We start from the raw sequence: 228,901 nt of genomic DNA, 5'->3' as shown, positions 1-228,901 counted from the left end.
TTTGTAGCAGAAGCTTTCAAGAACCACAGCTCTCTGCGTCAGATGCATGGATGAAGAGAGCATCTAATGAGAGCTGTGATTCTTGAAAGTTTATGCTGCAATAAAGTTGGTTAGTCTTAAAGGTGCTATTGGACTCTTTACTGTTTTGTTAGTTTCAGGTGTTTGGTCTGCAGTAGAACAGCAGCATTTGAGTCCAGTGGCACCAGCAAGATTTCCAGGGTTTAAGCTTTGGAGAATCTAAGTTCGCTGACACTTCATTTGCTATACTCCTCCTACCCTCTGCTTGGATAATAAAGACTCCTACTTTTTTCCACTCCCTGTATCTGACAAAGAGAGCTTTGACATTCAAAGCTCACACCTTGGAAATCTAGTTGGTCTCTAAGGTGCTACAAGATCCGAATCTTGCTCCTAATACAGACCAACACAGCTACCCACCTAAAACTAAGCTCCCTTCTAATAACATCAATAATATCAACATTCAATTTATATACCGCTCTTCATGGCAATTTAACACCCACTAAGAGCGGTTTACAAAGTGTGTTATTATTATTCTCATGACAATCACCCTGGGAAGTTGGTTGGGCTGAGAGAGCTCTGACTGACCCAAGGTCACCCAGCTGGCTTTAAGCAGAGAAGTGAGGAAGCAAACCCAGTTCTCCAGATTAGAGTCCTGTTGTTCTTAACCACTACACCAAACTGGCTCTCTGAAATTTTTGGTAGTCTCTCAGGCTGCCACCTTTGGGTTAAAATTAGGTCCTGGGTCTCGAAAGGTTGAAGACTTGCAGGCCAAATTATACAAGTATTTATTTATTTACTTCATTTATACCCTGCTTTTCTCCACAACGGGGACCAAAAGTAGTTTACATCATTCCTCCTCCATTTACCTCACAACAACCCTGCGAGGTAAGTTGGGCTGAGTGTGACTAGCTTAAAGTCACCCAGCAAACTTCCACTGCAGAGTGGGGATTTGAACCTGGGTCTCTCAGATCCTGCTCTGACATTCTAATCACTACACTGGTTCTCTGTGTCTGTGGCTTACAGGAAATGAGAGGTACGCTCTGTATGACCCATCTTCCAACACCTTTGAGCTCCACCATCACCCTTGAGTTCCAACCTCAGCCAACTTCACATTCGAAGAAATGTTGGCTGACAAGAATTTCCTGAGCAAATGGTTGAAGGGATTGACAATAATAATAATAATAATAATAATAATAATAATAATAGGTTTATATTTTAGGATGACTTAACACCCACTCAGAGTGGATTACAAAGTATGCTATTATTATCCCCACAACAACAACACCCTGTGAGGTGGGTGGGGCTGAGAGAGCTCTGAGAACAGAACCACAAGTGACAAAAGGCACAGGTTGGACATTTGTCAGCTTCCCTCAAGTTTTGATAGGAAATGTAGGCAGCTTGGCGGAATGTTGGACAAGTGACCGTTGAAAAGTCCGTTGGACAGCAGTTGGAGAGCCAAGCTGCAAGACCAGGATGCCTACATTTCCCATCAAAACTTGAGGGAAGCTTAGTCCAACCTGTGCCTTTTGTGTCCAACCTGTGCCTCTGAGAGAGCAGTAACTGATCCAAGGTCACCCAACTGGCTTCAAGTGGAGGAGTGGGGAATCAAACCCGGCTCTCCAGAGTCCCACATTCTTAACCACTACACCAAGCTGGCTCTGCTGATGGTAGATGTGAACCCATGTCATTAAGAAATGAAATCCGGTGCCCTTGTGAAGCCACTGTTCATCTTAATATGCAAATAAGCCCCTATTTCCCACCAAAGAATATGCTTAAATGCCTGACTGGAGAAAAAAAATGTGATTCTGAATCAGGCAGATAGTAATATCACACACACACACTTTTTATCATATACACAACCAATACTGTCAACCTTTTCATTAACATTTCTGTCCATTACGCTAAAACGTCATCGCTCTGGTACAGCTGTTTTTTTGAGACACCGTATCGCAATTCTGCTGAGAACCTGGTTTGCATATGCTGCGCTGTGATTATGAATATTTAAATACTTCCATCTTGTTGAATTTCAGGCCCATTTACATACATTGGCATACTATTAATATAATACATACAGGAAAAGGGAGCAAATTAATTTTTTAACACATCCCAGAGATCAGTAGATTTCTTTGTAAAACACTGTTAGATTTTCCTCCTTAGAAAATAGCTTGGAGTAAGAAGGGTGGCGGAGAAGAATTATACACAAATTAATTGCTGGAAGAAATAACGCATTCTCTTTTTGCTTACTCTCAAATACTTTCGGTACACATCCTCATTATTCCTTTGTGGATAAATTAGTAAGTTAGCTTTTCATTTTTCCTCTGTTTTTTCTTTTTCGTAGATGAAATTATTTCACGTTTTCTGAGTCCACTACCTTTGTATACTGTAATTTTCTCCATATATTAATGATAATGAATTCCAGTACATGACACACACAATTTTAAATACCCTCTTGCAATTAGTAACTGCAGACATGGATAGGTACAGTGCAAACTAGCCCCCATGATCACAACCAGGGCTTTTTTTCAGCGGGAACACAGTGGAACGGAGTTCTGGAACCTCTTGAAAATGGTCACATGGCCGGTGGCCCCGCCCTCTGATCTCCAGACAGAGGGGAGTTGAGATTGCCCTTCGCACCGCTCGGCGGCGCGGAGGGCAATCTCAACTCCCCTCTGTCTGGAGATCAGGGGGCGGGGCCACCGGCCATGTGACCATTTTCTCTGAGGGCAACCCACCGAGTTCCACCACCTCTTTTCCCAGAAAAAAAGCCCTGATCACAACTCATGTAGTTTTCCTCCCTCTCAGCCACATTCCTTATGGGCACCTCCCACTACCTCTGCTGGCACTGCAGGCAGGCCCATCATATACGTAGCATCACCCTCCTTTCTTCTTGATGTTTAAACTCCCAATAGTCACAAGCATGCAATCTCTGTGTCCTTTGTGGTGTATCACAAATGTCCCGTAGTGTGTGCACAGGAGCCAGCCCCTAACTTTTGTGAGGGCCAGGTAGCTGGAAGACATCATGAGTAGTTACTAAGCAATGTTTCCTGAGTTCCTATGGCAGACCCAATTGACACTGTTGATTTGGCATGTCACAAATGCAGCTTATGAGGATGGATCTGGAGTAAATATGGCAACCTAGTTATGAGATGTTTTTATTGTATTTTTAAACGTTTTTACCCCACTTTTCTTCCACAAGTAGGACCCAAGGCAGTTTACCAAAGAAGTCACTCTAAGCAGATATTGCAGTACAAATCTCATTTGACATAAATCAAGCAGATCACAGTATGTCCCCAAAGTTCTTTCATTGGCTCGAGCACAGAGGGGGGTAGATTGTACAACTGGTCTCTCTCAGCCCCCCTGCTGCACATAATTCACACGAACCCAGGAATAAAACTTTCCCAGGGTTAGATGGGAAGGTTGTTGTAGGAAGCTGAATTCAGGAAAGGCCCACACCTTCCACTGGATCCAACCCAAATGTACAGAAAACTTCCCACCACAATAAAAATTTTATCTACATTGATACGACACCCAGACCTTTGGACTCTTAAAGGTTAAAAAAAAATCTGCTTGTTGTCTCTCTGAGTTCATGTGTGGCGGTTGTGATACTTAGAGCTGAACCACAAGTGACAAAAGGCACAGATTGGACACTCGTCAGCTTCCCTCAAGTTTTGATGGGAAATGTTGGCAGCTTGGCGGAATGTTGGACAAGTGACAGTTGAAAAGTCCGTTGGACAGCCGTCGGAGAGCCAAGCTGCAGGGCCAGGATGCCTACATTTCCCATCAAAACTTGAGGGAAGCTGACAAGTGTCCAATCTGTGCCTTTTGTCACTTGTGGTTCTGCTCTTAGTACACTTACAGCGCAATCCTAAGCAGAGTCACTACAGTCTAAGCCCATTGAAATCAATGGGCATGAACTGGAGTAACTCTACTTAGGATTGCACTGTTCGCCACTGACCCTGAGTAAACGGAGTACAGGCCCTACAAGATCCTCAAAAATCCTCAGCAGACAAGTTGGTATGGAAAAGGTACCCTGACAGTAAAAAGTTTGAAAACCACGGTTTTCACTATGGAAAGACAGGTATCTTTCTCCCAGAACAAACTTGCAAAAAGTAAGCTGTGTGGTGAGAACAAGCAAGGATTAGCATGACTTAACAAACCCTGCACATCTGGATTGTAGAGACTGGGAACTTGGACAGAACATTTATCCCAAGCGGTTAAAAAAGAATGCATATTTCAGTTTTCTGGAACCCCTATGTAGCGATGAAGCATTTGGTCCATCTAGTTTGACTGGGCACAGAAAGGTCTTCTCATCAGCACTTGAGAGTGAACTTTGGACCTTCTGCCTGCAAAGCGTTTGCTTCACCACTATCTGAACTATGGTACCTCTGCACCATAAAATTCTGCATCTGTCTTCCTGCCCAATTTCATCATTTCCAATTCCTGAAATGAGAAACGGATTTCTAAATGCAGGTTTTTGCTTGTGCCAGCTGAATTTCAGCATCAGAAATCATAGAAACTCAGTACGGCCATCTTCTGGATAACGGAGGCATAATATAACTATTATCAACAGGACTTTGGAAATATTTTCATGTTACAAGACATGTATGCGTGGGAAATCTCTCGCCCCGATTCAACATTTGATCCAGATTTCTGGAACATTGATGGATTGCAGAAGCATTCAAAAATAACATCTTGCAAGTCAGGGAACCACTATAACAGAAGGGTTTTTTTTTTTAGTGAAGCAGGTTGTACAAAGAAAAATAAAGCTGCCTGGAGCACAGAACATCAGCTTCCTTTCTGCTATGATAACATCCAAGAGGAGAGACTTTAAAATAACTAACATAACCTAAAGCTTATGCCGAAATAACTAACAAAGCACTCATTCGATGCTAACGAGCAGAGCTCCCTAATACAATTTTAACAGCCTTAAGGCTTAATTAAACTTAAAAAAATTGCAGCATATCTATTACTTCTATTGATCTCTTATGCATGAATGTGAAGTCCAGTTCTTTTCCTAAGTGCAGTTCCTTAGAAGAAGAAACATAATTAAAGAGGGTTTCCTATCTCCGTTTTAAGGCCTGGGAAAAAAAATGTGTTCATCTCGATGGATCTAGAAATGAAATACATTTTGGATAAAGATCTCCATACTGTAAGACTGACAAAAACTGTTACTTCGCTATAGTAAAGAGTCCAGTAGCACCTTTAAGATTAACCAACTTTATTGTAGCATAAGCTTTTGAGAATCACAGCTCTCTTCATCAGATGCATGGAGGGTATGAAGAAACGGGCCAGAGATATATAGGTGGTGAGGGGAGGGGGGGAAAGGGTGCAGGAAGTGAGGGCCATGTAAATGCAAAGTCAGGTGGAGTGCGCAGTCCAGGCTGGGTGTGACCCCTTCCCTCCATTGGTGAATCTGAATGGAATGCCTAAAAGGCAGTTCTGGTAACTTACTTCTCATTACCAGAAGTAACTGCCTTTCAGGCATTCAGTTCAGATTCAGCAATGGAGGGAAGGGGCCACACCCAGCCTGGATGGCGCATTCTACCTCTTTCATGACTTTTGCAACTGATTAGCATTTATTGAAATGCAAAAATCAGTATTTTGAATTCAAACCCTTAGTCCTAGAATTGATTCAGCAATTCTTCAACTCTGTATTGGATCCTTGCTAATGCCATGTCTTTGTAAACTTATACTTATTTACCCTATGGCATTGTTTATGGAAATGTCTTTGATACTGTATGGAAATGCACTTGATGCTGATTGTATTGAGCTCATACTGTGTAATCTGCCTTGAGTCTCAGTGAGAAAGGGAGACCATAAATTACACAAGTAAAATAAGGTAAATAAAATAAATTAGTTAAAAGCCTTGGTAAAAGAAACAAATAAGAAAAGACATAAGGGTTCTGTAGCTATTACAAGTCAAAGAAAAAGCAGGGTACAGCTCGCCGTTTCTTCCAAAGAGTACTCATACATATATACATATGTACACACACACACACACACAAATAAATAAAACTAGTCTAAACTTTGTTCCAGTAAGAGGAAATGCCGTTATCCTGAAACTAAACCTGTTTCTTTACCCTATAGCATTGTTTATGGAAATGTCTTTGAAACTGACTGTACTAATTTCACTCTGTGTAATTCGCCTCGAGTCTCAGTGAGAAAGGCGGACTATAAATGACATATAAAAATAAGAAAAGACATAAGGGTTCTGTAGACATTTTAGATGATGATTATAATGGACAAGCTAAGGTTTGTGTGTGAAGTTCCAGATTAAAACTGCCTTTTTAGTTTGCCCTGAAAGAAGTATTTGTGTAAGATAAGGTCTAAACTTACCTAACAGTGCAATCCTATGTATAGGTGCCCTATAAAGCTATTGAAATTCAGTAACTTAAACTAGAGTACCTTTGCACAGTAGTGCATTGTAATGGCATGTACTAAATGTTGGTGCTTAAACAAGAAAAGACGTAAGGGTTCCGTAGCTATGAAACGCCCAAGAAAAACCAGGGCACAGCCCGCCCGGTTCCTTCCAAAGAGTCCTCTGAGGTACACTGCCTCTGGATAGGGAGGTTCTCTCCGGCCATCAGGGGCTAACGCCCGTTGGCAGCCGTCATGCAAAAGAAGAACGAGTCGGAGGAAGAGGCGGCGCCGTGATCCTGAAACCGACCCTCCGCGCGCGCCAACCGCCACCAGCCGCCCTGAGGGCGCCGGAGGCCACGCCCCCGGCGACCCTGGCCACGCCCCCTGACACGGCCGGCCGTTCCCTGCCCGGCCTCGCGGCGACGCGCTGCGGCATGACGTCACGCGGTCCGACGTAACCCCTCTCTTCAGGGCTGCGGCGACAACAACAAGGAAGTGATTGAGCGAGGAGAGTCGCCTGGGCCGCCGCCGCCGCTCCCGCCACCCGTCGCCGGAACCCTTTCTGTAGGCGGCCGAACCCTCTTTCCCCCTCCGCTGCGCTCCCGGCGCCGCCATCATGAACGGCAAAGGCAAGAGGCCGCTTCCCCTTCCCGCCCCCGCCCTCCCTCACCCCACCCAGTCGCTTCACCCCCCCCTTTTTCCCCTACAGGGGCGCTGGCCCTTTAAGGCAAGAGCCGCAGTCCCGTTACCTGCGGGCCCAGCCCGTGACTGGCGGGAGCCGCGACCAATGGGAGGCCTGGAAAAGTCGGGGTGAAGGGGGTGGGGGAAGGGCGGGTGTTAGGTTGCTATGACGCAACCCTCCCGGCCAGGCGGTTAACCCCTTGGCCGCCACGGGGGTGGGGGCTCGTGGGCTTCAAAGGAGAGAATCAGAGAGTTGGAACAGTCGGGTTGCCAGCCTCCAGGTGATGGCTGGAGATCTCCCGGAATGATAGCTGATCTTCAGGTGGCAGAGATCACTTCCCTTGGAGAAAATGGCTGCTTTGGAGGGTGGGCTCTATGGTATTATACCATTCTGAGGCCTGCCCCTTCCCCAAAACTTGCCCTCTCCAGGCTTCACCCCCAAAGTCTCCAGGAATTTCCCACCTGGACCTGGCAACCCTAGTTGGAAGGGACCTCTAGGATCATCTGGTCAAACCCCCTGCAGAATGCAGGAAATTCACAACTGCCTCAGTCCCAAACACACCCAATGACCCCTGCTCCATGCCCAGAAGATGGCAAAATACCATCAGGATCCCTAGCCAAATTGGCCCAGGGAAAATTGCTGCCTGAGAGAGAACGTTCTTGCATCTCAATGCAGCACCAGGAAGTGTCAGTAGGCTTATGGGATGCTTTGAATAGAATTAATAATAATAAAGATAACAATAATAATAATTGATCCAGAGGAGTTAACCATGTTAGACTGTAGTTGCAAAATAATAAAAGAGTCCAGTAGCACCTTTAAGACTAACCAGCTTTATTGTAGCTTAAGCTTTCAAGAACCACAGCTCTCTTGCATCTGACGAAGAGAGCTGTGGTTCTCGAAAGCTTATGCTACAATAAAGTTGGTTAGTCTTAAAGGTGCTACTGGACTCTTTACTAGTTCATGATGATGATAATAACTGTGCTCATATACCACAGGTTTAGACAGATTAGTGCCCCACCCCAAGTGGTGGGCAAGTTAATGTTACTATACCCACAATGCATCTGGGAAGCTGGGGCTGATAGGAGTGGCTTAGCCAAGGCCACCTACTGAGCTCATGGCAGTCGTGGGATCTGAACCAGTAAAGTGCCGATTTGCAGCTGAACCACTTAACCACTGTGCTATAGCAGCACAGCATGGCACAAAGTTCCTCAGGCCATGGGCCGCCTCAGAATCCTCTAGAATTGTATTGTATTGTAGGGAGGGGTCTCAGATGGTCCGCCAATGAGTTAGGGACTGTAGACTTCACCACTCTGTTGCTTTACATATGTGCTCCTATGTCAGCCCTAGCATTGCTCATTCTCTGTTTCAGCATTTCTCCACCTCTGTATTGCTAGAATTGCTTATGTTCTGTTTCAGCATTTTCTTCAGCTCTGTATTGGATTCTTGATAATGTTATGTTTTGTAAACTTGCATTTATTTACCCCATGGCATCATTTATGAAATTGTCCTTGATACTGACTGTACTACTCTCACGCTGTGTAATCTGCCTTGAGATTTGGGTCCAGTAGCACCTTAAAGACCACCTAGATTTCCAGGATAAGAGCTTTCTAAAGTCAAATGGACCACACCCTGGGGCCTAACAGGGACATTAGCTTTTTCTCTCTCTACAGATGCTGAGTTTCTGTTTTTCACACCCCAGTTCTATCAAGCTGATTATAGTATTAGTGTATCTCACACCTTTAGTTTAAAAACTCCTCCCACCTTCTGGCTGGATAGAACCTCACATACTTCCACTTCTGAATGTGTCTGAAGAAGGGAACGTCGACTCCCGAAAGCTCATACCCTGGAAATTTAGTTGGTCTTTAAGGTGCCACTGGATCTGAATCGTGCCCTCCCTTTTTTTTAGAATATGGATGAGATCCATACTCAAGGGAAAGGCTGAGGGGCTGTTTTACTGACCCTTCCAAGTCCTTAAAATGTACATGCCAGGACCCAAATGTCAGATCACTCCCTGTTGTTCTAGAATTAAAAGCCTTCAGTACCTGCCACCCTCTTCTAGTTCTGTATATTCACATTCATTAACGTTGCTTGGAATTGTCTCCATGCAAAAATGTGCATTGAGAATGTGGGAGAACTCACACTTTGTTCATCTCGTTTGCCTGGCATGGTGTACACACGCAGCAGAATGAAGTAGAAATGAGACGGCAGAGGGCTAAGGTGGTGGAATGGTTTGCGCCACTTCAGACAGCAGCTGAGGGATTATTTTTTTTTAAGTTTCCCTTATATTAATTCCCTCTAAGTTTAAAACTGGCACACCGCATGAGCTGTTCTGTCATAGCCCATTTACCTGATGAACTTTTTCTTTGCAGGGAGTTTTGACATGGGAGGGGGAATGTGCCCTCCCCATATGGTGCCTGAAATGGTACAACCTGTTCTACCTCCTCAGAATTTTACCACTTCATTCTGCGTCATGTACGGTATAAGTCAGGCCTTATTTTCCACTGTCCTTCCGCCCTCCAAGTGTGGTTTTGGGTCTGAGAGGACCCCCAGCAACTGAACGGACAACCGGAAATGTTCCATCTGTTGTCTTTAAGTAACAGAGTCACAAGATCAATACAGTAGTGGATTGGGGAGGCCAGAAAAGTAACTGGAAAAAATGGCACCTGTTATTTTTTTAAGGAAGGAAAGGAGAACACGAGCAGAGTGGACTATACATTGTGTACTCCTATTTCAATGGGTTAAGAAAAAATGGTAGCCATGAGGAATGCCAAGGCAAAACCACAAGATCTAGGTATCTCCTGAGTATGTTGGCACTTGTTTTGTTGGCAGGTATTGCCCTGAACTCGCCCTTGCTATACAGTATCTCTGTGAGGGATATCTTGCCAACAACATCATGTGACGGGGAGCCCAGTACCTGCATACAAAGGAAGTGAAAGCAGTAGCTTCAGAAGCTGTTTCTTGAATCGTAACCAGGAGGAGTCAGGGAATGGAGCAGTAGTATACAGACAGCCTAATCCTGGGTGAAATCTAGTGGGAGTTACTCCCAAATGAATATTTATAGGATTGCAATTTACGTCACAGATGCAAAGGACTGGAATGGCTTCTGTGGGTCATGTGATCTATCCTGCTCTAAGATGGGATATCATGTACATAAACTTTCCCCTTGCAAACATATTTGTCCAATCATTTGGTTGGAAAATACCCAAGAAGGAGATTCCAGAATTGCCCCAGGCAGCTGAACGAATTTCTAGGCTGAATGGCTCTTGTATAGCTAGGGAGCTTTTTTTCATGCTTAACTTAGATCTGGGCTCGTACAGTTGAAAGTCTGCATATGCTCCGCTCACCCAGGTGGTATCTGTAGCAGATTGAACTGTCTGTTTTGGCAGAGGTGCTTGAGCAGTCAGATAGTTTTGAAGGTGCAAACAGATGGGCAGCCCTGCTGGAAAAAAAGAGATATTAGTTGGCCGAAGGCACTGTATGGGCAAGGAACCAGGAAAAGGAGCAAAGAAACTGTGCTAAGGAAGAAGTTGGGATAGCTTAGCAATCATAGATTCCGAAATATTTTGTTAAAACAGGAGGCTCATAAGTAGATGAAACCATGTTTGGTATCTAGCCCTGGACATAAATGATCAAGCAAGCCGTCTCACTATAGCCACCTTCTTTAAGGTATTGATGGTTCCCATGAGAGGGCAGGAAAAATGGGCATTTAAAACCCTTTTAAAAATAGGACATAATAATGGACTACCTTCGTTCTTAAGTCTGGGAGTAGCAGGTTTGAATGACACCTGCTGGGCCTCTTTTGCTCATTCCTCTGTGGCAATAGTATCCTGAAGAAGCAGAACAACCAATGTCATATTGTTTAATGAAATGTTTTAAATGTTTTAATGTTGTTATCGGCCCTGAGCCTGCTTGCGGGGAGGGCGGAATATAAATACGATAAAATAAAATACATAAATAAAATCTTCTATTAAATGCAGTCTTTGGGCTCGCTACATTTAGTTACGCAAGCAGAGCTCTGTTTTCTTATCATTCTTTTATATTTGAGGGAGGTGTTCCTGATCTCATGCACTTGCTGTTATTTTGCAATAAGGAATGTTGTGCTAACACTGATTAACTTTTCCTCCTAGGTCAATATCCTACACAGCCTTCTTATCCAGTCCAGCCTCCTGGTAATCCTTCTGTATTCCCACAGACTATACCACTTCCCCAGGCTCCGCCTTACACCGAGGCTCCTCCTGCGTACTCAGAAGTATGTGCTCTGCTCTCTCTCTCTTCTCTTCTTCCCGCTAAGATAATGCTTCTGATAAAATCGTGGCATATGGGTTCCAGTGTAATATTACTGTTTCTTTAACCTGGCCTCCCATGTCATTTTCGAGTCTGATCTGTAAGGTGGTCTTATTACTACATTTGAGTTGTGATTTCCGCTGCATGCCAAATGTTTGTGCACTCGCATGCCTCATGGTGGCATCTTTCAGGTCCTGCTAGGGCAATGACTCTGCAGCGAATGAATACCAGATGCTAAGGACGAGCAGCCAAAGAAGACCATCAACTTAATGCCTTGGAAATGGACTTTTCAGAGGCATCCCACCAGCTGCTGGTGGAAGCAGCGTGCTGAGCTAGGTGGACTTAGATCTGTTCTAAAAGGCAGTTCACAGATGCTTACAAGTACAAAATACATTTCAGGGACATTAGCTATCAGCTGTTCCTAAAAGGAGTTGCATCATTCACTGAAGGCTATCAATTGAGAGATGACATGCCTCTGAATATATGCCTCTGACATAAAGACGTTTCTCCCCTGTGCTCTCTCTCTCTCTCCCATCCCCAGCTCTACCGCCCAAGCTTTGTGCATCCTGGAGCCGCCACCGTACCAACCATGTCTGCTGCATATCCTGGTGCTTCGCTGTACCTGCCTATGGCTCAGTCTGTTGCTATGGGTCCCATGGGCTCTTCAGTTCCAGTGGCTTTTTACCCTGTGGGTCCCGTCTACCCTCCTGGATCCGCTGTTCTGGTCGAGGGGGGCTTTGATGCTGGGGCAAGGTTTGCAACAGGTGCCCCTGCTAATATTCCTGTAAGTTAGCATGAAAGGTAGCTTCTACCTTTTTTCTTTCTTTCATTGTCGTAGCCTGGGGAAAAAGATAGTAGAGTATACTCTTCCACCTTAAAAAAAGGGGGGAGGGGATGAAAGGTGAATTTATTGTTAAAGGTCTGTTAGTGTATGTGAAGGTGCGGCGAATCTCTTTGCTTGCAGTGCTGACACATTCGGGAGCTCAGTAGTTTCTCTCTATGGAGAAGTTACCAAGGTGGACAGCTGCAGACTTTCGTTGTGAATGTAAATGGCTGCTGTTGTAGAGAAACCATGACATTAACCAGGGAGAACATCCATTCTGCTTGATTCCCCTGAGCCTTTCTCTGAATGCTGAAGCTGTCAAAAATGTGTTTTTCCTTGAGCTCAGGTGAAGTGGTTTTCCTTGACAGATAATTTGATTTACAGGCTACCATCTTCAATATGCAATTGCTTGTGTCTTCAATGGGGAGGTTCCCCTCCCTTTTTTGAAAATCCGTCTCATGCAAAGTGTTACAGAATAATCCAGGAGGCAGTCAGGTGAAAACTGCAGGGTAGATCCATCAGAGATGTGGGGGGGCGGGGGGAGTGTTTTCTTCAGGGAGACCCTGGCTGTAGATTTCTACCATGCCTTTCAGCTGCAACCCTCTTGAGTTGCATTCAGAGGAATTGATACTGTTCTGCTCATTCATGCCAAGTCACTGTTTCTTCCCAATCGACTGTCATTGGACATGTGGAGGGTGAGCAAGTACACTTCCCCACCATTTATACTGTTGTAAAGCTCAGCAGTTGTAGTTCATAGCTGTTAACTTGAATGCAGTTGATGCCAGTCTCTGGCATTTCCAGTTAAAAAAATAAATAAATGGCACGTGGGTAGCAGGGCGGGGGAGGGGAATCTCTGCCCCAGGCTACTTCCCAATAAGATGAACAAGAAGATCCAAGTCCGGCGGATCCAACAAGATTTTCAGGATATAAGCTATCAAGAGTCAAAGCTCCCTTCCTCAGATACCTTATGAAGGGAGCTTTGACTCTCAAAAGCTTATCCTCTGGAAATCTTATTGGACTTGGACGTTGCTGCTGGGCTCAGATCCTGTCATTCTACTGCAGACCAACGTGGGATGAAGTGTAAGATGGCTTCCTTTAGTGTAGAATGTGTTTTACTGTACTTCAGAATTCCCAGCTATCCAAAACAGATGGCCCAGTAGTTATATCTTGTGGCCCTCCAAATGCTTGTTGCAGCCTCTCCCGGCAGCGTGTGTACAGTCTCGGGGAGGGAGGGGGACACCGCACCCATTCTCAGGCCGCCTTACAAGGCATGCCATTCATTGTTCATCTAACAGGTTCTTCTCACTGTCTTCCAGCCCCCTCCTCCTGGCTGTCCTCCCAACGCGGCCCAGTTGGCTGTCATGCAGGGTGCCAACGTGTTAGTGACGCAACGGAAGGGGAACTTCTTCATGGGGGGCTCTGACGGCGGCTACACCATCTGGTGAAGGAAGAGGGGGGGGCGCTACATTGGTGTAAAGGAACGACATCACATACTGTCAGCACTTCTCACAATGTAACCGCTTTAGTCGTATTAACCTGGAGTTGCCGTTTAGACACATGATGATGGGGGGTGTCTTCCTCGTGCCCTGACCCTTCAGGCACTTTTTTTTTTCTTTAAAAAATGTGTACAAAAAATTAAATACAAAACCATGCAATGGTAGGAGTGCCTCTCTTAAAAACTTAGGGGTTAAAATTGTGGAACGAATGCAAGCGATGAAGCCCCAGAATTCCCTTGGGTTCTACTGGAGAGTTCTCGTGCTGCAGCACTGTCTCTTTCTTTGGCTTTTATTAATCAACTATATATAAAACCAGATTTGGGTTGGGGGAGGGAGGAAAGGGTCAGGGATGGGGAGGCAAAGTGGAAGTTTGGAAGAGAGCCTGGTTTCCAATTATCAAAAATAATAAAGCTTGCAGATGTATCTGTTGCCAATGAATAGGACTGAGAAAAAACCCCTCCTTTCCTTTTCCATAGAATCAGTGGTGCTGGAGAGAAGCTAGTCTATTTCCTTTTGGGGAGGGGGGACATACATGGTAGATGCCTGTTAAAGGAACGGGGGTGGGCGGGCGGGCTCAGCTTTTGATTTTGGATGCTCTCTGCCAGTTCCTTCTGCTCACCTTTGCTCTCTGTTCCCATGCAAGGAAGGTGTGCAGCTAGAGCGTTGGCCCGGGGATGTTCTTTTTATACACTCTTAAAGTGATCTTGGACTCCTTTGCACATTATGAATCTAACTGAAGCCATGTTTCGGTGCCAGAAACACAACATTTCATTAAATGCTTCCTGTACTTTTCAAAAATAAGAGCTTAAAAAGACCATTTTGTAAAGGGAATTTAAAAAAAAAAAAGCAACCCAGTGTCTTGATAACAGAACTCTGTGTGGAATGTTATTCAGGCTAGAGAGACAAGATCGTCTGGTGGACGTCAATCAATGTGCAAGTTAGCTGGATTTGATGAGTGGTTCTTTTTTTTTCAGATGCAAAACTTTTTAAAAAGTGACTTGGGTACAATGAAGTCTTATTAGAGTTAAGAAGAATATTTCAGGGATCCTCAATCTTTTTTTGTTGTTGTTGTTGCTTTTGTTTTTATGAATTAAAAAGTTATCAGATTTGGTGAATATATTTTATCTTAATTTTCTGTGTGTCGTATGTGTCATGGTTAACCATACAGCTGACTGTTAATGAAAGGTTGGGATTCTAGGTCTCTCTGTAAACACTGTGGTGCACTTAACTTGTGGACTTTTTATACTAAAAACAAGTAGAATAAAGGCTATTTTGAAAAATTTGAATAAAGTGACAGAGTTGAATGTGACCTCTTAAATTCCTGTCCATTGTCACCTGGTAATTTTTTTTTTTTTACATTTTTGCCCTTCTAGCTGCTTTGTTTTGTTGTTCCTGAACAGTGTGAAATATTTCAAGTTATTCTGTAGGCTTTAGCAAATGAATATGGAAATAAGTACCATTGATTGCATTGGAACTTATCCAGGCATAAACACATTCAGATGTGACAAACAACTGAGGTGGGGTGAGCACAGACACAGTTTGTTTGCTGTGCCCCCCCCCCCCTCTTGTGCAAGGAGCTTGACTGAAAACTTGAAAGTTAGATCAAACTCCAGTGTGCCCTGATGTCTGAATTCAGGCACCCTAAGCAAACTACAGTTATTTCCCCACAAACTTCAGCTTTATTATAGTTCAGAAGCCCCACCCATAAGGAGTAAAAGTGTAACACTCCTGTATGTTCAGACCACTTGCATTTGAACATCATTGCTGATTGGACTGGCAACCTCTGAGTCCATTGCAGTTTGTTAAGATGTCTGAATACAGCCTGTGTCTGGTATCACAGTTTCTGCTCTGCTACCATCCCAGGGCTGACAGAGTAGATGTTGTGTAGGACATGGAGCTGCATTTCAAAATGGTATCCTCCTATCAAATTCCCCTTCACTGTTTCCAAACATGGACCAGCACGTACTCCGGTGAGTGATGCTGTGTTTATTTTACTTTATTTATCAGATGTTTCTGCATAAAAAGTGAACAAGATAACTTGATAAAACTCAGTAAAACAACTAAAATCAATGCAAGTGGCAAACCACAACAATTCTAAATTCTGTGGCGCTGGAAGCAACAAGCCAATTCACTGCGCATCTCCCTGCCAGTGGCAACCAATGATACGGAGCAAGGAATCATGCAACGTGATGACACCAGGACCCGAAAGTTAACCATGTGTTGCACATGGAAGGGGAAGAACACAATGCAGCCACTGTTTTGAACATTTCAACACTGCAGGATGGCCGTTTCCTTAAGATGATGTCTGATAGTTTTTTTTTTTAAATCCATTCACAGATTGTAGGAATGTGTGTGTGTGTGTGTGTTGCAAAATGGGGTCCCTGCCAGAGGAAGAACTGGAACCAAAGAGCCTACAAAGGCAAGATTTGATTTAGTTGTTTCTCTTCACCCCTCTTCAGATATTGCAGTTCTTAGATCTACACCTAAAACTATAAAGAGTGGGTGAGCTGAACAAGTGTTTGAAACCACCTGTATTATACAGGTATGCGCCCCAAAAGCCTCGATTGGCTGCAGCGGTAAATCTGAATTTGCTGTTTCAGCTGTGAAGCAGCCATTCATGAAAAAAAAGGGTGGAAACTACTGTAGAAGGATATAGGCTAAAACAGAGGCAACTGTTTGTCCTGGACCATTGGACATGTTTGGAAATCGGAGATGGCTGTAGGGAAGCCAACAGTCTTGAACCGTAGGATAGTTTCACACATGACATGTAAAGCATTCCAAGCCTCACGTGTGTTTATTTGGCAGCACATGTGTGACTGTTGCTATTACTGCAAGATTAAAAGATCCCAAGAGCAGTTTTTAATCTTGAAAACATTTTGACCAATGTAGCTTTTGCATGTGGATTAAAGGTTGAGGAATGCAAAAATGGCAGGGTGGTACTTAAATTCAGCTCCTCGTCTTATTTTGCTGCCATTATGTATACTGCAGATACTCTAAGGCAAGGTCCATCTGTTTGTGGGCTTAATTCCTACAAAAACAGAACGTAGGAAAGTGAAGTCAATACTCCAGTGAGTATTCTCCTACCTCCACCTCTGTAATAAATAAAAATTGGGAGGTGGGGCTTAACCGCTGTCATCTGCATCTCAACCCAACGTTCAAGCGTTTTCAAAATGCAGGAAAGGGCTACCCCTCTAGCATCAATTTAACCCTGAGCTCGGTGGGGTAGAGGGCTAATACAAAAACGTAATAAATAATACAACTTCAATTCCTTGCTAAAAAGAAACAAACCAATTAAGCTGTTTTCCTATAGAGCTCAGCGTCCAAAACGTGGCAGCAACCTGGTGTCATGTTCTCTAGATGAAGTACTCTTCTTTTTCGCCCTTTTGGGGGAGATCTTCCATTTGGACTGACCCCTCTGGATCTGTTTCTTGCTGTTCGTAGGTACGGTAGGTGCCTTTGTTCTTGTACATGTAAACGATAATCAGCACAGCAACCGAAAGGAGGGTGGCTAAAACCACTGCAATAACAGCTATTTATTAAAAAGAAAAAGAAAAGAACAACCTGGTTTGAAGTGGCTTTGCTAACCAGATTAACGTTACTCGTGTTTTACACAGTGCAGAGGACATAATGCCGTTACGATTAATATTGACACGGTCCGTGTATACAAGAGGAGAAGTGTGTTCCGAACGCTTAACAAATATTGACACGGAAGAAGGGTGCATGTGGACACAGCCTCCTACCTTGTCTTTCACGAGCTTTTCAGACATTCCAAGGGCCAAACTAGACACGGCAATTGTCATGGGTTGTGGTGGGGTGTGTTTCCCTGACCCCACTTTCAGGCATGGATGAAGGAGGAGCAACTGGCCCAAAAATGGACCCGGAGGGGTGGTATTGGCCCGGGGTGGGGGGGCCTGCAATAAACCTCACAGAGCAGTTGTGAGGATAAACTTGAGTTATCCTAAACCTGAGCACTTTAGGATTATAAATGTAGAAGTGGGGGGGGGCTTAAGTGTGCAAAACAAACTCTGCACATTACTTGAACGTGCAGAATTGTATATGAGTTGCAAAAGCCAGATTTATTAGCACAGATTTCATTTACCTCTGTGAGTTTTTTTTTAAAAAAATAGTGCAGAATCTATCCAGGCCTTATCTGGGAGTATACTCAGGTGTCAGTCTTTACTGTTCCTATTTTTGGATAGGGGAGAGGCAATTGTCTAGGCGCACAATGGGTTTGGCAGCCATACCTCCGATGACGGCTACATTGACATCCTGTTCCGGAACTGGTGTATTCATCTTCTTCATAAAGGTGCTTGTCAGTAGGTCTTCTGTACGGATGACAGAAAGAGAGAGGCACATCTGAACATCTGCAAAACTTTTGCAGAAAATGGCATTTGTTCTTCACACCATGTGCTGTTCTGGCAACCTTTGAACATACGAAGCTGCCTCGTACAAAGTCAGCCCATTGATCCGGCCAGATCATTACATCCTACTATGGCATTTTCTACACGGGACAGGCTGGTGTAGTTTCCCTATAGACAGTGTGGCTTCCAATACTGTGTAGCAGCAACAGGGCTTCCACATGGCAGGCTTTTCCATATTTCCTCTGCCCCAGTTCCCCAGTAGTGGCCATTCCCACCTCTCCCAAGCCTAGAGAGGCTTTTTCAATTTTTTTTTAATTGATAGTTGAATACCATTATAGTAACATACAACAATGTGTATAAAGAGGTTCTCTGAATTCCCAGCTTTCATTTTTTTTTAAAAAAAGTCATTCCTTCTGTTGCAAAGATATGCCTTTCCCCTTATATCTCCACAATGGAAGCGGTGAAGACTTAATTTTTTTTAAAATGAAAGTTGGGAATTCAAAGAACCTGTTTACTTATTTGCTAATTTAAAACAAAAACCAAAAAGGCCGTGCAGAGGTGGGGAATTGCTGCTGCAGGGAAAAACCCAGTTCCGTACAGCCTCTGATAATGCCTGGCAGATACTCTGAGATTCTTTAAATGAAGACACGGGGAATTGGATCTTTTGGCGTGCTGAACATGGGCTCATTGTTGAACGCAAGCTTCCCCCCCTTTGAAGAACTGCATGCCACACCTTTATAAGTAGGTGAGCCACACCAAGTGAAGCTGTGGAGACTTTTAATTAGCTCAGTAGGTCTGTAGCAATAACTCTGCCGCCCACACGAAGCAAAATGCCCAGCTCTGGATAGTCAGCCGCCGTCATTAAAATAATTCTGGCAAGAGATCTTGATGAAACAACCAGCACTTGAGGCCATAACACCAATGGGGGCAAAAGTGCCACTGAAGACAAGAAAAGACTTGCTCCATTTAAGCCTTTGACGTTTGGCTCAGACTTTAAAGGGCCAACCAAGTTGAACACGGTGCTGTTTCCTAGGAATTTCAAGGCTTAAATAATCAAGATCTCTCGGTTTCTCTCTTGCCAGCAGGGACAAATGTTCTGCCAACAACGCATTTCTAAAGAGTTCCCAAACTCAGACAATATCTTTTGAGATTCCAAACACTTCACGAGAACGTATGACATCAAGGAAATAATCTGAATGACCCTTCCCACTTCCTGGCACCATCTCCCCCCCTCACCCCAAACTGACAAACAAGGCCTAGCGAAGGTTAAACAGACTACCCCCAGCTGCCAAACTTGGGCTCGTAGGAGAAAGTGGAACTGTGTCGGCAGTTATGCCAGTTTATTGATGGGAAGCGACCAGGTGAGAGAACGTCCCCAGGATCTTCTTACCTCCTCTACCTCTTCCCTTCAGCAGCAAGGTGAGGCAGCCCCCCTTGGTCAACAAAGCGAAGGAGGGGAAGAAAGGGAACGGGGTACAGAAAAACTGCATTGTGAACATTTTCACTCATGTCCTATCATGGACAGAAATTGCCTCCTCAGGGTCTTTCTGTCCACAATGCCTCCCTCCTCTGAGTTGCTTTAGTAATAATAAATAATAATAACATTCGATTTATATACCGCCCTTCAGGACAACTTAATGCCCACTCAGAGCGGTTTACAAAGTGTTATCATTACCCCACAACAATCACCCTGTGAGGTGGGTGGGGCTGAGAGAGCTCCAGAGAACTGTGATTCGCCCAAGGTCACCCAGCTGGCTTCGTGGAGGAGTGGGGAATCAAACCCGGCTCTCCAGGTTAGAGTCCTGTGCTCTTAACCACTACACCAAACTGGCTCCTGGTGGAAAGTGGTGGAAAGAAGCAACCCTCACTGGGAGGACAGGGCAAGAGTGCTCTAAAAAGGCATGCCCCGTAGCGCATTTTTTTCCTGAATTCTCTCCAGCTATCCAGGGCCGTATTATTCATAAGGCTGACTAGGCCAAAGCCTAGGTCAGGGCTGTATTATTCATAAGGCTGACTAGGCCAAAGCCTAGAGACCCCGCAGGGACTAGGGGCCCGTCAATTTTTTTTGCTGAGGCACCCCCACACATAAATTACAATTAATTGATTCTCTTATATAACCTCTATTGATAAGATAATTAACTGCTGCCTTATTGAAGTGAAACAAATGGCCTCTTATATTAAAACAATTCTCCATATATTATATATTTTTATTATAAAAATTTATCACTTCAAAATATGACAGTATTGAATAATTATACCCACAAAATATGCTTTCCTGAAGAGTTCTAGGTAAAGGTAAAGGTGCAAGCACTGAGTCATTACTGACCCATGGGGGGACGTTGCATCCCGACGTTTTCTTGGCAGACTTTTTACGGGGGCGGGGGGTTGCCATTGCCTTCCCCAGTCATCCACACTTTACCCACAAGAAACTGGGTACTCATTTACTGACCTCGGAAGGGTGGAAGGCTGAGTCAACCTTGAGCCGGCTACCTGAACCCGGCTTCCGCCAGGCTCAAACTCAGGTCGTGAGCAGAGCTTGGGCTGCAGCACTGCAGCTTAAAAATTTTATCACTTCAAAACATTACAGTAGATAGATAGTTAGAAGGTTTATTGTATACAGCCATAGGCCATTACAAGTCACAAACAACAAACAGAACAGAAACACAAGTTTGAATAAAATTGATGGAAACATTACAGTATAGAACAATTATACCCACAAAATGTGCTTTTCTAATCACACAATAAAAATATTTTTTAAAAATGTGGATCGAATTCTTCAGGAGACCCTCAAAATGGATGTAGGGCTATGTACTGCAGTCTACTACCTACCATACCAGGCTCAGGCTGTCAGCTGTAGTGGGGTGAAAGACTGAAATGCCGGAGGGGGCCCAAAATACCTGAAAGCCTAGGGGGCCTGGCCATGGGTTAATATGGCCCTACAGCCATCACGAGGAATGGAGCCTAAGGTGGGGGATTAGGTGCAGAGGAAACTTTCTCTAAACCCAGCCCCTTACCCCAGCCAATGATCAATTTGCTGTGGGTTCCAGCTTCCCAGCCATCCCGAAACTCACCCCAATCACTCTGAGCGCACTTACCTGAGTGTGGAGGAGGGGTCGGGACAGCCTCCATGACATCACCTTTTCCCTTGGGCTGTCAGTTTTTTACTTTGAAAACTTCAAAAGATTTCAACGCTGGAGGGGGAGAAAATAACAGACATTTCCTTTTACAGCCATTAAAAGTAGTCAGTCACCTCTCAGTGCTGATCTGTGCTCATGTGTGAAACCACAAATTGCTTTTTTGTACCTTAACTGTCAAAAATGAAAGTAAAATCTCAAATGGGAGGCTGTAGTCATATACACTGTCAATATGATCCTGCTGATACGAGGGTTCAAATTACTCAGATATGAGGGCTGTGCTGTAGTGGTCTCAAAGAGATCCATCAATACATGGGCAGAAAGGGACTATAGATTTTACTACTATGTACTGTCTGTTGTTGTAAGTGTGATCCTACTGGACAGTTTATATGCTTTATATGTCACTCATAGAATTGCTTATGCAATTGCTTTTAGCATTTCTTCAGCTGTGCATTAGTTTCTTGCTAGTTTAAAGCTTTACATTGCTTATCGAAATCTTTGAAATGGACTGTACTGACTCACACTGTGTAATCTGCCTTGAGTCTCAGAGCTAAGCTACAAGAGACGAATTACACGAGGAGGAGCACGTGAAGGGAGTCCCAATGTTAGCCAGGAAGCTGAGTTTTAAAAGAGATCGGCTTTGTCAATTTCCCCTCTCTACAGATCTCTGCTCAGAAGGTTTGTTTATTTCCTCTTGTCCTCTTAGAAGGGGAGGTGAAACTGAGGGCCAAGCTACAAGTGACGAATGACACTTGAACAGCAAGTGGATTGAGTGGAGGGCAAGTGAACAGGGAGAAATACACTTGCTGTTCAAGTGTCATTCGTCTCTTGTAGCTTGGCCCTGAGAGAGCCTTCTGGAGGCAAAGAGGAAATTAACAAATTCTCTGAGCAGCCATCTCCCAGGCTCTGGAGGGGAAATTAACAAAGCCTTCCGATCTCTTTAAAAACTCAGCTTTCTGGCTAACATTGCGACTCCCTTCACGTGAGCCTCCTCATGTAATCCATCTCTTGTAGCTTGGCTCTCAGTGAGAAAGGCAGACTACAAACAAACAAACAACAGATGACTAAGCAAGGCTCTGAGGCAGAGCAGGAGGGGTTTCGAGAAGCCCAGGAGGCCTCATCGTTGCAGCTGCTGCCATCAAAGGAAGGCCCTTGGCTTGAAAGCTCCTAGCATTTTGTGATCCATCTTGCCCCAGGGCAGCCATTTTGTGGTAGCACCCATTACCCTTTATCCAAATTCCAAAAGTGGCTACAGGCTCAAGAAGGTCGCCCATATTGCAAACAGCAAAGAGACCCAAAGAGGTATAGAGGGCCAGAGCGGGACAAACAGATGGCAGCAACTGGTAGGATAGGCTTTGGCGAGGAACAGGCCAGTGTTGGTGGTGCAGCGTTCCAGGAGAGCTGAATGATAAAAGCCACAGGCTCTAAGGGAGAAGAAAAGACTTTTTTTCTGGGCCAAACGACACATGGAGATAAACAGGCCAACAGCCCTTTTTTTAAACTGCAAGAGCTGCTTGGTTGGGGAGAGAAGAGGGGAAATGGAGATTGGAAACAGCAAACCCACTCCTTCCTCCCAGGTAGATTTGCTCTCTGCAGTAGGCTTGCCAACCTCCAAGTGGTGGCTGGAGATCTCCTGGAATTACAGCTGCTCTCCAGGCAACCGAGACTAGCTCCCCTGGAGAAAATGGCTGCTTTGGAGATGATTATTATTATTTATTAAATTTATCATCCGCCCTCCCTGCGAACGGGCTCAGGGCGAATTACAGCATACAAATAAATACAAATACATTACAATAAAAGCAATAAAATCACAGATTCATACTCAGATTCAGCGGCATAAAACAGAGAATAGATTCTATGGCATTATACCCCCCTGACGTCTCCAAACCCTCTCTTCTCTCCCCACCCCCTCCAAAAAAATCTCCAGGAATTTCCCAACCTGGAGCTGGCAACCTTACCCAGCAGGGTTCCAAAAAACAGATTTCTAGTTTAGCAGGGCCAGTTGCAGCAAGGGCAAGAGCGAAATGGAATTATGCTTTCTAGGGAATGCGAGTGGCAGAAACGGAGAGGCAGCAAAAGACGCAGGCAGGGAATTAAGAGTGGCCAAGGGTGGGTGGCTAACCACAAGCTCTAGCAGGCTAGAAGTAAGGGTGTGAAGAAAGCAAGTCTCAGAGAGTAGATTGCACACAGCCAGAACAGGAAAGACTAGGCCAGGGACACACCAAGGGCCTCCTATTTCAGAAAGTAGGCCTCTGCAGCGGCTGCTTACTGGCTCAGGGTGAGGGAGAGAAGAAAGTATTGGGGAAGCACCTGGTCGCTTCTTCTCACTGCCTTTTTTCCACCTTCCCTCTCTCTCGAGCAGAAACCAGGCACCACCCGAGGCTGGCTGCTGTCCTAGCTGGCAATGTGCTTCTGGGGTGCCTCTGCCTGCCTGGCTGGGAGACACACCCCTAAGGGGGGGCCTAAGAGGGAGATGGGAAGAGGGCCTGGAGCTCCCAGGTTTGGGTATTTCACCCTCCAAAGCAGTTATTTCTTCTAAAAGAACTAATCTCAGTCAGCTGGAGATCAGGTGTGATTCCAGAACCCCCCTGGAGGTTTGCAACCCTAATTGAGTAGAAAAGTGGGGTGTAAATGAATCAAATAAATAAATAAATAAATACTCTAACAGAATTCTCAGCATTGTTGCCAAACTACAATTCCCAGGATTCTTTGGGAGCAGCCATGCCAGTAAAACCAACTTAGGTGTGTAGCGTAGATAGGCCCATGTATGAGCTTTCTCATACATGACGCTTAAAACTGCCTTTGAGCCTTTCTTACACTCCATGATCCTTCTGTAAGAGAAAGCGTATATAATGAGGCCAAGAATTATGAGCAACATAAGGTTTATATTTACATTCACACTACAAACAGCTTGAATCAAGAACCACTGTTAAGGGCTCGTGTGCAAAAATACCCTGAGGACATTTTCACACATTCCTTCAGTTCAGTTGTCAAATGCAGCTTTTATATTTCTTTAATTCACAAGGGAAGATTTGCTCTGTGGACTGTGAAAGAGAACGCTTCTTTGCTTGCTAGTCCTGAAATTATACAGTGTTGGATGGAACACCAATAGTGTGTTTCCCATCTGTTCATGGGTGATATCAGAAGAGCAGGTATACTGAAATGCAAGTATAAATTCTGTACAGCCCGCCCCCCATCAAATTGGATTCCTCTATATTCAAAACTGCAAATTAATCTGTGAGAGGCTCAAAGGGGTGTTTCATTGAACATGCAAAAATGCATTTTAAGGCATTTTTGCACGTTAACAGGGGAGGGTGTTTTCACCTGTGCGTTTTAAATGACTTACTGCCATTGAACCAAGGACCTAAAAACCTACATTAGCTATATTACGAAATTTTTGCCACCTGGGTTAACACACGTCCTTACCCTCACACAAATTCGCGCAAAGCTTACAGAATGACAGTGTCTTCGTGGCACAATTTCTGATGTCATCATGCCACGAAACAGAATCTTAATGAGGTGACATCAGATATTGCGCCGTTCTGTGAGTTTTGCACCATTTTGCGCGAGGGTAAGGATGTGTGTAAACGACCCTGGTTGTTTTATTATTGATTGTATTCTTGTGGGCCCCCCTTGGGATGATATATTTTTAGTTTTAATGTATAATATTGATTGTGTTTTAAAGTTGTAAACTGCTTCAGGACTCGTTCCAAAGGAGACGCTGTCTAAAAATAAATAAATAAACTTTCAGATTATCTTGGACATTCTATCATATATAAAGAACATTCAAACGGGAGCAGGAATGTGGGTCAAAGGTGTAAAAAAACTCCCTAATCGTTTCAACACAGAGGAGCTAATTCTTTATCTACAAAAGGTAAAAATGAGCACTTGCTTTAATGTGGTGTCCCAATATTTTTTTTTTCTTCCAGCACAAGAAGCTACCAAGAGATTTTTAGTCTTTGGAGGCCACATGAGAGTTTTGCACTCTCCGTTCTAGAACTGATGTTACCATCTCACCATGGGAAATCAGCTACCTCTGGGACCTTAGCTACCACTTACCATTTCTGGGACTAAACGGCGCATTATGCTTATTTAACCTCCATGGCTTTCTCATCCTTTATCTGAAGCCATAGCGATGCCAGCTTTTAGTGTGGGGTACGCTAATTTTGACCTATTTATAATCTACCGGCTCCTCTTGCAAGTACCCAGCATCTAGTTTAGGCCTCTTATTTACCAGCCAAGGCAGAGATGTATTCGCTCCTCAACCCCAATTTTCCACCCCCAAGAAATTGAAGAGTTGGAGGAAAAATGGCCTCTATACAGTGACACTCTAGGAATTCCCTTAGAAGGCCATAATAACTAGGGAAGGCAGCCTACAGCATTACCTGGAAGTGATATCACACCATCCCCAAATTCTGCCTTCCCCAATCTCCAGAAATCTCCCTGCATTTATTGTGTTAGTGTTTGCAACCCTAATCTAGTTAGCAGGAATCAATCAGAGAGTCAGCCGCCGTGCATGCTGTTATCATTTGTCCCCTGTTCCATCAGGTACAAATTGCCTCTCACTCATTCCCCCAGCCCCATGTTTGGCTAATTTATTGTCCAGCTTTCCTCTTCAAAGCACATACAATCACAGTTTCTTAAAAATCTGGACCGTCATGCCAATGGACGCTAGAACCATTAAAAGTTATGATTAGTTAAACAAAACAAAGACCCAAGTAACTTGTATTTAGTGCTGAACTAAAAGTCTTTCGGGGAAGGGTCAGTGCGCACACACACACAAATCAATGAGTAACTCAGTATCTAATTATAGTTCACAGTTTTTAAATAAAAATGTCTGAAAGTCTTTGATCCTAAAATCAAATATTACTGATTTTAATGAATTCATTCAGGTCAGTTTCAAATGATTAAAATATGCTCCATGCATTTTGATAGAAATAACCTGACTAATAAATGGTTCAGTGTACCCACATTTCAAAGAAGAGTATAAATTCTCTGGCCTCATTACACAACTCTCCACAGACAACCAATTTGTACGTCGCATTTGCTCATCGGAATAAAATTTGGAATAGCTCTGTGTTTGGGAATGCTTACACAATCAAAACTCTCTCCAAATGCTCCAATGTAACTATTGTTTGCATTGTACTCTTAGGTTGCAATTAGACAACTAGCTGACATTTGGATATGAGGCTGAAACCAGAAACTAAGGACAGTTTCACCTACCAGGAACAAAGAAAGATGAAAGATTTCTGCGATCTAAAGGGGTGGGGGTGAGGGGCAGAATATATTGCTTGACCCCAAGAACGACAGTGTGAAATTAGCTTCTGGCATGCTGACCCATTGGTGTTCAGCTAAGAGATAAAAAACTCCCAACTGAACCTAGAGAGGTAAGTTTTGGTGGTGCTTTCCATCTGCCTTCTAAACATAACAGTCAGCTAGAAGAACTGTGCACACCTCAAAGTGAAACTACCGGTTACAGTCAAAGAGCTAGCACTGTGTTGTTGTTTTTCTTTTCTTGAAAAGCTGCTTCCGGAGGGGACAGGCATAGCTTGGTTTTTTCATGGACCAAGATATTTCCTAGTGGGATGGTATTCAGGAGGGACATCAGGCCCCTTCTTGCAAAAAAAAAGACCACTTCCTAGGGTTGCCAACCGTGGGTTGAGATTGAGAAATTCCTGGAGATTTGGATGGTGGAGCCAGAGGAGAGGAGGGTTTAGGGAGGGAAGGTTAAAATGCCATAAAGTCCACCCTCCAAACAGATTGAGCCAGTTTGGTGTAGTGGTTAAGAGCACGGGACTCTAATCTGGAGAGCCGGGTTTGATTCCCCACTCCTCCACAAAGCCAGCTGGGTGACCTTGGGCGAGTCACAGTTCTCTTGAGCTCTCTTAGCCCCACCCACCTCACAGGGTGATTGTTGTGGGGTAATAATAACACTTTGTAAACCGCTCTGAGTGGGCATTAAGTTGTCCTGAAGGGCGGTATATAAATCGAATGTTATTATTATTATTGTTTTCTCCAGGGGGACTGATACTCCGGAGAGCAGTTGAAATGCCAGGAGAGCTCCAGGGCACACCTGGAGATTAGCAACCCTACCACCACCTCTTTTTCCTAACCAGTCCACACAAAGGCTGCAGCTGCCAGCATTTTTAGGAGGAGAAGGTAGGAGCCCCCATCTCTTCTTTCTTACGAGGAGGGAAGGCCATGCCTAGGTGCAGCTCTCACCAGGCTAACGTGGGTTGCATCTTCTTGAAAAACAAAACTTACTTCACTGATTAGAGAAGGGACATAATCAGCATTTTGGGTCAAACAGAAACTGTTTATAAACTTTTTACATGGAACAGATAACACAGATTTGATGATTTCTGGATTAAGTATCATGAACAACAGAAAAAAAGAGGGCTCTTATTTTTAACATAGAATAAGTGAGATTTAGAAAACTGTATATTTGTCGTGGAGAAAATCAGAACCCAACTTGTAGTTTAGGGGGTTTTCTCCCTATCTTTTTTTTTGGTATCATCTTATTAGTTGCTTTCCCTGTTTGTTTTTTCATGTTAATATGTACTGTTAGTTTGGTTTTTAGATTGTTCTGTCTTTTCTTATCATTTATGTTTACTATTTAAATAAATTAATTTATATATATATTAAAAAAGAAAGAGAGGCCACGAGGACACGGCCCCACCTAGGGTTGCCAACCAGCTTGGGAAATTCCTGGAGATTTGGAGATGGCGCCTACAGAGGGCAGAGTTTGGGAAGAGGAAGGAGGTTAGCGGGAATCTTATTCCAGAGCCTACCCTGCAAAGCAGCCATTTTCTCCATGGTAACTGATCCTCGCAGTCTCTGGAATTAATTTATAATTCTAGGAGAATTCTAGGCCCCACCTAGAGAATGAATACTGAAACCCAGGTGGAAATCCACAGCCAAGGGTCTAGAAGCAGTCTATCCATAGAATGTTGATACTAATTTGATATAAATATATAATTTTTGTAATATTATAAATAATATAGTGAAAAGTGACTGAGCGCTAATATACAATTTAACTACAACCTTACATGAACCAATAGATTCTATCAAAACATCTTATAAAGTATCCGCAATCCACAATAAATAGCTTACACAAAAAATGGAAAGTCGGCCAGAATAGTTCATTCAAAGTAGCGCAATAGATATAAATCCAACCGGACAGCTGATAATCATCTTTCTTTTTCTCTTTGTAGGTGTGTGGAGGAAAAGTGTTCCTGGAGGAGACACTGAAGCCAACAGGTAAGTATATCAAATTAGTATCAACGTTCTGTTGACAGACTGCGTCTAGTCCCTTGGCTGTGGATTTCCACCTTGGTTTCAGTATCTGTTCCAGAGGAGCTTCTTTGGTTTGTGTCCCACCTAGAGGATGGCTAGGTTTGCACCATCGCCATCTCCTCGCTTCAACAGCGGCCACCTCAACACTGCCACAATCCGCTTGGAAGGATAACAAAAACTGGGCTGGAAACAATGCCAGCCTTTTTCCAGTTTTCCAGTTTGCCCTTGGGAGAGAGTGATTTTGAAAGACCTGGATAGCCCAGACAAGCCTGATCTCATCAGAGCTCAGAAGCTAGGCAAGGTCAGCTTAGGTGAGTAACTGGATGGGAGCCCTCCAAAGAAGACCAGGGCTGCAGAGGCAGGTAATGGCAAACCGCCTCTGTTAGTCTGAAAACCCACAGAGGGGTCACCATAACTCAGCTATGACTTGCTGTTACTTTCCACCACCATCAGGATAGAAATAACCCTTTTCCATCTGGTTTTTCTTTGTCCCCAGTCACCTGCATACAAATTATTTGGGAGGCAGAGAGGGAGTCTATGGAGCTACCAATACATACAATTGCATGTACCATACAGTTCGGCTGCCGTTTAAAGAAAGCTTCATTGGGGAGCAAAGTTTTATTTGCAGAAGGTTTTCCTAGAAACCCAAACCAAAATATAAACATGCGTCCTGCACTCCTTTGCAGATATCAGATGCTTGTGTTCATGTAACCTGAACTCCTGTAGACTTCAAAGCGAGATGGAGAAAACTGTTAGCAGTAATTAATGGAAAAATAATAATCTGTTAATAGGAAGAGTTTCTCCCCTCCAAGTTTAGTATCTCTAACGAAATGGATCTTGCAGGACACGGCCATTAAACTCCTATTTCAATTTTCCCGAGGCTTTTTGTATTTTATGTATGTGATGCTTTTTTCCCCATTCTTGGATTATTTATTGAGGACTTTTTGCTTGCATTTTTAACCTTTGTGTGGAGGGGAGGGAGGGAAGATGGCAAAAGGCCGCACCTGCACAACATTGTAGAACTTACTTTATGACAGAAATGCCATTGCAAGACGACAACATAAATCTTGCATTCCCCTTTTTACATCTTTCCACTTTTAAAAATCCCTTCCCATGGTGGATTTGAAGTCCTGATGAACCTTTGAGAAACGTCTTTTCAGTTGTGTTTTGTCCATCCAAACCTTCCTCCAAGGCACTTGGAAGAAACATGTGCTCTTTGCTTATTTATCCTCAGAACAATTCTCGGTGAAGTAGCTTAGGCAGATAAGAGAGTGACTAGCCAAAGATCCTACAGGGAACTTCGTGGCAGAGGCCAGGTCTCTCAGATTTAGGGCAACTCTCTAGCCCCTATATTACAGTGAAATCAAAAAGAGTCCAGTAGCACCTTTAAGACTAACCAATTTTATTGTAGCATAAGCTTTCGAGAATCAAGTTCTCTTCGTCAGATGCCTGATACATCTGACGAAGAGAACTTGATTCTCGAAAGCTTATGCTACAATAAAATTGGTTAGTCTTAAAGGTGCTACTGGACTCTTTTTGATTTTGCTACTACAGACTAACACGGCTAACTCCTCTGCATATATTACAGTGGTTCACAGTATATATTTGTTAAGGAATAGAGCATTGCGGGGGGGTGGGGGTGCGAGAATTGGTTGGGCATTAGAGCATGGCTGATTTGCATGTATGAAGACATGCCCAGAGACGGTATGTGGCTTGCACTAGCCCCATGTACGTCAAAGCAGACCAGAGCTCTAGTCAGTTACACACAGCATGAATTGCCCCCTCCCTTCGATCTCAAATTAGACCCCCCTGCTTACCTGATAAGATGACATTGGAGCAAAAATCTATATGTATTCCACGTGTTGCTCTCTGAGCTCGTGCTCTGGGTATCTCTCCCAGCTCCAGTTTCTTTCTGTAGCTGCCTAGCTTTCTGGTGACTAGGCGTTCCCCTTCTCGCCTCACATTTCCAGTTTCACTACATTGATAATAAACGGCACAGTCATCAGACTGCCCTTGTTAACTCTTTGTGAAATACAGAGAGAGAGAGAGAGAGAGAGAGAGAGAGAGAGAGAGAGAGAAACGCAGTGCCCATGTAGTATTTCCTTTGTGTCCATACTGGATCAGAGGGCTTACGGGTTCATCAGAAATCCCTTTATTACAACCAACTGGTCATGTTAACCAACTGAGCCGCTGGAGAAATACAACAGCCTTTCTCATTGTATAGGAAAATAGCTTTAACAGCCGGACCGAAACTACCTTGACTCTTCTAAAAACCAAGAAGGTGCTTGTTGGTGCACAGTGCAGACAGAAATGTATTGGAGTAATTAGTGTCAAGCCAGATATTTCATAGAATATAAAGCATAGGAACTGAAGTCCCGAATAGGTAATCAGGTGAGAGATAAATGAAGGCATTTTCTGTGATGTGTAGAACGCTGTTGTCCTTTATGCTTTTTTCCTATTTGAAATGAATCCCATGTTGGTCGTTTTATATAAAATGTATGGAGTTAAATGTTTTATATATGAAATACAAAAATAAAAAAGACTAAAAAAATCACTTTATTAGAAGGCCTTGCTTTTTCAACAAAACTAGAACAACCAAGGACTCAAGCACCAATCAAGCAAGGAAGCTTGCAAGCAAGCAAAATGTACGTGATCCCTGAACTCTCATCTCCCTGGGAGTGTCTAGTCTGTAAGTCCCTCACTACAGCCTTTTAGTAAGGTGCTAAAACAAGCTTTAACACAACCCACTTATCCTGCTTCATGTACAACAAAACCCCTACTTTTGTGGAGGCATTCACAGGCAACCTGCCTGTGTGACCATGGCATACACATTAATTTGGTATAGAGACGTGAGGATTAGCTACATTGGGAAATGGTGGCTAATTGTAGCCTTCCAGCATGTGTACGCACCCACACACACCCACACTTGCAGTGCAAAAGAAATACACAGGTTGCATATTAATTCTTACATAGAGATGTGTTCTCGGTGTATGGATTTTTTAATGTGAGACGAAGCTGTTAAATAAAGGAGGGCGAGAAGCTTTTTTTCACAGAGCAGAGATCTCTTGTGTGGTCTCTGAATTTTCATCATTAAATTATTTTGTATCTGCTTATTTAAATGTTGCGCCTGCAATATCCCAAACATTCAAATCAGGTCACAAGAAGGGCTTGTTTGAACAGCTCCTGTTCGGGTTATTCTTTCCTGGTGTTACTCTGCAGTGGTCTCTGCAAAGTTGTCGTGGCAGGCTGTGTACATGTTGCTAGATGTGTACATTTCTTCACCCAGAGCGTTTTTCTCAGCTTGTGCTATACACTGAAGCACACTCACTCTTTCTTTTTAATGACACGTTCATACAGAGGTTTGAGACATAAAAAACCACCCCTTTGAAAAATTCTTGTCCAACACGTTGCTTTATGAGAACAGGGTTTACACAGTGTTTAGCTAATAGAAAAGATACTTGTGAACATATCTATATTACAAATATAAATACACTCTATACTAACGCAACCACCATGACTTGCTCTGAAAGGACCTGAGAACTGTAGATTGGTAAATGTCCTGGGGGAATTTCCTGCCCGAGATACTTCCTGTACTCTTGGTGCCTGGGGGTCAATCCTCACTCCCGACATTTTAGAAAGTAAAAAAACAAAAAATGGTATATTCACAATTCATAAAAAGAATTTTAAAAAGTTGGTCAATAGACTTCCTGTTGGTAATCCGTACAAAAGGTATATAGTTACCTTGAAAGATTACAAGTAAGAAGATGTCTGGCTGATCCAGGATGAGAAAAATTCACCGATAGAGGACCTTATGGTGGCAAAATGGAACCTTCAAGTACAGAGGCAGTGTATTGTCTGTGGATAAATGCACTCTTACTATGGGCTGCGTCACACTATTGAGAGTCCTGGACCTATAACCACCTCCCACAAACACATTCTTTCCGAGGAGTTTCTCTCAAGCACAAGAAACAAAAGAGCAGTTAATGGCTCTCAAGTCCCTGATCCCATTGATAGCTCTTACAAGCTATCACACAAGGCTTGGTTATGCAAATGTTTCTAGCTAGCAGAGAACAATCAAAGGGCCATCTCACTCCCTTGCAGGAATATGACATCTAGGAGGTGATATGGACTTGGGGATGCCAAATGGTAGATGGTATCTTTTCCTGGGAAGGACAAGAAGAAGGTTAACCTGCAGGGGTGAGTGGGTGAGCGAACGGAGTAGTTAAATTTTCTGGACATGTGAGGGACAGGGGTCCACTTGGGCTGATTTCACCTAGAGGAAGGAACTTGTACACATAGATTGCATCTTGATGACGGTCATTACCATGTGGCACTAACTAAGGACAAGCAGCCCGGACAAAGACTCAAGGTAGCGGATGATAGAAAGCTGGAACTTTACTCTTAAAGAGCCTACCCTAAAATAGCAAGAGCCAGGGTATCTTAGAGAAGGAACGGAGGGATGTGTGTATGCACATTTACTTTGTAACCTTGCTCAGTCCACTGCTGTGTGCAGTGTATATGTGTGGATATTTTATTTTTAATAAACTTCTTTCGAATGCTGGAAGTTCGTTCTCTGTACCCCCAAAAGGCCTCACTGTGCTAATGTGGTTAAGCCGACCCTGCGGAGACTAGTTGGAGTGGAAGCAGCAGACCTGGGCTGTAGGGGGAGCCTGTAAATGGGGATATGGACAGAGAACTTGGAGTGCTGACCCTCTTAGAGCCAAGCTACAAGTGACGGCTGACACAGGTTGGACACTTGCCAGCTTCCCTCAAGTTTTGATGGGAAATGTAGGCAGCTTGGCGGAATGTTGGAGAAGTGACAGTTGAAAAGTCCGTTGGACAGCAGTCGGAGAGCCAAGCTGCAAGACCAGGACGCCTACATTTCCCATCAAAACTTGAGGTAAGCTGTGTCCAACCTGTGTCAGGCATCACTTGTAGCTTGGCTCTTAGAGAATAAGAGTCTACTTGACCACTTGGTGGTAGTGGAAATACCAAACAGAAGTGAGAAACCCCTCAGGGAGATGAGGGGGGGCTCCAAACAATGACATGCCATTGGGCAGAGACCCCGAACAGCCACCGAGCGTCCCAATCGCTCAGCGAGGCCAAAGTGGAGTGGCGCCTGTGGGTCAGTGAGGTGTTCTATGATACCATGCAATACCAGATGCTGGAGAACAACAAGAAAGGAAGACTTTCACATTTATGCCCTCCTTGTGAGCGCTGAAATGCATGTCGGGCCATCGGTGGAAAGAGAATGCTGAACTGACAGATATCGTATCTAAACCAGCAAAGATCGAAACCTGCAAGACTCATTAACAAAAACAAAACAAAAACAAAAAACTCCACCCTTGGTATAATATGCTTAAACAAATATAATACAAAATTAAAAGTCAGATATGTAAGCGACGCTATACAGGAAAGGCACAGAAAAATTAAAAGAAATCAAGTCTGGATGGCACAGTGGTGGTTAGAAATTTGCTGTGCTGTGGACATCCTGATACATTACCCCCCATATATTACTTCATTCAAACCAAGCAGTCCCTTGCGGAACTTTTATAATAATTTCTGGAATTGGATTTCAATGGCAAAGCATCCTGTGGCTACAGTTATTATTAATGTTCTCGAAGCTATCTATAACACATCCTCATTTAGCTGATTGGTACGGAGCCATGGCTTGCAACCAGTCTTGCCAGAGGGCCACTTTGACAGCATGCTAAGGGGTGGCTCAAGGCCCAACCAAAAGCTTCCACGGCCAAGTAGCCTACGGACAATTCCTGTAATCAAAGAATGCAAAGGTAGGGCTATGGCTCAGTGGCAGAGCTTCTGCTTGGCATACATCTCCACTTCAAAGGATCAGGAAATAAGCAATGAGGATACCCTCTATTGTAGAGGTGTGGCTCAGTGGTAGATCATCTGCCTTGGATGCACAAAGTCCCTAGTTCGATCCCCAGCAGCTAATGCCTAAGAAACCGGAAAATAGTAAAGAGTCCAGTATCACCTTTAAGACTAACTCACTTCATTGTAGCATAAGCTTTCGAGAACCACAGCTCTCTTCGTCAGATGCATGGCTGATGAAGAGAGCTGTGGTTCTCGGAAGCTTATGCTACAATAAAGTTGGATATTTTTAAAGGTGCTACTGAACTCTTTACTATTTTGCAACTACAGAATAACACGGCTAACTCCTCTGGTTCTAAGACCCTGGAGAGACACTGCCAGTCTTGAGTAGCACTGCCAGCGACTGTCCTTCATGGACTAACGGTCTGATGCAATGTTAGGCAGCTTCATATCCCTGTTCAAGGCCACATTTCCTTCCATATCGTTCTTCTTCCTCTGAAAGGTAACCGAAAGGCCAAGCAGTATCTCTCAGAAGACTAGATCTGGCGAATAGACTAATTTCTAGTAGACAGCATCCAGACTATTCAGAAGTTCATATACAAGGAATGCAATTTACATTGATATGAGGCTCTAGGAGAGAAGGGAAAGGGAAAACAGGACTTAAGGGCAGGGGCGGATTGGCTGTTTAACTTACAGGGAAATTTCCTGGGACCCACTGCTCCTGGTGGGTCACTGGTGGGCTGCTAGTGGTCCGGAGAAAGCAGAGCCATGGCCCCAACAGTTCTACAAGTGCCTCAAATACTTCCATGGAAAACCTCCTAGGAACCAAACCAATCACTATCAACACATATTTCTCAATTCATCCATATAAATTGCACGTTTTACACTTAAAGCATATTGAATGCTTACTTACCTACAGTCTCTGGACTCTATATTTATTGAGGTTCCAAGCAGTAGTTTAATTATCATATTGCTTCATACTTACCAGTTGATCTGGAAGATTTCTGTATTGTATCTTGATGGAGAAATATTGTATTCCTTCTTGCTGCATGTATCCAGGGGTCATTTCATAGAAAAAGAGCTGGAGGAACTCATTAGCATAGCTCATTAGCATATGCCACACCCCTTGCCATCACCGGAAGTGTGTCATTAGCATAACTGAGGGTGAAGCTACAAGTGACGAATGACACTTGAACGGCAAGTGTATTTCTCCCTGTTCACTTGCGCTCCACTCAATCCACTTGCTGTTCAAGTGTCATTCGTCACTTGTAGCTTGGCCCTGATTTGCGTATGCCACACCCCCTGACATCACCTATCCTGGTTGTTTTGGACCCAATTCTGGACATTCAGGGCTGAAATTGGGCCCAAAATGGAAAAAAAGGGGCTGAAAATGGCCGAAAAGGGGCCCAAAATGGTCAGGATCGGGCTGCTGCTGAGTGGGAGAATGATCCACTACACGTCAGAGGCCTGATCCAGTCCATTTCAGCCCCAATCCAGGCCAAAACGGGCCCAAAATGGCTGAGAGTCAGGTGGGCGGGGCCACCTGTCATGTGACCTCTTTGGGGAACTGCCGGAACTGCGTTCCTGCGTGTTCCCCCTCGAAATGAGCCCTGCAAGTATCTATATTGTTGCATTATTTATTGACATATTTACTGACGTATTTATGATATTTATAGATTGTATGTATGATATTTGTGCCGTTCCCACCATTGTTCTCTTGGAGCACTTTAGCACTTTAATTATATGGATGAATTGAGACATGGAGAGTGATCGGTTTGGTTCCTGGGAGGTTTTCCTGTTCCTTGTAGCTTCTGTGTCCTGGGCAAGCCCCTCCTTCGTACGTCAAATCCTTCAATGGCAAGGGAGATCAGTGTCCGCTCGCCAATTCCCTCCTCCCACACTGCTGCCAATTTGCAGGAGGAGGTAATCGCGGTGTCAGCATCCATAGCTGGTGCTGCTGCTAGAGTCTTAGCTCTATGGTGGTCTGACTTGTAGGAACTACTCAGCTTGGCTTGCTCTTGCGCCATTTCCCCTTTCCATTCTACCCTTGGTTAATACAACAATAAACAGCTTTGGGTAAATTCGGTCAACAGCAGGGCTTCTCCTTTACAAAGTTCTCAATTCATCCCAGTTCTGCCCAAGCTTCAGAGCTTATTCCACGGAGATGGATGTGATAAGGTCCGGAGGAAAAATGCCCTTCTGCGATACGTTCTGGTTTTCCTTCCAATCATTCTCTTTTACACCCATCAGGAATCCTTTTTCCTAGAAACAAAAGGAACTTTTAGTCTGGTCTTTCCCAAACCTGCATCCAGGAAGGCCATCTCAGCATATTCAGTTGAAAGAAAGAAAAGAGAAACACCACATTAAAATAAAAATCCTGAGGATCTCCAACATCGACAAATTGCATTCGCATTTTATTTTTATTTTATTTTATTGGACTTTTAGTCTGCTCTCCCTGCAGAGCAGGCTCAGAGCAGAGTACAATATGATAATGTAAAGAAAGATAAAAACAATGGTAGCAATTAAATTGTGTTAAAACATCATCATAATGCAGCGCACACTAGGGGTGTGCATTTGGGGTTTCCGATTCCAGTTAAGATCTGTTTGCAAACAGCAAGAGAAGTGATGCTTTGAGCTTCCTGATGCCTTTTTTTACCCAATGGGAGGAGGGAGGTTGTAGCAAGACCCCTCCTTCCCCTCCCATTGGGTAAAAAAGGTGTGAAGCTTGAAAGCAGCACTTTTCTTGCTATTTACAAACAGCAAGAAAATAAGAATAACATTCAATTTATATACCACCCTTCAGGATGACTTAACACCCACTCAGAGTGGTTTACAAAGTATCTTATTATTATCCCCACAACAAAACACCCTGTGAGGTGGGTGGGGCTGAGAGAGCTCCAGAGAGCCGTGATTAGCCCAAGGTCACCCAGCTGGCTTCAAGTAGAAGAGTGTTACGGCTGCGGCTGCTCTACCGAAAGCGGCTTAAATACCCGAATCTTCGGTAAACCCAAAGCAGGAAAACCAAATCTTTTGGGGGTGAACGCCCCTAGTGCACACAGTGCATCCCCATTCTCCAAATATCAGGACCTGTGGGAAAGGGTGGCTATCCACCTGTTGGCAACCTAGAACGGGAGGGCACAGCAGGGGGAAATGGTTAGAGTGTCAGATGAGGATCTGACTGGAAGAATCAGGTTCAAATCTCCACTCTACCACAGAGCTTGCTGGATATAGAGTTGCCAGTGACTGAGCAGGGCTGTTGGTGTGGAGAAGAAGGCATGAAGGAGAAAGTTAATGATTGACAGAAGGCTGTGAGCATATTTTAAAATGAATAAAGAAACCGAAGGGTTTGTGGTGGCAGCTCTGACTATGGTTCCTGTTCCTTCCTGAGAGTAGAGAGCTCGACAAGGTCAGGTCAGGCTTTCTGTGAAACAACAGGGCTATGTTGTTTACACAAGAAATTCCAAAATATACTCCATCCATTGTGGACTTGACACAGGCAGATGAGTGTATGCACAGTATTTTTTTTTTTAAAGCCAGCATTTCTGCATCCTTTAGTGCCAAGAAAATTGGATTTTGAGGCCTGTCGCCTCATAGCTATATAAACCGTGCAAATTAAATACGTTTTCTGGTTCTCACGTATAGGAAAATTACAGTGCTATAAAAACGGAATTACCACAAAATTGGTTTTTTTTTCATAAAGTGAGCAAAGTGCACGCATAACCAAATGCCCACCTCCCAATTTCTCAATGAGCCTCTCCTTTCAACCATTCTCTGCTTTCCTTTCTTGTCTATTTTTTTTACTTTTCAAGTGTGGCTCATTATCTCTGAAGGTGATCTATATTCATGAATGCAATGGCTTGGTGCCTACTTTTTTCCTGGATCACCTCCCTCTCTTGCATTCAAGCTTGTGACTTGAGTTGCTTCCAAAAGGAGGTTGCTGTATTTAAAAAAAAAACAACCTCTCTGCGATGAACAGGGTAGAGACTTTTTTAAAAAGTTAAAGCAAGGAATGTGGAAGAACTAGGAGACTGTGGTCACCAATTGTCATAATATTATTGTGCTTGAGTGATCTAGCAGTTACGATTTTTTTTTAAAAGCCTTCCAGTAGCAGAGGGGGAATGGTAGCCATGGGAGGGGGTGGGCTGAGGCAAGGAAAGCCTGGGGAAACCACTGTGTGGCTGCCGCAAATGCAGAGGCAATTTGAGAGCTACATTGGGCCAAGCTAGAAGCGACGAATTACACTCGAATGGCAAGTGAACAGACTCACATGTATTCCTCCCTGTTCACTTGCGCTCCACTTGTGCTCCACTCGTTCGATCACTTCTAGCTTGGCCCTCAGAGCCAAGCTACAAGTGACGCCTGACACAGGTTGGATACTTGTCAGCTTCCCTCAAGTTTTGATGGGAAATGTAGGCATCCTGGTCTTGCAGCTGTAATGGAGAGCCAAGCTGTAAAACCAGGATACCTACGTTTCCCATCAAAACTTGAGGTAAGCTGACAAGTGTCCAACCTGTGTAAGGCGTCATTTGTAGCTTGGCTCTCAGAGAATTGGTGCAATGTGGACGCAACCTTGGAGAGGGAAGGGGAGAAGGACTGGAAAGAGCTTTTGCCTGTGTCTGAACTAAGCTTCCACTAGCCAAAAGAAAGTTGTATCTTTCTCTTGGAAAGCTTTCAGCAATTAGTTTTCAGATCTGCCAAACAGCTAAGTTCTTTGAACCACCTGTTTATCAGTACATTTATTTTATATAGAGTTTGATATTGCTTTGCAGCTCCTTATCAAACACACAGACACCTGTCTAGAGTTTATTTCACTTTATTGAAAATACACCCTAGTTTTTTAATGAAGCAAGTAATTAAAATATAAATGGTTATTAATATAAATCCTATAAAAACAGAACACAGAAAGGCAATGAGAAATAAGTTTGCTAACATTTCCTAATTAATTCTAAGTTTAAGATAATCAAAGTTTCTATGAAATGCATAGGTAAAGATAAAATCTCACCTATTCTCTACCTTGAGCTATTGTTCTTACACATTACCTGTAAACAGAGTTGCCAATCTTTCCATTTCAAAAGTACTCACCCCCTTTTGAGATCCAAGGAGACCAAGGGACTGGCCTTTTGCCCATTAAAGTTTTTGTGTGTATGTGTGCTCACGTGTGCACACACAAAGTGCTGCTAGGTCACAGCCAATCTATGGCGATGCCATAGGATTTTCAAGGCAGGAGACAAAGAGAGGTGGTTTGCCATTGCCTGTGTCAGTGTAATAAGCAACAACCACACAGCGCCGTGACCAACTAAGAAAAAAATCTTTATGCACAATAAAGTATACTGAAAACTGTTGTATTTGGTGATACTTTCATTAACAGTCATTATAGAGTCACAGATTTTAAAGACGCAGAGTATGCCAATATTGGCACTTTCCTGTCTTTGAGGCAATCAAAATACAATCAATCAATAAAGAGCAGCAACTGAAAGTACAAACTATAAAACATACTCAAAATAGGTCGCAAATAAACAGGCACTGGGCACTTTTACTGTTTTCAAAATGTTCAATGTGAAAATGATTTTAAAATTTTCCATGAGCGCATAGCACTTTATTCGAAAAGAGTCCAGTAGCACCTTGAAGACTAACCAACTTTACTGTAGCATAAGCTTTCGAGAATCACAGTTCTCTTCGTCAGATGCAAAGAGAACTGTGATTCCCGAAAGCTTATGCTATGATAGAGTGGGTTAATCTTAAAGGTGCTACTGGACTCTTTTTGATTTTGCTACTACAGACTAACACGGCTAACCCCTCTGGATCTGGCACTTTATTGTATTTGGAGGACTACTTCGAGTATGTTATATAGTTTCTGACTATAGGACGGGATATTCTCATCATTTCCAACAACAGTGCCAACCCAGCGCCCCAACATTACCTGCACCTGTGTATCCAACAGCACCAGGATGATTTCCCCTTTTCCAAACTGAAGGTGATTCTCATCATCGGACGCATGAGGTTGGATGGCTTGAGCCTGGGATACGAGAACCATAATACCATTGATTTTCTACAACCACCAGCTGGGCTGGTTTTATAACTGAAGAGATCCCATATGAACCACAAAGACCAACATTTGCAACATACCATTAAAGACAAAATGGAAACATCTGTTTTGAACGCTCTCTCCCAATAGTTCACGAGCCTAAATATCTACGACTTGGGAATTATGCTGCCCGCCTCCCTTAATCCATGCAAAGGTCTTACGAATTTATTTTCAGAGCAGCCAAAACTATAAGGTTTGTATAAACATTTGCTTCTCACCTTGAACAGGAAGTCCAGGGGCATTTTGCTATCGTTCTGTTTCTCATCTTCTGAGAAGAAAGTCGAGACTATCTACAATAAAAAAGCCCCTGTATGAATTCAGTTTTCCCATAGAAAAGAATCATCTACAACCAGGCCTGAAGTTTTTTGCTGTAAATTTCTATACATCTGAACAAAAGCATGATAAACACTCATCAAAAATCAAGTCCAGAAACCTTTCTGGAGAGCGAACATTGGCTTTTCTGTGCCAGGGATAGTGTGAAATGGTTTAATCACTGTACCTGGGGTTTTATGATTAATACATTGTCATTTGGTGACAATGGCACCTGACAGAGCATTCAGGGCGGTGAAGAGGAAACGAACAAACCCTCCTAGGAGCGATCTTTGCCGGCTCTGTAGAGAGGTGAAATTGACACAGCCTTTGGCTCTGTCTTTTTAAACTACTCTTCCCAGCTAACATGGTATATCTCTACACTTGAGCGTTCTTGTATAAGAGGTCTCATGCAGAGAGACTCTCAGATCCAAGCTACAAGTGATGAATTACACTTGCCTGGCAAGTGAACAGACTCACGTGTATTCCTCCCTGTTCACTTGCCATTCGCGCTCCACTTGATCAAGTGGAGTGCAAGCGGAGCGCAAGTAAACAGGAAGGAATACACGTGAGTCTGTTCACTTGCCAGGCAAGGGTAATTCATCACTTGTAGCTTGGCTCTCACTCTCAGTTCTTGAGAAGGAGTGATAGAGAAATACACAGAAGACACAGAGCTCAGTAGAGCATACCAAACATGTCTAGAAAATAGAGGAGAACATGATATCAATGCTTAATTTCTTTTAAGCAGTGCTGGAAGGCATGCTTTCTGAGTTGCAAGTCTTTCTCAATAATCCCATGGACAAGACCTCTGGGAAAGACACTCTGCTCAGAGGAGCTTTCCCATTTTCTTTAGAGCACCTTTTTCTGTCTTTTAAGTAACTTAGCATAAGAAAACATAACAAATAAACTATCCAGTTAGTCCTCAAAATGTGGCTTTTGGCAGAGAAATGTGGCAGAGAAAAAACAGGAAGTGCAGTGGCCAAGCTATCGTTTGATATACAGTTATGTAAATAAAAGTATCATCAGAGGAAGGGTGATATGAAGATGTGATAAGCTATGACAGACAATATCCATTTGATTTTCTTGAGACATAAGTGTTCATATGACTATATAGCATGGTACACATCCACTGTTTGTTGCCCCTGGTAGTAAATAAGGGCCAAGCTACAAGTGACAAATGACACTTGAACGGCAAGTGGATCGAGTGGAGAGCAAGTGGAGGGCAAGTGAACAGGGAGGAATACATTTGCTGTTCAAGTGTCATTTGTCACTTGTAGTTTGGTCCTCAGTTCTTATATGGAAAGGGACGTCAACAGTCCAATCCAAAGCAAGTTACACCCTTCTAAGTCCATTGAAGCCAGTGAGCTTAGAAGAGTGTAACTCAGTTTAGGAGTGAACTACACATTTTCCATTAATTGGCAGGCAGACAAGATGGAAAGACTGTTGGCTTGGGGGTAAGATCCAACTGGGAGTAAAGCTACAGCATGTCCTGGATGGGTTACTAATCCTCTTGAAGAAGCAGCTTGTTGATTACATTCAATGGAGAATTCACAGCATCCCAACTGGAAATCTATATCCTATGCAATAGGTGATATGTTATCCTCACTGTTGTTAGATGCCAATGACAATCTGCATGTCACAGACAATGTATATTTTGACATAAGGTATCACAAATTGATCCTAACTACTGTCTAAATACATTCATTTATGGTCATGCTTTTACGGGTCAATTCGACATCAGGGAGTACTCTGTGTGTGTTTTACTATATGGTTGAGAAGCAGGCATGTGTGTTGCCCCGGAAGATAAATTAAGTTTAGAAAAGGAGTCCCGTATTCAAAAAGTTAGAGGAACAACAATGCATTGGATAAGGCACATGAACCAGAAGTCTCCAGTTCAAATCTCACTTGTGCCCAAGGCTTTTTTTCCTGGGAAAAGAGGTGGTGGAACTCAGGACCGCACAATGACATCACTTTGGGTCAGCTGGAACAAGGGGGGAGTTTTTTAAAGTTTAAATCGCCCTTGGCGAGAATGGTCACATGGCCAGTGGCCCTGCTCCCTGATCTCCAGACAGAGGGGAGTTTAGATTGCCCTCTGCGCTGCTCCAGCAGCACAGAGGGCAATCTAAATTCCCCTCTGTCTGGAGATCAGGGGGCGGGGCCACCGGCCATGTGACCATTTTCAAGAGGTGCCAGAACTCCGTTCCACCACGTTCCTACTGAAAAAAAGCCCTGCCTGCGCCATTAACTCCTTATGCGGCCTTAAGGAAGCCACTATGGAACCAGCTGCAATATGGTGGTGAGGGGAGGAGGGGAGTACCAACCTACTCTATAGGACTGTTAGAAGGCTACTAAGATAATATACATAAAGCTCTTTGAACACTCAAAATGCACCAAATGATGCTGCTATTGTTTTTCTGCTGCTTTATCAGGGGCTAAATAACTCGCAAATATGCTTTCAGTCAGCAACACCTTGGAAAATTTCACACAAAGGCCTCTATTTCCAGCAGTGATTTAACAACCCCAATATTGTGCACTTTTTTTTAAAGAAAAAAAAAGGGATCCATGCTGTTTTTTCCTGTCAAACAGGGTTGCTTTGCCTCTTCACGTCTGGCATGTTTGATGCAACCCAGCTTCCCAAGCGGGAGCTCTGCTTTGGGGAAATTGACTGAGCACATTTTGCTCCTGCGATAAGTCACTTTGCAAAGCAGCCATGACCTTGACGTGGTAACCACTGAGCCTTGCCTTCAAGAAGTGTTACAGAATAATCACATCCAAAGGTCTGACTGGCCACTGCTGGCTAGATGGACCTTTGGTCTGCCCTAGCAGAAATATTCTGCTATTGTTATTGTTATTATTATATAGGCATGGCCAGGGGTCATTTCGTAGAAAAAGAGCTGGAGGAACTCATTAGCGTAACTCATTAGCATAACTCATTAGCATATGCCACGCCTCTTGCCATCATTGGAAGTGTGTCATTAGTATAACTGATTTGCATAGGCCATACCCCCTAACATCAACTATTCTGGCTGTTTTGGACCCAATCCTGGTCATTCAGGGCCAAAATTGGGTCCAAAATGGCAAAAAGGGGCTGAAAATGGCTGAAAAAGTGCCCCAAATGGTCAGGATCAGGCCGCTGATGAGCAGGAGAGTGACGCACCACCCGTCAAAGGCCCGATCCAGGCCATTTCGGCCCCAATCCAATCCGAAATGGGCCCAAAATGGCTGAGAATCAGGTAGGCAGGGCAGAAACCATCAGGGCCTGGAGAAAATACGTGTCAGTAGGTGAAAGAAGAGCAGGTTTAGTTTCTGGGATGGACAGCTGTGGATGGAAATTAGCTGAAGCACCTGGTGGGTGCAGGATCTCTCTCCTTTTTTGGGATCTGAAGGAATGTCTTTTTGCCTCCATCTGTGGTATACCTTTATATTTCAAAAAGTAAATTTTACAAAAACACCGTTAAGTCTCCATTACTCCGTCCACTAAAGAGGACAAACCCAGGTAAACACTGCCCCTGGAACTCCACACGGCTCAGGGAAGTGGAGAGCATGTCATATTTTACCTCAGTTTTGATTACTTTTGGCGAAACTTCGATTTCTTCAATGCTTCCGTCACTGCTGACATCATCTTCGGTATTCCCGCCCTGTTGACAGCTTCCTTCCCCAGTCTCTGTTGGACGAGGTGGCATCTCATGGACCGCCCCTGTTTCTGGTTCACTGGGGGTGAGCCCACCATTGGAGCTACTGCGTATGTCTTCCTGGGCGGCTTCAGCTTGGGTGGCAGATGCAGAATCTGGAAGATTTTTTTCAGGATTCTCTGAAATGTCGCTAGGTGGTAACTCGCTCTCCCGATGACTTGATTCCTCAATCTGAGCATTATTCTGAGAGTCTTCCGAGCGTTTTGCTTCCTGTTTTGGTAGAACTGGAATATCACTCCTTGGGCAGGGGAGAGAACTTCCTTCTTTCTCACAAATGTCTCTTGTTTGGGATTTATCGACTGAAAGGAGCTGCGTCCTGTCTTCCGAGTCCTTGTGAACTATTCGGCCTTTGCCATCCGCCTCGAGCAGCGCCTCTGATAAAATCTCTGCTGCTATATTCTTGGCAAACGCCTCAACTTTCTGGTGGCTGTCTTCGGGAATGCTTACGGGCTTCTCCAGTATTGCAGCTTGGTTGCTGTCTTTCGGAGCATCTGGCTCAGTTGTATCTGGTGCCTCATTCGGCGATGCTGTGGCCGAAGACACAGAGGCCTCTTCCTCTGTTTCGCTGGCCCCACTGGATATAGATGCGGAAAGAGATTCTCTCGCATGTATTGAGGAATCCGCAGGAGGAGATGTCGGAGCCTCGCTTATGCTACTCCCCGGAGGCAGGAATGAGGGGCTGGTTGGACTTACTGGAGAGGAGATCACCAGCGAGCTTCTGTTACTGCGTTAGGAGAAACGTAAGGATCCAAAGAACATTTGAATATGCCACTTCTCATGAACTTATATCTATTTAGCCATAGTAGTGAAATGGAACCTCCACATTCAGAGGCTGTATATCCCTGAGAACCAAAGATCTGGAGTGAACACATTGGGGCTGTTGCCCTCATGGCCCTTGGTGGCCTTTATGAGGACAGAATAGTAAAGAGTCCAGTAGCACCTTTAAGACTAACCCACTTTATTGCAGCATAAGCTTTCGAGAGCCACAGGTCTCTTTGTCAGATGCATCGAGCTGTGGTTCTCAAAAGATAATATGTGATCTTTATCTATTATTTATCGTGTTTAACAACAAAAACAACAACAACACTTATATACCCCTCTTTTAGACAGATTAGTGCCCCACCCAGGCGGTGAACAAGTGAGTGTTATTATTATACCTGCAATCAGCTGGGGAGCTGGGGCTGAGAGGAGTGGCTGACCCAAGGCTACCTCCTGAGCTCATGGCAGTTGTGGGATTTGAACCAGCAGAGTGCTAATTTGCAGTCCAACCACTTAACTACTGTGCTAAAGCAGCATAATTGTTGTTCTCAACTATACAGACAGATGAAAGGAAAGGAAAACTTTTCTTGCCTCATCCTCCAACCCCGCCATGGCTGCAATTCTTTCCCCTGCAACATCAGTGCAAAGCTTTGGGGGTGGGTGGGTGGGCGGGAAACAGAAATTGAGGTATTGCTTAAGCCTCTTGCTGCCTCTGTATTTGAGAGCTACACAGACAGTTTTTGCAGTGTGGAAGCAGCCTATGATAAACTCACAACATTCATGGTTATGAACCATAGTCAAAATGGGAAGTGAATTCCCAGTGGAGTCCTAAGACCAATTTCCTGGGAATAAACCCTGAGTAGAATAGGCCTCATGAAGATACCTCTTGCAGTCTTCTAACTGGCCCCCAAAGCAGTTTGAGCTCTACTGGGAAGAGATTTTAAAGCATGTATTGCCCATGGTAGCTTTTTCAGATTTCATCATGCCCACAGGAAAGAGGAAATCATTTATGGTTGTTGTGGGTTTTCCGGGCTGTATTGCCGTGGTCTTGGCATTGTGGTTCCTGACGTTTCGCCAGCAGCTGTGGCTGGCATCTTCAGAGGTGTAGCACCAAACCTCTGAAGATGCCAGCCACAGCTGCTGGCGAAACGTCAGGAACCACAATGCCAAGACCACGGCAATACAGCCTGGAAAACCCACAACAACCATCGTTCTCCGGCCGTGAAAGCCTTCGACAATACAGGAAATCATTTACCTCGATACTCCTTTAATTATGAAGACTTTATTGGAGTGTTGTTTTTCCAGTTTACTCATCACGTCATACAGGTCGTGGTTCAGCTGGAAGCAGAAGCAACAGGAAAAGCAGCCGTCAGACCCAGTGACCAAAGGGATTTTTCAAAGTATTTATTTCATACAAATAATTTAAACATCAGGTTTTTTGTTAGCTGCTTTATATCCCCTTATTTTTGAGATTTTCCTCCACTCCCATTTTCATTTATCTTTCTTCCTCAGAAATAATGGGACATAGTATTTGTTAACTGTTTATTTGCATTTATTTGCATTTATTTGCATTTGCATTTATTTGCACTTATTTTGGGGAAGAGAAAAAAAGAGAGCGAGAGAGCACGTCAGCATAAATAGTACCACTCTTACTATAAGTCAACCACCTCAAAATCTCTGGTCATAAAGCAGTCCAAAAACATCCTAAACACACAAACAAAACAAAACAAAACAAAACAATAGTTTATGAATATAAACTGAATATAAATATATATTATAAGGAATAATACTTAAAAAAACAAAACAAAATAATAGTTTATGAATATAAGGAATAATACTTTAAAAACATATATGAAGCAATAATAATTATAATAGTTAACTACTAATAGTAGCAACAGAGTTGCTGATGAACTGATGGTTACAAAGATATACATGCAAATATTTTGGTTTACAGTAGGGATAAATTTGGCCTGCAGCCCCTTACTTCAAACTAATTACTTTCATTTTGTGTTCTAACTTCTCTATGTATGAGTGTCTCTGTGTGACAGAGTGTGCATGTACAAGCACGTGTATACTGATGTTATCAAATGAACAGATCCCAGCAGAAATTCTAACAAAGAGGAAGTATGGGGGGGGGAGTTCAGAAATCTCCTTCTGTAGACCATTTAGATGCAGCCTGCAACAATTTGCTTACTTACCTTACTCATTTCTTTGTAGAAGATATCTCGTAAATTGGAAATATTCTGGAATATGGTCACATAGCATGCAATTCGACTGGAGGGGGAAAAGAACATGGAACACAATGAAACATACCAATTCCAAATGTGGAATGTAATAAAGAAGAACATAAATATATAAAAGATCCAAGAAAGACTGGTGAGACTGTATAAGAGTTGATCTACATACGTAGCAGACCATAACATACTGCTATTCTTGGAAAAGACTAGCCTAGAACTTTTTGCCTTGACATGCTAGCTTTCTAGGTGAAGGGAACTTTCCCCCGCACAGGAGAGTGTTTAAATATGTGGCCCTGTACCTGATGTGATACAGTCCAAGAAGAGATGCATCTTATGGTTCTTCTTTGAGAGCTGACACAGCTGCAGATAGATTTCATGGTAATATATGTAAATTTCTGGCGCTGTACCGGGCTGCAAGTGGGGGATGTTGGGAGGTGCCCCCTCCCCAATTTCCCTACCCATGGTAAAGCAAGATGCCAAAAAGAGATAAAACGTTGTCTAAGTTTTTCCTTATTTGCTAGAAGAAGTTATTTTTCTTGCATAGGGGAGCATTCAAACACTTTTGTATTTATATTGCCAAGTTTTTATATAATTATTTTTACAAAGTGGTGTACTTTGTGTATGATATTCAGTTATGTTTTTACAAGTCTGTATTGGTTATTAACTGTAAATAAACTATCTAACATCAAACATTCATCTTGTCCCCCTCTGCCCCTCGCATCTGGAAATAATACAGTTCAAGGAATAGGCCAAGACTGATGTTGTACCCTCTCGTCTGCCTTCTTTGGGCTGGTACAATTGCTTTCTTTTATCATACGGTGATGCCTGGGGAACTCTCCATCTTCTTAAAGGGCTCTCATTTTAGACCATTTCCCTTTCCTCTGCTCTAAAACCCAAAGGGCCATTCAAGTAATTTCAAGGACACCCTCTTATTAAACTTAAGCATCCCCTTTGCATCATTCAAATAATGTTAGTGTTACATGAGCAACACTGGAGTACACTGAAGAGCACCCATCCAGGCATTTCTGAAGGAAGGCAGAGTTCTGTTCAGCTTAATTGCAAAGAATCTGCCCGTTTAACAGTGGGAAGAAAGGCACGACCAACTTTGACTCTTCTGCTCTATAGATGCTGTGTCTGGAAATGCCATATCTGGAAGAATATGCAGTGCAGACAAACCTCCCCCTTCAATCTTGCATGGAGTGGGTGTGGGTGAAACTACAACATCACAACCATGCATCCAGTACACCTAACTTAATTCTTAGCAGCAGCTGGAATCCTGGTTGTTTTATGCTCTCCTAGACTGATCAATTTATAATTGGGATCATACACCCCTTCTTTTGCTTCTTCCAGCAAACCACATGTCAGGGCAGTTTCATTGCACGAATCCAGCATTTATTAACTACTTGAAATATCCATGCATGTAATTCTAGGAAGAGAAACTGAACGGAAATGTGTGAAAATTACTCCCAAGATATGAAGGGTAAGAGATGCCAGATGAAACACAACCAGAAAATTGGCAAGGACACAAACAACAAACTTGGGTTTGCTGCTGAAAGACTTTGCACAACCTGGTTCCCCTTTCTGCCTCTGTAGGGCTGAGTTCCTAAAGGGCATGATGAGATCCTGAACTTCCCTGCTCCTCTAGCTCACAGCTGCTGGGAGAAGTGGGAAGGTGGGCATCACAGGGCAGGACTTAAAACGCACAATGCACCCATGTCCTCTTTTTCAGAAACTTAATGTAATGGAGAAGAAGAGGAAGAACTGGATACAAAGTTCCTATGCTGGATATCAAACACACTTTCGATGTCACTTTTAGTTTCATTACTCAATTATGGCAGCCAGAACCAGAGGACACAGTTTCATTCTCTGGAGTTTGCTGCCACCTCGTGGACACCAGACATCAGTTTCCATCTATCTGCTTGCAGAGGTTCCTTGCCTTGGTTTTGAATGGATTTAAAACTGCATTTGAGCTCTTCATGTTATACCACAATTATATCGTGGGGCCGACGTTCATAGTTCTCAGGCTGGGCCTGCTTGTTAGCTAGAGTACCTGTTGTAAAGAACAGGCAAGTCTTCTCTTAGTTCTTTGTTGAGTTCCTCAAATACAGCTTGGGCTTTGTAGAACTCTTCTTCAGCCTGCAGGACCCCAAGAGAAATTAAGCAAGAGTTAACAATGCAGCTGAGCTAAAAGATTCCAAGTGCAGGTCTTGGTTAAATGCAACACACACCACAGACATATGTAAGTTGAGAGTTCTATAGGCTTTTTTGGACCCAAATAGAAGACGCTGTTGGAGGTGTTCCTCTGTGCGTTGCTTCTCTGAAAGCTTTCATCAGACAGCCCCCATAACGTTACATGAACAGAGATGTGTGTGTATGACCCGTCATCTTTGTGCAGAAGTACCTGTGTGAATCCTTAACATCTCTGTTGACATCATCTGGTGACTGTACAAAGGCTGTGGACCTAACTAGACATTACAATCTACGTGTGTTCACCATGAGGACTCGCAGCTGTACTGTAGTTGCCAGTTCCTGCTGGCAACATGTAATTAAATTTGCAGCACGGCATGATTCAAATGGGAACTGCAGTGAAGGAAAAGGAGAAATTCCTGCTGTCTTCCCTGTGCTATTCTTGGTGGCTGAAATAGACTGGGGTCTGTGCAGGGGGAGGGGACATTATCTACCCCATGAGCTGGCTCCCAACAGAGAATGTAAGGCTTCCATCTGCAGCCCCTTGGGCTGTTTCAGCCACCGCACAGGGGAGAAGGCAGGAATTCCTCCTCCCATGCAGGAATCTCAATCTAATCAGACCCTGCTACACCTTTACACATGAGTTGTCACTGGGAACTAGCAGCTATAGTACAGCTGCCACCTCCCGTGCAGAAGTTATGCAGTTTTCCAGTGCCTAGTTAGGCTGGGGCGGGCTGCTGTACTATCTCTGCCTCCCTCGACTCCATTATGTCCTGTTCATTGTCTGAGCAGGGCTTATGCTTATCTCCTCTCTCCTCTAGGGGCTAGTTGGCCTTGTGTCTTCCCTTCCCAACGAGGGGGACAAATTAGCCCAAGGAGCAATAGAAGAAGCAGAAGCAATGGAGGGAGGGAGGGAGGGAGGGAGGGAGCCGGAAATCTCTAACTTCCTCAGTGTGTGTGTGTGGCTACTTTTCCTAAGTTACCCCCAGTAGCCAGAGAAGCAGGAACCACCAGTCCGTTCCTCAAAACAGCTGCTTGTTCCCTTCTCAGTTCTGAAGGCCAGAAATAAAAGAAGAAGAAGGGGAAAGGAGGCCTGCAGAACCTGAACCCCTGGTGTGTTAGCTTATAATGCCCTCCAGCCCCCCTCAGTTTGTCTTTTGCCTGACTTACAGGGGTGCCTTCATTGGATAGGACTAATACAATCAGGCTCCAAGCTACCCCTATACATCAGTTCTGAAAAACAACCACAACCCTGCTTTCAAACCACTTACCGGGTTTTAGGATCAAAATGAATAATCTAGAAATCAGACCCTGGAAAAGTCACCATTTTAAATATTTTGAAAACTCCAAGAATTTGACAGACGCTACTGGATATTGATCCAGAGGAGTTAGCTGTGTTAGTCTGTAGTAGCAAAACCAAAAAGAGTCCAGTAGCACCTTTAAGACTAACCAACTTTATGTTACAATAAAGTTGGTTAGTCTTAAAGGTGCTACTGGACTCTTTTTGATTTTACTGGATATTCATATCACAGTCCCTATTCTGTGCTCTGTGGCACTTTGGCTGCTGTATGCATATTTGTTGATCAATTGACTGTAGTGAAAGGTGACGTAGCAGCAGCTAGAATCCAAGAACGATCAGACGTGATGGAAAGGAAATGCCTGCTTGTAAGAAAACTGCTCCGTGGTCTTTATACCTTTGCAATCTTAGCTTCATCTTTCTTTTTAGCATTCTGCAGGGCTTCCAAGTGATGTCTGCAGCTATCATAATCCACCAGTTTCCGTCCTCTCTTAGCAATTCGCTCCTGCACAAAAAGAGAAATTACAGAAGGAGTGGTAGTTTAACCCTGCCCCTCTCCAAGCAGCTGGAGGGAAACTGTCAGCGAAGTGGATTTTCTTGCGAAGAACAGCTGCTCGACTGGAGAGATTCTCTCTTTCAAAAATCCAATCTGATTTATGCCTGGCCTTGTCTTCTCTTTTCTTGCTAATTTGTCCCAGTACCTTTGGAGCAATTTGAAATCTGTTTGATAGGCAGAGAGTGTCTAATCTTATGTTTCGACACCTTTTGCACTCAGGGCTTTTCTATCATATCTTGAAACAGGCCTTAATATGTGAGGGAAAGGCAGTTGAAGCATTTCAATAGTGAGAAGCTAAATTCCAGCACTCTGGTAATCGCTGCAGATCAAATGGATATTAAAGGGATCTCTAGAGGAACCCATTTAACAGTTGGCAATGCTACGCATGTGGATTTTCGTTTGTGTACAGACCCTAGAATATAATAATAAATTATACTGATGAGGGCTAGAGAGTTAGAAATGATCTAGGGATGCCTCAATTAAAACCTTCACTCAACAAAGAAGCTCAATGGGTGGCTCTGAGCAAGTCACTCTACCTCTGACTAACCTACATTTCAGGGCTGTTGTGAGGATAAAATGAGATAAACCCCATTCATGTCTCCCTGAGCTGCTTTTAAGCATGAGATGCAGAGTAACTAATGGTAGCAAGAATTATTGTTTGCCTCAGCTCACTATTATTACATTTTACTATATTAAACTTACTTTTTAATTAATTAATTTATTTGCTGGCAGTGGTTGGTTAGAAACTGACGCTGGGATGTGAGTGTCTATACAGGAGTTTGGGGGCTGATTTATATTTTGATATGACTTTGCAAGTTGCTTTGATTATCTGGTCTAGAAAAGCAGTATGTAAATTTATTTACTTATCTTCCCCATTGTATCATACTTATGCCCAGGGCTTTTTTTCTAGGAAAAGAGGTGGTAGAACTCAGGACTGCACAATGACGTCACTTTGGGTCAGCTGGAACAAGGGGGAGTTTTTTAAAGTTTAAACCACCCTCGGCGAAAACGGTCCCATGGCCGGTGGCCCCGCCCCCTGATCGCCAGACAGAGGGGAGTTTAGATTGACCTCTGCGCTGCTGTGTGGAGGGCAATTGAAATTCCCCTCTGTCTGGAGATCAGGGGGCGGGGCCACTGGTCATGTGACCATTTTCAAACGGTGCTGGAACTCCTTTCCACTGCGTTCCAGCTGAAAAAAAGCCCTGCTTATGCCTCCTCTCTCTCTCTCTCTCTCTCTCTCTCTCTGTGTGTGTGTGCATGCGCCATCAAGTTGTAATCGACTCATGGCGATCCCAGCAAGTGGCTTTTAAGGTAAGTGAGAAGCAGAGGTGGTTTGCCAGCGCCTTCCTCTGCAGAGTTTTCCTTCCTGTAGTGACCAAGTAGTGACCCTGTTTAGCTTCCGAGACGTGACAAGATCGGGCTATACCATGCTGACTTCCTTCCCCTTATGCCTCCTAACAAATGATATTGACTCCAATATCCTGACTAGATTGAAAAGGAAAGTGAGAGAGCACATACATGCATGGACCACATAAAGCAGAAAGGCAAGGATAAAAAGAAGAGTTTGTAAGTGACCTTGAAAAGAAATTGTATTAAAAATCAGAAGGAAGAGGATTCCAAGCATAAAATGGTTCATTCCCTCCACCCCCCGTCCCTCCAAAACCATGAGTGCTAGAAACATTTTTTTAAAATAGCAAGCTAAATTTCTTAGGGTGCTGTTTCTGTGCTAGACACTGGATTCTCCAAAACTGAACACAAAATAGATACCTTTATTTCATTAAACTGAGTCAAGTAGATCTCCATGGTTCTGACCGCTTGATCTGTCAGTTTCTCCTCATAATCTTCCCACAGAAGGTCATTGCTCTACAGGTAGAAATACACAGAGACATTTTTAGGATGTTAAATATATGCTCCAGCTTCCAAACTTAGTAAGTAACCCGCACTTTTGCCCCAATCTTCCAGCCATGAGAAATGGAGGAGTGGGAGAAAAAAATGACCAGAAAATGGTCTCCGTTGTGATGCTTTAGGAAGTTTCCCATCTCTCTGTGGTCTTTACCATAGAGAGTAGGGAAAATTTCTAGACCACCACCTGGAAGTGACGTCTCATCTTCCCCAAACTCTACCATCTCCAGGCCACCATGCTCAAAATCTCCTGGCATTTGGTGAGACAGTGCTGTCAACCCTAAGCTATAGTGAAGTGACAAATTGTATGAGCTCTTGGGTTCAAACTTCATGATCTTACTGTTTGGCTTTATAGAAGTGTCACTCCCAGTCTCACTTAGGGGGCAGTAATGATCCTTACAGGACTGTTCTAAGGATTACTGATAAATATAACTGTACAACTGATACACCCGAGAATCCTGTTGGATAAACTGGTGGCAGTCATTGTCAGGGGTACCTTTCACCAGCTTCAACTGGTGTGCCTGGGCAGGAAGGATCTTGCCACTATAGTACATGCCCTGGTAACATTTAAATTAGACTACTGCAATGCACTCTATGTGGGGCTGCCCTTGAAGCCCATCCTGAAGCTTCAAATAGTACAGAATGCTGCAGCCAGAATGTTGACTGGGGTGGGTCATAGGGACCACATCACTTCAGTCTTGTTCCATCTGCCCTGGTTCCCAATTTACTTATGGGCCCAATTCAAGGTGCTGATATTGACATTTAATGCCATATATGGCTTGGGACCAGCATATCTTAAGGACCGCCTTTAACCATATGAACCTACCCATTTGTTCTGGTCATCTTTGGAAGTGCTGCTCTGGGTGCCTCCGCCACATGAAGCTAGGTGACTGGCAACATGAGAAAGGGCCCTCTCGGTTGCACTCTGCCTGAAGATGTGTCTGTCCCTCTCTATTGCTGCCTTCTGCCTGCAGGTTAAGCCTTTTGTGTTTTCTGGTATACTAACCAATAAGTTATTGGCCCTCTTCCGTGTTCTTTAGGTCATGTAGGTGTGTGTGTCTACTGAACTGTTTTTAAATACTATTTTATGTGTTGTTTTAAATTTATATTGTTTGAAAATGTTGTTAGCATCTTGGGGAATAATAATTGTTATTAGAGAACAATTAGGTTAACCGGAGATAACAGAAATGTGCAATGCTCACCTGTGCTATGGATTTCAAGTCTGTGAACCCATCCCACTCCACGTTGTAAAGTTCTTGCAAGGTCTCAGCCACTTTCTTGGAACTTTCATGCATCACTGGGAGGAAAGCCAGCACAGCAAAACTGATACCACCTTTCAGACATCAGTCCTGAGTAAGACAACCCTCCCGCTGAGTTAATAACTGGTAAAAAGGTAAAAGTAGTCCCCTGTGCAAGAAGTGAGTCATTACTGACCCATGGGGGGAATGTCGCATCATGACATTTTCTTGGCAGCCTTTTGTTATGGGGTGGTTTGCCATTGCCTTTCCCAGTCATCTACACTTTACCCCCAGCAAACTGGGGACTCATTTTACTGACTTCGGAAGGATGGAAGGCTGAGAGGCAAACTACACGATATGAATGGCACGTGACCAAGCGAGTGTCAAGAATCCCACCTTCGCGTGTCTGTCAGTCCTGGAATGCACACGAGTCCCAGACTGGGCACGCGTCTACAGTTCCCCAGTTTCCTATGTAGCTGCAGCGGCAAGTGCGCAGCCCAGAATCAACAAGTTGGCATTATAGAGAGGCCTTTATCTGTTGGTTTCCTTTTTCAGCTTCTCGTTCTCCAGCTGGAGTAATCAAGTGTGGTAGCTAGAGGGTGGTAATGCATGATGGGATACCACTCGTGACTCTTGGCATGGTGAGGAGGAAACCCGTGCCCGCGCGGACACGGGATGAGGCACAGTCTGGCAGCGCAGGCAAGTGTGCAACACAAAACACGTGGTGACACATGTAAGTCCATTCACGTGCCGTTCACATGCCATTCATATCGTGTAGTTTGCCTCTGAGTCAACCTTGAGCTGGCTACCTGAACCCGGCTTCTGCCAGGATCGAACTCAGGTCATGAGCAGAGCTTGGGCTGCAATACTGCAGAGCTACCCAAAATTTTCAGCCTCTGACAATACAATCTTAGGCATTCTCATTGATCAAGAAAAAAGCAGCATATAAATATTTTAAATAAACAAATAAAACAAGCAAACTTATTCCAGTCTGAGGGCCAAGCTACAAGTGACGAATGACTCTTGAACGGCAAGGGGATTGAGTGGAGAGCAAGTGGAGGGCAAGTGAACAGGGAGGAATACACTTGCCCTTCAAGTGTCATTTGTCACTTGTAGCTTGGCCCTCAGTCCATTGAAATCAATGGGCTTACGATTAGAGGCAGGAACAATTGTCCTCATGCTAAAAAAAAAATGGAAAGAGTTCTATTTATCTTAGTTCTCTGTACCTTTCACAGCACTGAGGAAAACCTTGAGGTCTTTGTAGAGTTTCTGGCCTTCTGCCTGGAAAAACAGGAGGAAGAAAGACAGAAAATAGTTGTATGAGATGTTGTTAGCCTAACATATTGCACATGCTAAACAAGCAGGGGGAGAGAAACTGCAAAAAACAGGGTCTGGCCCTTGGGTTGTCCACACACAGCACCTACAGTGGCAGGCCTCATTGTACCCTCAGGACTCCTTTCAACATCTTCATGAACTTTTGGAAACCCTCCAAAGCCTGAGTAATTTCCCCCTCCCTCTCCAGAAATCAGTACCTCATATAATCTCAGGAGGCCTTCCTTTTCCACCTCTCCCCCCATATATTTCAAGAAACCCATATTAAATCTATGCCTCCCATCCCAACATTTCCAAGCTGCTGAGATTCTCTCGCTCTTCTGTTACACACAACCTGTTGCTGTTGGAAATTGTATGCGCTTTGCTCGAACTGTTCATCTTTCGTTTCAACGGTTTTTCCTAGCTTCTGCAAAACCTGGACAGAACGCAAAAGAAAGAAGGTAATATCACATTAAAATTGATCTTTTCCTTTAAGCACACAGTGAATAAAATATATCCTTAGTCCCAAACCAAGACTGTAAGAGGTTAGCAGAGCAAGGCTGAAATGAAACTAATGGCTCATCTAGACAAGTATTCTGTTTTCAGCAGTGGAATCTGGTACGCTGCTGAAAATAGAATATTGGTCTATATAAGCTACTTTTTGCAGGCTTGAATATGATGGTGAAATATCTTTGTAGTATTTCAGTTTATTTTGAAGTTACTGTAATAAAGAAGGAACTTGCCCTTTTTATTCAGGGCACTTCAGGAACAACCCTTTTGTGGTTTCCTACCCCTCACTACCCCATTTGGTATTCTCAACAGTCACACAGAAACAAAACAAAAACCCATGTTCATAAAGCAAAACAGATTTGCTTCAGTTATTTTAAGGACCAAGAAAATTGGTTTGGGAGTGGTTAAAGGAAACCTTAGCGTTAGTTCCTCAGATCCATTCTATCTTTGCTGAAACAAAGGACTGGCAACATATGAACTGCGCTGCAGTATGAGCCCAAGGTGTCATAAATGTTTCCAGCAGTGGCCACTGACGTCTTTCTGTGTGCTCTCCCATATCTGGTATTTAGAAATATAGTGACCTGAGCATGGAACATTTTGCTAACATAGCCAATAGAGCAACAAGAGGTAGAGGGTTAGGGCAGAGATAAAAAAAGTTTACTAAGCATGTTCCTTATGTTGGGGGACATAATAAAGTTCATACGTTATGTACTGAAAATTTATGTTGGTGCTATGAGCATTTTTTATCACGGGTTTACGAATAAAAGGTAAAGCACCCTGTACAAGCACCGAGTCATTACTGACCCATGGGGGGACATTGCATCACAACGTTTTCTTGGCAGACTTTTTATGGGGGGGGGTTGCCATTGCCTTCCCCAGTCATCCACACTACCTTCAAGAAACTGGGTACTCATTTACTGACCTTGGAAGGACGGAAGGCTGAGGGCCAAGCTACACATGACGAATGACACTTGAACAGCAAGTGTATTGCTCCCTGTTCACTTGCCCTCCACTCAATCCACTTGCTGTTCAAGTGTCATTCGTCAAGTGTAGCTTGGCCCTCAGTCAACCTTGAGCCAGCTACCTGAACCCAGCTTCCACCAGGCTCGAACTCAGGTTGTGAGCAGAGCTTGGGCTGCAGCACTGCAGCTTACCACTCCGCGCCACAAATATTGTACATTAAAAAATTCAGACAGATGGCTTAACACTTGTTTACTTGAAAGGTAGATGATAAATCTCAGGGCTTCATATTGATAAATTTCAATGCTTCACATTCATTAATACAAAGGTATACTGTGGAAAAGGGAAGATATATATAATTCTAACTTGTTTTTTAAAAGCATGCTCATATGGTTGTTAAAACATGTTTTTCTTTCCCTTACTAGCAAAAGGTGTACTGTTTCTGGCATTGTGGAAAAAATATGTTAGGATGGAGTATCAGTTCCGAGCACCCTTTGTCTACCTATAATTCTGAGGATTTTTAGCAGAGGACAGGACAGTCTCTCAAGTGGATATAGGTTTGTAGTGTAGTAATTTTCTTAAGACACAGCAGTCTATCTCATCCTCTGTTCTTCTGCTATAAAATGGCTTATTGTGATGGAATCTGTGTCATCATGGCCCAGTCAAGATACATACTAGAAGGACCAGTCAGCAAGAAGCATGCTTAGAAAATGATTGGCACCTGCCTTATACTTTTGAGATCCCTGGTCCTAGAGGCTCAGAATTCTTCAGTATCATTATTTAAGCAGCCTTGCGAGGTCTAGAATTTGACGGTATCGATGATGAATTACTCTGACAGCTTCACTTAATCTGTTTGGTCCCATGTTCTTGTCTGCATTACAAGCTAGCAAATCGAATCCACAACTATAGAAGCAAACCCTGCTTTTTTTAACACTGTAAAAGAAATGTCACTTGTTTTTGTGGTTGTGAATACAGCAAGTGGGTTTTTTTTTTTTGCAGCTTTCCCACATCCTAACTCTGTAGGTGTAGAACAATGCGAGATGCACATGGGCTGGAAAAAAACACACACAGCACAAGACACTAGCAGCAAATAGGAACAGTTGACAAAAGGTCTCTAAATTTAACTCGTCTTGTAAAATCACAGTCTTACAACTTCAGCCATTGTTCAGATCAGCAAACTTTGTTGCGCTAATTATTAGGGCAAATCCACACTACCACACTGTATTGGTCATACAGCAATTTGTCATGGCTTTTTGAGCAGAAATTTTATTGGATTTCTATTCCACCCTCCCTGCAAGAAATGCCATGATTATAGTTTGGTGTGGAATATAGTATTTTTATTAGAGGCTCCTAGTTCCCCTGTCAGAACTACATTTCCCAGGGCCCTCTGGAGATAAGAAAAAGCCCCACCTAGCTCCACCCACTTTCTAAAACCACTTGGCAGACACCAGGAAAGATGTCACTGGGTGCAAGGGTTGCCAGGTCCCATATCTGGCACTTACTACGTGCTGAAGGTGTGGTCTCTGTTCACACACATGCTCCAGTGCCTGTGTGATGACATCACTCCCAGAAATGATGTTGCCACGCCAGCCATGGCAGCGCTCCCACATTGTGCAGGGCCAATTTGGTCCATTTGGGCCCAAAATTGGCCCCAAACAAAGCGCAGGAGTGCTCCCGTGGCCAGGTGATGATGTCACTTCCTGGAGTGGCGTTGTCATGCTCCTTGGGAGTGCACACATTGTGCGTGTTCCTAGGGTGCCTGCCGGTGGTAGGCAACCTCTGGGGGCTTGCTACCTCCAGCTGATCTCTGGTGGATCGGTGGGCAAGGGGGCAAAACTTGGGAGTTTGCCGGCCACTGGCAGGCACCTGGGAACCCTAAATGATGCCCATCATGAGTACCACATTGGAGACACCTGCTCTATGGTATGGCATTCCCGTGGAGCTCTTTCATTTCCCAAGCTCCACCTTCCCCAGACTCCACCCTCAAATCTCCAGGAATTTCCCAAGTTGGATTTGGCAACCCTAGGGCATCTCTCTAATTTTAATTGCAATACTCAGATGAGCTAGGCTCAACGTTTGTAGCTTGAGAATTCATTGTGATCTGTTTTTATATGGCAGCAGTTCAGTGCAAGGCCATTTTACTTAGGTGGATTTTGACAGTCACATTTGCAATATGGTTTAAAGACATTTCATTTCCGTGTGTTACTCTAAAGCCTTTGGGATAAAGCAGCCCAGGCATTTGAGTCGAGTTCACAGAAAGACCAGCTCACTCAATTGCTGTCCACTAGACCGGACACAAGCCAGAGACAGATAAGAAGATCTGTGTGAGGAAACAGACCAAAGTAGGAACTGCATTCCTCTGTAACAACTGGGGCGCAAGATATCGAATAGGCTGCGCTCTGCTGTACAGCTCTGCCCTTTTAAGGATCCTTAAAGGAGAAAATGAAAGAGCCCCATTTCCTGAGCTATCTACCGTCTCTTCTTCCTAGTCAAGTTCATGCTGAGTTCATTCAATCAAGTTCATTTGAGCTTGACTGAATTTACTCCCCTCCCTCGCTGTTTAACTCTAATATCTGAGGCCTAGAGTATGCAGGAGGTAGAATCATTCATGAGTCCCAGTTCTAATGCTCCCCACCCCCCATGTAAAAACCGAGCGCATTAAAAAAATTCAGTCCTTCAGCTGAAGTGGTATAGTCCTTTCCACCACCTCAGCCCTCTGCCCCTTCATTATCAACTCAGAGCGGAACTACAAGTGACAAAAGGCACAGATTGGACACTTGCCAGCTTCCCTCAAGTTTTGATGGGAAATGTAGGCGTCCTGCTCTTGCAGCTTGGCTCTCCGACGGCTGTCTAACGGACTTTTCAACTGTCACTTGTCCAACATTCCGCCAAGCTGCCTACATTTCCCATCAAAACTTGAGGGAAGCTGACAAGTGTCCAACCTGTGCCTTTTGTCACTTGTGGTTCCGCTCTTATTCTGTGGCATGTGTAGGCCAGGCCTTTGGAATGCTACTAATCGCTTTCATACGGACCAACAACATATAGTTAGACTTGGGTAGTGCTTCCAAGTTCCAGCCTCAATGGGAGGCAGCAGTTCACAAAGCTTTATCTGTTTACTAAAACTAATCAAATAAACACTGTTGCTCACTTGGCTATGAAAGAACATTCTATTCCTACATGGATCACCTGGATTTCACTGAAAGACCTTTAGAAGTAACATAGTGATTGGCTCACTGTTAGGAAGGCACAAGGAAGCCTCTCCCAAAAGCCTCTGTCAGTTTCACCTCTCTACATTAGGATAGTTTTAAAAGACAGAGCCAGAGGAGATCGCTCCTCAGAGGGTTTGTTAATTTCATCTTTGCTTCCCTGAAGGTGCTGTCAATTTCCCAAGATGAAATTAACAAACCTTTTGAGGAGCGATCTCCGGCTCTGTCTTTTAAAACTATGCTTCCCGACTAACATTGCGTTTCCCTACACTTGAGCGTCCTCATGTAAGATGTCTCCTATAGAGAGACTCAGGACCAAACTACAAATGATGAATGACACAGGCTGGACATTTGTCAGCTTCCCTCAAGTTTTGATGGGAATGTAGGCAGCTTGGCGGATTGTTGGACAAGTGACAGTTGAAAAGTCCGTTGGGCAGCCGTCGGAGAGCCAAGCTGCAAGACCAGGACGCCTCCATTTCCCATCAAAACTTGAGGGAAGCTGACAAGTGTCCAACCTGTGTCAAGTGTCACTTGTAGCTTGGCCCTCAGTGTCATGGGAATATTCAACATGCCAAGACTTTCAGAGAACAAGTTATTGACACAAAACTGAGAGGAGGCATCTCCTAAATTCCACTCCTATCATCTGTATACATTTATTCCCCACTGCTGACCCGGTCTTTAGTCATTAAAGGCATATAGTCCAAAAAAAAAGGCATATAGTCAACAGCTAAAATGAGGAGGGAGAAATTGTATGTGTGAAGAACCCATTGTAGACTAAACTTTATTATTTATTTATTTAGATGTTTGTGTCGCTTACCACGTTGTTCTCTTCTCCTCCATTTTATCCTCACATCAACCACCACCATAACTCCATGAGCTAGGTTAGGTTGAGAGACAGATCAAGATGGGTAGCTGTGTTAGTCTGCTTTTAACAGTGGAAAAGAACAAGAGTCCAGTAGCTCCTATAAGACTAACAAAATTTGTGGTAGCGTATGAGCTTCCGTGAGTCACAGCTCACTTCTTCAGATACCTGATACCTGATCTGAAGAAGTGACCTGTGACTCATGCAAGCTTACACCCTACCACAAATTTTGTTAGAGGTGCTACTGGGCTCTTGTTCTTTCCTAGGTTGAGAGAGAGAGTGATTTGCCCAAGGTCACCTGATGAGTTTCCGTGGCACAGTGGGACTCTAGTTTAATACTATGCTGTACAGGTGGTCTTATATATCACCTCAATGTACCTCAAACACTTTTCAACAGTTTGTATGTTCTGCTGTTAGATCATCAAGTAAACTTGATGAGAAATCGAGCAATGTGTGAATCAGCTTTTTAGATAAGCCAGAGATGTCAAATTCTGTATTCTTCGGCTCCCTGCTGTTCTCCAAACTTATAGACCAGGGGCCAGAAGTGTATTTTGCAACACAAATTGAACCTCCCCTGCAAATATGTACACACATGTGTGATCAAGCTCCCTAAAAAAATGGGTACCATCTTCCTCTGGAGTTACGGGATGAATAGGACAATAAGGCAGATGGCACATATCTATAAGTACTTGTATATATTTTGCAGTGTTTCCAGATCCAGAGAGGTAACAGTGTTAGTTTGTTATACCATGATTAAGTAGGAGTTCAGTGGTCCCTTATAGATAAACAGAAATTTATTCCAGCATGAACAAAGCGTAGAGACAATCTATGCTGCTTATTAAAAAGCTGTTTTGGGTGGACACTGTGCATACGAAAAACTGAGCTCTAGGTCACAAAATGTTATTCACGAATAAATTTTGTTCATCTTTAAAGTACTACTGGACTCCTGTTTAGTTTCGATACAAAATCCAGAAAGGCAATATAAATGCTGACGTGGAGAGTATCTCTGTTTCTTACCACATCATTTCTCCCTCTTCCTTACAAGCAAAACCATGGTCAAATGAACTAGATTATTTAGCTGAACTACCCCACCCCTGAAAATATATTCCCAATCACCAGCATAGATTAGGCTCAGCATTCTACATATATGCAAAAGCTGAATGAATGACGCTGTGGGTGCAGAGACCTCCACCTTTTAACCCAATATTTTGATCATTTAGACTGAAAGAACAAAAGGCATTAATCTGAATTCTGTGATGAACATGGCCTGTAACTAGAACACATCAGCTAATTCGGGGCACCTACCACCTTATTTGCAACCAAGGCCAATATGTTCGCCTTCCTTCTTTTCTGTGTTTCAGCTCTCTCATTTCCTCAAGACATTTTTGAGGAGAGGATAGGCTGTTTGGATGTCCTTTCCAGGCCATAACACATCAGATAAATGTAAAGAAGCATCTTAGCACCAGTACCTTCTCTTGGGCTCGGCTGAATTGCTTCTGGACCCGTTTAGCAAACAGCCCGGCGCTACCAGTCTTTCCTTCTGCCATAGCTGTGTCTTGTTGTGCAATTTCTGTTCTCAGTATCAAGTTGTGGTTTAATTTTTTTTTTCACTTCTGTGGCAGGAAGTTGAAGAAAGAAGTGTCATTTGTCACCAGGCTTGGTTTTGGGTGTGTTTGCCTCTCAGCTGAATGCTGGGTAAGCCAAGCTTTCTTTACCCAAAATGTAAGAACTGACCGGCTGGATCATACCAAGATCTAGCTAGTCTCATGTTTTGGAGAAGGTTCTGTACCTAAAAACGCCAGTTAGTGCTATCTATTTGTGGTACACCCGGGGCAGATTTGTCATTATATTATGTATGCTATTGAATAAGATTTAGGTGATCTTCCTTCGGCTAATTAATAGATTTATTTGTTGAATTCCCACTAAAACAGATTTCAGAGAGATTTAAAAAAGAAGAATGCATTAAAATGAGTTGACATTACTACACAGCCTCAGGTAAAATGGCCACCTTTCTGGCTTCTCTGAAAGGCGATAGAATTATTTTCAGCCACGTTTGGTGGGATAGCCGTCTATGAAAATAGCATGTAGCCACACTTTCCCTTGATCTTATGGTCCCAATTCTCTTCCTGTCCAAGTTGGTAGTGCAGCATCGAACATGGGGTTAGTAAAATAAATGCTTATTAAGACTTGGGTTGCGTATCAAAACTGATGACGTGAAAAGTCCAGATAAAGGAATGAATATAGCAGCAATTGGAAGGGGGGGAAGTCCGAAAGAAGATCAAGAGAAAGTGTATGGAGTATGAGTTGTAAATCTGCACTGGTGACATGGTATGGAAATTAACAGTGCAATCCTAAACAGAGTTACTCCAGCCTAAGCCCATTGGATTCCAATGAGCTTAGACTAGAGCAACTCTGTTTAGGATTGCACTGTAAGGGCGCCACTAACTTACAATGTTTTTTGAAATATGAGTGCATTTGTAAGTGCCTTAACCTGAAGATTTTTTTTAATTTTAGAATTTATCTCAGTAATCCAAGATGGTATGATTATCCCCTTAAATTGGAGATGGAGAGTTCAGGAAGAGAAATGGAACTTTGCTGAAGGACGGTAGCTGTGCTCAACTTCACACTAGAGGTGAGATTTGAATTAGGAACTCCCTTGTTCACAGCTCAGCATCCTAACGTGTGTACTAGTACTTGACTGTAGCTTTATTTCTCTCATGCGTAGCAAACACATAATTTTATTCCTTTACTGTGGTCGTTTTGCATGTTACAGGTTGCAACAACATCCTGTCAGTTAGTTGCAGAATTTGGTAGGTGAGCGGATTGAGGTGTGGCAAGGTCATCTCACAAAGGAAGGCTAAAGGAGGAGGTTGAAGCAGCAAGTATGCAAAAAATGGTTCAAAATGTTAACTACAACTCGGGGAGAAAATGGAGCCACACGGAACTGAATGGTTGATACCATGGGGAAAAAATCACCACAAAGCAAACAAAATTATTCTGAAACCAAAGCTTGTAAGGGAATTACTATTTGAGCAATTCATGTATGAACCCTAAACAGCCTGAGATTCCATGGCTATCACCAAGTGCCATATAGTCTCAAAACATAAAGACAGAGAACAAATAAGTCTCTAAATATGTATATATCGTTTTATTTTTGCAAAGTATCGCAGGCATTTCTATGTTCCTCTGATGGAATGTTTTGACTTAGGATGATATAACGGCTGTATTCTAGCTTGTTCAGTTTGAAGAAATTACCTGAAAGAAGAAAAACAAAGCTATTAAGCCAAGCATTCTCTGTTTTCTTTAAGGGTATGCTAAATAATAGATGAATCCCGTGACAACGAAATGTTCTAGCAGAGAAAGCTCCAGTTGAAGAAGCTTAATATTATTTGGGGTGTTCATGTATGCATGCGCATGCACACACACAAACACAGAAACCGAATTCCCATCTCTCTGGCACCCTTAACACAACCATCACAGAAGGCCCAAAGTGTCATTTGTCACCAGAGAAAGGGAACAGGTTTAGCCTCCACAACATACAACTGTTTTTTTAAAAAATTGCCTTCCTTCCTTATCCCAACTACTGCTATCTATTGTCCCCTCTACAAGAGAGCTATATCTTCTGGTTCAGTAGACCTTGGGGAGTACAGCATGGGGGTGATGTGGGGGTCTGTAGTGGAAGGGAGGAAAAGGTAAAAATAGCAACAAACATCTTTTTCCACTGGCGTCTTCCACCAGTAGAAAACATGGCTAGGACGTACCCCTCAGTATGATATGCGCTTCTGATATCCTCTCTAATTTCTTCCCAATAGGTGTGGATTGAAATAAACTTACATTGTTGATCCAGGAAATGTAGGCAGAGACACGGGTAAATACAGTGGGTTTCCGGTAGACATTGCATCCGGAACTGGAAACAAAGCTAGTGACTCCGTGGACATAGTATCTGCCATTCACCAGGCAATTCAAAGGTCCTCCAGAATCCCCCTGGAGAAGAGGGCAGAGAGGGAAGGCATGAGTCACCATCATTTCTGATGCATTCCTTTCTCTTTTGACTTTTATATCAGGAGGGAAAATTCTGTCCAGTGAAACAACCTGAGCAAGCTTTGCAGCTGTCTCAAGACAGACTGGCTTTGTTGAAAATCTCAGGCAATGCACTGCACCCCTTGTGAAATGAACTCAATCAGCCAAAAAATGAGAAGTTGACCAGCAAGGGAAAGAGTTTACTGCACTTCGAGTGGATGATTTCCCAGAACAACGTGAACAGACTTTTAAAAATGGATTTGCATGGATGCAAATTCACCCCAGTTTAACGAGCCACTGAATACTTGCCTCTATATACATATGATCTCTGAGGGCCAAGCTACACATGATGAATGACACTTGAACAGCAAGTGTATTTCTCCCTGTTCACTTGCCCTCCACTCAATCCACTTGCCGTTCAAGTGTCATTCGTCATGTGTAGCTTGGCCCTGAGATCTTAGCTGAAGTTTAGTCACCACCACACTAAAATAATCTCTGACCCTGTCTCTCATATAAGCCAATGGCTGCAATTCACTCTTGGTTGGTCCTGTAGTGCTGATATCTTAGATCAAGGAGAATGTCCTCTTAACAGGATTATTCTTTTACCAGCTTCAAACAGCAAGGGGAAGCAGAGAGGTGCATTTGGGGGTGACTAAGAGCCAAGCTACAAGTGACGCCTGACACAGGTTGGACACTTGTCAGCTTCCCTCAAGTTTTGATGGGAAATGTAGGCGTCCTGGTCTTACAGGCTCTCCATTTAATTGAAGTTTACAGAAACCTCCCCCCCCACACACATCCAGGGGAGGGGAAGGGGGGCACCCAGTGAGAACCCAACGCCTGCACTCCCCTCCCAACCGCAAGTTCTCCCTCGCATAGACTGCCGCTCTGTAAACTTCAATGAAATGGAGAGCCAAGCTGCAAGACCAGGACGCCTACATTTCCCATCAAAACTTGAGGGAAGCTGACAAGTGTCCAACCTGTGTCAGGCGTCACTTGTAGCTTGGCCCATACAGCTTCTCAGAGTAACTAACCAATTATGTATTGCTTATAGCAGAAACATAAGAAATCACTGCTTGTATTAGGTCTATCAGCATTTAATTAATTGTTAATTATTATAGCTGCGCTTGGCTGTGATATCACTTACACCTCAGCACTCTGTGACACCTACAGGAAAATGAGAACCTTTAGTCCTTATCAGGCCATTTGAGGAGATTATCAAATAAAAAGTTTTCTTTTTAACTTTGAATGGGTTGGATCCACGGGAACATTTCCGTGGATGGATTTCTGTCGGCGAAGCATGACTTTCTCAGTTTCCTACTACTGCATCACCTGAAATACTGCTTCTGGCCATTTTGGGGTGTGTGTGTACATTTGGGACTGTAGCAGCAGGAGGAGGGGGGAGGAGAGAAGGTTGAGCTCTGTCGACAGAAATCCTTGCATCTACGGACCTTTTCTGGAGGACTCAACCCAATATATATTTCTGCCAACCTCTAAATATGCAGAAACCTTGCACTTCCCTGAGGGTGACATTTGCTCCCCAACACCACTTGGTCATCAAATTTACTGTCTGAGAAGAGATATCCTTTCTGTGATTCGTTGGTAGAGAAGTTTGACATTTGGATTTCAAACTTGCTCCTGTTTTTTTTGTTCTGAAACCCTCAAGTGATTATCAAAATGCAAATGCCAACATAGAAATGATCATGAAAAGTTAAAATCAGTTCTAAATGTTTACTCTGAAGTTAAATGTAAATATTCATTATTAATTTCAGATTTTTACATTTTTAGATTTTGAGGAATAAGTAGGAGTACGCATTTGCCATGTTGAAAAAATTAGCACACCCAGGCAATCAAAAATCGGCATGAAAGCAAAGAGGGTAACTTATATGGATTATGCCGATATTGCTCATCTTTCAAGCATATGCTCATAACTATAGGGGCTAGAAATTTGCTTTTAGAAAAGAGGTAACTTATTCTTAGGAAGTTGAATTCTGCACTTTTTCTGGAATTGCAGCATACACATTGCGCTGGGTTATAATGGGAGAGCCTTTTTGAGAACGTTCACTTACACATTTGCAGAGGTTTCTCTCTTCCTGTATTTAGCTTCCACTTTAAGGGGCTAACTAGATGTTACATTTTTAATTAGCTGGGTTGAGGTTCCCCTGCCCCAGCTCTCATTTTCTTTAATTGCAGCAACTTGGAAATAATTTCCCAAGACCTTCAGGTGCACGATCTATATTAGGATTATCCCCCTTATGAACTCAGAAAATGCCCTTGTGGCCTGGGTGTCATTGAATCTGTTTCCCATGTTCTATTATACTGTTTATTTTATTCTAAGATCCCAGACAAATTTTTGAATTCCCTTCTTTATTCATGGTGTGGCCTTTCTGATAATGTCAAGGTCCAGCGATTACTATCCGGTCACACAACTTTTCTATAACCTCTAACGTGGCTAGTTTTCTTCAATCTGCAATCTGTATCAGGGAAGCTATCAACTAATTTTAATGTACCTTTTTCGCTCTGACATGCCAATAAAGGTTGTGTGTGAATATTAGGATTATGGTGTAGTGTTGGAAAGGGCTTCAGCTTCCCCACAGGATGTTTTTCCCTACCTGAAACAGCCCCATGGGGCCACTCTTTGTTGGAGAGCGACACATGCACCCAGCTTGTTAAAAATGGAACATATAGTTTGGCCCTTAAATACGCATGTGATTTTGTTTCCCAGCATCCAGTTACCTGGCATCCAGAACGTGTTCCGTCCCCTCCGGCGCATACCATGGTATCCTTGACCGTCGAGCCCCAATAGGACGAAGTGGAGCAGACTGAGTAGCTTACCACGGGGAGAGAGGCTTCTTGCAAGACTGAAGCCAGCTGTCCATTAGCTGTACAAAACCACAGGGTAGACTAGGATTAAGGTTGCCCAAGAAGATAATCTATTTCTTTATCACCTTCGTTCCCCTCCTTGTGAAGTGAGTGGAGAGAACTCCCAGTGGTGCAGTTCATGATGATGGGTTTTTTTTAAGGAAAACTTGGAACTAATCTGAAGTTTGTGATTGCCACTTGGGCACATAGTACAGGCTGCTACAACATACTTTCCATTTCCTTATGGGTGCATCACTGCTTATCCAAGACTGGACCCTCATCCAGACTTACGTGGGCTGCAGCAGGTGGCCACGATGACCCCAGTCCCAACATTCTGGCTGCCAACGGCTCCAACAGCTGCCCTGAAGGCAAGAGAACCAGCGTTGCCTGGCCCAGCAATGCATTGTTCCTATACAGTACTGAGCAGCAGCAGCTGGACCATACCGGTCAGGCTATAGAGCAAACATGGAACAAGTGCCAGTTGAAAGCCAGTCTGGTGTAGTTGTTAAGAGTGATGGGACTCTAATCTGGAGAGCCGGGTTTGATTCCCCACTCCTCCACTTGAAGCCAGCGGGTGACCTTGAGTCACTCACAGCTTCTAGGAGCTCTCTCAGCCACACCCACCTCACAGGGTGATTGCTGTTGTGGGGATAATAATAACATACTTTGAACTGTTTATACTCAAATTACCCTTGTTACCTTTATATTTGTGTACTGTATTGATAACCTGAGATATGCTAATAAAGGCTTTGTTGTTGTTGTTGTTGTAATATACTTTGAAAACTGCTCTGAGTTGGGGTTAAGTTGTCCTGAAAGGTGGTATATAAACTGGGTGTTGTTGTTGTTGTTATAGGTGGGGAAGGGCAGGAAAAGCTGTTGGGCATGCATGCAATAAGTCTGGCCTGTATAAGTGCCAAACAGCAGGCAAGGGGGAAGGCTCTAGTTTTTTTCCAGGCTTCGGGAAAGAGTCTTGGGAAGAGAGGGAGTTTGCCATGTCCTTATCTATCACACACAGTCACCAGATCGGATGCAGCAAGGTTTGAACTGGGAGATTAAAAGCTTGAGCATTTACATCTTGAATGGGTTACCAGGTCTGGGTTGGGAAATTCCTGGAAGTTTGGGGGTGGAGCCTAGGGAGGACAGGGTTTGGAGAGGGACCTCAGCTGGGTATAATGCCAGAGAGTCCACCCTCCAAGCAGCCGTTTTCTCCAAGCTGTAATTCCTAGAGATGTCCAGGTGGCTGGAGAAGAGCCTGCTGCACATTCCCTGTGAACATGGGCTCTCTAAGGGGGCCACTCTGGCGCCGACGAACACCGAACATGTTCGGTAACAGGACATGTTCGGGTCCAGTCGGCTGTTCGTGTTTGTTGTCGTGAACGAACACCGAACAGCCAGCACGGGTTTTATTTTTCCATTCGTGCCCATGTCTAGTCCAGGCTCCCTCTGGAGGTTAAACAATCCTAAGCATGAGCAAATTGGAACACAGAGAAGATTTTGGTGCCCCCCCCTGGTGCCTTATGGGAGTTACCATAACACTCACTTTTGGTCATGCCCCAGCCAGTGATGTAACAGGGATTGTTGTTGGGCAAGATCTCACCAGCCCTGGGCAAAGAACCAAGCTGCACGTAGCTGTTCAAAACTGCACTTTGGGAGAGACGAAGCAGTGCAATGTCATAGCTGTGGAGAAATAGAGGAGACAATGGACAGTGGGTTGAAAGGGGACTAAATAAAGAGCTGGCCGTTTTTTAAATATTTCAGAAACCAGAATGGTTGTCTTCTTTATATACTGTATCTTGTCTTTCTGTAGATGGAACTGACAGTGCCATTCAGTGCAGAGTTAGCTCCTTCTAATCCCACTGAATTCAATGTTGGACAACTAACAAGAATTCAAAATATGATAAAATTCTCCATCTGAGTAATCAATAGCTAATATTTCCAATATTTCCAAAAAAACCTATTTAGTACTACAGCAGCCAACAGATCACATCCGACCTTTTGCTAAACACACAAACATTTCTAAAAGTCTGAATGGACACATTTTGCCAAGCTATTAGGGAAGGAGTTCTTTGGAATGAAAGACAGTAAAAAAATCAAAGGAGCATTTATTTGCTTTGTTTTTTTAAAATCCTGCTATTCTGCCTCGTGGTGCAGAGTGGTAAGCGACAGTACTGCAGCCCAAGCTCTGCTCACGAGTCACGACCTGAGTTCAATCCTGGAGGATGCTGGGTTCAGGTAACTGGCTCAGGGTTGACTCAGCCTTCCATCCTTCCGAGGTTGGTAAAATGAGTACCCAGTTTTCTAGGGGTAAAGTGTAGATGACTGGGGAAGGCAATGGCAAACCACCCCGTAACAGAAGTCTTCCAAGGAAATGTCAGGATGCAACGTCCCCCCAGGGGTCATTAATGACTTGGTACTTGCACAGGGGACTACCTTTTCCTTTTACCTATTCTTCCAAGAAACTCTGGATGGCATAAATGACCCTTTTCTTTCCCCATTTTATCATCACAACAACTCTGTAAGGAAGGCTAGGCTAAAAGATGTCGAGCGCTTTCAGATATCACAATAAACTGTAGGTTGTATAAACCACAGTTGGTTGCACAAGCCCTGGTTACTTTACCAGAAGTGTAAAACAGACCATAATAGTTTAGGAAATCCCATTTTCTCTGCTGCTTGCCTCTTTCCCCGCTTGCTTCCTGGGTGCTGTCCAAAGCTCCTTTGCATTTCCAGGTTACTGGCAAAGCGGCCTCATTACATACACTGCCTGCTTGCTATTGGTTGGCAGCAATAAATGGGAGGGGATCAGGAAAAGAAGAAGCTTTTTATAGATCTCCAGGTTATTCTCCAAACTAACATGATTACCAAACCCTGCCTCATTTGTTGCTTCACTGAATTTTGGGTATGCCTGGAACACTTTTGTGTCTAAAATAGCTGTTTTGATCCCAGGAACTACATGATATGATACATAATCCAGCCAGTTTATTTGTCTGGGAAATATTTCCAGGTCAACACTTACCCTGCAGCAACATTGTTGCTGTTCCAATATGGATGCACAAAGATACGCCCCACACTTAAATATTGCTCTGTGCCTTCATTTTGATAAATGTTGTGGTCACCAACAACCACACGAAAATTCATGTTCCTGAAGATAAGAGGACATAAAAATGGAACAATTATATTGCCAGTCTGGAATCTCCCCACAAGCCCGTAACAGCTTCTTCTATATCATCCCTTCTGGTGAACTGAACTGAATAACAGGCTTGGCACATGGCAGGCAGAAAGACATATCCCATTTGCATTGGGTCTGGTATGCAAAGAGTGTGGTCCTTCCCTAGGGTTTCCAACCTCCAGCTGGGCCTGGAGTAGACATGGGCACGAACAGAAAAAAAATGAACATGGTGTTCGTTGCCATCCACGAACAACATGAACATTGACGAACATGACCTGTTCATGAACATGTTTGTTGTTCATGGGGGCCAGCAGGCTCTCCTCCAGCCATCAAGATTCCTACCACACCACTCCCAGAAACCCTACCTGAGCAGGCAGCAGAAAATGTACCAATAATAAATAACAGCTTAGCCCCAGGGCCTGGCAGCAGCCCTGGAACCTGAAGGGGTAGATCCCTACTGCTCCACACACAAAGAAAATTCAAGCTCCAATGCACTCTCCCTGTCTCTCTCTCAAAATGCCAATGCTTTATATATTTACATGCCCTAACCTGGGTAGCCTAGGTGAGCCTGATCTCATCAGATCTCAGAAGCTAAGCAGAGTCAGCTTTGGTTAGTCATTGGATGGGAGACCTCCAACGAAGACCAGGGTTGCAGAAGTAGGCAATGGTAAACCCCCTCTGCTAGTCTCTTGCCACGAAAACCCCACCACCACCATATTTTCACGTAGATACAGGTGCAGACAAACAGATGCAGTGTTATCTGTCCCTGCCCCCAGGCTCACTCAATGACATTCCAATTAATGCGTCTTTGCTTTCTCAGTTAGGCAATGAAAACATTCTCACCTGTCCACACAATGAGCCGCTGTCATCACCCAGTTTTGCTTCACCAGTGTCCCACCACATGTATGATACCAGCCTCCGCCTGAGTAGTACTGGAGGGAAATCTAGATAGGAGGAGAGTTGGGCGAATGCTTGATTATTATTGTTGTTGTTGTTGTTTTGCCCACCTAAAGGAGCACAACATGAATCTGTAGTCAGATTAGTGATACAGTTGGAACAAATGATCTGTTGAGGGGACGCTCATTTGCAGACCATTTATTAAAAGCATTAATGGCTGGACATTGGCCGTTTCCACACACGTTGAATAATCCACTTTCAATATACTTTAGTGAATATTTGTAACTGATTTTCCATGTGTGGAACAAAAAATCCACTTTTAAAGGATAACTAAAGTGCATTGAAAGTGCATTATTCAACATGTGTGGAAATGGCCATAATGGCGTGTACCCTACCACTACTACCTATTACAAGTGACCAGCAAATCTAGCTGCATGTGAGTGGGAGTATGAGAGAATGGGTGTACCTCTGGCATGCTTGCACAGGAGAGATTTCCAGAAGTGTCTTGCTTCTTGCAAGACCACGAGGAGAGAGAAGGGAGAAAAAGGACACAGAAAAAGAGAAGGAGGAGTTGGAGAGAAGCTGCTAGATCAAAGACACAGTCTGGTTCTGGTGCCAAGGAAAAAATACTGCTCCCCAGACTCCAGGCATGCTGACTTGCCTCTATTCCAACATGCTGAGTCGAGTTGTAAGATACAGGTCCAACTGAAATCTAAAAGTTCATCTGCAAAAAATATGGTACATTTACCTGTGATGGCCATGAATTCCTCTTTGCATCGTAGCCCCCAACAACACGTCCATGGTCCTCAAGCGACTCCTCTGAACAACGTCCTTCAGAAATAAAGGATCAAAAGCATGATTTCACTTGATCACAGCTATTGGAGACCTGAGAAACACCCAATAGTGGCTCCCAGGAGAACCCAATGAGGTGATCATATCAGGTAACTTGCTCTTGTCATGATCTAGGACACTGACGACTCCTCCACAGGTGAAGAAAGTGAACACTCAGAGCCAAACTAAAAGTGACGTCTTACACAGGTTGGACACTAGTCGGCTTCCCTCAAGTTTTGATGGGAAATGTAGGCATCCTGGTCTTGCAGCTGTAATGGAGAGCCAAGCTGTAAAACCAGGGCGCCTACATTTCCCATCAAAACTTGAGGGAAGCCGACTAGTGTCCAACCTGTGTAAGACGTCACTTGTAGTTTGGCTCTCATACCGTCCTCTACTAGAGTCAGGCACAGTTTCTTATTTACTGGCAGATACTATTCCGGAAATAACAGTCTCAGTGGCGAAATTTCTGGCAATAACAATTTCACCGAAATGCAAAATCAGTTTCAAATAAGTTTTAGGGGAGACTCTCTACTGTCACCTGCATTTAGGTATAGTAGTCATGTTTTATCTTTCTTATATTTAAATGCTGGATTTTAATTCTCTCGTCTATTTTATAAAAAATCCTATTTATCATATTTTTTATCTTCGAGATCCTGTACTTTTAAGCTATCGTTATTTAGTAATTGTGCTTGATTTTAACTGTATTAAATTAAACTTAAAATCGATGGCCATATAAGAATAAATGATGATTTGTGAAGACTCATACTGGCTGATTTAATTGAAATCGATGTATTGTCGAAGGCTTTCACGGCCGGAGAACGATGGTTGTTGGGGGTTTTCCGGGCTGTCTTGCCGTGGTCTTGGCATTGTAGTTCCTGACGTTTCGCCAGCAGCTGTGGCTGGCATCTTCAGAGGTGTAGCACCAAAAGACAGAGATCTCTCAGTGTCACAGTGTGGAAAAGATGTAGGTCATTTGTATCTACCCCACCCCTCCTGAGTAGATACAAATGACCTACATCTTTTCCACACTGTGACACTGAGAGATCTCTGTCTTTTGGTGCTACACCTCTGAAGATGCCAGCCACAGCTGCTGGCGAAACGTCAGGAACTACAATGCCAAGACCACGGCAAGACAGCCCGGAAAACCCCCAACAACCATTAATTGAAATCGGTTAAATGCACACAGTATAAAATATCCTATTTATCATATATTTTTTATCCCTGTACTTTTAAGCTATTGTTATTTAGTAATTGTACTTGATTTTAACTGTATTAAATAATGCTTAAAGGCTATGGCCATATAAACAAAATAAATGATGATTTGTGAAGGCTCATACTGGCTGATTTAATTGAAAGCGGTTAAATGCACAATTAAAAGTTCTCAAAAAAAGCCAAGACCTTCTGCATCGAGTGTCAACCAGGAAATCATAATGTAACATCTGGAATGTCCTGCAGTTAAGTTGTCATTCATTTAAGTGGCTTCATGTCAATCTCTACTCCCTGCATCAAAATTCTTTTTAGGAAGCCGGGCAAACACAAAATAGTTGCGATATCTTAGGCTCAGAATTATGGGCTTGATTCTGTTTTAAATTAATTCCCACCAAGGCAAATGTAGTACGCCAACTGAGACCGCTCACAAAGTTCAACTAAACCTAGGAAAATTAGATTATAATAAATTCATCTACTCCTAAGGGGAAGTCAAGTTCTTAACAGAGGAAAGACAGAAGCAGTTAATTTTTTTTAAAAAAAAGGAGTTGAAAACTTCAATTTTGTTTGCAAAGGAAAAAAGTGTTTTCAGTCCTAACAAAGTATTCCAATCAGAAGTACTTACCACAGAGGACAACAGCAGCCAAAATGAGAAGCCTCAGCATGGTGAATGAGTGCTAGACATCGCCTTAGTTGTCACTTCTTTTATACTTTAGGAATTTTACATCACCAAGATAGCAGAGATAAAGACAGCCCTTCTTGGAGGGGGTGTGATGGGAAGATGTACAGGTGACTCAGAAACACAAACGCAAGTGGCCTTGCTCCTTTGCTATTTTTAAAATTTTGTTTAAGGACAAAGCTAAACTGTCAATGGAATTAAATTAAATTGTACATATTCGTAGAGTAAAGAGAACTTTGCAACTTTTAACCCCTCTCCCCCAAGTTTTTTCGGGGAAAATTAAAGCAAGTTCTTCTGATCTGAACTGGCCTGTAAACATTTACATTTGAATCCTTATTTGACTTGGTTTGTAACTTTTCATAGCTGCAAATGAAGTTAGGCTCAGGAAAAAAATAAAAAAGAAGCACCAGTGAGTAAAAGTAGGGAATCTGATACAAACCTTACAATGATCAACATCGTTAAAAAAAATCCTTGAAAGATGAATTTCAAAAGCAAAATCTTTCAAAATACAAAAATGCAGAAATTGTGCAGAATGCTATATTTATGCGGAATTTTGCTTCAACTCTTTTTGAACAGGGTCACTCAATCCACTTTTAACAATACTAGATGCTTAGATAGCACCAGTAATGCGGCAGAACTATACAGAAGCAATATATGCCTAGAGGATCTTCAGCCCTCTAAAAAAATGCATGCAAACACATTAAGAGGTTGGGAGAACATGAGGTTCTAAGGGCCAAGCTACACATGACGAATGACACTTGAATGGCAAGTGTATTTCTCCCTGTTCACTTGCCCTCCACTCAATCCACTTGCCGTTCAAGTGTCATTCGTCATGTGTAGCTTGGCCCTGAGAGGAAGTAGAGGATAAAAAGCATCTTTTGCAGGATTAGGTATGAACTGGGAGTTTGCATCTAAATATGAATACCCGTCACAGTATGTTCAACTAAATGCATATTAGTGATTCCTGATTAGTGAGCTAGAGATAAGGCAAATAGATCTTATCTATTTATTCAATCAACCTTTATGACAAAGAAATTTCTGGTGCTAGTTTTTTTAATAAAAGGATTCCCTTATTTGTCTGTACCCACTATCCCTACGTTTGATGACTCTGGGCCAAGCTACACATGACGAATGACACTTGAACGGCAAGTGGATTGAGTGGAGGGCAAGTGAACAGGGAGAAATACACTTGCTGTTCAAGTGTCATTCGTCATGTGTAGCTTGGCCCTCAGACATTATAAATTACCATAATAATGGCTTCTCTTGCATAAGCCAAAAATAATGATAACTGGTTGAAAAACCATAGGTTGTTTCCAGCTGTCTTTCTCATTCAATCCTGCCCAATTCCCCTCCTTATTACACTCCCATCCCACACAAGTTTCATCCATGCAGGTCCCTTGATCCCATGTGTAACATTTTTGGGGGGTGGCCAAAGGGAATCCTTCCTTCCTTTTTCATCAGCTGAAAAGTTCTCTGGATCAACCCTATAGCTGTTGGCCAGAGCCTTGATCCAGATTTCCAGGGCAACTTCCTACCTTTACAGTGAAATCCTAAGCAGAGTTACTCCTGTCTAAACCCAATAAAACCAGTGGTCTTACACTGGAGTAGCTCTGCTTAGGATTTCACAGTCAGTGTGCCTTCTGGCAAAAACTGAAGTTAGCGGATATACCACTTTGCCCTTTTAGGCAGTCTGGTGATGATATCCCTGATGGAAAATTAATTACCATTTATCATTTTCTTCCTGACCATTGGAATGTATCATCATCATCTTCATAATCATCATCATTTTCTTTTTCTTCATGTGCTGTGTTTGTTTTATGTTATGGCCAGGGCTTATTTTGAGGGGGAACGTGCAGGAACGCAGTTCTGGCAGTTCCCCAAAGAGGTCACATGTCAGGTAGCCCTACCCACCTGACTCTCAACCATTTTGGGCCTGTTTCAGTCTGGACTGGGGCTGAAATGGCCCGGATTAGGCCTCTGACGGGTGGTAGATTACTCTCCCACTCAGCAGCAGCCCAATCCTGACCATTTTGAGCCACTTTTTGGCCATTTTCAGCCCCCTTTTGCCATTTTGGGCCCAATTTCAGCCCTGAATGGCCAGGATTGGGTCCAAAACAGCCAGGATAGGTGATGTCAGGGGGTGTGGCATATGCAAATCAGTTATGCTAATGACACACTTCCAGTGATGGCAAGGGGCGTGGCATATGCTAATGAGTTATGCTAATGAGCTCCTCCAGCTCTTTTTCTACGAAATGACCCCTGGTTATGGCTTTTGGTCAATTCATTAGCTAAAAACACTATATAGCAGGATGGGATAGGGACCAGAGAAAAGCGTGGGGCTATGGAAGTATTAGGTGAAAAGGTGATCAGAAGAACAGGTACAAGTGGAGCTGAAGAACATCCAAGAAGAAGGATGTAGCTTCATGAATAACCAAGGAGAAAAGTAAGCGGCAGGAAAAACTGTGCATTGGTCTTGTGATAGAACAAAGTGGGATAAAATCACACTGCAGACTAAATGGGAACCCCTCTTCCAAACTGCTACCCTTATATCTCTGGTCCTGGCTCCCCATGCACTTATAATTGGTTGCCCTGCTGCTACATACTAAATATCACATTGGAGGCTCTTTTATATGTGACTTTGGATATGTTCCTCTTTCATCTTTTCTGCAGGAATGCCAAATATTCCAGTCCTTTTCCGATGTCACAGTCACACATAATGGGGGCCTGCTAACCACACGTAACAGGAGTGTGTGCTACCTATGATTATCCTGATACAGCCTCAGTACATGCGTGTCATCTGAAAGTTGTATTCTTCCTAGCATCTACTGAAACATTACAAGGGATTCTGTTTCATGGATGCATCTCTGAGATTGCACACTGCTTCACCGGTTGCCTTTATATTTGGAACTGTTCTTGTTTATGTACAATATTCTCTTTTTAAAAATTTAAAGTACTGCTAAAAAGGTTAGGTTCAAAAAGAAGATAGTATTTATTAAACCATAAAGTGCGCCCAGAATCAACCTTCCCCATTTATTGCAAAGATAGCTACTTCCTTATAACTAGAGAGGAATACAAGGGAAGTAGCTACTATAATACTATATCACAAACAATGTATTTTAATGATAAAGCAAAACTTCTCTGGGATACACCTGAAAAAAAAATTAACATAGTTATGTGTGTTCTCTAGAGAAGGGTGCAAAAATACGATAAAGCTAAGCTTCTCTGGGATGCAAAGGGGACAAATCAATTAATTTTATTTGTTCCGTGTGCACCCCAGAGAAGTGTGCAAATAATTTGATAAAACTGGAGTGCACATAGATCAAATCAATCCAGTTGATTTGACACGTGTGCACCCCAGAGAAGGGTGCAAATAATATGATAAAGTTAAGCGCCTCTGGGGTGCACACAGGACAAATCAATTAAGTTGTATCAATTAAGTTGTAACAAGTTGGTAAGTTGATCTGTGTGCATCCTAGAGAATGTTGATTTGAAATGCTCGTTTGCACACAATCCCAGTGTTTTGTTTCTTGGACTTTTGCACCTGTTGAATTTCTCCTTTTATCTTCCAGATAATCTCTCTCCTCGGAGCATTTTTTTCTCCCTCAGAATAAACAGCAGTTAGGACCTGTTTTTTTTTTTTTTTGCACTAAAACCAACATTGTGCCATCTGGTAGTATTCCTTCCAGCACAAAATACATATTTCCTTTTAGTTAAGAAATTGCACCTCCTTTCAAGGTATACAGTGTATTGCAGAATGCTGCATTTTTTAGAACTCTAAAAAGATTTGTTTGTTTATTTAGACATTTATTTGCCACCTTTCTACCTTGCAGGAGCTCAAGGTAGCTTGCAATATAAATAAAATAATCATAAAATGAATTAAAACAAAGTCTAAAAGCACAGTTTAAGACTGCGGGTAAACATACAAAGTTAATTGAAAACAGTCCTAAATATTTTTGTTGCGTTGAGCTCGCTTCAGTAGAGCCGTCGCTGCTGGTGCTAAGTCCACCACCATTTTTACTATTATTATTGCTTTTATTTTTTATTCCCCTACACCTTGCTGGACAAATTCTTGCTATGGCCAACCCCGTTGTGTTCTTCGACATGGCCATGGACGGCAAGCCTCTAGGTTGCATCACTTTTATGCTATTTGCAGACAAAGATCCAAAGACAGTAGTGCCTCGAGCACTGAACAGAGTGTTCTGTAGCTGAATTTTTGTTGCAGAAAAGAAAACTCTGCCTTAATATAAACGCAACTTTCTTCTGGTATCAACTTACTGGCTCCAATTCAGAGAGAGTCAGTCATGCTTAAATCTAATTGAACTCAATTAGATAATTTAAGTCCCGTTAATTCCAATGGCTCCAATCCAAAGATACTAAATATTGACTTAAATGGTTTTTCAGTGAATTATGGGCATTCCCTGCTTTGATTCCAAGTTTTTATTTAGCTGAATATCACTGGAGCATACCATATATTCCTCTCACAATAAGTTTGTGAGGAAGATTAGGCTGAGAGACGGGGCCAAACTACGCACGGTTGTGGGGAATGGCATTATAGAAGTCTGCAGGGGCCTGATTTGGCCGAGCAATGCAGTGTAGAGGAAGTAGGGGCTCCAAAATAACCCCTGGGGAGCTAATTGCCCCATTTTGAAGCTGCACCTGCTCCATGGACTCAACTAGTTTGAAAACATAACCTAGAGGCTAGCTGTCAGTGACTGGTCTGGTAAGTTTCATAGTGGAATGTGGCCTTAAAAAGAACTCTTACTAGTTTCACACGAAGCTACCTTGTATAGAGTTAATAGCTATCCACAGTCAAAGGCAGAGGGCCTTCACTTCGTCAACTATGGCCGTTTTTACAAGCGCCCCAGGAGATCATGCAAACTCACGGCATGAAGCGTCTTCCTAGCACGATCTCCCGACATGATCCCCTTTAATGACCCAATGTCAGAAAAAGCGTCATTAAATGAGATTGTACTGGGAAATCACACTGGGAAGATGCTTTTATGCTGTGAGTTTCGCACGATCTTCTGGGCGCATGGCTGTGTGAAAATGGTTGATCTCTCTTCTTGGTTTTACGCTTGCTTAAAATTTCTCTGCTACCATCCCCTATCATATCTGCTTCCCTGAATATCCTGATTATTGTTCATCATCACACTTTCCTCATTGAATGTCCTAGCTGTTAATTATATTGTATTTTCATATGCACGGTTGTAATCCCCCCCTTGGATCTCAGTGAGAAAGGCAGTCAAACAAACAAACAAACAAACAAACAAACAAACAAACAAACAAACAAACAAACAAACAAACAAACAAACAAACAAACAAACAAACAAACAAACAAACAAACAAACAAACAAACAAACAAACAAACCCCAAGACAGCATGCAAAGCAGATGCTCTACCACTGAGCTGTGACGCCACCTTACATCCAACACTCTAATGGCTGCACTGCTTTGACTCTTATGATACCGAGGCAGATTGGGCCTTCTACATTTCTGGCCAACCACTAGTTTCCATGGTGGGCCCAATTTGAGTGGGGGACTGGATGTGTGAATCTTGCTGTTTGTTGACAAATTGCATACATGAGATGAAAGGGAATGGGAAGAGTTCCAGGGAAGGAGAGGGGAGGAAAGGAAAAGGCATATTTGTCCCAGGAAATGCTGGTTCCTAATTCCCATTTATTTATTCACTAGCAACAATGTCCGTTGTGTGAAAAAATACAACAGGCTCTAGAAAACTGATTTGATGGGCCCCCTCCCGGTGGCAAGCGGGCGCTTTTCAGCGGCCTCAAGGCCAGAGTCGTCAGTAATGTGCCTGCACAAGGATAAAAAGGGAGTCGTTGCCAATACGGCTTGCCTTTTATATAGTAGGATTTCTGCCCTACAGAGAAGGGAAGGGCTTTGTGGGGAGGGCAGAATAAAACTCTAAAGTAAATAAATAAATGGATTACATCATTCTCCTTCATTTTATCCTTACAATAACCCCATGAGGTAGGGTAGGCTGAGAGTATGTGACTGGGCCAAGGTAATCCAGTGAGCTTCTTCTTCCCCCACCATGTTACACACTTATTATGAATCTTTCACTAGTCAGGCACAACACACAGTGTAGCCTATATCTGATGCCTGCCCAGCAGGCCCATTTAAGTAATGATTTATTGGGAGCAAAATGATGCATATAAGCCTTAGGGAGCTGCCCAATGATTTCACAAGCAAGCCTGCCCAATGTCTCCCACAGCCCTTGGACCTTTTTGTCGCCTGAAAGTTTGGAGGCTAGAAAGGTTGCAAGAGATGCAACTTTTTTAGCACTGCCCAGTGTTTCCCAGGCCTTGGACCTGTTTGTTGCCTGAAAGACAGAAGGCTAAAGAGGTTGCAAGAGATGAAGCACACACAGTAACTTTTGACAGAGGTGGTAAGAACGGTCGGGCAAAGAGACAGCAAGGAAATACAGACTGCGCTGGCATTATTATAAAGCCTTATAAATGGTGGGGGCAAGCAGACAGGAGTTCTCCTCACTCCTCTTGGGATAAAGGGATTGCTTCTAGGTAGGAATAAAGGAGATCGAGCTGTTTAAAGAGGAAAAAGGTAGTCATGGGTATGGGGAACTGAACTTGCAAAAGGGAGGAAGTGTTAACAAGAGATTGTTGGAAGGAGAGGGGAGTGCATTTGTGCCAGAGAACTTTGAACTGTAGATAAGAGGCTAATAGCAAGCATTTTAGTACAGCGGATCACTTCAGTTGGTTCTGCTTTCAGAAAGACGTGCTGAAGAGATACTAAGTTTGACAAATTGAGAGCCAGTTTGGTGTAGTGGTTAAGAGTGCAGGACTCTAACCCGGAGAGCCGGGTTTGATTCTCCACTTGAAGCCAACTGGGTGACCTTGGGTCAATCACAGCTCTCAGCCCCACCCACCTCACAGGGTGTTTTGTTGTGAGGATAATAATGGCATACTTTGTAAACCACTCTGAGTGGGCGTTAAGTTGTCCTGAAGGGTGGTAAATAAATTGAATATTATTATTATTATTAAGTTACACCAATACTCTTAGCAAGGCAAGAAATAACTAGAATGTGCAGCTCTCCACTACCAATCCTCTCCAGATAAAGGCGTGCAGTGGATATAGAAGTAGGAGAGAGGTGACCCGTTTTGTTCCAAAAGACTTGCACTGAAGCAGGAGGTAGTTCCACACTCAAGTATCTCTGCTCTGCCAGAATCACTACAAAGCACCAATTCGCTTTAATCTTGGAACAAGTTCTCCACTGTCATTTAGAGCGTTCAGGTTGTCATAACCACTGATACAAGTTTCTCCAATAAAAAGATTGGGGACTGATCTGGACCCGGTAGTGCACTCCATGTAGTTCTGAATATTGGACATATCCATGCGGGTTGGGAGGTCAACGTATTCCAAGTTCTCAACACTGAGTACCTCCAGAAGCTCCACTGCTATGTGACAATAAAGACGAGAAGACTTCCCAAACGCAGTCACTTTATTGCGCTGGATTTTGCCACTCACAAATTGCTCAGGCATTCTTGAGATCTTCTTCCCCCTTCAAACGGCACGCACATTTTTAAAGGCTTTCCAGCAGAAGCGACCCAGTGGCAGAACGGGGACTCAAACCTGGTTCTCTCAGATCCTACTCTGTTAATCTAACCACTACACCATACTAGCTCCTTTTTCTATTTTGCATAGTTTGATAGGCATACCATAAAACTGAATATTGGGCCTGTGCTGAGATGGCAGTAGAGGTGGAAAACTGTATGAAACATTACCCTCTTATTTATTTAAAAAAAAACGGCTGTAGAGGTATTTATAAGGAACCAGAGATAGACAAGCTTCTCTTGTAAAATAAAATTTAAGTTTTATTGTTTTTTTTAAAAAATCAGGGTTGCCAGGACATGTCATACAGTTAACACAGAAGCCTTTTGGGAAATGGGACAATCACCGTTTGATGCTACCGCCAGCTTTGTTACTGAAAAACCGAGGAAGAGTCTACACACTGTCAGTCTTTCATCCATGTGTTTTTGCTTCAAAGATGCTAAAAATGGCATTGAAATTGGTAGCATACTTTATGAAGGGGAAGTGGAAAGAATTCCCTATAGGAAGGCAATTTTGACCCCAACACAATCCATTTTTAAACTGCACTCCCCAAACAAACAAGTTTCTCAGAAGAACAGAACGTATCCCCTTTCAGATTCAACTCAAGATTCTGCATTATACTGTCAGGGTGATTGCTAATCAGCCATACGGTAAACAAGAGGCACTAGGGGCACTTGTCGGTCGGGTGGCAGCTACCGCTTAGTAGATGAATAGCATCTCAATCATGTAGTAGAATGCTACCCACGAAATCCAAGGACAAAAAAAGATCTAAACACAGTGGACAAGACAAGACACGGAGAGAATGATTTGCTCCAGCAGGCAATGATAACTAGCAATATCCAGTATAATTTTATTCCAGACCCCACCCCCAATAAGCATGAAAAAACACATACAACCCCCCCCCCTTCACTCATTCTGACTCACACAAACACATTCCCTTTTTCTCTCACTGTTTGGTTTTGCATCATAACTCTCATCCGCCAAGGGTCCACACAGCACCCATTTCCCCAAGCGATTTGGTTCCTCCAGCTAGTCTCAAAAAGGCACATTAGCAGCTTTTCATACTCCTTGCAATACAGTGCACAAACCAAGGCCATGGAAGGAAAGGCAGGGACCTTCCTCGGTCCAGGAAAATCCGGCTGTGCAAACTATATAAACCCTGCTGTGCGCTGGCCCATATTTGAGTTGCATGGAACCAGCGGGGAACCAGGTCAGGTTGAAGCACTCCTGGGAAAACGGGATTGCATGTATCCAAAGAGCTGGGAAAAACAGCCCAGTTGGCCTCTGAAAATTGGAGCCATCAGGAGGTGCCCAGCAACTGAACACCCCACACCATTCCTTTGTGTGATGCCAGGAAACCTGCCTTCCTGTTTAATTCCACTTTTCTTTGGTAGAGGGATTAGCTGCCTAGGAAGCAGGGGTTTTTTTTTTTTTTAAAAAAAATCCCAATGCAATTAGCAGTTTATTCACAGTGTGCTGGAGAGAATCCCCAAAGCCGGAGGTAACGCATTGGAAACAGGCTGAGCAAAAGGCCGAGGATTTCAGCTGTGCAACACTGCACTCCAGTGTTTACTATGCCAAATGCAAGTTAACTCTACTGATCCTTCAAAGAGCAAGAGTTGCCCATGACCCACCAGCATCTTTGTGCATAGCCCCTAGTAATTTCTCCTTATGGACCCCAGAAGTATCTATCAGAAAACACATTTCCTATGTAACAGAGACAAAAAGTCCTTATCTTTGGCATCGAGTTCCCCACTCCCATCATCTTGCAGATAAATTTATTCTCCGGTTGCCAAGATGCTACTTTCTACATTGCTCCCAGTATGCAAATTAAGAAATGTTTCTTTCTCATCTCAAAGGGCTTTCAATAAATCTAGCTTAAGTTAATTCACTGATGTTGTCTTTCTCACAATACGGAGCCTCCGTTAATGACACTTAACGATACTCTAAAGAGCAAATATACACACACACCTGCTTGCAACTTCAACTAAAGAAAACATTAAGTCCAACCGAGGCTTGTTGTGTTTCTCAGACAATTGCTTTCGAAAAGGCACAAGAGTGTTTTATAGGCATGGGATTATGCAGCATATTTCAAATGGATCCCTTTTTTCTCTTCTCTTGGAATTTAACTCCCGTTTTCTTGAGAGCTCGAGAGGAAGGAAATAGGAGCCTCCTGGTAAGTTTGCTGGCCTTGGCTCAGGCTGCGTGGGTCTTCCTTGGACTACTTAGCTGAAGTACCAAAGTTGATAGGAATCTGCAGGGTTGCAGGCAGCCATGGAAGGATGCTCGCCTCTTCCAGACAGACACTTATTAGACGCCAGATTTTTAATCAGATGGTCCTTGAAAAGGAAAAAAAAATCATCCCGTTTAGCATTCTATCTTCAACAGCTGTCAGAAGCCCCGTCCCTGAGCACTCACAAGTAGACATGGGCACGAACAGCATTACGAACAGAAAAAACCCACAAACAGCCCAATCTGCTGTTCTTGAACAAGCTGTTCGTGAGGCCCCATCCTAAATGAACAGGTGGTCGTTGCAGGCCTCGTTCGTTGCCTTCGGCGGCCATTAGTCAAGCCAGACAGTCTGGCACCTGCTGCAATCAATCCCCTTGGCAACCGGAGGCAGGGAGGGACTGAACTCTGTCTGAACTCCTTCTGCCTTTCCTTCTGGCTTTAACCCTTCAAAGTACTTCCAGTCGAGAGTCCTGTTTTTGCCACTGTGGAGAGAAAATGACAGCCAACGGGGAGACCCGTGGATCATGCCTTTCCCAGGGTGCAATCTCTCTGAAACTGGGGGGGGGGTGGTCTTCAAAGGACAGTGAGAACTATGTCCCCTGCAAATTTGGTGGGTATTGGACATTGGGAAGGTCAGTTTGTGGGGTGTTTAAAGGGCCCTGCCCCTTGTATGTGGCAGGAAAAGGCCCTTTAAACTATCAGCTGGCAGGCAGCAGGGGGGAAATGCCCGCCTGCCGCCTGCCCGTTGATAGTTTAAAGGGATCTTTAAAGGGCCAGGTAAGTGGGTTTGAGGGGAGGGGGGCTAAGGGGGGGGGTTCTGGCCCCCATGAACAACGAACAATGAACATGTCCGGGAACAGTTCATGTTCGTCCATGTTCATTGTTTGTTGTTCGTGGATTGCACCGAACGACGAACAGGGTGTTTGGGTTTTTTTTTCCTGTTCGTGCCCATGTCTACTCACAAACAGGACTTGACAGTATGGTACTATGGTTTAGAGTGCCAGACTAGGGCTGGGAAGACCAGTTCTCAAATTCCTACTCAGCGGTGTGAACTTGCTGATTGTCCTTGAGCTAGTTTCTCCATCTCAACCTAACCTACCTCCTGGGGTTGCTGTGAAAATAAAATGGAAGGGAGAACCAGGGCAATTCCTCACTTTGCTCTCATTGCCACTGCATGGAGACTGTCTCCATGCTCCCTGCCCCCCCCCCCAAGCAGGTATTTGGCTTTAAAAAATAATAGCTTGTAGGAATATCACTATAATATTTTATTCTTCCCATCCACACTTTCCCCAAACCAAGCTTGCTTCTGAGTATGGTCTTTCTGGAAAGAGGGTACCAAAGCAGGTTTAGGGAAACCTGCAGCAGAGCTGGGGGAAACCCAATGTGTGGTCTGTAGAGAACAGTCAGGAGTAGATACCTTGAAAATTTGGTGAAGATGGGCTGAAAAATGACTCCTCCAGCCCACCAGATAGCCCTCAGATTGATTTTTCCATAGGAAACAATGGGCAAATTTTACCGAATTAATGCTATTTACTGTAGCATAAGCTTTTGTGAATCACAGTTCTCTTTGTCAGATGTGTTGCATCGTCGCATCTGACGAAGAGAACTGTGATTCTCGAAAGCTTATGCTACCATAAAGTTGGTTAGTCTTAAAGGTGCTACTGGACTCTTTTCGATCTTGCTACTACAGACTAACACGGCTAACTCCTCTAAAACTAGAGAATCAATTCGGTATTCGGGGGATACCGCATTTTTTCTCTGGTTCGGTATTCCCAGTTCGGATTTATCTATTTTTTGTGTCTGCACACCCCTAGTATAAGCCTTCTAAAATCTACACATAAACTTACACTGGTCAGTTCCCATTCTTCATTTTCAGGTACATGGGAGTGTTTGCCTACATAGTGGCAGTCACCCAACTCCACAGGTCCTATTTTGGACCGCAGGCAGAGCTGCTTGCCAATGTTGTGCCGGAGATCTCTCTGGGATGTGTATTCAAAATACTGTAAACAAAAAAGAACACACAGGGACAGCAACAGAGAAGAATCTTGATTAGAAAACAAAAGTATGAACTAAAATAGATTATTACTACTACTATTACTTAAAAGGAAGGGTATTTTTAATACAAAAAGAAACATGAATTCATACTCGTATTTAATACTTTTTAAAGGAACACCACAGGAAATGCATGTTTTCCTGCATGGCCTCTATAGGGACATCTAACACAGTTTGCGTTGTTCACGTGATACCACTAAAACTAACCCACAGCATCTCAGCAACTTGTGTCATAATTCTGCTGAGTTTCTGTATGTAATTCTGGCATAATACATAAACTCAAATCAAAGTGAGGGGGAAGAGAGTTGCATCTTTGGTTTCATTTCCTACCAGCTTCCACGTCCTGAACTTGGACTTTCCTCCTTTTGATGGAGTAGGAACCTGTGTGCGTGTGCTTGCATGTGCATGTACATGTGCAGTCCCAAAACAGTCGCACAAACTCCGTACCTGATTGCCTCCCATGCCATGGCAGGGATACATGATTAGAGGCTTCCCTCCGTGATTGTTTTCTCCAACATCTAAGCAGCGTTTGGAACCTTCATTTCTAATCTGCAAGCACATGAACCACAAACCATTAAGGACATATCTCTGGGCAACACCAGAATCCAGACTGAGGCTCCAGACTCTGCACCATCTCCCACCATTTTTGGCGACAATACATAAATGCATGGAGAAGACTGCACGTTCCCTGCAGTCCTGCATTTCCCCATTCAGCCCAACTGACCTCCAACTTCCTTCACCACAACTACAATCATTCTGGCATTAACCTGAAAGAATACTGTCCAGCATAACTACAGGACCGCCTCCCTCCCTATGTCCCTCCATGGCAGCTTCGCTCATCTGAACAGGGTCTCTTGCAGGTGCCAGCCTGTACATGGGCGAAATCAACAGCAGCCCGTATACAGGCTCTCTCTGTGGTGGCCCCTACCCTATGGAACGGCCTGCCTGAGGAGATCAGGAGAGCCCCCACCCTCCTGGCTTTCCGCAAAAAATGCAAAACTGAATTATTCAAAAAAGCCTTTTTCTTAGCTAAGAGGACAGTATTGTAGGAAAGGGGTCTCAGTTTTGCTACTGAGGAACCATAGATTTCAACATTATATTGCCTTACATATTATCTGTTGCTTTAAATATGTACTCCTATATACTACCCGTGCTTCATGTTGTTTAATTGCTTATGTTCTGTTTCAGCAATTCTTCAACTCCATATTGGATCCTTGCTAGTACTACATCTTTGTAAACTTGCATTCATTTACCCCATGACATTGTTTATGGAAATGTTCTTGACGCTGTATGGAAATGCCTGCCCTTGTCCTTGCCACTGATAGAACTAATCTCACACTATGTAATCCGCCTTGAGTCTCAGCGAGAAAGGCAGAATATAAATGACATAAAATAAGTAAGTAAGTAAGTAAGTAAGTAAGTAAGTAAGGAAGGAAGGAAGGAAGGAAGGAAGGAAGGAAGGAAGGAAGGAAGGAAGGAAGGAAGGAAGGAAGGAAGGAAGGAAACATGTTTGAGAAACTCATAAGTTACTAGAATGGTTCAACATTCTAAAAGAGCTTAAGCAGTAGAGGTTTGTGAGTTCTGAAAACAACAATGGGAAGATATGGCCATCGAAAAATGGTGGTGTGAAGAGAATCTAGAGCAATTAATATGCTCACCATGCACATGGCTTGACAAATTTCAGACAAACAAAAGAAAGCATTATTTCAAAACAATTTGTTGCAGTGGGATATTTCTAAGAGGTCAACTAATGTTCTTCACAACTACAGCTTCCAATCAGTTTGAAACCATTTTAACCTTCATGGTATCTTCCACAGAATGATGCAAAGGCTACTGAGAACTGGGTCAGAGTTTTTTGGAGCCACAGCGGCTAAACAGGTTTGACATTGATTTTAATTAGTAGTGTATGCATGCTGTAATGTTGCTCGCCCAAAGGATTAGATATATTGACAAAAATGTCCATCAGTGCCTCTTCACTATAACTGCTGGAAATGGAGTTTTTGCATTCTAACAGTATGTCTCTGTCTGGGGAGAAAAACAGGGGTCTTAAGTGCACACTAGACATGGGCACGAACCGGGGAAAAAAGAACTGTGCGGTTGGTGGTTTGTCGCGTTTCACGAACTACAAACTTTCATGAACTTGTCCCGGTTTGCAAACCAGTTCGTTTGGTTCGTGAAAACGTCGCTTCCAGGTCAGCAGAAGGTCTGCAGAAAGCCCATCCCCCCTGTTGCCTAGGAAACTGATTGATTGGCGCCAGGCTGTCTGAAGTGACGAACTGAAAAATGAACCAAAGGAACCGCCCTAATGTTCATGGCAGTTCATCAGAAATGGGCTCTGACAAACTGCCAGTTCGCGAACCATGAACCGGCCTGGTTTGTACCGAACTTTGGTTTGTATTTTGGTTTGTGTCTTAAAAGCTAGGCTAGAGGGACTTTTGCTATGACCCTGCAAGGAAATTCTTACTCATAGGAAAGTGGAAACCAAGCCATCTCTGTCTGCACTTACAGCTCCATAGAAGGCGGGAGTCAGGTCTGGAATGAAGATCTCGGGATAAACATTCTGCAGATACCAGGTGAAATTCTTGCAATGCAACTGCTCCTTCAGAGTAAGCCGTGCAGTGAGGTCTCCGTATGTTTGCTGAAAAAGCAGCAGCAGGGTCGCAGTTTACAAAACGAGGTTAGCCGTCTCATCTGCCTCTAAACTCCCACTTGCTGCATAGAGCAAACCTGATCCCCAAAAGGCCCGCTTGTCGGAAGAGTTACTCTTCATTCTGCAATCTCCTTGCTCCATGGGTTCCATCTGAGCAAGACCTTTGCAGGACTTCGCTCTGTAACCTGCTTTCTTCCAAACAATAATACTTCAAAGTTGCCCTCCCATCTACAGTGCTGGAGAATAGGTCCCCATCATCTCTATCGACTGACTGCTAAAGCACATACTTAGCATCTGGAAGGTCCCAGATTTAATTCCTGGCACCTGCTGTTAAAGGAGCTCAGGTAACAGGAAGCAGGAAAGCACACATCTCTGGGCCAAGCTACACATGACGAATGACACTTGAACGGCAAGTGGATTGAGTGGAGGGCAAGTGAACAGGGAGAAATACACTTGCCATTCAAGTGTCATTCGTCATGTGTAGCTTGGCCCTAAAAGAATCCTTTGATTCTTCCCAGGCACCTTCTGAGGAAAACTGGCTTAAATACCTCTCTAGCCATCTGAGAGGCCTGCTGGTTCCTCCTGTAGAAGATTTCCTTGTAGTCGTCCATCCAGACTTCTGCCAGGCGCACTTGGTTCCTAGAGATGACCTGAGTTCCTTTGGGGAAAGTGTGAGGACTCTTCGAACGAAACACGTGGCCAACCACGGAGCAGGGGATGATTTCTAGCTGACCCCCACACTGCCAAACCTGCAGAAGGGTGTGGAAACCAAAACCAAAGCACACATCCATAAGTCAAGCATAAAAAGACATACCTATCTTGTGACCAAGACTTCAGAAAAAAATATTCAGGATCAGAAAAATAAAGATGGGTAGCCGTGTTTGTCTGTAGCAGTGGAAAGAGTCTAGTAGCACCTATAAGATTAACAAAAATTAGTCATAGATCCAGAGGAGTTAGCCATGTTAGTCTGTAGTAGCAAAATAGAAAAGAGTCCAGTAGCACCTTTAAGACTAACCCACTTTACTGTAGCGTAAGCTTTCGAAAACCACAATTCTCTTCGTCAGTTGAATCTGACGAAGAGAACTGTGGTTCTCAAAAGCTTATGCTACAGTAAAGTGGGTTAGTCTTAAAGGTGCTACTGGACTCTTTTCTATTTTACAAAAATTAGTGGTTCTTGAAGAAGTGAGCTGTGACTCACGAAAACTCCTACCCTACCACTAATTTTGTTAGTCTTATAGGTGCTACTGGAGTCTTGCTCTTTTCCACAGGATCAGAAAGATCACACCTGTCGAAGCAGGCCGAGGATGGAGTCGCCCATGACCTTTCATGGGGTCTTCAAGCTTATCATTGACAAGAGTCTCAAAAGGAACAACCCAAGATTCCTCCAATGAGTCCTGCTATCTATGACTGCACTGCTTGTTCCTTGCTATCTGCAAACTTCAGCCCTACCGCAGATCCAGCTAAATTATTTAAAGTCAGTGGTTTCGATCCAACAGAATGCCACTGAGGATTTGTCCAAGAAGACAGCATGGAAACCACCAGTAACAGCACGGTGTGTGTGTGTGTGTGTGGGGGGGGGACATTTTGGGCTGCAGAAGGAGGTGAGAATGTTGTGTTCCGTGGATGGAAATCGTTCTGTCCACAGAAACATTCTACGAGATCCAAGCCGCTGACTACAATGATACCAGTGCGGAGCCTGAGTGCCGTACCCTGGTAACTGACAAAGACTCCTCACTCCCCAAAGAATTGCCGCTTTCATGGCTGGCTAAAAGTACAGTGCCAGCTGTTAGCTATGCTCTACCATTTAAGATTTGTCCAGCTAACAGCAAATGAACTATACAATAAATTGCAAACTGTTCTTCAGGGCTCAGCTGAGGTCTGGCTTTTCCCATGTAAAATTTGCTCCTTGCTCCTTGCAAACTTTGTCTTCACTACAGATCCAGACAGACTATTTAAAACAGAGGTATCTGCCATTTCTGTGTATATGCAGCTGCAATTCCTGAATTGGAGAATTTGGGCTCGCTCGGTGGAATTTCCTATTCTTGGACTTTCTCTGCAGCCACATGGTGGCACTCCACACAGTATTTAATTTTTTTTTACACAGGTTTTTACAAAAAATATATAGAATAATCAGGGAGATCACCCCGTACCAGTTCAGATACACACAATCTGCTCTTTAACTTCTTAGCAACATCCTAGATTTGTTTACATCACTCAAATATTATTTTAATTAGTATTGTTCTTTTTTATTATCACCACACTGGGGTCCTGCGAGGAACTGTGGGAGGGGAAAGGCGAGCAATTTGGACATTTATTTATTTCATTTGTAGTCTGCCTTTCTCGTTGAGACTCAAAACCCTGCTCAACTATGAAGCTCACTAGATGCGTATGTTTCATATAGAATTTCACTTTTTTCCTTTGCTACTACGAAGATAAGGTCTAATGAAGCAAAGAAAGACGGCGTTACCTGAACTTGCAGTTAACTTATTGATTGATGGTTTTAATTAATGTCTGTTTTAATGGCATTTCCCCCACATTTTGGTAAATCTGTATTATATATAGTTGTATTTTACCTCATTTATATCTTATCTTTGGGACCGCCTCTCCCTGTACGTTCCCCGGAGATTGCTTCGATCAGTGAATAAATATTTACTTGTGGTCCCCGGCCCTAAGGAAGCCTGCCTCGCTTCAACCAGGGCCAGGGCCTTTTCAGTCCTGTCCCCAGCCTGGTGGAACGCTCTGTCAATGGAAACCCGGGCCCAGCGGGACATATTATCGTTCCACCGGGACTGTAAGACAGAGCTGTTCCGCCAGGCGTTCGGTGATTGAAGGGGGCGGTGCCATGTCGGCCTCCCACCTTTGGGGTGGGGGAGGGTTCTCCCCACCACTGCACTTTGTTAATTTGTTTTATTGTTTGTATATTGATTTTAGTTATTTTTTAAATCGATTTTAACTGTTCACCGCCCAGAGCCCCTGGGGATGGGCGGTATATAAATTGAAATATAAATAAATATAAATGAAATATAATGGGGTTTTTGTAGTTTTGTGATGGCCTATGGCTATACACAATAAACTTTGAACTAAGCTTGCAGGGTGATCGGGGGGGGGTCAGTCACTCTCTCTCTCTCTCTCTCAGCTTAACATACCTCAAAGGGTTTATAAGAAGAATTAAAGGAGGGAGGGAAGAACTCTGAGCTCATTAGAGGAAGGTGGGATAAAAGCATAGAACAGAGATACTTAAACAACGTCTGGGGAGCTATCGGTGGCTCTTCTGAGCAACATTCCCCAATGTGGCACACACCCTATGTCTCAGGGAAGTGGGCAAGACCCTTAACCAGTGGGGACTGCGGGTGACAGTCCCACCTTGAAACAGCTGCCACTGGAGGAACAAAAAGGCTGCTAACCTCCCTGAGAGCTAAACTACAAGAGACGCATTACACAAGGAAGTGCAAGCGAAGGGAGTCACAACTAGCCGGGAGGCTGAGTTCTAAAAGACAAGTCAGAAGGCTCTGTCAATTTCCCCTCTCTATAGAGCCCCAAAGATGGCTCCTCAGGGGGTTTGTTAATTTCCTCTTTGCCTCGGGAAGGCTCTGTGAATTTCACCTCCCCTTCTGGGAGGTGAAGAGGAAATGAACAAACCCCCTGAGGAGCGATCTTTGGGGCTCTGTAGAGAGGGGAAATTGACAGAGCCTTCCAATCTGTCTTTTAAAACTCGGCTTCTCAGCTAACATTGCAACTCCCTTCACGTGCAGGTCCTCGTGTAATTTGTCTCTTGTAGTTTAACTCTGAGATGCAGGCCTCATGTCAGGGATGGTGGTAAACATGGGTCTTTTGTTCGGTGATAATTGTGAATGTGGTTCTCTGTGACCCGCGGAGTTAGTACCACTGAATTTGAATAAAACTCAGCCCTAAAAAGTGTCCCCAAAGGCCAGCTGTAAAATAAATGATAATTGCCTTCAAGTTATGAAGTAGGCTTTCATTATGGAGCTTTGGTATTTTTCATGCCTAAGTCACGATCTTATTTTTCAGTCATGGTTTCTCAAGTGCTCCCCCCTCCCCCAAAAACACACACAATAAGCTAATCAAAAAACAAATGTAGAAAAGAGGAAAATGGGAGCACCTGAGGGCCAAGCTACACATGACGAATGACACTTGAACGGCAAGTGTATTTCTCCCTGTTCACTTGCCCTCCACTCAATCCACTTGCCAGGCAAGTGTCTTTCGTCATGTGTAGCTTGGCCCTGAGACAGATGAGCAAACCCTGGGTTGAGCACTTCCTTTCCCCCTTTTTGCAGGTAACTTAAAACTTGGGCTCGGCCAGAGGTATGAGTCACAAGGCAAAAAGTAATGGGACCTTACCCTCTTCGTGTGAGTCATGCCTGTAAAACCTGCCCATGACGTCCTTGTGCTAAGTTTGACTCAGTGGGGTGGTGACATTTTGTTACTTAAACTTGTATTAATGTGTATTTTTACATCTTAAGTTGCTTTGAGTCCCCAGTTTGGGAGAAAAGCAGGATAAAAAGAGTTAAATAATTAAATGACAGAATACTCCTTTCCTCAGAATTGCTCTTTTAGGGCCAAGCTACACATGACGAATGACACTTGAACAGCAAGTGTATTTCTCCCTGTTCACTTGCCCTCCACTCAATCCACTTGCCGTTCAAGTGTCATTCGTCATGTGTAGCTTGGCCCCTAGTCAATACATTGCCCCGCTACCTGGAATATTGGTATAGCTCAAAGATATTACAACCATCCTTAGGTTCTACAACAAGAAGAGCTTTCTTTCTTACCCGAAAAGACATCTCCACGTTCTCCCCTCCCCAGATTTCCATTTGATCATCGTACGAACCGATATGTTCGAAATAGGACTTAGAAATAGCGAACAGGCCACCCGCAAATGTGGGAGTTCTGTACAAAGAGAGAGTTAAAAGGACACAGCCTTATAAATGTTATGTCAAGATGACAAGGGGCAGCTGTTTAGTGAAGAGGAAATGTAAACAGGGTTCTTTCCCTGGTCAACCAGCACTACTATTCCTTCCTGAAATTCTAAGTGGCTCTTTTTATATGGCATGCTGATTAAGGATGGATCTTTAATGTCTTACGAGTCGACCTGCAGGCTTCAGAGGACACGCAATTATCACCATCAACCCTCAGACAAAGATTTCTTCTGGGACGTTTCTCACACGGTCCAAACGTTATATATAAAAACAAACCACATCACAGGCTGAATTCTGTGGACCATGAGATTTTGTGCACACAGTTTCCCCTCTTGTCCACCGCACCCCATTCAAGGTTTCATCATCAAAGGACATAACCCACCCCTCTCAGCCACAGCTCCCCAGCTGTATTGTGGGGACAACAACAACACAGACCTTGGGCAAATCTACACGCCCTCGGAGCATCCCGGCGTTGCACTAAATGTTCACTAAACACCCGGAAGTATAGTGTCCTTCTAGCACGATTTCAGAAATCGCGCTAGAAAGACGCTATACTTCTGGATGTTTAGTGAACATTTAGCGCAACACTGGAACGCTTCGAGGACGTGTGGATTTGACCTTTGTTTACTGCTCTGAGTGGGGCAATAATCTCTCTAGAAGACTAGTATATAAGCACAGTCAGGGCTTTTTTTCAGCAGGAACGCGGTGGAACGGAGTTCCGGAACCTCTTGAAAATGGTCACATGGCTGGTGGCCCCACCCCCTGATCTCCAGACAGAGGGGAGTTTAGATTGCCCTCCGCTTCGCTCGGTGGCATGAAGGGCAATCTCAACTCCCCTCTGTCTGGAGATCAGGGGGCGGGGCCACCAGCCATGTGACCATTTTCTCCGAGGGCAACCCACTGAGTTCCACCACCTCTTTTCCCAGAAAAAAAGCCCTGAGCACAGTTATTATTATCCAATCTCAGGGAAGGAACAGGGCCTTTGCTACTATATCCCTGAAGCTTTGGGACAAGATTGTGAGAGCTTTGCATAAGCCTAATGCATAGGGATGCGTACATATTAGAGACTGCAAGTTCCTTGCTCAATTTAAAACTACCACAAGAGCTAACCTGCACTAAAATTAAGCTCTAGTTTAGGTTTATCTGGAATGAAAGCATGTTCTTCCCCTGTTACTTTCCACCTTCCATGCTAAGTTTTAGATTGGCTGCTTCCACACACGCTGAATAATGCACTTTTGATGCACATTAGTGATGGTTTGCAACTGGATTTTCCTGTTTCACACAGGAAAATCCAGTTGCAAACAATCACTAATGTGCATCGAAAGTGCATTATCCAATGTGTGTGGAAGCAGCTATTGTCATCTCCTCAGGGTAGGAACCTTCACTCTATGAAAGTATCACAGCACTGCATCAATAAATCATTTATCTGGCTTCTGAAAAACTGTGGGATGGTAGCCTAAAAATATGCTTCTGCGGTTTAATCTCTTTTGAGTCTTTACTCCTAACCCTGCTTGGACTGGCGAGTAGATGATCAAAACAGTTAAAACAAAAACAAACTTAAGAGAATGTGAAGCACACATTGGCAGATTACATCAAAAGCGGCAGAAACTACCTGAATGTTTTAGGATGGAGGCTCGTTCATTAGAGGCTTTGGAGAGCGTTTTCAGGCAGATGGGAAGGGGGGGGGGCTGCTTTATTCATCCTTGGCTATCATTACTGTAAACGCATATTGCAGAATCACTCATAAATAAGACCGAGCTTTTCATTCTGCCCTGCTTTCATAATCAGTTACCTCTCCGAGCTTTACAAAGGAAGAGTAAAGAAGAAAAAAAGCAGAGACTGGAGCCTACAGTTGCTTCAACAAGGTTCTTTCCCCCCTTCAGAAACGGGCTCGGTTCTTCATCAAGAGGGGGCTGTGGGAGATTAGGAGCTGCTAAAAAGCCAAAGTTACCGCCTTCTCCTCTTTCTCTTTTAAAAGAAGAAGAAAAAGAGAGAGGGAGAGGGAGTCCCCGAGCTCCTTTCATTGGGGCAGAACAGTCTCCTGTCTGACCTTTGCACAAAGAGGAGCTGTACTTGAGGCCAAAAAGAACAGGATTTTGTCTCGCTATCACTGAGGCCGAGGGCCGAGGGCTGGTATTGAATGTCTCCCACTTTATGAATTCAAGGTCATTTTAAGCTTTAAGAGGCCAGGATACCGGTTACCTTAATGACTCCGCAGCTGCCCATTGCCAAAACAGACAAGAGACTGGCAGGGTTTGAAAGAGAAAGGAACAAACCCCCGTTCTTTCATGTCAGGGCCCTCATTATGCTGCTCTTTGTACACCAAAAAAAAATCATTGTTTTTACTAATCAGAAAGAATGGTGGATTGGAGCTTATGATTCTGTTCTCTGAATGGCAGCTTCTTTTCCCGGTGCAAGGATCCTTCATTTAGCAGAAAGTCTCATATATTCCCCGGAGAACACTCCGATCAGGGGACAAGCAACTGTTGGTGGTCCCTGGCCCCAAGGAGGCCTGCTTAGCCTTGACCAGAGCCAGGGCCTTCTTGGTGCTGGCTCCCACCTGGTGGAACGCGCTGTCTGCTGAGACCACGGCCCGGCAAGACCTACTATCTTTTTGCCGGGCCTGTAAAACAGAGCTGTTCCACCAGGCACATGGCTGAGGTCTGGGCCCTCCCTGTGAAGGTTGTCCACCCTCCTGTTTTAGTTTGTAAGGCTGACTGCATAGTTAGAAATAGGCTTTTATTTTAATGATGTTTTTAAATGTTTTATGGAAATGAATTTTGTTGTATTTTAATGGGTTGTGATCTGCCTGCTCATGGGGAGGGTGGAATAGAAATGTGGGGAAAAAAATTATACTTAAGATAGACCATGGAGCCAGAGGACAGCTTCACAGTTAATGGAAGGGAATAATAAAATGCAATAATAAATAAAAAACGAATACAGTTCCGTAAGATGCCTTCTCTTTCTACTGTTCCACAACATGACAATGGTGGCGAGAAGAGTTCATGGCAGGTCCAAGATTCTAGTCATGGAAGGCGGTGGAGGAGAGTACATCATACTTATTTCAATGGGGCATGGAAAATTGGGGAGCTCTCCCTTAAAGCTACTGTAGAGGATGCTGCCATGCAGGTCCTGTACCATCCCCAAAACATATATATGGCCATTTTGTAAGAGGCATTCCCTCCTGCATGTGAGAGAAGAGTTTTTCTGTGCTGGCATCTTCTACCTGCAGTTTTTGCAAATCCTGACATTTGAAATGTTATACTTGGGGAAGGGGCAAGCCTCAGAGTGAGGACATCTGCCTTGCAGGCAAAAGTTCTGGGTTTGATCCCTAGCAATTGCAAGCAAAAGGATCAGTTAGCAGGTGATGTGAAAGGCCTCTACCTGAAACCTTGGACAGTTGCTGCCCATCAGAGTTGACAGCACTGGCTAACAGCCTCAGAAGAAGTCGTGTGTGCAAAATAAACCTGCCATCCTGATTAGTCAGAGATACTTCAGTTAACAGGGCGTATAACATCTAACAGATTGACTGAACATTGTAGCTCCAGTAGAAAGCCCGTACAATTAGCATCACTGACATTAATTAACAACTTGGCACTGGATGAGGGCTGGAGTGGTTTGAATATCAGGGGCATCTAATCCTGATTACATACACCCAAAGGAAATGTTGGCACAGTCTTCGCTGGCCTTTGGGAGAAAATTTTTTGGGGAGAGTGTTTGATAATTGATTTTTATACAGCTTTTTTATATTCTAGGTTCTGATTACTATTGCTTAGTGTTGATAATTATTTTACTGCCTTTATTTCTTTTGTGGTAGGACTGTTCTAAAATTTGTTTTATAATTACTCAAATATTTATATCCCTTCAATTGTGACAAATATCTTCAAGACAGCTTACAAAATACAATGGATAATTAAAAAATAAACACACACTACAAACGTAAAGTAGCAGCAAGTAAAAACTGGCAGATAAAACTATTCAAATAGCAGCAGATTAAAATTTATGAAATACCCACCTCAAAGAGCTTTCCGATATCAACAAGCCTTACCAAAGCAGCCAAAACCAGAGAATAAAATCTCTTAAAAGCAACAATGGCATAAAACTTTGAGGGGAGGAGGTAAAGACAAGAAAATTTTCCTAAATGCTCAGCTTGGTGCCTAAAAAGTTATAGTTTTGGCACTAGATTAGCTTCTCTGGAAAGGGATTCCCACCATCTTGGCCTCATTAAAGAGGAGGCCCCGTCTTGGGTGGACATACATTTGCTCCAGGCAGTTGCGGGGTCTTACAATCCAGGACCTCTGAGGATGATCTTAAGGTTTACATGGGAGAAGGTGATCCTTCAGGTGTCCGGATAACCAGCACTTGGAATTATGCCGGGAATCAAACTGGCAGCCAATGGAAGACACTGTACCGTCATTATAGGGCCAAGCTACACATGACGAATGACACTTGAACGGCAAGTGGATTGAGTGGAGTGCAAGTGAACAGGGAGAAATGCACTTGCCGTTCAAGTGTCATTCGTCACTTGTAGCTTGGCCCTCATTCTTAAATTCTTGCTTGTAGCTTAAGCTACTTCGAATTACCTGACAAACCATTAGCCATTAGCCAGTTTAATTGATTTATTATTGCATGTATGTCAAAGTATTGAATTTTGTAAGCAACATTAGGTATTCTTGGGAATTGAAAGATGGGATGTAATTTATTACAATAAAATAAAATGCAGGTTTCCAGGCCGTATGAGCTGGAGAGCAAAGGAAATGCCCAAGGTATTGGGGATTTGGAGTATATTACAGTTCGCCTCCCGCAATACTCTTGAGCTGTTAACAATCCTTAACACAATTTCATTTTTTTTATCTTGAAGACCTTGTGAGCACATCTTTTGTCTTACTAGGACTTAACTGGGGCCTACTTGACCGCAATACCCGATCTGTTAAAAATCTTTTTACAAGCATAGGAGTGTTAAGAAAGACAGAATGTATTCTTTAATGTTAGGCAAATATTGGGAGTCTGAAGAAATTGTGCCTATTTTATTACTCTTTTTTTAAAGCTATATGAGCACATATGTGGATAAATAACCAAGTCTTAAACACAGTTTCAAAATGACTGTATGGCAAGTCAGGGGACCCCACCCCATTCCCGACTCGTGTCACATGTCTTCTATAGACAAGCCCTCAGACAGAATATAAAACAGAAAACTCTAGCTATCAATGGCCTCGGTGCATATTACAATCACCAATGCTCTATGCATGTGTAAAGTGCCACCAGATCGCAGCCAACTTATGACGAGTCAATAACTTCACTGGGTTTTCAAGGCAAGAGACGTTGAGAGGTGGTTTGCCATTGCCTTCTTCTGCGTAGTGACCCTGGACTTCCTTGGTGGCCTGCCATCCAAGTACTAACCAGGGCTGACCCTATTTAGCTCCCCAGATCTGACCAGGTCAGGGCACTCTTAAGTATACACACTTCAAAACAACATTTTGCTTTCCACAGTGAATGTCAGCCGTTCTCACTTCCTCCTTATGCGTTCTGTTATGGCACAGGAAAAAGTCTGGAGTGTTTTGCTTTTAAAACTCAACAGGGCCCGATTTAAAACAAAACAAAACAAAACAAAACAGGTATTTTGAGTGCATTGAGAACATTGAATTTGAGATAACTGTGCAACACATGAAAGGAAATAATAGATCTCATAATGAGAAGCTTCACAAAGCAGCATGACCCGTCTGGAGCCGGAGGCAAATTAACAAGTCCTTTCATTTGTAGGCACGAAGTTCATAATGACCGCCCTTCACTCAAAACTGAAGGAGGTTACATCCCTTCGCCATCCCACTTCCACAACCCCCTCTTCTCCCCAATGACTGTTTAAGCTGTAAAATGCCATGATCGAGATACTTGAGGCTTTCATTTCCAAGGGCTTCCGTGGGAAAGATAACAGATCTCACCGAGCAATGTATCCAATGAACAAGACAGATTCAAGATTGTTTGGCTTCTGGTACGCAACTGGAGACTCATTTTGTGGGGTACACCTCCTGTCCCTTGGTGGAAAGGAAATGAATAGTGCCAGCATTGTACCAACTTCCATTTTTCTTACAGTGGCTCATTTTACATAATACCTATTTTCAGGGGTCATTTCGTAGAAAAAGAGCCAGAGGAACTTATTAGCGTAGCTCATTAGCATAACTCATTAGCATATGCCACGCCCCTTGCCAGCACTGGAAGTATGTCATTGGCATAACTGATTTGCATATGCCACACCCCCTGATATCACCTATCCTGGCTGTTTTGGACCCAATCCTGGCCATTCAGGGCTGAAATTGGGCCCAAAATGGCAAAAAGGGGCTGAAAATGGCTGAAAAGGGGCCCAAAATGGTCAGGATCGGGCCGCTGCTGAGTGGGAGAGTGATCCACCACCTGTCAAGAGGCCCAATTTGGGTCGTTTCAGCCCCAATCCAGGCTGAAACGGGCCAAAAATGGCTGAGAGTCAGGTGGGTGGGGCCACCTGACATGTGACCTCTTTGGGGAACTGCCAGAACTGTGTTCCTGCGCGTTCCCCCTCGAAATGAGCCCTGCCTATTTTACTTGATAAGCTAAGTGCTATCACAAGGAAAATAACAGTTTGTATGAAGTAGTCACTGTTCATTCCCTTTTCACCAAGAGGTCCTCAGTCCCTGATCCATACCTTATTTGCCCCCAAACTGAATGCAAGATAAAACCCCTAAAAAACATGAAATACAAGATTTTTTTAAAAAAATGTACAGATCTGTAACTTGTATGCACATTTAATATGGCACAACTGGAGGAACATTCCCAAAGAGAAACACTACTTACTAAAGGTGTTTTCAAGCATGGACTTACTTGATAGGATACGTTTCGTCCTTTCTCCTCTGTTTCTCATGCTGAGGGATGGACTCCCATCCGAAAGTCAGACTCCAGTCAAAGTTACCTCGGCTGTGCTGCTTCCCATATTGAATTGGCTTAGAAAACTCAAAGGTGTTCAGGTCGATGGTTGTAATGTCTGGGCTGACCACAGCTGTGGGTTCCTCGGCAATGCGGAATAAGAGAGGCTCTAACCAGCCGTGGAAACATTCACCTAGCCAAAAAAAAAATGGGTTACAAGTATATATGTTAATGCAGAGAATCTTAAAGGTTCATTTACAGTTTAAACCAGAGTTCTATTTGTTGGGAATATGACAGGTAACTGAGGGCCAAGCTACACATGACAAATGACACTTGAACAGCAAGTGGATTTAGTGGAGGGCAAGTGAACAGGGAGAAATACACTTGCTGTTCAAGTGTCATTCGTCATGTGTAGCTTGGCCCTGAGACCAGAGCTTGCCCTTATAAAGGGTACTCCCTTGATGAGCATACATGTGTATACAGAAACCAAAGGACATATAAATATTGTGAACATGTATATCTAAAAAGAATTCTGTTTCCTCACTTTACTTCCAACAGAATGCTTTTTGGTGGAATCAGTTGACAGTAGCTGCCAGCTATCAAGGGTTGGTTCAGTCGTAGATCCTCAAGATAACAATAATAATGATGATGATGATAACAACTGTGCTTATATGCTGCTCTTCTAGACAGATTAGTGCCTCACCCAGAGCAGTGAACAAGTTAGTGTTATTCTTATCCCTGGGCTGAGAGGAGTGGCTTACCCAAGGCCACCTACTTAAACAACAACAATAACAATAATAAACTGTGCTTATATACCACTCTTCTAGACAGATTAATGCCCCACCCCGGGTGAACAAGTTAGTATTATTCTTACAGACGGTGAGACAAAATAAAGAGCTATTACTGTACTTACAGTGAGCATCAAGGAAAGTGAGCACATCTCCTGTGGCAACGCTTGCACCAAGCAACCGGGCAGTGATCAAACCCTTCCTCTCCGGCTGTCGGGCAACCCTCACTATCTGCAGCTGCTTGACATACTCGTCCAACTGGTCTTTCAAGTAGTCTGGAATGAAATAGGTCAAAATTGTAGAAAGTGTGCTGAGACATAGTTTTCAGAATCTGCCAACTGTAAGGAAGAGCTGTTAAAAAGCACAGACTGAAGCAGAAGGTCCACACCACCAGTATCTTATTTAAAAGACTTAAACTGGACTGTCGGGGAGGCACTGAGGCTCAGTGGCAGAGCATCTGCTCTGCATGCAGAAGGTCCCAAATTCAACCTCTGGCTCCTCCAGTTAAAACTGTGATGTAAAAGATCTTGACCCGAGAGTCTCTGCTAGAGATGGGCACAAACCGCAGTTTGTTGCAGTTCGTGGTTCATGAACCATGAACTGCTATGAACTTGCCCAGTTCGCGAACCGGTTCGTTTGGTTTGTCAGTTTGTCACTTTCAGGGCTGCAGAATGTCTGCAGAAAGCCCATCCTCCCAGGTAATAGACTGATTGGCGCCAGGCTGTCTGCAGCGATGGATTAAAAAAAAAAACACCACCAAGCGAACCACTCTAAAAATCATAGCAGTTTGTCGCGGTTTGTCAGAAATTAGCTCTGACGAACCACCAGTTTGCGAACCAAAAAACAGCCTGGTTCGTGATAAACTTTGGTTTGTATTTCAGTTCGTGCCCATCTCTAATCTCTGCCAGTCAGAGTAGGCAACACTGACTTTGACATCCCAATAGCCTGACTTAGTATAAGGCTTATCAGACTCCATGAGTGCCTGTTGGGACAGATTCTGGCTGCTGCTAATACGTGGCACACATTTGGTGCCAGTGAACAGACTAAGATGTCTTTAAACAAAAACTGGTCACACGGAAACCCAACATTTCCAACCGCAGTCATGCTTGTATTCAGAAAAAAGGCCCATTGTTTTCAGACCAGAGTTAAGAAGTACTTTTCCCAGCCCAGACACAGATGTTGAATGAGCATAAACCCATTTGTATGCTTGGCTCTCTCCTCTCAGAGCTACCCTCTTATTAGAGGGCAAATTAGGGGATAAACTGAAGTCGAGATAGTGGTGTGGAAACCATTAGCTCTACCCTATGGCCCAGAGAGATGCAGCTCCCTTGAATAAAAGTATCTCTTCTTCTGAAAGCAGGATGATAAAATATCAATGGAAACTCAATAAGTGCTGATGTTCTTAATACAGTTGCGTGCTTGAGCTCGGGAAATTCCTGGAGATTTGAAGGCAGCACCCAGGGAGGTTGGACCTCAACAGGGATGTGATACCACAGAGTTCACCTTCCAAAGCTGCCATTTCCTCCATTAATTTCTGTAATCTGGAGTTCAGCTGTAATTCCAGGAATACTCCAGTGTGGGAAGGTGTGCATCCATGCTGGGGGAGCGGGGAGAGAATGGGGGTGAAGAGGTTTTGGATGCACGGAAGTTTATTCAAATAATTTAGCATCCTTCTGCCTGATCTTCAATTTAGGGAACACACATGCTTAAATTAAGTCCTGTTACTTTTCTGCTACAGATCTCTTGCATCACACTTCCCCTTCCTGTCCCACCACTGCAAAGAAGTATTTAAAGAGGCCTTGCTGTAAATGCATCCAGTCCCTCCCGCATCACCTTGCTTGCTCTCAGCATGGAGAAAAGTCCCACTCTACTTCATTCTGCAAGGGACTAAGGAGAGAGAACTATCATTTTGCCCCCTTCCTATCTTTTCTCAGCATCTGAGCAGGGGTCCTTATTTAGCAACTGCACAGTTCGCAGCCAGGTGCAAAGTGTGGCAGGAAGTGGGTTCAAGTTACTGCAGTGAGAGATTGTAGACTTTCTGTACTTGGCAGCTCTGATCTTTGTGATGTGAACATCAAGAGTAGCTATGCAGAAGAGACCACTGGAAACAGAACTCACAGGAAGCGACCATTCAGTACTGAGAAAACAACCACGATGAAACTGTGGGCCAAGCTACAAGTGATGAATGACACTTGAACGGCAAGTGTATTTTGCCCTGTTCACTTGCCCTCCACTCAATCCACTTGCCGTTCAAGTGTCATTTGTCACTTGTAGCTTGGCCCACAGTTTCGTCGTGGTTGTGATAATGAATTATTCTAGAAACGTCCCAAAAGATAGCACAGAGTTGGTCTACCATCTTTTCGTGATGATAAAAAATACTTATTGCAAAATAAACTGAAGAGTACGCCAGCAGCTGATGAGTGGTTGTTAAAAACTTTGGCAGATTGTACCAATATGCAAAAATTACTATATTTGCACTCGTGTGAGCCGGGAGAGTTAATGCTGTGCAGCCATGCATGAACAGACTGCAAGGCTGACTATAAATAAAGTAACTAAATAAATATACCTTAGAGATTGGGATATCAAGATCATTGTTAGCATGTATTTTCTAGACACCTTTCTGCATTTCACAATCAATCTTGAGCTCCTAGCACCCAACCAGAAGTGAGCAAAATCTCCGAGACAGCAGTCTCACACCGGACAACAATAGCTAAGTAAATAAGTTTAGCAATGCCTCCACTGGTTCCCCTTGCATTTGAGTACTGTGAATGGGCAACTCAGTGGGAGTCGGATAAAGGATGTTAATGTTCCTTAACGGCTGCAAGTATTTCTACAATGGGAGTTAATTGCCAGGAGATGGTCTCCTGGGAGCTGGAGAAGATAGGAGTGTGTGTGTTGTGCATGCATATATGCAAAGAAACTGTGGCCTGGAGTTTGGAAGAGACTGAGGGCCAAGCTACACATGACGAATGACACTTGAACGGCAAGTGTATTTCTCCCTGTTCACTTGCCCTCCACTCAATCCACTTGCCGTTCAAGTGTCATTCGTCATGTGTAGCTTGGCCCTCAGATCCAGAGGAGTTAGCTGTGTTAGTCTGTAGTTGCAAAATAGTAGAGAGTCCAGTAGCACCTTTAAGACTAACCCACTTTATTGTAGCAAAGCTTTCGAGAACCACAGCTCTCTTCGTCAGATGCAAAATAGTAAAGAATCCAGTAGCACCTGGACTCCTTTCTTCCAAAGGGAAACCAACACAGTAGAATTATCTCTGGGACTTCCAACCATTTCTGGAAGTGGAGAACATGTAGTATGTATTATTAGTGAGATGTAGTGTCGAAGGCTTTCACGGCCGGAGAACAATGGTTGTTGTGGATTTTCCGGGCTGTATAGCCATGGTCTTGGCATTGTAGTTCCTGACGTTTCGCCAGCAGCTGTGGCTGGCATCTTCAGAGGTGTAGATCTCTGTCTTTTGGTGCTACACCTCTGAAGATGCCAGCCACAGCTGCTGGCGAAACGTCAGGAACTACAATGCCAAGACCACGGCTATACAGCCTGGAAAATCCACAACAACCACTATTAGTGAGATGTTAGATGTATCAGAGGGAGGTGGAAACCAGAGGGAATGAGGGAGGTATTTAACAAGGTTTCTAAAAGAAAGTTCTAAAAGGTGACTTAACAGGGTCACTCTCTAGTCTGAGCTTTGGCGCCTAATGCTGAGAAGAGAGTAGGGTGACGCACAGGGCATCCACTCATCATGCAATTCTTTGGGCTTATCTAAATAGTGGATGTGGCTCTCGGGGAGTCCTGGAGCAAGTACACTGACGTAGATCAACGTTCTATGCGTTTGAAAGAACTCAGAAAGCCGCTTGCTGATAACTTCTTTCACATTCTGTCAAGAGTGAGCTACTGTGAGTCAGGACAGCAGACATCTCCACCCTCAGGAAGCCCTGATGCTGAACTGTGTAATTATCTTAACCTTGGGTATAAACCAATTTAGATAGTTAAATGACAGTGTGCGGTTTCCAAACTTGCCCAAGAGAGCAGTTTTTCCTGGATGCAAGCTTACTACTGCTTGCTGCGTTGGTGTGTTTCATGGGAAATCTTCCTTCACCAATGCCCTGGGGATACGTAAAATCCAAATCCCCACCCCCACCCAAAACAAATCGTCTACAATTAGCAAGTGCCCATATTCAGATGACTGCATTAAGGAATACTTCAACAATGCAGGGAAAACGCTAAAAACTACTTAGAAAGTTACTAGCTTCTTTTGAAAAGCAAACCAGCCTTCACTCCCACCCACCCAGCTCTGCCAGGTTTGCCAAGACTAAGAGCAGCCTGCGAGTCACGCCTTCTTTCAAGTTATGGGTAAAGATACACTAAATATTTTGCCTCTGACAGCTCAGAGGCAAGAGAATTAGGAGACGGCAGAAACAAAAGACCTTGATTACCTAGCATTCAAACAGCACCATCAATGCACATAGTGTTTGGCCAGAATACATATAGCTAATAGGCCCCTGCCCCAAGGAATTTACAATCTAAAGCATGAGAGGGGTGGTTAAAGAGGGAGCAAAAGGTAACAAAGGGTGTATATGAGCAACTGATGCATCTAATTCTGAACCCGGCCATAGAGTGTGGATAGAGCCAGTTTGGTGTAGTGGTTAAGAGCACGGGACTTTAATCTGGAGAACCGAGTTTGATTCCCCACTCCTCCATTTGTAGCCAGTTGAGTGACCTTGGGTGAGTCACAGCTTCTAGGAGCTCTCTCAGCCCCACCCACTTCATAGGGTGTTTGTTGTGGGGAGAATAATAACATACTTTGTAAACCACTCGGAGTGGGTGTTAAGTCGTCCTGAAGGGCGGTATATAAATTGAATGTTGTTGTTGTTATAGATGAGGGGGATTGAAAGAGAGAAAGCAGGGTAAAAGATGGCACTCAGGGCCAAGCTACACATGACGAATGACACTTGAACGGCAAGTGGATTGAGTGGAGGGCAAGTGAACAGGGAGAAATACACTTGCTGTTCAAGTGTCATTCGTCACTTGTAGCTTGGCCCTCAGTTGATGGGCAGCAAGACAACTGCTGTTTTCAAACAGAAAAGAATGTTCAGGAATATGCAAATGACCAACATTTAAAACAGCCAATGAGCAGGTCAAATGCTCCCTCATTGGGCCAAGCTACACATGACGAATGACACTTGAACGGCAAGTGGATTGAGTGGAGGGCAAGTGAACAGGGAGAAATACACTTGCCGTTCAAGTGTCATTCGTCACTTGTAGCTTGGCCCTCAGTTGATGGGCAGCAAGACAACTGCTGTTTTCAAACAGAAAAGAATGTTCAGGAATATGCAAATGACCAACATTTAAAACAGCCAATGAGCAGGTCAAATGCTCCCTCATTGGGCCAAGCTACACATGACGAATGACACTTGAAGGGCAAGTGGATTGAGTGGAGGGCAAGTGAACAGGGAGGAATACACTTGCCGTTCAAGTGTCATTCGTCACGTGTAGCTTGGCCCTCTCACATCTGTATTCTACATCAAGGGACTTGGGGCTTTTCCATATTGTGTTTTTTGCTGCACCTCTGCAATTAAGAAGCCAAGCTGCAGCAAAAACCCGACGCAGCAAAGTCTTTCGTTTGTAACCAGGATCCCTTCACTGTGCTCGGCATGGGCGCGGAAGAGGAGGAGGAAGTGAGGAGCTCATACGCAAGTCTGGTAACAAGTGGGTTTATAGATCCAGAGGAGTTAGCCGTGTTAGTCTGTAGTAGCAAAATAGAAAAGAGTCCAGTAGCACTTTTAAGACTGACCAACTTTACTGTAGCATAAGCTTTCGAGAATCATGCATCTGACAAAGAGAGCTGTGATTCTCGAAAGCTTATGCTACAGTAAAGTTGGTCAGTCTTAAAGGTGCTACTGGACTCTTTTCTAAGTGGGTTTATGCATGCTTTAAACTTATATGCAGTTAATTGGCTGCATTCAGACAGTCAGGTAACCTAAAGGCTGAGCCAGAAACTTTCTGTTTGAAAAGGGTATGCAGCCTACTGTATTACGCAGGACTGTGGATGCTCAGGTCTTAAGACCCCTCTTCAGGCAAAGAAAGCCTGAATATATAAATATTTCACCTATGACAGTTCAGAAGCAAGAGAGTCAGAAGAAGGTAGAGGGGAATAAAGTGCTAATAGCAGCTGGATAAATATTTCAATAAGGGCCTCATTACACATTATTCACACAAAATGCCATTAACACAGCTGGTGCTTTTGGGTATCCCGGCAAAGACAACAGGCTCCTAACACCCACCATCACCACCACCACCACCACAACACTATTCAATTTATATACTGCCCTTCAGGACAATTTAACACCCACTCAGAGCGGTTTACAAAGTATGTCATTATTATCCCCACAACAATCACCCTGTGAGGTGGGTGGGGCTGAGAGAGCTCTGAGAGAGCTGTGACTGATTGAAGGTCGCCCAGCTGGCTTCAAGTGGAGGAGTGGGGAATCAAACTTGGTTCTCCAGATTAGAGTCCTGCCACTCTTAACCACTACACCAAACTTACTCTTGTGAGCTTACCATCATACAGAAAGTCAGTGTGGTCTAGTGGTTAGAATATTAGGCCAGGGTCAAATTCCCACTCCTCCCTGGACAGCTCATTGGCTGACCTTGGGCCAGTTGCACTTTGTCACCTTTCCTCACAGTGTTGTTGTTTTGAGGATAGAGGAGGAGAGAATGAAGTTGTAAATAGAGCCAGTTTGGTGTAGTGGTTAAGAGCTTGGTACTCTAATCTGGAGAGCTGGGTTTGATTCCCCACTCCTCCACTTGAAGCCAGCTGGGTGACCTTGGGTCAGTCACAGCTCTCTCAGAGCTCTCTCAGCCTCACTCACCTCACAGGGCCAGTTTGGTGTAGTGGTTAAGAGCTTGGTACTCTAATCTGGAGAGCTGGGTTTGATTCCCCACTCCTCCACTTGAAGCCAGCTGGGTGACCTTGGGCTAATCACAGCTCTCTTGGAGTTCTCTCAGCCCCACCCACCTCACAGGGTGATTGTTGTGGGGTAATAATGGCATACTTTGTAAAACGCTCTGAGTGGGCATTAAGTTGTCCTGAAGGGCGGTATATAAATTGAATGTTATTATTATAATTAAATAGAAAGGAATCCAAAATCAGTCACAGCAACTGGCTGCCAGTTTGAAATTTCTGGATAGGCCACATCTGGTACAAATACTAGGAACCAGCTTGTTCAGTGCAGCAATATCTTCTGCTTGATGTATTTCTGGAATAAGTATCCAGTGATAGTACCAAATAACAAGGACTATAGGAAAGCCCACATCTGGGTTTAAGTAGCAGTCTAGCTCATGGGGGGAAGGTTTAAAGCTCAAACAATCATATGGCACAATCTATTCGAGGGATTAGAAAGAATCTTTACCTGCCGTTAAGGGAAAAGGCAGACGCCTGCCCCACCAAAACCAAACGTGCTCCACGCCCAGCCCCGAAGGAGGTACTTACCATCTGTACTGGCATCATCTACAAGAATGATTTCCTTGAGCAAGATGGCAGGGGAGGAGTAAAGGACACTGTAAACCGTGCGGAGCAAAGTCGACCAGGCCTCATTATGGAAGACAATGACAACACTGGTGGTAGGGAGGGGCGGACAGCGCTTGAACTTCTGGTCGATGCACCTGCAAGGGGAACGCTGAGCGTCAGAGAGAGACGTGCCTTGGTTCCCTGCCCTTTGAGCAAGCACAGTGAAAAAAGCTTCTATGCAAGTGCAAGCGGGAACAGACCCAGAGCGAGACGACAGAGTATTATCGTAGTGCTACTTTAGGATTTGTATTTATCAGAAAAAGCTCCGGTAGGCAGGCGACGTTTCCATTTGAGACATACAGGAAGCTATGGCTGAAAAGGAGTTCAGAATTTTTTTGCTGCCAGAGGTAAAGGCTAATGCTCCCCCCTACAAATCTCCCCAGAATAACCGAACTCGGTCCATACTGGGCGAATCACTCCACTGCACCGCCCAGATTGCAGAGGGGGAGACGCTACTGGCAAAAGCCAGAACTCTTTAAGAGAGCTTCTGGTTAAATTGCTGCGATGTTTTATTCTTATTGGCGATACTTTTAAACTTTAGCTTATGTTGTTAAGAGAGTCTGTGCTGGTAGCTACCTCGCACTAGATGGAAAAGTGGCCTAGAAACCTCTGAAATAAATAAAAATATAGGCTGCCTAGTCCAACCTCCTTTTCAGTTCAGGAAATCCAAGCCCAGAGCATCCTGAACAAAAACCCACTGTCCTGTAACTTTAAGAATATGCGATCTAGTCTTGGCCTCTGGAGAAATCCAGAATAAGTCTTTCCTCTCTTTCTTTCAACAGCCCTCCAGGTCTATGAAGAACCACATCATGCCTATACTCAGAGTCTCTCTACACAAAATTTCTGACACGTGTTCTTCACATGTCAGGAGATGCAATATTAGCTGGGAAGTGTAGTTTAAAAATACTTCCAGAGCTTTGCCCTGCCGAGGCCCGGTTAATTCAAAGTTTTAAGCAGCGAGGGCGGCAAAGCAAAGGCTCCGGAAAGGGAGGCAGTCCAGCACGCCAGAGGCGATGGAAGGCTGTGAGAGAATCTGTCCCCTCTGGAGCGATCTCCGCTGGCTCTGTCTTTTAAAATTACACTTCCCAGCTAACATTGTGTCTCCCGGCACTTGACAAACATACACCCAGGTGTCTCGTGTAGAGAGATTTTCAGCATTTTCATCTCCAGGCTAAACATGCTGGTTTCCATGAAATGTTTGTTTTCCAGACCCCTGAAAATCTTTTGCCGCCAGTTTCCAAGAAACAGAGTTGACAGGTCCATGGACCCATTACAGAAGACCTCGTGATGCAATGTGAACTCAGTGCCATGACAGCTCTTCTGCTTTTCAAAAAAGGTGAAAAGCATAACTCTTTAAGAGAGCTTTTGGATAAATGGGGGGGAGGCACACTTTGAAACTCCTTCTGCACCCATGCCATGGTCCTTATCCAAAGCATGCAAGGGAATAGAAAGCACACAAATTACCAGGGCTTTTTTTCAGCTGGAACATGGTGGAATGGAGTTCTGGAACCTCTTGAAAACGGTCACATGGCTGGTGGCCTCACCCCCTGATCTCCAGACAGAGGAGAATTTAGATTGCCCTCCGCATGGCATGGAAGGCAATCTAAACTCCCCTCTGTCTGGAGATCAGGGGGCGGGCCACCAGCCATGTGACCATTTTCACCGAAGGCGATTGTAAAAACTCCCCCTTTCTTCCAGCTGACCCAAAGTGATGTCATTGTGCAGTCCAGGGAGCGTGTGCGCACTTTGCGCATGCACATGTGGTACTGGGGGCACTACCTCCCGCCAAGAGTTGCCCCCTGTGCTGGCAACCCACTGATTTCCACCACCTCTTTTCCCATAAAAAAGCCCTGCAAATCACATATGTTGGGTTCATGGTCCCCAGCTGGTGAATTCTGTCTTGGCTACCCTCCTTGTAGAAGAGGGAGTTTGAACAGGTGCATAGTGCACCTGTTCAAGTGAGAAAAACTGTACCTGCTGAAATTCTCTCTTCCCCAGCTACTAAAGATACAAAAGCTACCTGGGTCACCCATACACAGCTCTCCACCCCAGCCCCTGTACTTAACCTTGCTTTAGTTCAAGATCCTGTAGCTGACAGGTTGAGGCAACAGGACTGGCTCCAGTGATATTATTTTCAATTGATTCCCTACTACAGGCTGGCGAATAGAAATGCTGTCATGCACTGGTGTATTGTTTCACTAAGAAAAAAGGAGGGAAGATCATTTATTCTCCCGAGGCTTCTGAGACAGAATAGTATGGCCTTCTGCTTTGTGAGGGTGCTCAACTGGGAGAAAGAAACACACAATGAAGGCCTTTTGTTCCAACCATACGCACATTCCTACCGGATGGCTCAGGGCCTAGGCCAATCACTCCTCTCTTCCTACCCATTATAGTTCTTATCCATCACATCAGCTCCCCCAGGCCCAGGAATAGAACTTTTAGTCAAAGGTGCAAGTGCCACAGAGTTTCATTTATTTTGTACCATCTTTATTCTGCTAGATATGGTATGTGAGGCTAAGAGATGCACAGGGTGCCAAAGCCTCACTGGAGCGTCGGACTCAAAACCTGGAAAAGAGAGTTCAAGTTCCCACTGGGCCAGAAAGCTTATCCATTCACTGGGGCCACAGTCTATGCTGCACAGTGCTCCTGATTAGAGATGGGCACGAACCGAAATACAAACCAAAGTTCATGACGAACCAGGCCGGTTTGCGGTTCGGGAACCGACAGTTCGTCAGAGCCCATTTCTGATGAACTGCCATGATTAGGCTGCTTCATTTGGTTCGTTTTTTGATACGTCACTGCAGATGGTCTGGCGCCAATCAGCTTCCTAGGCAACAGGAGATGGACTTCCTGCAGACCTTCTGCTGACCTGGAAGTGGCCTTCTGCTGGCCCGGAAGTGATGATTTGCTGACCTGGATGTGATGTTTTCACGAACCAAACGAATCAGTTCGCAAACCAGGGCAGGTTTGTGAAAGTTCATGGTTTGTGGTTCATGAAATGCGATGAACCATGAACCGCACGGTTCGGTTTTTCCCCAGTTTGTGCCCATCTCTACTCTTGATTTTAAAAGGAATGCTATAGATGCCACTGGCCACTGAATAGTATCAGTAAACAAAAACTCGAACCTTCCTCTGAAATTTCACTTGGCATTACTCATATTGTGGAGCTTATCTGTACAACCTTAAGAGCTAGAAAAGGCTTTTTAATGAAAGCTGAAGTGTTCAGGATGCCTTTTATTCTGTACTTGCACATGCAAACAGAGAATTATTGGGTCTGCCTATCCCACAGCATAATAAACAGAGGCTACTCTAGTAAAATTCATTGAGAGGGATAGTAAAGACTATTAAAGAAGAATTAACTACTCACATTAAATACATGCTTTATAAAGAATAGAAATAAATGCAATTTTAAATCCGTACGGTACGAGACTTTGATATACCAGGCTGAAAACCAGGGGAATAAATGGGGTATCCTCAAATATATTGGGACAGGTTTCTACTGTGCTTTACTATCCCTTGAGATAAATCCTAATAATAAATTCTTTAAGACTGTCTAATAAAGTAAATGCCCTTTTAATGCAACGGGGGGAAATGGAGACCCAGCTCTTAAACTACTGTACTCTACTAAAATTACATTTTTGAGCAGATATTTAAGGGACTGCCTGAGGTCTAGTTGTTGCTGAGGAAGAATAAAGATTTGTTTTAATATTTACACACATTTAATATTATCATGCATTACCCAAATCGGTTTTTTATAATAAATAGTTCTGCTTTATATGTTAGCTCAGGTCTTGAATAGTTTCGCTGCTTCACTTTGCAGTCCCATCTGATCTTTTTGCTTGAGCAAAAGGAGCTGTTCCAAGAAGGCAAAGAAAGATACCAGCAGGGGCAAGATTCCCTACAAGGTCCTAAAGCCTACGCTTGAGTAAACATTTTAGACAGTAAAATACTTGTGGCAGAGACTAGCCTGTGCTATTAAAGTACTGGTGGTACTGTATAAACAAAGAATAATAATATGCTGGCTTGTTTGTATAAATAAAAGTGTAGCAAATTTGTATGTCTCCTAACATTAATTAAAAAAATTTATGTCTCCTAACAACAACATTAATTTAAAAAGACTTGGCATGCATATGTAGTACACAGTTCTTAATTATTATTTGTACCATTAAGCATGCCAAATGTAGAACTAGGAGCTAGCTAAAGATCTTGAACAATGCTGTCTGAAACATGGACTGGGGACTCAGGTAGGTGGATTTTCCTCTGCCCTCCCATAATGGTTGGGCTTACACAGCGAGTTAATCACCTCGTTATTCAGAAAAATCCTGGATCTCTCTGAAAAACTTAAACTTGAGTTTGTTTTAGGAGACACAGATGCAAAGATCTCTTGTCAAGTAGCCGATTTCTGTATGGCGATACTCAGGCTAAGAAAATTGTATGATACTTAAATGTCATATCTATTTTGAACTTTTAAAATCTTTTTACCCGAACTGTGAAATTTTTAAAATATATATTTCTCCTGTATGTCTGGTCTAAGGACCACAATAATAAAATCATCAGTGTTTTGACTTAATTCTTTTAAGCTTGAACTCCAATATGCTTGGAGAATGTTGGCCTTTGAGAAAGCCGTAACAATTCCCAAACTACTAGGCATCTTTACATTAAACAAAAACTATTGTTTTCTCTATACGGATATTTTGTACGCATGAGAGGAGGGGAGTAAAGTTTATTTTCCATATTTAAACCAACGTTTTTAAGCACACAGAAGACCAATAGCCCTCAGAGAGGCATGGTGGAGTCAAGAGGATTTAAATAATTTTGCTAGACGGTAACTGCCTCTCCCCCCGACACCAATCCCTTTTGATTTCACTGTCCATACCCTGCTCTGAACTTGTCAGCAGGAAGGCAAATGGGTCTCTTACATGCTGCATACCTCTGGCACACATCAAAAGGGGAAAATGTTCCACATGGAAGATCAGGTTTTTCCTTCAGCCTCCGCTCCAACCCACAAAAGTATCTAACAATACAAGTTCCATTCACAGGCTCCCTCCATCTGAGCCAATTTCCCCAGCGCTCCGATTTATGGTTTCGGTTCTGGGAGGGCCTTACACTTTTAATTTAAATTGGTTTATGCCTCTTTGGTTGACTGAATAACATTCTTGTGCTCCCTGCCTAGCACGCAGCATTCTTTCATTGTGATATCTACACCTGCTAGGCAGAAATAATCGGCTGTTGTCGGGTGGGGTGGGGTGGGGGGTAGAAGAGAAGCAAGACCGTCTGCAAAGTCGGCCTGGTTTTCAGCCATTATTCAAGCAGCTTTTGTTGGTGCCCCCCCTTCCTCCCCACCCGCCACAAGGCCTTGACTGACTTATCTTCCCTTATGAAAAGCAAGCCCTGGTCTTTGAGAGACCACAGGGAAGGGGAAAAGACAAGGGTCACGTTCGATTCCTTCCTCACCCCCCTCCTGTACTGTAAGGCATGTCTGTTCCACTCAGCGAGCAAAGTGAAAAATTAAGGGGGCAACGGAGCTCCTCGAAGCCAGAAGAAACGGAACAAAACCAAGGGTGGGCAACGGAGGGAATCAAGAAGGTTTTGAACTTGGGCAGCCTTTATTTTTTTTAAAAAAAAGGAAGAAAGAGGGTTGCAAATCAGACATTTACTGCTTCATAGATAGGCAGGATGGGAAAATGCAGGACAGAAGTTGAGAGGGGAGCACTAGATTATAAAAAAGGAGAAATTTATTCCAGATGAAACAAAACCAGCAAGTTTTAAAAAACATCTTCTGCAGAAAAATTTCTTGAGAGCATTATGCACAGCTGACAGTGCCTGCTAACCTGTGTGGAAAATTCACACGAGAGCTTCTTAGCGGGGTCTCTCCAGTTTGTCAATCTCATTAAGAAAGCAGTTATGGAGTTTTTTAAATGTGTATAGTTCAGCCAACATTCATACTTAGTCACTACTTTGCTATCATCATCTTCGCCCCAAAAGGGGCACAGTATTTTATCTGTTTTTATAATTGATTTTAAGTTGTACTTTAATCAATGTTGTACCTCGCCCTGAGCCCGCTTGCGGGGAGGGCGGGCTAAAAATAAAATAATAAATAAATGATAAATGATTTAGAGTTTAAACAAATATTTACCTGCTAAGGGCTAATAACTGTATAAAAAATACAATCATTCAAGAGTCCCCCTCCCCCAAATTTGCCACTCACCATTTTCATGAGGAGATTTCAATCCAAAATTCAAACTCACCTTTTCAATTTTACCTCACAACCTCAAAGTTTTAGATTTGCTGCCAGTTTCCAAGATTTTGACAGGCTTCGAGTATAAATGGTCAACGTTAATTACTATATAAAATAACAAAAAGCATTTTTTTGTTCAAATAGTCTTTCAGGAAGCATATTGGATATTCTTCAACGAAACGTTCCCGGGGGATGGGTGCTTTATTTGGCTTAAGATCATCTTAAGTTTGTGCTGCTTTTTATGCTTTTTAATAATTGTTTTTTAATAACCGTGGGCAATTTCAGGTCATGATCTCTCACACAAATCCACATTACAGGATGATCAGGAAGCTTTAGAGAAAGCAATAAAAGAAGGCTACATTGAGATATTTGTCCCCATGGGAAAATGGAATGACATTCAGGAAGAATGTTCTCCTAAGATGTTAAGGGGCAAATAGGAATACTCCTCAAAAGTGCTCATATTTCAGGTCAACTCTCTGATTTACTCCCCATTATATGAGCTATATATGAGTTATGTTTACCAAAGGCACAAATACTTTTGCTTAAAATCAATAATAATAAAAGGGGAGGGGGTTATCCAAGGGTGGATCTTTAAACCTTGCGGAGTATCCCCTGCTCCCGATCTGGAAAGGCTCATCTGCCTTTAAGAACAATGTGCTTCGAACAACAAAACTGCATTTTTAATAAAATTTGGCTACCATCAAGCAAGTCCCCACCCTTTATTTTTCTAGGATCAAGGTTTTGGCCAAGGGGCAGTGCCCCATTAGATACATTTCACTTAGGTACTGTTAATACCAGTAGCTTAAATGGCATTAAATAGAAAAATCCACGGAGGATTGACCTGTCAACAGCTATTAGCAATGAAAGACAAAAACGTAACTTCCATGTATATACATATTATACACCCAAATACTATTTTGATAAGAACAAACTGGAGAAGGCCTTTATCATCATGCCCCACCTGAGAGATCCTGGAAGCATCCGGTAGGATGCTGCTGGAAACAGGATACTGGGCTAGTTGGACTTCAGCGTGACCCAGCAAGACAGTCTTCTCTTTACAACTGGAGAAGAATAGAGTTGCCGGTCCCCATTTTCCTTTCATCTGCAAATCTGAGCTATGTTTCGACAGTGCAGGAAGCATCAACCAAAAGTGCAGGAAGCATCCAGGCAAGAGACTTGGCATACTAAGAAACCAGCAGTCCAGACTGCATAGATGCAAACACAGCAGCTGGCTCTGAAGTAGAGACCATAGGGGAGATTGGCACAGTTTGTGTTTTGTCTTAAATGTGTCATCAAATGTACTGAAGCTGCTCTCTCTCTCTCTCTCTCTCTCTCTCTCTCTCTCACACACACACACACACACACACACACACACACACACACACACAGAGGTGCACATAGAAAGGCACACATTAGCTAAAGGGCTGGCTGACTAGTTCAAATTAGTATGTGATATATCGTACCCCTCCCATTGCCTTTTGGTCCTCCCAGGGTATCAGGTCGCCATGCCACAGTAATTGTACCCTCCTATTCCTTGAGTCAGAGGAGTTTGGAGACTGTGTGCACACTCGTGGGAGTAGAACAACTGATACTGCACCCTAGCATAAAGCCCACAGTCCTTTCCCTTCCATTTATTCCACCAGTGCTTTCCTGAGGTTCCTTTGTTTCAGCCACCCTGCCTCCAGGCTCTCTGCCTAATAGTGCAATCCTCAGCAGAGTTACTCCAGACAAAGACCAGTAGCTTCAATGGGTTTAGACTGCAGTAACTCTTCTTAGAATTGCACTGTAAAAGAACTGTTTTCTGGGACCTCCTTCAAACCAGCTGTCCAGCTTGTAGCATTCCCCACACATCTCCCACAAGACCTTCGTGAAGCTTTAATCCTTGGCCCTTTTCACACTGCTTACCTGCTGCCGGAACGGAAGATAGTGTCTTCTCGCGAGAGTTTTGTGCGATGTCGCACAAAACTCTCGCGAGAAGACGCTATCTTCCGCGGGTTTTGCGCAATATTTCGCGATGTTCCGGCAGCAGGTAAGCAGTGTGAAAAGGGCCTGGCAGCTATCCTTTCTCATATGGAAACCAGTTACGAATATGATGTCACTCTGGGCCAAGCTACACATGACGAATGACACTTGAACGGCAAGTGTATTTCTCCCTGTTCACTTGCCCTCCACTCAATCCACTTGCCGTTCAAGTGTCATTCGTCATGTGTAGCTTGGCCCTAAGACTTCATGACTAGAGATGGGCACGAACAGCCATACGAACAAAAAAAAGCCACAAACAGCCCAATCTGCTGTTTGTGATCAAACTGTTTGTGAAGCCCCATTCTAAACGAACAGGTGGTCGTTGCAAGCCTCGTTCGTTCATTGCTGTTCATTGTTGTTAGTCAAGCCAGACAGTCTGGCACTTGCAATCAATTCCCTTGACAACTTAGGGCCAAGCTATACATGACGAAAGACACTTGCCTGGCAAGTGGATTGTGGGCCAAGCTACACATGACGAATGACACTTGAACGGCAAGTGTATTTCTCCCTGTTCACTTGCCCTCCACTCAATCCACTTGCCGTTCAAGTGTCATTCGTCATGCGTAGCTTGGCCCTTTGTCCACGAAGCCGTTGGAATGTTTGTGAACACCAATATCACTTGGAAGTTTCTCTACCACAACCACAATACAATACCATCATTTATTCTATTCTATTTACCTAAAAGAAATACTAAGGTTTTCCCCATGTGTGCCATCAAGGAGAGAAAGTGGGCTGCTTTCAACAACAAAAAACTTTTTATGTATAACTTTTTTATGGGAAGTGTTTTACATTCCGGGTCATCTTCATTTTTGTAATAGTAAACTTTACAGTCGAATGCCTTTAGTAAAGACACAGAGAGGGACCCACCTGCAGAGAAAGTCAGGCAAGAGTTTCAGCAAGCTCTCTGAGTATGCAGTAAGAACTCCCTCCCCATACAACTCGATGAAGACTGCGCACACACGGCCCACCAAACGACAAGAATCAGTACAAATCAGATAAAGAGAGAGGTGGGGGAAACTGGTTTGCTGAAGTCCCCCAAAGCATATATCTTACCCTTTCTTGGATCAATTCAATGCGGGTTACAGTTGTCTTCAACAATGAAAAACCTTTTATTCCATGCAGCTTTGTAGCTTGTAGATTTACAAACTGATCACTTACTGAAATGGGCATGCAGTCATGTAGGGAAACAATTGCTGGTCGTTCCCCCCCCCCCCGCCCCATAGGGCAATAAGATATTGCTACACATGCACACCTAATTAGAAATCCAAGCAAGCAGGGTGAATTGGTGAAGGTCTCCCATACCACATAGGCGGATGCTACAGCTTATCAGCTTCCCATCTGACATCAGAACCGCTCTGGTGAGCTGGCAAAGGATAATTTGCATTTGTCACAGTAAACAAAGAGTGGAAAAGAAGAAGAGCTTACTCTGGAGGCCTCGTGTCTGGTCCCAGGGCCCTCTGGAGAGAGATCAGGTCACTTGCATAGGCATTGAAGCAATGCTTCTCATAGCCGCGCTCTTTCTCCTTCGTCTCTTCTGGCTTCCAGTGGTCCTTCTTGAAAGCTTTGCCATCAGCTCCTGGGCTATTGGGGTCCTGAGGCGGACGCTCCATAAAGGGTTTCAGTTCTGCTGGTGTGTAATAGCCGGGCAGACAAGACTTGCTGCTCTGGACGGGTGCCTCTTGCTGCACTGGAGCCCGAATCTGCAACTTTGGCATAGAGTCACGGATGTTGTTGACAGCTCCCATCATTATGTCAATCATTTGATCTTTCCTGTCCACAATGTTTTTTAGCCAGGGCTCCTCTCTATGCTCCCCGCTACCCACATCTCTTTGCATGATGAAGAGAAAGATCACGAAGACGACACCCACCAAAGCCAGCTTCAGTGGGCCGTAGTGTCTCCGGAGTAGCCTCATGGTGAGCGATGTTTGGCAACCACTTCTGTATCAAAGTGGCACGCTCTTCAAGACTTCGGTTAATCTGTGGAATTTCGCCATCTTCTTTCAAACCTGGGGAGCACACAAGAGAATGTATAAGTCTCAAGAGATCAATATTTTCTGCACAAATCAATGGGGGGGGGCACGGCGAGATGAAGAAGTAAGAAAGGGGAGGAAATGTTGTTATTTAGCATTGCCGTCCATCATTAAGTTGTACATAACCGTATCTGTTGCAGAGCAAGATTTGGGTCCAGTAACACCTAGATTTCCAGGGTATAACTTCCTTTGGTCAGATCTGTTGCCTGTTTCCTGAAGACATATAAACATGCACATGTGGGTAGGGGGTGGGAATCTTCCAGGGTCCCCCGTCCCCGAAGAGCTGCATTTTGGGGAAATCAGTGGGCTGCATCGGAGGTGGGCAGGAGGAAAGGTGTGTTCTGTCGACAGAAATGAGTGGTGTGAGCAGAAAACCTAAGTCTGGATCCAGTCCTTAACATGGGAGCAGAGAACTCAAGAGGAGTTTCTGAGCAAGCACGCGTAGGGTAGTGGTGTTCTTATATTTTTCCAGAGGAAGACACAGACAAACCCACGTTCTTCCTTCCAGCCCTGCAAACTATACCGTCTCACTATAAAAGGATAGATGTGCTTCCAAGCTGGCAGGAGAGCAACATTTCCAATTCTGCTTTCAAAGGCGCCTTCTGGAACATGAGAATTACCTTGGGAGGGCTGATGTCACCCTGTCAGTCATCAAAGGATTACTGAGAAAACAATTCATCTGCTTTAATACAGGTATGGCTTTAGTACAAGATGGGCCCTATGTGGGGAAGGGTTGTGCTGAGAGAATTCTTAAGCTGTAGGGTAGGGGCAGGGACAGAGACACCACTCTCACCGCCTTTCTTACAAAAGTTCAGAGCCATTCACACATTGTAAAATAGTAAAGAGTCAGATTGCATCTGATGAAGAGAGCTGTGGTCCCCGAAAGCTTATGATGCATCTGACGAAGAGAGCTGTGGTCCTCGAAAGCTTATGATGCATCTGACGAAGAGAGCTGTGGTTCTCAAAAGCTTATGATGCATCTGACGAAAAGAGCTGTGGTCCCCGAAAGCTTATGATGCATCTGACGAAGAAAACTGTGGTTCTCAAAAGCTTATGATACATCTGACGAAAAGAGCTGTGGTTCTCGAAAGCTTATGCTACAGTAAAGTTGGTTAGTCTTAAAGGTGCTACTTGATTCTTTTCTATTTTGCAACTAGTGACTAACACAGCTAACGCCTCCAGATCTATCACACGTTGTAGTATCCCAGCAGGGAACACACTTACCAACTTTATTTTTATCTATTACTCCATCATAGTGAGCTTGGGGTAGGTTAAAGCATTGGACTAGAGTCTGGGACCCAGGTTCAAATCCTCACTCTGCCGCAGACATTTTCTTAGTGACCCGGGGCCAGTCACGCTCTCTCCACCTGACCTACTTTGCAGGGCTGTTGCAGAGGTAAAATGGAGGAAGGGAGACTGAAGTGAAACGCCCTAAGCTCCAAAGAAGAAGGACAGGAAAATAAATATTTTTAGCATGCCCTTCCTCCAATGGAACAGCCTGAATAGCCCAGACTAGCCTGGGTTTGTCAGAGCTTGGGAGATAAGTAGGGCTGTGCATTGCCAGTACTTGGATGGGGGACCACCAAGGTTCCTTGTCCCTCTCGCTGCTGCCAGCACACTCTCCTTGCTCCCCGAAATGCACTCGGCAGCCAGGGAGCGCCGAGTGCACTGGCAGCAGCAAGAGGGACAAGGAACTGATTGCTGTTGCCAGCTCCCTCTGACCACTGCTGGTACAATCGACTCCCTCTCGCCACTGCCAGCGCGCTCAGCTCCCTCTGGCTGTGGAGTGCTTTTAGGGGAGCAAAGGGAGCTGGCGGTGGTGAGAAGGAGCCGAGTGGACTAGATGAAGATGCCTAGAGAAAGAACCTCTGCCAGGGAGGAGAGGGATTCTCTCCCTCTTCTCCCTGGCAGAGGTTCTCTCTCACTACACTTCCCGTGGAACCTCGTGGGAAACCGATGCGTGTCCTCCATGCATCAGCCGTCTCGTCTGTTTTGGCTCTAAGGGCCAAGCTACACATGACGAATGACACTTGAACAGCAAGTGTATTTCTCCCTGTTCACTTGCCCTCCACTCAATCCACTTGCCGTTCAAGTGTCATTCGTCATGTGTAGCTTGGCCCATAGTCTCAGGTCACTCCGCAAGCTTCATGGTGAAGGAGATGATATTTGTGTCCCTAAAGACCTACTTCCAGAGGGGTTAGCCGTGTTAGTCTGTAGTAGCAAAATCGAAAAGAGTCCAGTAGCACCTTGAAGACTAACAACTTTACTGTAGCATAAGCTTTCGAGAATCACAGTTCTCTTCGTCAGATGCAAGAGACCTACTGAGTGTGATTTAGGCATCACACTGCATAGATCCCATCTACCTAGCCTCAAAAATGCAACATTTAATTTTTTTTGCAGACTCTTCATATACAGGGCCTGTTGGGAATATACATCTCCCTCAGATCATCTCTCTTTCCCTAGGCAGGGGAAGAGAGTGATTTAGTATAGCCCATTAATTACCCCATAAGGTTTTAATTTTAAAAAATTGGTGTTAAGACTGAAGCCTGGCTAGGTGACCTAAGTGATGAGGGAAATGGTGTTTGCATTCTCAAAGGCACTGCCTTCTTTGCTCAGCTTAGGCTAAGCCCTAAAATTCTGTAAGCTCTGCTTGCAAAAGGGAACTCCTTGGAAGAGGGATTCACACACACAAAAGCCCCTCCAGATATATATAAGCACTGGAAGGATCAAGCAGGCAGGCAGTCCTTCCAGGCTCATTCTCATCATGCCAAAGCACTATTCCATTCCCAACCAATAAAAGCCACGGTCCAGCAATGGCCTACTTTACATTGGCAAGAAAATAAGGTGGCAGCAGGGTTTTTTTTTCAGGGGGAACGTGGGGGAACGGAGTTCCGGAACCTCTTGAAAATGGTCACATGGCTGGTGGCCCCGTCCCCTGATCTCCAGACACAGGGGAGTTTAGATTGCCCTCCACACCATGGCTAAACTCCCCTCTGTCTGGAGATCAGGGGGCGGGGCCACCAGCCATGTGACCATTTTTGCTGAGGGCGATTTAAACTTTTAAAAACTCCCCCCTTGTTCCAGCTGACCCAAAGTGACATTATTGGCCCTGGGAGCATGCATGCACTTTGCCCGTGCACATGTGGTACCAGGGGCACCACCTTCCACCAAGAGTTGCCCCCTGTGCTGGCAACCCACTGTGTTCTACCACCTCTTTTCTCAGAAAAAAAGCCCTGAGTGGTAGGAATATTCCTTCACATAAAAAAGCTCCAGGCAAACAGAAAACTAGCACAGCATGGAAAAAGTTTCTAGGCACACTCATTGTTCCCTGTGCTGGTTTTCTATTTGCAGGGAATTTCTAACGTAACTGAACATTCTGAAATGTGACTCTCCATTTGTAGCCTTACAGGGTGCGGTTCATTCTATCATCTCAGCATCTCTGAGTGCATGGACCCTTTATGCCTACATCCTTTTCTCGCACGTGTAAATCAGCTCTTTAGCGGTCTCTCACACATTCAGTCAAGGCTAGGATTAAAAAACGGAATGTGAAAGTGAAAAAGATTTTTACGGTGCAGTGCATGTAGACGTTCTTTTGGGAGAAGGGGGAAAACCTAAAGCAGAATTGTTGTAGAGTTAATTTTCACAGAAGTGTTATGAAAATTCAGTCCTGAATCAGAATACCACCATCCAGTATGCAATTTAAGTATTCTCAGTTTATCAGCTTCCCCACCAACTGACGTGACACAGATTATTTTTAGATGTGTGAGGGTTGGGGTTTTTTTTTGTGCAAACCTCACTTCTGTTACAGCCACAATGTCCAACTTAGCTGAACCAGAAAGGAGTTTTTTTGGGAGGGGAGGTTAACTGATTGGCTACAAGTATTTGCCTACCAGCATTTATTAGCGGCAGAGCTCAGGGAGGAACCAGCGTCCGTCTTTCCTTCTCCTTGGCAGAGAGCTTTCTTTATAAACCACACTAAATCCCCACAGAATTAACATTTATTCAAACGGAGATTACCTACCCCACCTATTCCAAACAGGATGGACGTCCTTTTTCTCTGCCTGGACATGAGACAGCAATAGATGAACTAGGAGGATAAACTGGTATGTGAACTGTATTTTTTTTTTAACTGAAGCAAAAAAGATGCAATGGGATAACACACACAGAACTGTCCCTGCTTGCAAGAAATCTGTCACTGTCTCTCTTCCTGTTTGAAATAAAATCCCCCCACCTCACACAGACAACTTAAGTCATTAATTTCAACCACGGAGCAGACATTAAAATGACTGATTTGCTACACCAGGTTTCACAGCCAGGAACTGATTCAAGCCGTCCTCTTACTCAGCACTTCCTTTGGAATAAAGAGAACCGGACCATGTGTGTGGCACTATCTTTTTTTAGGATTCAGCATTTTGAGACACAAGACAAGGTGTTCAGAGCCAGTTGCTAGAACCTCAATTAACTGTGAATGTTTCCTTTCCTCCCTTGCATTTACAATCGTAGAACAGGAAGGGTACAAATGGCATCTAAATTCAATCCCTGTAACACAAGGTGGCAGGATTATTTAAGCTGAAGAAGACAGATCCACAAACAGAGAAATGATGCAGTCAACAAAAGTCCACACAGAGCAACTGGGTTAGGATGAGTTTAAATGAGCAAGCCAAGGCACACAAATAAAACATCATACTGCCCCCACAAGAATTTGCTTCCTGGTCAGGGCTGTGGATAGAAGGTATCTTTCCTTTTACCCCACTTGCTCAGTGACACCACAAACTCCAGAGATAATATTTTGCAGTATCATCTATTGCCTGCCAGTTTTTAGTGCAGGGTTCTGAAAATTTGTTTTAGTAGTATGCTGTTGTAGATAATTGTTATACACATTTTTATAACAATTGTTATACACAATTCTACTAAATCAAGAGGAGTCTATCTGTATTTTCTCAATACTGATGCCACTAAAAATATATATGTTCTTACAATATTTACTGCCTGCTAGAGGACTGACAGGCAAGTATCATCAGCAAGTTAACCCAGTTTAGCAGGTCTGTCTTTATTTTCAATAAAATCTAGCAAAAAAAAAATGAAGAGGAAGAGGGAAGAATGAAAGAAAGCAAACACTGAAGAAAGCAAACTTCTATGTGGCGAGCAGGAAGTGGACAGTCTTTTCTACAAGCATATTTGTACATTCATATAAAGATTAGCAGCTTGTATATTTTGGAGCTCTGACATGCTCTCACTTGGGAAATATCAGGACAGGAGCTTCTAAACCACACTGCAGAAACCCAGATGCACACTTAGATACATGTGCTTGGGTGTGTCTCTCTCCTCAAACACTGTGCAGTTCTCCCAGGGTTGTCTCTTAGGTGCAGTTAATACCGTGATCATTTTTTAAAAAAAACGTCTTGACTGTCAACTGCATATTCATGGGACCAAAGAAGCTATCCATCTAGCATAGCTGGCAACTTTCTCTCTCCCGATTGCAATTATGCACGTACACATTTTTGGGATTAATAACATGTACATCTCAAACCCATGACAGCACTACAGACAGGGCTTTTTTTCTGGAAAAAGAGGTGGTGGAACTTAGTGGGTTGCCCTCTGAGAAAATGGTCACATGGCTTGTGGCCCCGCCCCCTGATCTCCAGACAGAGGGGAGTTTAGATTGCCCTCCTAAACTCCCCTCTGTCTGGAGATCAGGGGGTGGGGCCACCAGCCATGTGACCATTTTCAAGAGGTTCCGGAACTCCGTTCCCCTGCGTTCCAGCTGAAAAAAAGCCCTGACTACAGAAAACATTTTGTTTTATGATTAGAATAAGATTGACACTTTTGCGTGGACAGAGTCTCCACTACATCAGTCCTTTGATTTCAATAGGTAAAAATGTGTTCAGCTCTGCCTAGGATCACATTGCAAGCTATTGTCACAAATGTGGGCTGCAGAGCTCAGCTGACATGGCCGAGTTCATACAGAAAAATCAGACACCATACAGGAATACAGGTCCACCCTAGATAAAAGTATTTGAATTTCCCATCTTTGCTTTTTTTTAGATGGCAGAGGGGAGAGGAGATATATCTAGATCATGATGCAATATAAGGCATATTATTTTTCCCTCTCCACTTTTCTCTGAATTCAGATCAGCCTCCCCCTGCTATTCACTCAAATATATGGACACTGAAATGTATCTGTTGTATTTTTATTTCACCCGTCCTCCAAGGAGCGTTCTTGCCATCTCTGTTTTTATTTTCACAGCCATCCTGTGAGGGAGGTTATGCTGAGAGAGAAAGTGATTGGCCCAGATTCCACTAGGCAACTTCATGGAAAGGGGTGGGATTTGAACGCACATCTCCCAGATACTCTAATATGTTTGGTGTAGTGGTTTAAGAGCGGCAGGACTCTAATCTGCAGAACCAGGTTTGATTCCCCACTCCACCGTTTGAAGCCAGCCGGGTGACCTTGGGTCAGTCACAGCTCTCTCAGAGTTCTCTCAGCCCCACCCACCTCACAGGGTGATTGTCGTGAGGATAATAATAACACATTTTGTAAACCACTCTGAATGGGTGTTCAGTTGAACAGCGGTACATAAATCGAATGTTATTATTATTGTTATTATTATTAATCATTACACCACACTGATAACTTAGCTGCTGGCCATTCATTGCCTTCCCCAAATTCAGAAGTACATTGAAGCTAATCAACAGCACTGGCGGAAGAGATGACTCCACAGGCACTAAAACCAATAAAATGCAGATTAACAAGTCTGGATTCTGCTAACAAAAGAAAGCTCTTGGTAAATAACCACAGAAGTCTTGGAAAAGATGACTCTAAGGAAATTACCAGTATTACAGCTTATGCATATGTGTGTGTGTGTGGGGGGGGGGGGCACTGTTCTGACTGGCACAGTCATACTGTGAGAATCTACAATAGATTTCACTTTGATATAATAATTGCAACTCAGCTGCGGCTTTTCTAAAATGAAATACCTGCAAATGTCTGATAAAGCTTCCAGAAAGCCCCCAACCACTGCAGAATTTTGCAGCAGGGACTCCTATGTATGTTGCATAGGACAAAGAGAGCTGTGGCTCTCCAAAGCTTATACTACAATAAAGTTAGTTAGTCTTAAAGGTACGATGAGACTCTTTACTATTTTGCTACTACAGACTGACACGGCTAACTTCTCTGGATCTATGCGTGTTGCATACTCATTGTGTGTCCAGCTACTGGCCACAGCTCCTGTTTTAGAAAAATTGCATCATAATAATATAACACCCACTTTTTAAATTGACACCACAGAAAATGGGCACCAAAGGAAGACAAGGGAGCCTTCAACAGCCTGTACTGCAGCAGCTTAGAATACTGAGCTAAGAACAAAGAAACCTGGGTTCAAATCCCCACTGAGGGCCAAGGGCCAAGCTACACATGATGAATGACACTTGAACGGCAAGTGGATTGAGTGGAGGGCAAGTGAACAGGGAGAAATACACTTGCTGTTCAAGTGTCATTCGTCATGTGTAGCTTGGCCCTCAGCTGTGAGCTTCTGCCTCTCTTTCCACATAACCTAACTCATAGTGGGGTTGTGTGGCCAACAGAACTGTGTACGCCATCTGAGCTCCGAGGCCATCTAAAAAAGTGTTTATAGATCAAAACAACAGTCCATGACTTTTGCTTCGCTTGCTGATCTCCTTCAGAGAGCCAGTTTGGTGTAGTGGTTAAGAGTGTGGGACTCTAATCTGGAGAGCCGGGTTTGATTTCCCACTCCTCCACTTGAAGCCAGCTGGGTGACCTTGGGTCAGTCACAGTCTCTCAGAGCTCTCTCAGCCCCACGCACCTCACAGGGTGGTTTGTTGCAGGGATAATAATAGCATACTTTGTAAACTGCTCTGAGTGGGCATTAAGTTGTACTGAATGTTGTTGTTATTATTATTCACTGTTGATATTTAGGGCCAAGCTACAAGTGACGAATGACACTTGAACGGCAAGTGTATTTCTCCCTGTTCACTTGCCCTCCACTCAATCCCCTTGCCGTTCAAGTGTCATTCGTCATGTGTAGCTTGGCCGTCAGATTGGAAGCTATTTGGAGCAAGAAACAACGTTTTAAAAAATCATATTACTGTAAAGGTACCACATACAATAACAGCATCATATTATTAATACGTAGACAAAATGGCCAATATGTCCTTTCCCAAGAGGGAATATTCTGTTAGGGCCAAGCTACAAGTGACAAATGACACTTGAATGGCAAGTGTATTTCTCCCTGTTCACTTGCCCTCCACTCAATCCACTTGCCGTTCAAGTGTCATTCGTCACTTGTAGCTTGGCCCTCAGAAAGGTCCTTCCACAAGGTGGTGAGTGACTACCAGTGGGTTCCAATAGATTCTTTTGTCCAGCCACCTGAGGGCCAAGCTACAAGTGACAAATGACACTTGAATGGCAAGTGTATTTCTCCCCGTTCACTTGCCCTCCACTCAATCCACTTGCTGTTCAAGTGTCATTCGTCACTTGTAGCTTGGCCCTGAGTAGGCCAAATCTGCCTCGATTTTTACAGCATGATAGACTCTATTAAACTTCCGACCATTTTCCATATGCCAACACACAATGCTACAACTGGATTTGTAACAACTGGATTACAACGGCTCACTAATAAATATCAAGATGTCAACCAAAACTAAGGGCCAAGCTACACATTTAAGGGCCAAGCCGCATTTAACTAGCAAAAGGGTTAACTTCCCTTCCCATGTGGCTCCAGTCAGAATCACACATGCAATTTACTCAGGACATACACGTGGGAATCTTCATCACGCGTATTTTTTTTTTTAAAAAACTATACCTTACCATTCCTCTCAGCTCAACAAGCTTTTTGGCCCTCAGAGTCAAGGAAAGCTCAGAAGCTTTAAACCAATGTTTAGAGACAGTGAAAGATAAGCTATATTGGACTTCTATGTTGATTGCCATATGAAGTAAACTTTGGGGGCAGCATGACAGAAAGATGAGAGAAATATTCTCATATAACATATAATTTTAATTTTTAATTTTCAAGTGCGGCTTTTTAAATTAACTGCTCAACAATGAGGTATCTCCAGTATTCATTTTTTGTCATTTTTATCATCAAGAAAGCAGAAGGCTAAAAAGTATGCATATGTGTACGCATGTATGAATGTGGGCAGAATTGTATGTGTGCCAACAGTTGTTGGAGCATCAAGTTTTTCTTCTCATGCGTGAAGGTAACCAAGTTTTATTTGTCTTCAAAATGAAATCTGAGAATTGCAGAAGCCCACATCATGTACTGTGTGCTGAATATGAACTCTCACACAGCAAGAAATTCTACATCAAAAAACCTCACCAGTGTATCTGGTAGATGGACAAATATCTGGGGTGTGGAGGGGACTCAGGGCCAAGCTACACATGACGAATGACACTTGAACAGCAAGTGTATTTCTCCCTGTTCACTTGCCCTCCACTCAATCCACTTGCCGTTCAAGTGTCATTCGTCATGTGTAGCTTGGCCCAGAGATGGTACAAGTGCCAGGGTCTGGGGGTGGCAGATCTCAGTTACAGTTCATTAGAGATTGTGCAAGCGATGTGCAGGTCAGAACGCCAATGCTAGCTTAGAGAGGAGCTGATTTTATCTTCATTTTGTACAGGGTTTAAGATATTTTTACTCCTCTGGAAGTCATTAGTAATCTTTTATCTAGCTCTTTAACATACAATGTGTTTTGTAAACTTCAGCTTGGAAACACCTCTGAGAATCTGGCTGCAGTTATTCTTACTATCTTACGCTTATTCTTACTATCTCTCCCTAAGGGAGGAGAGATCTATTGGGGAAAACTAGGGTGATCCAAAACAGGCCTAATTCCAGCACAGGAAACAAACACGGTAAAAAAAAGTCAGGTACTTTGTACATTTGGAGCAGCCACTATCTCATAGGGCTAGTATCAAATACAGAAAACTGTATAATAGTTGTCACATGATCTTCAACATGATAGTGGTTAAAGGGTTGGGCTACAATCTGGGAAACCCAAGTTTGAATCCCTGCTCTGCTATGGAAGCTTGCTGGGTAATCTTGGGGCAGTCACACTCTCTCAACCCAACCTACCTTACAGGATTGTTGTTAAGATAAAATGGAGGAGAGATAATTTGGTGTAGCGGTTAAGAGCAGCAGGACTGTAATCTGGAGAACCAGGTTTGATTCCCCACTCCTCCACTTGAAGCCAGCTGGATGACCTTGGGTCAGTCGCAGGTCTTTCAGAGCTCTCTCAGCCCTACCCACCTCACAGGGAGATTGTTGTTGTGGGGATAATAACAACATATTTTGTAAACCACTCTGAGTGGGTGTTAAGTTGTCCTGAAGGGCGGTGTATAAATCAAATGTTAAATGTTAAAGGAGGGTGAACAATAATTCGGGTCCTCTTCCATTGGGGAGGAAGACGTGTATCAATGAATTAAATAATAAAATAATAAAACAGGTGGTAATATCTTTATCAACTCCTTTTTTTCTCACAACCATACTGTGGATGGCAGAGGGAAACCGCTGTCCCCATTTTACAGATGAGCAACTGAAAGCAAGACAATATATCTGTTCAAAGGCCAGTGAGAAATCGCATAATTTGATGCTTTCCAGATCCAAATATCATTCTCTGCAAAGGTGACCAAGTTCTGTCCTTAAAAACCCTGAGGTTCCTGAGATCCTGAAGCCCAGTAATTTATTTATTTATATCATTTATAGTTTGCCTTTCACACTGAGACTCAAGGTGGATTAAACAGTGTGAGACCTGTACGGTCCATTTCAAGGATATTTCCACAAACAATGCCATAGCGTAAATAAGCATAATTTTACAAAGACATGGCATTAGCAAGAATCCAATACAGAGTTGAAGAAATGCTGAAACAGAACATAAGCCATTCTAGAGCTGATATTAGACCACATGAAGCACAAGTAGCTCATAGGAGCACATATTTAAGACAACAGGTAGTACATAAGGCGACATAGCGGTGAAGTCTATGGTCCTTAACAGCTTTCCTGAAAGCGGCAGTGGAGTGTTGAATGTATTCTTTAGGAGCACTCTCGTTTCATTCAGGGCAAAAGTGAGGCCCAACAGAGCTAGCTGTCCCCTCATTAATGTAAGCTGGCTGTGACTTGACAGTACTTTCTACCACCACTAGGGAGTTCCAAACCGCCAATATATTGTGCTGGCTCTCAAGAGAAAATCGGTAAAACTTGCCAATTTCTTCTTGATTCAGCCCAGGGGGTACTATTAATAGCTGCCCAGTTCTCTCCTGGGGGAGGGGGGGAATGGCTCTGTTAGTGAAAAGAAGAGCTTGGTCCGAGTTCACCCCAGTAAGAGGGAGGGGAGTAGTTTCTTCCACACAGACATCATTTCCCTAACAATAGACACTCTTGTGAGTCATGGAAGAAAAAAAAAGTCTCTTGTTTCTAAAATGGCACAGACATAGCAGTAATTAGCTTATAGTTCCTAGTCAAGGCTTCAATAGTGTACTCATCCTACCCCCATACTTGGGTTCAAAAAACTTCTCCCCCAATTCAGCATTAATCTCATCTACAATATGACACATCTAATCACAGTGAGATACCAGACAGAATGCTCTGTCTACTGGGTTAACAGCAAGTAAGTTCCTTGGTGGGCCTTACTCTTAAGCAGTTACCATAGCCTTAGCCCCCTTGACTGATCAGATTTTAGGACACGGTGACCATTACGTGTTTCTGTCCCACTGTTCTAGGTACAAGCCAATGAGAGAGAAAGAATGGCTTATGACCCCATTGGAGCCACTTCCTTATTATGCTGTTTCCCCCATTCAGTTATCAGTCATCAGTCAATATTAAACATAAGAAATCTAACCAGTTCCACCTTGCCTCAACCAACTCTGCACCAGGTAGGTTGTTATCTTTAAGCAGCTGACAGGTGCTAAGTTTTCCAGACAGGCTAGCATTGAGATTAACCCTTAATTTGGGCACTGCCTTCTGGCCACCTGGGAGACAAGCATGCGAATTACTTTTTTTTTTTTTTAAACCAAGGAATGTTCGTTTACTGCCACGCCAACATTGCTACCTGCATAGCTGTTGCACATTGGCCTCTGGCATAGTAAAATAAAAACATGAGGCCCAATCCTATGCATGTGTTCTCAAATAGCCCCACTAAACCCAATGTGTTTTACTCCTAAGCAGCGTGCATAGGATGGCTATGGTAGTTGTTTTTCACCTTTTTGAATTTTTTTTAAAATAGCTTCTCTCATCTTATACAGTGCATTTGTTACTTCAAAGCTTTCACTGATCATATTACGCCCACAGTTTTTCAGACTTTCCAACGAAATTGGCAAGTTTTCCAGACTTTTTCAGACTTCCCCACCATCCCTTTCCACGTAAATATATTCTACTAGGAAACCTTTGTGTGTCTGCCACAGAACCTGAGCATGCTTTAGAAGTCTGGGGGATTTAGGCCTCCCCATTGCTACACATGAAACAAAAGTAAAGAGTCCAGTAGCATCTTTAAGGCTATATGACTTTATTGTAGCATAAGCTTTCGAGAACCACAGCTCTCTTTGTCAGATGCATGGAAGACGAAGCGAGCTGTGGTTCTCAAAAGGTTATGCTACAAAAAAGTGGGTTAGTCTTAAAGGTGCTACTGGACTCTTTACTATTTTGCAACTACAGACTAACACGGCTAACTCCTCTGGACCTATGAAACAGAAGAGCACCCTAAAACAGAGGTCCCCAATATGGCACCAACACCTTTCTTGGCACCTACCAAGCATTTTTAGAAAGTGGGTGGTACTCTTGTCCAGTAGGGCTTCTGATTGGCCACTGGAGATTTGATTGGCTGGGGGGATGAAAAAAACGTTTCAGTAGCAGCTATCACCACAGCTTTGATTTTATGCTATTTCACTCCTCCTTCCCAGTGCATTGCACTTGAGCATCCTCTTTGTGTGTAGCCCCAATTCCTGCAGCATCCATTTTGTGGTTGGCTCCACCTCTTGTGGCCGCTATGGATCACAATTCAAAAGGTGCCCACAGGGTCAAAAAGGTTGGAGACCCTTGCTCTCAAATGTGTCAAACACTCTTTTGTGTGTGCACACTGGAGGGACATTTCAATCCTATACCATCCAACAATTCACAGATGAAAAGAGGAGTAAACTTTTAACACCCCTGTTCTGATATCAAGAATCACTTTGCGAACCACCCAACAAATGATTAAAGACTTCACTTCCAGATCGTATGATGTATTCCTTTATTTCTCTCTTCCAAACTAAGTGAGCAAAAGTCCTTTTTGTAAAGATAACTGGGAAAAAACCCAGTTATCCTTCACTACGTTACTGCAGCACAAAATATACCTCAGCAGCTACAGTCTTTAAAGTAACAGGCTTGAACAACATGGTGTCTGGTACTATTTATGCATACATATTTTTTGTGGATGTTTAGTAGGGACAAGATGCATTCACCTCCCATGCAGATTGAACTTCAAAAGATCCTGGGCCTAAACCCTGACGCAGGGCAGGTAATCCACCAGTTTGTGCCCCCAAAAGGGGAAAGTCAGACCATTTTGCTTGTCACTCCGGACTTGTCCGTTGCCCAGGCAACCAAGGCAAGGCCCCCAAGATGCTGGACAGTGCACTGTGCATCTGGGGCCAGCAATGTGGGGTAACAGGCGTGGCTTTTGCCCATCACCACCTCCAAGACCTACACAGCTACTATCTGGGTCCAAGGTTAGCTTCCAAAGCACTATTCATGCCACGGGAGCTTGACCTGCTGTGAATGCAGCTGGTCAAGTGCAAACCTCATCTCTCTCCCCCTTTTCTTTGCCACCACATCAACATCTTACAAAGTGGACAATGCCATTTTTTGTGACACTCAGATCTCCCTTTGCCCTAACAGAGGACACATCTAACAGTTTTTTTTTAAAACAAGATATTTTCCAAAGAGATTGCAGACAGGTTCACAGTTACCATTCTTAATCAGATAGATGCAAATTCAGTAAGGGTTGTTCCTTTACTATCTCCTGATTGCCAGAAATTTATTAGATGAGGCTTTTCTGTTTTGGAATTGAAATTATGGGAGCTGTAAAGGTAAGAATGCATGTGAGAAAATTCCATGCACTAAGTTATTTGAGAAAGTATATTCATATGCAGGGCTTTTTTTCTGGGAAAAGAAGTGGTGGAACTCAGTGGGTTGCCAGCACAGGGTGCAACTCTTGGCGGGAGGTGGTGCCCCTGGTACCACATGTGTGCACGCAAAATGTGTGCACGCTCCCAGGACCAATGACATCACTTTGAGTCCGCTGGAACAAAGGAGGAGTTTTTAAAAGTTTAAATCACCCTCGGCAAAAATGGTCACATGGCTGGTGGCCACGCCCCCTGATCTCCAGACAGAGGGGAGCTTAGATTGCCCTCCGTACCACAGCATGGAGGGCAATCTAAACTCCCCTCTGTCTGGAGATCAGGGGGTGGGGCCACCAGCCATGTGACCATTTTCAAGAGGTTCCGGAACTCTGTTCCACCGCATTTCAGCTGAAAAAAAGCCCTGTTCATATGATTCCTTGCCTCCCAAATTAGGCAGTTACTGTGTTCGCAGTCACCTTGTGGCAGATTATCTTGTGAGCCACACCATGTGTTACTAGCAAATGACTCACAACTTGAACAAATGTTGAATCATTCTCCAGATCAGGGTATGCTTAGACACAAACCAAAAGGCGTCAGAAAAACCATTCCCATTTTTGGTGGCAGTGGGGAATCCCACAAAATTCATGTGGATTCATTTTAAGGTGGATTGATGCCCCAAAGTTTCAACTGAGATGATTACCACTAAAGTGCCACCTGTGTTTAGAATTGCCAGCCTCCAGGTGGAAATCTCCCGGAATTACAGCTGGTCTCCAGGCAACAGAGATCAGTTCCCCTGGAGAAAATGGCTGTTTTGAGGGGTGAACATTATGGTGTTATACCCCTCTGAGGTCCCTCCCTTCCCCAAACCCTGCCCTCTACAGGCTCCACCCCCTGAATTTCCAGCAATTTCCCAGCCTGGATCTGGCAACCCTCTCAGGATGGGAGGGTATCACCTATTAATTCCAGTCTTCGAATGAGAAACAATTTCCCTAAACACTTGCATTCTCTAGAAAAGGGATGGCCAGTTTCTGTCATTCTCTAGAAAAGGGACAGCCCGTCGCCGGCATTCTCTAGAAAAGGGACGGCCAGTTTCTGTCATTCTTTAGAAAAGGGGCAGCCCGTTTTCAGCATTCTCTAGAAAAGGGGCAGCCCGTTTCTGGCATTCTCTAGAAAAGGGGCAGCCCGTTTCTGGCATTCTCTAGAAAAGGGACAGCCTGTTTTCAGCATTCTCTAGAAAAGGGACGGCCCGTTTTCGGCATTCTCTAGAAAAGGGGCAGCCCGTTTCTGGTATTCTCTAGAAAAGGGACGGCCCGTTTGTGGCATTCTCTAGAAAAGGGGCAGCCCGTTTCTGGCATTCTCTAGAAAAGGGACAGCCTGTTTTCAGCATTCTCTAGAAAAGGGACGGCCCGTTTGCGGCATTCTCTAGAAAAGGGACGGCCAGTTCTGGCATCTAAAGGAAGAGGCGCTCTAACTATCAGAGAAGTGATCTAGTTAGTAGAAGTATGTGTCTGCTGAAAATGGGAACACCTCTCACTCAAATGGTCAGGCTCCATGAAAAAGTTTCTACTACAGCTATGAGGGCTTCCCAGTTATAGAGGACACTCACCTAGGCATCTCAGCAAACACAAATACATACATGTATATATATATTATGCATAAATTATTTGCACAAATCAAGTAGAGAGAGAAATAAGTGTAGAATTTCTCTAATTCATTAAATCATTACTGTTTTTCTTACAAGTGAAGTTGCGGGCCAACAGTTTACTTCAGCTTGATTAAAATCTGAGAGGACTTTTAGGGGACATACAGAATAAAATCAGGGGCACCAAACTGTGGGCCATCACAAAACATCTCCGGCCTATAATAAGGATGTCAATTTTGTTGAATAAATCAATCATTTTAAACCATAAGAAATGTCATCGTTTTGACATTAACAAGTTTTCAGTCTGCTGTGCTCATAGATCAGCACTGCCACTAATTTTTATTAAGAAAAAATAACACATTAATATGCTCCGGCGTCAGTCTTGCCTTCAGATGATTAACTGTAAGGCTGGAATAGGAAAATATATTTCCATAGGAACAGATTGTCCAGGAACCCACAGGTAACCCTTTGCCAGCAATATATAAATGGAAAATGGATTCATATCATATAAACATTTAATGTTTAGAGATTGGTAACTCCACACCCTTTCTGTGTAAACAGATTGGGGCGGGAATGGAATCCCTCATCTAAGGATTCACGGATCGGTTGCAATTCACCAGTTTGGAAATGCCACATGTAAATGGATGTCTAGATACTTTTATCTACAAAGAAAACCTAACTTTGTAGTAAAAACAGGGGAGTCATACTACACTCCTGTTTATGTTTAATGCAACAGACCAACATTGTTGCCATTCTGGACTTAAAACTTTGTAATGTGCTCCATAAACCTGTATTAGGATTGAACAAATGAGGATTGCAATGAACAAATTAGGATTGTAGAAGTCAGGGAGAGGGTACAACTGATAGTAGGGAGATCTAAAAGCCCTACAAAGCTCTTCTGCAGACAGTGGGTCGGGCACTGAAATCACATGGGGATCAAGTCCTCAACCTTTACTGTTATTTTGATACTTACTTTTAGAGCTGCAAACGTTCTTACTGATTCAACTATTTTAACAGCAGCTTCACTCTGCAGACATTAGCAAGTGATAAAGCTTCTCTCCAAGCTGAGAAAACCTGCACCTGGTAGATTGTGCATATCTCAAGCTGCTGTTAAAGGCAGAGGAGCAAGCCAAGGCGGTTTTCTTTTCCCAAGTAGGCAGCTCTACTCCCTTTCCTTTTCTTGCAAGCTGCAAGAACTGTCAAAATCGAGCACATTAGGAGTCCTGGAAATTGGTCCTCTTAATCACAGGTGATGTGAAGTGTCTGGTTGTAGCTGCTCCAGGGTGAGGAAAATCCATGCTCAGAGGAACTGTTTTTACTCTGCGTGTTCCAGCTGTGCCACTGACAACAGCTTGCAGGGATAAATTCCTTCAGCTTTGCTTGAGTGTCTTTTAACTCCGCGGTCCCCTAGCCAGTCTTACAACCAGAGAGCTGTAAAGTTAGTGAGTCAGCATAGCAACACTGTGCCCTGAACCAGGAAATCCCCAGTTCAGAATCAAACATCATGGCTGTTAGGACTGCACAGGCAACCTACCCAAGCTCAACTCCCCCCCCCCCCCCCAAACAGTAATGTGTTAATAATGCCGTTTTCTGTCTTACGAGGTTGGATCACGTGAAGCACTTCACTCTAACACACACACACAGTATGAATTGCTAAGTATACTGTTACAATGAAAAGGAACCTGAAAGTTGCTGCATGAAATTGATTTTCATATAGTTTGAAAAACCAAACAAACCAGCAGTTAGCTGATAAGAGATCAACCCATCGCCTGGGCATTTCCTGATCTGGAACGTGAATGGCATCAGGTCATCCTAGCCAAAACTCATGCATCCAAGACCCTCTTTGCAGTTCACAGGATCGGACACTTTGATGTAACGCTAAAGGCAACTTTGAGCTACCAACATCCTACTTAAAAGCAAAGCAATTAACTGTTTTTTTTTAAAAAAAAAATCTGGGTTGGGAAGAGAGAACCTTTTTAAAGAGAACTGAAAGTGCTTTTAGAGAGAGATTCTTTGCATGTCTCTGGTCAAGAGTATTTCAAAAAATCCAAGATATCCATGTACCAGAGAGACAGTAAGAGAAACATTGCAGGGGGTTAGCGGCGCTCTCTCTTTCTAACTAGCCACTTGATCTATTTGTGCAATCCAAGAAGCGGGACAAACTGCAAGGATAAACTGCAAAGACCTAAGATGGGCCACTTCAGTGACACTCCCTCCCTTTGTTCTCTTTTTACTTTTTAAAAAAATGTATTTTACAAGGTGGGGAAAAGGGAAAGAAGCAATGGGGGGGGGAGAGAAAGATATCCAGAGTAGTTTCAAGCACGTAGCCCTGTTGGTCTGCAGGAGAACATTTTGGTCCAGGAGCACCTTAAAGATCAAGATTTCCTGAAGCAGTAGAAAAGAGCAGGAGTCCAGTAGCACCTATAAGACTAACAAAATTAGTGGTAGGGTATGAGCTTTCGTGAGCCACAGCTCACTTCTTCAGATACAGCTAGAATGTAAGTCCATCTATCCTTATAACTTGGAGAGGGGAGTGATTGCAAAAGCCAAATAATAACAGACGGTGATTTGTGGTTGGGTATCAGCTTTTGTGAGCCACAGCTCACTTCTTCAGATTTCCTGAGCTTTTGAGAGGTATCTAACAAAGGGAGCTTGACAGCTCATACCCTGGAGATCTAGTTGGTCTTTAAAGTACTACTGGATTGAATCTAGGGGAGTTAGCCGTGTTAGTCTGTAGTTGCAAAATAGCAGAGTCCAGTAGCACCTTTAAGACTAACCGACTTTATTGTAGCATAAGTTTTTGAGAACCACAGCTCTGACAAAGAGAGCTGTGGTTCTCGAAAGCTTGTGCTACAATAAAGTGGGTTCATCTTAATGGTGCTACTGGACTCTACTATTTTGGACCGAATCTTGCTCTCCTACCCAGAATAAAGACTGCAAATCCAGAGTTCAAACTGGAGTCTCACAGCCACTGCTCGACCCAGTGTAGGTCTTGTGCTCACCTCCCCAACTCAGGAAAAGCAGAAAGAGCTTCTGCCGTCCTAGGTGAAAACTTCTTCCTAGCTTCACCGGTGCTTTCCAATGCAACCCCCCCCATCCCCGTTTTGTTTTTACCAGCACCCAAGCTGCCTAAACCCCCACCCCCGTCGAACAATTAAAAATCTATTCCCCCTCCCCCTTCATACCCAAGAAGGCAACAGTTGCAGAACTCCGCTGCGGTCCCTTCCTTGGGCGGGCTCCCCTCGTCCTTTCTGCCGCAGTCCACCCAGAACCAGGCAGCCCCGGAGAAGCACAAGGGCAGCCCCCAGACTCACCTCCGCAGAGGGCTGGCAAGCTGGGCTTGGAGGCGAGAGCCGGCGGCTGCCACCCGCGATGCAGCGCTAGCTGGCCGGCCAAGGGGCAGTCAGGAGGCGGAGCAGCCCCGGCCGGACATCTCACCTGCAGCCGACCCGAGCGAGGCACCGGGACTCCGCCGCCCTGGGCACAGGTGTATCCCGCCACGCCGCCGCCGGGTCCTAACGCCGCCCTCTCGCCGCCCGGAGCCGGACGCTGGGTCCTAGCGCCCGCCACGACAAGAAATCAGAGCTCCAGAGGAGATAGCCTTGTTAGTCTGGACTCTGGAGTTGTAAAATAATAAAGAGTCCAGTAGCACCTTTAAGACGAACCCACTTTATGGGAGCATAAGCTTTCAAGAACCACAGCTCTCTTCATCAGATGCAACTTTATTGTAGCATAAGCTTTCGAGAACCACAGCGCCCTTCGTCAGATGCAACTTAATTGTAGCATAAGCTTTCAAGAACCACAGCGCTCTTCGTCAGATGCAACTTTATTGTAGCATAAGCTTTCGAGAACCACTGCTCTCTTTGTCAGATGCATCTGATGAAGAGAGCTGTGGTTCTCGAAGGCTCATGCTACCATAAAGTGGGTTCGTTTTAAAGGTGCTACCGGACTCTTTAGTACTTTGAAAAAGAAAATCATGACTCTCTCCTGATGCTCGGGTGGGAAGGCGGCTGGCGCCAGTGGAAAAGCCTCGAGGGCAGGGCTGGAGGAGTCTTCGATCGCGTGTTTTCTTTCGCCGCGGTGAACATGGTTCTCCTGCCTGAAGGGTTTAGGCAAACTACTCTGGGAACAAGTTCTGGCAGACACACGTGGAGTAGATCAAGATGGGTAGTCGTGTTAGTGGGTCTGTAGCAGGAGAAAAGAACAAGAGTCCAGGAGCATCTAGAAGATTAACAAAATATGTGGTAGGGTGTGAGCTTTCGTGTGTCACAGCTCACTTCTTCAGATACTGTGACTCAGGAAAGCTCCTACCCTGCCACAAATTTTGTTAGTCTTAGAGGCGCTACTGAACTTGTGCTCTTTTCTACTTCTACAGACAAACTGAAGAAGTGAGCTGTGGGTCACGAAAGCTCACACCCTACCACAAATTTTGTTAGTCGCAGTTTTCATGGCATGGAGGTAAATAACATCCTCTCACCCTCTACTAAGGGGGCAGGACATTTTTCTCCTTTTTTCCTACCCATTAAAGGAGTGGGGCATTTTTTCTTCAGGTTGTTGGTATTGTCAGATCAACCATCCTGAGACCGGGAGGATAGGGTAGCCAACTTTGGGTTGGGAAATTCCTGGAGATTTATGGGTGGAGCCTCAGGAGTGTGGTATTTGGGGATTTCTTTCTCCCATTGGCTTCTCTAGTTCCAGCAGACAAGGCCTATTGGAGGCAGGAAATCTCCAGTCCTGACCCCAGCAGCCACATGGCAGCTGTATTTCCATATGAACCTAATCAATCACTCCATTAATCTTTAGAAGTCCTGCTTTGGATATTCCCGCCATCTGAGGCTAGAAAGATGGCAACTCCAAAAAAGGCCTTCTTGGTTGTGGAATTTCCTCCTCAGGGAGATTTTGTCTGTCTCCCTCTAGTGAAAACTTTTAAAATTTTGTTTGACACTCCCTCACTAATTCTCATTGGCCCTCCTCCCTGTTTGTGTGTTTTATTTGTTTTAAATATTTTATATATATTTATCTGTATTTTTATTTATTTTATTTTACAAAATTTCTACCTCACCTTTCTGCTCTTTTAAGGGCCACCGAGGCTGTTAATGTTGTTTTCATTGTTCACTGCCTTGGTGACCCTTGGGTGGAAAGGTGGCATACAAATGTTTTAAATAAATAAATAATCCCTAGCCTGAAGTGGTATAGTCCAGAATTCTGCAGCTTTTAACCTGGAGATGCCTTAGTAGGAATGTTTCATTTATTAATTTAAAGGTGTAGATCCTTTATCCGTAAAATGGTGGCAGCCCGTGTTTCGTGATGGGTTTCAAACCACACGCTGGCTTTTACATTTTCCTAAGATGTTTATTTTGCCCTATTAAGGACTGTGAGATTAAGACTAAAGTGTCAGTTCAAACGTTAGGAAAGAATTTGAACTTCTTTTTCTATTAGCATTCTAATTGCCCCATATAGATTTATTGCAGCTAAGGTCTAAAAGCCATGTGTACGTCATCGTCATAGCTAAAGGCAATGCTTTCTTTCCCAGTGGCTAAAAATACACACATTAGGGGGTTCTTTTCCTTGTCTTAAGACCAGTTATAGGAACCTTCTGTTTCTAGAGCCGAACAGGATTTACCTTCTGTGTGTTGTAACTGTGTCATGACGTGAAATATTGACATTTCAGTTTCTTTCCTAAGCCCCTTCAGGATTTCCTCTTTCCTCTGTTACTCAGAGGCACCACTCTAGAAAGCAATTGACCCACATGCACAAGGATGTAATCAAGATTCCACGTCAGCCAGGGCATTTATCTTGACCAAGCCTCTGCAACTTGAGATAGGGACTGGGCCACCAGCTTTGCCAGTTCCTTGTCATTCCCTCTGTTTCTGCAGTCCCAGGCAGACTGTAAGACCAGGAAATCAAGCCTCCATGCTTGGAGCTGCCTTCATGTAAGTCAGACTATTAGTCAGTCATGGTCAGTTTTGACTGCTCTGCCTGGAAATGAGTGGCTCTCCAGGGTTTCAGGTAAACACCTCCTGTTCCGTGATAGTCTTTAAATGAAGATGCCAGAGGCAAAGCTGAAGTTGGTTCCCAGTTCCTTATTCACAAAGCCAAACACAAATATTAGGTGAAATTGAAAAGCTCTGCACCCCAAAACAAAGTTTGTAGGGCCACGTACTATACACCTCCATGTTCAGCAGACTCTGCCCTCTATTTTGGGGTGTAGAGCTATTCAATTTCCCCTAATATTTGTGTTTGGTTTTGCAAATAAGGAACTAGGAACTGAGAATAAGGAATTGGGAACTGGGAACTGACTTCACCTTTGTATGCCAGGGATTAAATGAGGTACTCTGTGCACAAAGTAAGTTCTTTATCTCTGAGGTCTTAACTATATGCTATGTTTTGCGTGGGTCTGTGCAGTCAAACATGCAATGTGAGTTTTGTGCTAAGAACTTAATGTCCAGACATGCACAGAATCAGTTTAGAGGGGGACAACAGCATGGGGTGAGGGAGCTTGCGTTTCTTCCTCTGCATCATTTTCCTGTCCTGTAAGGCCATGGAGGAGGGCTGCGTTTTGCCCCATTGGCAAAACAACATGTTGCCCCTTTGACACACATGGAAGAAAATCCTACTCTATAAGGATTTACAGAGTTTGCAAACTGATTGCATTGAACTTAAGCCCCTGTTAGGAAGTTTCTTCTAATTTTCTACCCAAATATATCCTCATATTTTAAGCCTGTTAGATGTAGTCACTCTCAGGAGCAGAAGAAGTCTTTGCCCTTTTGCATGTGACAGCCCTTTGAACATGATCATGTCTGCCTTCTTGTCCAGGCTAAACATGTCCTTTCCGCCTAGGACTTGTGTCGTTTTCCCAATCTGGCTGGCTTCTCTGCTTCTCATAGAAGTTTGATCTCCAGAAATCAACATGTAAAAGTCTTTGTGGCCAAGGAGCTTGGGATGAACTGTGTACATAATATTATAGGTTTACATGAGGAACTGGAGATTATAAAGAGGCAGGTAAAAGTGCCAGGTGGACAAGCCTGATTGGAGCACTTGAACCATCTGGAGGCAGAAGAATTTGATAGTTAAATAGGGAATCGATAATTAAAGGAGGCTGGCAGATGGGAAGAGAGCTGAGGAGAAGCAGAGGGCGGTGGCTGTGATGTGAAGACATTTCATACCTCAGAAGAGATACTCAGAAAAACTGTTTAAAAAGAGAGACAACACTAGTACATTTACAATATTTGTAAATAACAATGTTATTTTGCAGAATAGTAAAGAGTCCAGTAGCACCTTTAAGACTAACTTTATTGTAGCATAAGCTTTTGAGAACCACAGCTCTCTTCATCAGATGCATCTGATGAAGAGAATTGTGGTTTTCAAAAGCTTATGCTACAATAAAGTTGGTTAGTCTTAAAGGTGCTACCGGACTCTACTATTCTGCAACTACAGACTAACACGGCTAACTCCTCTGGATTTAATGTTATTTTGGTGAGTCTTAATAGAAAGGTATTACATAGCTTTGTTTTTAGTTTTTGTGACACATCAACACGATTATCTTCTCCTTGCCCTCATCATAGTACATAGTGAAACATTATGACTTGCTAATTGCTGAAGATCACAGTGCTGTTAAAGGCATCCACTCCAGAGTGGGCAACCCCAACCTGTTGAGGCAGATGTCTCAGGGAAGCTGAGGGCCAAACTACAAGTGACGCATGACACAGGTTGGACCCTTGTCAGCTTCCCTGAAGTTTTGATGGGAAATGTAGGCAGAGTGGCGGAATGTTGGAGAAGTGACAGTTGAAAAGTCCGTTGGACAGCAGTCAGAGAGCCAAGCTGCAAGACCAGCATGCCTACATTTCCCATCAAAACTTCAGGGAAGCTGACAAGTGTCCAACCTGTGTCAGGCATCACTTGTAGCTTGGCCCTGAGACAGGAAATGCGTGCTACATACTGCTCTTCAGGACTGGGCCATTTTGGACTAAAATTGATAGGAAGGAAGTAGCCATGCTTGTTTATGTGTTTGTCCCATCTCTGTATACCACCAGAACACATGACTACACTATACCGAATCAGGTCATTATCGGCAGAAGTTCATTCACATAATGCTTTTAACTGGAGATGCCGGCCCAGGAGATGAGATGAGCTCTAATTTCAGAAGAGGCACATAAGAGAGGGGAACCTTTCCCTGACTTATCTCCCTGTACTTCACCCATTTCCTGCTAACCGTGCTTTGATCCTGGAAATACAAAACTAGAGTCCGTCGACTAATGTGAGTGCAGCCACCGCATTTAGGGTTACACTCAGATGTGCTGCTTCTAAGACACACCCCAGATTCTCCAGTGGAGACAGAGGGGCGCACCTTGCAGCCCACATCTCAGTATTAGGTTGGCCTCGTATGCTGTGACCTGATTTTTTAAAAAAAACGACTGTAATTCTTCTGTATAAACTCCAGTGTCTTAAAGGCCGCTCTGTGCAATAGAAATGCTTTTGTTGGGAGAGCTTTCTGCAATTTCCTCCTGCATTATTCTTGGTAAGTGCTGATAAGACGCGTGATGCTTTTAAACTTTTGCTTCTCAACAATTGCCCTTCTTCATAAAGGCAATCCGGATAGCTTTCTAAATACTGAAACTCTTGGGAGAGGAAGCTGAGCATTCACGGATGCTGTTATCTGTGGGGAAAAGCCCCATAATGTTGCCAGTTTTCTTTTCCTGGTTGTGTTTCTGCACCTTTAACAAGTGGCAGTGAGGGGTGGAGGGTGGGAGTGGGGGACCCCCTACCCCCACCAGGGGAACAGCAACCCTATCTGTCCAACATTTTTCATAACTATCAGAATTTCCAAAGGCTTCCGCTGTTGTAGCTAAGCACCCTCTTGCTGTTTGAGGCCCAAATTACCACTAGATGGTGCAAGCCCTTTCTCTCCCCCCCCCTTAGGCAGCACAGAAGTAGAAACAAGTGGTCCAAACGCTGGTTATCACTAGACAGAGGATGTGATGAACATTTTTTTCTTCTGTTCCAGTTATTGGTTTCTTGGGAGGGAGACTATGGGGACGGGGGGAGCACCAAGAATATGGGCAAACGGAGAAAACACTGGCGTCTTTTAGAAATGGCGCTTCAGGTAATGCCGAATCTATGCCCTCTCCTGCATACCCTAAGACAGCAATCTTAAGCAGATTTATTCAAAAGTCTTGTTAGTTCTATTCAGTTGGGCTTACTTCCGGGAAAGCGTTCTTAGGATTGCATTGTAGGATTGCACCTTCATTTATACTTGGTGACATATTGAGCCCAAACTGTACACTATTCCCAAGCGTGGACCAGTTAGTGGCTTCTTTGGCGGGGGGGGGGGGTTCCCCCTTTCCTTGGCCCCACACCTCTGGACCCACTTCATACAGTGCCTTTCAGGTGAATACTTAAGCTGCTGTAAGGCTACAGTTCAGCGCAAAGGATGTATCTATATGGATCAGGCATCTGATGAAGAGAACTTGATTCTCGAAAGCTTATGCTACAATAAAATAAAATTGGTTAGTCTTAAAGGTGCTACTGGACTCTTTTTGATCTACATGTGATAGAACCCTAAGATTCAATGTAGCTCAAGAGCGCCACCTAGAGTTCTCGGACTTCTGGGGTTTACATGAGAATAATGCTTTGTTTTCCATTCCACATTGGGGCTACCTGGCCAACTTAATCCTTTTTGAGGAAGGGCAACTGGTTTCAGCCAGATTCCCTTTTTATCATGGAAGTGCAGAGCCATTAAAATAGTGGGGGCATCCTATAATACTTCTCTAATCGGTAGCAACTGTTTCTGACATCAGAGATGGAGCTTTGCCTGGGATAGGTTAGATCCGGTAATTAATCACGTTGAGGAGGCTAGCTTAGGTCAGCCTCTACTTGCCCATAAATCTCTGGGAGTTCTGACATTTCCTTTGTCCCCATTTTGGAACAATCTTAACATGTAGAGACCTGGGCCAGGTTTTAAGGACTCCTCCACTATCTTGGTATCCGCAGCTCTCTCTATTTTGTATTTTGTCTCATTCCCTCCTCCTTTTGAATCTACTCCCCCCTTGCTATAATAAAGTTTCTTTCTAGTGTCTATTTGAACATTCCGTGCAAGGAACTTTTCTACCTTGATTTTATTCTCTGAGGAGCCCTGAATCCCTGCAGTGGATTTTGACCTGTGTTTGAAGGCATGCTAGTAGGTACTGAGCAAATGTTTGGTGGTGGTGAAGAGTGCTGTCAAGTCATAGCTGACCCATGGTGATCTCTGCTGGGATTTTCAAGGCAAGAGACTAAAAGAGGTGGTTTGTCATTTCCTGTCTCTGCCTAGTGACCCTGGTCTTCCTTGAGGGTCTCCCATCCAATTACTAACCAAGGCTAACCCTGCTTAGTTTTTGAGATCTGAAGAGATCAAGGTTGCCAGGGCGAGCACGTGTTTGGGGCTTCCCAATTTCCATGCCCTATAGGCCCAATACGCTATTGCAAGCAAGAAGGTGGTTGGTTGTTGGGGGTTTTCCAGGCTGTATTGCCGTGGTCTTGGCAGAGGCAGGAAATGGCAAACCACCTCTGTTAGTCTCTTGCCTTGAAAACCAAGACCACGGCAATACAGCCCGGAAAACCCCCAACAACCATCGTTCTCCGGCCGTGAAAGCCTTCGACAATACAAGAAGGTGGTTGTTTGAAAACCAGGGTTTGCCCCAGCAGATGCATTCTAACTAGTAAGGAACACATACCGATTCAATAGCGGGACTAAAATGAATTAAAATGTTTTATCAGGCAGCTTTAGAAGCAGCTTGCTGTGTGTCAGAGCTACTTTATATGTGATAATCACCTGGGATGTTTTCTCTGTATAACACCCATGAGAGAGCAAAGGGAAAGCATGGAAGCAAAATCTCATGGCAAAGGTTGCGTGTGTGAATCACACTGAATCATAAATAGCTTCCAGGATCCTAGTTTGGCAGGCGGAATTGTTAATAGTACTCTAGTTGTGTAACTTTCAGGGAAAGCCAAGTCAGCCATAATTTTTTTTTAATTGAATGGACAAGTGCAGCCTGTATTGTTAAAATTTAAAACACCCCTTGGGCAAACGAAAGAGGGAGAAGAGAGCTGTTTCATCCCTTTCCCTTTCCTAACTGCAGTCCACCAAACAACCCACGTGGCTATTACTCCACATGCGTCCAGCAACTCCCCAAATCAACTTCTGCAGGGCAGAAGGGACTGTGACAGAAGGGAAAATGGGGAAGGTACACAGTCCTTGCAGAAATGGACGGCTCCTTGGAACCCAGCATTCGCTGTTTACGTGGCTGTTTAAGCACAGAGTGTTTTGGCCACTTTAACGTGCTTTCTTCTAAACAACCTGGAGAGACAGACAATTGTTATTCCCATTTCACAGATCAAAAACATGAGGCTGATAAGAGTGATTTGCTTGAGCTGACCCACGGATTTCAGTTCAAGTCTCCCAGTTTCAAATCCAACATTTTCCCTGCTGTCTTTTGCAATCTCAGCTGTTGTTACTGCCCTGCCCTGCAAAGTTAATCTGTCTGCTTAATCATTGACAATGGCCACCAATGGGCAATCAGGCTGCTTTTTATACCCACAGACCCATTGGAATGCATGTTGAATCACAGTTTCTTGCAGGGTGGGAAGAGACTGATGTTAGTCTGAACGTGAGGACAACTGGAAAAGGGGAAATTTTGGAGTTAAAGGGATTAAATTTAAGTGCCTAGGAACCTAGTTTCACCTGCATATTTATTTATTTATAGTCTGCCTTTTCCACTAAAACTTAAAGACGGCTTACACAGTGTGAGTATAGTCAATTTCAAGGACATTTCGATAAACAACGCAGTAGTTTGCCACATGGCCAGCTTTGGCTAGTTAGACATATAAAGGGTTCCTGTTGGTTTGACTTTGCAATTCCATTCTGTAGCTGGAGCAATCCTTAAAGAGCTGTCTGATGCCTTTTGGGATCCCATTGCAGGGCTTGAGTTTTGATGTCTTCTTACCTGATGTCTTCACTCTGACGTTAAACATTGTTTCTGCAAATAGACAGACACGTTCAAGAATAAGTAGCAAGGATCTAAGCAAATAGCTCATTTCTTGCAGCAAGAAATGTATGATTATTTGACATTTATGCAGTGCGAAGAGCGTGCTGTTTAGAAGAGAATTATTCAGATCAAGCAGATTCTATCACATAGTTTGCCTGTTACAGAATTCAGGTTACAATCAACAGAAGCTTCTGTCTTAGACAGCAGGTGCTTTGTGCCAAAATGTAAAATGTTCAGAGTGTTGTTCTTTCCTACTGTGATGGTTTCCTGAGAACAGGCGGAATCCACTGCACAGTTTACTCAGTGTGTAGGTGACACTGTTTCACCTTGATAGGAAATCCAGAAAAGCTGTAGGTACATCTGCATTTTGAGGTTTGCAAATCTCTAATGAAACGAACAACCTACCACTGCCTGAACAACAAACTTTATATTTACTGCAAGCTTTGTATTTGCAGGTCTCACCTGTAGTCTTGTTAGAGTTGGCAACCTGCCCTAATTTACTGATCCAATCAGTAAACCACATTTCATTTGGTAATTTTTGTCTTGCCCTTTCTCTAAAGAGTTCAAAGCACGTTTCCAGATAAACTAGCGAAAACGGCCAAAGGTGTTTTGAATATAAGTTGGAAATGTGAACAACATGAAAGGACATTTTATCACCTATGGTGGACTTGCCATAAAGCAAAAAAAAAAAAAATTAGGGCACAAATTCATATGATAATTCAGAAAATTCTGAAGAATAATACACAACTCAAACCAGAAGTATTTTTGTTGGAACTAATGGGAAAACAAATATTGCACCTTGGTTTTATATATGACTACAGCGGAAAGGCTTTTATATGCACAAAAATGGAAAAGTCCAGCATTGCCTTCAATAGATGACTGGGTTACAGAGTTAGCCGAGATGGCTAAACTGACAGCGCTGATTAGAGATAGAAGAGGGAGAGTGATTGAACAGGTCAAAAGTTTTAGATACCTAGGAGTCTATTTCCACCACAAAGCTAGTTGGGTAACTCACACAAAAGAAGTGATAAATAATTGTCTACGTTTATAACGAATTGGAAACCCCTTGTTGACTTTCTGCGGGAGATGGAAAAAAGCAAGATGATGATTTGTGGATTTGACTTTTAAGAAGATAATTTGGGGAAATTACATAAAAGAGGGGACATAGAAAAGGTTAAATTTATGTATTAACTGTATTATGTATTATCAACTGCAGAGTTTCTTTCAGTCACAGAGATGTTCCTGGTCAAGGATCCCTGCTGAAAAAAAGAGCTGGCAACACTAAAGTAATGTGTGAAATGACAAAAAGAGGCTCCTCCAGGAATAAATGCAATAACCAGCAGGGGAAACTCCACCCACTAGAGGAATGTCTCATATACAGCAATATGGGAAATGGCCGTCAATTGAGAAAGTACTGCCAGCGCTGCCAGCGTCAAGGTTTCTGGCACCTGCGGCGATCCCCACGTGCACGCGCGCACCCCAGACTGCATGATGACATCATCATATGATGACATCATCACGCAGCAAAGCTGGGGCCATTGGCCAGCGAGTGGCTGGGGCGGTGCCCAAAGGATGCCCGTGCTCTGCACACTGCCCCGGCCACCTGCCGTGCCTGGCCCACGGTTGCTGCACCCGGCTGGGGGCATGTGGGGGCAGTGGCGGCGGCGGCGTGCTGGCCGGCTGTAGCAGCCATGGACCAGACACGCCAGTTCCGTGACGCGTGCCTCCGCCCCCGGCACCCCCTCTGGCACCCCCTCCAGCGCCCCAGTGCCCACGGCGCCCGCCTCACCACCTCAATAGTGGTGCCGGCCCTGGCTGCTGAAGAAAATACTGGGTTTGGAATCTTTTGATCAGGATACAGAAGAGTTAGCCATATTAATTGGTAATCGCAAAATAGTAAAGAGTCCAGTAGCACCTTTAAGACTAACCTACTTTGTTGTAGCATAAGCTTTCGAGACCCACAGCTCTCTTCATCAGATGCATCATAATAAAGAGTCCAGTAGCACCTTTAAGACTAGCCCACTTTATTGTAGCATAAGCTTTCGAGAACCACAGCTCTCTTCGTCAGATGCGCATCTGTGGTTCTTACAAGCTTATGCTACAATAAAGTGGGTTAGTCTTAAAGGTGCTACTGGACTCTTGACTATTTTGATCAGGATGAGAGTTGCTGGATATTTTTCCCGTCCTTGAAAAGGTTATTCATACGAAACGAGTTAAGTGGGCTGGCTGCTCATTGTGCCTTGATACCCCCTATTTGCAGTATCTGACCTGTAGAAAGAACACAAAGAACATTATCTTCAGGGGGTAGACCTGGAATCCTTCGACAATTGTATACTCGTATCAAATCGCAGTGTATTTGTTCCCATACACTGTGTGAGCATCCCTTTCAGTCTGTGTACGTTCTGGTAGATATGCATGTTGTCACATAAATTAGTGATAATTAATTGAAAACTGTTTTAGCCCTATCAGGCCGATTGCACATCACGCACTGCAGATGGGTTTTGTGTCTGTCATGCTTCTGCTCCTAAAAATGAACATCAGTCAAACACATGCTCACTCTCAAGCAACACCTCCATCCATTTCAGTGAGATGAAACTAGCAAGCAATAATGAGATGCCACCGATCCTGTCCCTTCTTTGTTTAAAACAAATAGCCTTGGCGAAACATTAATCAAGGGGTTAAGTCACATTTAAGACAGTGTAAAGGACTGGATTTTATTTTTAAAGAGGTGATTACAGTACTGACGGGCCAGTAATGATTACTGATTTTTTCCTCATGTGGGATTTCGTTTTCAGATGGTATCAAAGCTTGTTTTAAAAGTATGAGAAAATGCTTTGTAAAGTGTGTGCATGTCTGCACATGCATGCGTGCCTGTGTGTGTCTGAGAGAGAGAGAGAGAGAGAGAGAGAGAGAGAGAGAGAGAGAGAGAGAGAGAGAGAGAGAGCATGTGATGGGTAGGTTGCCAACTATGGGTTAGGAAATTCCTGGAGATTTGGGGGTGGAGCACAGTTGAGAAGGGTAGAGTTGGGGTGGGTCAACTGTGCATAATGCTACAGAGTCCTGTCTGTCTGTCTGTCTGTCTGTCAATCATTAGGCTCAAATAGACAATAACTACAATGTAAAAATTATGCAGTTGTATTAAGAATACTTTAGAATGCAGGACAACAACTATAAAGGATGTTTCTCGAGCCTTTAATGATTCCCACGTGCTTTCACACAGACCCTTAATAGGATCATAGTTAACATCTGCAAAAATGTAGGTAGTTTTTATTGCTTTGTTCATTGCCTACGTTATTCTGCTGCCCCTCTCTCGTTTCATAATCCAGTTTTTGTTTCATTTTTTTTGTTCTGTGCATTATACTTTTATTCACTTCAAAATATCACAGTACTGAACAATTATACCCCCAAAATGTGCTTTTCTGAAGAGTTCTACTTGCGCAATAAAAATATTTTTAAAAATGTGAATAGAATTCTTCAGGAAACCCTCAAAATGGATATAGGGCTCTGTACTGCAGTCTAGTGCCTACCATAGCAGGGTCAGGCTGTCAGCTGTAGTGGGGTGAAAGACTGAAGTGCCGGAGGGGGCCCAAAATACACGAAAGCCTAAGCACCCGGCCATGGGTTAATACAGCCCTGCTTAGGGGCTTCTCTTGTTGAAACCTAGGTTCAAATTTCCCCTCACTGAGTATTCTTCCATTAGTTTTGGACCAATCTCTCTCTCCCCACATAAATATGCCCCACTGATTTGTAATGAGGTTTAAACAACCCCTCTGAGTGCCTTAGAGAAGGGGCAGGAAGATGCAAAGGAAAGACATTAAAATAACCCAACAATAGCAGTTTCGAGTGGGCGTCTGTTGATGATGTGACTGGAAATAATGTTCTATGCTGCAGCCAAAAAGATTTTGGCTGAACTTACTGCTAGGAACAGATGGTGGAGCCCTGGAACAGGTGCCGTGAAATCTTTATCAGTGGAGGTCTGAAGAGCAGGTTGGAACGGCGTTTGCTTGAATTAATTTTGGTGGACTCGGTCTGTGAGGAGGATGAGTACTTGCAGTCATTTCCATCATATCTCATATATTTATACACTGCTCTTCTTCCAAAGAGCTCAGAGCAATTTACCAGGAAATCTCCCACTCAGGCACCTTAAATAGTTATAACAGAAGTGGTTTGCCATTGCCTGAAACCCTGGTCTTCATTCATTCTATCTAATTACTAACCAAGGTCAACCCTGTTTAGCTTCTGAGATCTGACCAGATCGGGCTTGCCTAGGTGATAAAACACACTCTTCAAGGATACATGGCAGAGCTACTGAAGTACACTAATAACATGATATAAATTGGCTTATCAACTGGCTTAGTCATGAGAGCAAATTTCTCTCTCTCTCTCTCTCTCTCTCTCTCACACACACACACACACACACAATCACATTTCTTTTAGATTCAGCCATGAAACCTAAAGCGACAAAAAAGGAAGAGAATAATATTTCACTAGGGGATTTTCTGCACTTCGATGTATTAGGAAGGGTGGGTTCAGACAATCATGTTATTCTTGCGATGCTGCATGCATTTTTCTTACAGCAGCCTGGATGTTCTATATATGGTGAAAACTCCGGTTAAGTGGTGATTCAGTTATGATGAGGCTCTAGATGGGTGAAACAGCTATGAAAAGCAATTTCAGTCCAGGAACCGAAGCTAATTTGGCACCAGTCCTGGAACGATAGGGGCCAGATGCAGTCTGCCAACTTGTGCCTGGGAAGAGGTAAAGGACCCAGTCTTCCAGGCATGGCATACAAAAGGTTTTATTTAGTCATATGCTGGGGTCATTTCGTAGAAAAAGAGCTGGAGGAACTCATTAGCATAACACATTAACATAACTCGTTAGCATATGCCACGCCCCTTGCCATGGCTGGAAATGTGTTATTAGCATAACTGATTTGCATATGCCACACCCCCTGACATCACCTATCCTGGCTGCTTTGGACCCAATCCTGGCCATTCAGGGCCGAAATTGGGCCCGAAATGACAAAAGGGGCTGAAAATGGCTGAAAAAGGGCCCAAAATGGTCAGGACTGGGCCGCTGCTGAGCGAGAGAGTGATCCACCACCCGTCACAGGCCCAATCTGGGCCGTTTTGGCCCCAATCCAGGACAAAATGGGCCCCAAATGGCTGAGTCAGATGGGCAGGGCCACCTGACATGTGACCTCTTTGGGGAACTGCCGGAACTGCGTTCCAGTGCGTTCCCCCTCGAAATGAGCCCTGGTCATATGTTTGGAGCTGTAACCCACTCCACTCCAAACATTTAAAACATATAGTACCGTCGCTCCACAACATGCTTAAAACATATTTTAAAAAACCCACATCTGGCCGAAATTCAATGCTGCTTCTACTTATCGTAGTTCTAGCTTCTCAGTCATTCCATGGCCATTCATAAGCATGATTTATTTCTTTGGAAACGTGGGTGTGGGTGGGTTGCTTTAACCCCCTGAAGCACACCAATGCATTTTGGGGGTTTCTCTGTGTGTCCCTGTGACTGATTGTTAGGCTCCTGGTAATTCGCTCGGAACATTAGTCAGCCAGTCAACCCATCCAAAACGCACTCAGAAAAGCAGTCTGTTTCTAAAGAGATGTAACCATTAAATAATCTAAGGGGTGCACGTCTGTGTCTATATTCCTATAATTGGTTATATTCTGCAGACCATTGTTGCATCTGTTTCCCCTCCCCATCACTGGGAGATGGCCCCCCAAAATCACCGCATAAGCAACTTCAGAGGGGCAACCAAATTATAGTGCAATTCTAAGCAAGGTTGTACTAAGTCCATTTAAGTATGTTTAGGATTGCACTGAGGGCCAAGCTACACATGACGAATGACACTTGAACGGCAAGTGGATTGAGTGGAGGGCAAGTGAACAGGGAGAAATACACCTGCCGTTCAAGTGTCATTCGTCACTTGTTGCTTGGCCCTGAGTCATTTGTAGTGCGCATGCACACACATTCAGGTGTTTACAATTTTTGGTATAATCTCTCTCTCTCTCTCTCTGTCTCTCTCTCTCACACACACAAATATTCCACAGGGGTAATTGCCAGCATGGTGCAACAAAATACAACAGAAGTCTAGTGGCATCTGAAAGATTAACAAACAGTATTCCACCATAACTTTTCTTGAGTTAGACCTGAAGAAGTGAGATCCAGCTTATTAGAGTTTATGCTGGAAGAAAATGTGTTAGTCTTTAAGATGCCTCTAGACTTGTCTTTTCATGTACGTCTGCATATGTGTGTGTGTGTGTACGTGTATCTGATGAAGTGGGCTCTATTCTATGACAATTCATGCCAGAATAAAAACATGTTTGACGTGCCACAAGATTCCTGTTTGTTTTTGTGCAAGAAATCAACCAACCTTGGATTAAGGTGTGTCAGTGGCCGTTTAATAGCATTTTAAAACATGTGGTGTCATATTCTTTTCAGTGCCTAAAGTAGGGACTCCTCTCTACCCACCTTCGCACCTACTAAATTATCTTTTTCTGTTCTCTCCACCCCTCCCTTCTCAGGGACACATGTGCTTAAAAATGTGATGCTAGAACATGTGAAAATTCTGCATAGAATCAATACTGGTGCTTGGGAATTTAAAAGATATCTTTTACACAGCTAAATCTTTGTCGGCCAACCCTGCCTTCTGTCAACATGTTGGCGACTGAAGTGGGAAATCTAAATGGCACCCAGACTCATCTAATTGACAGGAAGCAAAACGCACCAAAGTTCATTTTAATGGCGCTTTGTGTTCAAAGCTTTGGAATGGATTCTGTAGTACAGTTCAGAGAAGGTGTGCCCTCCTCTGTGGCTTTTCCAACACCCATCTATACTATTGTGTTTCCTGATATCCCCCACCCTACTGAAAAAATGCTCAAAATCTTAAAATTGGATCCCTCCCCATCCTTTCACATTGGCTTCCTGTCTCATTACCAATGCTAATTTCTCCGCACCCACTACCCCTCTGCATACCTCAACTTATTCAATCCTGCTATGGTCATTCACCAGCTGTTATTATTCGGCTTTTGCAATCACTCCCCTCTCCAAGTTATAAGGATAGATGGACTTACATACATTCTAGCTATATCTGAAGAGAAAGCTCATACTCTACTACTAATTTTGTTAGTCTTACAGGTGCTACTGGACTCTTGCTTTTTACTGAACTGAAGAAGCGAGCTGTAGCTCACCAAAGCTCCTACCCTACCACCAATTTTGTTAGCCTTAGAGGTGCTACTGGACTCTTGCTCTTTTCTCCTGCTACAGACAGACTAACACGGCTACCCATCTCTATCTCCACTGCAGACTGTGGCTCATTCTCCCTCGCCTTAGACGCGTATTTTGATTCCTGCCCTCATCGATGGCTGGAAGGTGCTTCCCAGTCACAAAAGCAGGAGCAGAGGCAGGCGCAGTGCGATAGCTGAAGTCTGCCCAGGGCCGCTCCCCAAACTAGGACCAGGGCAGCCGGAGGAGGCCGCGCCAGCCCTGCCCTTCCGAGCCCCTGCCAGCCAAGCGGCTTTTAACTCCCCCCCCCCCATCCTCCCCTCCCAGCCCCTCCGCCCTCCTCGCCCCGCACAGCTCAGCCTCGCCGCGGCTCCCCCCCGCCTGGTGCCGCCTTCTCTCCTCCCCGCGCACCTGTCTGGCGCCACTCCCCCCGTCCCTCCCCTCCCCTCCCCCGTGTCCTTCAGTCCCCCCTCGAAGCTCCTCCTTTCTCTCTCCCCCCCTCTAGCCTCATTCCCCCCACCCCTCCCTCCCCCCGCCTGCCCCCCGCCCTCGTCCCCACCCCCCTCGCCTCCTCCTCTCTCCGCCGCTGCTTTCTCTTCCCTCTCTCCCCCCCCCGGGCCCCCCAGGGGCGAAATCTCGGGGCCCCGATTGGCTGCTCGGCCGGCGGGAGGAGACGCTTTGGCACGCGGCGGGCTGGGGGACGCGCGCCGGGGGTGGCCGGGCAGGCGAGCGCAGCGGCGGCGGGCCGAGCGGAGCGGAGCGGAGCGCCCAGCAGCACCAGCCATGCCCGCCGGCAGCGACGAGCCCGACTGCCTGCTCAGCTACCAGGTAAAGGCGGGCCGGTCCCGGCCGAGCGGGCTCGCCTCCGGGGCGCAGCGCCCGGGCGCCTTGGGGACGCAGGGCGCCCGGCGAGGGGCTGCTGCCGCTGCTGCGCGGGGCTGCGGGGAGGCAGAGGCTGCCGCAATGTCACCTTCACGTGGGCTCGGCGGCCCCGGGCGGGGGCGAGGCTCGGGATGCTGCTGCTGCTGCTGCTGGTGGTGGTGGTGCAGCCTGGCTCGGGAGGAAGACGGCGCCTCTCTGCAGCACAGCCATTTGCCGGGCGCGCCGCGGGATGGGGAAGGGGCCGCCTCGGGCGTTTACGGGATGGAGGCGCACCTAGCGGGTGGGCGGGGGCGCGGGGCTGCGGAGGGGAATCTGCCCGCCCTCTCTTCAGGGAAGCGCGCGACACCTACCCGTACCCCAAGATGCGTAACCGTGTTAGTCTGTGTGCAGCAGTGGAAAAGAGCGAGAGTCCAGCAGCACCTCGAAGACTAACGGAAGCTCCTACCCTGCCACAAATTCTGTCAGTCTTACAGGTGCTACTGAACTCTTGATCTCTACTGGTATCTGAAGAAGTGAGCTGTGGCTCACAAAAGCTCACACCCTACCACCAATTTTGTTAGTCTTGTAAGTGCTCCTGGGCTCTTGCTCTTTTCTACTGCTACAGACAGACCAACACCGAGACCCACCTTGATCTGTGTTGCAGACTGTGGCTCATTTTCCACAGAGTGAGCTTTCGTGAGTCACAGCTCACTTCTTCAGTTAGTCTGTCTGTAGCAGCAGAAAAGAGCAAGAGTCCAGGAGTACCTCTAAGACTAACAAAATTTGTGGTAGTGTGTGAGCTTTTGTGAGCCACAGCTCACTTCTTCAGTTAGTCTGTCTGTAGCAGTAGAAAAGAGCAAGAGTCCAGGAGTACCTCTAAGACTTAACAAAATTTGTGGTAGGGTATAAGCTTTTGTGAGTCACAGCTCACTTCTTCAGTTAGTCTGTCTGTAGCAGTAGAAAAGAGCAGGAGTTCAGCAGCACCTATAAGACTAACAAAATTTGTGGTAGGGTATAAGCTTTTGTGAGCCACAGCGCACTTCTTCAGTTAGTCTGTCTGTAGCAGTAGAAAGAGCAAGAGTCCAGGAGCACCTGTAAGACTAACAACATTTGTGGCAGGGTATAAGCTTTCATGAGCCACAGCTCACTTCTTCAGTTAGTCTGTCTGTAGCAGTAGAAAAGAGCAAGAGTCCAGTGTGTGTGTGTGTGTGTGATGTGCTGTCAAGTCGCCTCTGACCTGTGGCGACCCTATGAGTGAAAGACCTCTAAAATGTCCTAACATTAACAGAGTTGCTCAGATCCTGCAAACTGGAGGACTGGGCTTCTTTGACTGAGTCCAACCATCTCATTTTAGATCTTCCTCTTTTCTTGCTGCCTTCCACTTTTCCTAGCAATTATTGACTTTTCCGGAGAATCTTGTCTTCTCATGATGTGACTAAAGTACCATAGCCTCAGTTTTGTTATTTTAGCTTCTAGGGAGAATTCAGGCTGGATTTGATCTCTTACCCACTTATTTGTCTTTTTGGCTGTCCATGGTATCCACAAAACTCTCCTCCAGCACCACATTTCAAATGAATCAGTTTTCTTCCTGTCCGCTTTCTTCACTATCCCCCCACCCCCTACACATAAAGCTGTATACCTTTGGGAATGGCTTCACATTTTAGCCTGTCCTCCCTATACAGAACTGTATGTGTGGTGGTTAGGGGAAGAGGGGGAACCTTGACCCTTTCACCAGGGGGGTTTCCTTCACCCCAACATCTCTCTGCTCTCCAGTTTTGCTGAAAAGGTTTGAAAAAAACCTTGTCAGTTTTGGGAATGCCTGGAAATTTACCCATCCAGTTTCCCCCCATGATACTATTATTGCTCCAAAGGGAGGAGAGGGTATATTATGGGGGGGGGGCAGTATTTCAAAAAGACCAGTGCTGTTGTTCAAAATAACTATTTGGTTTTTAAAAAGCATCCATCAAGACTTTCTCCTGACCTGGAGTACAGCTGGGTATGGAGAAGAAAACAGCAGTGGAGCAGTCTAGAAGGGTACTGGGGGACAACATCAGAGTTCATTTGTCGGTCAATATGGTTGTGTGAAGGAGTAATTGTTAGTCTGTTGTAGCAAAATAAAAACAGTGGCATGTTAAAGACTAACAATATGGCCTAGCATCTTGGACGGCGGTTGCAGGCAGCATCCTCTGTTGCATCAACTAAAATTAAAAAAGAGAGCCAGTGCTGTGTAGTGATTCTACTGTGAGATTAGAATCTGGGAGACCTGGGTTTGAATCCCTGCTCTGCCATAGAAGATTAATGGGTGACCTTGGTCCAATCACACTCCCTCAGCCTAAACAATCACGCTCTCTCAGCCTAACCTACATCACAGGGTTGTTGTGGGGATACAGTAGAGGAGAGGAGAATTATGTAAGCCGCTTGGGGTCCTCATTGGGGAAAAAGGCGGGGTATGCACGAAGCAAATAAAACTAGTAAATAAAAATATAGCTGGTGAAGAGTGGTGATGCACATGTAGAGGAAAATTCCTGAATTATCCTTAAGCGGGAGAAAATGAATGTGTAATTTTGGCTTGGGCCACTGTGCTTCACCAGTGTGAAAATCCTATCATTTAAAATAGTTTTATTGAGAGCCATGGTGATGCAAAGTTACAGTGTCACACTGGGATCTGGCAGGCTGAAGTTCGAATTCCCATTTTGCTATGAAAGCTTGTGCCTTGGGCTAACCTGGCTTGCAGTGTTGTCGTAAGGATAGATAAATAAAATGTTTACAGAGAAATGGCATTTTTCATACAAAAGGCTTAAAATGGCTCGTGCTTAACTTCGCCTATAATGTGAATGGCAACTTTGCATTCATCCAAAGGTTGTATTCAGTTGCTCTTCTGCAGTTCCTCCCTCCCCCCCACGTTGATAACATTCACACATGGCACAAGTGACCTGAGAGTGGGTGGGGGCTCAGGTGCACTATCTAGATTCAGAAGCACCCCCTCCCCCACTCTCCTAGCTTTCCACAAAGGATGCAAAACTGAATTATTCAAAAAGGCTTTTGTATTGTAGGGAACATAGACTTCACCACTATGTTGCCTTATGTACTACCTGTTGTCTTAAATATGTGCTCCTATGCGCTACCTGTGCTTCATGTGGTCTAATATCAGCCCTAGAATTGCTTATGTTCTGTTTCAGCATTTCAACTCTGTATTGGACTCTTACTAATGCTATGTCTTTGTAAAATTGTGTTTATTCACCCTATGGCATTGTTTATGGAAATATCCTTTAAATTGACTGCACTGGTCTCACACTGTGTAAACCGCCTTGAGTCTCAATGAGAAAGGTGGACTATAAATGACATAAATAAATAATTATTTTTTTTTAAAAAAAATTAAAAAATGGTTTTAGGAATGAAGCATGCTGCATTTGCCACCAAGATACCACCCAAAGTTATTACGGCTAGGATTCTGCAACATGTCCCAAGTGCTATTTACTGTTATTAAACATTTAGTGTATTGAACCGTGTGCTTTCTTTCTTTGTTCATTTGCACAGTCAGCCCAAGAGGCTGACTACTGTAGTTAAAGAGACGGGGGAAGTGAGGCTGAAAGATGGGGGGGGGAATTAGCTGATATCCCCCAAAAGTGGGTGTACCAAGCCCCTCCCTCCAAACTTTCCATTAGCCTGTAGTTGCCTGCTCTTCTGGGCTTTATAGCTATCCAGGGATGTGACTTTCCACGTACATTCTTGTTTTTTGTTCTGATGTCTTCTGCTTTCCTTTCGAGGGAGGAGGTGATACCGAGTCACTTCAGTAATAAAGACTCAGGAGGCTTATTACCAGGGGCTCTTTGAGAGAGAGAGAGAGAGAGAGAGAGAGGGAGAGACTCAAGGCAACATGGCACCAGCCCCAGCACAACCAAGAAGATGGAATTAATATGTCCAGGATAATCTTGAGAAAGTGCATGGAAATACATAGTAGTTTAGTTGCAAAACAACTTGCCTAAGGTTGCATTAATGGCTGAAAGCAAGTGCTGTAACCAAGAGAGACTCGCCCAGGATGATGTAGCATGTATACGTGTAATCATGTATTTATGATTTGTATTTTATCAGGGAGAATCTTGATTGAGGCTGAAAGCAAGTGCCACCGTGGTCTTTCAGGTTTTAGCATAAACCAACAGGCTTGGTAAAAGAAATAAGCAAAGTTCTTTGAACGGCAGTTAAAGAAGGATGTATGGATTCATCTGTGCAGTAAGAGTGAAAACGAAAAGCCCCAAGAGGTGCACAGAAGCCACACAAGGACACACCGTCGACAGCAGCAGTCTGAGGATAGGAATTTGGGAAGAAGGGATAGCAATGGTAGCAGGCAAGAGGAGGAAAATACCCATTTCCCATTCTCCCTAAATTGAATCACTAGTAGCTTATTGGCTTTACTGGCCATGCATGTATCACCTGCATAATACCAAAAGGCCAGAAGCACATAAATTTTGGAGCTGCTCATCTTTGCAGCACAGTAACTACACATGATTTTATAGACTCTCTTGGGGGAAAACGCTGCTTCATTTGGCAACAGCATTATTGCATCCTTGTCTACTGTAGGCCCTGTCATATTGCCTGTATATTGCTTCTTCTGTGCCTCTTCTTTTCTCTTTGCATTGGCATTCCTTCCTGTACTGCATTCCTGTTAAAATCTTGCTTTTAAAAATTTGCATTCTGTATTGTACATTTTCATAAATTTTCTCTTTTAATTTCTCTTCATGCTGCTTTTATAGCCTTCTGTTCCTTGGATACCAATCTTTAAGTTAAACTGAAGATTACATCTTATGATCTCATTGTCCCCAGATCTTTGTACCACCCAGGCCCCCCTCACTCTTTAAAGAACATTTCAAGACATTATTTTCACATGTTTTCCAATTAAGGCAGACATTTTAATTGAGTACGCTTCTTTCTTCAGTGCCGTTCCTAAATTATTCTCTCCGCTCCCTCAGTGTCTATTTAGATTGTACACCAGCAGGTAGGATTCTGTTTCTTTTTATTCTTTTTTAAAAATCAATATTTCTCCTAATATACAGTGTTTATTTTTAGATGTTTAATAAATATTGTAATCATCACACATTATTCCCATTTCATGGATCAGGAAAATAGACAATTGAGATGGTGTGTGTGTATATATTTGAATGAAACATAGGAAACTGCCCTACACTGAGCCAAAATGTTGATTCACCTGGCTCTCTCTCACGCTCTCCCCCCGCCCCACACACAGTCCTAGTCCAACAATCTAATCATTACACCACAGCAGCTCTCTAATAACAACAGCGAAATGATGTAATTGTGCAATCCCCCTTGCGTTTCAGGGAGATCTCTCTCTCTCTCTCTCTCTCTCTCTCTCCCTGAAACTCAAGGGGGATTGCACAATTACACCATTTTGCCGTTGTTATTAGAGAGCTGCTGTGGTGTATATAGCCTGTGGTATATATAGCCTGCCTACAAGAGACGAATCACATTGCAATGTTAGCCGGGAAGCTGAGTTTTAAAAGAGATTGGAAGGCTTTGTCAATTTCCTCTCTCTACAGAGCCAGCAAAGATGGCTCTTCAGGGGGGGTTTATTTCCTCTTCGCCTCCTAGAAGGGGAGGTGAAACTGACAGAAATTAGCAAACCCTCTGAGGAGTGGTCTTTGCTGTCTCTGTAGAGAGGGGAAATTGACAAAGCCTTCCGATCTCTTTTAAAACTCAGCTTCCCGGCTAACATTGTGATGTAATTTGTCTCTTGTAGCTTAGCTGTAAGTTAGGTGACCTTCAGCCAATCACACACACTCAGCCTATCCTACCTCACAAGGTTGTTGTGCTGAGACATATGCACAGATATTCAAATCTCCCCTCCCCTCAATTCCTTCAAAGGTGTCTCACAAACCCACACAAACATCCGCTGCTCAAAGGCGAATGGTCTTTTCACTTCCAATGTTTGTTTGAGGAGGAGTTTCAGAAGCTCAAGTAAGACTATAGCCCTTGGTCATCTTTACCTCAGAAATCCCTTTACACAGTTCTTCCCATAACCCTAATCTATTAGGTGAGTAGTGGTAAGAGCTGTCAAGTCATAGCTGCCTTATGGTGACCCCTAGTGGGGTTTTCAAGGCAAGAGACTAACAGAGGTGGTTTGCCATTGCCTGGCTCTGCAACCCTAGTCTTCTTTGGAGGTCTCCCATCCAATTATTAACCAAGGCCGATCCTGCTTAGCTTTCTAGATCTAATGAGATTGGGCTTGCCTGAGCTATCCAGGTTAGAGCAATCCATTAGGGTAAATGCAGGGTGAAAAAACCTTGTAGGAGCTGGTGATTTTGTAGCGCTATACTTCCCCCCTCATCATTGAGCAAACACAAATCTGCCCTCACCAAGCTCCTTCCAGGATTCCCTCGCAGGGCTGTGCTGTGTTGCTTCTCTTTTTAAAAATTAAGCACTACCCTTTTCTAACATTAAAAATGATTTTGAAATGCATACAGTAGTACTTTGTTCTGGACTGAGTCCACTCATATCTACTTTAACGAGCTGAGAATCCATCCCCTGCTTTCAGCAGTAGCTGCATGAATGCCAGGGTTTTGGAAGAGTTCTGTGCCAACTGGGCTTTTAAGCATTTGGCAAGCACTCAAAGGCAGGCTGGTCCCCCCCCCTTTCATTTAGGCACCAATTTAAAGGCTGAGTTTCCAAAAGCACCGAGCCACCAGCCCAGTGAGCTCTTCTTGCGTTCTGTCTGATGAGATGTTGAAAAGATGTCAGACGATGGAGTGAAAAATAAAAGCGAAATGAGCCACGAGATCAGAACTGCCCTGGAAAACTTGCTTTGGGACTGTTCTTTGCAGAGATTCTACCAGAACAGTGAGACAAAGAAGCCAAATGTGTAGCAGGTTGTGGCGAAAGTGATAACTTTGAGGGTGATGCTGCTATCGGATGCTGCTATACCTGCTTCATTTAAAACAGCATTACAGATGGTGACGGAAAGTACCATCAAGCTGCAGCAGTCTTATGACAACCCTGTAGAGTTTTCAAGGCAAACAGAGGCGGTTTGCTATTCTGTATAGTGGACTAATCCTGCGTGGTCTCTCGTCCAAGTACTAACCTGCTTAGCTTCCTAGAGAAGATTGGGCTAGCCTGGGCCATCCAGGTCAGGGCAGCATTACAGATGTGCACATCAAAATTAAGCAGCTGATAAAAAGCTCCTGCCCACACGGTCCTATGAATAGGTTGCAATATTTTTTTTCTGCTACTGCCCCTGCATCTTAACAGCCTGACACGAACATATTAGCAGGGCATGCACCTCCCAAGATTTTGCCTCCAAGCCAGAAAAAGCTCCTATATCTCCCAGTACAATCCTAGGCAGAATTGCATCTTTCTAAGTCCACTGAAGTCGATGGGCTTAGAAGGGTGTAACTTTGCTTAGGACTGCACTGTTAATTTCTTCGTGTTAGGCTGCTGCCAAAGTCAAAGGAACAGGGCTAGAACTGGTGCTGAGATAATCAGGAAATCTCAAGAGGGTGAACACTGTTGTCTTTTTGTCCATGTCCCTCCAGACAACAGATATTGTACATGATGGAATAGTGTGTCTTATAATCCCACCATTTCTCCAACTACAGCTCTATCTAATGCCTCTTTGCTTAGCACATAGGGACTGCAATCTAGAAAATTACTGATGAGGAAACACAACTGCCACTCCCTCATCCACATTGATTTTTGCCTGCAATAATAGCTGGTTCTGAGACCTTGGTTTATACTTTTTCTGTAGGCTTACCCACTCCAACTCCCACCCTTGCTCCATGGAGTAGTGGGAGGAAAAACTGGTGTGGGGAGGTGGGCACAGAAGCACGAATATCATGGTGTTACTTCTGGATGAGTGCCCCAAAGTGATGCCACATTTTGGTGAAGCTCTAGGCATTCCTCCAATCTCTTTGGTATTTATCATAGAGATTGGGAGAATTTCTAGAGTACCATGGACACTGTGGCATCACTTCTGGCTAGGCTTACCATTTACCTACTGGAGGTGGGAGGGATTCTGCTCCCAACTCCCATTGCTGTTCTGGCTGCCAGTGGGAGAAAAAAAAGTAAAAATTTGCTGTCCGTATGACACCATGATGTCACTTTCGGGGAAAACCTGGATGTGATGTCACACCACTCTAGGAATTGCCGGAAGCTTGAGGTTGATAGCGCTGCCTGGAGTTTGTTGCAAGGTCTTTTTGTAGTGGTTCCTACTTTCTGGAATCAGGTTACTTCTGAGCTTTACCTTGGTCAGGCCCTTCTGTTATTTTCTGTTATTCCAAGATGTTCGTGTTCAGAGAAATTTGTGAAAGAAACTGAAAGATGTGCTGGGATTTGAAGTTTAACACAGAAATACATCCTAGGCCAAGCTTTTTGATCAGGCTGGGAGAAAAAATTTCAAACAGTGCACCCTAGTAAGGTAAGGCAGGAGGGTAAAGTTGGGGTTTAGTTCCCCTCTCCTATGTGCTGCTTTTTCTATAACCCAAGCAAACAGGTGGAAACATTAATATATACACATGAATGCCCGATTTGCTCACCAATATGCAGAAGTTGTTGTTTCCAGTGCCCGTATGTAAATGAGATAAATGCCATTAAAATGATCAAATGTGGGAATGTGTCCGTTCCAGATGGTTTCCCCATTGATTGCAAGTTTGCAAAAAAAAAAAAAAATTGGCAAATCGTGTATTTTTCACTCATTCTGATGCCCTGGATGTGAATAAACTGCCTCCTACTCTGTATGATGCACTCATTTTTGTAATCATGAAGCTTATTAAGGACACAGAGCGATATGTTAGTTACAAACAGATATCTCATTAATTTAGATTCCAAAATCTTACTAGCAGCCATAGCAGAGAAGCCTCAAAAAGTGCTTCTTGACATAGGTTGCAAGAACAGCTGACGGTATACACCCACTGACTGATCAAGTGGTTTTAATGCCGTCCATATCTGACCCAGCTTCAGTCAATGCAACACATGTGGGAAAGTCAATTGGCATGTTCTCCAAGCCACTCTTCTAGCCCTTGAACTCCTAGAATACTTCCTATGATAGAGGAAAATTAAGTGTTGCTTTCCCTTATGTAAGAAGCAGGATATTTCTTAACTTTATACAGTTACCATGGGCAATGAGAGACAATGATGCCTGAACGGTTGCTAGCAGACCTGGAGAAAAATGTCTTGACCCTTCGGTGGACCGAGAGCAAGATAATCCAAACAATGGTATTCCCCTTTCTGATGTATGGATGTGAAAGCTGGACAGTGAAGAAAGCTGACAGAAAGAAAATTGATTCATTTGAAATGTAGTGCTGGAGATACATAGGTGGTGAGGTGAGGGGAGAGTAGGTGCAAATTAGTTGCTACTGATAATGAAATCAGTTACTTCTGATAATGAGATAACCGTTCATAGTCTCTATTCAATCCAAGTCTGACTGAGTCAAATTTACATATGAATTCCAATTCAGCAGCTTCCTGTTGGATTCTGTTTTTGAAAGGCTTCTGTTGAACTTCAGTGACCTTTAAGTCCTTGATGGAATGTCCTGGTAGACTGAAGTGTTTTCCCCCTGGTCCCACTGTGGCCATTTTCACACTACGTACTTGCTTCCAGAACATTGTGAAACATAGTGCAAAAAACACGGAAGATAGCGTCTTCTCGCGGGAGTTTTGTGCGACGTCACGCAAAACTCCCACAAGAAGGTGCTATCTTCCGCATTTTTTGCGCTACATTTCGCGATGTTCCGGAAGCAGGTATGTAGTGTGAAAAGGGCCTGTGTCCATTTATTTTTTTGCTCAGAGGTTGGCTGGTTTGTCCAATGTACAGAGAAGACGGGCATTGTTGGCGCATGAGGGCATATATCACGTTGGAGGATGAGCAGCTGTAAGAGCCAGAGACAGTGTAGTTGATGCCATTGGGTCCTGTAATTGTATTCCCTGGGTAGATATGAGGGCAGAGCTGGCATCTGGGTCTGTTGCAGGGTCTGGTACCTATGTTGATGACTCTGCTGGCCGATTCATGGTTGTGAGTGAGAAGTCGTTTAAGGTTGGGGGGCTGTCTGTGGGCAAGGAGAAGTCTTCCACCCAGGTCTTGTGTGAGAGAGGCATCGTTTTCCAGGATGGGCTGTAGATCATTGATGATATGTTGGATGGGTTTGAGCTGAGTTGGGTAGTGGTAATTAAAAACTGCAGATTGCACAGAGAGGGGAGGAAGAGGGCTCTCTTTCCCCAGTAATTAATCATCGCTGCTCATGTAGCTTCTCTACTTCCCATGACACAGATTCAGTCGGTAGTGACATATAAGTTGGTGCGGGGAAGAATGGGTGGAGAACCGCTGATTCACTATGGAATATATGTTCTGTCGCCGTATGTGACCATATGTCTTTGCTTCATCTCTGCTGCAGGCTGTCCCACGCCTGACACTTGTCCTTTTGTGTTCATTGTAGCATGAAGTAATTGGTTTGTTGAGAGCAGGCATGGGTATTGCTCACAGATATGGAGGCAAGACATAAAGCATTGTGATAGGCGACTTTGGGAAGTTAGAGAGATGGGGGAAGGTTGTGAAATATTGACATAATCCACCACAGTAGAAGGTTTTGTAAGTGAGGTTCATTAGTGGGTGGTGTATAAAAAGGTGTAAAAAATGGATGAGAGAGAGATGCCTACAATGTAGGGACACTGGCTTTTAAGCTTTAAGCCATGGAACGGCCTGCCTGAGGAGGTGAGGAGAGCCCCCACCCTCCTGGCTTTCCGCAAACAATGCAAAACTGAATTATTCAAAAAGGCCTTTTTCTCAGCTAAGAGGGAGGCATTGTTGGAAAGGGATCCCAGATGTTTTGCTAATGAGTTAGAAACCATAGATTTCACCATTATAGTGCCTTACATATTATCTGTTGCTTTAAATATGTACTCCTATATCCTACCTGTGCTTTATGTTGTTCAATGTAAGTCCTAGAATTGATTATGTTCTGTTTCAGCAATTCCTCAACCACATACTGGATCCTTGCTAATACTATATCTTTGTAAACTTATATTCTTTTACCCCATGACATTGTTTATGGAAACGTTCTTGAAACTGTATTCATTTACCCTCTGACATTGTTTATGGAAACGTCCTTGACGCTGTACGGAAGTGTCTGCCCTTGTCCTTGCCACTGACTGTACTAATCTCACACTATGTAATCCGCCTTGAGTCTCAGTGAGAAAGGTGGAATATAAATAATATCAATATCAATAATAATAATATCAATATCAATAATAATAATATCTTACCTAAATTACTTGCTGCTATGTTGATGTCAAAGTAAGCGCACACTCCATTTAAACAAACCAACAATTACGAATAAATCATCTTTATATATTGTTCTTTTGAGCTTCAGAAACAGATGGTGCACGGTGGATAATTTTAAGAAGGGACAAGTTGGGAAGATAATGCCATTGTTTGGGCTCAGGATTTGGCAGATCTCATATTTGGGATGTGGTAGACTTATTGATTCATTCTGTGTCAGTCCTGCCTTTCTTCCATCATGAAACTCAGGGTGGCTTAAATTGGATTCCCTCATTTAGGTGCAAAACAAATCCAGGCCTTGTCAGCTTATTCAAGATGGCTGGATCCTACACCCCCCAGCCACATCATAGGACCCAGCCTGAGATTACAGCCAATATTTATATGACTAGAGAACCAGAATTAATTGCTTTTTAACTTTTAAAAGCCCGTTTGTGCCTCCTTGTTCCAGTAATCCAGGAAGCCCTGTGCTATGGAGAGTACTGGGGTTTTGTGAAATCTTATAAGGGATTCCCTGTGGTGCAGAGTGTTAAGTTGCAGTACTGCAGTCCAAGCTGTGCTCACAACCTGAGTTCGATCCTGGCAGAAGCTGGTTTCACGCAGCCGGCTCAAGGTTGACTCAGCCTTCCATCCTTCCGAGGTTGGTAAAATGAGTATCCAGTTTCCTGGGGTAAAGTGTAGATGACTGGGGAAGGCAATGGCAAACCACCTTGTAAAAAGTCTGCCAAGAAAACGTCGTGATGTGACGTCCCCCCATAGGTCAGTAATGACTCGGTGCTTGCACAGGGGACCACCTTTACCTATGAGGGATTCCACAATGAGAAGATGATGAACCTACAATAAGCTTCCTTTAATATCTGCTAGCTTGCTGAGTATGTTCTAGGGCATGGGGTGGACAGACATTCTCTCGGGAGTGACTACACACTCTCCAAGCAATTAAAAGTAGATTCCCCGCTCCTCATCCAGTGCTGGTGTAATCACTTTCTCTTCCTTTCCTTTCAAATTGTAATTGAAACAGAAGAGAAGCTATCTCTACCTGAGATCCATTTTTAACTCTGGCCTGCAGCATGGGACACATATTTGATTTTTGTTGAATGTGTTCTTCCTGTTTTTCCCCTTTGTCTTCTCTCTCTTCATTACTTTGTTATCTTTCTGCTTCTCTATGCAACAATAATAAAGACAAAAGAAAATGCTGGTGGTGAACCTGGAGAGACTGGACCAGACCTTGAGCTGCGATGCAGTTATGAGTTGTATTTTTAACCAACCAATTGAAGATCAATGCTCTAGCACAGGGCTTTTTTTCTGGGAAAAGAGGTGGTGGAACTCAGTGGGTTGCCCTCGAAGAAAATGGTCACATGGCTGATGGCCCCGCCCCCTGATCTCCAGACAGAGGGGAGTTTAGATTGCCCTCCATGCTGCTTGGCGGCGCGGAGGGCAGTCTCAACTCCCCTCTGTCTGGAGATCAGGGGGCGGGGCCACCAGCCATGTGACCATTTTCAAGAGGTTCCAGAACTCTGTTCCACCACGTTCCAGCTGAAAAAAAGCCCTGGTCTAGCATAAACATTCTGATTTAGCGCCAAATAATAGGTCTACAAAGTCACATAGTACAACCTTTCTACAGCTGTATTGTTTCAGAATGCAGGCAGGAGACCACATGGTTAATTTTTTTTTTTAATGTGCCGGGAGGGTTTCTTTTAATGTGGGGAACGTTCCAACAGGGTCTTCCACCTCCATTCTAAAGTGATGCATTCTATAGAGGTTCTGTCATTTGCTTGTTCTGAACATGTATATCAGCTGTAGGTCAAAAGTATGTTCCCCCGCCCTGGTACAGTCCAATTTTTGCATTTTCTTTTGGAACAAGTATTCTCTTTCTCAACTGTTTGCCTTTGTGAAACAATAAAAAGGCCATAGGGCTACAGAGAAAGATCACTACCTAATTGTAACAGATTAATCATCAGCAAGGCTAATTTTCCTCTTGGATATCATATTACATGAAGAATCACATTTCATGTAAAGCTTGCTTGTTAACTAGTATCATTGTTGAGAAAGCTGGTCTGTTACAAAAGAGGGAATTTTCAACATAGAGCTCATTCAGGAAAGAAAAAAACCCACACAAACAGTACAGTGGGAAGGTACAAATAATATATTACCTGGAGAGTTGAGTCATCACAACAACGAACCGAAGAGCATAAAGTACATTATACCCAACTCTTACCAATGCCATGTGTGCATGTGTGCTTAATAGAATGCCGTTCTTGCAATGTATGATGGATTCCTAGAGAGTGGAAGCCATCACTATGATTTTAGGAGATTTAGCTGGTTAAATTAGCTGAGAACCAGCCAAGAGTCAGCATGGTATATTGGTTAGGAAGGGTGTCAGGCTAGGATTTGGAAAATTCAGGTTGAAATCCCCACTCTGCCATGAAACTTGCTAGAGTTGCTAACAACTTGGATGAAAAAGAAGTCACATTCAGTTCTTTTAATAGAGGTTTAATGGGATGTTATATTATTAAAACATCCCATTAATAGAGGTTTAATGGGATGTTGAAGAGCCCCGTGGCGCAGAGTGGTAAGCAGCAGTACTGCAGCCCAAGCTCTGCTCACGACCTGAGTTTGATCCTGGCGGAAGCCGGGTTCAAATAGCCGGCTCAGGGTTGACTCAGCCTTCCTTCCTTCCAAGATCGGTAAAATGAGTACCCAGTTTCTTGTGGGTAAAGTGTGGATGACTGGGGAAGGCAATGGCAAACCACCCCAGAAAAAGTCTGCCAAGAAAACGTCGTGATGCGACGTCCCCCTGTGGGTCAGTAATGACTCGGTGCTTGCACAGGGGACTACCTTTACCTTTTAATGGGATGTTGTTTACCTTCATGTTATGAAAAGCAGCCGCTGCTGCCCATTTCTACACATTCAGCTAATAGAGGCAGGACATTAAAATAGGGGCAGGACATTTTTTTCTCCAGGTTGTTGGTAACCCTAAAAGTTGCTGGGTTGACTTTTGGTCTGTCAACCTAATCTTCTACACTGGATTATTGTGAGGATAAAATGGTGATGCTTGTGATGTGGATAATTAAGCCATGCTCCTCATATTCTGGCTTATTCTTAGATATAGTAGCAGTTATAAACAGTACCTTTTTTTGGTAAAAAAAACCCCAACAAGTACCAGTACCCATCAAGAAGTACCAGTACCCCTAGAGGTTTCTTCCAACCCTATGATTCTATAGATATTTCTTGCAAATATATATTTCCTGCCAATCCCCACCTCTGCAAATCCCACTAAGCTGCTTTTGAGGGTCTATCCACTCTGTCTTTCCCTGGCCGAGTGGGGCAGGCCCAGCGCACAAGAATCAGGACCTAGGACTGCCTAGAGAAAAGGCACTGGTATTCCATACCAGTGAGTACTGTAAAAAAAAAGACAAAGAGACCTGGTTATAAACAAAAAATTGGAAAGCGCTGCTTGCTGCAATCTGGTAGGTCAGGAAACAAGAAGCAGTAGGCTTTTTACTGCGTGATACAGCAGTTGTCATGTCTATTTAAGATGTACAACAACCCTGTTTTGGAACTTACATTTTACTCAGTTGTTAAATACAACAGTATGTGAGAAGTGGTGGCCCAGGGAGCAAGGCAGGAGGCTGTCCAAACTTCCAGCAGTATGGTTGCTAGAGGGGCATTTTTAAAGCTATCTCCCTCACATTTTCAGAGAACATACTCCTGGTTGTCCCCTAAAGACCTTCCAAATTTTAGGAGGATTAGACCCTGGGGTCCAATTCTGTGGGACCCTGAACAAGCTGCCCCTAGCCACTATCAATTGTTTCCTATGGAGGAAACATTCCCAAGGCGTTTAAATTCCACGGCTAGCCTCTCCCCTCCCCTCCCAGCTTGGGATTCTCTGGTGCAACATTGCTCCCTTGCAAGCTTCTTGTGAGATAATTCCAATGTCGAATGAGAGATTCTCAATGTCAAACCAGAGAATCCCATTGAGAATTTCTTTTACAGACGCAAGAGGCAGGAGCGAGGCTTGCCAAGCTGCAAAGGTTAAAAGGCGGCCAGCTGCAGCAGCTCTTTTGGGTGATGCAGAATGGAGGGGGCAGCTACCTGCTGCCTCCTATCCTGCCCTGCCAGCTTCATGCCACTCTCCTGCAGCTGTATGGAGCTTGGCTCCAGCTCCATTCATGCCATTGTCTGCCCTCTCGCTGCATCTACTGGCTGCCTGCTGTGGCTGCCCCTGGCTCTCGGCTGTGACTCTGGCCCAGCAGAGTTCAGCCCCAGATTAGATCTGAGGGTTCCACCTGGGGAACTGGCAAAGCCAGAGTGTGGCAAATAGGCATAAATCTGGATTTTTTGCCACTTCCAAGAGCCGAATAGCACACCTATTCCTTTGTCCGTGGAAGTCCTATGATCCTAAACAAATGCTCTGAAGTTTTCTGATGACCACCGTTCTGGTGCCCAGTTTTTTTCAATAGACTGAATGCTGATTATAAATGCCTGTAAAAAGGAAGGGAAGCATTTTTCTTTCCAAATGGAGAATATGATCAGGTCCAGAAATAGATCCAGAGGAGTTAGCCGTGTTAGTCTGTAGTTGCAAAATAGTAAAAAGTCCAGTAGCACTTTTAAGACTAACCAACTTTATTGAGGCATAAGCTTTCGAGCCCCGTGGCGCAGAGTGGTAAGTTGCAGTACTGCAGCCCAAACTCTGCTCACGACCTGAGTTCAATCCTAGCGGAAGCCGGGTTCAAGTAACTGATTCAAGGTTGACTCCGCCTTCCATCCTTCTGAAGTCGGGAAAATGAGTACCCAGTTTCCTGGGGGTAAAGTGTAGATGACTGGGGAAAGCAATGGCAAACCACCATGTATTGTCGAAGGCTTTCACGGCCAAAGAATGATGGTTGTTGTGGGTTTTCCAGGCTGTATTGCCGTGGTCGTGGCATTGTAGTTCCTGACGTTTCGCCAGCAGCTGTAGCTGGCATCTTCAGAGGCTACACCTCTGAAGATGCCAGCCACAGCTGCTGGCGAAACATCAGGAACTACAATGCCAAGACCACGGCAATACAGCCCGGAAAACCCACAACAACCATCGCAAACCACCATGTTACAAAAAGTCTGCCAAGAGAACGTTGTGATGTGACATCCCCCCATGGGTTAGTAATGACTTGGTGCTTGCACAGGGGACTACCTTTACCTTTAAGCTTTCTAGAACCACAGCTCTCTTCATCAGATACATGACGTCATATATCTGACAAAGAGCGCTTATGCCTCAATAAAGTTGGTTCTCGAAAGCTTATGCCTCAATAAAGTTGGCTAGTCTTAAAGGTCCTACTGGACTTTTTACTATTTAGCAACAAGAAAGGTACTGAGAACCTCAGAATTTTTTGTTTTTTTAAAAAAAACCCTGATAGAATGGTGGGTACATTTTTCAGTCCATTTGGAATCTTCATGTGGCTCTGGGTTCCAATGACATCATTCCCTTTCTGCTGTATTCTCTGCTGCCATAGTAATAGTGGCCATGAAGCTATTGGCAGGTATTAGGGAGGAATTGTAGCTGTAGTAGCATCTTAAATGAAAACCCTTTTTAACCCATCCACCTTTTAAATTTTTCTAAAAGTTATGCTTAAGAACTAGCGAGGTCTAACGTTGGTTCCTGTTGGGGTAACTAGAGAATGGGTGCGTGGAACAGACTCCGAGCGCCGTTGGTTTATACGGACGTACATTGGAAGAGAACTTAACCCAAGATCCCGAAGAAAGGCTCCTCCTTTCTAGCCGAAGACAACCATGACATCATTTAGGAACTTACAGGTAACAGGCATGGCAAGTTGTTTCTGGAAAGGCCAACTGTTGGAAATAACTGTACAATGTGTCAAGTCTGTTGTTAATGCCTTAAATATTCAAAATGTGCTGGCTGTTCCACAGGAACGAGAAGGAAAAGATTCAAACAAAGAATGATGGCATAGGAAGAATAAGGTTGTTGGGAATGTTTCCAGGGTGAATGAAGAACTGTGGGAGAGCAACAAAAGAATACTGAAAAGAGCAATCCTGTGTTTTAAAAATTTATCATGGTACAAGGGAAATGAGCTCCGTGATAAAGAATTCTGAGTTAATTCATGCCATTGACATATTCAGAATTACCATTAAATCTACAGCCAAAACCGATTAATTTTACCAAAATAAATTAACATGCTAACAAAATCCTGTGAAGTTGTAATTGCGTACGGCCAATTTAGTTCTTCCTACTGGATTCATAGCCTGCATGTGCTTATTTTAAAACAGATATTGCTGCACCCACTCTAGTTCAACTTTTGCATTGATTCCCCATCACCAAACAATAACTTCTGTTCACTGGCTTCAAAGATGTGGTTCTTCATTTAGTCATATTGCCTAATTTTGATGTGAAAATGTATTGAGTTGTTAAATAGTACTCCTCATCTTGCCTATAAGGGCTCTTTAGAGCCAAGCTACAAGTGACGCCTGACACAGGTTGGACACTTGTCAGCTTCCCTCAAGTTTTGATGGGAAATGTAGGCATCCTGGTCTTGCAGCTGTAATGGAGAGCCAAGCTGTAAAACCAGGATGCCTACATTTCCCATCAAAACTTGAGGTAAGCTGACAAGTGTCCAACCTGTGTAAGGTATCACTTGTAGCTTGGCTCACACTAGGCAAGATGCTGGAAGACCCAAGATTAGGTCATTCTAGAAATATTTAAAGTCAAATAGCAGCTGTATAGAATCCCGATTTCGAGCCTGGCCTTACCACCACCAGTACATTTTTGCACATCAAACCTGCCTCCCCATTGTTATTAAACCTGGAAGGGGGGGGGGAACTAAACATCCTTTTTGTGTTCTTGCAGTTAACATCTCGCTAGACTGGCTGAGTCATTAGAAGTCCAGGAATAGTTAAATCCTTAGCATTTGTGTTGGCATTTTGTATTGATTAAAAACAACAACAACAAAACTGGGAGTTTGAGTAACCATAGTTACTGAGAGCATTGGCTAAAACAATCATTTTAGCACTTGACTTACTGGGGTGAAGAGCAAATGGTACCGTGGTGGATGTGTTTAGTCATCATGTGTAAAATCCCATACAGGTACTTCTGTGTCATGTTGTACTACAGATGTAATTTTCAAGTAAAAGTTACTGTTAGCCACTTGATAAGTCGATAGAGTTCAGTCTATGCCCTTGATAATGGACCTGTGGAAAGAACAAACTACTATTAGTATTGACCTGAAATTAAGATACAATGACATTTACCTCCACTTACCTCCATCTACGTTATTAACTGCCGTGAGATTCCCATCCTGGTGTAACTGTAAGAAAGAAAAGATGGACTAACATTATTCATACAAGCTTGGCAACAGTAAATATGAACTCAACAGCAGTGAACTATTACAACCCTCCTTCATGGGTTGTATCAATTTTAGATTTAAATTGCATGGCCATAGGTGGGAATGATGTCTAGTTACTTGTATAGTAACCAGACAACTCGACACTTGTGTACTAGTTACAGAACCTAGTTCCTGAAACTGCTTGACTTATTGGAGGAGAGGCTGTGGCTCACCAACAGAGCATCAGTTTGGCATTTAGAAGGTACCAAGTTCAATCCTTGGTATCTCCAGTTAAAAGCATCAGAGAAGACTTACAGTGCAATCCTATGGAGAGTTACACCAGTCTAAGCCCATTGACTTCAATAGGCTTAGACTGGTGTAACTCTCCATAGGATTGCACTGTTAATGTGAAAGACGTTCACCTGACAGCTTGGAGAGCTACTGCCAGTCAGAATAGATCACACTGACCTTGATAGACCAATGCGGTGATTCACAAGGAGGCAGTTTGATGTGTTCATTAATGGTATTAATATATTCCAACAATGCCATTCTAAGGAGAATCTTGCTTTAAAATAGACAGCATTAGACAAGCTCAGCAAAGCTCATAGTTGCCAGAGGATCACCCTGAATCTTTCCCTCCCATTCCATCCCGTTCTCTTAAGGACATAATTTGGAAACCCTGTCTGAACTCTGATATAGATGGATTGTTGGCTGTGTCTCCTCTTTGTGTGGGTGTTTGAATCTTGCAATTTGGCTGGAGCTTATTGCTGGTGGGGGAAAACATTTTTGGCTTTCCTTGGGGAAATTTTTGCTTTCATCAGAACTGTGAAAAATTAATTTGCACAGTGGAGAGAAGAAGGAAGAAATGACAGCGGTTGATGGTGGTTGCTATTAGTGGAGTGTCCTCTCTTCTCTTTTTTAGGACTATCAAAAATTTAATAGATGAAATGAGGTGTGAAGGGTGATGGTGGGGAAGTTACCGTGTTATACCAGGAGGGGCTTTATCGGGCTACGGTTGGGGCCTTAAGTCTGCAATGCATACAGATTCCACATCTTTGATCAGAGAGAAGCAATTCCTTTTCCTAACCAGCTTCCATGACAGGAAGCTGCAAAGGGTTAAGCAAAACTGTTGTATCTGCTTCTCAGTTCTCACAGCTAATCTTTGATAGTCTTAATTTTCTTTGATGCAGAGGAGTTAGCCATGTTAGTCTGTAGTAACAAAATCAAAAAGAGTCCAGTAGCACCTTTAAGACTAACCAACTTTATTGTAGCATAAGCTTTCGAGAACCACAGCTCTCTTTGTCAGATGCAGAGGAGTTAGCCGTGTTAGTCTGTAGCAGCAAAATTAAAAAGAGACCAGTAGCACCTTTAAGACTAACCAACTTTATTGTAGCATAAGCTTTCGAGAATCACAGTTCTCTTTGTCAGATGCATCTGATGATGACAGTTGTGATTCTCGAAAGCTTATGCTACAATAACGTTGGTTAGACTTAAAGGTGCTACTGGACTCTTTTTAATTTTCTTTAGGACTTGAAAATGGAGATTTAAATTTGCCTTCCCCTCTCATTCTAAATTTGGATTGCAAGTCCTTTGGGCACAAAGGACTGTTCCATTTCCTGTAATAACGTCTCACTTCTCTGAGAGTCTGTCTGTTGCTCTTCTACTGTGGAACTGCTTTGCTTAATATGCGCAAGAAATATACCAATGGAAAGCTGAGAGGGACAGGCAAGTGTTTGGGAAACCAGCAACCTAGGAAGAGATCTTCCTAAATCTCTCTTCCCCTAGAAAATGTGTAAAGGAAAAGGACTGCTTCCCCTTTGCTTTAGGATTTTAAAAAAAGGACGTCAGCATCAGTGCTACCAATCCTACACAATTACACGTCACTGATGTCAGCCTTGTCTGGATAGTTGAATATAAGAGAACATTTTTATTGGACTATAAACAGCACCAGTCTGTGCTGTCTCCTGCTCATCTAGTGGAAGGAGCTTGGAGGTGTGTGCAAATAGTGGATCTCGGTGCTAGGAATTAATTACAAGACAGCTTGTTTATGATTTGGAGGTTCTATAGATTTTTAAGCGAACAGTGAACATTCTTCAGAGTGGAATCTTAAGAGGCCTGAGGTGGTTAGCTAAAGATTCTCTTGGTCACAGTGTCTTTGCATTTGACGTTTCTATTTATTCACCTGTAACCCTTTTGTGCAGTGCGTTGATTGTCATGACTCACTGGGCCGAGAGAGTCTCCAACAGTGTTCTATATCATGGAAAATGGAGTGGAAAAGATGATCGGTTGCCAAGCCATTCAGTTTTTCAGAATCTTAGCTTTCCGTTCAAACAAAGGATGCAATTAAATCAGATTGACTTCCGCAGGACTCTAGAGCAAATAACGGCTTGTGCTTATTTCAGCCAGAAGCGTGTCTAGGCATTGCAACTGTGGACGCAACTTTTCAAACTATTTATTTATTTATGTATTTATTTATTTATTGGATTTTTAGCCCGCCCTCCCTGCAAGCAGGCTCAGGGTGGGTCACACAATCATAAATAAGATACAGTAAGTAAAACTAATACATGCTATCTGTCTAATACATGCTAACAAGAGAATGAACAGAGTTGACACCGCAGCAATGTCAGACTTGCTGAAGGACTGCAAGCTGTGAATCCCCCTACCCCAATCCATTTTCACGGGGAAGCTGATTTTCCTGTACTATGAATTAATTCATCATCAATGCAAACCCCTCCCCCACCAAAACCCAACAACATCCCAAAACGCCAGTAGTAACTACAATAGAAATAAGATCAGTTCATGATGGTGTGAGACAATGGGTTGGATCAAACCAGCTTTTCTGGTGGAGAAGACAGTAGTAGGGGGTACCCTTTGACAACTCAAAAAGGCTGTGCTGGGGTTTGGGGGGACCCACATGGGCAAAATCCTTGTAGGACAGGGTTATAATCAAAAGGAGGTTTGGACAAGCTTGAGTGAAAAAGCAGGCTTGATCTAACACCATATTTCAAAGGGAGAGATTCTTACATTACATCCTGTTGCCAGAGAAGACTACAATTTATAGAGCAATGATTTCAAAGGCAGCAGAGTGGGCCAAGATGGAAAATGGACACTGTTGCATGTATGTAAGCCTTTTTAGGATGTTAATTTCTGCATTTTGTGCATGGAAGTTCAGTAGATGAGAGGATAGAGTCTTTGGGCATAAGGCTTATAAGGCCTTGGAACATAATTTAAATCTGGTTCTGGGTGCTGAGGACCTATCTGTCTAATACATGCTGCTTATGTTTCTAACAGAGACCTGAAGATGAAGCTGTTGTGGATAAAGGAGGCACCAGCAATGTTGTCAATATTCATTATGAGCCAGAAGAGCTGGAAGGTGAGACGATTCCTAGCTGTTGGTTTCTTTCTCTGTCTGTGTTTTCCTGGCAGGCCATCCATCATCATTAATTACTTGAAATCTGACGTAAACTTCTATTGTAGAACGTTCCAGATGCCAAGAAGGGCACCCTGGGCATTACTTAACTTGGACTGTTCATATTCTATGCAACATAAAAATTCTCAGATTATTTGCTGAGAAAACTCAAATTTTGCATTTAAAATTTGGAAGTTGGGGCATTTTGCATGAGAGTTCCTGAAAATTTATTTCAAAACTCAGCAAGTTAGTATGTTTGACCATTGGTATATGTTTGGATCTTATTGAGTGTTTGAGGTGGAAGAAGGAAAGGCTCTGGCTAAAGTTATGGAGATTTATGGAAGTGGGGTGTGGATTTGGTCAGTCACAGCTTCTCAGAGCTCTCTCAGCCTCACCCACCTCACAGGCTGATTGTTGTGAGGATAATAATAACACACTTTGTAAACCACTCTGAGTGTGGCATTAAATTGTCCTGAAGGGTGGTATATAAATTGAATGTTATTATTGTTGTTAAACAGTAAAGAGTCCAGTAGCACCTTTAAGACTAACCAACTTTACTGTAGCATAAGCTTTCAAGAACCACAGCTCTCTTCGTACCAGATGCAATCTGTGAGAGAACTGTGGTTCTTGAAAGCTTATGCTACAGTAAAGTTGGTTAAAGGTGCTACTGGACTCTTTACTATTTTGCTACTACAGACTAACATGGCTGACTCCTCTGGATTATTGTTGTTGTTGCTGCTATTGTTGTTATTGTTATAATTTGCTTTCACTGGCTAGGAACTTCGGCTCAGTTCCCTTATCTATTTCTACCCTTCCACAAGGCGGGTGGAGGGTGTATATGAGATCAGCATGATTTTTACCGGGTGCTTCTTCTACCGCAGGTGGTAAAATTGTACAGGTGGCAAATTTTAGGGGCCGTGCTCTTTAAAATTCGGTGCCCTCCCCAAAGGGCTCCAAGATGGTGCCATCTCAAGAGCAATGGTGATGATGATAGTTAGTGAACAATGTACAAGAGTAGTGTTATCTTTCTTATTGCCTGCTGGCATTACAAGATAAATTAAGGAACAGCTGGAGGATCTAGGTGCACTAGGAGGGCGAAAGGGAAGGCTTAGCGTTGCTGTTGGGAGTGTATAAAGCGCTGAACTGAGAGTGTAGGATGCTGTCTTCGGTATATGCCCTAGCAGGGACAGAAGGAAGGTATGGACAGTGGAATATGAATGCCTTCTAGAAAGGAGTGATAGGAAAGCAGCCATGATGCTAACAGAGGCTGTGTCCCTGGATTGTGTCAATTTTCACAGGTGCTAAACAAAACCTTCAAAACCATGACAATTATGAACTTGATTTCTTTTATGTAAGTGTGAAATCTGACAGGATTCAGAAATCTAAATACTGGGACTGAGATTAGATTCTGTGCATAACTCCTGTAACCATGGAACTGAACTATCCAAAAACAGAGAAGCTCTCCCAGACAAACAACCCCAAACCAAGAACGGTATCCCACACTCACTGCTTTGAAGATTGTTGATACATTTCTTGCTCTAACTTGTTGAATTTCCAGGTAAATGAATGGAATGTATTACTATTTATTGTATTTTTGGCCGCCTTACCCATTTTGAGACTATTGTAGTTTTGTACATGTCTTAGATATTAATTATATTATTTCTTAGAATTTGATATATTACTAGTATCACTTTGCAGTTTTTCACTGATTTTTTATTTATTTAATTCTATTTATACCCCACCCTCCCCACAGATGGGCTCAGGGTAGGGTTGCCAGCCTCCAGGTAGTGGCTGGGGATCTCCCGGAATTACAACTGGTCTCCAGGCCACTGTGATCAGTTCACCTGGAGAAAATGGCTACTTTGGGGGGGGCGGGGTGGATTCTATGGAATTATGCCATGCCCAGGTCCTTTCCCTCCCCAAACTCCACTTTCTCCAGGTTTCTCCAGGTTTCACCCTCCAGATCTCCAGGAATTTACCAACTTGGAGCTGGCAACCCTAGCTCAGGGCAGCTAAATTATTACATTATATTACTATATCTCCCAGTTGTGTGATACCATTCTTGGTTTAAGAAAACTGAACCATGACAGCATGGTGTAGTGGTTAGAGTGTCGGACTAGGATTTGGGACCCCCCCCCATCCCAGACTAGGATTTTGAACCCCACCCTGCCATGGAAGCTTGCTGGGTAGACTTTGGCCTGGTCTATCACTTTCAGCCTAAACTGCCCCAGAGGGTGGTTGTTGTGAGGAGAAAATGAAGAAGTAGAGACTGTTGTAAGCCACTTTGGGTCTCCACTGGGGAGTAAGGCTAGGCATAAATGATGAAAATAAATAAACTCTTTAACTGGATTTTTCTCCTTTACCCCAAAACCTTAGTTAAGTTGAGCTAATCATTTCCAAACAGTCGCCGTTTTCGCATGTCTTTAAAATAGCACAATACTCATGGAAGGCTGCGGGCTTCCGCGCGCAATTTTTTGACGCCATCCATTTACAAAATGCCACGAAAGCACCATCATCGTTGCTTGCAAACAGATGGCATCAAAAATCACACGAGGAAGCCGGCAGCCTTCCGTGAGTATCTTGAGTATTGCGCTATTTTAAAGACGTGTGAAAACAGCCAGTGTCTAAACTAAAGCTCTGCTTGTGAGATTGTTGGAACTTTGTGAGTGACACTAGCATCTTTTGGGTGCCGCAGCGGTTGCTGTTGTTGATGCTGAAACACAAAAGCATGGCTTCAGCATGTTAATAAGTCAATCAACTTATGTTTTGTGACAACGTGAATACCTCCCATGACGACTAGCAAATATTTATCCAACCAATAGATTCTGCTGTTTCTTTTGCTTGCAGATGTCCCTCCAAATAAAACTGTTCCTCAGCACAAACTGTTCCAAGGCTCCATGCAAATTTTCCACATGCAGAGGAACTGCAAATGAGCAGAGCTCTGACAGGCCTTTTTTATAGCATAAAGACAAAGAAAAGATGTACCTCTGCGCTGATCATAAACAGAATTTAAACATGTATAGTGCTTTACAACTCGCAACCTTTCCAGAATAGGAAAACAAAAATTCTACCCGGACTCATGATAGAAACCAGTACAAAGTTCAATGAGGCAATAAAATCCTAAAGAACAAACGTCGTGATATTAAAATATAGCAGAGCAAAACGTTTCAGAAATCATATCCACACAACTTAATGCTGATCTACACAAAATGTTTGATCTTTGCTCCTATAGTCCTGCAAGAAAGTAGGGAGGGAGTTTTTAAAAGTGGAGTGGACAAACAAAACATGCTTTATTGCTGGGCTCATGTGATCCCTCCTTCTTTTTATGTGTTTCATCATGATTGGATATTCAAATGCGCATGCCTGAACAAATCGAAATTTGTTTCTTCCTCACAGACGGGGATTCTAAACTATCATTTATTCCTTGTTTGGAATACAAGTTACTGAGAAGGAAACTTTAATTTATTTAACTATTATATTTGGATATCACAACAAATCCAAAGAGTTAGATCAGCGGCTTTCTAAAGAAACTTTAATTTATTTAACTATTATATTTGGATATCACAACAAATCCAAAGAGTTAGATCAGCGGCTTTCTAAAGCAGGAATTCTTTGATCTTGGCATAGTGTGGGAAGGGAGGAGAGAGGAAGAGGGGGCAAACTTGAAAATAATGTTTGCTTATCACAAACAAACCCTGGTTTGTTTCTGATGTCTAAACAGAGACTTTTCAGACTAGAATTTTCAAGCCTTCTTAAGAAGTCATATGAAGTTGTTTGGGATAACTTTATATATAGCTTCATACTTTTCTGTCTGTCTTGCCATAAAGTGTTAGTTCAAGATAGCTTGCAATGGGAAATAAATCCACAAGAACTATAACCATTAAAATCTGATCAAAATGTAGTTAACATGATTATTACTTTTTAAAAGGGCTCTCCCATTTTATCCTTCACTGCTCTGACATTACCCTGATCACTTCAATAGATGACACTTATAAGTGGTTGTTTGCCCAAGCAGAGAATTATGAGATTGTGCTTGGAGAGCCAAGAACGAGTTCTTCTGGCGCTGCCAAGGGATAGCTTCTTTCAGGAAGTTCAACAGGTGTTGCTGTTGGTGCTGCCTGGAGGCTTGTGCCCGCCCTCTGTATTACTTGTTCAGCACAAAGGGTAGATAATGGAGGTATGGAGTTAAAAAAAAAATGCAACTTAATTCACTTCTTACTTTTTTCCTATTGTGAATGGGTAGAAGAAGAGAACTGAAGATACGTACTGGGATGAGTTTTCTTTCTGAAATATAATGTGTAAATGGTCAAGAATCGTTTCTGTAGAGCAGAGACAAACATCCCATTCAAAGTCTCAGGACTGGAGAAATGAAGTGGCAGGTTGTGAAATCAGATTTATTTATTTATCCATCCAGCGATCTAAACTCCCGTCTGTCTGGAGATCAGGGGGCGGGGCCACCGGCCATGTGACCATTTTCAAGAGGTTCCGGAACTCTGTTCCACTGCGTTCCAGCTGAAAAAAAGCCCTGATTAACCCTATGATGAAGTAACCTTGGTTTCAGTCATAGAAAAAGGGGAGGGGGGACTGAAAGTCAAAAAGCCAAATTTTCAATTTACTGTAATTTCAGATGTTGATTGCAACCTCAACACGGGAGAACCATCCAAAGAAAAGACAGATTTATTTCTTTATGTATACATTTCTAACTTGCACTTAGCCTGAGACAGATCCTCAAGGTGGCTTATAGCGATAATCTTCTCAGTAGGATTTTGAGATCAATGGTGTCTCTCCCGTGCTTCTAGTCTTTATCAAATCCCACTCAAAGCAAGCAGGGTGTCAGTTCCTATAAATAATTCCTTTTTTACTGAAAGTCACCCTCAAGAGGAGGCCCATCTCAGTACAAAGGTGAAAATTTTTCTTTGTAGCTTCTTCCTCTGCTTTGTTCTCTTTACTCTCTTTTTTTGGATCCAGCCTGACCCAATGCTGTTAAATTAATAATAAAGAGCAGAGCAACAAAATGTCACAATATTCCCAATTTTATAGAAATAAATGCCACGGGATCCAGACCAGACCCTAAACTTGTGGAACTGGAACCTGTTTTCACAGTCAGGGCTGACTCCGTGACAGACCTGTGATCAAAACTGTAAGTCCACCTTATAGTGGAAACCTACTGATCACAAAACATATCAACATGCATCTGGTTACCATCCTAAACTCACCAAATTGTATTTACAGCAAACTTCTGTGCTACAGCTGTATCTGTTCCAATCCCTCTGATAGAAGTTCTTACCTGAGGGTTGCTGGTTCCGCAAAACTTTTCCTGTCCCTCTCAGCTTTCCGTTGCTATATTTCTTGCGCATATTAGGCAAAGCAGTTCAGCGAGCTCACTTCTTCAGTTAGTCTGTCTGTAGCAGTAGAAAAGAGCAGGAGTTCAGGAGCGCCTATATGGCTAACAAAATTTGTGGTAGGATAGGAGGTTTCACGAGCCACAGCTCACTTCTTCAGCACCAAAGCTCATATCCTATCACAAATTTTGTTAGCTTTATAGGTGCTCCTGGACTCTTGCTCTTTTCTACTACTCATACCTCAGATCAACTTTGTTCTTGTGGTCAGGGTAAAATTGACACTTTCAGTGCAATCCTAAATGGGTTTGGACTGGAGTAACTCTTCTTAGGATTGCTCTGTTCATCTCATAAAATATTGGAGTGTCCTCTTTTTATTGTTTTTACAAATGGTTGTATTTTACCTCTTTTATCTTGTGCTCTGGCTAATCATTCTCAGGGGGGAGATTCTTCCCTATCTGATGCTAAATAGTGGTCCAAATATAACCTTGTTGGTTGCTAAATTTCTGTCTAGCATATTTTCCTTTAGAAATTAATTTATAATGGAATTATAATTCATAATTATGAATTCCATAATTCATAATGGAAAAAATAGCGGATCACCTTAAAGGCTTAGATAATCCACAATATCAATCGTGCTTTCTTGTACAATGGCTACCATTTTTAACCTATTGTCATAATACCAATCAGTTACCTAACGTAGATTTACATACACTTAGCTTCTTTGCTATAATGTGACTTCTTATACTCAGTGTATTGTTTTCAATGTTAATATTGGCTGTTTGTTAAAACATCAAGGTTTTCATCTCTTCCATGTATTGCCCATTATGCTGTTGTTTAATTTGGTTATTTGTAGTTTTGGAAAAAGTTATATAAAAATGCAAAATAAAAAGTTAAAAAAAAAAGAAATTAATTTATTATTCTATTAGTCATTGCTCAAGATCATTTGATCGTAGGAGCTCTGAAAAGGAAAGGAAAGGGTGTCATAGAGTATGTTATCAGCTGCATTAGACTTTCATTCCAGAATGAGATTCGGGTTAGGTTGTCAGAGTTTAAAGCTAGAGCCCACTGGAGAACCAGCAGAGTGGTGCTGAGAGTGCTGTATTGCTGTTTCCCTGTTGGTACAGGATGGCAGATGGTATTAATACAGCTGCCAAGGAGCAGCTCTGCAATTGGGTTGCCACAGTCAATTCTTGCTCTCAGATGGGCACGTTTGAACAAGCGTGTTTGCGAAAGAGATCTTGGGGTAAGAGTGGACTGTAAACTAACTATGAGCAGTCAGTGTGATGCGGTGGCAAAAAAGGCAAACTCAGTCTTGGGTTGTATCAAGAGGGCCATTGCATCGAAATTGCAGGAGGTCATAGTCCCTCTCTATACTGCCTTGGTCAGGCCGCAGCTGGAGTACTGTGTGCAGTTCTGGAGGCCTCACTTCAAAAAGGACGTGGACAAAATCAAGAGGGTGAAGAAGAGAGCTGCGAGGATGATCAGGGGTCTGGAGACCGAGCCCTACGAGGAAAGGCTGAGGGCCTTGGGAATGTTTAGCTTAGAGGAGATTTAGGGGGGGCATGATTGCTCTCTTTAAATATTTGAAAGGTTGTCATTTGGAGGAGGGCAAGGAGCTGTTCCAGTTGGCAGCAGAGGATAGGACCCGAAGCCACGGGCTTAAATTACATGCAGAAAGGTACCGGCTGGATATTAGGAAAAACTTTTTCATGGTCAGAGTAGTTCAAAGGTGGAATCAGCTGCCTAGGGAGGTGGTGAGCTCCCCTTCACTAGCAGTTTTCAAGAAGAGTCTGGATGAATATTTGTCAGGGATGCTTTAGGCTCATCCTGCATTGGGCAGGGGGTTGGACTAGAAGGTCTCTATGGCCCCTCCCAACTCTGATTCTGATTGGAAAGTAAAAGAGATGCCTCCTTTTCCAGAAGGACCAAATTGACACATCTGCATGAGTATCCGCTGGTGGCAGTGGAACCGGTTTCATATTTCTTGGGTTCTCGGGGCAGCTTACAATTAATTAAATACACAATTAAAACCATAAAAAGTCCTATTTTAAAAAAGCAAATTCAACATCACATCAAAACCGGGTACAAATCAGAGAGGAAATTAAGACAGCAACAGGTGAACCATGAAATCAGAAAGCATCAACAGTATTTTAAGATTACTTTTAAAACCAATGCATCATGTATAACCAATAAAATGCAGCAGTACAGAAAAAATAAAAACAGATCTAAAAATACATCACGCACAAAGATCCAAAGCTTATCACGTGTCTGGGAACATAAACATTCTACCTTACTTATTTTTAGCCTATTAGGACAACAGGTAATCTAGTGCGGAAGAGTTGCCTGTGGCCAGCTGGGGAGTGTATTGTGGCTGAACTGGGAATGCGCTGTGTTGCCCGTCAAGAGGGGGCATTGCTGAATGACGAGATCCTCTTCTGCAGTGATAGCAAAGCTAAATATGTCTGCTTCATTCCAGGGCACAGGACGCTGTACGTTGGGGTACGGATGCCTTTGGTGAGACAGGGCCACAGACATCACAGAACCCATGGCAAGAAACACAGGGTACGAGAGCGGGCAAAGGAGAGCATCCAAGAAGATCAAGAAGAGTCTCACGGTACGTGTGCACTGCACACGTTGGACCCTACTGTGTACTGCCTTGTTCAACACATCATGCTAATACTTAAGTTTCACTTCCGTTTTCAGATTTCTGGTTTATTCCATACTTCTACAATACGTATCCTAGTGCAGCGTTTATTGGATCTTTCATCCTATTGATGGTATTGGCGCACCCTGTGTAATCCCCCTTAAGTCCCAGTGAGAAAGGCAGACTATAAATAATGTAAATAAATAAAATCATAAGTAACACTGTATTGTTACTGTAACTCCTCGGCTAACCTGAACATGGCCCCTTTTAAGGTGAAATTTAACAGAAGTTGTGGCTATCCCAGTTTTGCCTCTGTTTTGACCTTAATTAATTGAGGGCCAAGCTACACATGACGAATGACACTTGAACGGCAAGTGGATTGAGTGGAGGGCAAGTGAACAGGGAGAAATACACTCGCCGTTCAAGTGTCATTCGTCATGTGTAGCTTGGCCCTAAGTCATTATGGGCTGAATAGCTGAGGGCCAAGCTACACATGACGAATGACACTTGAACGGCAAGTGGATTGAGTGGAGGGCAAGTGAACAGGGAGAAATACACTCGCCGTTCAAGTGTCATTCGTCTTGTGTAGCTTGGCCCTAAGTCATTATGGGCTGAATAGCTGAGGGCCAAGCTACACATGACGAATGACACTTGAACGGCAAGTGGATTGAGTGGAGGGCAAGTGAACAGGGAGAAATACGCTCGCCGTTCAAGTGTCATTCGTCATGTGTAGCTTGGCCCTAAGTCATTATGGGCTGAATAGCTGAGGGCCAAGCTACACATGACGAATGACACTTGAACGGCGAGTGTATTTCTCCCTGTTCACTTGCCCTCCACTCCCGTTCAAGTGTCATTCGTCATGTGTAGCTTGGCCCTAAGTCATTATGGGCTGAATAGCTGAGGGCCAAGCTACACATGACGAATGACACTTGAACGGCAAGTGGATTGAGTGGAGGGCAAGTGAACAGGGAGAAATGCACTCGCAGTTCAAGTGTCATTCGTCATGTGTAGCTTGGCCCTGAGTCGGCCTATATGCTGCAATTCCGAAGATGGATTGTTGTACAAAATAGTGCAAACGTTTGTGACTCTTTTTGTTATTGCCAGTATGGCTCTTCTCTCTTCTGGCTTGGCCTTAAACAGCACAAACCTGCAGGGAAGTTGGTATCTTTGCTACACCTTCATTAGCAGTGCTCTCACTGTATTAGCCGTGGGTTTCTGTGGCGAGGTGCTACAAGTTGGTTCCATGCCTAAAGGCATCACAGGGCTTCGGCTGCTGCAGCAGGACTTTTTTAAAAAAAGCGATTTATCATGTTGCCTGGACTTGTAGCCTGACCAAGGCTTTGTTCCGCTTTTATTAGATACCCCATCTCAGCGAGTTCAGTTTATCCTGGGGATGGAGGAGGATGAGGAGCACGTCCCCCACGATTTATTCACTGAAATGGATGAGATCTGTTTGAAAGAGGGCGAAGATGCAGAATGGAAGGAAACAGCAAGGTAAAAGCAGTAAGATAGCAATGGCTGCAAGTTAGCCTCTTGTGCTGTCCTTTTGCCTCCATAGTGCTAACTGGAAACATACGTAGAGAGACCTCCCAAAAGGCCCTGATAGCATTTCCCTTCACAGGAAGACAGAAAGCCGATCACACAGACTGCATTTCTGTTGCTATTACCATTGCATGGGATCCTGTTTTGTGATATAAACTGCCAAGATGTTACTACTGCAGTAACTCCACACATGTGAACTGTGCAAGGTTTGGAGAAGAGGTGGGCAGAATTACCCACTTCCACTCTGGAATTAGTTTGGGGAACTCACATTTCCCCTCTGGGTTTCTACCATGCTTTCTCTACCCATTATGGAATCCATTCCAGATGCCCCAGTTGTACAAGAAACATAACGGAATCTACTGGGTATTAATGATGACTTTCTAGAAGCAATGTTGTAGACCACATGGCATATACAGAAGCTTTTCGTGTCAGCGTGATATAACAGTGTTAGTATCATGCCAACATTTGTTAGAAGACCAACTCTGAGAGGATAGCTTCCAGACCTGCAGAAGAGTTGTTCTGGATTCCCCAATTAAGACTTTTTTTTTTGTCTGCTATCTGCAGAAGTGCCCTGAACTGGATAGTCCAGGAGAACCTGATCTCATCAGATCTCAGAAGCTAAGCAGGGTCAGCCTTGGCTAGTAATTGGATGGGAGACCTCCAGCAAAGACCAGGGCTGCAGAGGCAGGCCATGGCAAACCACCTCTGTTAGTCTCTTGCCATGAAAACCCCACCAGGGGTTGCAGTAAGTCAACTATGACTGGAGGGCAGGGTTTCATTTTTTTCTTTCATCTGCAGAAGTACCAAACTGCTGCCCATATCATTTTGAGCAGAGTTTCGGAGCATCCCCAATTCAGAAGTTTGTTAAATGCAGTTTGAAACCCATTCAGAATATCTGGGTAGATATATCCTGATTCCTGAGCAGAAAATGTCACCTGCCAAGCCAAAGCATATTCATAAAACCATAGAATCACAGAGCTGGAAGGGTTCCAAGGGTCAACTAGTCCTATCCCCTGCACAGTGCAAGAAATTTGCACCCCCCCCACACTCATCCAGTGACCCCCTGCTCTATGCCCAGATGAAGGCAAAAAAACTTCCAGGATCCCTGGCTAAACTGGCCTGGAGGAAAATTCCTTCCTGACCCCAAAGTGGTGGTCGGCATTACCCTGGGCATATAAGAGAGGGCCACGAGAGCTGAGCAGTGGCTCATCTTTTCTTGCCTTCTCTCTCACAGTCTGCCTAAGTTCGTACTGAGTCATAGAATCAGCATTGCTTATGGATGGCCATCTAGCCTCTGCTTGAAAATCTCCAAAGAAGAAGAGCTTCATCATTCACAGAATCACCGTTGCAGAAATTATTGCTGCAGCAGGTTGTTATAGAATGAGGAATTCCCCCTCCCCAAATTTTTAAACACAGCCATTGGTTCCTCTTATTCTCTTTTTTTCTCATTTGAGAACAGGATTTCGCTTTCACTTTTCTTTGACGAGAAATCAAGATGCTTTTTTTGTAACTTCAGCCCTTGCAATTGGTTTATATTATACACCCATCTAGCAGGAAGATGGGAAAGCTCGGGAAGACATTGAGCGTCTACAGAAAATTCTGAAATTTGGCAGAACTTCCCTTCCTGCCCCTGCTCTATTCACAATTTCTCTTTGACCAGATAGGAATTGATTAGAAAAGGATTGTTGGATTTTAGGAAGCAATTGGGTAAATAAGAATTAAGAGATCCCCCCCCCCATAACAATCCTATTGCTGCTGCTGTTTGCCTTGCGGTCGGAGGATGCCATCTACTGGCAAGACATGGTTGGCAGCCATTCATGCTGACTGAAGCATTGGCAGCGTGCCACATCAGTCGCCTTTGCAGAGCAGCGATAAAGGGATGGCAACTGAGCTGGTGATTGGCATCTCCTCCTACCGCTTTTCGTTTGTGACACGGGTAGAATTCAGTCTAGTTGTCTGCTGGGATCAGGATTTCATGAAACTTGGGTTATGCTGAACCTCTGCAAAGACAAGAACATGTTGCTCAATCCTCCCCAAGTGGTATGGTTAGGGAATTTTATACCCTTTCACTCATTATGAGTGTTATCGAAGCAGGCCTGGACACACATTCGGGGAACGTTCTTCCTTAGCTAAGCAGTCTCATTGTTAAAAAGTCAGAGTAACCTTACGGTAGATACAAGAATGTCAACATCTCTTGTGTTTTCTTTTCTTCTAATCAAAATATAGCCTTGGAAAGCAGTCTCTAAAACCCACACTGTAGGAGAAGGTGTCAAACCTCTTGACATGTTTATATCAAGAAGTATTTACTGTCTTGTCATCTAGACCCATCAGGTGCCATAATTCCTGAAGACAGCATTTCCAAAGAATTCTTTGTTTAAACCCTGTGTTAACCTTTGATCTTTTATCCTGTAAACAATTAGCTGTAAAAAAAGTATATAAGACTCTCTGCTGTGACTATTATTTTATACAAGTGTCTTAATGAAGGCATTTGCATCTGGGTCTTTTATTATAATAAAAGCTCATTTATCTTCTTGGATCACTGTTTTTGGTGTCTTAGTTAATGTGTGCAACAGTTGTTGGGAAATGTAATTTGAACGCAGAGTACCTTAAAAAAATCCCCCCCCCCTTTAACAGGTATCAATTAAGGTTGGCAGTACAGTGTGTCAAACAACCAGAGTGGTGTAGAGGGCAGAGTCCTGAACCTTGGCAATCCGGGTTCAAAACCTGACTGTACCATGAAAGCTTGCTGGGTGACCTTGGGGCAGTCACTCTGAGTGATTCTGCACACGTTGGATAATGCACTTCCAATCCTCTTTATAGATCATTTGGAACAGATTTTTGTGTGTGTGGAACAAAAAATCCACCTCAAACGATTGATAATGTGCATTGAAAGTGCATTATCCACCATGTGCGGAATTGGCTAGTACTCTCAACCTAGCCTCCCTCACAGCATGGTGGTTATGAAGATGAAATAGAAGATGGAAGAATAAAAGCTACTTGGGATTCCCGTTGGGGAGAAAAATGGGGCATAAATATCTAAATAAATGCAAGGGATCTTAAAGAATCAGCTGATGAAAGGTAGGTGGTTGCCTCGTACCTTCATCCAGCTCCACTGCTGAATCTAGGACTGGTTGGTGGTGGAGAGTGCCCTCAAGTCATAGCTGACTTATGGCAACCCCTGGTGAGGTTTTCATGGCAAGAGACTAACAGAGGTGGTTTGCCATTGCCTGCCTCTGCAACCCTGTTTTTCTTTGGAGGTTTCCCATCCAATTCCTAGCCAAGGCCAACCCTGCTTAGCTTTTGAGATCTGACAAGATCGGGCTCACCTGGGCTATCCATGTCAGGGCCTAGTACTGGTTATCCTTGCCGATATTTAACTTCCTGATCAATATGAATATCTCGTTGGAGCAACCGGTTGTCTTGGTCCGTTTCTTGTCAATACTTTGCCTGCTTTCTTTTTCAGCTTTGCCCATGAGCATTTAACTCTGGTTTTAGCAGCTCATGGTAGATAGCTTCCCCCAAAAGCACTGAGGGCCAAGCTACACATGACGAATGACACTTGAACGGCAAGTGGATTGAGTGGAGGGCAAGTGAACAGGGAGAAATACACTTGCCGTTCAAGTGTCATTCGTCATGTGTAGCTTGGCCCTGAGTAGAAGCTGTAATCCAGAGTCCCCTGCTGCGGCCTCTCTTGACTTGCCCTCACATCCTGCCATTGACAGACACGAACTTGTCCCTTTGTCAATGACCGGGGAGAGTGCAAGGAAAGAGAGACTGCAGCAGGGGACTCAGTAGCACTGTATTTATCGGCAATAAATCATTCCTTAATGGCCACTTGTCGCATAACCTATTGCTTTCAATTCAGCAGTAGCCATTCGCGCCTCAGCATGCAAATATTTCTCAGGTAACAGAGGCTGTACGCAAGCATTGAGCCAGAACCAGGATTTTCCTGATTAGCCACAGTAACTTTTGCTTTGCTTAATAGGGCTGTCATTTCAGATTTGCAAAATAAAAGTATATTTTAAGCAGAGATTTGAGCCTGGCTTGCTCAGATCCTAGCCCAACACTCTAGCCATTACACCATGCTGGCTCTGTTATGACATGTTATCATGGGCCAGTATCCATTTTTTTTTTAGGGCAAAGTGTTTGGCAGATTTTGTATGCGGAGCTGGTTCCTGGGATCATTTTATCAATAGTCACTCAGTATGCAAAGCCAGTGAATGAACTGGAGATACTAGGGCTCACGAAGAATAAGCACATACGGGTTTTTTGCCCTATCTAAACGGCAACTACAGCTCGTTAACATTATGTAAAAAACGTCCCTCGATTTATTAGAGCTAGTGCGAGCATTCCAGAAAACGGTGGATTCGGGATTGTGAGCATACTGCGTAAGTGATTTTCTGCTCCTGCTAATTTGTTTTTATGTCGGCGTGCATCCCCTGCAGGTGGCTGAAGTTCGAGGAAGACGTAGAAGACGGCGGGGAGCGTTGGAGCAAACCGTATGTGGCTACTCTCTCTTTACACAGTCTCTTTGAACTGAGGAGCTGCATCATCAACGGGATTGTTCTTCTGGATATGTGTGCAAACAGCATAGAGGAAATTGCAGGTGCTGGTCTGGGATAATTTTTGAAAGAAAAGGGGGAAAAAAGAAAGGCAAAGGCCGAAGAGGAGATATTTTAGTGCCGTGTAGAAAATCCAAATAGTCCTTTTTCAGCAGTGGGGTCAAGTTAAGTTTATTATTACAGTCTGCGACCAGCACATATAAAACCATTTGCAAATCAGTTTAAAAACAGTTGAGACTGGATACAGGAGAAGAACGATGAATAAGTATAAGAGTAGAAAAATAAGATCATCATAAATTAGTTGTTTAAAAGGTTAAAATACATTCAGTCTGCCTTATGTGATTTATGTTGCTTGTAGACCTGGGCACAGAATCTTGCTACTTGACGTGTTGTCTGGTGATTCCGATCAGACAAAAGATAATCAAGTTTGATTTTATTTGAACTTGCAGGGATTATTTCTACTAGTGGACTGATGGTTTCCGCTCTAATTTTACTACGTCTTGGGCAGTTAAAGAAGATGTGCTCCATTGAGTCAATTTCTCTTAGGGGACAGGAGCAAAGCCTAAGAGAGTAATGGACAGCTTTAAACTTGCCTTCCAGAATGGCAGAGGGGGGAGTTGAACTCCTAGCTAAAGTAAATGCCCTTCTGGAGTTACTGGATTCAAGAAAGTAAAAATAGGCTTCAGGAGCTGCAATATATTTAGTACTATCTGAAGAAATAAAACCTGGTGCTCTAAGTAAATCTGTTTGTCTTTCAATGCCTGTCACTCTCTGCTTAATGAGTGATTTTGCCTGGTCTAATCCCATGACTAGCAAACTTTGAGGGGAAAGACCCAATTTTCCCAGGGATCAGCAGTGGGGTCTGAAAGTGCAGTAGTGAACTAAATAATTGGTAGTTTGTAGCTCTTTAGTGCAATCCTAAGAGGAGTTAGCCCATACTAAGCCCAATGATTTCAGACTGGAGTAACTCTTCTTAGGATTTGTGCTGTGAATCTGCTGCCGGAAGGGGGCTACCGCACACGGCCTAACTGTAGGGCCAGTCTTGGGAAAGAACAACGTAAAAGTTTGGATTAAATTTTGCAACATGGAACATGTATGCTCATGATGAACTGATTGATTAATTAAAGTTAAATACCAGCTTAAAATACTTTACCAATTTGCCATTGAAATTTTTCCTGTAGAAAATGCATATGAATTGCTTGAGCTAAGCAGCACACATTTTTGTTTTCAACTAAATAGATTCCATAGTTTCCTTAGGTAATATTTCTTAATTAATTTTTGTTATTTTTGGAAAATGACATTACTTATTTAACACATCTTATTTGAACTATACAAGAGCCCCGTGGCGCAGAGTGGTAAGCTGCAGTACTGCAGTCCAAGCTCTGCTCACAACCTGAGTTCGATCCCTGCGGAAGTCAGGTTCAGGTAGCCGGCTCAAGGTTGACTCAGCCTTCCATCCTTCCGAGGTCGGTAAACTGAGGACCCAGTTTCCTGGGGGTAAAGTGTAGATGACTGAGGAAGGCAATGACAAACCATCCCGTAAAAAGTCTGCCAAGAAAACGTCATAATGCAACGTCCCCCCATGGGTCAGTAATGACTCGGTGCTTGCACAGGGGACTACCTTTACCTTTTATATTTGAGCTACATCTAGGGCTTACAGATAGTTAATGGAATCATAGGGAGCAATCCTAAACAGGTCTATTTGGAAGTAAGTTCCATGTTATTCAATGGGGCTTACACCCAGGAATGTGTCCTTAGGATTGCAGCCGTAGTCAATTAATTACATGCGTTTTAATCAATTCATTTAATATATTGTTACTCAGTTTGTGGTTAAGAGAGCCACATCCACAATTACCACCAACCAAAAGATTCCTGTGACTACTATATTTCGTCTCCACCTCCTTACCAAACACACAATAATATAAGATAGAACTATTTATATTAAATATTCAACTGTAACCTTTTAAATTACCAGAGTACTTTGGTGCACATAGTGTTTTTTTCTCTCCCTACCACTGTTGAATGCCAACCAACCTTTGTATATATGGAGTGAAGGGAAAAGTTTCCCACTCCGCCTTCTTTCACTCTTCTCAGCACATGGCACAGTGACTCAGTTGAGAGAGTGAGGGCCAAGCTACAAGTGACGAATGATACTTGAATGGCAAGTGGATTGAGTGGAGGGCAAGTGGAGGGCAAGTGAACAGGGAGGAATACACTTGCTGTTCAAGTGTCATTCATCACTTGTAGCTTGGCCCTCAGTTGAAAGAGAGAGATTGCCAACGTGCCCAGAGGAAACCAAGATGACCATGGAGCCATCTTGATTTATCATGCTTCTTTCATGGGCATTACAAGTGGTATGCTTTCTCCCCCTCCCCCCTAAAAGTCATGTAGGGATTGTCTGGCTTATAGTTCTTATAAATATTGCTAAGAGATTTAACAAGTCATAAAATCACTACTTTGGTAAGAACTTGCTTTTTTAAAAAAAAGTAATATAAAAGCTGGCCTCTCGCAACTGGCAACCTTGCAAGCCCCATCTATGAATGAGTTCCACAAGATATCAGTGGGCCCCCACTGCCTCTTGTTGGGTCCATTGCAGCATCAAACTGAGATGTTTATAAGCAGTGCATAATGGAAAAGCCAGTCCTGAGTTGTTAAATCCCCATCATTTGATAAGCAGAAACTGTGGCTGATTCCGCACACGTTGGATAATGCACTTTATCAATTGTTTGAGGTGGATTTTTTGTTCTGCACACAAAAAAATCCATTCCAAATTATCTATAAAGAGGATTGGAAGTGCATTATCCAACGTGTGCGGAATCACTCTGTAAGTTGCCTTGATTAAAGGCTAATTGACCAAGCAGGATTTAATTGGAGTGGGCTGTCTTTGTGCCATTGCTTGCCTGATAACCAAAGTAATGCATTCCTATGAAAGAGATAATGGTGCTTGCCCCCCCCCCCCACTCCACTTCCTTCCAGGAAATCAGCTTGTAGAAATGGATTCTTGATTGGCAAGGTTCCGTTCAAGCCTTTTGGTATATGATGATGTCAGTTCCATTCTTAGCACATTTCTTTCCTGTGAGTGTTGCCAAGAACAGTAAATTACCCAAGACTTCTCAGTGAGACATTGTGTTGCAGATTGCTTATAAATTTGATTAGATGTGCATAGAAATAAAACTGACTCAGGGTTGCAGAAGCAAATTGCATTATTCAGAATGAGGTTGCAGACATGTTGTTTAATCATTCCAGTGAGGACAACGTCTGCTTTCCTGGAATAGAGGGAGGGATTGTTTACATTCTAGCATTCTGCAATGCAAACTTGCTCAGCATTGATTTCTGTGGCTCATGCCATGCCACTGTTGTTGTTTCTGGCCCTTTATTTTTAAAAACAGTAGCTGACATGGGGTAAAAGTGCATTCCTGTAATTGTTTCTCTGGGATTGTTGGCATGGGTATTTTTAATGGCATTTTGCGGGGCTGGGGGGGGGGCGAGGCTGGGGGTGCTCACTTGCCACCCAAAGACAGTAAAAATTGATAATCATGCAGTCCCTATCTAAGCAGGTACCATATGAAGATACATTCCTTTGTAGAATCTGGCTGTGGGCAAAACCTGGATGTTATCACCCTCCTGGAAATTTCAGGGAAGGGCACAGTAATATTAAACTTGCTGTATGACTGAGTGGGTAAAGATGGGAACTTCTGCACTCAGTTGGAACTCTCACATAGCTTGTTCTTAAGAGGTTCAGCCACCAAGGGCCAAGCTACAAATGACGGATGACACTTGAACGGCAAGTGGATTGAGTGGAGCTCAAGTGAACAGGGAGGAATACACTTGCCGTTCAAGTGTCATTCGTCACTTGTAGTTTGGCCCTAAGTGGTAGGAGAACTTTCATTTTGGTAGAAAATCTGAGTTGTCCTGACTGTTACCTTCACAGATGTTTCGTGATAAGCATGCCAGAAGAGTTCTTTCGCTCTAAAAAAGTCACCATGATGGTAGAGAAATATGGCTCAGTACCCCATTTCTGGAGAAGGGGAGGATGTAACTCTTCCTCTGTGGCAATATCCTGATAAAAATTAGCCATGCTAGATTTTTTTTAAAAACCAGCAACACAGAAATACCTATCTTTTTTGACAGCTGGGGTTTAAAGCAGCTGGGAGAGGAGGATATCTGGTGGGAAGAACTCTTTTCTTGTGCTGTGGCCTCAGTCCATATTTACCCATCTGAGGCTGATTTTTAAGGGTTAAATAAACCAGATGTTCCTGATCTGATACTCAAAATCCCATGTTGTTTGGCTCTCAGAAATTCTCAAACAGAGCTAAGAAAGATCTGTCTAGGACCATGGAGAGCTACTGCAGGCGAGGTTTGATAGGTAACTGGAGCTTTGGTTGGATGAGTACAAGGCAAAAATAAAGTGAATGCCCCACTATATATGTATAGGGGTCAGAATGTTCTGGGACAGCCAACTTGTTGGCTATGGAGATCTGAGCCACGAAGTCCTGTTACTTTGACAATGATTGGTTTACAGTTAAAGTGTTTCTTGGGTGGCAGGGTGCTGGGTTAAGGTATCTGAACATTTATGCAGCTTTATAAAGAGAGACTCAAAAGCATAGTGTAGTGGTTAGAGAGTCGGGCTAGGACTTCTGAGATTCAGGTTCGAATCCCCACTTTGCCATGGAAGCTTGCTAGATGACTTTGGGCCAGCTGTATACTCTCCGCTTAATTTACCCCAGAGGGTTGTTGTGGGAGCAAAATGGAGAAGGAGAGGACATTGTAAGACACTTTGGACCCCCTTATGGAAGAAAGTGGGGTATAAATGTTTTTACTTGAGCCATTTTTTATGTATGCATGCATGTATTTATTTAGGAAAATTTTATGATGCCTTCCCAGAGTCCTGCTTTGGGTGACTTACAAATTAAAAAAAAAAAGATGTATTGTCGAAGGCTTTCACGGCCAGAGAACGATGGTTGTTGTGGGTTTTCCGGGCTGTATTGCCGTGGTCTTGGCGTTGTAGTTCCTGACGTTTCGTCAGCAGCTGTGGCTGGCATCTTCAGAGGTGTAGCACCAAAAGACAGAGATCTCTCAGTGTCACAGCGTGGAAAAGATGTTGGCAGGTCATTTATATCTACTCAGGAAGGTGGGTTTGGAGTAGATATAAATGACCTGCCAACATCTTTTCCACACTGTGACACTGAGAGATCTCTGTCTTTTGGTGCTACACCTCTGAAGATGCCAGCTACAGCTGCTGGCGAAACGTCAGGAACTACAACGCCAAGACCACGGCAATACAGCCCGGAAAACCCACAACAACCCCCCCAAAAAAGTACAATGAAATCATCAAATAAAAATAAGACAAACTATTTAAAAAGAATCCAGAGACATATCCTTCAAACAGACCAGAAGCAACAACTAAAAAGATAAAATGCCTTGGTTATTATTTAAAGTATTAGTACAACAGTGGTTGCTGTCATTGTCCTGTTTTATTGTATTATTCCATTATTGTTTAGTTTAAAAAGTTATTAAATAATTGATTTACTAAATCTCCTCCCCTCTAGGATTTCTTTAAACATGTGCCAGCTGTAGTTTGTACATTTTTAGGCACTGCATGTGTGTGTCTCTGTGTTATATGTCATCAAGTCCTTTCTGATTTATGGCAACCCTATGAATTAACGACCTCCGAAAGATTCTATTATTGGTAGTCTTGTTCAAGTATAACAAACTGAAGGCTGTGACTTCCTTTACTGATTGGTTTTATATACAGTTGATGACTGAAAGCTAACACAAATCCGTTATCTTAAAGAAGGGTTTTAAAAGAAGCCCCATGTGAACAATAGTATTCTCTAGAAAATAGGAAACCAGGATTGCTCCACTGCAGAAGGGTTGCTAATTTGGATGTCATGCTCTTTAGCTTACTTAGCACAATGGTTAATCAAGTCCTACATCCAAAGACCTGTTTATTACCTACAAGGGGGAAAAACAGATTAGCACTGCAGGCCTTTTCCAATTTGGCATTAAAAACCACAGCCAGGGATGGTGTATAATTTGCATGACCTAAGATTTCTCCATTCTCAGACATGGTTCTGGATCAGCACGAACCTTCCAGTGATCTTGACGAAGTCACCCGTAAGAAGGTCTGGGAAGCCCTTCTGAAGAAACATCATCATCAGAATGAGAAGAAGAAGAACAACCTGCTCCCAATTGTCCGTTCGTTTGGTGAGGCTGGCCAGAAAAAATCAGATCCTCACTCAATGGATAAGACAGGTGAGGATCCTTGGAACTCTGGACACTCTAGTTTAGACCACATAGTTGCTTACGAACTATGTATTCAGAGGTTTCTTCATGCCTATAACAGTTAAAATTAGAATGTTAGTGGTCAGATCTGCCCTCATAATATTAAGAAGGCTTATGAATATGGCAATATCATAAGGTCCTCTCTGTATGTTTTTTAAACACAGAAACACTGCTTAGCAAGGCAGGAAATGGATGCCAAATCCTGGCCAGGAGCTGCAAAATTACTAGCGTGTGAGGCACCAGGCAAGACCAGCTTTCAGCCCCCACACTCTGGAGATTCTAAGACAATAGAGTCTTCCAGGAGTTCCTGAATTATAATAACATAACATAATATAACATAACATTTGATTTATATACCGCTCTTCAGGACAACTTAACGCCCACTCAAATCGGTTTACGAAGTGAGAGAGCTCTGAGAGAGCTGTGACTGTCCCAAGGTCACCCAGCTGGCTTCAAATGGAGGAGTGAGGAATCAAACCTGCTTCTCCAGATTAGAGTCCTGCCGCTCTAACCACTATACCAAACTGGCTTAATGCACCCTGCCAATCTTCCCTTCTCCCTTCTCCCAGCCTGAGCCATTCAAGAACTGATAGCTGCACCTATCCAGCCAACACAGCTTGTCAATCATCATTGATAACTTTAGTTTTGCCCAGGAAGGCATTATCAAACCTTCCCAGTTTTATTGTTTTCCCCCCAAAGACAACTGCCTAGCTCTTTGTCTCACCCCAGAGACAGCCATTAAGCTATTGTTTTTTGGCAGAAGATGCAATCTCACCCCAGGGTATGTTCCATGGTATAATTGGACTACTGGCTGCCTCATTCAGTGTGTGTGTGTGTGTGTGTGTGTGTGTGTGTGTGTGTGTGTGTGTGTGCCCTTCGGATCCACATATGCACACCCTCAGATGGCATATCTGAGCCAAGGGAAACCTTTTGTGTGAAAATTATTTACTTACTTATTTATTTATTAGATTAGATTTTTTAGTCCGCCCTCCCCGCCGAGCGGGCTCAGGGCAGAGCACGACATTTTAATTTACATAAAAACACATAAAAGCAGATAAAACATTACAATAAAATTTAAAACACTACATACAATAAAAACTTCTCCTTAGATGGCGATGGAAGAGTTACTTCATTTCAGACATGGCCTATATATCCATAGCTATAGATACATATAGGGTGGTGGACAGATCTTTTCAAGTCAAGTCAAGTATGGCTGGCAGGGGCCCAGCCTAGCCTCCGCCGTATGGCTGGCAGAACATCTCTGTCTTACAGGCCCAGCGGAAGGATAATAAATCCTGCCGGGCCCTGGTTTCATCAGACAGAGAGTTCCACCAGGCCAGTGCCAGGACTGAAAAGGACTCAAAGAAGCAAGCATAAGTTCACAGTTTGGTGAAGAAGAATCCCTGTACTGAGAATAAGTAGCCATTAATGTGTCCTTTTCGTCTAAAATTCTTTCTTGTTTCTCTGCTAGGAATGAACCCGCTGAATCTCCAGCCCCCTCCCACTAACCTAGAAGGGAGAAACGGACAAAGCCATGATACGACTCCAACGGATCTTAGCAAGGTGGTTTTTCATCCATACATTGTCCTGCAGTGTATCAAAGTTTATCAGTACACAGAGAAGTTGCAATAGAATTAAGTTCAAATGCAAAGCAGCCACAGAAATAAAAAGCCAGATATACCATTAACTTTCACCTGACTTTCAGCTTGCACCATTTTCTGAAAGTCACCAAACCAGGTCTCAGATCAACCGGAACAAGCAACATCCTCAAAAATGTATTGCCTGTTTCCAAAAAAGATGAAATCTGGAAGTGTTAAGGCTGAAAATGTCATTGTGTAAATGCTCAGTTGTCGTTGCATCAACACCAGGCACAGAGCAAGAGCAATTTGCACACTGTGTATTGCCTCACCTATCAAAAATTGCCCAAAACGGAATCTCGTCCTGTCCGAAGATCTTTTAAAAAGGGAGGATAAATGTGGGCGGGAAAGAAAAATTGGCATATAGACATACATTTTCAACTCTGCCGTAGAAATGATGCCTTATTCTTTACAATTAGGCAGAGCTTCATTTTATGAAAAAGATCCCCATTGGTGCGGAAGCCTCAAATGTTCTTGTGGGAGAGCTGGATTGTCTTACGCGGCCCATTGTCGCCTTTGTGCGCCTAACACCAGCGGTTCTGCTGTCGGGAATGACGGAGGTCCCGATCCCTACAAGGTAAGAGGTTGCTGTGATGACAGTGGGGCGGAGTTAGGAAACGGGAATTAAGTAACAAAAGGGGAAAAAATCTGTCATTGTGAGAGCTTCTGCGTAAATTCAGGTTTTGTAGCTTTTGCAGAACTTGAGAAGTGTTTGGTGAAATTGTTATCTGGGAGAGAAAGTTTGGTGGGGCATGAAGAATTTACTTTATTTGGTATTTAGCCCACCCTCCCCGCAAGCGGGCTCAGGACAGGGTACAACATTCATAAAATACACAATTATATAAATACAGTTATCATAAAATCATAACTCGGATGGCCTATTGCACATTCCTGCCCTCAAATACAAAGAGGGAGACACCTGGTTGGATGGGATGTCATTGGATAGGAGAAGGTGATGGGATTGTGGTATTGCTGGCCAATTCAGATGACGGTTGTGAGCTTATAACTGTGGGTTGGTGGAAAATTCTTCTCTTGATCAGGAGACCAAGGGCCAAGCTACAAGTGACGAATGACACTTGAACAGCAAGTGGATTGAGTGGAGGGCAAGTGAACAGGGAAAAATACACTTGCTGTTCAAGTGTCATTCGTCATGTGTAGCTTGGCCCCAAGTTGCCCCAATTACTCTTTGAGCAGAAAATGCCAGTAGTTTTGGATGCAGCCGATGAATGCCTGCGAACGGAAAGGGGAGGTGATAGTTGGTCATTCCTTCTCTGACCCCCCATCTGCTCTTACGCCCCCCATACTGTTTCTGCCCTCCATAAGCAGAATTTCAGGGGGCATTTTGAGCTACAATGGGGAAATCTTGCTCTTCAAATGAAAATCTCTGGTGGATTCAAACCACCATCTTTACATTGAACGTTCCAACAGCAATGCAAAGACACACCATTTCAGCCAGGCGCTTAAACATGCTGGCAGAGAGACTGGATGGTTCCATGGTTTATGTCGGCAGTATTTCCAGCAGCAATCTTGTAAATATGGATGCTGTATGCACATGTGTTTAAAAGCAGCGTCCATGTGCATGTATAGCTGGGAGCCCTAATTGGGCCACAGTCTCCGGACACTTGTCAACAAGTGCTTAAACATGCAAGCATGCACCCATATATTGTCTACACCTGATGTGATATTGATGTGAAACTGATACGTTTTGTGGGACCGAGCTTGTTTAAATGATCTACAAACTCTTTAAAAATGCCTCACTTGTTGTGCAATAAAGGTTTTATGTTCCTTCCTCATTTCCTCTCTCTTCTTCCCTCCCGTCTTTTTTGGCTAGGTTTTTATTCATCTTGCTGGGCCCTGTAGGGAAAGCGCAACAGTACCATGAGATTGGTAGATCAATGGCTACCCTCATGACCGATGAGGTACAGTAAAATAGAAAGCATTTCTATGCTCTACACTTCTTTGCTTCTTTTGAGTGCTAGTGGTGAGGAGAAGGCAGGATATAAAGTACTTTCAATAAATAAATACAGTTTTTTGGCCACATGTGTCCTTGAGACTATAAGCTAGAAGAATCTCTGGCAACATCTGTTAGGATCATTTATGGTCCCTCTCATACCCACAGCAGTGCTCATGCAACAGTTGACGCAGTTCGAGAAAAGCTGTGTGGCACCTCCCCCTTCCCTCTCGTAAGAAAAGGCAATCTGTTCTGTTTCCAGTTCCTATTGAAATAAATATCATTAGTCTTTAAGGTACCGCTGAACTTTTGTTTTATTCTGGTTCTTTGAACCATTGCACCTGGAACAACGCATTCGTTATGATATATGGAGTGGTCCTAGGAAATTGTAGCGCACTCAGTGAAAAATGTCGCTGAACCAATATCATAAGTGCAGATTTCAAATTACTTTTTTTTTGTTCCTGCTATCCCAAGATTAAACAACTGAGGTTGTTCTCTTGCTCTCCCGTCTATAGATTTTTCATGACGTTGCTTACAAAGCCAAGGACCGTACTGACCTTTTAGCTGGGATTGATGAATTTCTAGACCAGGTGACCGTGCTACCACCTGGAGAGTGGGATCCCTCGATTAGAATCGAACCCCCCAAAAATCTCCCTTCCCAGGTAAATCGTCGGTTTCGTCTCTTGTCCATCAGAGCATAAGGGCTGGGAAGAAAAATTCGCATGTGGAAGCAGCTTATCGTAGCCTAACCTAACAGAGCTGTTATAAGAGTTAAATGGGGGGAAAAGGTAAAGGTAAAGGTGCAAGCACTGAGTCATTACTGACCCATGGGGGATGTTGCATCACGGCGTTTTCTTGGCAGACTTTTTATGGGGTGGTTTGCCATTGCCTTCCCCAGTCATCTACACTTTACCCTCAGGAAACTGGGTCCTCATTTTACCGACCTCGGAAGAATGGAAGGCTGAGTCAACCTTGAGCCAGCTACCTGAACCTGGCTTCTGCAGGGATCGAACTCAGGTCGTGAGCAGAGCTTGGGCTGCAGTACTGCAGCTTACCACTCTGCGCCACGGGGCTCCTCATGGGGGAAAGGGGGCTATGAATGCCAGTTGGAAGGCTTTGGAAAAAAGATGGGCTGAAAAAAAATGTAGTTGTTATATTTTGCAGCACTTCACTTCTGTACATTGGCCAGACAACAGATCCACATGAATTTAGCATGCTGTTGTAGGTGAAACCACAACACATATTGAATCTTTCTACATTTTACTAAATAAGCATACCATTCTGTTTCTTTTTTCCCTCCGCCTCCTCTTTGCTCCTTTCTGCTGCCGTCCCGTGCACGAATTTTATCCATCGTTTGAACCTGTTTATTTCACAATTTCTTGACGCCTAGTAGAGAAGCCACCAAAATGAATGAGAATTCTTCCTCCATGACATTTCTGTTTTAACAGGAAAAGAGAAAAATGCCTGGGACTCCAGGGGTCCCCAATGGAAATGCTTGTCATGTTGAACCGGAAGATCACAGTGGGCCAGAACTCCAGAGAACAGGAAGGTAGGTTCTGCGTGCCTCAAAATGTTTTCTAGTAAAAGGCAACTCTTTGTCCTCGTAACCCGGTGAGGTAGGCCAGGCTGAAAGATAAGAGAGGGTCACCCAGTGCACTGCATAGCGCAGTGGAGATCAGAACCCACTGCGTCACACTAGCACTGCCCTGATACTAGTTCTCTTGCTGGTTGCATAAATAGTGACTCTCTATTAGAGTTTTAAAAAGCTTTCAGTGTTTGGCACTGAGGTGTTTGAAAAAGAGAGTTACATTCAGTTTCAAACCATTTTTTAAAATTTACTTTCTGCAACTCATTAGCGAACTGCAAACGTTTAGAAGCAACAGCAGTGAACTTTCTCAGTGGGGATGGATTGGATCGGCCAGCGATGTTTAAAATTGTGGCTTCTGATCATAAGGCGCCCGCTTGCCATGGTCAAGGTGGTTGTGTAAACTGTTCGTTACTTATCTCATTGCAAGAGACTAGTGCAGCAAAAGCAGACATCTGGACTGGAGATAGAATTAAAGGAACTAACGGACCCATCACTTCCTGTCACGTGCAAATTCATCCAGCTGTCATTTCTTGCCAAACAAGTTTTGCAGGAACACTACGAAACCTGCCCCCCCCCCAAAAAGACGATCCTGTAGAGTCCAGTAGCACCTTTAAGACTAACCAACTTTATTGCAGCACAAGCTTTTGAGAACCACAGCCTGCAACAATACCGCTTTCATCGCTCTAAAAAGACAAATGAAACTTGAAATGTGTCCTTTCATTCCTCTTCTGTTAACTCCTTTAATAAGGCATTCTTACCTTGGGGCAGTAATTCTTTTTTTCTTTTTCTTTTGCAGACTATTTGGTGGTTTGATCCTGGATGTGAAACGGAAAGCTCCTTGGTACTGGAGCGACTACAAAGATGCTATAAGTCTGCAGTGCTTAGCTTCCTTCCTCTTCCTGTACTGTGCCTGCATGTCTCCCGTGGTCACTTTTGGGGGGTTGCTTGGAGAAGCGACGCATGGACAAATAGTAAGGATGATTTCGTCCTCATTTCGTGTATTATGACTTAGAGCAGGACCACAAGTGACGCCTGACACAGGTTGGACACTTGTCAGCTTCTCTCAAGTGTTGATGGGAAATGGAGGCAGCTTGGCGGAATGTTGGACAAGTGACAGTTGAAAAGTCCATTGGACAGCAGTCGGAGAGCCAAGCTGCGAGACCAGGACGCCTACATTTCCCATCAAAACTTGAGGGAAGCTGACAAGAGTCCAACCTGTGTCAGGCGTCACTTGTGGTCCCGCTCTCAGTATTAGAGATGGACACGAACCAGAAAAACAAACAAACCATGTGGTTCGTGGTTCGTCACGTTTCACAAACCATGAAGCACAAACTTTAACGAACCTGCCCTGGTTCATGAATCTGTTCATTTTGGTTTGTGAAAATGTCACTTCTGAGTCAGCAGGTCTGTAGGAAGTCCATCCCCTGTTGCCTAGGAAACTGATTGATCGGCGCCAGGCTGTCTGCAGTGATGAACTGAAAAATGAACCAAACGAACCAGCCTAAAGTTTGTGGCAATGCATCAGAAATGGGATCTGACGAACCGTTGATTCACGAACCGACCTGGTTTATCACAAATTTTGGTTTGTATTTCAGTTTGTGCCCATCTCTACTTATTATTATGGACTTCAGGAGAAAGAGTAGTATTACAGAGAGCTGTAGGCGTTTGATTTCACTGTCACTCTTTTACATTTGAGGTATGTGTGCTACTTGAAATGAATGGATCTTGTATCGAGCTCACCTTGTGGAACAAGCATCTAATTTCTGGAGCTTTGTAATGTTACATTTCTTGAAGATAGTGGCCTTTAGTTACTTACTCTTATGGAGGACAAATTCTCTGCCATCTCTTTTAGAACAGAAAATGAAGGGTGGTTTTTTTTTTTAGCTTAGTATAAAAGAATTTAAACAATTTGCTCTATTATGCTTATAGGTAGAGAGTACCTATAATCCCGAATATATATCATCTCTAATTTCATAGTCACAATTGCTAATATCCTTCTTTATAAGGAAACGTCATGAGGAAGCATTCTACCCTAGAAGGGGAGGTGAAATTGACAGAGCCTTCTGGAGGTGAAGAGGAAATTAACAAACCCTCTGAGGAGTGATCTTTGCAGGCTCTGTAGAGAGGGGAGATTGAAAAAGCCTTCTTTTAAAACTCAGCTTCCCGGCTAATATGGCGACTCTATTTTCGTGTGCATCTTTGTGTAATTCATCTCTTGTAGATTAGCTCTTAGTGGCCTCCTTAAAACGCAGAACTAGCTATGGCTAAGGTAATGATCTTCGTGGACAATTTGGCTGACCTAGTGCTGTCCTTCTCTTATCCTTATGCCTGTGCTTATGTCTGCAGAGCGCAATCGAATCCTTATTTGGTGCTTCCATGACGGGCGTGGTATATTCCCTCTTTGCTGGCCAGCCACTCACTATCTTGGGGAGTACTGGGCCGGTATTGGTCTTCGAGAAAATTTTGTTTAAGTTCTGCAGGTAAGATGGTGCGCTCCCTGCTTAATTAAATTAATGGCAATTTGGCAAAATGAAATGGGAATTTTTTTTTAAAAAAATCAACCCTGTTTCTTATTGTGGCCAGAATCCAATACAGGGTTAAGAACATTTAAGCCCATTTGATTGCAGTAGTCTCAACGCTCCCCAGCTGTGTTTTGGGCTCTGTTAATTGTATTTTAGCTTTTCTTTCTTGTATATTGTTATCTGTCTAGTGTTATTTTCTTCAACATACATATTAAAATGTTTGTTAAACATAAGCATGTTTAAATTTAAACGAAGTGGAAAGATAAGGGACCCTTATACTGTATGTGGCTAGCCCAGGAGAGCCTGATCTCATCAGGTCGCAGGGTCAGCCTTGTTTAGTAATTGTTGTTGTTGTTGTTGTTATTATTAACTATGACTTGAGGGCAGGATTTCATTTTGGAATCGTAAGGGACCCTTATACTGCATGTGGATTTCTACAAAAGCCACAAATATTTTATGGGGACTGCAGGTGTACCTATGGAAACAACACAGCAATACGAATAATAATATAATAATAACATTCGATTTATATACCACCCTTCAGGACAACTTAATGCCCTCTCAGAGCGGTTTACAAAGTGTGTTATTATTATCCCCACAACAATCACCCTGTGAGGTGGGTGGGGCTGAGAGAGCTCTGAGAGAGCTGTGACTGGCCCAAGGTCACCCAGCTGGCTTCAAGCAGAGGAGTGGGGAATCAAACTCGATTCTCTAGATTAGTGTCCTGCGCTCTTAACCACTACACCAAACTGGCCCTGTGAGGTGAGTGAGGCTGAGAGAGCTCTGAGAGAGCTGTGACTGACCCAAGGTCACCCAGCTGGCTTCAAGCAGAGGAGTGGGGAATCAAACTCGATTCTCCAGATTAGTGTCCTGCGCTCTTAACCACTACACCAAACTGGCCCTGTGAGGTGAGTGAGGCTGAGAGAGCTCTGAGAGAGCTGTGACTGACCCAAGGTCACCCAGCTGGCTTCAAGCGGAGGAGTGGAGAATCAAACCCGATTCTCCAGATTAGTGTCCTGCGCTCTTAACCACTACACCAAACTGGCTCTCACACCAAACTGGCTCTCAACATGCAGGAAGGGGAACTAGATAAGAGTTTTCATCCACGGTTTTGCGATTCTGTGATAAATAGCTGTACGTTCAAGAACTGATTTTTCCCTCTTTATGTCCTTTTTGTTTGTGTGTGTTTTAACCGTGGCCTCCTTTGCAGAGAGTATGAGCTTTCTTACCTCTCCCTACGATCCTGTATCGGCTTATGGACTGCCTTCATGTGCGTTCTTCTTGTGGCAACTGATGCCAGTTCTCTCGTCTGCTACATCACTCGCTTTACGGAAGAAGCTTTCGCCTCCTTGATCTGTATCATTTTCATCTATGAGTCTATAGAGAAATTGATCAGTCTGGGCTACAACTACCCGGTTCATATGCACAATGACCTTGAACAATTGACCTTCTATTAGTGAGTTACTGTTTTTTCCCTTTAAAAAGTTCACATTCGTATTGCTTTATCTCATTTATCATTTATTTGTGCCACCTTTCCACCCAAATAGCATGTCCAAGGTGGTAAGCATCAAGGCATTTAAACATTTAGAACATTAAATTTAAAATGTTTATGTAAAATATTTAATTATACAGTAAAAAACATATAGACATACAGACGCAACACAGCCAGGGAAATGTGCCAGTAAGAATTTACTGGGAGTACATCCAGTGGAACAAAAATTCTTCAACTGAAGGTGGAAGACAATGACAGAAAGAGACAGACCAATCTCCTTGAGGAGGGAGTTCCAAAGTTCTGTGCCATGACCAAAAAGGCCCTTTCTTGGGTTGGCACCCCTCTAGCCTCAGATGGCACAGGCACCTGAACCAAGGCCTCCAAAGATAACTGGGCTGGACAGGTAGGTTCATATGGGAGATGGTAGTCCTTAAAGTAAGCTGTCTCCGAGACGTATTGAAAGGTCAATACCAAAACCTTGAATTGATTCTGGAAGCCAATTGGGAGCCAGTGTAGATGGAACAAGACGGGAGTGATCTGGTCCTTATGAGCCATTCCAGTCTACATTCTGGTGGCAACATTCTGTACCAAGTGAAACTTCAGGACAGTCTTCAAGGGCAGCCCCATTAGAGCTTTCCATTTCAGGGAGTGCTGCAGCCAGCTTCTCAGCCAGAGCTGATGCAAGGCACCCCTGGCTAGTGGCTACCACAGGAGATCTGGGTCCAACAGCACCGCTATGCTATGGACCTCTTTCTTTAAGGGATGTATAACCCCATCCGGAATAGATGATATACACGTTCCTGGGTCAAGCCCACCTCCCTCCCATTAGCATCTTCGTTTTATCTGGATGTAGTTTCCGCTTGTTAGTGCTCATCCATTCCAAAATTGCCTCCAGGCACCTGTTCATGGTTTCTACAGACTCCCTGGGATCTGCTAGAAACACAAGATATTAAGATAGAGCTGAGTGTCACCTGCCTATTGGTGGCAACTCAGTTCATATTTCTGGATGACCTTTCCCAGCAGCTTTACATAGATGTTTAAAAGCGTGGAGTACAAAAGAGAACCTTGAAAAACCCTGTCGGCCAGAGGCCAAGGAGCAGAACAGAAGTCCTCCAATACCCCACACTGAAACCTGTCTGTCTTTGAGGTAGGGCCAAAAGCACCGCATAATACTGCCTCCCACTCCCAACCCTGAATGGCCATCTAGATGAATATCATAATTGATGGTATCAAAAGCCACCAAGAGGCTCAGGAGAGTCGCATTCCCCTGTCCATCTCCTAGCATCTCCATGACTAGATCGGAAAACAAATTGGAACAGATCCAAACAGACTGAATTTATTAATTGATTTATGCAAGCGGGCTTGTTGTACACAAATGTATTGATTCAAGGGATTTATGTGCAGCCATGCAACCACTAGACATTCCAGAGTAAACATTCCAAACATTTAACATTCCAAAGTAAACGTGTTTATAATAAGGATGCTTACTACAAACATCCATTTTCCCCATCACAATACAGTACATAAGTGTAAGCTGTTTACATTGCGATGTAAGCAAAGCTGTGTTTCCTGAGGTGCTTTCAGTCTGCTCGTTCATCTTTTTTTCCCTGTGCCCTTAGCTGCAGATGTACGCGCCCTCCATATCCCACCAATTCCACCCTGAGCTACTGGGCTACCAAAAACATCGATCCTTCTGCAGTTCCATGGGCTAATCTCACAGTCTCTGTAAGTCTTTGCACCACTTTGTAAGAGGTGAGGTCTGTGGCCCAGCATTGTCCATTAATTGGATAACATTTCCAACATGTATTGTCGAAGGCTTTCACGGCCGGAGAACGATGGTTGTTGGGGGTTTTCCGGGCTGTATTGCCGTGGTCTTGGCCAAGACCACGGCAATACAGCCCGGAAAACCCCCAACAACCATCATTTCCAACATGATTGTAACATTTTAAAAAAGAGTACCCTTCAAGGTATATCATGGATGTATCATAAAAGCAATAGAAAAAATGTTGCTGTTTTTTTAAAAAAACAACCCCCTGGAATTTTGCTTCTAAAATGAAAAAGCCATTCCATCCTTGTCAAGTTCTGTTGGATCCTTGTGATGGAACAGCAGAGTTGGCCTGAGAGAGTAAGGAGGCAGGTATGTTGCACCCAGGATATGAGGAAAGCCAGGGGGGCCTTTGAGCACCCACATCAAGAAGACAAAAGTAATGACTACTGAGGAATTACACAATTTTAAAGTTGACAATAAGGAAACTCAATATGTCTGAGTCTCAATCTTCTTCTGATTTCTTTATTGCAGTCTCCCTTTTGGTTAATGACTGAGCCAAGGAATAGAAAATCTTGTACAATTTCAACTTCCTCGTTGTCAACTTTAAAATTGTGTAGTTCCTCAGTGGTCATTCATTATATTTGTCTTCTTGATGTTCAGCTGTAATCCTGCTTTGGCGCTTTCTCCTTTAACCTTCATCAGTTGTCGTTTCAAGTCTTCACTATTTTCTGCCAGTAACGTGGTATCATCTGCATATCTCAAATTGTTAATGTTCCTTCCAACAATTTTCACTCCACCTTCTTCTAGATCTAAGCCAGCTTTCCTTGTGATATGCTCTGCATAGAGGTTGAACAGGTAGGGAGATAATATGCATCCTTGTCTGACACCTTTGCCAATTGGAAACCATTCTGTTTCCCCATAGTCTATCCTGACAGTAGCTTCTTGTCCAGAGTACAGGTTGCACATCAAAAAAAAAGACGTTGTGACACCCCCATTTCTTTTAAAACTCTCCATAGCTTTTCATGATCCACACAGTCAAAAGCTTTGCTGTACTCTATAAAATGCAGAGGAATTACACAATCTTAAGGCTGACAATGAAGAAATTGAAATTGTTCAAGATTTTCTATGGAATTCAAAGCTGCATTGAGATCTGATGTGGGTTGGGTTTCCCTCAAAACAGCATTGAATTGGCTGTCATGCACTCACTTGGTGTAGGCCATTGTTCTTGTCAGGTAACAAAACACCAGATTTAGCCCAAGCAGGGATTTACAGTGCTGTCCTAAGGCCATAATTCTGCTTAGGACGGCACTCTCAATTTCCATTCGCCCTCATTCATTCTTGCAAGGTTTCTTTTTGGACCAGAAGTTATTTGCCCTAAATGTAATCAAATGCCAAGGTTTGCCCTGACCTAGATAGCCCAGGCAAGCCCGATGTCGTCAGATCTTGGAAACTAAGCAGGGTCAGCCTTAATTAGTAATTGGATGGGAGACCTCCAACAAAGACCAAGGTTGCAGAGGCAGGCAATGGCAAACCACCTGTTTTTGTTTCTTGTCTTGAAAACCCCAGCAGGGGTCGCCAACTATGACTTGAGGGCACTTCCCACCACCATTTACAGTCACTGTGCTTAATCAGCCTTGATGTAAACTGTCTTGTTGTTACCATTGACCTTTCAGTATCAAAGAAGAAAACTCGGAGGTCAAAAGGAATAAATTGATATTAAGAATTTTTAAATGTATTTTTGAATTTCAAAGTGCAAAGTGCTAAAGTGTCAACATGCAATTTCTAATAATTAATACACATAAATATCAATAGATCATCCCATAAATATCCAATACATATCCAAGTATACAATTATGTACAAATACAATCAGGAGTTCAACCGGTAAAGTTCCATCCTATGCCAATAAACCGGTTGGACTCCTGATTGTATTTGTACATAATTGTATATTTGGATATTTATTGGCATAGGATGGAACTTTACCGGTTGGACTCCTGATTGTATTTGTACATAATTGTATATTTGGATATTTATTGGATATTTATGGAATGAGCTATTGATATTTATGTGTATTCAGGGCTTTTTTTCTGGGAAAAGAGGTGGTGGAACTCAGTGGTGGAACTCAGGACCGCACAATAACATCACTTTGGGTCAGCTGGAACAAGGGGGGAGTTTTTTAAAATTTAAATTGCCCTCGGCGAAAATGGTCACATGGCCGGTGGCCCTGCCCCCTGATCTCCAGACAGAGGGGAGTTTAGATTGCCCTCCGCACCACTGGCTCCCCTCTGTCTGGAGATCAGGGGGTGGGGCCATCGGCCATGTGACCATTTTTAAGAGGTGCCGGAACTCTGTTCCACCGCGTTCCAGCTGAAAAAAAGCCCTGTGTGTGTTAATGATTAGAAATTGCACTTTAGCACTTTGCACTTTGAAATTCAAAAATACATTTAAAAATTTAAAAATTCTTAATATCAATTTATTCCTTTTGACCTTCGAGGTTTCTTCTTTGATACTGGTTGTTTCTGACTCAGAGGAGCCCTTTTGTCTAAGTACCATAGACCTTTCAGCATTTTGATTTATATCTGTTTTTATCAGGAATGTCGGATGATGTATGGACACTTTGAAGGACTTGGATGCTCATATAATGGCCCTTTTATTCCCGATGTTCTTTTCTGGTGCCTCATCTTGTTTTTTACCACCTTTATTATGTCGGCCACCTTGAAGCAGTTTAAAGCCAGGCGCTACTTCCCAACAAAAGTACGTAAAATACCAGCAAGCCTGCATAGCAAGTTTTGACTAGAGCGCGTGGTGTAATCTCTAAATTACTTGCTGCTGGTGCACCAACAAAATAAATAAAATAGAATGAAAAATCTTGCATTGAGGTGGGTGGGTGAAGATTGGACCTGATGGCTTTCTAGTCTACTTTCTTTCTAGCCTTTTGTCCATCCGTTGGCATAATTTGCCACTGTAACAACTAGCAACTACTGTTGTGTTCTGATAACCAATATGTACCCTGCTGAGCCCCATCTTGCTCTTTTACTCTAGGTGCGAGCCGTGATCGGTGATTTTGCCGTATTCATTACCATCTTCACTATGGTGGTGATTGATTTTTTAATTGGAATCCCATCGCCGAAATTACAAGTCCCCAGCGTCTTCCGGGTAGGCTCCTCTCTTGATTTTTTTTTAGCAATGCATTTGATATGGTGCCCCACGGGGCCACATGGGTTGCTTGAGCAATTAACTGGCTGTGCCTGACGCTCAGAAGGAGCTGAAAGGAAGTTACTGCAGGCTGCACGAGAAAGGCAGAAGGGGGAGAGATCCATTCTGTGAATGCTCTTTGTTCACAGTTTGTAGGATCCAGATCTCTGATTTCCAAAGCTAGCTGTACCTATGAATCTGAAATTACAACTGATCTCCGGGCAACAGAGACCAGTTCCCCTGGAGAAAATGGCTGCTCTGAAGGGTGAACTCTATGGCATTATACCCCACTGAGGCCCACCCTTCCCCAAACCCTTCCTTCTCCAGGCTCCACCCCCAAAATCTCCAGGAATTTCCCAACCTGAACTTGGTTGGGAACTTGCCATCTTGGGATTTTAAATGGATTTTAAATCTATTTCTTGTTGATTCTAGTTTTCAATCTATCTAAATGGTTTATTTTTGTATTATTACATAGTTGTAACCACCCTGAGCTTGCTTGCTGGGAAGGCGGGGTAGAAATAGAATATATTATTGTTGTTGTTGTTGTTGTTGTTAATATTAATAATTATTACTAAATAATAGTAATAATAGTTTTAAAAACTGGCTATAGCTGCTTCCTGAAGCTAGAGAGTGAGAATGGAACAATCTTCCTGTGGAGATTATTCCACAATCCTGGGACTGCCACTGTAAAGGCAACTTTGGTTGACAGGACATTCGGGGGGGGGGGGCTCTCCCTGTAATCTTAACTCCCAAGCAGGAATGTATGTGAGAAGGCCGTCCTTTAGATACGCTGATCCCAAGCCATTTAGGGCTATGTTTTCTTCATCGGACATACATAGTTATTTGCCATATGAAAGACCGTTCTATACGAGGGCAAACAAGTTGACCAGAAATACTCTCCTCTGTTTGAGATGTCCTAAAACAAGGCTTTTCCAGCTTAACAAGTGATGATAACCATTACTTCATATCCCAGAGTGCACCCCTCCATTCTTGTGGACTGTAAAAATTCCCTTTCATCTCTGCCTCACCAGTAAAGATCAAGATAGGTAGCTGTGTTAGTCTGTCTGTAGCAGTAGAAAAGACTCAGGGCCAAGCTACAAGTGACAAATGACACAGGTTGGACACTTGTCAGCTTCCCTCAAGTTTTGATGGGAAATGTAGGCGTCCTGGTCTTGCAGCTTGGCTCTCCAACTGCTGTCCAACGGACTTTTCAACGGTCGCTTGTCCAACATTCTGCCAAGCTGCCTACATTTCCCATCAAAACTTGAGGGAAGCTGACAAGTGTCCAACCTGTGTCATTCGCCACTTGTAGTTTGGCCCTAAGAGTCCAGTATCACCTATAAGACTAACAAATTAGCGGTAGGGTATGAGCTTTTGTGAGTCACAGCTGACTTCTTCAGATACCTCGGTAGCCCCTGGAGAACAGCCTAATTTCCGGGAAAGATCAGTAATGATGAACTCGCAGTCTTTGCGGCCGCTTGCCCATTCTTTACCCTAAATAACCTCTGATAAGATCCTGAGAAACTGCAGGCTGCTGGGAATGGATTCTGAAGAACCCCGCCATTAGATAACCCTTACTGCTGGAGGGTTCCTGAGTCACTATAGCATTGTTGTTGCCTTCTGCTTGCTCGTGATCTCATCCTTCAGTGAGGCCTATTTGCTGTATCACACAGGGAAAATGAGCAGTGGCTACATCACTGTGCTAGCTTGAGTGGGACAAGTTCTTTGTAAATGTTGAGCTGGTCAGAACTTCAGCACCGTGAATCATTAAGGTCACGCGAGAAATTTTGAGTGCCTAATGCAGATGGATATATTTACATTCAGGATGGGGCAAATCAAAGGCAATCTTCAGAGGGCATCGGGATGAATTGCATTTGACGCTGAACGTGCCTGTGTCTTTTTTTGCTGCAGCCCACAAGAGACGACCGCGGGTGGATCATTAACCCAATAGGTCCCAACCCCTGGTGGACAGTATTAGCCGCTATCATCCCTGCTTTGCTCTGTACTATACTGATATTTATGGACCAGCAGATCACTGCCGTTATTGTGAACAGAAAGGAACACAAACTGCAGGTAACAAGCGCTAAGGCTGGTGAGGGCTCCCATGCTATTATCTTCTTGGCTACAACTTGAGAAGTTCAATAAATTATGCCATTCACTAGACTGAAAGTAGGTGTCACTTGGGTGACTTAAAAGGCTTCAGTTGCACAAGATGCTTGCGGGTGCATTTACCTTGCAGGTGCATTTACAGAGTAACAGAGGCTCAGATTTATATACCTGCGAACAATGTGTTTTTTTTTGTGTCCTGCAGAACTTAGTATTTCGTTATGAGTCATTTTCTTGCCATTGTTCTCATAATTTCAGCACAGACATAATCCCATTAGCCTTTCCATTTCAAGCAAGTCAAAATCAAGCAAAAGGAAAAAACAGAAATAACAAAAAGGGATTCTGGTACTAACATAACTGTGAAGGCCTAGGATTTAGATAAGAATCTTGCCTTTGGAGCACGCCAACAGTCCCCTCTCCAGGATCCGGAGGAGTCAGCCGTGTTAGTCTGTAGCTGCGAAATACTGAAGAGTCCAGCAGCACCTTTAAGACTAACCAACTTTATTGTAACATAAGCTTTTGAGACAGTAGCTCTCTTCGTCAGATGCATCTGACGAAGAGAGCTGTGGTTCTCGAAAGCTTATGCTATGATAAAGATGCATCTGACGAAGAGAGCTGTGGTTCTCAAAAGCTTATGCTACAATAAAGGCACATCTGATGAAGGGGGCTGTGGTTCTCGAAAGCTTATGCTATGATAAAGATGCATCTGACGAAGAGAGCTGTGGTTCTCGAAAGCTTATGCTATGATAAAGATGCATCTGACGAAGAGAGCTGTGGTTCTCAAAAGCTTATGCTACAATAAAGGCACATCTGATGAAGGGGGCTGTGGTTCTCAAAACCTTATGCTATAATAAAGGTGCATCTGACGAAGAGAGCTGTGGTTCTCGAAAGCTTATGCTGCAACAAAGATACATCTGATGAAGAGAGCTGTGGGTTCTTGAAAGCTTATGCTGCAATAAAGATGCATCTGACAAAGTGAGCTGTGGTTCTCAAAAGCTTATGCTATGATAAAGATGCATCTGACGAAGAGAGCTGTGGGTTCTTGAAAGCTTATGCTATGATAAAGATCCATCTGATGAAGAGAGCTGTGGTTCTTGAAAGCTTATGCTACAATAAAGATGCATCTGACAAAGAGAGCTGTGGTTCTCCAAAGCTTATACTATGATAAGGATGCATCTGACGAAGAGAGCTGTGGGTTCTCGAAAGCTTATGCTACAATAAAGATGCATCTGATGAAGAGAGCTGTGGTTCTCAAAAGCTTATGCTACAATAAAGTTGGTTAGTCTTAAAGGTGCTACTGAACTCTTTACTATTCTCCACAATCTGTTCATGTTCATGCCTAGGATTTAGATAAGAATCTTGCCTTTGGAGTACGCCAACAGTCCCCTCTCCAGAATCTGTTCGTTTTCATGTCTTTGGGAAGATACAAGTTTCCAAATATGTCTGCTGTCTGTTAATCAAATTGTGTTTTTACAGAAAGGATGCGGCTATCACCTGGACCTTCTTATGGTGGGCGTCATGCTTGGTGTGTGTTCAGTTATGGGGCTGCCTTGGTTTGTTGCCGCCACTGTCCTTTCTATCAGTCACGTGAACAGCCTCAAGCTGGAATCCAGCTCGGCAGCCCCTGGAGAACAGCCTAAGTTCCTGGGCATACGTGAGCAAAGGGTTACTGGCCTCATGATCTTTGTGCTGATGGGCCTTTCCGTTTTTATCACCGGTGTATTAAAGGTAAACGCATGGGGGTGCTGAGGCAATGTGTTTGTATTTATTTGAAGGTAGATCAAGATAAGTAGCCGTGTTTGTCTGTAGCAGCAGTAGAAAAGAGCAAAAAGGGTGGTATCTGAAGAAGGGAGCTGTGGCTCATGAAAGCTGATACCCTGCCACTAATTTTGTTAATCTTAGAGGTGCTACTGGACTTTTGCTCTTCTCTACTGCTATAGACAGACTAACGGAAGAAGTGAACTGTGGCTGGCTCACGAAAGCTCACACCCGACCACAAATGTTGTTAGTCTTATAGATGCTACTGGACTCTTGCTCTTTTCTATTTATTTGGAATTTGTCTATTCAGTGCTGTCAGGCAGATGTGCTTCTGAAGCGACTTACTGAGCTAAATCAAACACAGTAGTCAGTTGCACAACACAGCGACAGAACATTAAAATAACATCAGTATTAACAGGGCTTTTTTTCTGAGAAAAGAGTTGGCGGAACTCAGTGGGTTTCCCTCAGAGAAAATGGTCACATGACTGGTGGCCCCACCCCTTGATCTCCAGACAGGGGGGAGTTTAGATTGCCCTCTGTGCCACACACGGAGGGCAATCTAAACTCCCCTCTGCCTGAAGATCAGGGGGTGGGGCCACCAGCCATGTTACCATTTTCAAGAGGTTCTGGAACTTGGTTCCACCACATTCCAGCTGAAAAAAAGCCCTGAGTATTAAAGAAATAATATGGTAGCTGCTGTCAATGATATGGAGCCAGTGACATGGAGTACCAGACCAGACTGACCCCAGTCTCTGGTTAGCTTTGTTGTTGACCAACAGCACTTCCATCGCATCTGAACTGAGCTCAGTTCACTGGCCATCATCCAACCCATTACCACCTCCAGATATTTATTTAGGACATCCGCTGTCTCATCTGATGGAGATGAAAAGCAGAAATAAGAGTTGGATATCGTCAACACTCTAATGACACCTGGTTCTAAAACCGCTGGACACCCTCTCCCAGTGGTTTCATGTAGGTGATAATACAGCGTGGGAGATGGGATTGAACCCTGTAGGACTCCGTAGCACAAGTGCTCTGGGGCAGAACTGTTGTCTCCCCAGCAACGCCTTTTGATACTGATCAGCCAGATGGGACTGGAACCGCTGGAACACAGTACCGTCAGCCAACTGGGCCAGGAGGGTGCCATAGTTAATAGATCAAAAACTGTGACAGGTCCAGGACAGTCAGCGTGGTCACATTCCCTCTTCCTGCTTGTCCTAGCAAAGGTTGGCTACCTAAGCAACTATAGTGATAGATGGTTGTTGTAGATTTTCCGGGCTGTATTGCCATAGTCTTGGCATTGTGGTTCCTGACGTTTCGCCAGCAGCTGTGACTGGCATCTTCAGAGGTGTAGCACCAAATGTCTTTCGGTGCTACACCTCTGAAGATGCCAGTCACAGCTGCTGGCGAAACATCAGGAACCACAACGCCAAGACCATGGTGATACAGCCTGGAAAATCCACAACAACCATCGTTCTCCAGCCATGAAAGCCTTCGACCATATATAGCGATAGAATTTCTAATTTAGAGACATTCCCTTATATTTAACAGTGTTAAGGAAGTATTCATTTGTGGACTTGCCCTAAAATTTTATTTCAGACTTCTTTTTCATTAACTTTGTTTTTTATGTTTATTGGCAGTCCTAAACTGTGTTTTTAAATTTTGTTTTATTCATTTTATGACTGTTTTATTTACATTGTAAGCCACCTTGAGATCCTGCAAGGCAGAAAGCCTAATAAATGTTTTAAATAAACTAACAAATAAATAAAATCACATGAGCTTAGTTCTATAGCAAGGCTTTGAGACTGCTGAAAGTTTTTTCAAGCCATCATTCTGGTAGTTTTAATCTGTGAACCTAGAAATACTACAGTAGCAGGCAGTTTCAAGACTAGACCAAAAACTGGATTGAAATAGTTCTAGATTATCAGTCTTGTCCATTAAAGCCCGGAGTTGCCTGGTAACAGTAGCTTGCCCTCAAAGGGAATGTTTATTTATTTGTTTGCTTAATTTATACCCCTTCTTTCCTCCCAGTGGGAATCCAAAGCATCTTACACCATTCTCTTCTCCTCCATTTTACCCCCACAACAACCCTATGAGGTAGGTTAGGCTGAGAGTGTGTAACTGGCCCACGATCACTTGGCAAGCTTCCATGGCAGAATAGAGCTCTCCTTTTTTCTTTTTTTAAAAAAAGAAGCCATTCCCTGCAGCTGCTGTGGGGCTGCAGGGAACACAAGTTGGTTCTGTGGCAAACTTGTGAAAAAAGCATTATATAGTTTGGCTCTGAGGTCATAAACAACTTGATTGACAGTTCACTCTGTTAGCTGTTGTGCTGTCTAAGCATGTTTATAGCCAATTACACTTCTCAGCTTCTTTTCTTCTGGGTTTATGTAACGTTCTCCAAGTTAATTGATCGCGATTCAAGATTCAGAGTCTTGCAGAAGGATCACGAAGCATTGCAGTGCTGAGACCATTGCAGGGACACTGTTTACCCTAATGCACGCGCGCGCGCACTCTCAGTTATTCACCAAACAGCAACTACTTTGATTTAATAAACCTGCAACATTTTTAAATTTCTGTGCAAGTTCCACAAGTACGAGGGTTATGAAGAAAGCTTAGTCCTTTCCTCTCATTTCTTTGCTTTAGAGCATACAGAATTATAGATCCAGAGGAGTTAGCCATGTTAGTCTCTAGTAGCAAAATCTAAAAGTGTCCAGTAGCACCTTTAAGACTAACCCAGTTTACTGTAGCATAAGCTTTCGAGAATCACAGTTTTCTTCATCAGATACAAAATTATGTAATGCTATTCGTACATAATGGTCATAAATATGAAATAATAACATGGGGGCACTGATAATAGGACAGGAACAAGATTTCATGTCCAAAAGTAGCATAGGAGGCTAGTTCCACCAGGGTTTAGTGTTTAAGTTTAGCACTGTCACCTAAATTATAGCCTTACACCCTGCCTGGTGAATATGACACTGACAAAATAAAGGTAGAAGAGAAATTAGAAGCTGACAGCCAGAGAGGGAGATCAAAGGAATGGACTGCACTATGCCCCTTCCCTAGAATGAGGAGGACATCCCCGGCCCTTTCCTGAATACCCCCTGCAATTCTTTGTAAATAATATTGGAGCTAGCAATTTGCAACAGTGTGTGATTCATGCAGCCGTAACATCCTCTGAGCAGCCCACACGTCCTTTGTGTGATTGCTCTCTCTTAAGGCGTTTGTTCATGTTTATTTTGTGTTATGATACCCAAGGTGCTGGTCTGTGACCTGTATAGGAATCAGTGCTGGCTTCATTACTGTTCTTCCAAATGGGCAAAATTGAATTGTTGTCCTGCAGCACAGATCTTCCCAGTGCAAATCAAGTGCATGGCACAGAAACTTGCCACAAACAAGGCCAACGTTTTAAAAGAATGTTAATTATAGGTAGCACCACTGTGTGCAAATTATAAGGGTTATATCTCTTGCAATATGTTCTGTTTCTTTCCAGTTTATACCCATGCCCGTCCTCTATGGAGTGTTCCTATACATGGGAGTTTCTTCCTTGAAAGGAATTCAGGTATGCATTTTTACAGGCTTTGGGGCAAGGAGTGTAAACTTGTAGCAGGTCAGAGCAACCTAGATCAATGAATGTCAGGCGGTGGGAAACGTTTCCTCATGAGAAGTTCTTTTCCTTCACCTCTCTCCTCCATTGTTTTTGCTAACAGTCTGCCTTCTCCTTCTTCCTTCCATCCTTTCCTTTTCGTTTACACCTTCTGATCTTGTAACAAATAAAAATGGAGAGACACGATGTAAATTCCAAGGACCCATCAAGGGGACAGAGGTACACAGCTGTACCGCTCACATTACCCCACCAGTACATGATCACAGTTACACCACATGATTCCTCACTATAGCACAGTGTCCCCAAGTGCTTGCTCTACTTTCCCCCATAGGAGTGAAAGGACACCCATTCACTTATATGGAAGAAGGCAAAGGGTTGCTCTTGGAGATAACATGGCCATTGCCACATGTTTTATATGCCCCAGGTTTAATGCTATTGGGATGTGCACACACATACCTGGCCACTTCCCTACAGTATTGTGCATCTCCCAGGATTTCCCAGGATTTCAGAAAAATTCTTTGCTTTATTGCAAAGTTTTGGGAAAGATCACAGTAAAGCCTGGATGGCTGCTGTGTGGATGGGAAAGTTTAAATTTTCCTGCCCACATGGCAACCATTTTCCCCTGATAGTGTGACAAATTCTGTGAACTTCCATTTTTTAAAAAATCTCTAGCACTTGTTGCAGAGATATAAGGAGAAAGGTATGTCTCTGCAACAGAATGGGCTAGAGACTTACTTAAAAAATGAAAGCTGAGAATTCAGAGAAGCTGTACATTTATTGTTATAACTGTATGTCAATATAATGATATTCAATTGCCCTTTTTAAAAAAAAACTGAGGACTCAGTGACATGGGAATGGGGTGTGGCTGTTGCGCGGGGACTGGAGCAAAGAAAGTGACAATGCAAAATGCATGTTTAGAAATGTGTATTGTCTTGATTGTGTTGGATAGGACAGGGAAGAGACCCATTTTTTAAAGAATAAAAAACCCATCCTAGCCAACATAAATATTGCTATCAGGCTAAAAGCAGAGCAAATGCCAAGAAGCCAGCCCTGCCAATTACATTTGTAGCATGTGTGGAAATGCTTGTGGCTAAATTATAGGGGTTTGTCGAAGCTATTTGCTTATGGAGTTGTCCTCAATAATTAGTGCCGTATTTCCAATGAGTGCTCTCTCATTTCATATACCATTCCCAGTTCTTTGATCGCCTGAAGCTGTTTGGAATGCCTCCTAAACACCAGCCGGACTTTATCTATCTGCGGCATGTCCCCTTGCGAAAAGTGCATCTCTTCACTGCTATCCAGTTGACTTGCCTCGTCCTGCTATGGGTTATCAAGGCATCACGTGCAGCCATTATCTTTCCTATGATGGTAAAAAAATGTTTTAAACCCCAAATGCTAGACAGGTTGAGACCTTTATAATGTCAGCAGTTTTATAATCATACCAAGAGTTTTTCTCCAAAAGCTCATAATTTATTGGGAGAGGGCTGAATAACAGCAGTAACATCACCAGAAATACAAAAATGGACCCTGCTCTAACATGAGGGCAGCATAGGTCAGATAATAGGCAATGATGGTGAGAAGATGTGGGTGGGGTGAGGGAGGTGGTGGTGAGGTTTACACATTCTCCTCCCTGCTGATCAACTGATTGACTGTTACCAGTCGCACCTTTACAACAACAACAACAACAACAACAACAACAACAACAACAACATTCGATTTATATACCGCCCTTCAGGACAACTTAACACCCACTCAGAGAGATATTCAAAGTATGTTATTATTATCCCCACAACAAAACACCCTGTGAGGTGGGTGAGGCTGAGAGAGCTAGAAGCTGTGACTGATCCAAGGTCACCCAGCTGGCTTCAAGTGGAGGAGTGGGGAAATCAAACCCAGTTCTCCAGATTAGAGTCCCACACTCTTAACCACTATACCAAACTGGCTTTAAGAGTAACCAACTTTATTGTAGCATAAGCTTTCGGGAACCACAGCTCTCTTTGTCAGATGCATCTGATGAAGAGAGCTATGGTTGCCGAAAGCTTATGCTACAATAAAGTGGGTTAGTCTTAAAGGTGCTACTGGACTCTTTACTATTTTGCAACTACAGATTAACATGGCTAACTCCTGGATCTGTTACCAGTCTGTGGACCAGGGCTACACATATTTACACCTAGCCACTGGGTCAATTCACAGCACCCATGGATACATGCAACTCCTTAGCCATCTAGGGATAGGTGAACAAACGCCTGCTTTCAATCAGATGTGTCCCGTAGCTGGATAAAGGTGGCCAAGTTTCACAAGCAACAACAATAATAAGAAAAGAACTTTAAAAGCCTATCCCATCTATTTCCTCTCCTAGACCCTTCCTTTAGCAGTCCTCAGAATGGGCTAACAGATTGAAGGTAATGGTAATCCAAAATTTGGTGCCCTGGGGCTGGCTCTTATCCAGGCTTTCCCCAACTCCTTTTACAGACAGTCTCACCTTTAAGAAAAAACAATAATAGTGAACTTTTTGCTCTTATTGTGTCAACTCAGGATACTGTACTGCATTTAAAAAAATTCATTTCCTAGCAGTTCAAAATCAGACCATTTGATAAGGGTTATAAGGACTTACCAGCTGGTTCCAGGTTGCCTGAATCCATCTTTTTCCTACCTCAAATGCAAGGTCAGGTCTGCTGCTGCAAATCCTTCTACTTCTTCTACCCTTTCCTAGGGCTTTCTGTAGGATTTTAGTATAGTACACAGACTCACCATTGCAATATTGATTTGGGGTTTTATTAGTTTCGTAAAATAGAAATACTCAAACCCTGCAGTGGCCATTTCTGCTGGTGAATGCTCTCATCATAATGTGAACCTTTTTTCCCCTTCTTATTCTCCCCCTCCCTCGCACATACAAGGTTTTGGCATTGGTCTTCGTCCGGCAGGTCATGGATTTCTGTTTTTCAAAGAGGGAACTAAGCTGGCTTGATGACCTCATGCCAGAGAGCAAGAAGAAAAAACTCGAGGATGCAAAAAACAAAGCAAAAGCTGAAGAGGTAAAATTGATTGATTGATCATCATCATCTCTGTTCATTAGTACTAGATGACAAACAAACTTAAGTGCCAGCCCTCAAGCCCTCTTGTGCTGTATTGATCAACCGCATCACTCCCCAACTCCTCATTCAAATCTCTGCTTCTAATTACCTAGATAAGGGGTAAGAAGGAGAGGAACAATTAAATTTATATGAATACAGTCACACATTGCTAAACTAAGGGCCAAGCTACAAGTGATGAATGACACTTGAACAGCAAGTGTATTTCTCCCTGTTCACTTGCCCTCCATTCAATCCACTTGCCGTTCAAGTGTCGTTCGTCACTTGTAGCTTGGCCCTCTGATTAGAGGTGGGCATGAACCGGGTAAATACCAAACTGTGTGGTTGATGGTTCATCACATTTTATGAACCACGCACGTTCATGAACTTGCCCCGGTTCGCGAACCAGTTTGTTTGGTTTGTTAAAACGTCACTTCCAGCACAGCAGAAGGTCACTTCTAGGCTGCCGAAAGCCCATCCCCCTGTTGTGTAGGAAACATTGATTGGCGCCAGGCTGTCTGCAGTGACGAACTGAAAAATGAACCAAAAGTTTGTGGCAGTTTGTCAGAAACGGGCTCTGACGAACTGCTGGTTCACGAATTACGAACTGGCCCGGTTCGTGTTGAATTTTGATTCGTGTATTGGTTTGTGCATGCCTCTAATCTAGATATATTGAGAGAATAGTTCACAAAGATATCAGCAATCAGACCTGCTGATGGAGACTTCTAGATATCCCTTGTTATATGGCAGCAAAGGCAATTTGAGAGGACCAGCTTGAAGAAGTTCACAGTCCCTGAAGCATCTTTGCAACAGCAGATGGATGAAAACGAAATCTTGCTAATATAACTCTTATACGCGCGATGTGTGTAGGAGGGGGGCTACCAAACCTCCGTGGATTTTCCCCACAGGACAACAGCTAACTCAAGACAGCAGTTTTCATAACTGGTTTCCTGATTTGTGGTAGCTTCTTCATAGGATGTTATGGACATACTATGAGAGACCGTCTTTGCACATGAAAGTTTCTTGTATCACACTGCAGCCATTTCCTGATGTCACCAAACTGGTCTCAGGACATTAGTTTCTGCTGTGTTGTTTCACCTCTGCAACTATGGATTTCTTCATTATTATCATTATCATTATCATTAATGTCATTTATAGTCCGCCTTTCTCACTGAGACTCAAGGCAGATTACACAGTGTGAGTCCAATAGTCAGTATCAAGGATATTTCCATAAACAGTGCCATAGGGAAAATAACTACAAGTTTTGGTTGTTGTGGGTTTTCCGGGCTGTATTGCCGTGGTCTTGGCATTGTAGTTCCTGACGTTTCGCCAGCAGCTGTGGCTGGCATCTTCAGAGGTGTAGCACCAAAAGACAGAGATCTTACAGGATGACTCAGCCCAAACCCACCTTCCTGAGTAGATATAAATGACCTGCCAACATCTTTTCCACGCTGTGACACTGAGAGATCTCTGTCTTTTGGTGCTACACCTCTGAAGATGCCAGCCACAGCTGCTGGCGAAACGTCAGGAACTACAATGCCAAGACCACGGCAATACAGCCCGGAAAACCCACAACCATCGTTCTCCGGCCGTGAAAGCCTTCGACAATACAACCACAAGTTTTGTTTTGTACTATAATGGTTGAGGCCTGGCCCAAATACTACAGGTAGACTGTCAAGGGGGTGACTTTCTTGTAGTGATAGTGGATCTAAATCTACCTGTATCTTTTTTTTTTACTAATATATTGGTCCCTGATTTTTCTCCACCATGTCTTACCCATTATTTATTTATTTATTTAATTTATACTTTGCCTTGTTCTCCACTGGGGGGGGGGGGGCAAAGAAGTTTTCATTATTTTTCTAATCTCCTGTGAAGTAGGTTAGGCTGAGAAAGAGAGTTGTTAGCCCAAGACCACCCAGCGAGCTTCCACAGTAAAGTGGAGATCCAAACCTGTGTCTTATTTTGACATTCTTCCCAGTACACCACACTGGCTTTCTGTTATGTGGACTGCAGTCCTTTGGGGGGGGGAACAAGTTGATACTAAAGTTGAAATAATTGTGATAATCAGGGATTTTTTTCCGGGAAAAGAGGTGGTGGAACTCAGTGGGTTGCTAGCACAGGGCGCAACTCATGGCAGGAGGTGGTACCACATGCGCATGTGCAAAGTGTGCACATGCTCCCAGGACCGCACAATGATGTCAATTTGTGGCAGCTGGAACAAGCGGGGGGGGGAGTTTTTAAAGTTTAAATCGCCCTAGGAGAAAACGGTCACATGGCCGGTGGCCCCGCCCCTGATCTCCAGATAGAGGGGAGTTTAGATTGCTCCAGCAGCACAGAGGGGGCGGGGCCACCGGCCATGTGACCATTTTCAAGAGGTGCCGGAACTCCGTTCCACCGCGTTCCCGCTGAAAAAAAGCTCTGGTGATAATAGTAGAATTTCAAGGGTCTAAATTATAATTGGGAGGGAAGGTGGCATGGTGTAGCCCAGTCTCCTCAGATCTTGGAAGCTAAGCAGGGTCAGTACTTGGATGGGAGACTGCTGAGGAAGGCACTGGTAAACCACCTCTGCTTTTCACTTGCATCGAAAGCCCCTTGCTGGGGTTGCCATAAGTCAGTTGCAACTTGATAGTACTTTACACACGCATTATAATTAGATACCTAATACAGTTCAGGTTATGTCTATTTACTCCTTTCTTAGTAAACAGGAAACCTGCTGAAGGACTGTAACTTTTAATAAATCTAATAAGCACAATCTTGCAAAGGTTAGCCATGACCAAGTCTCACTGAACATGGTGAGAAAATATCTCCCAACTGAGTCACATTTCTCTGATTTCAAGAGGACTTAGTGGGACTAATATTTGCTGTATGTGAGTGGAGACTACGAATATGGCATATGACTTTCATCTTTTTTCAACAAGTGTTAGTGAAAATTACTTGTTACATCTCAAACAGGAGTCTGAGAAGATGATGGAAGAGGCTCAACAAACTGTGATCGATATACCGGTAGTGAATACAAGTTACTTGGCGGTGCCCGGAAGTGAAGCACAGACGCGCAATATTTCATCAAGAAATAACAACAGGTAAAAACACAAAACAGGATGTCAAAAGACGACTTCAGCCTTCACAGCATAGCTAGGCCAGTGATCAAAGACGAGTGTAAAATTTTGGTGGATGTAAGGGCTGCGCACTTCATACTGAAGTTCTGACTTTACAAGAAACCTTGCTTTCATTAAACCACCTGTGTTTAGTTGTCTTGTATGCAGAGCATGGCACACACTGTGATTAGCTAGAGTATATCAAACCAGGACCTGAAACCATAGTTTGATTTAGTTCAGTACCCATAATTAGGGTCAGAATACATGATACGCTTGTTCACTAGATGGCTCTGGGTTTCCTGAACCCTTCTGGTTTTCCCTGCAGTCACATATCAACTGCAGAAATATAAATATAATAATAATAACAACATTTGATTTATATACCGCCGTTCAGGACAACTTAACACCCACTTATTCCATATATCAACACAGCCTGCTGTCCTTTGAGGTTAATTGATATTTTATTGATTAAAGTTGGTATTTAATTGAAAACTCTGGAAAATGTTTTAAATGTAGTCGATTATCAGAATTTTTTTTCTTTTTTTAAAAAAGACATCCCGGGAGCCTCTCAGCTCTTAAGACATTAAAGTCCTTCTGAAACTTTCACTGTACTGGGTTTCGAATTAATATATTTATTTCAGGGCAGATCCTGCGGACATTAATATCTCTGATGAAATGTCTAAAACAACTGTGTGGAAGACTATCTCCATGAATACTGAAAAACTCTAAATCCAAAGAGAAGAGGTATGGCAATTCTCAGTGGGAGAGCGCTCGATTCCCACTTCCGCATGCATATCCCACTACACCGAGTCTCCTAATCAGCCTATTCGATTTGGTTATTTTCTATACTGGTGAAAACAGAACCATGATGGGAAGGCTGTGCGCTGCTTCTGAATTGCCATTTCTGGGGGAAGATCAGCTTCTTTCATGAATTCCCACCATTTGTGAGAGCATGACTAGAGAGAGCTGCTCCTGGAGAGATTAGCACTCTTTCTCAGCCAATCTCCCTTCCTTGATTACCCCATCTCCCCCTCCCTCTCCTGCCTCTCTCACTCCCCTCACCCTCCTCCCATCGCGCAAAAGCCACGAGAAGGGGAAGAACTGTTTCCTCTTGCCGTCAATTAGGAATGGAAAGGGGAAAGGCTGCTCCAGTGCTTCACAAAGCTTCCCAAAGCATCCCGAAGTGCTTCGGGAAGCTTTGCTTTGGGTTTCCCAAATAGGCCCAGCTATGCTGGAGTTGATTCGGGAATCACAAATCAACCCGAATCGGGCCTGATTTGAGTTCAATCTGGGTTTCAGGAACCCGAAGCACACATTCCTACTATTAATCTGCTGAGAATGCTTCATCTCTGCCTCCCCAAAGCATTCTGAGGAATAGAGGAAGATCAGTAATGGTGGGTCCATGATTTTTATTCATGTCTTCAGAACTTAATACATCATTATTTTCTTGGCCCACAGCTTTGCTTATTTAAGCCTCTTGGCTTTGGGCAAGGAGCTGCAGCACGTGAGGAGATGACTCAGGGAAGAGCAAGATGTACAGACAAGAGAGAAAATACTTTTGGAATGGAGATGAGCACAAGCTGAGAAACTGCCCCAGGCTCTTTCTTCATACAAGTAATCGGGGCTGATATTAAAGCCATTCAGAAGTTTTTTTTTTTATTGTGTGCTTTAGTGGGCATTCTAAATATCTTCAGACCAGCATAATCAAGACGCACACGCAGTCCTTGAAAGTTCAGTATTAAAGCCTCTGTATGTGTGTGTGTGTGCGCGCGAGTGTATGTATGCGTCTGCTGTGTTGCAGTTTCTTAGTTGTAGAGGGACTGCTACCACTGTGTACTTTATTCAAGTTATTAGTTTCTTACCAATATAACTTGTGAATGTATAACAACAACAATAACAAGAATTTAGTTTCTTTTTTTTTTGCTACAGGTTCAGTTAAGTGTTTTGGCTCAGTATCACAGGAGCAACGATAAGGAATAACATTATATAAATATTTTCAAGCAGGGCTGGAAAAAGCCCCTCTTAGATGGCAGTCCTCTGAATTTCTCATTTTTATTTATTTATTTTTAAAAAAACAAGTTGTTTACATTCTGTTCAGCGCCTTAATTTTGTTTGGCTTCGCAGGTGTTCCGAAGACAAGACTTTTAATTTATCAAAACATGTAAAATTATTTCCACAATACAGACCTGGGTCAAACATTTGTGCATTGCGTGGTCAGTATATGTTCAGCTTCTAGTTGGATCCAACAAAAGCATTAAGCATGGAAATGAACTAGTAGGAAAGAGAAAGTTGATTGGTCCAATAGTTGTCTGATGTCACAACTGGTATACTCCTTAAATGGAGTTTTTGCAGCCAATGCCATATTGGGGACAGTAGTGGACCATGTGATGTAATGTCTAATGCCTAGGAAAGCACCTTGTAGAGAAAAAGATACGTCAGAATAGTTTACATAGGAATTATTCTAGAACTAGGCCCGTGAGAAGAATCCACTATTCTTTTTAAGTCTTACTCATAAGGTGGTCAATTATTTCATGTTTGCACCCAGGAAACCACTTCAGTCCCTAATATCTGTTCTTACATAATCCCATACATAGGCCCACAGCACAGTTTAAAACAAATATGCACAGTGGGGCCATCCAGAGATGGCAGAGATCCATCTTATATATATAGGGAAGGAAGCAGGGGGAGGATAGGTTGCCCCCCCCCGCCCCTTCCGAGTCCTTACAGGTCCAACGTGTCTTATCTTTTCATTTCCCCTTTCCTTTTGCATTAAAAACTGTGGTTGCAGGTCCAACAAAGAAA

The 228,901-nt window shown here is 43.6% G+C and overlaps 7 protein-coding genes across 8 annotated transcripts; 2 read left to right on the top strand and 5 right to left on the bottom strand.

The window, feature by feature from the left end:
• Nucleotides 1-6,802: 6,802 nt before the first annotated feature.
• On the top strand, nt 6,803-14,967 carry DAZAP2 (DAZ associated protein 2). The gene is made up of 4 exons (XM_055003580.1): nt 6,803-7,007; nt 11,188-11,309; nt 11,886-12,128; nt 13,484-14,967. The coding sequence occupies exons 1-4, from the start codon at nt 6,995-6,997 to the stop codon at nt 13,610-13,612; spliced, it is 507 nt and encodes a 168-aa protein (XP_054859555.1). The 5' UTR covers nt 6,803-6,994; the 3' UTR covers nt 13,613-14,967.
• Nucleotides 14,968-16,499: 1,532 nt separating this feature from the next.
• Nucleotides 16,500-30,398, bottom strand: SMAGP (small cell adhesion glycoprotein). Its single transcript, XM_055003566.1, has 4 exons — nt 30,272-30,398; nt 21,120-21,215; nt 17,908-17,988; nt 16,500-17,192 (listed from the first exon to the last, which is right to left on the bottom strand). The coding sequence occupies exons 2-4, from the start codon at nt 21,151-21,153 to the stop codon at nt 17,017-17,019; spliced, it is 291 nt and encodes a 96-aa protein (XP_054859541.1). The 5' UTR covers nt 21,154-21,215; nt 30,272-30,398; the 3' UTR covers nt 16,500-17,016.
• A 4,175-nt stretch (nt 30,399-34,573) lies between these two features.
• BIN2 (bridging integrator 2) lies at nt 34,574-62,959 on the bottom strand. Its single transcript, XM_055003167.1, has 13 exons — nt 62,867-62,959; nt 56,215-56,295; nt 55,775-55,829; nt 54,513-54,607; nt 53,176-53,271; nt 51,250-51,357; nt 49,419-49,504; nt 47,330-47,405; nt 46,387-46,469; nt 44,238-45,096; nt 40,590-40,661; nt 40,207-40,302; nt 34,574-36,548 (listed from the first exon to the last, which is right to left on the bottom strand). The coding sequence occupies exons 1-13, from the start codon at nt 62,942-62,944 to the stop codon at nt 36,438-36,440; spliced, it is 1,896 nt and encodes a 631-aa protein (XP_054859142.1). The 5' UTR covers nt 62,945-62,959; the 3' UTR covers nt 34,574-36,437.
• A 1,571-nt stretch (nt 62,960-64,530) lies between these two features.
• CELA1 (chymotrypsin like elastase 1) lies at nt 64,531-75,082 on the bottom strand. The gene is made up of 8 exons (XM_055003475.1): nt 75,002-75,082; nt 73,088-73,170; nt 72,286-72,386; nt 71,290-71,415; nt 69,817-69,953; nt 68,151-68,296; nt 65,232-65,381; nt 64,531-64,652 (listed from the first exon to the last, which is right to left on the bottom strand). The coding sequence occupies exons 1-8, from the start codon at nt 75,039-75,041 to the stop codon at nt 64,635-64,637; spliced, it is 801 nt and encodes a 266-aa protein (XP_054859450.1). The 5' UTR covers nt 75,042-75,082; the 3' UTR covers nt 64,531-64,634.
• A 7,178-nt stretch (nt 75,083-82,260) lies between these two features.
• On the bottom strand, nt 82,261-82,572 carry LOC129346426 (glutaredoxin-1-like). The gene has a single exon (XM_055003777.1). The coding sequence runs from the start codon at nt 82,570-82,572 to the stop codon at nt 82,261-82,263; it is 312 nt and encodes a 103-aa protein (XP_054859752.1).
• A 306-nt stretch (nt 82,573-82,878) lies between these two features.
• GALNT6 (polypeptide N-acetylgalactosaminyltransferase 6) lies at nt 82,879-139,268 on the bottom strand. 2 transcript variants are annotated; one of them, XM_055003693.1, is made up of 11 exons: nt 139,249-139,268; nt 119,460-120,040; nt 109,697-109,869; nt 102,320-102,469; nt 101,365-101,599; nt 94,366-94,483; nt 90,124-90,324; nt 89,432-89,563; nt 87,373-87,474; nt 86,721-86,873; nt 82,879-84,980 (listed from the first exon to the last, which is right to left on the bottom strand). In XM_055003693.1, exons 2-11 carry the CDS (start codon nt 119,945-119,947, stop codon nt 84,867-84,869), a joined length of 1,866 nt encoding a protein of 621 aa, XP_054859668.1. In that variant the 5' UTR covers nt 119,948-120,040; nt 139,249-139,268; the 3' UTR covers nt 82,879-84,866. The 2 variants fall into 2 exon arrangements, with proteins under 2 accessions (XP_054859668.1, XP_054859667.1); XM_055003692.1 differs by having other exon boundaries at nt 139,125-139,263.
• Nucleotides 139,269-177,824: 38,556 nt separating this feature from the next.
• Nucleotides 177,825-227,736, top strand: SLC4A8 (solute carrier family 4 member 8). The gene is made up of 24 exons (XM_055003235.1): nt 177,825-177,900; nt 185,755-185,892; nt 187,281-187,416; nt 191,910-192,070; nt 198,093-198,281; nt 199,783-199,874; nt 200,368-200,525; nt 201,780-201,867; nt 202,415-202,561; nt 203,348-203,448; nt 204,284-204,458; nt 205,834-205,967; nt 207,220-207,465; nt 209,121-209,226; nt 211,860-212,021; nt 212,310-212,423; nt 214,374-214,535; nt 216,045-216,296; nt 219,820-219,888; nt 221,128-221,301; nt 222,831-222,968; nt 225,957-226,084; nt 226,741-226,843; nt 227,558-227,736. Exons 2-23 carry the CDS (start codon nt 185,784-185,786, stop codon nt 226,826-226,828), a joined length of 3,129 nt encoding a protein of 1,042 aa, XP_054859210.1. The 5' UTR covers nt 177,825-177,900; nt 185,755-185,783; the 3' UTR covers nt 226,829-226,843; nt 227,558-227,736.
• Nucleotides 227,737-228,901: the final 1,165 nt, after the last annotated feature.

This window comes from Eublepharis macularius, chromosome 19, assembly GCF_028583425.1.
Source record: "Eublepharis macularius isolate TG4126 chromosome 19, MPM_Emac_v1.0, whole genome shotgun sequence".
In the NCBI taxonomy this organism is placed as follows: Eukaryota; Metazoa; Chordata; class Lepidosauria; order Squamata; family Eublepharidae; genus Eublepharis; species Eublepharis macularius.
This window is presented reverse-complemented; position numbering and strand designations above follow the sequence as displayed.

What these genes read in the sequence shown, in the direction of transcription:
- SMAGP (XM_055003566.1), bottom strand. Translation starts at nt 21,153, where the DNA reads ATGGAGGCTGTCCCGACCCCTCCTCCACACTCAG. An exon ending in GACCCCTCCTCCACACTCAG is followed by an intron (nt 17,989 to 21,119) that starts GTAAGTGCGCTC and finishes TCATCCGTACAG; the next exon opens with AAGACCTACTGACAAGCACC. An exon ending in CAATGTAGCCGTCATCGGAG is followed by an intron (nt 17,193 to 17,907) that starts GTATGGCTGCCA and finishes TTTAATAAATAG; the next exon opens with CTGTTATTGCAGTGGTTTTA.
- BIN2 (XM_055003167.1), bottom strand. Translation starts at nt 62,944, where the DNA reads ATGGCAGAAGGAAAGACTGGTAGCGCCGGGCTGTTTGCTAAACGGGTC. An exon ending in TTTCCTCAGTGCTGTGAAAG is followed by an intron (nt 54,608 to 55,774) that starts GTACAGAGAACT and finishes CTTTCCTCCCAG; the next exon opens with TGATGCATGAAAGTTCCAAG. An exon ending in CTCAGTTTAATGAAATAAAG is followed by an intron (nt 51,358 to 53,175) that starts GTATCTATTTTG and finishes CTTTTTGTGCAG; the next exon opens with GAGCGAATTGCTAAGAGAGG.
- SLC4A8 (XM_055003235.1), top strand. Translation starts at nt 185,784, where the DNA reads ATGCCTTTGGTGAGACAGGGCCACAGACATCACAGAACCCATGGCAAG. An exon ending in GAACTCCAGAGAACAGGAAG is followed by an intron (nt 203,449 to 204,283) that starts GTAGGTTCTGCG and finishes TTTCTTTTGCAG; the next exon opens with ACTATTTGGTGGTTTGATCC. An exon ending in AAGCGACGCATGGACAAATA is followed by an intron (nt 204,459 to 205,833) that starts GTAAGGATGATT and finishes TTATGTCTGCAG; the next exon opens with AGCGCAATCGAATCCTTATT.
- CELA1 (XM_055003475.1), bottom strand. Translation starts at nt 75,041, where the DNA reads ATGCTGAGGCTTCTCATTTTGGCTGCTGTTGTCCTCTGTG. An exon ending in GCGGCTCATTGTGTGGACAG is followed by an intron (nt 71,416 to 72,285) that starts GTGAGAATGTTT and finishes TCTTATCTTCAG; the next exon opens with GAACATGAATTTTCGTGTGG. An exon ending in TGGCTGGGGCATGACCAAAA is followed by an intron (nt 68,297 to 69,816) that starts GTGAGTGTTATG and finishes GGTTTTGTACAG; the next exon opens with CTAATGGACAGCTGGCTTCA.
- DAZAP2 (XM_055003580.1), top strand. An exon ending in CTCCTCCTGCGTACTCAGAA is followed by an intron (nt 11,310 to 11,885) that starts GTATGTGCTCTG and finishes TCCCATCCCCAG; the next exon opens with CTCTACCGCCCAAGCTTTGT. An exon ending in GTGCCCCTGCTAATATTCCT is followed by an intron (nt 12,129 to 13,483) that starts GTAAGTTAGCAT and finishes ACTGTCTTCCAG; the next exon opens with CCCCCTCCTCCTGGCTGTCC.
- LOC129346426 (XM_055003777.1), bottom strand. Translation starts at nt 82,572, where the DNA reads ATGCCTGAGCAATTTGTGAGTGGCAAAATCCAGCGCAATAAAGTGACT.
- GALNT6 (XM_055003693.1), bottom strand. Translation starts at nt 119,947, where the DNA reads ATGAGGCTACTCCGGAGACACTACGGCCCACTGAAGCTGGCTTTGGTG. An exon ending in CCAGACACGAGGCCTCCAGA is followed by an intron (nt 109,870 to 119,459) that starts GTAAGCTCTTCT and finishes TTCCCCTTGCAG; the next exon opens with GTGCATCGACCAGAAGTTCA. An exon ending in ACGTGGAGATGTCTTTTCGG is followed by an intron (nt 90,325 to 94,365) that starts GTAAGAAAGAAA and finishes ACCCTTCTGCAG; the next exon opens with GTTTGGCAGTGTGGGGGTCA.